This window comes from Haliotis rufescens, unplaced genomic scaffold, assembly GCF_023055435.1.
Source record: "Haliotis rufescens isolate VD_foot unplaced genomic scaffold, xgHalRufe1.0.p SCAF_147, whole genome shotgun sequence".
Taxonomy (NCBI): Eukaryota; Metazoa; Mollusca; class Gastropoda; order Lepetellida; family Haliotidae; genus Haliotis; species Haliotis rufescens.
In genome coordinates this window covers 108197-394323 of record NW_025963832.1, presented here as the reverse complement: position 1 = coordinate 394323, position 286127 = coordinate 108197, and the positions used below count along the sequence as shown (strand labels likewise).

General features: G+C 39.7%; 2 protein-coding genes across 2 annotated transcripts; both read right to left on the bottom strand.

The window, feature by feature from the left end:
- Window positions 1–42608: 42608 nt before the first annotated feature.
- LOC125379758 (fibrinogen beta chain-like) lies at window positions 42609–182830 on the bottom strand. Its single transcript, XM_048395803.1, has 4 exons — window positions 182788–182830; window positions 120186–120503; window positions 118508–118607; window positions 42609–43292 (listed from the first exon to the last, which is right to left on the bottom strand). The coding sequence occupies exons 2-4, from the start codon at window positions 120501–120503 to the stop codon at window positions 42643–42645; spliced, it is 1068 nt and encodes a 355-aa protein (XP_048251760.1). The 5' UTR covers window positions 182788–182830; the 3' UTR covers window positions 42609–42642.
- Window positions 182831–238920: 56090 nt separating this feature from the next.
- Window positions 238921–240246, bottom strand: LOC125379757 (ficolin-1-B-like). The gene is made up of 2 exons (XM_048395802.1): window positions 240210–240246; window positions 238921–239588 (listed from the first exon to the last, which is right to left on the bottom strand). The coding sequence occupies exons 1-2, from the start codon at window positions 240244–240246 to the stop codon at window positions 238921–238923; spliced, it is 705 nt and encodes a 234-aa protein (XP_048251759.1).
- Between the last annotated feature and the right edge of the window lie 45881 nt (window positions 240247–286127).

Below are 286127 nucleotides of genomic sequence, written 5' to 3'. Positions count from 1 at the left end.
TCTTTCAATTGTACGCATATTTTTACCACGACATGAAATATTAAAATCATCCACAAACAATGACCCATCGATTGAGTCATTTAATACTTTAGATAAACTATTTATTTTTATGCTAAACAAGGTAACAGATAAACTACTGCCTTGTGGAACCCCCTGATCCTGATTATAATGATCAGACAGGGTTGATCCAACACGAACTTGAAATTGTCTGTCTGTAAAAAACTGTGATACAAATTGAGGCAAGCGGCCTTTTAAACCAAAGTCATGTAAATCTTTTAAAATACCATGCTTCCAAGTGGTTTCATAAGCTTTTTTAAGATCGAAAAAGATTGATACAGCATGTTGTTTGTTTATAAAAGCATTTTTAATAAATGATTCTAAACGAACTAAATGAACAATGGTACTTCGTTTTTTACGGAAACCGCATTGGATATTACTAATGAGATTGTTGGTTTCTAAAAACCAAACTAAGCGATTATTCACCATGCGCTCCATGGTTTTACAAACACAGCTAGTTAATGAAATAGGTCCGTAATTGGATGGATCAGTATGATCCCTGCCAGGCTTTGGTATGGGTACAACGATGGCATTTCTCCATGAAGGAGGAAAATATCCTGTTGTCCAAATATCATCGAAAATATTCAATAGTGTTGTGAGACAAGATTCAGGCAAGTGTTTTAGAAGCTGATAATGGATATCATCAGCACCAGTTGCAGTATCATGAGCCTGTGCTAAAGCAGTGTGTAGCTCATGTAGTGAAAATACTTCGTTATAATCTTCGCCATTGTCAGAAATAAAATTGACTTTTTTCCTTTCCTGTTGTTGTTGATACTTCTGAAACTTTGGATTATAGTTTGACGAAGAAGAATGATTGGCTAAAGTTTCGCCCAGTTTGTTTGCAATATCTGATTTTTCTGTCAATAAATTATTGTCATCTTTGAGATGATGAATACTTGATTTGGAACCTTTGCCTTTGATTTTTTGGATCATGTTCCCCACCTTTGACATAGGCGTGCGAGAATTTATATTGGAAACATAATCCTTCCATATTGAGTTTAAAAGTTCGTCGAGCCTTGGCATAATTAATTTTTACATTATTCAAATTATGAACAGTAGGATGGCGTCGAAAGTATTTCTCAGCCTTCTTCCTACGCTTCCTAGCTTGTTTGCATTCATAAGTAAACCATGGTTTACGAATATGTGGGTTCACAGATGACTTAGGAATAGTGTCAACAGCTATACCTTTCAGTTGATCGGAAAACAACTGAATCGGGTCAGGAACATCCATAAAAAGTTCGTGTTGCAATCTGTCAGGACATATGTTCTGAAATAACGGCCAATTTGCCTTAGAAAAATTCCATCTTGTTATAGGTGGATCATCAGTGGGGTTTATAGCTGTAATTACTGTCGGAAAATGATCACTTCCACAAAGGTCATCATGGACTGACCATACAAATTCATTATATAAGTTAGAATCTGTGATTGACAGATCTAATGCAGTGTACGTACCTGTTGCAGGATGTAAATATGTGTTCGAGCCGTCGTTGACGATGCATAGATTATTGTTAGCAATAAAATCTTCAAGGATTTTCCCTTTATTGTTTGTATTGGAACTTCCCCATAGAGGGTTATGCCCATTAAGATCACCCATGATGATACAGGGCTTAGGTAGTTGGTCAAATAAATTCTGAAGGTCAGACTGCTGCAAATTTGAGGATGGAGAAATATATAGTTATTTGTAGAGTAAGACGGACAGCAACAGCCTGAAGGTTACAATGGAGATGAACAGGACTGTGGATGATGCCCTGCCTCACCAAAATGGAAGCACCGCCAGTGGCTTTATCACCTGGAGGTGAAAAAGAATGATAAGAATTGTACTGACGCAATTCAAATTTATCAGTATGCTTAAGATAGGTCTCTTGTAAACTAAAAGCTGATGGTTTATAGTCTTGTGCTAATAATTGGACTTCATTGAAATTATTCCTAAGTCCTCTGCAGTTCCACTGAATTATGTTAGGAGATTGAGTCATGGTGGTTCTATGGGGGATCTCTCACGGGCACGTGAGGAAGATGGACTCCTACTATTGCTCTGGGACGATGGGGTTACGTCCATGTCCAGAGCATCAAAGGAGTTGTGGAGCAAAATCTCTGAAGATGAGGATTTCATCGTACTTTGTTTTGTAACAACAGCAGATTCAATAGTAGCTGGTTCTACAGTCTCTGGCTCTTTAGTAACAATCTCTACATCAGCCTCAGCAGTCAAAGGTTCAGATGAGCTTATTGTTTGAGTAGAAGATGTATTTGAAGTTACTACAGAAGATATATTAACAGGTTGATCGGATGTAATCCAAGTCAAATCTGTCTGGATAGAAATTGTATTTTTTGGAGGATTTGGAGGATCAGCGGTAGATACAGCAGCAGAATACGTTCTGGTTAGTGGAGTTTGTGGAGACTGATTTTCAATAAGCTTCTTAGCCTCGTAAAATGAGATATTGTTCTCACGTTTGAGCTTCAAGATTTTTGATTGTTTTAGCCATTTGGAACATAACTTTGATGAAGCCATATGTGTTCCTTTGCAGTTTGCACATTTCACGTCAGCTGTGCAGTTGGTGTTTTCATGGCCTTCGCTACAGCGCTGACAGACCACAGAGTGATTGCAGGATTTAGAACCATGCCCGAACTTTTGGCAAGTGAAACATCGGAGTGGATTGGGGACATACACCTCCACTCCGATGTTGAGATAACCAGCTTTAATTGACTTAGGAAGGGCCGAAAGGGCAAAGGAAGGGCCGAAAGGGCAAAGGTAAGCAGATAAGTATTAGACGGGATGATGTCACCGTCTCTCGATTTCATAGCAAAACGCTTAACTGCTGTTACACCTTGAGTTGTCAGTTCATCAGTAATCTCTTGCTCTGACATATCGGACAGGCAAGGAGCTCTGTCTCGAAGAATGCCTCGGCAAGAATTTAAGGTTTTGTGTACGGACACAGCAACCTCAATATTTGCGAATGTGGTTAAAGACAAAAGATTCAGAGATTTCTGTCTCCGTAAACACTCAATGAGAAGAGATCCACTGCGAAGACGTGTAACATTTTTCACTTCTCCGCAAATTCCTAAGACAGCTTTGGAAATGGCGAATGGATTTAGTTTAATGGGTTGTTTGTCAGCTGCCTCAATCACAATAAACCGGGCCCAGGAATCCAAGCCACGAGATAATTGTTCACTTTGATCAATGTCATCAAGATCGACATGTCTACGTTTCGAACGGTTGAACCAGGGTATTGGTGAGACATGGTGAAATATAGTACTTCAGCACCCCTGCTCCCCACCCACCATGGAGTGCTACAAGGGCGATGTTTTGTTGCACCGGATCTCCAACATGCAAACACCAGGGATACAGGGATGTTATACTCCAGCAAATATGACTTGAATAGCTATATTTATCTACCAGATGTAGTGCCAGGCAGGTTCAGTCCATGACAAGAAACTGGAGACATACAGAATACAGAGGTCAACATCACCAGATTGGCCCATGAGCCACCGCCTTGTGGCGTAAGACTCTAGGCAATTTATTCATTCCAAAATAGAGAATTCACACAAGTAATGCACGGCCAAGACCAAAATATACATTAAAATACAACACAGGTGTGCATATACAATATTACGCACAGGGCCTGGCATGACCAGCCAATTGATAAGACCGGGCCCTTCTTACCACCCGTCTAGGCGAAGTAAGGGTCGAAGTAGTGTGTTGGGCAAAGGAACACAGTTCCAGGAACCAGTGCCCTCAACTACCAGACTCCCGTCCTCCGCCGACACAGGGACGCAACCCACGGCAAACAGGTTGCCCATTTTAGTCGCCTCATACGACCAGCAATGGGGTGCTGTGGACAAATTCTACCCCGGTTCCACACGGGGGAAGAGCTATTAGCGTTACCCAGCACTCACCACGAGGAGGTTGCTCTTCACGAGTGCCGTGGCTGGATGTAAATAGGTGCTGGAATCATCATTAAAGATACATAAGTTATTGTCAGAAAGAAAATCCTCAATGATTTTTCCTTTATTATTAACATTTGTACTTCCCCACGCCGGGTTGTGTCCGTTCAGATCACCCATGATAGTGCAGGACTTTGGAAGTTGATCGTATAGATTTTGAAGATCATACTGTCGAAGATAAGCAACAGTTTGAAGATTTGTATTAAGAACTACAGGGTTATGTATGATGCCCTGCCGCACCAAGATAGTTGAGCCTCCCGTTGCTTTATCTCCAGGAGGAGAAAAGGAATGATAATCATCTTACTGTCTTAAGGTAAACTGATCTGTAGTTTTCAGGTATGTTTCTTGAAGACATAATGCTGACGGTTGAAGATCCTGTATCAATAATTGTATCTCATTAAAATTATGCCTAAGTCCTCTGCAATTCCACTGTATTATATTGGACAACTGAGTCATGGTGGCTCAATTGGAGATCGCTCGCGTGAATGTGAGGAGGAACTACTCCTCCGCCTGTCTTGAGAGGACAGAGTAACCTCCATGTCCAGAGGCCCAAATGAGTTCTGTAAAGGAACTTCTGAAGGCGAAAAGGGACAATAGGTGGCTGTTTTTACTCAATTTCTTTTTCTCTTTTTTTTCAGATTTGCTGGTTGTTTCCCAGACGTTTGCAATTGTGTCTCAGACTGAATCTCAGTCAGAGATCCTGAACTTGATTGACTGATGGCAGGAATAGGTTTGGAAATAGTGGAATTTGGAATAGTAGCAACAGGTTGTTCTGACTTGACCCATGTCAAGTCAGTCTGACACGAAATAGGCACTCGTGAAGAGCAACCTCCTCGTGGTGAGTGCTGAGTTGCTGAGTAGCGCCAAAAGCTCTTCCCCCGTGTGGAACCGGGGCAGAATATTTCCACAGCACCCCATTGCTGGTCGTAAAAGGCGACCAAAGTGGGCAGCCCGTTTGCCGTGGGTTGCGTCACTGTGTCGGCGGAGGACGGGATTCTGGTGGTTGAGGGCATCGGAGCCAGGAACCGGTGTTCCTTTTGCCCAACACACCACTTCGACCCTTACTTCGCCTAGACGGGTGGTAGAATTGGCCCGATTCTATCAATCCGCTGGTCACGCCATGCCCTGTGCATGGAAAACCTATCTCAGAAATATCATTTTAAAAACTTGTTTATCGTGAAATATGATATCATTACTGATGCCAATATATATTATGCCTAAAGTCCTATGCCAGAAGGCGGTGGCTCATGGGCCAATCTGGTGAAACGGACCTTTGAAATCTGTGATTCTTCGGAATTTTGTCATGGGCCGAACCAGCCTGACATTACTTCTTTTAGTCTTCATAGCTTTTCATGTCTTTATTTCTGGAGTATAGCATTCCTGTAGCACTGGTGTTGCAGTCTGGCTTCCATTGCGACACCGTCCATGTTGACACTCGATGGCGGGAGGGGAGCAGGAATGTCGAATCTTTTTACTTTTACCATGTCTCACCCACAATCCGCTGGTTCTCGTTCCAAAACCAAACGAAGACATGTAGAAACAGATGCTGTTTTATCATCAGATGATGAGCATATACCGAACAAAACCCAGATTCTTGGCCACGATTTCTGGTTGTTGAAGGAATTGATGGTAAACTACTCAAGGTCAACCCTTTCGTTATTTCAAAAGCAATAGAGGGAATTTGTGGTAATGTCTAAAACGTCACTCATCTCCGTAGTGGCTCCTTGCTGGTGGAATGTGCAAGGCAAAAACAATCTCTGAATCTGCTCAACGCACATTATTTTGCGAACACAGAGCTTGTTGTCTCTGAGCACAAATCATTGAATTCGTGCAAAGGTATTGTCCGGGATCGCTTCAAATGTCTGTCAGACATGTCCGAGGAGGAAATTGTGACAGATTTAAAACTTCAAGGTGTTATCTCAGTTAAACGTTTTACCAGAAAAGAACATGACAACATCATCAAAACAAATACTTACCTTTTCACATTTGCTCTTTCAAAACTTCCAAAATCTATCAAAGCTGGCTACTTTAACCTTGGAGTGGATATTTTTGTACCAAGTCCACTCCTTTGCTTTAAATGTCAGCAATTTGGACATGGTGCCAGATTCTGCAGAAATTCTCCAGTTTGCTCCCGTTGTAGTGAAAAACATGAGATCTCTGACTGCACAAATGTTATTAAGTGTGCAAACTGCAACGGTGAGCACATGTCATCTTCCAAATTATGTCCGAATTTTGAAAGAGAAAGTAAAATCAACACAATCAAGTACACCAATAACATCTCTTTTTCTGACGCTAAAAAACTTGTTGCAGAACTGTCACCACCAAATCCTTCCACAAAATCTTACTCTGCCACGGTATCATCTTCTATCCGCAAAGTAGATAATGACTGCCAGACAGCAATATCCTGGGTCTCGGATAGACAAACTGTCTTATATTCCATTTGTGAAGAATCTGTTTCATCTGACACACAGACCGAGATTCAACTGAACCCTCTGACTGAGTCACAAAAAAACCCTCTTACTGAGACACAAAAAGACGCTCTGACTAAAACACAAACTGTGCCACACCAGGAAGTAAAAGAATTTACGGTTCATTTATCAAAAAATGAAAAAAAATTAAGAAAAAAAGAATTAAAGGCACTGAAACATGTTGCGGTACGAGTGCCTTTGACAACCTCCGTAGAGGTTCATAATCCGTATAAAGCCACTGGCGGTGCTTCCATTTTGGTGAGGCAGGGCATCATTCACAGCCCTGTTCCTGTAAACTGCAACTTTCAGGCTGTTGCTGTTCGTCTCACTTTGCAAATAACCTTTACACTTTGTTCCTCGTATATTTCACCATCTTCAAATTTGCAGCAGTCCGATCTTCAGGACTTATTTGACCAGCTCCCTAAGCCCTGTATCATCATGGGTGATCTTAATGGACATAACGCTCTATGGGGTAGTTCCGTTACTAACAATAAAGGGAAACTTCTTGAAGATTTCATTTCAAATAATAATTTATGCATATTTAACGATGGCTCGAACACGTATTTACATCCTGCAACCGGAACATACTCTGCTTTAGATCTGTCAATCACAGATTCAAATATATACAATGAATTTGAATGGTCAGTTCATGATGACCTTTGTGGCAGTGACCATTTTCCGACAGTAATTACAGCTATTAATCCCACCGATGATCCACCTAAAACAAGATGGAATTTTTCCAAGGCCAATTGGCCATTATTTCAGACCATCTGTACTGACAAATTGCAACAAGACCTTTATATGGATGTTCCTGACCCGATTCACGTGTTCTCCGATCAACTGAAAGATATAGCGGATGAAACTATTCCTAAGTCCTCTGTGAACCCACATATTCGGAAACCGTGGTTTAATGACGAATGCAAACAAGCTAGGAAGCGTAGGAAGAAGGCAGAGAAGTATTTTCGACGCCATCCTACCGTTCATAATTTAAATCATGTCAAAATCAATTATGCCAAGGCTCGGAGAATTTTTAAACATACTAAATGGCAGACTTCCAAAATAAATTCCCGCACGCCAATGTCAAAGGTATGGAACATGATCCAGAATATCAAAGGCAAAGGTTCCAAATCTGGTATTCATAATCTCAAAGATGACAATACTTTATTGACTGAAAAATCTGAAATTGCAAATAAGTTGGGTGAAACTTTAGCTCAACACTCTTCTTCGTCAAATTATAATCCAAAGTTTCAGAAGAAAGGAAAAGAGTCAATTTTACTTCTGACAATGGCGAAGATTATAATGAAATATTTTCACTACATGAGCTACACACTGCTTTAGCACCAGGTCATGATACTGCAACTGGTGCTGATGATATCCATTATCAGCTTCTAAAACACTTGCCTGAATCTTGTCTCACAACACTATTGAATATTTTCAATGATATTTGGACAACAGGACATTTTCCTCCTTCGTGGAGAAATGCCATCAGTGTACCCATACCAAAGCCTGGCAGGGATCATACAGATCCATCCAATTACCGACCTATTTCATTAACTAGCTGTGTTTGTAAAACCATGGAGCGCATGGTAAACAATCGGTTAGTTTGGTTTTTAGAAACCAACAATTTAATCAGTGATATCCAATGTGGTTTTCGTAAAAACCGAAGTACAATTGATCATTTGGTTCATTTAGAATCATTTATTAAAAATGCTTTTATAAACAAACAACATGCTGTATCTATCTTTTTCGATCTTGAAAAAGCTTACGATACCACTTGGAAGCATGGTATTTTAAAAGATTTACATGACTTTGGTTTAAGAGGCCGCTTGCCTCAATTTGTATCACAGTTTTTTACAGACAGACAATTTCAAGTTCGTGTTGGATCAACCCTGTCTGATCATTATAATCAGGATCAGGGGGTTCCACAAGGCAGTATTTTGTCTGTAACCTTGTTTAGCATAAAAATAAATAGTTTATCTAAAGTATTAAATGACTCAATTGATGGGTCATTATTTGTGGATGATTTTAATATTTCATGTCGTGGTAAAAATATGCATACCACTTAAAGACAGTTACAGTTGTGTCTTAATAAAATTCAAAAATGGTGTCTTGAGAATGGATTTAAGTTTTCACAGACGAAGACAAATTGTATACATTTCTGTCGGAAATATAAACCCCATAAAGACCCAGGGCTCTCTTTAGATGGTACTCGACTTATTAAAAGTCGTTTCAAATTCAGTGGGGAGGTGATCAGAAGACCCTCCTCCAACTGTATAGAGCTCTCATACGTTCACGAAACTCGATTACGGCTCCATCGTTTATGGGGGAGCATGCAGAAGTAATCTTAAAATACTTGATTCTATTCATCATCAAGGACTAAGACTCTGCCTGGGATCCTTCAGAACATCTCCAATATATAGTCTATATGTAGAGGCTGACGAGCCATCGCTTAACTCCGACGTATAAAATTATCTTTACGTATATATCACTAAATTATCTTCAAACCGATTTAATCCTGCATACGACTGCATTTTTAATCCCCATTATGAAGAACTTTATCAGAAGAAATCCTCTTTTATTCCCCCTCTTGGAGTACGGATAAAACCTGCCATTTCTGCTGCTTCCATAAACCTTGCTAATATTTCTCCTTATCGTCTTTTGTCTTCACCTCCTTGGCAACTGATAAAGCCAGAGGTAGACCTGACTTTAACAACATTAAAGAAATCACAAACCAATCCACTAATTTATCAACAATAATACAACCAACTGCGAAATAGATATGACACATACAAATCTGTATTTACTGATGGATCCAAGGATGTTGACGCAGTTTCTAGCGCTACTATCATTGGATCCAGGACCATCTCGTCCATGACAGTTCAATTTTCACCGCAGAATCACATGCCATCTTAACAGCTCTTAAATATATTCACGATCAATCTAAGCATAAGCAGTTCATAATATTTTCCGACTCTCAAAAGTATGTCATGTACACATCCACATTGAAATTATTGAATTATATAATGATCTTGCTACTGGCCAATGCAACATTGTTTTCTGTTGGTTACCCAGCCATGTTGGTATCACTGGTAACACAATGGCTGATGCAGCTGCAAAGGCAGCACTCAACAAATCTGTGACACCACTTCTAATCCCATATAGTGATTATAAGCCTGCTTTTAGATATTACATCAGAGATCTAATACAAATGAAGTGGGACACCAAAGTAGGTATCAATAAGTTACATGAAATTAAACCAACTATAGGTTACACCTACCTGGGCTGTCTGTCCAGATCGAAGACGATGTCGTATTGGCCATTCCCGATACACCCACGAGTATTTATTGAAAGGTGATGCATCCCTTGTGATGAGAGAATCACGGTCAAGCATGTCCTGCTTGACTGTATTGATTTTGCCATCACAAGGGATCAATATTTCATCGTTTCGTCAGTCAAGGATCTTTTTAACTTAAACTCTCATTAAATTCTTGGATTTTTAAAAGAATTTGAATTGATTAATAAATTTTGATGTATGAGGTTAAAATTTTTCAAAATTGGTAGTATATGATTATGAACTGAGATTGTTGGTGGTTGTACCCTTGATTGGGGTTGAAGTAGCGTAAAATGATTGTCCCCCTGAGAGGGTGCGTAAACCCACTTCATTCAAAGTATTTTATATATACCAGGTTTTTAATCGTAGAATATTTGTTTGTTTTACTTTTGGCTAAACTTGTATTGTATGAATTGTGAAGTTTTATGGTCATTTCCTAGTTTTAAACCTACATCTGTGATAATCTAGTACTTTTACTGTTCTTTGTCGACAGGTTTATATTCTAAATTGATGAATTGTATAATTTGATATAGTCACTATATGGCTGAAATATTGCCAGTGTGACTTTAAATGTTAACTCACTCACTATTAAATATTTTCGATCATATCTGGACAACGGGAAATTTCCCTTCAGCATAGCGAAATGCTGTTGTAATACCTACACTAAAACCTGGCTGTGATCACACTGATCCTTCGAATTATAGGTTGATATCGCTTACTAGCTGTGTGTGCAAGACCATCGAAAGAATTGTAAATAACAGATTTATATGGTATTTAGAAACTAATAACCTTTTCAATGTGGTTTTAGAAAAAAATAGAAGTATAGTTGACCATTTGTTTAGACTGGAAACATTTGTGAAAAATGCTTTGATTAATAAACAACATGCGGTATCAATATTTTTCGATTTAGAAAAAGTGTATGATTCCACCTGGAAACATGGAATTTTAAAGGATCTTTATGACATGGGTTTGAGAGGGCGTTTGCCAAATTTTGTATCTCAATTTTTAACAGATAGAAATTTCCAGGTTCGTGTGGGATCCACCATGTCTGATTTTTACGATCAAGATCAAGGTGTTCCACAAGGTAGCATATTATCGGTAACATTGTTTAGCATAAAAATTAATAATTTAGCTAAGATTTTAAATGACGTTGACGATGTTGTTGACGATTTTAATGCATCATGTCGAGGTAAAAATATGCACACGATCGAGAGACAATTGCAACTTTGAATAAAATCAATGTTTGGGCAGAGCAGAACGGCTTTAAGTTTTCTAAATCTAAAACTAATTGTATTCATTTCTGTCGATAATATAAACCGCATAAGGACCCAGATTTACATCTAGCTGGAACCCCAATTAAACTTGTAAAAGAAGCTAAATTTTTAGGAATAATTTTTGATCATCACCTTACTCTCTTACCGCATATTAAGTATTTGAAAGCTAAATGTCTGAAGGCACAAGATTTATTAAAGGTTGTTTCCAAGTGGGGAGGTGATCAAACGACCCTCCTTCACTTATATAGATCACTTGTCCGTTCTGAGATCGATTATGGCTCCATCATCTATGGTGGAGCCTGTAAAAGTAATCTTACATTACCCGATCGCATAAATCAGCAGGGTCTGAGGCTTTGCCTTGGTTCTTTCAGAACTTCTCCCATTTATCAGTCTATATGTTGAGTCCGATGAGCCATCACTTAAACAACGCCGTATTAAACTATCTCTACAGTATATCACAAAATTATATTCTAATAAGTCTAACCCTGCATACAATTGTGTATTTAATCCTCTTTAGGATCTGTACAATGTACAATCCTCTGTACAGTAAGAAGTCATCTCTTATTCAGCCTCTCGGGATAAGAATTAAACCTTTTATAAATGCTGCAAATATTGATCTAAAAAATTAAAGCTCCTTTTTCGCATGATTTCTTCTCCTCCTTGGCAGTTGGTAAAGCCACATGTGGATCTTACCTTTTCTAAACTTAAAAAATCTGACACTAATCAACTACAATATCAACAAGAATATAATCAGTTAAGAAGTGAATATGATACTTACAAATCTATTTTTACTGATGGATCCAAGGATGGTGATGCTGTTGCCAGCGCCACTATCATTGGATCCAGAACTTTATCAACTCGATTACCTGATAACTCGACCATTTTCACAGCTGAATCAAAGGCCATTTTAACTGTTTAGAATATATTAATAAACAGACTAAACATAAGGAATTCATAATTTTTTTAGACTCTCTCTCCTGTCTTCAGGCTATTAAAAATAATTCGTGTCAGCATCCAATTTTACTAGACATGATAGAATTACATAATATCCTTGCTACTGGCCAATACGACATTGTCTTTTGTTGGTTACCAAGCCATGTTGGAATTTTGGTAATACAATGGCTGATGCTGCTGCTAAAGCAGCACTCAACAAATCTATGACACCACTTCTAATACCATACAGTGATTATAAACCTGTCATTAGATCTTACATCAATGATCTAATGCAGAAGAAGTGGGACACCCAAGTGGGTATAAATAAATTACATGCAATAAAAGCAAATATCGGTTATACCTACTTGGGTTGTCAGTCCAGATTTGAATGAGGTCATTTTAAGACGATGTCGTATTGGCCATTCAAGGTACACTCAGGAATATATTTTAAAAGGTGAGGATCCTCCATTTTGCATCCCTTGTGATGAAAGAGTCACGGCCAAGCATGTCCTGCTTGACTGTATTGATTTTTCCATCACAAGGGAAAACTATTTCACAGTTTCATCGCTAAAGGATCTTTTTAATCTCATAAGTAGTCATTTAATTATTGGTTTTTTAAAAGAAATAGAATTATTACATAAATTTTGATGATATGTTCTGTAAATAATATATATTTTAGTATTGGTAGCGGAAAACTTGTTAACTGAGATTGTTCGTGGCTTTACCCTTGATGGGGGTTGAAGTAGTGTAAAATGATTGTCCCCCTGAGAGGGTATGTCAGACCACGTCATTCAAAGTCATGTTTTTTCACAACAATTTTAATCATAGTGTACATGTTCATTTATTCTGGCTACATTTGTCATTAATCGCCAACAGCGGAAGGGATGATGTAAATCCGGCTGGGGTCCATGCAGGTAGCAAAAGTACTGTAAGTCCCCATGGACCCTAGCATGGTAATCTATCTTCAGTTGCTGGCGATCCCTAGCCCATTTTTATATTATGTTCTCTGATACTTATGACTTTTATCTATTCTCAACTAGTTTTAAATAGATTCTGTGATATTCTAGTCATTGTACTGTCCTTCGTTGACATGTATGTATTATTAATGTACTTCTCGTCACGATATGGCTGAAATATTGCCGATGTGACGTTAAATATTAACTCACTCACTCACTCACTCACTCACTCACTCACTCACTTGGGTTGTCAGTCCAGATTTGAAGAGGTTGTATTAAGGCGATGTCGTATTGGTCAATCACGTCATACTCATGAACATTTGTTAGAAGGTGAGGATCCTCCATTTTGTATCCCTTGTGATGAAAGAATCACGGTCAAGCATGTCCTGCTTGACCCCATTGATTTTTCCATCACAAGGGATAAATATTTCAAAGTTTGTTGTTGTTTTTTTGTTTTGTTTTTGTTTTTATCAGGTAAGTTCTCATTTAATTATTGCTTTTTTAAAGGAAATTGACTTGATTCATGAATTTTGATTGTTATGTTTCGTAAATAAATAGGCACTCTTGAAGAGCAACCTCCAGGTGGTGAGTGCTGGGTAACGCTAATAGCTCTTCCCATGTGTGCACCCCATTGCTGGTCGTAAAAGGCGACCGAATTGGGCAACGTGTTTGCCGTGGGTTTGCGCCCCTGTGTCAGTGGAGGAAGGGATTCTGGTGGGTGAGCCACAGCAAAAAAAATGCAGTTTCCGGTATCCGGATACCTGCCGGATACCACCGGACACTTACCCAAAACGCGTCCGGGTATCCAGTGGCAGATACCTTGCCGGATACCAGATCCGTGGTATCCGGCATGGACACCTCACCGGAAAGTATGCCACCTGGAATCCGGGTATCCGGCACCAGATACCTCACCGGATACCTCAATCTGGGTGTCCAGGGATCCGGCACCGGATACCTCATTCTGAGTTTCCAAAAACATGTCACAATTTGGGGAGTGCATTTTGTTCAATTAAATGTGAAACACCTAAAAATATATTGGAAACTAACCATGAAAATTGAACATTGCTGAAGGTATCCGGCAGGAATCTGGCAGGTATCCAGATGCAATTTTTCGAGATGTGTTACTCCTAGTAAATAATGTTAGCTTGGGCATAGCAGATAGAGGCACTCGTGAAGAGCAACCTCCTCGTCGTGAGTGCTGGGTAACGCTAATCGCTCTTCCCCCGTGTGGAACAGGGGGCAGAATATTTCCACAGCCCCCCATTGCTGGTCGTATGAGGCGACTAAAATGGGCAACCTGTTTGCCGTGGGTTGCGTCCCTGTGTCGGTGGAGGAAGGGAGTCTGGTGGTTGAGGGCACTGGAGCCAGGAACCGGTGTTCCTTTGCCCAACACACCACTTTGACCCTAACTTCACCTAGACGAGTGGTAGAATGGGCCCGATTCTATCAATCGGCTGGTCACGCTAAGCCCTGTGCATACAATTGTGTATGCACTCTCGTGATTTTTATAAATGTATTAATTAGCTATAGACTTGGACGTGTATATCATGCTTGAATTTTCAAACTATTTATGTACCAATTTGCCTAGAGTCTTATGCCAGCAGGCGGTGTCTCATGGGCCAATCTGGTGATGTTGACCTCCAAATTCAGTATGTATCCAATTTCTTGTCATGGGCCGAACCAGCCTGGCATTTAATTTGGTATACAAATATTGCTCTTTGTGTCATATTTGCTGGAGTATAACATCTCTGTATCCCTGGTGTTTGCATCTTGGATATCCGGTGCACCATAACACCGTTCTTTGTAACACTCCATGGTGGGTGGGGAGCAGGGGGTGCTGAATTACTTTATTTCATCATGTCTCACCAATACCCTGGTTCAAACCGATCAAAACGTAGACATGTGGATCTAGATGAATCTGATCAAACTGAAAAACTATCTCGTGAATTGGATTCCTGGGCCCGATTTATTGTGATCGAGGCAGCTGATAAGCAACCATTAAAGCTTAATCCTTTCGCCATTTCAAAAGCAGTTCAATTTGCTATCTTTATCTACTTTTGCAAATATTGAGGTTGCTGTGTCCGTACACAAAACCTTAAATTCTTGCCGAGGCATTCTTCGTGACAGAGCTCGTTGCCTGTCCGACATGTCGGAGCAAGAAATTACAGATGAATTTACTAGTCAGGGAGTAAGTGCAGTGAAGCGTTTCACAATGAAATCCAGAGACGGTGACATCATCCCGTCAAATACTTATATGCTTACTTTTGCACTGTCGACCCTTCCTAAATCTGTTAAAGCTGGTTATCTCAACATCGGAGTGGAGGTGTATGTCCCCATTACTCTCCGATGTTTCAAGTGCCAAAAGTTTGGACATGGGTCTAAATCCTGTAATCACTCTGTCGTCTGCCAGCGCTGTGGTGACGGCCATGACAGCACTGGATGTACAGCTGACATTAAATGTTCCAACTGTAATGGCAAACATCTGGCTTCCTCGAAATTATGTCCAGTGTGGCAAAAACAATCAAAAATCATCAGGCTAAAACATGAACAAAATATATCATTTTTCGAGGCAAAGAAGGTTATTGACAGTCAGGCCCCGTCAACTCCACTTACCAGAACCTACTCTGCTGCTGCTATCTCTACCCCTCCAACTCCTCCAACAGTATCCATTTCTATTCAAACAGAAATGACATGGGTCACATCAGATTCTCCTATCAGCATTACTTCTGTGATCACTTCAAACACATCCTCGACTCAAACTGTGAGTCAATCTGAACTCTTGATTGCTAACTCTGATAATGTTGTGCCTACAACTGAAAAGCCAGAGGCCACAGTAGAGCCTGCAACTATTGAATCAGGTGTTGTTACCTTGACGAGAAAAGAAAGAAAAAAACTAAATAAAAAACAGACAAACAGGAACTCCTATTCTTCAGAGATAGTTATCCATAACTCCTTTGATGCTCTGGACATGGATGTCACCCCATCGTCACAGAGCAGTAGTAGGAGTCCTTCCTCCTCACGTGTACGTGAGCGTTCACCGATTGAGCCACCATGACTCAATCTCCTAACGTAATTCAGTGGAATTGCAGAGGACTTAGGAATAATTTTAATGAAGTCCAGTTATTAGCACAAGACTATAAACCATCAGCTTTTAGTTTACAAGAGACCTATCTTAAGCATACTGATAAATTTGAATTGCGTCAGTACACTTCCTATCATTCTTTTTCACCTCCAGGTGATAAAGCCACTGGCGGTGCTTCCATTTTGGTGAGGCAGGGCATCATCCACAGTCCTGTTCATCTCCATTGTAACCTTCAGGCTGTTGCTGTCCGTCTTACTCTACAAATAACTTTCACACTTTGTTCCCTATATATTTCTCCATCCTCAAATTTGCAGCAGTCTGACCTTCAGAATTTATTTGACCAACTACCTAAGCCCTGTATCATCATGGGTGATCTTAATGGGCATAACCCTCTATGGGGAAGTTCCAATACAAATAATAAAGGGAAAATCCTTGAAGATTTTATTGCTAACAATAATCTATGCATCTTCAATGACGGCTCGAACACATATTTACATCCTGCAACAGATACGTACACTGCATTAGATCTGTCAATCACAGATTCTAACTTATATAATGAATTCGAATGGTCAGTCCATGATGACCTTTGTGGAAGTGATCATTTTCCGACAGTACTTACAGCAATAAACCCCACTGATGATCCACCTATAACAAGATGGAATTTTTCTAAGGCAAATTGGCCGTTATTTCAGAACATATGTACTGACAAATTGCGACACGAACTTTTTATGGATGTTCCTGACCCGATTCAGTTGTTTTCCGATCAACTGAAAGGTATCGCTGATGAAACTATTCATAAGTCCTCTGTGAATCCACATATTCGTAAACCATGGTTTACTTATGAATGCAAGCAAGCTAGGAAGCGTAGGAAGAAGGCTGAGAAATATTTTCGACGCCATCCTACTGTCCATAATTTGAATAATGTAAAAATTAATTATGCCAAGGCTCGCCGAACTTTTAAACTCAATAAACGACAGACATGGAAGGATTATGTTTCCAATATAAATTCTCGCACGCCTATGTCAAAGGTGTGGAACATGATCCAAAAAATCAAAGGCAAAGGTTCCAAATCAAGTATTCATAATCCCAAAGATGACATTAATTTATTGACAGACAAGTCAGAAATTGCAAACAAACTGGGTGAAACTTTAGCCACACATTCTTCTTCGTCAAATTATAATCCAAATTTTCAGAAGTATCAACAACAGCAAGAAAGGAAAAAAATCAATTTTATTTCTGACAATGGCGAAGATTATAACGAAGTATTTTCACTACATGAGCTACACACTGCTTTAGCACAAGCTCATAATACTGCAACTGGTGCTGATGATATCCATTATCAGCTTCTAAAACACTTGCCTGAATCTTGTCTCACAACACTATTGAATATTTTCGATGATATTTGGACAACAGGACATTTTCCTCCTTCATGAAGAAATGCCATCGTTGTACCCATACCAAAGCCTGGCAGGGATCATACAGATCCATCCAATTACCGACCTATTTCATTAACTAGCTGTGTTTGTAAAACCATGGAGCGCATGGTGAATAATCGCTTGGTTTGGTTTTTAGAAACCAACCATTTAATCAGTGATATCCAGTGCGGTTTTCGTAAAAACCGAAGTACAATTGATCATTTGGTTCGTTTAGAATCATTTATTAAAAATGCTTTTATAAACAAACAACATGCTGTATCTATCTTATTCGATCTTGAAAAAGCTTATGATACCACTTGGAAGCATGGTATTTTAAAAGATTTACATGACTTTGGTTTTAGAGGCCGCTTGCCTCAATTTGTATCACAGTTTTTAACGGACAGACAATTTCAAGTTCGTGTTGGATCAACCCTGTCCGATCATTATAATCAGGATCAGGGGGTTCCACAAGGCAGTATTTTGTCTGTTACCTTGTTTAGCATAAAAATAAATAGTTTATCTAAAGTATTAAATGACTCAATTGATGGGTCTTTGTTTGTGGATGATTTTAATATTTCATGTCGTGGTAAAAATATGCGTACAATTGAAAGACAGTTACAGTTGTGTCTTAATAAAATTCAAAAATGGTGTCTTGAGAATGGATTTAAGTTCTCACAGACAAAGACAAATTGTATACATTTCTGTCGGAAATATAAAACCCATAAAGACCCACAGCTCTCTTTAGATGGTACTCCAATTAAGGTTGTAAAAGAGGCCATATTTCTGGGATTGATTTTCGACCACCATTTGACGTTTTTGCCACATATTAAATATTTAAAGACTAAATGCCTGAAGGCCCTCGATTTGTTGAAAGTCGTCTCGAATTCTAAGGGGATCAGACAACCCTCCTTCACTTATATAGATCATTAATCCGCTCTAAATTAGACTATGGCTCCATTGTGTATGCTGGAGCTTGCAAGAGTAATTAAAAAAAGCTAGATTCAATCCACCATCAGGGACTTAGACTGTGCCTTGGTGCTTTTAGAACTTCTCCTGTTGACAGTCTCTGTGTCGAGGCTGATGAACCCTCTTTGAAACTTCGCCGTATTAAATTATCTCTTCAATATATCACAAAATTACACTCTAATCCTTCTAATCCTGCTTATGCCTCCGTTTTTCAACCCCTATATGAAGAGCTGTTTCAGAAAAAACCAAAGCTGATTCCACCACTTGGAATTCGGATGAAATCACATATTATTGCTGCAAATATAGATCTAGATATTATCTCACCATATCGTCTCTTGTCTACTCCTCCCTGGCAGCTGGTGAGGCCAGAAGTAGACGTTTCTCTAACCCGTTTTATTAAATCTGACACAAATCAACTTATCTATCAACAGGAATATGTACAATTAAGAAATAAATATGACACCCACCGTTCAATCTTTACTGATGGATCCAAGGACGGTGGCAAGGTGGCATGTGCCACTGTCGTTGGATTAAACCATATCTCATCTAGAATACCAGACACTAGCTCTATTTTCACTGCTGAGGCCAATGCTATTCTTACAGCCTTAAAATACATTCAACGAAAGTCTGCATATAAACAATTTATCATCTTTTCTGATTCTTTGTCTTGTCTTCAGGCACTGAAAAAAGTCTCTTCTAATCATCCAATTATTTTAGATATTTTAGAACTTTATAATAATCTTTCCACTGGCCAATACGACATCGTCTTTTGTTGGTTGCCCAGTCATGTGGGCATAAAAGGCAACACAATGGCTGATGCTGCAGCAAAAGTAGCACTCAACAAATCTGTGACACCACTTCTTATCCCTTACAGTGATTATAAGCCTGTTATTAAATGTTACATCAGGGATCTCATGCAGAAGAAGTGGGACACCCAAGTAGGTAACAATAAATTACATGAAATTAAACCATCTATCGGTTACACCTACTTGGGCTGTCAGTCCAGATTTGAAGAGGTCATTATACGACGATGTCGTATTGGCCACTCACGATATACACACGAATATTTATTGAAAGGTGAGGATCCTCCATTTTGCATCCCTTGTGATGAAAGAATCACGGTCATGCATGTCCTGCTTGACTGCATTGATTTTTCCATCACAAGGGATAAATATTTCAAAATTACATCCATAAAGGATCTTTTTAATCAAATCAGTGCTCATTTAATAATCGGTTTTTTAAAAGAAATTGAATTAATAGATAAATTTTGATTATAATATGTGTAGTATAAGGTAAATAAATTTTAATTTGGCGGAATGAAATCATAACTGAGATTGTTGGTGGCTGTATCTTCACAGGGGGTTGAAGTATCGTAAAATAATTGTCCCCCTGGGAAGGTACGTAAGTCCAGTATCATTCAAGGTATCATTTCCTTTCTCTGTGATTTTAATCGTAGTATTTTTGTTGATTTTAACTCTTTGGCTAATCTGTCTGATAATCGCCAGTGCCCAGAGGGATGGTGTAAATCCTGCTGGGGTACCATGTAGGTAGCAGAAGTACGGTAAGTCCCCATGGTCCCTAGTACGGTGGCCTAACTTTGGTTGCTGGCGATCTACAGCCCCTTTTTATATTGTATTGTTTGAATTGTATCTGATTATTTTATTGCTCTAAAACTAGTTTTAAAGTTGTAATCTGTGATATATTGCTGGTTGTTGTACTGTCCTTCGATGACAGCTTTTAATATATAATATCAATGCCTAACTTGTTCAAGTCACGATATGGCTGAAATACTGCCGATGTGACTTTAACTATTAACTCACTCACTCACTCACTCATAGCAGATAGCTGTAGTAATATTCTGTGTTATTTTAGTTGTAAATATCCCCTTAAAGTTGAGATCTATGGGCATGTACTTTTAGTGAAAACATTTTTCAAGTTCATATATATTTCATTTTAGATGTTAAGCGTATTAAATGAAAAGCATTCAGTCCTGGTATAAGGTATCCTTACATTTCATCTTCATATTCCCAGTTTGCTCTAGCCTAGTGGTTGAAGCGTTCGATTCACCACATAGGTACATTGCTTGGTGTCACCCATCATGATATTGTTGGAATTTTGTAAAGTGGCATAACACAATACTCACTCTGACAAAAAAATGAGAGTCATTGGCTATGTGCTCACTTGGGCCTTTGTTCCTGGTGAGATTAAAAGATTATTTTGGAACTGTATCAATACTTGTTACATCTTGACAGACGAGTTTCGTTGAAGTTTGAAACAGAATATCATTAACCCAAATGGGTGCATAAGACTAATGGCATCCACAGAAAACACCTAATAAAGTACTGGTACATAAAAATATCAATGTAATTTTGCTACTGACATGGAACTAAAAACTCCGTTCAGTGAGCTGTATTAATTGTAGGAAAACATTCAGGGCATTAGTATATTGGATATATGTTAGCACCTTTGTTATGAATGATCAATATCATATTTCTTTAAAGAAGCAAAACAAAAAAATTGTTCAGATAAAAAATCATATTTATTGATTTTATGACATTTCATTGGTTCAGTAACCAGATGTGCAAGAACATTCAAAATCTGAAACAGATGCTTCAATGCCATTTTCTAAATAAACAAATTAGTCAAATCTCAGAAGAATTTCAAGGTAGAAGAATATCTAAAGTCAATTATGTGTGTGCAGTAAACCACAAAAGTCATTCAGATTTGTATAGTCAGCGTCAGTGTACACCACATAAACATAGTCTCACTGCTGTGGTATTAATTCCTTTAGACTTGATTAATGTCGTAATAAAACAACCTACAGAATCACACTGATGTGGCATTATTCATTCAGACTCACACTTTCTGAGGTGAACCTGTTAGTTGTTCTGGGGAGGATTATTCATCATCCGGAGAGTCCTTTGTATGACTTGTCTGATCTGGTGTCATTGTGAAATCCAGGTGCCTGAAACAATTTATAACATCTTTAAAAGCTTGTTATTAAAAATATAAGAAACACACATATATTGACAAAGGGTAAAAAGGTTTGTTTTCTCCATGAGTAAGGTAATGACAATTTATCAAGCAACTGTTAACCAAACCATGTTAACCAATGTAAAAAAGCCATAGCAAACAGTAATTTTTACAGAAAATACAAAATTGTAATTGATCTTCTGAAAACAATTCCTGTAGTGCCATAAGGCAGGCTCACCTGAATTTTTCTCAAATGTTTGCATTACATCAAAACATAAGTGAGTGAGTGAGTGAGTTTAATTAAAGTCACGTCGGCAATATTTCAGCCATAATGTGACTTGAAAGAGTTGGACAAGATTAATAAAAAACTGTCGACGAAGGACAGTAGAATAACTAGCAGTATATCACAGATTGACTTAAAACTAGTTGTAGAACATTAAAACTATTTGAACAGTTGGATACGACACAACATAAAAATGGGGCTATAGATCACCAGCAACAAGGTGAAGGTCACCATACTAGGGACCAAGGGGACTTACTGTACCTCTGCTACCTGCATGGTTCCCCAGCAGGATTTACACCTTTACCCAAGTTACCGGTGATTGTTGCAAGTTTTAGCCAGAGATTAAAATCAACAAATATTCTGCAGTTAAAATAGAGGTAGATATAAATATACATTGAAAGAGGTGGTCTTACATACCCTCTCAGGGGGACAATAATTTTACGCTACGTCAACCCCCGTCAAGGGCATAGCCACGAACAATCTCTGTTAATAATCATACACTACCGATTCATAAAATACATATCAAAATTTGTGAACTAGTTCAATATCTTTTAAAAAGTTAAGGATTAAATATGAATTAACATTGTTAAAAAGGTCCTTAACTGTTTTGACACTGAAATATTGATCCCTTGTGATGGAAAAATCGATACAGTCAAGCAGGACATGCCTGACTGTGATTCTTTCATCACAAGGGATGCAAAACGGAGGATCCTCACCTTTCAATAGATAATCATGAGTATATCTGCTGTGGCCAATACGACATCGTCGCATAACGACCTCATCAAATCTGGACTGACAACCCAAGTAGGTGTAACCAATATTGGGTTGAATGGCATGTAATTTATTGTCTACTTGGGTGTCCCACTTCTGTTGCATTAGATCACGGATGTAAGATCTTATTGCAGGTTTCAAATCACTATATGGTAGCAGAAGTGGTGTCACAGACTTGTTGAGCGCCGCCTTTGCAGCAGCATCGGCCATGGTATTTCCAGTTATGCCCACATGGCTCGGCAACCAACAAAATACGATGTCGCATTGGCCAGTTGAAAGATCATTGTATAGTTCTAAAATATGTAAAATAATCGGATGAGTAGAAGATACCTTAGTTAACGCCTGAAGACAAGAAAGAGAATCCGAAAAAATGATGAACTGTTTACATGAAGACTGTCGTTGAATATATACCAAGGCTGTAAGGATAGCATTGGCCTCAGCAGTGAAAATAGAGCTATTGTCTGGTATTCTAGACGATATAATCTTGGATCCAACGACAGTGGCACTTGCTACTTTGCCACCGTCCTTGGATCCATCAGTAAAAATTGAACGGTGAGTGTCATATTTGCTTCTCAGTTGTAAATATTCCTGTTGATATACTAGTTGATTTGTGTCAGATTTTAGAAAGCGTGTCAGTGAAATGTCTACTTCTGGCCTCACCAACTGCCAGGGAGGAGTAGACAAAAGCCGGGAAGGAGAGATAAGATCCAGATCTAGATTTGCATTAGTAATATGGGATTTGAGCCGGATTCCAAGTGGAGGGATCAGTTTCGGTTTCTTCTGAAATAGATTTTCATACAGGGGATAGAAAACGGAGTCATAAGCAGGATTAGAGGGGTTCGAACGTAATTTAGTAACATATTGAAGAGACAATTTAATACGGCGGTGTTTTAAGGAAGGTTCATCAGCCTCTACATAGAGGCTGTCAACCGGAGAAGTTCGAAAAGCACCAAGACAAAGTCTTAATCCTTGATGGTGGATTGAATCCAGTTTCTTTAAATTACTCTTACAAGCTCCAGCATACACAATGGAGCCATAGTCCAGCTTAGAGCGAATAAGAGATCTGTATAAGTGAAGAAGGGTTTTCTGATCCCCTCCCCACTTTGAGTTTGAGACGACTTTTAGCAAATCTAAGGCCTTCAGGCATTTTGTCTTTAGATATTTAATATGTGGCAAAAAAGTTAGATGATGGTCGAAAATTAATCCTAAAAATTTGGCTTCTTTTACAATCTTGATTGGAGTGCCATCTAAAAAGAGTTCAGGATCTTTATGAGGTTTATATTTCCGACAAAAATGGATACAATTGGTCTTGGTCTGTGAGAACTTAAAGCCATTCTCAAGACACCATTTATGAATTTTATTAAGACACAACTGTAATTGGCGTTCAATAGTACGCATATTTTTACCACGACATGAGATATTAAAATCATCTACAAACAAAGACCCATCAATTGAGTCATTTAATACTTTAGATAAACTATTTATTTTTATGCTAAACAATGTAACAGACAAAATACTGCCTTGTGGAACCCCCTGATCCTGATTATAATGATCAGACAGGGTTGATCCAACACGAACTTGAAATTGTCTGTCCGTTAAAAACTGCGATATAAAATGAGGCAAACGGCCTCTGAAACCAAAGTCGTGTAAATCTTTTAAAATACCATGTTTCCATGTTGTATCATAAGCTTTTTCAAGATCAAAAAAGATTGATACAGCATGCTGGCTATTTACAATGGAATTTTTAATGAATGATTCTAAACGAACCAGATGGTCAATAGTACTTCGATTTTTGCGGAAACCACATTGAATATTGTTAATAAGATTATTGGTTTCTAAAAACCATACTAAACGGTTATTGACCATGCGTTCCATGGTTTTACAAACGCAGCTAGTTAACGAAATAGGTCGATAGTTAGATGGATCAGTATGATCCCGACCAGGTTTCGGTATAGGAATAACGATGGCATTGTGCCAGGAAGGAGGAAAGTGTCCAGTTGTCCAAATATGATCAAAAATATTTAGCAATGTTTCTAGACATGGATTGGGTAAATGTTTAAGGAGCTGATAGTGGATATTATCAGCTCCTGTTGCGGTATCATGAGCTTGCGTTAGGGCAGTATTGAGCTCATGTAGTGAAAATACTTCATTGTAGTCTTCACCATTATCCGAATTAAAGTTAATAGTTTTCTTTTCTTGTTGATTTTTATATTTCTGAAATTTGGGATTATAATTGGCTGATGAAGAGTGTTTGGCTAAAGTTTCACCCAACTTATTTGCGATGTCCACTTTGTCAGTAAGTAGACCATGACCATCTTTAAGATGATGAACGCCAGAATTTGAACCCTTCCCTTTGATTCTTTGTACCATGTTCCACACCTTTGTCATTGGCGTACGGGAATTAATCTTTGATACAAAGTTTCTCCAAGACTGTCGCCGATTTTGTTTGAACGTACGTCGAGCCTTGGCACCATTTATCTTTACATTATTGAAATTGTGAACTGTAGGGTGACGGCGAAAGTATTTTTCAGCCTTCCTCCTATTCTTCCTAGCCTGTTTGCAATCATCTGTAAACCATGGTTTACGAATGTGTGGTTTAACAGAGGACTTAGGAATAGTTACATCAGCAATATTATTCAGCGTGTCCGTGAATAACTGAAGAGGATCAGGGACGTTAAGGAAAATGTCAGATGTCAATTTGTCAGTACAAAGTGTCTGAAATAATGGCCAGTTGGCCCTTTTAAAATTCCACCTTGACACAGGTGGCTCATTATTCGGGTTAATAGCAGAAAGTATCTTGGGGAAATGGTCGCTTCCACATAGATCATTGTGGACTGACCACTCAAATTCGTTATATACATTTGGATCTGTGAGTGACAAATCAAGAGCAGAATAAGTTCCAGTAGCGGGATGTAGATATGTGTCTGATCCATCATTATATATGCATAAATTATTATTTGAAATGAAGTCTTCCAGGATTTTCCCTTTGTTGTTGGTATCTGTGCTACCCCACAGAGGGTTATGCCCATTCAGGTCACCCATAATGACACAGGGTCGTGGGAGCTGATCAAACAAATCCTGAAGATCAGACTGCTGAAGAGGAGACGATGGTGAAATGTATAAAGAGCAAAGTGTGAAAGTTATATGTAAAGACAGACGGACAGCAACAGCTTGAAGGTTGCATTTAAGAGGGACGGGGCTATGGATGACATCCTGCCTCACCAAAATGGAAGCGCCACCTGCCGCCCTGTCACCTGGAGGTGAAAACGAATGATACGAATTGTACTGACGAAAATCAAATTTATCTGTATTTTTCAGGTAGGTTTCTTGTAAGCTAAAAGCTGATGGTTTAAAATCTTGTGATAATAACTGTAGATCATTGAAATTGTTCCTAAGTCCTCTGCAATTCCATTGTATTAAATTAGTGGCTCCACTCATGGAGGCTCAACCGGGAGACGTGAACGAGTAGAAGGAACATTCCCATGTACTGGGAGAGAAGGAGTGACCTCCATGTCCAATGGTTCATAAGAATTATGAACCGCTACAGGGCACGCGTCAGGAGAAGGCTCCTCCAAGTGCTGGAGTGCTCTGGCCTTTCTCCTCATTTGCTTTTTGGTCTGTTTTTTAGATAGATGGGCTTCGCCCTGAACTGATTCGATTTCCGTTATAATTTCTGGTTCAGTTGGTTGAATATGCGAAGTTGGCAAGTTTTCCGTTTGAGATGAAGACGTCATTGTTGATGGCTTATCCGGAGACAATTTAGGTGCGTCATCAATGATGATCTGGTCATTGTGGACCCAAGAGATTTCAGTTTGACAATGAGTGGATCTCATTGTGATTTTGTGACCTTGACTCGGAGAAGAGACTGCAGCTGAATATAATCTATTTGAAGTGGTCTGAGAGGGAACAAGTAGTTTTTTAGCATCAGAGTAGGAAATGTTATTTGTATGTTTGATTTTTAGTATTTTCGATTCGTGATCGAAAATCGGGCATGATTTGGAGGACGACAAGTGCTCACCGCTGCAGTTAGCACATTTGATCTCATTTGTGCACTCTGTGCCCTCATGAGGACCACTGCAACGGGAGCATCTTGTCTTGGCCGTGCAAGATTTGGCCCCGTGACCGAAGCGTTGACACTTGAAACACCGGAGTGGATTTGGAACATAAACCTCCACTCCGATGTTAAAGTATCCAGCTTTTATTGATGATGGAACAGTAGAAGTTGAAAATGTGAAAAGATATGTCTGAGTTTTTAATATATTTCCATCTTCTGTTTTGCGTGTGAATCGCTTGACAGCGGTGACACCCTGATGCTTAAGTTCTGCTGCAATCTCTTCTTCAGTCATTTCTGAAAGACATCGTGCTCGATCTCGCACGATACCACGGCTAGAATTCAATGTCCTGTGCACTGAGACAGCAACCTGCGTGTTAACAAACTGCTGGAGACCCAGCAAGTTGATAGATTGCTGTCTCCGTGCACATTCCACAAGTATGGAACCAGAACGAAGACGTGTAACATTCTTCACTTCACCACAAGTACTTTGGATGCCCTTTGATATGGCAAACGGATTAAGTTTTAAAGGAGTTTCATCGACCGATGCGATAACAATGAATCGTGGTCAAGAATCTGCAACAATAGGCGAAACCTCATCGTCAGACGAAACAGAATCGACATGACGACGTTTGTTTGCTTTGAAAGAACCAGGGGATTTGTTGTGAGACATGGTGTGAGTATGTAATTCGACATCTCTGCTCCCCACCCGCCATCGAGTGTCAACAAGGACGATGCTGCAGAGGAAACCAATCTACAACACCAGGGTTACAAAGGTGTTATACTCAAGCAATATAAACATAGGTAGCTATTTTTGACAAACAGAATTTAAAGTCAGGCTGGTTCGGCCCTTGACAGTAATCTGAAGTCACATAGAACCTAGAGGTTGATATATAGCCAGATTGGCCCATGAGCCACCGCCTTCTGGCGTAAGACTCTAGGCAATTTTTCAATCCAAAATTGATAGTTCACACAAGTTATGGACGGCCAAGACCAAAATATACATCAAAATACAACACAGGTGTGCATTTACAATATTACGCACAGGGCCTGGCATGACCAGCCGATTGATAAGACCGGGCCCATCTTACCACCCGTCTAGGCGAAGTAAGGGTCGAAGTAGTGTGTTGGGCAAAGGAACACAGTTCCAGGAACCAGTGCCCTCAACTACCAGACTCCCGTCCTCCGCCGACACAGGGACGCAACCCACGGCAAACAGGTTGCCCATTTTGGTCGCCTCTTACGACCAGCAATGGGGTGCTGTGGAAATATTCTACCCCGGTTCCACACGGGGGAAGAGCGATTAGCGTTACCCAGCACTCACCACGAGGAGGTTGCTCTTCACGAGTGCCTCAAAACATAAGGAAGGGTAAACAAGGCAATGCAAATTGCATAAAATAGGTCCTTATACATATAAACAGAACTACCGTATTTGACGTAATAAGCGCCTCGCTCTAATAAGCGCCCAAAGGTATATTTGCTAACATATTGGCTAGTGAACAATCCCAATTAGCACCCTTTCCAATTGATCAATGTATTCAAGACTTATTTATTTGCGTATAATACACACTCGTGTGTGATATGCACCCTTAATTATGGGGAATTTCATACTGGAAAAATATATTTGTCACCAAAGATAATAAATAGATCTTAATTGTGCACCCCCACTTTTAAAAAAAAGCTGTGTCTGGCCAATGAATAGTCATGAGTAAAATCATTATCATATTTTTATCATTTATCCTATCGTTAATTAAGATTAACAATAACGGGAAAAACTGCCAAATATATTGGTCAAGTATAATCATAATATAAGTAGTTCTATTTGGTTTTGGAACTTTTCAAGGTTAATTGTAAATATATGTGTATTCCTATTTAAATACTCATTTGATTGTTATAAAGTTACACAGTATTGCATCTATCATCTGTTTCTAAATACAGTGGAACCCATCTTTGACTTGTGTGACATAATTGAATCATACCCCAAGTTCATTATTCATTGTTATGCATCTGCACAGAGTGGTCAAAGTCCTTGTCACACACATAGTTTGCAAAAAGGCAGAATCCAATAAGTACAGCTGAGACATCAGGTTGTATCCAGACAAACTGTCTGATAGTCTCAAGTATGGTCTTGGTAGCATCAAGGGATGTAGCTAATCCTAAATAAACATTAAACAAGTGACATAATCTCTTCTAAAGAACACTTGATCAAAGCCTGCCCCACCTTTGATGTTTATCATCTCGTTACGCTCACAACAGCTCATTAGCAAGATGAACTCAATGTCAACTCATGGTGGATTAGGTATTAACAGGGCAATTAGTGTCAGGTGGGTATTATCACTTGCAATTATCTGTTAATTACTTAATTGAGTAGTGACGGCTTAGTAAGTTTCCAACCACACAGACTGCTATGCTACTTATCAAGTCAGTTTACTGGTAACATGTTTCTGTGGACCAAGGAAATGTATCATGCCAGATACTTAAAAAGTTCTACTCATAAGTAATAAAATAATGACAGTTCTGATATGCAATTCTCCCTACAAAGACATTTAACATTTGATATACATAAACTGTCTGTTGAAACTATGATGATGCTAATATACAAGTCGCACAAAACAACTCATTCATATACTGGTACCTAGCCAAACATACATAATTTTTATATGCGTATGCACATGCTTGTACATATATACCTCTACTGGCATATCACACATACAAACAATCATTAGATGGATGTAATCGTTCAAAAATATTTTACATACAAAAACAAGTGAACAGATTCTGTAATAGCATGGTTAATATTGGGAGATGTTTTAGCATTTCCATTTAGCTTTGTTTGATGTTTAACGCCACGCTATGTGGCAGGAATCAAACCTGCATGGGTCTTCAGCACGAAGAGTGAACGCTTAAACCACTAGGCTACCCCACCACCAAAAATTCCCCCATGATAAAGTTGTCATCATGGTTATTGTTCAACTAGTTCAAGTGAAAATGTTCATACCCTTAAAATGTATTATCTTCCACTTCACGATGATCTCTGATGCGAAACTTCCCTGTCATTAAAGCTGTTCTTGATTCTTCACATCTGGAAAAATATGTTGAGGCTATTAATCATCTCACAGAGTAAAGGGAATATATGAAATAAGACAGTGAGTAACATTAGCATACAAATTATCCAGTTAAAGTAAACATATTTCTACATTATATACATAAAAATACTAACATATGATAGACAGGCTACTTGTTATATCAAAATATAATTATACATTTACTTACATGTTGGCTATAAAAGTTAATGTGTCACATGTGACAGGCTTACATGTGGTAAATTACTCTAATACGTGATCATTGTAATATTAACATATTCCTTACCTTAATGTGTCACTTCAGCTGCCAGCATGACCTCAGCTGCAATCTCAATATTTGGCCAATTTTGACGAAATGACCGATCGTGTTCAGTGTATAAGCTGGGCCTCGTCTCTGATATAACTTGGCGCAAGTTGACGACGCGCATAGAGAGCCGGGAACCAGCTTATGTCGTATTAACCTGGTTCACGGCTCTCTATGCGCGTCGTCAACTTGCGCCAAACAATATTGTGATATTAGAGACGGGGGCCCAGCTAAGTGTTAACCCGGAACAAGCCACTTTACCCATATTCCCCTACGGTCCAGGGCGCCATTTTAGAACATGGATGTAAACAAACCTCGTGTATCGATATACACTGTTATGCTTGATTACGATAAGCTTACCTCGTGTATCGATACAATGTTCTCATTCACCTCCACCACGGAAATGCCGGCCGAAGTTCCTCTGAGCCATCCACAACGCGAAAGTCAACAGTATTTGGAAAGGCGATTGGCAGCAAATGCGGATGCCAGGTTCGTAGCAGGGCTTCGTGACCTTATGATTTCTGTGCAGAGATCTTATGGAACGGATTGATTTAGATATTTTCCTGCTCTACATACTTTACCGTAAACGCCAAGGGTCCTTTTCTTAGTATTATGGTCAACTGTTTGTTACGACGACAAGGATTTGCATAAGGGGCGTAATGGATTTGTGGTCAAAACAAGATGATCCAAATTAGATCCGCTTTTTATAGATAATGAAGAAAAGTACAAAGATCTAGGTACGATTATGAACTCTAAACTTTCGTGGGATGCTAATACATACTATAATTTACAATAATGGCCACCAAAGACTTTATTTTTTTAACATATTTTTATAATTACACTGTTATGTCCTTGTTTTGTATAAGCTTCATAACTTAATAATTTAATATTTCATGGAATGACTGACCTTGACGAGGATCTTTTTTGCAACAAGTGATTCCCTATGTAAAGTCTTTGTTGAATGACCCTGGCTTTGTTGTCAAATAATTGTTTGACAGTTGTTAAATATGGGGTTATGTTTTATCTCTGAATGTTTGGGATGAAATAGTTTAATAAGGACAGTTCTAAGTTGGAAACTCAACTGGGGCCTTTTCAATTGAATTCAATGTACAGCATGTACAGTTTGGATATTTCTGTAATGTGAATGCTACTTATGTTTGCAGAATGTCTGGATGAATGAATGAGTCAGTCATCTGCACAGCATCAATGGAAAAAGGGAAGCAATGAGGAACAAGAGAAGAGTATCAGTGAGTGGTAAATATTTGAAATTATTCTGTTTAGTTCATCATGTTCATGTAGCTATTCTGCAAATATTTCTTCAGTTTGCTTGTTCTTTATCACCTGTTGGCATGGATGGCCTAATTATCAAAGGCACCACAACTTGCTGTGCATAGTTGCATCTCTTAGGCTTCACAGAAACCGATGGTCGTGGGTTTGAATCGAGGGTAGCATCATACACTTGCTTGTGGGTTTCATCAAAATGGTAAACATGTAAGACCTGCATCACTTCGGCCTTTCTTCCCAAATCAAGCTTACATGCCATGATATAACTTGAATACTGTTCAAAGAGGCGTTAAACCCAATTCACTCATTAAACACCACATCCAGCAATAGTTCAGCTAAATGACAAGGATTATATATAATCAAATCTCAAATCTCAACTAGACAAACCAGTGATTAATGTTATGAGCTCGATCCAGACGCACCGATGATGACTGTTATGGACAACATCCCATGTTATTGGATACGATTACGAGCGATCAATGAGCCCACTTGCTACCTCATCTATTACTTTGGCTTGTATGGCAAGCATAGGTTGCTAGGAACATTTTTAAGAGATGTCAGTTAATGATTGTTTCAACTCATCAGCATGGAACAATATATATCTCAAATGTTTGGTATATAACAAAACTCAAAGATGATAAATTAAGTGAATTTGCTGCCTTTTATCTGTAAGTACATGTTGCAACAATTCTTTTCTATTGCTACAATCTTTATACATAATTTTGCAGAAACTGAAGATACCCGGATTCCAGGTGGCATACTTTCCGGTGAAGTGTCCATGCCGGATACCACAGATCTGGTATCCGGCAAGGTATCTGCCACCGGATATCCGGACGCGTTTTGGGTAAGTGTCCGGTGGTATCCGGCAGGTATCCGGATTCCGGAAACTGCATTTTTTTTGCTGTGGAGGGCACTGGAGCCAGGAACCGGTGTTCCTTTTGCCCAACACACCACTTTGACCCTGACTTCACCTAGACGGGTGGTAGAATTTGCCCGATTCTATCAATCGGCTGGTCACGCCATGCCCTGAGCATGGAAAATATTCACGTTGAATATATTTTGCTTTTGCAATATTTTGAGGCTGATTGTACACCATTTTCTATTTAAAATACAAATTTTGCCTAGAGTCCTATGCCAGAAGGCAGTGGCTCATTGGCCAATCTGGTTATACGGACCCCTGAATTCTGTGTTTCTTGAGACGCGTGTCATGGGCAGAACCAGCCTGGCACTTGTTCTTTTAGTTATCATAGCTATTCATGTCTTCACGTACTGGAGTAAAACTCACCTGTAGCCCTGGTGTCGCAGACTGGCTTCCACTGCAGTATCGTCCTTGTTGACACTCCATGGCGGGTGGGGAGCAGGGATGTCGAATATTATTATCACATAATGTCTCTCCACAATCAATCTGATTCTTCTAAAGCAAACAAACGTAGACATATAGAGTCTGATGAAGAAGTGTCTTCACAAAGTTCTGATTCTTGGCCAAGGTTTATCGTCATTGCTTCTGCAGACAGTCTTCCATTGAAGCTGAACCCTTTTGCTATCTCCAAGGGCATCCAAGGTGTCTGTGGAGAAGTTAAAAATGTCACTTGCCTCCGTAATGGTTCACTGTTGGTGGAATGTGCTACGAGGCAACAATCTGTCAATCTGCTAGGTCTCAAGCAGTTTGTTAATACTCAGGTTGTTGTCTCGGTGCATAGGACACTGAACTCAAGCACTTGGATTATTAGAGATCGAGCTCGATGTCTTTCATACATGAGTGAAGAAGAAATTGTAGTTGAACTTACCAGTCAAGGTGTCACGGCTGTAAAGCGTTTCACCAGAAAGCAAGAAAAACAATATTATCAACACAAATACGTACCTGTTTACGTTAGACTGTCCAACTGTTCCGAAATCCATTAAAGCTGGATATTTCAACATTGGAGTCGAGGTATACATACCGAACCCACTCCGACGTTTTAAGTGCCAAAACTTTGGTCATTAGGCAAAGTCCTGTCGTGGGAAAAAGACCGTTCGCTTCCGTTGCAGTGGAGCTCATGAGAGTTCCGAGTGCACATCTGATGAATCTCTCAAGTGCGCAAACTGCAGCGGGGAGCATGTAGCCTCTTCCAAGTCATGCCCTGTCTTTGAGCGTGAATCAAAGATACTGAAAATTAAACACACTAATAACATTCCATATTACGAAGCCAAAAAACTAGTTCCTATCTCTTCTCAAGCTACTTCAACAATTACTTATTCAGCTGCAGTTTCCTCTCCTCATCGACCCGTTGTTAAACCTGCCAGTGTCTCTATGTTTTGCCAAACGACACTCAGTTGGGTAAATGATGATCAGATCATTCTTGAGCCAATTGTCTCTGTACCTACAACATCATTATCAGTAAAACAAACAGATGTCCAACTGACACAACAACCAGACATAACATCAGACCCAGAATCTGTTACGGAAAATGAAGTACTTCAGGGCGTTTCCCGTAAAACCAGACATGAAAAGAGACAAATGAGGAAAAAGACCAGGGCCCACTAACACTTGGAGGTGCCTTCTTCCCTCTCAGCCCCTGTCCAGGTTCACAATCAGTTTGAACCTTTGGACATGGAGGTTAGCCCTACACTCCCTGTTCTTAGAAGTGGCCCTCCATCACGCTCGCATTCACCGGTTGAACCACCATGAATGGTCACAGCCATGTACTACAGTGGAATTGAAGAGGACTGCAGAATAATTATAATGATTTACAGTTATTGACTCAAGATTTGGAGCCATCAGCATTTTGTTTACAAGAAACATTCTTGAAAAATACGGATCAACTCAATATCAGAAAGTGTGATTCATATCATATCATTTCTTTTCTCCTCCAGGAACTAAGGCAACTGGGGGATCTTCCATCTTTGTGAGGCAAGGCGTTATTCATAGTCGGGTTCTTCTCAATACCCCTCTTCAAGCTGTTGCAGCTCGCATCACCATGCATATCGTTTTTACTTTCTGCTCCCTTTACATTCCTCTGTCTTCTTCACTTCAGCAAAGTGATCTTCAAGCTCTTTATGACCAACTTCCTAAGCCCTGTATCATAATGGGCGATTTGAACGGGCATAATCCACTCCGGGGTAGTGTCCATACAAGTAGTAAAGGAAAGATTCTAGAAGATTTTATTTCTAATAATGATTTATGCATTTTTAATGACAGTTCGAAAACCTATCTACATCCTGGTACAGGTACTAACTCATCACTTGATTTGTCCATTACAGACCCAGATCTGCTGAATGAATTTGAGTGGTCAGTGCAATAAAAGCAAATATAGGTTATACCTACTTGGATTGTCAGTCCAGATTTGAAGAGGTCGTATTGAGACGATGTCGTATTGGCCATTCTCGATATACTAATGAATATTTGTTTAAAGATGAGGATCCTCCATTCTGCATCCCTTGTGATGAAAGAATCACGGTCAAGCATGTCCTGCTTGACTGTATTGATTGTTTCATCACAAGGGATCAATATTTCAAAGCATCATCTATTAAGGATCGTTTTACTAGAATCAACTCTCGTTGAATTATAGGTTTTTTTAAACATATTGAATTGTTTGCAAAATTTTGATTTTAATATTGTATAAAAACTATGTTTTAAACTTGTTAGAATAAATTAACAACTGCGATTGTAAGTGGCTGTATCCTCGAAGGGGGTTAAAGTACAGTAAAATTATTGTCCCCCGGAGAGGATACATAAGTTCGCTTTCTTTCAAAGTAAATTTATAGCTATCACATTTTTTATCGTAGAATATTTGTTCGTTTTAATTGGTGGTTAATATTGACTACAATCGCCAGCGACTGAAGGGATGGTGTAAATCATGCTGGGGAGCCGTGCAGGTAGCAAAAGCATCGTACGTCCCCTCGGTCCCTAGTGGGGTGGCCTAACTTTGGTTGCTGGCGATCTGTAACCCGTTTTTATATTGTGTTGTTGAATTATACCTTATTCTTTTATATACTCTCAAACTAGTTTTAACTAAAATCTGTGATACTCTAGTTATTGTACTGTCCTTTGTGGACTGGTTTTATAGTTCAGTTTTGTGTTTCATGAATATATAACTTGATAGTCACGATATGGGTGAGATATTGCCGATGTGACTATAAACCATAACTCACTCACTCACTCATTGTAAATAAATAAATACATTTTATAATTGGTTGAATAAATCATAACTGAGATTGTCAGTGGCTGTATCCTCGAAGGGGGTTAAAGTAATGAAAAAAGTATTGTCCCCCTGAGAGGGTATGTAAGACCACGTCTTTCAAAGTATATATATTTCGGCCACGTCTTTAATAGTAGTATAAATGTTCGTTTAATTTTGGCTAAAATTGTCATAATCGCCAACAGCTGGAGGGATGATGTAAATCCGGCTGGGGTTCATGCAGGTAGCAAAAGTACTGTAAGTCCCCATGGACCCTAGCATGGTGATCTACCTTCGGTTGCTGGCGAGCTATAGCCTTTTTATCCCCCGCCACGAAGTGGAAGGGGGATATAGGAATGGGTGCCGTCTGTCCGTCCTTCCGTCCGGCCGTCCTTCCGTCCGTCCGTCCGTCACATTTCGTTTCCGGAGCAGATCTTGAAAACCGTACCATATTTCTTCACCAAAGTTGGCACATAGACAGATCTAGTGGTGAACTGGTGCCTTTTGATAGTTTTGGATTTTTAAAAACAATATTTTTTTAGTTTCCATGGCAACGACTTTGATTTAGACTGAAAATGGCGGTAGTCCTCGTTTCCGGAGCAGATCTTGAAAACCGTACCATATTTCTTCACTAAATTTGGCACATAGATAAATCTAGTGGTGAACTGGTGCCTTTTGATAGTTTTGGATTTTTAAAAACAATATTTTTTGAGTTTCCATGGCAACAACTTTGATTTAGACTGAAAATGGCAGAAGTCCTCGTTTCCAGAGCAGATCTTGAAAACCGTACCATATTTCTTCACTAAACTTGGCACATAGATTAATCTAGTGGTGAGCTGGTGCCTTTTGATAGTTTTGGATTTTTAAAAACAATATTTTTTGAGTTTCCATGGCAACAACTTTGATTTAGACTGAAAATGGCAGAAGTCCTCGTTTCCAGAGCAGATCTTGAAAACCGTACCATATTTCTTCACTAAACTTGGCACATAGATTAATCTAGTGGTGAGCTGGTGCCTTTTGATAGTTTTGGATTTTTAAAAACAATATTTTTTTAGTTTCCATGGCAACGACTTTGATTTAGACTGAAAATGGCGGTAGTCCTCGTTTCCGGAGCAGATCTTGAAAACCGTACCATATTTCTTCACTAAATTTGGCACATAGATAAATCTAGTGGTGAACTGGTGCCTTTTGATAGTTTTGGATTTTTAAAAACAATATTTTTTGAGTTTCCATGGCAACAACTTTGATTTAGACTGAAAATGGCAGAAGTCCTCGTTTCCAGAGCAGATCTTGAAAACCGTACCATATTTCTTCACTAAACTTGGCACATAGATTAATCTAGTGGTGAGCTGGTGCCTTTTGATAGTTTTGGATTTTTAAAAACAATATTTTTTGAGTTTCCATGGCAACAACTTTGATTTAGACTGCAAATGGCGGTAGTCCTCGTTTCCGGAGCAGATCTTGAAAACCGTACCATTTTTCTTCACCATATTTTGCACATTGATAGGTCTGGTGGTGAACTGGTGCCTTTGGATAGTTTTGGATTTTTTTTAAAAGTTACTTTTTCGAGTTTCCATGGCAACGACTTTGATTTAGACTGAAAATGGAGGTAGTCCTCGTTTCCGGAGCAGATCTTGAAAACCGTACCATATTTCTTCGTCATATTTGGCACATAGATAGGTCTAGTGGTGAACTAGTGCCTTTTGATAGTTTTGGATTTTTAAAAACAATATTTTTTTAGTTTCCATGGCAACGACTTTGATTTAGACTGAAAATGGAGGTAGTCCTCGTTTCTGGATGAGATCTTGAAAACCGTACCATTTTTCTTCACCATATTTTGCACATTGATAGGTCTAGTTGTGAACTGGTGCCTTTGGATAGTTTTGGATTTTTTTTAAAAGTTACTTTTTCGAGTTTCCATGGCAACGACTTTGATTTAGACTGAAAATGGAGGTAGTCCTTGTTTCCGGAGCAGATCTTGAAAAACGTAGTATATTTCTTTACAAAAAGGCCCAGTGAACATAGTTCACAGGAGCTAATGCATTGCACACACCCGACATGTCATATTGGCGGGGGATGTGAGTATTTCATGCTTGTTTATTATGTTTCATGACTATTTAGTGATATCTTTTTATTGTTGTATGCTTGTTTTAAACATTCAACTGTGATATTCTAGTAATTTTACTGTCCTTCGCCGACAGGTTCTTATTTGGTGTAAATATATAGATAAATACTGTGTAACTTCTCGTCACGATATGGCTGAAATATTTCATAAACATATAAAGCATAAACTCACTCACTCACTCACACTCACTTATGACACTTACAAATCTATATTTACAGATGGATCCAAGGGTGGTGACGCTATTGCCAGGATTGTCTCATCCCGGTTACCAGATATCTGTTCTATTTTTACAGCAGAAGCAAATGCAAATTTAACTGCACTAAACTATATTGACAACCAAACTAAACATAAAGAGTTCATTATTTTCTCAGACTCTCTTTCTTGCCTCCAGGCTATTAAAAACATATCTTCCACGCATCCACTTTTAATAGAAATTATTGATTTGTTTAATGATCTTGCTACTGGCCAATACGACATCGTTTTCTGTTGGTTACCCAGCCATGTTGGAATCACTGGGAACACAATGGCCATTGCTGCTGCAAAAGCAGCACTCAACAAATCTGCGACACAACTTCTGATCCCATACAGCGACATCAAACCTGTTATTAGATGTTACATCTGAGACCAAATGCAACAGCAATGGGACACCCAAGTAGGTATCAATAAAAGGGTATAAATAAATTACATGCAATAAAAGCAAATATCGGTTATACCTACTTGGGGTGTCAGTCAAGATTTGAAGAGATCATTTTACGACGATGTCGTATTGGCCATAGTAGATATAGTCACGAATATTTATTAAAAGGTGAAGATCCTCAACACAGTCAAGCATGTCCTGCTTGACTGTAAAGATTTTGACATCACAAGGGATAAATATTTCAAATCATCTTCTCTAAAGGATCTTTTTAACAATATTTATTTCTCATTTAATTTTTGGATTTTTAAAAGTAATAGAATTGTTTAGTAAATTTTGATTACATGTGTTGTATAAAATGAATGACCATTTAACATTTGTAGAATGACTTTATATCTGAGTTTGTTACTGGCAGTATCCTCAAAGGGGGCTGACATAGTGTCAGTTTATTGTCCCCCTGAGAGGATATAGTAAGTCCATTTCATTCAAAGAATAGTTCTGCCTACTAGTCCTTTAAACGTAGTATATTTGTCATTTTAATTTTGGCTAATTTTGCGTACAATCACCAGTTGCTGAAGGGATGATGTAAATCCTGCTGGGTTCCATGCAGGAAGCTGAAGCACTGTAAGTCCTCATGGTACCTAGTATGGTGATCAACCTTCAGTTGCTCGTGATCTACAACCCGTTTTTATACTGTGATGTTATATTCAGTACTATCAATTTTATGATTCCATACTAGTTTGAAAATATATTTCTGTGATAAGTCTAGTTATTTTACCGTCCTTCGTTGGCAGGTTTTTATATCAATTTCAATATATGGATTATGTTAAGCTATTGCTAGTAATGATATGGCTGAGATATTGCCAATGTGACTTAAAATGTAACTCACTCACTATTGTAAATAAACATCATGTAGTATCATTTTTCTTTGATCTTGAGAAAGCATACAATACTACCTGGAAGCATGGCATTTTAAAGGATTTACATGATTTTGGTTTGAGAGGTCACCTCATTTTATATCACAATTTTTAACAGACAGACAATTTCAGGTCACTATAATCAGGATCAGGGTGTCCCACAAGGCAGTATTTTGTCTGTTACCTTTGATAGTATTAAAATAAATAGTCTACCATGGGGAGACGGTTACAAATCTGTCTCAATAAAATTCACAAGTGGTCCCTTTAAAATGGGTTTAGATTTTCTAAATCAAAAACTAATTGTATACATTTCTGAACAAAATATAAGCAGCATAAAGACCGTGAATTATTTATGAATGGCACCCCTATAAAAGTGGTAAAGGAGGCAAAGTTCTTGGGAATTATTTTTGACAGCCATCTAACTTTCTTACCACATATAAAATCCCTTAAAGCTAAATGTCTGAAGGCACTCGATTTACTGAAGGTAGTTTCTAATTCTAAGTGGGAGGGGATCAGACAACCCTCTTACACTTGTATAGATCACTGATTCACATTTAGTTATTGTTAAAGAAATTAAATTGTCCCATAAATTTTGATTAATATGTTGTGTATATAATATAGTGTTTTTGTAATTGGCAGAATAAATGTGATAGCTGAGATTGATAGTGGCTGTATCCTCGAAGGGGGTTGAAGTAGTGTAAAATTATTGTCCCCTGGAGGGGGTATGTAAGACCACGTAATTCAAAGTAGATTTATTCTTACCACATCCTTTAACCGTAGAATATATGTTGTTCTAAAAAGGCTAAATGTGTTAATAATCGCCAACACCTGAAGGGATGTTGTAAATCCAGCTGGGGTCCATACAAGTAGCAAAAGTACTGTAAGTCCCCATGGTCCCCAGTATGGTGAGCTACCTTCAGTTGTTGGAGATCAATAGCCTGTGTTTATCATGTATTGTAATGTATCATAATGTTATGATTCCATGCTAGTTTAAAATATTTCTCTGTGATTAGTCTAGTTATTTAACTGCCCTTCGTTGGCAGGTAATTATAATCTTTGATAGTCACGATATGGCTGAAATATTGCCGATGTGACTTAAAACCCACTCACTCCTTTCAAAATTTGCTTACGGCTCCATCGTCTATGATGGAGCATGTAAAAGTAATTTAAAAAAACTTGATACTATCCATCACCAAGGACTGAGGCTTTGCCTTGGAGCCTTTCGCACTTCTCCTATTCCAAGTCTGTCTGTTGAAGCTGATGAGCCTTCTCTTAAACAACAATGTCTGAAACTATCTTTACAATACATCATTAAATTATATTCTAATGCGTCAAATCAAGCTTTTAATTGCGTATTTAATCCTCTTTACGAAGATATTCACAATAAGAAAACATCTCTTCTTCCACCACTAGGAATAATAATTAAATCTCTCGTTTCTGCTGCTAAGATTAACTGTCAGGATATAGCTCCCATACAACTGTTTTCATCGCCTCCTTGGCAAATGTAGACCTCACATTGACTAGACTTAATAAATATGACATTTCCTTATTGTTTTAGATAAACATGTAAACATCCATTTTTAATTAAAATTCTTGAGTCATTTAATGATCTTGCTACTGGCATATATGACATCGTAATTTGTTGGTTACCCAGCCATGTTGGTATCACTGGTAACTAAATGGCTGATGATACTGCAAAAGCAACACTCAACAAATCTGTGACACCACTTCTTATCCCATACACTGATTATAAACCTCAGATGTGTGATGTGTGGTAAGAATGAGAGATGACGCTATTGTTTAGTGAGACTATTAATTTTGATGCTGAAAAGTGTGACTGATAGTATGCTGCCTTGAGGGGAACGCCCTGATCTTGATCGAAATGATCAGACAGGGTAGAGCCCACTCGTACCTGAAATTGTCTGTTGTTTTGAGATTGAGATATGAACTATGGTAATCTGCCCGTCAATCCAAATTCATGCAAATCTTTTAAAATACCATGTTTTCACGTTGTATCATATGCCTTCTCCAGATCGAAAAAGATTGATACAGCATGTTGTTTGTTGACAATGGAATTTTTAATAAACGATTCTAAACGCACCTAATGGTCAATGGTACTTCTGATTTTTCGGAAACCACACTGGATGTCACTCGGGAGGTTATTGGTCTCCTCTGCCGACACAGGGTCGCAACCCACGGCAAACAGGCTGCCCAATTCGGTCGCCTTATATGACCAGCATTTGGGTGCTGAGGACACATTCTTGTTTATCTTCCCCGGGTCCCCACGGGGAGTCAAGAGAAAGACGCACGTCATTATGAACTTCCACAAACAACGTTGGTTTTGGGACGGGGGGTGTTTACCACTTACTAAAATGCTATATATTTAAATGTTGGCATTTATCCGCTACTTTTGAAAGCATAACTTTGTTATTGCATGCTCTGACAGAGAAGTTACATGTATGTAAAAAATACTCTCTGAAATCATTCTATAGAACAGTCTATTAAATTCTGAAATGGACGTATCAAACGTCGTTCCTGGGGCAATCATCTGTAAGGTGAAACATTCTATGCGTCCCATAAACGAGATGTACTAATCAAACCTATTTGGTGTCAAATATGTGCTCTATTTGTGCAGGCCACATTCTTGAGACTTGCCTTCGGACGACTATGGGGGTAAGAAGACGTGACGACACCCGCATATGTCTGGACTAAATGTTCGAAAAAAGAATGTTTTGAAAAATTGTCTAATATTGGCCCAGGGATATTAGCTTTATTAGCTTTCTAGGGATATTAAGGATTAAGACGACATTGAAAAGAACTACAGAAGTTAACATTATTTACAACGTGGACAAAATTCGCATCTAGATACCTTCACTTCTCTTGCTTAGGTTCAAATGGTATTTTTTACGTTAACACTTAACTGAAGAGAATGCACTACCATATATTTGATAGCTTTCGTGGACTTTTCACGCTCCTAATATTGATTGTACTTGCGCGACTCTGTGTGCATAGATTGACCCGTCGTGGACTGACCTGTGAAGATCTGGGGTAGAATAGGCTTTCAGCAATCCATAATTGCCTTTAAAGGTGACTATACTTGTCATAAGAAGCAACTAACGGTATTGGGTGGTCAGGCTCGCTGACTTGGTTGACACAGTCATCGTATCTCAATTGCGTTGATCGATTCTCAGGATGTCAATCACTGGATTGTCTTGTCCAGACACGATTATTTACAAACTGCCGTCTATAGCTGGGATATTGCTGACTGAGGCGTTAATAAACAAAGCAACCAACCAACCAACGTGATGGTGGAATAACGAGATATTGAACTCCAATCACGTGTCTAATGTCTAGGTATTAGATAAGGTACACGCTTATCCTGTTTGCAGTATGTAACCACTCATCAGGTGCTTCTACGTGCAGTATATTTTCGGTTCATATTTTGGGGAGTCCAAATACGAATAAACAAATCCTTTATTACATTAAACATCAGTTGTAACTGCTGCAGTGCATTGTAATAACACATTTTATAGCAATGAAAACAGAACCAAATCTAAAGGATACAGAAATCAAGGAGTTTATTAGCAACACACTGTGCCTATGTTAGGAGTGAACAATTGCCCTTGGAGTGGCCCCCTATCAAAGAATGAGATCATCATCCACATACCAGTAAACATGTGCAAGGCCAATCTTGGCGATGTCCATTTTCTCCATTTCAACCACCCCAGTTCTGTTAACCGGCCAATACAGCCCATCCGGATCAAATTTCATCATTGTACATCCAATAGGGTTATGCCACCACGAAACGCTTTCAGCACGGGCACAGCCATTGACGTCATTGTCAAACGTCCCAAAACGTGCCCCATTCATGCTCTTGGTGGCGTCACCAACAGCCCCGAAACCATCCAGGTATTTATCATTGCTAAAGGTTACACTATCCCAGTGGCATGCATAGCCGTCAGCTTCTGAGTCAACACGGAAGTTTTTATAACGTACAATCCCTGCGTCTTTAACAAAACGAATCACCTCAACAACCAAGTTATACATACCCTGTTTAGTTAACTCGTGTAGGATTTCAAGGCCGATAAAATAATACATGCCGGGTAATATGGGAAAGCCGTGTTTCATCTGTTCCCATGACAGTGTATAATTTGCATTGGTTGCAAGGTTATATTCTGAAACCTCAATATCAAAGAGAGACGAAGATGTACATGGCCATTGGAAAACAAAGTCTGACTCTAGCGGCTGAATCAAGTATTCATCATTTCCAAGAGGTGTCTCCAAGCAATCTGAATTGAAAAAGAAAAGTGAATGAGATAAAAAGTCAATTAATTTAGAGATGCCTTGCTACAGAAATGTCTTAAATATCCGAACAAATTTCAGGGCAAAAGATATTGTGACAAGGAAAAAGAGAATCCGTTAAATGTTTTTTACTGCAGATGGTGGAATTATATCCCATGGGAAGAGTGAGTGAGTGAGTTAGAATTTAACGTCGCATCGACATTATTTCAGCCATATAGCGACGAGACCAAGTTAATATATTTACAATTTTGTTTTTTATGCAAAGTTTAATTAAAAAACAAGTTGTGAAACACACTTAAGCATACTATATTCAATGTCATATTTAAAAACAATTTCTGAAACATATTTGAGCATACCATATTTAAAAGCAATTTATGAAACATATTTGAGCATAACAATATCATGTATACAGTTTTAAAACACGGGCTATAGGCCACCAGTAACCAAAGCTAGGCCACCTCACTGGGGATCATGGGGATTTACAGTACCTCTGCTTCCTGCATGATACCCAGGCAGGATTACGTCATCACAGCTATTGGTGGTTGTGCACAATACTAGCCCATATTTAAAAAATACTCAGCAATGAGTTGGCTTAAAAAAAAAACACTTGTTGATGATAGTTACACCAATTATAACGATACTTTAACCCCCTGGACAGAGCCTTCAATAATGTCAGTTGATAATGGCATCACACCAAATTTCAAAACAAACATTTACTTATTCACATACATATCTAAAAGTCATTATACAGACCAATCTCCCTCAAACTGCCGACAACAAGACGCCCTCCGACACGGGGAAAGATATCTTGCAGATCCACGCTTTGATTGCGATTGCAAAGTCCAAACAGTCAAGCAATATATGCTTGACGGTGAACCTTTCATCACAAGGGATACACTTAGGAGGTATATGTCCCAAGCTGATATTCGTGTGTAAAGCGACTTTGGTCAATACGACATCGTCGCAAAACAACCTCGTCATGTCTTGACTGACAACCCAAGTTGTTGGTTTCGATTCATGTAGTTTGGAACTCGTGAAGAGCAACCTCCTCGTGGTGAGTGCTGGGTAACGCTAATAGCTCTTCCCCCGTGTGGACTCGGGGTAGAATTTGTCCACAGCACCCCATTGCTGGTCGTAAAAGACGACCGAATTGGGCAACCTGTTTGCCGTGGGTTCCGCCCCTGTGTCGTTGGAGGAAGGGATTCTGGTGGTTGAGGGCACTGGAGCCAGGAACCGGTGTTCCTTTTGCCCAACACATCACTTTGACCCTAACTCCACCTAGACGGGTGGTAGAATTCTATCAATCGGCTGGTCAGGCAAAGCCCTGTGCATAAAATTGTTCATACACACGTGATTTTTATAAATGTATTATTTTGACTTGGTTGTGTATAACATGCTTGAATTCTCAAACTATTAATGTAACAATTTGCCTAGAGTCTTAAGCCAAAAGGCGGTGGCTCATGGGCCAATCTTTTTGATGTTGACCTCCAAATTCGGTATGTATCCAACTTCTTGTCATTGGCCGAGCCAGCCTGGCATTTAATTTGGTATACAAATATTGCTATTTGCGTCATATTTGCTGGAGTATAACATCCCTGTATCCCTGGTGTTTGCTTCATGGATATCCTGTGCACCAAAAAAACGTTCTTTGTAACACTCCATGGTGGGCGGGGAGCAGGGGTGCTGAATTACTTTATTTCATCATGTCTCACCAATACCCTGGTTCAAACCGAACAAAACGTCGACATGTGGATCTAGATGACACTGATCAAAATAAAAAATAATCTCGTTGAATGGACTCCTGAGCACGACTTATTGTGTTCGAGGCAGCCGATAAGCAACCCTTGAAGCTTAATCCTTTTGCTATTTCAAAAGCTGTTTCGGGAATTTGCAGAGAAGTTAAAAATGTGACACGGCTTTGTGGTGGCGCTCTACTTGTTGAGTGTTCATGGAGACAGCAATCTCTGAATCTGCTATTTTTAACTACATTTGCAAATATTGAGGTTGCTGTTTCCGTGCACAAAACCTTGAATTCTTGCCGAGGCATTGTTCGAGACAGAGCTCGTTGCCTGTCCGACATGACAGAGCAAGAAATTACAGATGAATTGACAAGTCAAGGGTAACTGCAGTTAAGCGTTTTACTATGAAATCTAGAGACGGTGACACCATCCCGTCAAACACCTGTATGCTAACATTTGCACTGTCGACCCTTCCTAAATCTATTAAAGCTGGTTATCTCAACATCGGAGTGGAGGTGTATGTCCCCCATTGGCTCGATTTTTCAAGTGCCAAAAGTTTGGACATGAATCAAAATCTTGTGTTCACTCTGTCGACTGTACAGCTGAAATAAAATGTGCAAACTGCAAAGCTCAACATCTGGCTTCATCAAGATTATGTCAAGAATGGCAAAAAAAATCAAAAATCCTGAAACTCAAACATGAGAACAATATCTCGTTTTACGAAGCTAAGAAGCTTATTGAAAATCAATCTCCTCAAACTCCACTAACCAGAACCTATTCTGCTGCTACAGCTATCTCTGCACCTTCAACTCCTCCAACAATAGGCACTCGTGAAGAGCAACCTCCCCGTGGTGAGTGCTGGGTAGCGTTAATAGATCTTCCCCCGTGTGGACTTGGGGTAGAATTTGTCCACAGCAACCCATTGCTGGTCGTAAAAGGCGACCGAATTGGGCAACCTGTTTGCCGTGGGTTCCGCCCCTGTGTCAGTGGAGGAAGGGATTCTGGTGGTTGAGGGCACTGGAGCCAGGAACCTGTGTTCCTTTTGCCCAACACACCACTTTGACCCTAACTTCACCTAGACGGGTGGTAGAATTGGCCCGATTCTATCAATCGGCTGGTCACGCCATGCCCTGTGCATGGAAAGCACGCATACTTACTAATATATATCTTACCAAAAGTGTTCTCGTACTGAACATTGATACAACTAGTTATATCATCAATTGTTGCCTCGAGTCCTATGCCAGAAGGCGGTGGCTCATTGGCCAGTCTGGCTTTATTAACCTCCTGGTTCTGTTTGTCTTCAGTTTGTAGTCAAGGGCCGAACCAGTCTGACTTTATATCTGTTTGACAGAAACAGCTACCTGCGTTGATATTGCTTGAGTATCACACCTCTGTAGCCCTGGTGTTGCATGATGGCTTCCTCTGTGCACCGTCCTTGTTGACACTGGATGGTGGGTGGGGAGCAGAGGTGCTGAATAAAATACTTCTACCATGGCTCATCACAATTCATCTGGTTCTATCAAAACAAACAAACGTCGTCATGTCGATTCTTATTCGTCTGATGAAGAAGTATCACATGAGATTGCAGATTCTTGGCCAAGATTTATTGTCATCGCATATTGTCATCGCATCTGTCGATGGCAGTCCACTTAAACTAAATCCTTTTGCCATCTCTAAGGGCATCCAAAGTGCCTGTGGAGAGGTAACAAATGTCACTCGTCTTCGTTGTGGTTCCATCCTTGTGGAATGTGCACGGAGACAACAATCTGTCAATCTGCTGGGTCCACAGCAGTTTGTTAACACCAAGGTTGTTGTTTCGGTGCACAGGACACTGAATTCCAGCAGAGGCACTGTCCGTGACTGCGCTCGATGTCTTTCTGATATGACAGAAGATGAGATTGTTTCCGAATTAAAGCACCACGGAGTCACTGCTGTTTACCCGTAAATCTGAAGATGGCATTATCATTAACACTCAAACATATCTTTTCACTTTCTGCCTTGGAAAAATTCCAACATCTATCAAAGCTGGTTACTTTAACATCAGAGTGGAGGTTTATGTTCCAAATCCACTCCGGTGTTACAAGTGTCAAAACTTTGGACACAGGGCCAAAACTTGCACTCGCAAGGCAAGGTGCTTCCGTTGCAGTGGGACTCATGAGAGTTCTGAGTGCACAAATCAGATCAAATGTGCCAACTGTGACGGTGAGCATGTGGCCTCATCCAAATCCTGACCAATATTTATCCGTGAATCTCAAATATTAAAGATAATGTTTCTTATTAAGAGGCAAAAAAATTGGTTCAAATTCCGTCACAAACCCCTTCCAATAAAACCTATTCTGCTGCAGTCTCTTCTCCAACTCCAGCCATCACTGCCAAGACCGTGTCTACTTGCTGCCAAACTGATATCTCTTGGGTCAACGATGACCAGTTTATTTTCCATGAAGCTACTGAGATATCTAAAACGCAATCCTCATCTGCTTCCCGGACAGAAACTCAGAAAATGCCATAAACACAGAATCTGCAATCTAAATCACCAGAACTTGATAGTATTAAGGTTACTTCAAAAGTGGCACTCGTGAAGAGCAACCTCCTTGTGGTGAGTGCTGGGTAACGCTAATAGCTCTTCCGCCGTATGGACTCGGGGTAGAATTTGTCCACAGCACCCCGTTGCTTGTTGTATGAGGCGACCAAATTGGCCACCGTTGGTTCCGCCCCTGTGTCGGTGGAGGAAGGGTGTCTGGTGGTTGAGGGCACTGGAACCAGGTGTTCTATTTGCCCAACACACCACTTTGACCCTAACTTCACCTAGACGGGTGGTAGAATTGGCCCGATTCTATCAATCGGCCGGTCACACCAAGCCCTGTGCATAAAATCGTGTATGCACTCACGTGATTTTTTATAAATGTATTATTGAGACTTGGCCATGTAAAACATGTTTAAATTATCAAATAATCTATGTCACAATTTGCCTAGAGTCTTATGCCAGAAGGCGGTGGCTCATGGGCCAATCTGGTGATGTTGACGTCCGAATAATATATGTCTCCAACTTCTGTCATGGGCGGAACCAGTCTGGCTTAGAGTTGGTAGATAAATGTAGCTATACGCGTCATATTTGTTGGAGTATAGAACCCCTGTATCCCTGGTGTTTGCATCTTGGATATCCGTTGCAATGTGACACCGTCCTTGTTGACGCTCCATGGTGGGTGGGGAGCGGGAGTTCTGAACTACTTTCTGTCATCATGTCTCTCCCACAACTTGGTTCCAATAGAAATGAAAAAAAGAGAAGACTAGAAATTGACAATTCAACGGACAGTGTATCTCAAAACATAGATTCGTGGTCTAGATTTCTTGTGATTGAGGCCAAAGATCAACTGCCCCTTAAACTCAACCCTTTTGCGATTTCAAAAGCTGTTTCTGGGATTTGTGGCGAGGTTAAGAATGTCACGCGTCTCCGTGGTGGTTACCTCCTGGTGGAATGTTTGCGGAGACAGCAATCTCTCAATCTTTTGTCAATCAGTACATTTGCTAATGTTGAGGTTGCTGTGTCCGCACACAGGACATTAAACTCTTGCAGATGTATTATTCGCGACAGAGCTCGTTGCCTGGCTGACATGTCAGAAGATGAAATCACTGCTGAGTTGGAGGATCAGGCTGTCACGGCTGTTAAACGCTTTACCGTCAGTAAAGAGAGTGGCATTCAAAATACAAATACATATATGTTGACCTTTGCACGCTCATCTATTCCCCAATCTATTAAAGCAGGTTATAACAACATCGGAGTGGAGGTGTATGTCCCAAATCCACTCTGATGTTTCACTTGTCAACACTTTGGTCATGGTTCAAAATCATGTCGTAACTCAGTGGTTTGTTATCGCTGTGGTGGTGATCATGATGGCACCAGTTGTACAAATGACACCAAATGTACTAACTGTGGCAATGACCATGTCGCCTCATCCAAGTCTTGCCCTGTGTGGCAGACAAAATCTAAAATAATCAAAATTAAATGTGAACAAAACATTTCCTACAATGATGCAAAACAACTTGTAAAAAAACAGTCAACAACTCCCTCAACTTTGAATTATTCTGCAGGTGTATGTCCCCAATCCACTCTGATGTTTCACTTGTCAACACTTTGGTCATGGTTCAAAATCATGTCGTAACTCAGTGGTTTGTTATCGCTGTGGTGGTGATCATGATGGCACCAGTTGTACAAATGACACCAAATGTACTAACTGTGGCAATGACCATGTCGCCTCATCCAAGTCTTGCCCTGTGTGGCAGACAAATTCTAAAATAATCAAAATTAAATGTGAACAAAACATTTCCTACAATGATGCAAAACAACTTGTAAAAAAACAGTCAACAACTCCCTCAACTTTGAATTATTCTGCAGGTGTATGTCCCCAATCCACTCTGATGTTTCACTTGTCAACACTTTGGTCATGGTTCAAAATCATGTCGTAACTCAGTGGTTTGTTATCGCTGTGGTGGTGATCATGATGGCACCAGTTGTACAAATGACACCAAATGTGCTAACTGTGGCAATGACCATGTCGCCTCATCCAAGTCTTGCCCTGTGTGGCAGACAAAATCTAAAATAATCAAAATTAAATGTGAACAAAACATTTCCTACAATGATGCAAAACAACTTGTAAAACTTGCAGCTGTTTCCCGTCCTGTCGCTACTTCCTCTATTCATTGTCAGACTGATTTGTCTTGGATTACGTCTGATCAACCTGTTCCAACCATATCAGTTACTCCACCAAAGTCAGTTGAACATCAGCCTAGTTACTCAATCACTTACTCTACAGCAGAAACTCAGACCAGTAATCAGAATGTGGGTCAATCTGACCCAGCTGTTACAGCACCAGCCGTTGACATTGTACACACATACAAAAAAGGAAAGAAAAAACTGAACAGACAAGCTGCCAGGGTACCCTCTCCACTAGAGGTACCAGTTCACAACTCCTTGAACTTCTGAACATGGAGGTAACTCCGTCTTTGGAGACCAGAAGGAGTTCCTCTCCCTCACGTCCGCGTGGGAGATCACCAATTGAGCAACCATGACTCACTCATCAAATTTAATTCAATGGAACTGTAGGGGACTTATTATATTATTATAATGATTTACAACTCTTAATCCAGGATTTTAAACCAACTGCAATATGTTTACAAGAAACATATTATAAAGACACTGACAAATTAGATATTAGAGGTTATACCTCCTACAATTTCTTTTCACCTCCAGGTGCTAAAGCCACTGGAGGTTCCACAATTTTAATGAATCACGGCGTCATCCATAGCCCCGTTCATATTACTACTCCCCTTCAAGCTGTTGCAGTCCGTGTAACTTTGCACATAGTTTTTACTTTGTGCTCGTTATATACTAGCCACATAAAGAAACTGTGCACAGAGAAAATATATTCTGGATTGAAATACAACACAGCAAGAACAAAATAATGCAGACGCTGTAGCAGCTGAATGATCGGACCATAAGAAAATGTCAACGGGACCTGAACAACATCTGTTACGATGACGTCAGAAGATCAAAATGGAGTAGAGGGTCAAACGACAAAGTCACAAAGTCAAAAACGGGTATGACCACCCTGTGCGTGAATCACAGCAGTGGATCGGCGACGCATGGAGTCCACCAAATGGGCATGGAAGGCCTGGGGAATGGCCTGCCATATCCTCCTCAAATCCTGTGCCAAGTCACGGATGTTATCTGGAGGATGTGGAAGACGACGCAGACGGCGCTCCATTCCATTCCACACATGCTCTATTGGGGAGAGATCTGGAGAAATTGCAGGCCATGGCAGTAACATGACATTGTTATGGTGAAGGAAATCCAATGCGACCCTAGCCGTGTGAGGACGAGCGTTGTCCTGTTGAAATGTCAATCCCGGGCCATGACGTTGCAGGAAAGGAATGACCACAGGCCTCAGAATCTGATCTCTGTAGCCAACACCAGTGAGATTGCCCTGAACAACCACCAAAGGGGTTCGGTGCCGTGCTGTTATCCCACCCCAAATCATCACAGAGCCACCTCCAAAACGATTCCTCTCCACAATACAGTTGCGTGCATAACGTTCTCCCAAACGCCGGTAGACACGTTGGCGCCCGTCACTGTGGGAAATGTTGAACCTCGATTCATCTGTAAAGACAACATTTCTCCACCATATTCGAAGTTGGCGAACATGATTTCGACACCATCTTAGACGGTTGACTCGATGACGGTGTGTCAGGATGGGACGTATGGCAGGGCGTCGTGGTCGAATCCCGTACTGACGTAAACGATTCCTGACAGTGTTGGGATGGATACGGCGCTGTCAAGGAATTGTCTGGGACGTCGTTACTGCCGCTTGGAACCTGTGTCTGAGATGTGTAAATCGAATCCATCTGTCCTGTCTTGGCTTCGTTACTCGGGGACGTCCTGAACGTGGGTGGTCGGCAACGTCATTTGTGTTCTGATAACGCCTCACCAATGCCGATACCGCGTTACGATGGCATTAGAAATGTGTCGCCACCTGTTGTTGCCTCATTCCCGCTCGGGCACTCGTGAAGAGCAACCTCCTCGTGGTGAGTGCTGGGTGGCGCTAATAGCTCTTCCCCCGTGTGGACTCGGGGTAGAATTTGTCCACAGCACCCCATTGCTGGTCGTACAAGGCGACGAAATTGGGCAACCTGTTTGCCGTGGGTTGCGCCCCTGTGTCGGTGGAGGAAGGGATTCTGGTGGTTGAGGGCACTGGTTCCAGGAACAGTGTTCCTTTGCCCAACACACCACTTTGACCCTAACTTCACCTAGACGGGTGGTAGAATGGGCCCGGTTCTATCAATCGGCTGGTCATGCCATGCCCTGTGTATGGTACACATTCATGTTAATTATGTTCTGTATTTTTGAATACTGTAAATGAATGTTTTCATTGAAAATTATATGTACAAATTTGCCTAGAGTCCCATGCCTGAAGGCGGTGGCTCATGGGCCAATCTGGTAATGTTGACCTCCAAACTCAGTATGTATCCAATTTCTTGTCATGGGCAGAACCAGCCTGGCATCTATTTTGGTATACAGATATTGCTGTTTGTGTCATATTTTCTGGAGTATAACAACCCTGTAGCCCTGGTGTATGCATCTTGGAGATCCGGTGCTTTGCAACACTGTCTATTATGATACTCCGTGGTGGGTGGGGAGCAGGGTTGCTGAATCACTTCAACATAATCATGGCTAACTCACACTCTGGTTCAAAAAGACGTCATTTGGACTCTAGTTCTTCTGATGAAGCTGATACTCTTCCTGATTCCTGGGCTCGATTCCTTGTGATCGAAGCCACAGATCATGAACCACTAAAACTAAATCCCTTTGCTGTATCCAAAGCAATTCATGGATGTTGTGGAGAAGTCAAAAATGTCACACGACTGCGTACTGGATCTCTTCTGGTTGAATGCTTGAGGAAACAGCAATCTCTAAATTTATTATCAATCACACACTTTGCTAATGTTGAGGTTGCTGTTTCTAAGCATAGAACATTGAACTCTTGTCGTGGCATTGTTCGCGACAGGACACGTTCACTTTCAGACATGTCTGAAGATGAGATTGTTTCGGAACTCAAACATCAAGGAGTACTATCTGTCAAACGTTTTACCCGTAAGGATGACAAGTCAAATATCATTCAAACAAACACCTATTTGTTCACCTTTGCCCGTCCATCGGTTCCACAATCAATAAAAGCAGGTTATGTCAACATCGGAGTGGATGTGTATGTCCCCAATCCACTCCGATGCTACAAGTGTCAAAAGTTTGGTCACGGTTCGAAAACATGTAGACGCCCCATGGTTTGTCATCGTTGTGGTGGCAACCATGAGAGTATGGATTGTACTAAGGATCTAAAGTGTTCAAACTGTGCAGGCCAACACATGGCCTCTTCTAAATCCTGCCCTGTATATCAAACAGAAACCCAAATACTAAAACTGAAATGTGAAAAAAACATCTCTTTTGCAGAGGCTAGGGAGCTTGTTGCCAGTCAATCAACATCTCCTTCAACTCTGAATTATTCTGCTGCAGTGACCAAATCTGCTAAAAAATTCTCATCTGTACTGTGTCAGACTGATTTGACATGGGTCAATTCAAATCGACCTGTTCCAAGTACTTCTGTCACTGCTATCACTGAACGTAACTCCACATCAATATCATATGGTGTTCAGGCTGAAACTCAGACTTCGTCTGAAGCATCTCCTGAAGCTGCTACTGAAACTTCTCCTGCAGCATTGCCGGAAACATCTCCTGAAGAACCATCTTCTCTGGAACGAAAATCATCTAAAAAACAAAGAAAAAAGTTAAATAGAAATCAATCACCCAGTACCCCCTCTTCTTCGGAAGTAACTACTCACAACTCCTTTAGTGCTTTAGACATGGAGGTGACTCCATCGTCAGACAGTAGCGAAAGGAGTTCTTCTTCCTCACGTTCACGTGATAGATCTCCCATTGAGCCACCGTGAATCAATCATCACATTTAATACAATGGAACTGTAGAGGACTTAAGACTAATTATAATGATTTACAACTTTTAATTCAGGATTTCAAACCATCGGCGATATGTCTTCAAGAAACATATTACAAAGACACTGATCAATTCGATATAAGAGGTTATACCTCCTACAATGTCTTTTCACCTCCAGGGGCAAAAGCCACTGGAGGTTCTTCAATATTCATGAAAAACGGCGTTATCCATAGCCCTGTTCAACTTGCTACTCCTCTTCAAGCTGTTGCCGTCCGTGTAACCTTACACATAGTTTTTACTTTGTGTTCGCTCTATATTCCACCATCTTCTTCCCTTCGACAGTCTGAACTTCAGGCTCTTTATGATCAACTCCCCAAGCCCTGTATTATTATGGGTGATTTAAATGGGCACAATCCACTCTGGGGTAGTGTTCAGACAAATAACAAGGGTAAACTTTTGGAAGATTTCATTTCAAACAACGACTTGTGTATACATAATGATGGTTCAAACACATATCTTCATCCCGGTACAGGTACCTACTCTGCTCTTGATTTATCACTCACTCACTCTGATTTATTAAACGAATTTGAATGGTCCGTCCACGACGACCTCTGTGGCAGTGATCATTTCCCTACCATTTTAAAACCTGTCTTACCTTCAGATGTTCCACCTTCAACAAGATGGAACTTCACTAAGGCCAACTGGCCTTTATTTGAAATGCTCGCATCCAAAAAATTGAAGACTGACCTATTTATTGACGTGACTGATCCTGTGCAATTATTTTCTGATGAATTAAACAAAATCGCTGATGAATGTATTCCTAAGTCCTCTACAAATCCACACATCCGTAAACCATGGTTCAACAATGACTGCAAACAAGCTAGGAAGGCACGGAAACAGGCTGAACACTATTTCCGTCGCCATCCAATGGTCCATAATTTGAATAAATATAAAATCTTAAATGCTAAAGCCAGGCGTACGTTTAAACAAAATAAACGGCAATCTTGGCAACATTATGTTTCCAAAATAAACTCACGAACGCCCATGTCCAAGGTATGGAACATGATACAGAAAATTAAAGGTAAGGGTTCTAAAAGTAGTGTCCACCATCTTAAGTCTGGGGATGACCTTATAACAAATAAATCGGATATTGCTAATAAACTCGGTGAAACGTTAGCAAAACATTCTTCTTCCTCAAATTATGTCCCTCAATTCCAAAAATTTCAAAAACAGCAGGAAAAGAAAACTATAACTTTTAAATCTGATAATGGGGAAGATTATAATGAAATATTTTCGATCCATGAACTTCATACTGCTCTTGGACAAGCTCATGATACTGCTACAGGAGCTGATAATGTACACTACCAACTCCTGAAGCACTTGCCAGAACCGTGTTTAGAAACCCTTTTGTTGATTTTTGATGATATATGGACAACAGGTAAGTTTCCTTCTTCCTGGCGTGATGCCATAGTAATACCCATACCGAAACCTGGACGGGATCACAGTGATCCCTCAAATTATAGACCCATTTCATTGACCAGTTGCGTTTGCAAAACCATGGAACGCATGGTCAACAATAGATTAACATGGTACTTGGAATCAAATAATTTAATTACAAATATTCAGTGTGGCTTTCGAAAGAATCGAAGTACCGTTGACCATTTAGTACGGTTAGAATCATTTGTGAAAAATGCAATCATTACTGACCAGCATGCAGTGTCTATCTTTTTCGATCTAGAAAAAGCGTATGACACAACGTGGAAACACGGGATTTTAAAGGATTTACATGATTTTGGATTGAGAGGCCGTTTGCCTGAATTTATATCCAAGTTTTTAACTGGCAGACAATTTCAGATCCGCGTGGGCTCTACCCTGTCTGATCATTATCATCAGGATCAGGGTGTCCCACAAGGCAGTATTTTGTCTGTCACTTTATTTAGTATAAAAATAAATAGTCTTTCAAAGGTTTTAAGTGATTCAGTAGATGGATCACTTTTCGTGGATGATTTAAATGTTTCTTGTCGAGGAAAAAATATGCATACAATAGAGAGGCAGTTACAAATCTGTCTCAATAAAATTCATAAATGGTCCCTCGAAAACGGGTTTAAATTTTCGAAATCAAAAACTAATTGTATACATTTCTGCAGAAAATATAAGCCGCATAAGGACCCTGAGCTCTATTTAGATGGCACCCATATCAAAATTGTTAAAGAGGCCAAGTTCTTGGGCCTTATTTTTGATAGTCATTTAACTTTCCTTCCGCATATTAATTACCTTAAAGCTAAATGCCTGAAGGCACTCGATTTGTTGAAAGTAGTTTCAAATTCTAAGTGGGGAGGTGATCAAACAACCCTCCTACACTTGTACAGGTCATTGATCCGTTCAAAACTCGATTATGGCTCCATCGTCTACGGTGGAGCCTGCAAAAGTAACTTAAAAAAACTCGATACTATCCATCATCAGGGCCTAAGGCTTTGCCTTGGAGCCTTTAGGACGTCACCAATTCACAGTCTGTATGTAGAAGCGGATGAACCTTCTCTTAAACAACGCCGTCTGAAATTAGCATTACAATATGTCACTAAATTATATTCAAATCAGTCAAATCCAGCTTTTAATTGCATCTTTAATCCTCTTTACCAAGATATTTATAATAAAAAAACGTCTCTTGTTCCACCACTTGGAATCAGAATCCAGTCTGCCATGTCTGCCGCTAATATTAAACTGCAATATATAGCTCCCTTTCAACTGTTTTCATCACCTCCTTGGCAAATGGTAAGGCCAGTAGTTGATCTCACATTAACCAAATTAAAAAAATCTGAAACAAATCAACTAATTTATCAACAACAATATAATGAATTAAGGAGCACTTATGATACTTACAATTCCATATTTACAGATGGATCCAAGGATGGTGACGCTGTTGCCAGCGCCACTGTCATTGGATCCAGAACCATATCAACTAGATTACCGAATGACAGTTCCATTTTTACAGCAGAATCGGATGCAATATTAACTGCTCTCAAATATATCAATAATAAATCTAAACATAAACGGTTCATTATCTTTTCTGATTCACTTTCCTGTCTTCAGGCAATTAAGAATATATCTTGTAAACATCCACTTTTACGTGAAATTATAGAACTACATAATGATCTTGCTACTGGCCAATACGACATCGTCTTTTGTTGGTTACCAAGCCATGTTGGTATCACTGGTAACACAATGGCTGATGCTGCTGCTAAAGCAGCACTCACCAAATCTGTGACACCACTTCTCATCCCCTATAGTGATTATAAACCTATCATTAGATCTTACATCCGTGATCGGATGCAAAAAAAGTGGGACACCCAAGTCGGTATCAATAAATTACATGCAATTAAACCAAATATCGGTTACACCTACTTGGGTTGTCAGTCCAGATTTGAGGAGGTCATAATACGACGATGTCGTATTGGCCATAGCAGGTATACAAATGAATTTTTATTAAAAGGTGAGGATCCTCCATTTTGTATCCCTTGTGATGAGAGAATCACCGTCAAGCATGTCCTGCTTGATTGTGTTGATTTTTCCATCACAAGGGATAAATATTTCAAAGTTTCATCCTTAAAGGATCTTTTTAGTATCAATGCTCGTTTAATTATTGCCTTTTTAAAAGAAATTGAATTGTTACATAAATTTTGATTGATATGTTTTGTATATAATATAGTTTTTATACTTGGTAAAATAAATTTGATGACTGAGATTGTTAGTGGCTGTATCCTTGAAGGGGGTTGAAGTAACGTAAAATTATTGTCCCCCTGAGAGGATATGTAAGACCACATCATTCAAAGTACATTTATTCTTGCCACAGTTTTAGACGTAGAATATTTGTTTATTTTAAGTGTTGGCTAAATTGCATATAATCACCAGCGGCTGAAGGGATGGTGTAAATCCTGCTGGGGAGTCGTGCAGGTAGCAAAAGTATTGTAAGTCCCCACGGTCCCCAGTAAGGTGTCCTAACTTTGGTTGCTGGTGATCTATAGCCCATTTTTATATTGTATTGTTGATTGAAAATGTATTCTTTTAAATGTTCTCAACTAGTTTTAAAATCCAAACTGTGATACTCTAGTTATTTTTACTGTCCTTCGATGACAGATATTTAATCCATTCAAATCTTTGTATTTTATATCAGTTCTCGTCACGATATGGCTGAAATACTGCCGATGTGACGTTAAATATTAACTCACTCACTCACTCATTCCCGCTCGGATCATTCCAATGGCTTCATGACGCTGTGCAGCTGTCAATCTTGGCATGATTTGCTTGTGATATGCTTGTGTCTGCGCGTGATAAGTTTTGAATTTTTGAATGACCACAGATCATGCTTTCCAAAGTGACAGCGAATTTTGAGTTGCACATGCTGTGTACAGCTGCACAGGATGCATGTGCAGTAACACATTGCACTTCCATAGGCCCCCATAAATGACGTCATATCGTATGGCACGTGCATGAGCGTTTGAATGTCTCCAATAATTGCTGTGTTCAAACCTATCTTTCATATATGGACGGTGTGCCTATATATCTATATTTTCTCCGTGCACAGTTTCTTTATGTGGCTAGTATATATTCCACCATCTACTTCTCTCCGACAGTCTGAACTTCAAGCTCTCTATGATCAACTCCCATAGGCCTGTGTTATTCTGGATGATCTAAATGGGCACAATCCACTTTGGGGTAGTGTTCAGACAAATAATAAGGGGAAGCTTTTGGAAGACTTCATTTTCAACAATAACTTATGTATTTTTAACGATGGTTCAAACACATATCTACATCCTGGTACAGGTACCTACTCTGCTCTGGATTTATCAGTTACAGATTCTGATTTATTAAACGAATTTGAATAGTCCGTCCATGAAGACGTCTGTGGCAGTGATCATTTCCCAACTATTTTAAAACCTGTCTTACCTTCAGATGTTCCTCCTTCCACAAGATGGAACTTCACTAAGGCCAACTGGCCTTTGTTTGAAATGCTTGCATCCAATAAAATAAAACCTGCTTTGTTTCTTGACGCATTTGTTCCTGTACAATTATTTTCGGATGAATTAAACAAAATAGCAGATGAATGTATTCCTAAGTCCTCTACAAATCCACACATCCGTAAACCATGGTTCAATAATGACTGCAAACAGGCGAGGAAGGCACGGAAAAAAGCTGAGCACTATTTCTGTCGCCATCCCATGGTCCATAATTTGAATAAATATAAAATCTTAAATGCTAAAGCCAGGCGTATGTTCAAACAAAATAAACGCCAATCTTGGCAACATTATGTTTCCCAAATAAACTCACGAACGCCCATGTCCAAGGTTTGGAACATGATACAGAGAATTAAAGGTAAGGGTTCAAAATCTGGCATCCACCATCTTCAGAATGGGGATGAACTGTTAACAAATAAACTGGATATTGCAAATAAACTAGGTGAAACGTTAGCAAAACATTCTTCTTCCTCAAACTATGTCCCTCAATTCCAAAAAAATTCAAAAACCGCAGGAAAAGAAAACTATAAATTTTAAATCAGATAATGGGGAAGATTATAATGAAATATTTTCGATCCATGAACTTCATACTGCTCTTGAACAAGCTCACGATACTGCTACAGGAGCTGATTATATACACTATCAACTCCTGCAGCATTTACCAGAACCGTGTTTAGAAACCCTCTTGTTAATTTTTGATGATATATGGACATCAGGTAAGTTTCCTTCTTCCTGGCGTGATGCCATAGTTGTACCAATACCGAAACCTGGACGGGATCACAGTGATCCCTCAAATTATAGACCCATTTCATTGACCAGTTGCGATTGCAAAACCATGGAACGCATGGTCAACAATAGTTTAACATGGTACTTGGAATCAAATTATTTAATTACAAATATTCAGTGTGGCTTTCGAAAGAATCGAAGTACTGTTGACAATTTAGTTCGATTGGAGTCATTTGTAAAAAATACAATAATTAATAACCAGCATGCAGTGTCTATATTTTTCGATTTAGAAAAAGCGTATGACACAACGTGGAAACACGGGATTTTAAAGGATTAACATGATTTTGGATTGCGAGGCCGTTTGACTCAATTTGTATCCAAGTTTTTAACTGACAGACAATTTCAAGCCCGCGTGGGTTCTACCCTGTCTGATCATTATCATCAGGATCAGGGTGTCCCGCAAGGCAGTATTTTGTCTGTCACCTTATTCAGTATAAAAATAAATAGTCTTTCAAAGGCATTAAGTGATTCAGTAGATGGATCGCTTTTCGTGGATGCTTTTAATGTTTCTTGTCGTGGAAAAAATATGCATACAATAGAGAGGCAGTTACAAATCTGTCTAAATAAAATTCATAAATGGTCCCTTGAAAACGGATTCAAATTTTCCAAATCAAAAACTAAATGTATCCATTTTTGCAGAAAATATAAGCCGCATAAGGACCCATCACTATTTTTAAATGGCACCCCTATCAAAGTTGTAACATCAGCCTTATTTTCGATAGCCATTTAACTTTCCTTCCGCATATTGATTTCCTCAAAGCAAAATGCCTGAAGGCACTCGATTTATTGAAAGTAGTTTCCAATTCAAAGTGGGGAGGGGATCATACAACCCTCTTACACTTGTACAGGTCACTGATCCGTTCAAAACTCGATTATGGCTCCATCGTCTATGGTGGAGCCTGCAAAAGTTATTGAAAAAAACTGGATACTATCCATCATCAGGGCTTGAGGCTTTGCCTTGGAGCCTTTAGAACTTCTCCTATTCACAGTCTGTATGTAGAAGCTGATGAACCTTCTCTTAAACAACGCCGTCTGAATCTATCTTTACAATACATCACTAAATTATATTCTAATCAGTCCAACCCAGCTTTTAATTGCGTATTTAATCCTCTTTACGGAGATATTTACAATAAGAAAACTTCTATTGTTCCACCACTTGGAATAAGGATTAAATCTGTTGTTTCTGCTGCTAAAATTAACTTTCAGGAAATAGCTCCCTTACAACTGTTTTCATCATTGGCAAATGGTAAGGCCTAATGTAGACCTCACATTAACTGGACTTAAGAAATCTGATACAAATCCACTAATTTATAAACAAGAATACAATCAATTACGAAACACTTCTGACACTTATAAATCTATATTTACAGATGGATCCAAGGATGGTGGCGCAGTTGCTAGTGCTACTGTCATTGGATCCAGAACAATATCTTCACGACTAACAGATAATAGTTCAATATTCACAGCAGAAGCAAACGCAATTCTAACAGCACTAATATATTAAACAGTCCAAATATAAACAATTCATTATTTTTTCTGATTCCCTTTCGTGCCTTCAGGCTATTAAAAATATGTCAGGTAAACATCCATTTTTTATTTGAAATTGAGTTATTTAATGATCTTGCTACTGGCCAATATGACATCGTCTTTTGTTGGTTACCCAGCCATGTTGGAATTGTTGGTAACACAATGGCCGATGCTGCTGCAAAAGCAGCACTTAACAAATCTGTGACACCACTTCTGATCCCATACACTGATTTTAAACCTGTGATTAGATCTTACATCCAAGATCTCATGAAAAAGAAGTGGGACACCCAAGTAGGTATCAATAAATTACATGAAATTAAACCAAATATTGGTTACACCTACTTGGGTTGTCAGTCCAGATTTGAAGAGGTCATTTTACGACGATGTCGTATTGGCCACAGCAGATGTACCCACGAATATTTATTGAAAGGTGAGGATCCTCCATTCTGCATCCCTTGTGATGAAAGAATCACGGTCAAGCATGTCCTGCTTCACTGCATTGATTTTTCCATCACAAGGGATAAGTATTTCAAAATAACTTCCATAAAGGATCTTTTTAATCAAATAAGTGCTCATTTAATCATCGGTTTTTTAAAAGAAATAGAATTAATAGATAAATTTTGATTATAATTTGTGTAGTATAAAGTAAATGAATTTTAATTTGGTGGAATGAAATCATAACTGAGATTGTTAGTGGCTGTATCTTCACAGGGGGTTGAAGTATCGTAAAACAATTGTCCCCCTGGGAAGGTACGTAAGTCCGGTATCATTCAACGTATCTTTTCATTTCTCTGTGATTTTAATCGTAGTATTTTTGTTGATTTTAACTCTTTGGCTAATCCGTCTGATAATCGCCAGTGGCCTGAGGGATGGTGTAAATCCTGCTGGGGTACCATGTAGGTAGCAGAAGTACCGTAAGTCCCCATGGTCCCTAGTATGGTGGCCTAACTTTGGTTGCTGGCAATCTACAGCCCGTTTTTATATTGTATCGTCTGTATTGTATCTGATTATTTTATTGTTCTAAAACTAGTTTTAAAACTATAGTCTGTAATATATTGCTGGTTGTTGTACTGTCCTTCGATGACAGCTTTAATATATAATATAAATGCATAACTTGTTCAAGTCACGATATGGCTGAAATACTGCCGATGTGACTTTAAATATTAATATTAATCAAAAGTTCAGGGCGAAGCCCTTATGACAAAAAGTGAGAAAAAGCAATTGAGACGACGGACAAAGGCACTTCAACACTTTGGAGTTGCCTTCTCCTGCTGTAACACCTGTAGAGGTTCATAATCCTTTTGAGCCTCTAGAGATGGAGGTCAGTCCATCACTCCCAGTCAGAGGTAATGGACCTTCCTCTCGCTCAAAAGATCTCCGGTTGAGCCACCATGAGCAGCTCAAGTTCAATCATTCAGTGGAACTGCAGAGGACTTTGCAATAATTTTAATGACTTACAATTATTAATACAAGATTTTAAACCATCAGCATTTTGTATTCAAGAAACTTGTTTAAAACAAACAGATCACATCAACATAAGACAGTATAATTCATATCATTCCTTTTCTGCTCCAGGACCTAAATCCACTGGAGGCTCTTCAATCTTAGTGAAGCAGGGTGTTATCCACAGCCCTGTTACTCTGAATACTCAATTTCAAGCTGTGGCTGTCCGTGTGACTATGCACATTGCTTTCACTTTGTGCTCTTTGTACCTTCCTCCATCATCAACTCTTCATCAAACTGATTTGCAGGCACTATATGACCAACTCCCAAAGCCCTGTAATATCATGGGGGATTTAAATGGACATAATGCTCTTTGGGGTAGTGTCCACACAAGCGGTAAGGGTAAGATCATTGAAGAGTTCATTTCAAACAATGATTTATGTATATACAATGATAGCTCAAACACTTATTTACATCCTGGTACAGGAACAAACTCCTCTCTAGATTTATCAATAACAGACTCCGATCTACTGAATGAATTCGATTGGTCAGTCCATGATGACCTTGTGGAAGTGACCATTTTCCGACCATATTAAAACCTGTTTCCCCATCTGACATTCCGCCTTTAACACGATGGAACTTCGCTAAGGCTAACTGGCCCTTATTTGAAATACTTGCCTCAAATAAGTTAACATGTGATATGTTTATTGACATTGCTGATTTCATACAGCTATTCTCTGATGAACTTAATAACATAGCTGATGAATGTATTCCAAAGTCCTCTGTAAATCCACACATCCGAAAACCATAGTTGAATTATACCTGCAAACGCGCAAGAAAGGCACGGAAAAAGGCTGAACATTATTTCCGTCGCCATCCTCTAGTTCATAATTTAAATAAATTCAAGATTCAAAATGCTAAAGCACGGCATACTTTTAAACAAAATAAACACCAATCTTGGCAAAACTATGTTTAAAAAATAAATTCGCGTACGCCTATTTCTAAGGTCTGGAATATGAACCATAAGATAAAAGGTAAGGGTTCTAAATTTAGCATCAACCACTTTAAACATTGGAATGAATTATTGACCGATACCTCAGACATTGCAAATAAACTTGGTGAAACTTTGGCACAACATTCTTCCTCGTCTAACTATGTCCCTAAATTCCAAAAATACCAAAAGCAGCATGAAAAGAAATCTATTAATTTTAAATCAGATAACGGGGAAGATTACAATGAAATATTTTCAATTCATGAGCTTCATACTGCCCTTGGGCAAGCTCATGATACTGCTACAGGAGCTGATAACATACACTATCACCTTGTAAAACACTTACCAGATACATGTTTGGAAATCCTTCTATCATTATTTGATGAAATCTGGACATCCGGAAACTTTCCTTCATCATGGCATGATGCTATAGTTGTTCCCATTCCAAAGCCTGGACGGGATCATACTGATCCCTCTAATTACAGACCCATTCCATTGACTAGTTGCGTTTGCAAAACCATGGAACGCATGGTTAACAATCGATTAGTATGGTACCTTGAATCTAATAATTTAATTTCCAATATTCAGTGTGGATTTGGGAAAAATCGAAGTACTGTTGACCATTTAGTCCGTTTAGAGTCATTTGTTAAAAATGCAATTATTAACAGCCAACATGCAGTGTCTATCTTTTTCGATTTAGAAAAAGCATACGACACTACACTGAAACATGGTATTTTAAAAGATTTACATGGTTTTGGTTTGCGAGGCCGTTTACCTCAGTTTATATCCAAGTTTTTAACTGACAGACACTTTCAAGTCCGCGTGGGTTCAACGCTGTCTGATCATTATAATCAGGATCAGGGGGTCCCACAAGGCAGCATGTTGTTTGTCACTTTGTTTAGTCTTAAAATAAATAGCCTCTCCAAAGTTTTAAATGATTCCATTGATGGATCATTATTCGTGGATGATTTTAACATCTCATGTCGTGGTAAGAATATGAATACTGTCGAAAGGCAGCTGCAATTATGTCTAAATAAAATCCATAAATGGTCGTTAGAAAATGGTTTTAAATTTTCAAAATCAAAAACTAATTGTATCCACTTTTGTAGGAAATATAAACCTCATAGAGACCCAGAGTTAGTCTTAGATGATAATCCCATTAAAGTTGTAAAGGAGGCCAAGTTTTTGGGCATCATTTTTTATCCCCATTTGACCTTCTTACCGCACATAAAGTATTTGAAAAGTAAATGCCTGAAGGCCCTTGACTGGTTGAAAGTTGTTTCAAATTCCAAGTGGGGAGGGGATAAGAAAACCCTACTCCAACTCTACAGACCCCTTATCCGCTCGAAACTGGATTATGGCTCCATCATCTATGGTGGAGCCTGTAAAAGTAATTTAAAAGTATTAGATACAATACATCATCAAACCCTGCGGCTTTGCCTTGGTGCATTCATAACTTCACCCATTTAATAGTCTTTACGTGGAGGCTGATGAGCCATCTCTAAAACAACGTCGTATAAAACTATCATTACAATACATCACAAAACTATTTCCCAATCAATCAAATCCAGCATATGACTGCGTTTTTCATCCTCTGTATGAGGATATGTATCAAGAGAAACAATCCCTCACTCCACCCTTTGGAATAAGAATAAAACCTGAAATATCTGCTGCAAAGATTGACCTCAATAACATCTCTCCCACTCAAATACTGTCTTCTCCCCCGTGGCAACTCGTAAAGCCACAAGTAGATCTTTCCTTAACTAAACTAAAGAAATCAGACACTAACCCACTAATGTATCAGCAAGAATATAATCAATTACGAAGCACTTACAACACTTCCAAGTCCATATTTACTGATGGATCCAAGGGCGGTGACGCAGTTGCTAGCGCCACTGTCATTGGATCCAGAACAATATCATCCAGATTACCGAATGTCAGTTCAATTTTTACAGCAGAATCTCAGGCAATCTTAACAGCTCTCAAATATAGTAATACTCAGTCTAAACATAAGCAGTTCATCATATTTTCTGATTCCCTTTCCTGTCTTCAGGCCATTAAAAATATTTCATCTGAACATCCACTTTTACGTGAAATTATAGAATTACATAACGATCTTGCGACTGGCCAGTATGACATCGTCTTTTGTTGGTTACCCAGCCACCTTGGAATTGTTGGTAACACGATGGCCGATGCTGCTGCCAAGGCAGCACTCAACAAATCTGTGACACCACTTCTGATCCCGTACACTGATTTTAAACCCGTGATTAGATCTTACATCCGAGATCTAATGCAAAAGAAGTGGGACACCCAAGTAGGTATCAATAAATTACATGAAATTAAACCAAATATCGGTTACACCTACTTGGGTTATCAGTCCAGATTTGAAGAGGTCATTATGCGGCGATGTCGTATTGGCCATTCCAGATATACACATGAGTATTTGTTACAAGGTGAAGATCCTCCGTTTTGTATCCCCTGTGATGAAAGAATCACAGTCAAGCATGTCCTGCTTGACTGTATTGATTTTTCCATCACAAGGGATACTTATTTCAATGTTTCATCTATAAAGGATCTTTTTAATATCAGTTCTCATTAAGTTATTGTTTTTTTAAAAGAAATTTAATTGTACTATAAGTTTTGATTAATATGTAGTGTATATAATATAATTTTTCTAATTGGCAGAATAAATGTAACAACTGAGATTATTAGTGGCTGTATCCTCGAAGGGGGTTGAAGTAATGTAAAATGATTGTCCCCTGGAGAGGGTATGTAAGACCACGTCATTCAAAGTAGATTTATTCTTACATCAGTTTTAAATCGTATTTTATTTGTTAGTTTTAATCAATGGCTAAACTTGCATACAATAGCCAGCGACTGAAGGGATGGTATAAATCCTGCTGGGGTCCATGTAGGTAGCAAAGGTACTATAAGTCCCCATGGTCCCTAGTACGGTGATCTACCTTCAATTGCTGGCGATATATAGCCCGTTTTTACAACGTATTGTTCTCGTTATTAATAGCTTTTTATGGTCACATACTAGTTTTAAAAACCAATTGATATCTGTGATAAGTCTAGTAATTTTACTGTCCTTTGCTGACAGGTTTTTATATAGTCTACATTAATGTTGTTTTTATGTATAAATTGCTTAGTCACGACGTGGCTGAAATATTGCCGATGTGACTTTAAATATTAACTCACTCACTCACTCACTCCTCCAACAATATCAATTTCTATCCAGACAGATTTGATATGGATTACGTCAGATCAAGAAGTTAGCATATCTTCTGTAGTAAACTCAAATACGTCTTCGACTCAAACAATAAGCTCATCTGAACCGTTGACTGATGAATCTGATGTAGAATCTGGTACTAAAGAGTCAGAGGCTGCAGAACCAGCTGCTATCGAATCTGCCGTTCCTACTCTAACAAGAAAAGGAAGGGAAAAAATAAACAGAAAACAGACTACCATAAAATGCTCGTCTTCAGAGTTTCTTCTCCACAACTCCTTTGATGCTCTGGACATGGATGTAACCCCATCGTCCCAGAGCAATAGTAGGAGTCCATCTTCCTCACGTGCACGTGAGAGATCCCCCATAGAACCACCATGACTCATTGTCCTAACATAATTCAGTGGAACTGCAGAGGACTTAGGAATAATTTCAATGAAGTCCAATTATTAGCACAAGACTATAAACCATCAGCTTTTAGTTTACAAGAGACCTATCTTAAGCCTAGTATAATTCTCATCATTCTGGTGGTGCTTCAATTTTGGTGAGGCAGGGCATCACCCACAGTCCTGTCCCTCTCCACTGCAATCTTCAGGCTGTTGCTGTCCGTCTTACTCTACAAATAACTTTCACACTTTGTTCCCTATATATTTCTCCATCCTCAAATTTGCAGCAGTCCGACCTTCAGGATTGGTATCTGTCTTTTATAGATTGGTTAGAGTGACGTCTACTTCTGGCTTCACCATCTGCCAGGGAGGAGGAAACGGTTAGATGATATAATATTTAGATCTGTTTTAGCTGCAGTCATGTGTGGTTGAATTCTGATTCCAAGTGGTGGAACCAGGGTTGATAGATTTTGAAACAGGTTTTCATATTGAGGATGGAAAACACAATTGTATGCTGGATTAGATTTATTTGAGTGGAATTTAGTAATATATTGCAGTGAAAGTTTAATGCGGCGGTGTTCGAGTGAAGGTTCATCTGCCTCCACAACAAACTGTCCCTTGGGAGAGGTCCTTAAACCTCTAAGACAGAGTCTTAGGCCTTGATGGTGTACAGTGTCCAAATTTTCTAAATTGCTTTTGCAGGCTCCACCACAGTCAATGGAACCATAGTCTAGTTTGGAACATATTAACGATCTGTACTAGTGAAGGAGGGTTGTCTGATCCCCTCCCCACTCGGAATTTAAAACGACTTATAACAAGTGGAGAGCCTTCAGGCACTTTTCCTTGAGATATTTGATGTGTGGTAAGAATGTGAGATCATGGTCAAATATGAGGCCCAGGTATTTGGCCTCTTCTGCTACCTTGATAGGAGTGCCATCTAAAAGTAAATCTGGATCCTTGTGGGGTTTGTATTTACGACAAAAGTGAATACGGTTTGTTTTGGATTTAGAAAATTTGAAGCCGTTTTCGTTCGCCCATTTTTTAATTTTGTTAAGACAGAGCGGTATCTGTCTTTCTATTGTATCTATTCTCATACCACGACATGTTGAAACCATCCACAAAATATGAACAATCAACGTTATTGCTTAATACTTTAGTGAGACTACTAATTTTGAGGCACTTGTGAAGAGCAACCTCCCGGTGGTGAGTGCTGGGTAATGCTGATAGCTTTTCCTCCGTGTGCAACCGGAGTAGAATGCTTGTCGTAAGAGCCGACAAAATTGGGAAACCTGTTTGCCGTGGGTTGCGCCCCTGCGTCCATGAAGCACATTCTGCTGGAATGTGTTGACTTTGCACTTGTCAGACAAAGATTTTATGATAATGTTCATACCTTATCTGAACTTTTTACCAAAGTTTCTAATCATTTGATTTTAGCTTATTTAATTTTTTGGGGATCTTGAGAAAGCATACGATACTACTTTGAAGCATGACATTTTAAAGGAGTTACATGATTTTGGTTTGAGAGGTCGTTTGCCTCATTTTATATCACAATTCTTAACTGACAGGCAATTTCAAGTCCGAGTGGGTACCACCCTGTCTGATCATTAAAATCAGGATCAGGGTGTCCCACAAGGCAGCACCAGCTTGTTACCTTGTTTAGTATCAAAATAAATAGTCTGTCCAAGGTTTTAAGAGATTCAGTGGATTGATCACTGTTCGTGGATGATTTTAATATATCTTGTCTTGGTAAAAATATGCATACCATAGAGAGGCAGTTACAAATCTGTCTAAATAAAATTCACAAGTGGTCACTCGAAAACGGGTTTAAATATTCTAAATCTAAAACTAACTGTATACACGTCTGCAGAAAATATAAGCCGCACAAAGACCCTGAATTATTTTTGAATGGCGTTCCTATCAAAGTTGTAAAAGAGGCAAAATTCTTTGGACTCATCTTTGATTTCAATTTACTTTTCTTACCACACATTAAATAACTTAAAACTAAATGTCTGAAGGCACTCGATTTTTTTAAAGTTGTGTCTAATTCAAAGTGGGAATAAGAATAAAATCAGTCGTTTCTGCTGCGAAGATTAACTTTCAAGATATAGCTCCCACAGAACTTTTTTCATCGCCTCCTTGGCAAATGGTAGGACCAACTGTAGACCTCGATGTAACTAGACTTAAGAAATCTGACACAAATCTGATCAAGAAATCCACTAATTTATAAATAGTGAGTGAGTATGGTTTTACGCCGCTTTTAGCAATTTTCCAGCAATATCAGGGCGGGGGACACCAGAAATGGGCTTCAAACATTGTATCCATGTCGGGAATCCGTGACGAGCGAACGCTTTAACCACTAGGCTACCCGACCGGCCCTAATAATTTATAAATAAGAATACAATCAACTATTAAACAATTATGACACATATAAAAATCTATATTTACAGATGGATCCAAGGATGGTGGCGCAGTTGCTAGTGCTGCTGGCATTGGATCCAGAACAGTATCTTTACAATTACCTGATAATAGTTCCATATTCACAGCAGAAGCACACGCAATTTTAGCAGCACTAAAATATATCAAGAACAAATCCAAATATAAAGAATTCATTATTTTTTCAGATTCACTTTCGAGCTTTCAGGCTATTGTGAATATGTCATGTAAACATCCATTTTTAATTGAAATTCTTGAGTCATTTAATGATCTTGCGACTGGCCAATATGACATCGTCTTTTGTTGGTTACCAAGCCATGTTGGTATCACTGGTAACAAAATGCCCGATGCTGCTGCAAAAGTAGCACTCAAAAAATCTATGACGCAACTTATTTTACCATACAGTGATCATAAACCTGTAATTAGATCTTACATCCGTGATCTGATGCAAAAGAAGTGGGACACCCAAGTAGGTATCAATAAATTACATGAAATAAACCAAATATTGGTTACACCTACTTGGGCTGTCAGTCCAGATTTGAAGAGGTCATTATGCGGCGATGTCGTATTAGCTACCCGAGATATACACATGAGTATATATTAAAGGGTGAGGATCCTCCGTTTTGTATCCCTTGTGATGAAAGGATCACGGTCAAATATGTCCTGCTTGACTGTATTGATTTTTCCATCACAAGGGATAAATATTTCAGTGTATAAACAGTGAAGGACCTTCTTAGTAAAGTTAACTCTCATTTAATACTATGTTTTTTTAAAAGAAATAGAACTTACACATAATTTTTGATGTAGTTGCTGTATTGTTTTAAAAATTGGTAGTGCTAATTAATAACTTTGATTGTTGGTGGCTGTACCCTCGAGGGGGGTTGAAGTAGCGTAAAATTATTGTCCCCCAAAGAGGGTATGTAAGTCCCATATCATTCGAAGTATTTTTCTGCATTCCAGGCTTTTAAATTTAACGTAGAATATTCGTCATTTTAATCTTTGGCTAAATTGGTACACTGTCGCCATTGACTGAAGGGATGATATAAATCCTGCCGGGGTCCATGCAGGAAGCAAAGACACTGTAAGTCCCCATGGTCCCTGGTATGGTGATCTCCCTTTAGTCACTGACGATCTCTAGCCCATTTTTATATTGTGTTGTTCAATAATACTTTTATATATTCTCAACTAGTTTTAAATATAGACTCTGTGATATTCTAGTGTCCATCGTTGACAGCTTTTATATTGTCTAAATATATGTATTATTAATGTACTTCTCGTCACGATATTGCTGAAATCAAACCTCTCATCAGATTTTACATCCGAGATCTGATGCAAAAGAAGTGGGACACCCAAGTACACTACTGCCTAAAAGTTCATTCCCCTAACACGCGTTGAGAACGCGTGTAACACGCGTGTGACACGGGTGCTCAATGGGTTGCACACGGGTTGAGCACTCGTTGAACACGCGTGTGCCACACGTGTAACACAGGACTGGGTTTAAGTTGAAGTTGGAAAATATATGAAATCAAAACAGTGAGATGTGAATCTTGAGTTACCCGCCCCTGGAGAGAGAAGACGTGCTTCGACAACCGCCCTTCACGAGGACGATAAATCGTTTCAAAATCAAGTTGAGAATTAGCCATCCATCACCAAAGGTATCACAATCAATTCAAACAAACAGTATTTGAAAAGTCTACATTAATTTGTGTAGCGAATGGGGCATTTATGAGACTTTTAATGTTGTTTTGAACTTTTCAATGATGGCCGAGTATATCAACGAGGCGGGTGATTTCGTCGATGCAGTTATGATACAACCAAATGTAACGGAATGTACTGGGGATAATTGTGAGCCATCTGATGCAAAGAGACTGAGAATTAACAGTGAAGAAACGTTAAACTCTTGTGAACAATTGTCGACACGTACGTGCGTGAGTAACAAGGCAAGTAACTCCAACATTCTAGCTGCAACTGACCACATGAGAATTCAGTTTTCGAAACAGTTGTCAGAAAATGAAGTTAGGGCGGCCCAAAAACTTGCTGCTGCGCTTAAGAAGGTAACCGAGGCTTTAAAACGTGACTTTGATGCACAGATAGCAATTCTAGTAGATAAAATCAAACGTATTGAAGGTGATCAAATTGCTGCACGTGCAGAAATAAAAGCCAAAAAAGACAATGCTGACGCCAAAATTAACTCACTGGAATAAAAATTCTCGGATGTGGTGAAACGGACAAACCCAGTGGCGGAACATGAATCTTCAGTAGTTATCAGAAATTTAGCGACAGATAAAAATGAAACAAAAACTTCAAGCGTTACTTGTCAGCTTGTAAATAAACTGATCCGTTAAGAACTGAAATTGACAACAGTGTGGGCAACGCGTGCAGAACGCAAGAAGCGGAGTGATTGCAAACCGGGTGTTGTGGTTGCCAGACTAGAATCACATGATCAACAAAAACTGTTATTGCAACACAAAAAGAAACTGAAGAACAGTAAAGACTACACGAAAGTGTACGTCGATGCAGCTATGTCCCAAGAACATACGAACAGTGATAAACGAGTGTGGACAAAACAAGAAATTTTCCAAGGTAACCGATTAGTTATAGCAAAAGAATAGGATACTGTGCGGCTAGTGTTGTGGAACTCTTGTGGGTGGTCTAAATATGTAAATGATAATAGTCGTTTTAGGGAGTCAGTTTTAAATGAGATGGACTGCGATATTTTTGGGTTATGTGAAACATTTCTGAAACACCATGATTGTCTTTGTGTTGATGGTTACAAATGGTATGGCAATAATCGCCGAGCTGTAAACGCAAGGGCCAAACGGGGTTCAGGAGGAGTAGGTGCGTTTTTTAGAAAAATTCAGTGTTACTATATTAGATGCAGAAACAGAGGATATGATATGGTTCAAGATTTAATCTAACTCGGCGAGAGACGTCAATCTTGTGTTGTGCGTTTGTTATCTGCCTCCAGCCGGCTCTACGCGAGTCACCAATGCAGAAGCCTTCTTCAATACCATGCAGAAGCCTTCTTCAATACCCTACTTGAGAAATATCACTTATATCAAAACTATGGAACACCATGTATATGTGGCGACTTCAACGGTCGTGTTGGATCCGAGAAAGACTACATAGAAGGAGTAGACAATATTGAAGAGCGTTATGTAATTGACACTACACTGAACGCTCAAGGCGCCTATTTCATAGACTTTCTCGTGGACGCGAATTTATGTTTGATTAATGGTCGTCTGGGTCAGCAGGATTTTACCTACATTAAAAACGGATGCTCAGTTGTGGACTACATGGTTACAGCACACGAAGACTTGGCCAGATTTAAAGACTTTAAAGTAATAAAGATGTCATCACTTATTACCAGGCCGAATGTGCCAGAGATTGTACCCGATCATTCTGTTCTGTTGTCAGAAGTAGCTTTACCTTTGCCAGCTAGGGATGATGTGATTGGTGAGCCATTGTCTGTTTACAGTGAACGCAAGAATATAAGCGTTATGATCAATGCAAAATTCATGGTGATTTTTTGTTAAATGAAGATTGCGTTTCACGCCTAAATGATACCATTTGTATGATTGAACCGCATCTGGGTGACCAGCGTGATGTTGACGCTGCATACGACGAGTTTTTTAATTGTTTGTATACTGAGCTCGATAAGATTGGGGAAGTGTCCCGATATAAGCCTTTTTGTAAAAAGGGTAACTCGGTTTACAAACCTTACTGGTGTGACGCCTTACAAGCTCAGTGGGATACAGTCTCTACTGCCGCATGTGATTGGTTAAAATGACGTAGAATGACGTAGAAAATCACTCAAAAGTGACTATTTATCTAAACGTAAAACTTCTGGCAAAATGCTCCGAGCTCGGAAGCGGTCTTACCAGAGACAACAACAACAAACATTTCGTAATAAATATAAGGATAAGGATACCAGGGAATTTTGGAAGGCTATTGGGAAATTCGGAATAGTTAATGATAGGAGTAATTCTATTCCCTGGGAAGTTGTGGAAAATGGGACGGTTGTCTCTGATAGGGGCAAAGTTTTGGATAAATGGAGGCACTCGTGAAGAGCAACCTCCTCGTGGTGAGTGCTGGGTAGCGCTAATAGCTCTTCCCCCGTGTGGAACCGGGGCAGAATATTTCCACAGCCTCCCATTGCTGGTCGTATGAGGCGACTAAAATGGGCAACCTGTTTGCCGTGGGTTGCGTCCCTGTGTCGGCGGAGGACGGGATTCTGGTGGTTGAGGGCACTGGTTCCAGGAATAGCGTTCCTTTGCCCAATACACCACTTCGACCCTTACTTCGCCTAGACGGGTGGTAGGATGGGCCCGGTCCTATCAATCGGCTGGTCATGCCATGCCCTGTGCATTTAATTTCATTTGCACAATTTCGGTGGTCATGAGCTATATTTCAATTTATTGTACTGATCAATTTGACTTCAGATGTTCTTTAACTAATAGAACCATCTCCTGTTACACTCATTTTCGTGTAGACATCTATTGTTTGAAATTATAAAATCAAGAAGTACTTGAACATTGCTATGTTTGCCTAGAGTCTTATGCCCAGAAGGCGGTGGCTCATGGGCCAATCCGGTGGAACATTTTTTGATGCTTCTGCTTGAGTATACCCTCTTGGTATCCTTGGTGTCACCTGTCGGAGGCCCACAGGTGTATGGCATCGTCCTTGTTGATACTCCATGGTGGGTGGGGAGCCAAGAGGGTGAAACATAATCACTACCACCATGGAACCCCCTATGAAAAAACGTTCCCATGATTCAGATGATTGGTTTGGTACTGAGGACGTTCGTCCGCAGGCTACTGTCACTTTTGAAAACTGGCCCAGATTTCTAGTCATTTCTGCTTTGGATGGTTCACCTCTTAAGCTTAACCCATTTGCCGTTGAGAAGGCTATAAAGGCATAGCTGGAGACGTCGATGATGCCAAAAGACTACGTAGTGGGTGTTTGCTGATAAAATGTAAGAGACACAAACAAGCAGTTAGCCTTCTGTCCATAAAGTCACTGGCAAATGTTCCCGTTGTGGTTGTAGGTCACTGAATAGCAGCAAGGGAATAGTACGAGACAGAGGTAGATTCCTGGCTGATATGAGTGAAGAAGATATCCTTGAAGAACTCAAAAGCCAACATGTTCTCTCTGTGAAACGGTTTACTTCAAAGAGAAATGGTGAGGTCACAAAGACCAATACGTACTTGTTTACTTTTGGTACTCCGACTCTTCAAACTTCAATTCGAGCAGGATATTGTAGTATCAAGGTTGATATGTACATACCAAATCCATTGAGATGCTACAAATGTCAACGCTATGGACATGGTTCCAGAGCATGCGACAAACAGGCTGCTTGTCATCGCTGTGGTGGCAATTGTGCAGATGGTTCTGAGTGTGATAAAGATCCCTCATGTGTGAATTGTGGCGGTAACCATGTTTCCTCGTCAAAAGAATGTCCGGTATGGAAACGCGAGTCAAAGGTTGTCAAAGTCAAACATGAGCGGAACCTCTCTTTTCAAGATGCTAAGAAAATTGTGTTAGATGAAGAACAGTGTGTTCGAAATTCTTACTCTGGAGCTGTTTCACGACCAAATACACGGCCTGTTCCCCAGCCTGTTTCACACACAACTGTCGGATGTCAGACAGATTACACATGGACCTCAACGGAATCACCTGAAATACTTTCACTTTCTGCTAACTCAGCATCTGTCTTAGAAACTGCCAGTTCTCAAACACCTACCCCAAAACCAGCTAAGAAATCAAATCCAAATGTTGACTACTCAAAAAACATAGGCAAATCAGATCGTCTCCCTAAGGGTCAAAGAGATCCTGTTACTATGTTTAATAGGTTTGGTGTGTTCGTGGACATGGATGTGTCTTCTCAACAAAACACACGATCCAGAAGCCATTCACCTAGGAAAAAGGGCCGTGAAAGGTCTCCTGTCAGTGCACCATAATGCATAATAACACTATTATACAATGGAACTGTCGAGGGCTTAGGGCGAATTTTGATGAGGTTAAACTTCTATCTAAGGAATTTAATCCTGTGGCTTTTACTCTTCAAGAAACATATTTAAGAGATTGCGATAATATTGACTTCCGTCAATATCATATGTTTCATTCATATGCAAAGGTTACCAATGGTAAAAGAACGGGTGGTGCCAGTGTACAGTTGTTGCAGGCAGTTGCAGTACGATTAACTCTGCATATTGCTATTACTTTATGTTCTCTGTATTTACCTCCATCAACTGCACTTCAGATAAAAGATTTAGATACTCTTATCACCCAACTTCCTAAGCCATTTTTGCTTATGGGCGATCTAAATGGTCACAACCCATTATGGGGTTCGGGTGATCAAAATCATAAAGGGAAAATACTTGAAGAGTTGCTCCAGAAGCATGATCTCTGTCTATTTAATGATGGTAGCAACACGTATTTACATCCAGCGACTGGTACTTACTCAGCTCTTGATTTAGCCTTTGCTGATCCGTCTCTTTTAGATGAGTTCTCATGGTCAGTACATGATGACCTTTGTGGGAGTGATCATTTCCCAACCTTACTCAAAACTATCGTTCCTTGTCAGGACCCACCCATTACTAAATGGAAACTCAACAAGGCAGATTGGCAAACCTTTAGTACCATGTGCAGTGATGAATTAACCTTTGACAATTTTATTGATGATCCTGATCAGATCAGATCATTTTCCGATAAATTAATCAACATTGCTACAGAAACCATCCCTAAGCCCTCGACAAATCCACATGTAAAAACACCATGGTATAATTACGATTGTAGAAAAGCTAGAAAAATAGGAAAAAGTCTGAAAGAGTGTTTAATAAACACCCAACGGCCAATAATTTAAACTACTTAAGAATGTCAAGAGCAAAGGCTCGTAGAATAATTAAACACAAGTATTTGTCACAGAGTGACGAAATATCCCCCGCCATATACACCATAGTACCAAATATGAAGACAATCCAGCGATTAGTTCTTGAGATATTGTGGCAACACCGTTTTCCAACTCCAAAAACAGATTTGCCTGCTGTGACCTTGAAAATGGGGTCAAGGTCACCAAATCTGACAGGTGTATGCGGTGTCTGTATATACACTATAGTTCCAAATATGAAGACAATCCAGCGATTAGTTCTTGAGATATCGCGGCAACACCGTTTTCTAACTCCAAAAGCAGATTTGCCTGCTGTGACCTTGAAAATGGGGTCAAGGTCACCAAAACCGACTGGTGTCTGCGGTGTCTGTATATACACCATAGTTCCAAATATGAAGACAATCGAGAGGTTTAGTTCTTGAGATATCGCGGCAACACCGTTTTCCAACTCTAAAAGCAGATTTGCCTACTGTGACCTTGAAAATGGGATCAAGGTCACCAAAACTGACTGGTGTCTGCGGAGTCTGTATATACACTATAGTTCCAAATATGAAGACAATCCAGTGTTTAGTTCTTGAGATATCGCGGCAACACCGTTTTCCAACTCCAAAAGCAGATTTGTCTGCTGTGACCTTGAAAATGGGATCAAGGTCACCAAAACCGACTGGTGTCTGCGGAGTCTGTATATACACCATAGTTCCAAATATGAAGACAATCCAGTGTTTAGTTCTTGAGATATCGCGGCAACACCGTTTTCCAACTCTAAAAGCAGATTTGTCTGCTGTGACCTTGAAAATGGGATCAAGGTCACCAAAACCGACTGGTGTCTGCGGAGTCTGTATATACACCATAGTTCCAAATATGAAGACAATCCAGTGTTTAGTTCTTGAGATATCGCGGCAACAAACAGGTGGGACGTACGGACGGACGGACGGACGGACGGACGGACGGACGTACGGACGGTCGTGAATACTATATCCCCCGCTTCGCGCTTTCGCGCGGCGGGGGATAAAAATAGACGTTCAAGCTGGAAAAAGTTTGTTTCAAAAATAAATTCTCGTACCCCCCTTAATAAAGTATGGAATATGATAAGTCAGATAAAAGGAAAGGGGTCACAGAACAATATTCAGCATCTACAATCTAATCATGATGTATTGACATCAAAACAGGATATTGCTAATAAATTGGCAGAAACGTTCAGCCAAAATTCCTCCTCTAGCAACTATAACCCAAAATTTCAAAAATTTCAAAATGAGCAGGAAAGGAAAACTCTGAATTTTCGGTCTGATAATGCAGAGGATTATAATGAATCCTTTTCGTTGACTGAGTTACAAGAGGCTTTGAACAAGGCTCATGATAAAGCTTCTGGACCAGATGACGTACATTATCAATTTTTGAAACATCTTCCTGAGCCTTCTCTTTTAACCCTTTTATCCATATTTAATCATATATGGGAAAATGGTAACTTCCCTCCTTCCTGGCATGAGGCTACTGTAATACCTGTGCCTAAACCTGGTAAAGATCACACAGATTCTTCTAATTACAGACCTATTGCTCTGACAAGTTGTCTCTGTAAAACCATGGAACGGATGATTAACTGGCGTCTCGTTTGGTTTCTTGAATCAAATAATCTGATCACAGACATTCAGTGTGGTTTTAGACACAACAGGAGCACCATCGATCATCTTGTCCGATTGGAATCATTTGTACGGAATGGCTTTGTAAACAAGCAACATGTTGTGTCAATCCTTTTTTGATCTTGAGAAGGCTTACGATACCACGTGGAAGTATAGTATATTAAAAGATCTCCACGACATGGGTATGCGTGGCCGTATGCCTGATTTCATCACTCGCTTTTTAGAAGATAGAAAATTTAAAGTTAGAGTAGGATCCACATTGTCCGAGATATATGATCAGGAAATTGGGGTCCCTCAGGGCAGTATTTTATCAGTGACACTTTTTAGCATTAAAATCAACAGTCTTGCTAAAGTTTTAAATGAAAATATTGATGGTTCGTTGTTTGTTGACGATTTTAATGTTTCATGCTGTGGTGCAAATATGAATAGCATTGAGAGACAGTTACAGCTTTGTCTCAATAAAATACAGAAATGGGCCTTAGAAAATGGTTTTAAGTTTTCCAAAACTAAAACCTGCTGTGCTCATTTTTGCAATAAACGGAAACTGCATAAAGATCCTGAATTGACTTTAAATAATACTCCAATAAAAGTGGTCAAAGAAACCAAGTTTTTGGGTATTACCTTTGATCAAAAGTTATCATTTATACCCCACATTAAAAATCTTAAAACTAGATGTTTGAAAGCGCTTGACATTTTAAAGGTAGTGTCAAATACTAGGTAGGGTGGTGATAGAGAAACACTATTACATCTCTATAGATTTTTGATAAGGACTAAACTTGATTACGGCTGCTTCATTTATGGTTCAGCTCGTAAATCATACATTCAAGTACTTGACACTATTCACCATCAGGGTCTTAGGATGTGTCTTGGAGCTTTTCGGACATCGCCAATTGACAGTCTATATGTGTAAGCCAATGAACCAAGTCTTCGCTTAAGACGAATAAAACTGGCATTACAATATATCACTAAACTCCGCTCCCATCCTTCTAATCCAGCATTTAACAATATCTTCCATGCTCCATATCAGCATTTATATATTAGAAATTCAAACACAATCCCACCACTTGGAATTCGCATGCAATCCCATATCAAGGATGCCCATTTAAATCTATCCGCCATTGCCGAATTCAAAATCTCAGAAATGCCTCCTTGGCAATCGATACAACCTGCTGTTAATTTAGAATTAGCGAACCTGAAGAAGTCTGCCACTTATCAATTATTTTATCAACAAGAATTTCATGAACTGAAGAACCGATATTCCTCTTATACCAGTATTTACACTGATGGTTCAAAAGATGATGAAAAGGTGTCTGCTGCAGCTGTTGCTAACAATTATACAGTGTCTATGCATATAACTGACGGAAGTTCGATATTTACGGCAGAAGCTCAGGCTATGTTATTAGCTTTGCAATATATTGAACAGTCTTCTAAAAGCAGTTTTCTCATATTATCTGATAGTTTGTCCTGTTTACAGGCCATCAAAAATCGAAAAGTGGATCATCCATTTTTAGCTGAAATTTTAAGGTGTCATCTCAATTTATCCGTAGCTGGAAAAGATATAATTTGTTGTTGGCTGCCCAGTCATGTTGGCATCAGTGGTAACTGTAAAGCAGGTTCTTCGGCAAAAGCCGCTCTTAATAAACCAATTTCCAACACCAACTTCCCATATTCTGATCTAAAACCTTCCATCAGACAATATGTGAATGACCATTGGCAAACAAGTTGGAATACCAAGACTATGAACAAACTTCATGCTATCAAACCACTTATTGGTGGTCACGCACATTCTGGTTTAACTCGTCATGATGAAGTTGTTTTGCAGCAGTGCCGCATTGGCCACAGTTATTATACACATTCATTTTTATTGAAGGGTGAAGTTCCACCTTTCTGTATACCTTTCCATAGCCCTCTTGCTATGAAGCACATTCTGCTGGAATGTATAGATTTTGCACTTGTCAGACAACGTTTTTATGATAATGTTCGTACCTTATCTGAACTTTTTACCACAGTTTCTACTCACTTGATTTTAGCGTATTTAAAGGAAATCAAGCTCTATGATAAAATATAGATTTTTACCTGAACAGTCAGTCTTTTACCTCTGAATGTGATACATGACTGAGATTTTAGTGATTTTCAACATCACTTTTATTCTCTTGGTTGATATCTGATTACACAAAAGACATTTCTCGCCGCGATTAGCTACAAAATTGCTGATGCGGCGTTAAGCAATATTCACTCACTCACTTGGATAAATGGAAATCTGATTATTGTAAATTATACAATGGCGACATCTATGATCAGTTCGATGATAACCACTTCCATCACGTAGTAGAGTGTGTATCTTCTAACTCCGTTACTTGTACCAGCACTGTGGACACAGGCTCTTTAGATGCATCTATAACACGCGAGGAGGTCCTCCATGCAATTAATCGTTCTAAATGTGGTAAGGCTGCTGGGTTAGATTTTATACCTGCCGAGGCATAAAAAAATAACTACTGTATTGATGTATTATTGCGCATATTCTCATATTGTTTTAACAACAATGTTTGCCCTAATATTTGGCGTCATAGTTTAATTTATCCTATCAAAAAAGCTGATACCGACCCACGTGACCCATTAGGGTACCGCGGAATTTCTTTAATATCAATACCATGTAAGTTATAAGCAGATATTTTAAATATTCGTTTTTCTAGATGGTTGGAATTAAATGATATTTTGGCAGAAGAGCAAAACGTCTTCCGCAGTAAAACAAGTACAACGGAATACATTTATACTTTATTCTCCATTATCAAAAACCGTAAATCTGTTAAACTACCAACTTACGTCTGTTATATCGACGCCATGAAAGCCTTTGATCGTGTGAACCGCGACTGTCTTTGGTATAAATTACATAGATTGGGAGTAAACGGAAAGTTCTTACGATCAGTTAAATCGCTATATGAAAATAATAGCTCTCGGGTTTTTATAAATGGTAAAATGACTGACAGCTTCGCTGTATTTAGCGGTGTAAAACAAGGTTGTGTTCTGTCGCCTATGCTCTTTTCTGTTTTTATCAATGATTTAGTTGAAGAAATTAATGATCTTAAATACGGAAAGAAGGTTGATAATTCTATAATCAGTATTTTATTGTATGCCGACGATATCGCTCTTTTAGCACCCGATGAAAAGTCATTACAATCAATGTTAACCTGTGTCGACAATTGGTGCAAGAAATCACAGACAGAGAATGAAAGGGCTAAAAATCCTGAAGATATCCTGTATAGATGGTATTATGTATTCACTACCAATTTCCTCTAATAATAAAATGTTCCATTTGACATCACTAAGCACCAATACTCATTTGGATCATTTGGGCAATTGTAAAAATCACCTCTAATGTGAAACCCCCAGCGATTGTTAAGATAACAAATCCTATCTGTAGTCAGACAACATGACAGTCTTTATTCATTTCCAATATCCTCCAGTAAATAGTGGGTAATGCCAGATTAACACCCTCTGAAAAGATACCTATGGTCCCCCACCAAACCTCCTCTTATTAACTTTTACCATAAACAAACAAAAAGTGGGGTGTGGGGAAATGTCCAGTATTGAATATAAAGATAACATAACTAAATACCCTTATGGACCTTCTATTAGAAGAAATGCATCTTGTTGTAGACCTTTTAATTTCAACGGTTATATGCTACTTAGGTTTAAATGTATCTAATTTTACAGTTAAAAAAGGTGTTGAAATGTTAATGTGTCAAATGTATTCAATATATCTTCACACGCAACGCTTGTTGTATTAACATTCATTTATTATCATCATCAAGTTTTAGGTTTTAAGTCAACTTCACAGTCCTGTATTTCGTCGATGGGGTAGGTGGTGTTGAATAATAAATAATATGCTTATTTAATAGATATAAACCACCATACTTAATTGTAGGGGGGGGGGGGGGGGGGGGGGGGGATTTATAGGTATATTTGTTGACTATAAATTATAAATGTTGTATATATGTAAAAACGGATATATCAAATATAATACTAGAACATATGGATCTTGTTACAGTGAGTCTTCGATTTTCTTACAGAGGGAAAAAGTTTTAAATATAGATAAAATTAAGGCCTAATATATTAGTAATGTATAGCTTTGTAAGATGTAAAGCATTTTTTTCAGTATGAGGAGCTTCCTATATAAAGGAAAACTGAAGTGAAGCCCAGCTTCAACATTCATATATTTTTATGTTCTCCAGCAAAAGTAATTAAGCATAAAGAAACCTGACAGACACTTTTGACGTTCAATCCGTAATCTGTAGGTTTGTTGATAGGGGAAGGACGTCGATCTTTCAGAAGCATTGTTTTCACACAACAGCCGATAATCCCTAAGCTTACTCTGCTCCATTCGCCTTATTCAAAAAAAATCCGCGAGTAGTTTCAGCTCTAGTGACCAACTGCCAGAGTAGGCTTCTTTCACGGGAATACCTCTGCCTTCTGGCTTCAAACGACCGAAGCATTTATTTTGTAATTAAAGCTTACATACATTTACACACATGCACGCACACACATACATCATTTACATACATTTAATCATACATACAGCCATACATACCATGCATACACACAGCCATGTAATCATACGTACAAACTGAATATGAAGCGTGTGTATTGATCTGTTGTCTTAATCACTGACCCATCGAGAGTGTCAGTCGGCATGTATCAAATCTTTATAACCGGTGAGATTGTGATAACTGTCACACCTGACTTATTTGTCTGAATGACACGTCTGAAAACAAGGGGTGAACCGTTACACAGTAACTCGTGGTAACGATTTTCTGTGCTATAGAATCAAAGTACGGTTGGGCTGCACGTGTATGGAGTGATGATGATGTGTCATTCCTTAATCAGTACGATGTATGGCATAAGTATATACACTTAAAATTAGGCACATGTTAACGATGATAATGACAGAGAGATAAATAAACGCAGGTCGGGTAAGTATTATTACCTTGGTTAATTATAAGTTGCCATTTTTTAAACAGTTTTTCATAAGATGAAAGAAATGATGGTGCAGAAAAAAGACTAGCAATTAACACAATAACCGTGATGCAATCGCGTTACTTAATACAATCCACAAAGGACAATATACATTATATAGGGAGCTTTTTAATATTTATTCGCTATATGCTATCAATAATTTACTTATGGATACTAAAGAATGAATTTATATCACACATTTTATTTTGTTTTATCATGAAATGTTTATTAACATGGCAAATAGGTTTTTAGATATCAATAACTGAATTTATTATCAAATGATGTACTTTATCATCTAAAAAATCAAATATAGTATTGTATCAATAGCCTTCGTCTCCGTGAACTTTATGCCCATTTTTTTAATAATTCGTGAAGGTAGGTACAGCATCGTAACATTTGCATATATAGTCATATTCGGATGATATCTCTACATATATGTAAGGGCAAGCTTATTCCTTTTGTTTAGTCAGCAGCTCAGTACTCTGGTACTCAGGCTTTAGGGTTACATGTGAATCTTGTTATCATTGTATTTTAATGCGATTTGAATATTATTATTTACCATCGTACTTTTACTTCATGTTTTAATTGAGAAGTTTATATTTATATGTCACCACAAATTACAATTATCGCTTGTAAGCTCAACACAATTGACAGTACTCTAAAAGATGTGACTAGTAAACCATTAATGTACGTGGACAAATATATATTGTAAACATGATCACTGAAAGTCGTACTACAGGCGTTTAATGTCAAATCACAAAAAAGATTTGAATAGCAACAACATTTAACAGGATCATGTATTCTCTTAACACCATCGCAAAACATCTTTTAGAAGCCACAACAGTACTCATATTTTCCAACAAAATCACATCTAAAAATGAGACATCAGCAAGTACATATAATAAAATGTGTACTAATAGTTTTCGTCAGGAAATCAAAAGGTTATCTCCTAAAGCTAAACATTGGTCCTCCTTTGGTCAAAAGTTTGTTCCCCCTCTAATGAGTGTGACACGCGTTGCACACGAGCGAGGAACGGGGTGCACACCCATGTTCAACGCGTTGCACAGGGGTATCACACGCGGAGACTGGAATCTTCAGTTAAGAATCAGGTGTCCATTGATAAGTGCTATGATGAATTTTTGGAAGTAGTGCACAGGGAAATGGAGAATAAACTGCCAATGAAGAAAGGAAGATATACTAAAGAAGGAATAAGGATGATGAACCCTTTAATGCAAACATATCCCTATATGAGGTGAGGCGGGCAGTAGTGAAAGCAAAGAGTGGAAAGGCACCAGGTGTTGATGGAATCCCAGTACAACTACTGAAGGGAGAGGATATCATCGACACTTTGCATAGGCTCTTCTCGGTGTGTTTTGAGACGTCTACGATACCGATCCAATGGTGTCAGGGAATTATACGTCCTATTCCGTAGTCATCATCCTCAGATCCCAGAGATCCACTTAATTATAGAGGGATAACCCTGGCTCCAGCCATTTACGAGTTCTACTGCAGTGTGCTAAATGAACGACTGACCTCATGGGCCGAAAGGAATGACGTCACTTATGGTGAGCAAAATGGTTTTCGTTGAGGCCGATCGACAACTGACCATATAGGGACGATAACATCCATTATTGAAACAAGAACATTGAAGAAAAAGTCCACATTTGTAGCTTTTGTAGATTTTAGGAAAGCGTATGACGGCATTAGAAGGGAACGACTGTGGCATAAGCTGTGCCAAGCTGGAATCGGTGGTAAAATGTTAAGTGCTATGAAATCCCTCTATCACAACGTACAATGTGTTGTTCGTGTCAACCACTCTAACACCGAATGGTTCATTGTGAGACAAGGGCTTAAACAGGGATGTATTTTATCGCCAATGTTATTTAACATATACATTAATGACTTGATATCAACCATGAAGGGACTGGGGATCGGAGTACAATGTGGTGAAGATGTTGTCAGTGTCCTGACATACACTGATGACATAGCTCTTCTTGCAGAGACAGAGGAGGATCTCAACACACTCCTGTCAGTGCTGGACACCTGGTGCGGCAACAAGAAGATGGTCGTTAATGAGGACAAGTCAAATATAATTCTTTTCAGAGGATCATCCGTGACCCAGACAGCGGCAACATTCAGATGTGGAGATAATGTACTAAATATTGTGGATAATTATCATTACTTGGGAGTGCTCCTCACAGAACATTTAGATTATAACCTGATAGCAAAGGCAGCGACTAAATCTGCAAGCAGGGCCCTTGGACTTCTAATTGCAAAAGCGAAATCGTTTGGAGATCTGCCTTTTAACGTGTATTCAAAGCTTTATGACTCTCTAGTGTGGCCAATTATGTCCTATGGAGCAGAAATATGGGGTTAGGTCCATTCGCCAGTCAATGCGCTTCACCACAGAGCGATTCGGTTTTACCTTGGTTTGGGAAAATACGCCCCTAACTTGGCCGTGAATGGAGATTCTGGATGGGTGCCACCGGAGGTACGACAATGGACATGTGTTGCTAGACACTGGGCGAGAATGACCAACACAAGTGCAAGGAGAATCAACAAGAGAATATTTCGATGGGCAAATGAGACATCATTGAAAAACTGGAATCATCGTGTGAGGAACTTTTTACAGAACTTCAACTTGGGTCATTTCATTCTATACGACGGCAGTCTGGAAAAGGGTCTCTTTATTAAATCTGTACATGATACAGTCTTTAACAGATACAAACAGTTATGGGAGGAAACAATCGGGAGTGAAGCAGCAAGTTACGGTCGTACAATAATTTAAGACTGATTATGGACAAGAAAGCTTTGTCAGTCGACCAATCCCACGCAAACACAGAAGTGCACTAGCAAAGTTTAGACTGGGCGTGGCCCCTCTGTGGATAGAAACGGGCAGATACGAGAACATACCCAGAGAGATGCGGCTGTGTTTTAACTGCAAAAATGTCACAGAAGATGAGAAGCATGTCCTTTTATTCTGACCCCTTTACGCCGATACACGTTTTAGCCTCATCAACAAGTGCAATAGTTTATGGATAGATTTAACTTCTTTGACAGAGCAAGATAAATATATTAGGATTCTATCAACTGATGACCTCACCTTTTACTGTGCCAGAACCTGCCATGACATTTTATATACCCGGAGGAATATTTTATATCATTGAGTTTTGGTTTGGTTTGGTTTGTTGTTTTACGCCGCACTCAGCAATATTCCAGCTATATGACGGCGGTCTGTAAATAATCGAGTCTGGACCAGACAACCCAGTGATTTACATCATGAACATTGATCCACGCAATTGGGATCGATGACATGCATCAACCAAGTCAGCGAGCCTGACCACCCGATCCCGTTAGTCGCCTTTTACGACAAGCATGGGTTGCTGAAGTCCTATTCTACCCCGGATCTTCACGGGTCTATATCATTGAGTCTTAAACATTGTATTGTATAATAATGTATCTATATTTTAATATTTAGCTTTTGCTTATTTTTACTATGTGCCTGTTTACAATGTACCGTCTCTCATAAATCGCTGTGCGATTGGTTGTATACAACTTTAATGTAACTCTATTTTTAATTTGTTTCAACAAAAATGTGTTATACTAGTGAGACGCTAAAAAAATCTTCTTCTTCTTCTTCACGCGTGGCGGACGGGTTCCACACGAGCGACCAACGAGGTGCACACGGGTTGCGTCACGCGTTGCCCATGCGTGTAAGGGGAATGAACTTCTAGGCAGTAGTGTAGGTATCAATAAATTACATGATATAAACCAAATATCGGGGTTGAAGTAGCGTTAAATTATTGTCCCCCAAAGAGGGTATGTAAGTCCCACATCATTCCAAACTAAAACCAAAAACATCATTCCAAGTATTTTTATTACATGCCAGTATTTTCGTCATTTTATTACAAGGCTTTACTGGTGTACTATCGCCAATGGTTGAAGGGATGATATAAATCCTGCCAGGGTCGATGCAGGAAGGAGAGGCACTGTACGTCCCCATGGTCCCTAGTATGGTGATCTCCCTTTAGTTACTGACGATCTCTAGCCCATTTTTATATTGTGTTGTCTTTCTTCTTTTAAATGTGCCTCAGCTACTTTTAAATCTAATCTGTGGTATTCTATCGTACTGTCCGTTGATGACAGGTTTTTATAAAGTTGAAATACATGTATTATTAATGTCTCACCATATGGCTGAAATATTGCCGATGTGACGTTAAATATTAACTCATATTAAATATTTGAAAGCTAAATGTCTGAAGGCCATAAATTTATTAAAGGTTGGGAAGGAGATCAAAAGACCCTCATTCACTTATATAGATCACTTGCCCCTTCTAGTGTCGATTATGGCTCCATCTATGTTGGATCTGGTAAAAGTAACCTTAAATTACTCAATCCAATACTTCACCAGGGTCTAAGATTTTGTCATGGATCTTTCAGAACATCTCCCATTGACAGTCTGAACGTTGTTGAGACGTCCCTTTAACAATGAGTGTTAAATTATATTTACAGAACATCACGGAACAGCACAACTGTGTGTTTAATCCTCTTTATGGGAATTTGAATGGTTGGTTGGTTGGTTTGTTATTTAACCAAATTCCGGGATAGAATAGGTCTTCATCAACCCATGCTTGCCGTAAATGGTGACTATGCTTGTCGTAAAAGGCGACTAACGGGATCGGGTGGTTAGGCTCGCTGACTTGGTTGACACTTGCCCGATTCATTTCGGAAACTTTACTCAATATATTTGATGAAATATGCACAACCGGACATTTTCCCCCTTCGGAAAACAATGCTATCACTATTCTTATTCCAAAACCTGATCAAACAGATCCATCCAATTACCGTCCAATATCATTAACCAGCTGTGTTTGTAAAATCATGGAGCGCATGGTCAACAATAGATTAGTCTGGTACCTGGAGACGAATAACCTACTCAGTGACATCCAGTGTGGTCTCCGGAAAAACAGAAGTACCATTGACTATTTGGTGTCTTTACAATTATTTATTTTAAAAAAATCCATCGCCAACAAAAACCATACTGTTTCAATCTTTTTATCCCCCGCTGGGCCAGAATTGCCGAAGGGGGATTATGCGGTGTCGCAGTCCGTCCGTCCGTCTGTCTGTCTGTCTATCTGTCCGTCCCACAGAGGGTGGTTGTGTCATTGTGTTCCCAGTGATTCCAACATGGCGGGGTAACCAACAAAAGACGATGTCATATTGGCCAGTTGCAAGTTTATTATATAATTCAATAATTTGGATTAAAAGAGGATGGTTACATGATATATTTTTGATTGCCTGAAGACATGAGAGAGAGTCTGAAAATAATACAAATTGCTTATGCTTAGATTGTTTACCAATATATTTTAGAGCTGTTAAAATGGCATGGGATTCGGCTGTAAAAATTGAACTATGATCTGGAAGTCGTGAAGACATAGTCCTGGATCCAATGACAGTGGCGCTGGCAACCACGTCACCACCATCCTTGGATGCATCTGTGAATATAGTTTTGTAAGTTTTATATTTGTTCCGCAACTGATTAAATTCGTGTTGGTAAATTAGTTGGTTTGTTTCGGATTTCTTAAGTTTAGTTAATGACAGGTCAACCTCTGGCTGTACCAACTGCCATGGTGGAGAAGACAAAAGCTGAGTTGGAGCAATATTTTAAAGATCGATATTAGCAGCAGAAATAACAGGTTTGATTCGTAGACTGAGTGGAGGAATAAGGGATGACTTTAAAAGGTATATGTCCTCATAGAGAGGATGAAAAACGCAATCATATGCAGGATTAGTTTGATTTGAATAAAGCTTTGTAAGATATTGTAATGAGAGTTTTATCCGACGTTGATTAAGTGATGGCCCATCAGCCTCCACATACAGACTTTCGATTGGGGGTGTTCTGAGGGATCCAAGGCAAAGCCTCAGTCCTTGATGATGAATACTATCTAATATTTTAGAGTTACTCTTACAGGTTCCACCATAGATGATGGAGCCATTGTCCAGTTTAGAGCGGATAAGTGCTCTGTACAGTTGTAGGATGGTTTTCTGATCTCTCTCTACCCCAAATCGTTTTTGATTTGAAAATTTAAAACCATTTTCCAATGACCATTTATGGATTTTATTTAGACATAACTGTAGTTGTCTTTCGACAGTACTTATATTTTACCACGACATGAAATGTTAAAATCATCCACGAATAGCGATCCATCAATGGAATCATTCAAAACCTTAGAAAGGCTATTTATTTTAATACTGAACAATGTGACAGACAAAATGCTGCCTTGTGGGACACCCTGATCCTGATTGTATTGATGAGACAGAGTTGAACCAACACGAACTTGAAATTGCCTGTCTGATAAAAATTGGGGAATTAATTGAGGCAAATGGTCTCATAACCCAAAATCAAGTAAATCTCTTAATATACCATGTTTCCATGTTGTGTCATATGCTTTTTCTAGTGCCTAATTGTGAGAGAGGGTACTAAGCTTGTAAAATCAACTCCTACAGTTTCCAGAGAATATCCATGACACTTTACACACAAGATGTTGACATGTTGATGATACGCATATCACAGTCCCGTTTCATTTCGACTTATTTTGACAGAATTACTGCCCCTGTATTACGGAGCTTCATTTGCCTAATTGTGAGAGAGGTACTAAGCTTGTGAAATCAACTCCTCCTCCAGCTTTTAGAGAATATCCCTGACACTCTACACACAAGATGTCTACATGTTAATGATACGCATATCGCAGTCCCGTTTCATTTCGAATAATTTTACTGCCCCTGTTCTACGGAGCTTCATGAAATCTACTCCTCCTCCAGTTTCCAGAGAATATCACAATATCTAACTATAACTATAGTTAGTTTCCTTGTATAAGGCTTTTATTGGTGAGCTACATCCTTATGGCATTAGCATTCAGACTGGATTACTCCAAACAAAATGTTCTGCACAATTTGTTTCAAATGCAGAGCTATCTACTGTTGTTATTTCATAAAAAACAAAGAAAACGTTAAAACAATTCATGCGGGGGATGTAGTGCACTCAGAGCACTCTTGTTTGATCTAGAAAAGGCATGTAATACAACGTGGAAACATGGTATTTTAAAAGATTTGCATGAATTTGGATTGATGGGCAGATTACCTGAGTTCACATCTCAATTTTTAAACAACAGACAATTTCAAGTACGAGTGGACCCTAACCTGTCTGATCATTTCGATCAAGATCAGTGTGTCAAGCGAGGCAGCTGCTATCAGTCACACTTTTCAGCATCAAAATTAATAGTCTCACTAAAGTATTAAACAATAGCTTTGATGGTTCACTTTTTGTGGCCGATTTCAACATTTCTTGTGGTAAGAATATGAATACAATAGTGGTAAGAATATGAATACAATAGTAAGACAGATACAGCTCTGCCTTAGCAAAATTCAAAAATGGGCAAACGAAAAATGTCTTCAAATTCTCAAAATCCAAAACAAACTGTTTTCATTTTATTCGTAAATACAAACCCACATAAGTATCCAGATTTAAATTCAGATGGTACTCCTATCAAGGTGGTCTATGTTAAGCTGCTTACCGGTTTGTGAGGATGATGATGACAGGACCAATCGCAGACACCAAAAAACAACAGAAGTTTCACAAAATCGCAGGTAATTCATCGATCTTTCAACCGTTTTAACATTACGTTATTAAAGTAGAGGGGGCATAACTCTAAGGGCAAGTTGGAGCAATGATAAAACTCAGAGTTAAGAAAACGGAAGACGGCATTGCTTGAACGGGCATCATAATTGCCTGAGGCGGCGTTCTCTAATTGTGAAGTGTAAAATGTTCACTAGTGAACCAAGATGAAAATACCATCCACCATCATCTTTTTAACCAATTGAAGAATGTTTGGTATGTTTATGAAATAATAAATCATTAACAAGTGTTTGAATTATCTGACATTTCCCAAAGTATTATGCGTTTTCCTTAATCAGATCAGTAAGTTTATTCAAAAATGCTTACTTGATTAATATTTACAAGTATTATGCTGTTACAAAATTTGTTCCATTCTCTTAATCTTCTTTAGGAGGATGAACTTTTTTTACACAAATATAAGATTCTAGCCAATTCCAAAAGAAAATCACATTTTTTTAGGCTTCCAAATGCGCTAGGGTGTGTAGATGACACATTTGTTAGAATCATAGGCCCAGAGGTGAATGAAGGTGACTACCTGTACCATAAAGGCTATCACTCGATGACTGTTGGGGTACGTATATAAAAAGGTTCACATAGATTATGTATGTATTTACACCAACAAAAAAGTTTTCACATGGTACCTAAACAATAGTGGGAATTTGATGTCATTATTTACAACGAAAGTTTATTTCAATATCAATGAGCGGTCCTCTGCTCCCTTTCAGATGATCTGAAATGCATTTTGCCAGGAAGTGTACATGACAGCAGGATATGCAGGGATAGCAGAATCAGTATTGCATTTGAAAATGTTAGGTATCACATTTGATAACCAGACTTTGTGGTTGCTATGAACATGGGTAAAAATGACCAAACAATAAAAAAAAAGTGACATGTTGTGATTATTTTTCAAAGCTGGTTATGTTTGAAATAAATTATGATCATATAACCACTCACCTTGTTTAAATATTACTTGAGCTGGTATGTTAAAATGTTTTCATAAAGAAATGTAAAAACTGTATTCACTACATATATACTCCTCACAAAAAGTTAAGCAACAAGTATTATTTTCCGTGCAACATTCTCATCAGTGTTGGATGCCATCCATTGAGAACAAAATCAGGCAGGAGAATTACCTAAGAATACTCGACTAAAAGCCTTTTCCTTGTAGATTTTCCTGATAACACTGATAATATCGCATGAACACAACCACCCTCAAAACACACATGCAAAATGCACGATATGCATGTTTTACACACTTCACCCATGCACCCTGATTGCTTAAAAACTGCCAGGAAGGGCAATTTTCGACATTAACACTTTAGACATGGCAAGGCGTCACTTAACGCCAACTGAGGTTGCTCAGATTGTTGGAATGGTACAGGGGGGTCTCACCCAAACTGCTGTTGCCAATCATTTTAATGCACACCGCAGTGTCATCTCAAGAGCGATAACTCAATACCATCAAACTGGACTGATGACAGAGAGACCACGCACAGGTCGTCCAAGGGTGACAACTCCTCGTGAGGACCGGTATTTAGCCAGCCTAGCCCGGAGAAACAGGTTTACTACGGCCAGATCTCTCCAGAATGACCTTCAGAGAGTTGCAGGAAACAGAGTCTCAACACAGACAGTAAGAAACAGACTTCACGCTCAGGAACTGAGGTCCAGACGACCAGTACGACGTATCCCACTGCCTGCACACCATCGACAACAGATACTTGCTTGGGCCAATCAACGCTGTAACTGGAGGGTGAATCGCTGGCGTAACGTTACCTTCACAGACGAGTCAAGATTCTGCCTCGACTTCAACGGTGGTAGGGCACGTGTGTGGAGAAACCGTAATGAACGATACGCCAACTGTACAATTGCTGAACACGACCAGTACGGAGGTGGAAGTTTGATGATCTGGGCTGGCATCAGGGTTGGACACAGAACTGATCTTGTGGTCATCAGACGTGGTACCATGACTGGAGTATGGTACAGGGACGAGATTGTCACACCTGTGATCATTCCCCTGGCACAACAAGCAGGTCCTAACTTCATCTTTATGGATGATAATGCTCGTCCACATCGAGCAAGAGTTGTCACTGATCTTCTTCAGACCAGCAACATCACGCATATGGACTGGCCTAAAAGGTCTCCGGATCTTAATCCTATTGAACATGCATGGGACATTCTTGGAAGGCGTGTTTATCGTCTTCATGTTCGTCCTCAGAATCTGGATCAACTTGAACAGGCCTTAAGGAGAGAATGGCAGAACATTCCACAACAGACACTTGATAGGCTTATCTGGTCAATGCCAAGACGTGTAGAAGCTTGCATTCAAGCCAATGGTGGACATACACGTTACTGAACATTGGATCATTGTTTCAAAATGACTTAAACTCAAATTTAAAGATTTTCATCTTTCAGTGCAGCACTTTTTTGCAGGACTGTTTTCATGATACTGTTTTTGATCATTTGTAAACCTGTTAGGCATAAACGCTTTTCAGTTCCCTTTGAGAACAATGTGTGTTTGTGCTCTTTCTTTGTATTGCTTTAGTCAGTTTTTAGGTATTGGAATATATGAACATGGACGGACACATACTAGATTTGTTGCTTAACGTTTTGTGAGGAGTATATATACATTATATATATATATACATATATATATACTGAGAGGCATTAAAGACGCACACCAGTCAAAAGCATGCGACAGTGATAATATCACACATGATATAACATCAAAAGATCATAAAAGGTGAAATGGAGATCAATCTTGACACAATGACCTTGTTTTTCTTTGATTGTAATGCAAACCAATGACTTGAGAGCATCTCAAATGGAAAAGGTATGAAATCAAAGTTTTGTTTGTTGCAAGAAATTCCGGGTCACGCGAGCTGTATGAGGTCAAGCATTATCATGTAGGAACACCAGTTGGTTAACGCCACGTCGACGACCTCTCAGCAACGGTAAGAGCACTGGCCAATGGCAGTCTGTCGTGCTGTTCTGAAGCGAAGTTAGTCTTTTGAGACTTTTAATTGTCTCAATCTCAGATTAGTTCGAAGTGGCTGTTTAGGGATATTTGCCTATTCGTTTCACAAACTATAAAATGGTGCGAAAATGGCGAAGTACTGTTTGAAGAAACAACAGATCAGTGTTTACTGTAGTAATTGATTTATGAAATGTTGTATTGCAAGTTCTAATTTGATATGTTTGCAAATTAATCAGTGATTTCTTGGCCCTGTAGTACTCAGTTTCTTCTAGTATCTTCATCATCAAAAATGAACATTTCCCTTGCCGTGTGGTTATTTCTTCCACACAAACTTGACTTCACTCTTTCTGTTTTTTCCCGGGTGTACATGTTGAGGCCTCTCTCTCTATATATATAGCGAGGAGACCAAATTAATATAATCACAAATGAGTTAGTTATGCAAAATTATATATAAAAAGCAAATTATGAAACATATTTGAGTATACTATATTTAGAAACAATTAATGATACATATTTGAGCATAACATTATTATATACTGAACAACAAGAGTTCCTATGACATTGAATAAGAGTTAATGTAAAGTTATTTTTTTTCCAAATCTGAAGCAATTTCGGTTTGCAACAGATAAAAGACTCCTGTAAGGGTTTAAATGGTTTAATTTGCCATACTGACTTCAGAAAATGCGTGATTTCATAAAAAAAATATGAACATGCCAAAATGCCAATTTACAAATCAATAGCGTGTGTGTCCACCTCTCGTTGCGATGCAAGCAACACATCTTCGTCTCATGGAATGGACCAGGCGTCGCACAAAGTCCTGTGGGATATCTGTCCATATCTGCTGGAGCATGTTTTGAAGTTCCTGGGTTGTCTATGGAACACATGGCTGACGTCAAAGGCGCCGATCAATGTCATCCCACATGTCCTCGATTGGTGAGAGATCAGGGTAGCGAACCGGCCAGGGGATGACATTCACGTTGTTTTGTTGAAGAGAATCCTGAACAAGTCAAGGTATATGAGGCCGGGCGTTGTCATGTTGAAAGGTAATGCCTGGGCCATGACGACGCAAAAATGGTAGAACAACAGGGCCGATGATCTCGTCGCGGTAGCGCTGTACATTTTGATTTCCCTCTACTACTATGAAGCGGGTCCTCTGTCTTGCTGTAATCCCACCCCATACCATAACGCTGCCGCCCCCGAACCGATCTTCTTCGAATGATTGACATAACGTTCCCCTCGAGGTCGGTACACTCGAATCCGTCCATCGCTGTGGCTGAGGTGAAAACGAGACTCGTCAGTGAATAGAACTTGTCCCCACTGCATGGCCGCCGAGCGTAGACGCTGTCTGCACCACTATAGACGTGCTTGACGGTGTATTCCCGTCAAAATGGGACGTCTGGCGGGTCTTCTGGCGACAATCCTTGCACATCTGAGGCGGCAACTAACGGTTTGTGAAGATATTCGTTGAAGGCCACGGATGCTTCTTGCAGTCACTGTTGCTGGCTGGAATCGATTTCGTAGGTGTGTTGTTCGAATCCAGGTGTCTTGTTGATTATTGCTTACGCGTGGCCTGCCACTCTGAGGATGGTCTCTGACTGCATTCGTCTGTTGCCAACGTTGCCATAAACACCAAATGGTTTTTCTGTGGACGTTAACTTGACGTTGACTCGAGCATACCAATGGCTCACAGACGCTCATTTTCGGACAGGCGTGGCATTTCGTAATGGTGAATAATTGCGTAATATTGTTGTTTTGCTGAGTGGCTGTTGTCAGCATGATGCTAAACAATGGATATGAAATCCCGTTAACGCACCTGTTTTTATACCCGTTCTTGGGTAGTGAAATGCATGGGGCTTGCATAAAAGTCAGTGTTTGCATGGAATGCATGCTTTTCTGTAGCAGATGCGTTTTTGTGACTTGATTCCAAACATGTACTACAATATTGAAAACCAAACTTGTTTGAAAAATACACTAAAATATTGGTGTCACAGAAACTTTTGTTGTTGAGTATATGATATAAACTTGCCAAGAGTCCCGTGCCAGAAGGCGGTGGCTCATGGGCACATCTGGTACTATGAACCTCTGAGTTCTGTCTGTCTCCAATTTACCGTCATGGGCCGAACCAGACTGGCAAAATATTTGGTAGACAAATTCAGCTATCCATGTTGTTTTTACTGGAATATACCACCTCAGTTTCCCTGATGTTTGCATGTTGGAGATCCGGTGCACTAAACATCGCTCTTTAAGGCACTCCATGGTGGGTGGGGAGCAAGGGTGTTGAGGGGTGTTATTTTCTTTCATCATGTCTCACCAATACCCTGGTTCAAGACCCGTGAAGATTCCGGGATAGGATAGGTTTTTGAGCAACCCATGCTTGTTGTGAAAGGTGACTATGCTTGTCGTAAAAGGCGACTAATGGGATCGGGTGGTTAGGCTCGCTGACTTGGTTGATGCATGTCATCGATCCCAAGTTCGTGGATCGATGCTCATGATGTCAATCACTGGATTGTCTGGTCCAGACTCGATTATTTACTGACTGCCTTCATATAGCTGGAATATTGCTGATTGCGGCGTTAAACAACAAACCAACCAACCAACAAACCCTGGTTCAAACCGTTCAAAACCACGACATGTCGATCTGGATGAAACTGGTCAAACCGAAAATTCATCTCCTGTTTTAGATTCATGGGCCCGATTTGTTGTCATAGAAGCAGCTGATAAACAACCAATTACACTCAATCCCTTTGCCGTTTCCAAAGCTGTATCTGGAATTTGTGGAGAAGTTAAGAATGTGACGTGTCTTCGCAATGGTTCTCTTCTGGTTGAGTGTTCGCGGAAACAGCAATCTCTCAATCTTAACTACATTTGAAAATATTGAGGTAGCTGTGTCCGTACACAAAACCTTGAATTCTTGCCGAGGCATTGTTCGAGACAGAGCTTGTTGCCTGTCCGACATGTCGAAGCAAGACATTACAGATGAATTGACTAGTCAAGGGGTAACTGCAGTAAAGCATTTCACCATGAAATCCAGAGACGGTGCCATCATCCCGTCAAATACTTACATGCTTACATTTGCGCTGTCGGCCCTTCCTAAGTCTGTTAAAGCTGGTTATCTAAACATTGGAGTGGAGGTGTATGTCCCCAATCCACTCCGATGTTTCAAGTGCCAAACGTTTGGTCAAATATTGTACCCACTCTGTGATTTGTCAGAGTTGCGGCGGTGAACACCATAACACCGATTGTTATACAGAAATCAAATGTTCAAATTGTAAAAGACAACATCTGGCTTCATCAAGGTTTTGTCCTGTGTGGCAAATCCAATCACAAATTGTGAAGGTCAAACATGAAAATAACATTTCATTTCATGAGGCAAAGACACAAATCTCCTCCAATGTCACTAAATATAACATATTCTGCAGCTGTTGCTCGTCCTGCTACACAAATCTCATCAATATCTATTCAGACATAGTTGTCCTGGGTAAAGTCAGATCAACCTGTCAGCATAACTTCTAAAACATCCTCCACCCAAACTGTGAATCTCTCTGAACCAGACAATACAGTGTCTGCTGCTGAAGTGCTTGTCACTAACACATCTGATGCTGTAGAACCAGACATTCAACCTCTGACCAGTGAGCGTTCACTGATTAAGTCATCATAACTCAAATGTCCACCATAATTCAGTGGAATTGTAGAGGATTTAGGAATAAATTTAATGATTTACATCTTTTATTTCAAGATTTAATTCAACAGTCTATCAAACTTGCTTTGAGGCCTATGGCCTATGGCCTAGGTGGTGGCTCTTGGGCCAATCTGGTGATGCCGACCTCCGAATTATGTACTTCTCCAATTGATTGTCATGGGCCGAACCAGCCTGACCTTTAATTTGGTAGAATGCTACAGCTCTTCGTGTCAAATTTGCTGGAGTATACCACCCCTTTATCCCCGATCTTTGCAGCCTGGAAATCCGCTACAGCTAAGACTGTCCGTGTAGACACTCCATGGTGGGTGGGGAAAAGGGCTGCTGAATCATTTTCCTTTCGACATGGCTTCCCAACACCCTGGTTCAAAACGTAGATACATTGAATCTGACAATTCACCTGACGAAAATACCATCAACTGATCTGACTATTGGCCACGTTTTTTGATTATCGAAGCTTGTGACAGAGAACCCATAAAACTAAATCCGTTTGCAATCTCCAAAGGTATCGCTGGTACCTGCGGAGATGTTACAAATGTCACCAAGCTTCGTTCAGGTTCTCTCCTTGTGGAATATGCACTAAGACAGCAATCCATCAATCTTCTCGGTTTGAAAGAGTTTGTAAATATCAAGGTTGCTGTCTCTGAACACAGGACTTTGAACTCATGCAATGGAATTGTCCGTGACGGCAACTTGTCCAACAGTCTGTCACAGCTGTTAAAAGATTTACGATAAAAAAGGATGGTGTGGTTGTAGAGACCAACACCAATCTCTTCACTTTCGCCCGTTCGAAGATTACACAATCGATCAAAGCCGGTTACTGTAACATCGGAGTGGAGGTGTATATCCCGAATCCACTCTGGTGCTACACATGCCAAGCGTTTGGACATTGATCCACGAGGCCATTGACTGTATGAAGGATGTGAAGTGTTCAAACTGTGGTGGGAACCATATGCCATCTTCAAAATCCTGCCCTGTCTGGCAACATGAATTACAGATCATTAAAGTCAAGAGCGAACAAAACCTCTCCTACACAGAGACGTGGATTCAGAAGTTAGACTTCCAGAACAAGTTTGCTGATTATTATCCCCCGCCGCGCGAAAGCGCGAAGCGGGGGATATAGTATTCACGACCGTCCGTACGTCCGTCCGTCCGTCCGTACGTCCGTCTGTCCGTCCGTCCGTCCGTACGTCCCACCTGTTTGTTGCCGCGATATCTCAAGAACTAAACACTGGATTGTCTGCATATTTGGAACTATGGTGTATATACAGACTCCGCAGACACCAGTCGGTTTTGGTGACCTTGATCCCATTTTCAAGGTCACAGCAGACAAATCTGCTTTTAGAGTTGGAAAACGGTGTTGCCGCGATATCTCAAGAACTAAACACTGGATTGTCTTCATATTTGGAACTATGGTGTATATACAGACTCCGCAGACACCAGTCGGTTTTGGTGACCTTGATCCCATTTTCAAGGTCACAGCAGACAAATCTGCTTTTAGAGTTGGAAAACGGTGTTGCCGCGATATCTCAAGAACTAAACACTGGATTGCCTTCATATTTGGAACTATGGTGTATATACAGACTCCGCAGACACCAGTCGGTTTTGGTGACCTTGATCCCATTTTCAAGGTCACAGCAGACAAATCTGCTTTTAGAGTTGGAAAACGGTGTTGCCGCGATATCTCAAGAACTAAACACTGGATTGTCTTCATATTTGGAACTATGGTGTATAAACAGACACCGCAGACACCAGTCGGTTTTGGTGACCTTGATCCCATTTTCAAGGTCACAGCAGGCAAATCTGCTTTTGGAGTTAGAAAACGGTGTTGTATATATTATAATAGACCAGGTGATAAGTTAGCAAAAGCAGGGAGACTCTCTGGTGGTATCATAGTTATGGTTAGAAAACAGCTGAAAAAATATATTAAGCGGATTTGGGTGAAAGAAAGTGGTATTTACATTCTATTAGATAAATAACTGTTTGGTACTGTAACAGATGTGCTATACTGTTGTGCATATATACACCCAGAAGGCTCAACCTATTATGATAAATGTGCTACTTCTAGAAATGGTGTACTGATGTTTCAAGACGAGCTCCTGGATATTTTAAATCAGATCGATGACGTTTCATGTATTTTGGGGGGAGATTTTAACTCTAGAACAGGGACAGAACCCGACTTTGTGGAAAACGACGTGATGACTCGTCTTGGCATTTCTTGATAGACCATTTTGATTTGCAGAGATACTCTGCTGACACTATTTTGAATAAGTTTGGTAAATGTTTGTTGAACCTATGCTCTGTCTTAAATATTCATATTATGAATGGTCGTTGTGGCAGTGATGCTGGTATTGGGGACTATACATTCATAAGTAGTACAGGGGCAAGCGTAAATGACTATATTATCTCCACCGTACATATGTTTGAACTCTGTAAAACATTCGACATAGACACACAGTACGAGTCGCAACATTTTCCATTAACAATAGCTTTACGTACGTGTACACTTCACTCAGTCATCGAGGGTCATGATGATATTAATTATGCAAGTACATTTAGATTTATGTGGAGAATTGATAAAGAAGAAATATTTCTTTGTAACTTAGCTTCGGACAAGTTTGTATCACTGGTTGAAAAAGCAGTAGATACCGTATTCACAAATATTGATGAAAGTATCGAGTTTATTAGAGAAGCACTCTCCTATGCTGGGAACGAAATGAAGAAAGTGGTTCCCATGGACAAGAAAACACAAAAATGGTATGATTGGGAATGTCAGTTACTAAAAAAACTACATGCCTCAACAAATTCAGAAGAGATAAAGATTTACAGTCGTTAAGGGAATATTCAAGAATTAGAAATCTTTACAAAACCATGTGCAGGGAAAAGAAGATTATATTTCTTGAAAAGAAAAACAATATTTGGAAGATAACATTAAGTCGTCGAAAGAATTTTAGACAACCCTCCATAAGCCTAATCCACATTATGAGTTCAAAAATAATATTGAAATTGACAAATGGTATGATTATTTCAAAAATATTTTTGGGGGATTTTTGTTGATACAGGATGATACCTACTTTGAATTATCAGATCAGGTAACATGTGATAATGACATAACTGCTACAATTCTTGACTCGCCAATCACAAGAGAGGAAATTCAAAAAGCTATCTACGATTTGAAAAACAGCAAGAGTTCGGGCATAGATGGTTTAATTCCAGAATTTTTTAAACATTCTGTTAATATTCTACTCCTATACCTTGAATTACTGTTTAATATGATTTTAGAAACGTCTTTTTTCCCAAAAGAGTGGACTATCGGTGTGATTGTTCCACTACATAAATCAGAATCACATACCAATACCAAAAATTATCGAGGAATTACCCTTCTTAGTGTTTTTAGCAAAATATTTATTTCTATTATTAATAAAAGGCTCACTTTTTGGTCAGATTCATTAGATAAAATTTCGGAAGAACAAGCAGGTTTTAGACAAGGGTATTCAACCATGGATAATATTTTCGTACTTAATGCGATTATTCACAAATACATGCAGAGAAAAATTGGAAATTTTATGCACTTTTTGTTGATTTAAAAAAACCGTTTGATTCTGTAAACAGAAATATAATGTGGTCATTGTTTCTTTCAAATGGGGTGAGTAATAAAATGGGTAAACTATTATGCAATATTTATCAAAATGTAAAGTCATGTGTTAAAAATCGGGGAATATACTCTGATATCTTCACATGTAACATTGGTGTACGCCAAGGCTGTATTCTTAGCCCCTTCCTGTTCTGTATTTTCATCAATGAACTGGCTGCACAAATTAAGGAAATTTGTACGGATGGTATACAGCTGCATCCAGATATTGTTAAGATATTTCTGTTGCTTTTTGCTGATGATTTAGTCCTGTTCTCTAGTACGATAAAAGGTTTACAGAATTTGATAGATCAACTGGAGCTGTACTGTTCTAATTGTAAACTCCAAGTGAACACTGAGAAAACGAAAGTGTTAGTTTTCAAAAAGGGAAATAAACTATCAAGTAGGGAAAAATGGTTCTTCAACTCACAACCGTTACAAATTGTCACTTCTTATAAATATCTGGGGGTAACCTTCACAGGCAGATTATCTTGGAATGACCACACCAGTAATGCAGCAATGCAGGCAGAAAAGATACTAATGGGAATCTTACATAGTTTAAAAACCTTCACTGATCTTTCATATCAACCTTTTTTAAAATATTTGATACAAAAATTACTCCAATTCTTTTGTACGGAGCAGAGGTCTGGGGGCATACTGAATGCGGAACTATTGAACTGGTCCATCTATATGCTTGTAAACGATTCCTTGGCGTAAAAAACTCTACATCGAGTGTTATGGTATATGGTGAATGTGGACGTGTACCACTTTACATATTTCAACATATTAGAATTCTCAAGTATTGGTTCAAAATTCTTAAAATGCCTATTGATAGATTACCTAGAAAATGTTACAATATGATGTTATTGTATGAAAAACACGGAATCCGCAATTGGGTATATGATGTAAAGTCGTTATTAAATGATTGCGGCTATGGGTATGTTTTGCATAATCAATGTGTACCAAACAATCCAGATTCATTTTTAGTATCTTTACGCCAAAGACTTAAGGATATATACTTGCAAAAATGGGCATCGCATGTTTTAAGTTCAGAAAAATGCAATTATTACAAGCTTTTCAAGACAACAATTTCCCCAGAATACTATTTGTTTGACATCAACTTTAGAAGGTTTAGAATAAGTTTAGCACAATTTAGATGCAGCTCTCATAGACTTAGGATCGAAGTAGGCAGGCATAGAAACATAGACAGAGAATTGAGAATATGTGAGCAATGTGATTTAATGTGATTGAAGATGAGTTTCATTTTCTGTTAGTTTGTCCAAAATACGACCACCTTAGAAGAAAATATATTTACTGCCTGGTTATGTACATCCCACTCTACAAAAATTTACAACGATCATGTCAACAACTGATAAAGATACTCTAAAAAATCTATCAATGTTCATTTATCATGCTATGTTAATTAGAATATGATCTGTTAAACGGATTTGTAACCACTCCCGAAAACAGAATTGTAATATGGGCCTGAGGCCTTTCAGTATGGAATAAAACTTATCATGTCCTATCCTACTATAAAGCTAAGAAGAGGGTTGTAGGTTCTACTGCAACAACTTCTTCTATCTCTTACTCTGCCGCTGCACTCGTGAAGAGCAACCTCCTTGTGGTGAGTCCTGGGTAACGCTAATAGCTCTTCCCCCGTGTGGACCCTGGGCAGAATTTGTCTACAGCACCCCATTGCTTGTCATAAGAGGCGACAAAATTGGGCAACCTGTTTGCCGTGGGTTGCGCCCCTGTGTCGGTGGAGGATGGGATTCTGCTGATTGAGGGCACTGGAGCCAGGATCCGGTGTTCCTTTTGCCCAACACACCACTTTGACCCTAACTTCACCTAGACGGGTGGTAGAATTGGCCCGATTCTATCAATTGGCTGTTCAGGTCATGCCCTGTGCATGGAAATTTGAATTTCACCAGACCATCAATATTCCAAATAGCTTTTAGTTAGGGAACATTATCATCTAAATTATGATATAATGAATTTTGCCTTGAGTCCTATGCCTGAAGGCAGTGGCTCATGGGCCAATCTGGTGATATTGACCTCTGTTTTCTGTATTCTTTAGAAATGTGTCATGGGCCGAACCAGCCTGGCTTGTATTCTTTTAGATATCACAGCTTTTCAAGTTTCTATTTTCTGGAGTATAGCACCCTTGTAGCCCTGTTGTTGCAGACTGGCTTCCACTGCAACATCGTCCTTGTTGACACTCGATGGTGGGTGGGGAGCAGGGATGCTGAATCATATAATTTACAGATGGTGGGTGGGGAGCAGGGATGCTGAATCATATAATTTACACCATGTCTCACCAAACTCAATCTGGTTCATAAAAGAATTACAAACGCCGACATGTAGACTCTGGTTCTTCTGATGAAGAGGCAGTACCTCAAAATGATGATTCTTTGACGAGGATTTTGGTTATTACATCTGCTGATGGTAACCCATTGAAATTGAATCCGTTTGCTATTTCCAAAGGCATTGAAAGTATTTGTGGAGCAGTGAAAAATGTTACTCACCTCCGAAGCGGTTCACTACTTGTCGAATGTGCACGGAGGCAGCAATGTGTTAGTCTGCTGGGTTTACATCAGTTTGTTAACACCAAGGTTGTTGCCTCGGTGCACAGGACACTGAATTCGTGTCGAGGCATCATCAGAGATTATGCTCGTTGTCTTGCTGACATGAGTGAAGAAGAGATTGTGGTGGAACTAAAATTCCAAGGTGTTACTGCTGTAAAGCGTTTCACCAGAAAACAAGATGACTCAATAGTTAAAACTAACACATATCTTGTAAATTTTGATCTTCCAATTTTGCCACATTCAATCAAAGCTGGATACTTGAACATCGGAGTGGAGGTTTATTTGCCTAACCCATTCTGATGCTTTAAGTGTCAAAAATTTGGTCACGGTGCACAATCATGCACTCGCAAAAATGTATGCGTCCATTGTGCAGGAGCTCATGAGAGCTCTAAGTGCACAAATGAAACACTCAAATGTAGCAACTGTGATGGCGAGTATATTTCTTCTCCCAAATTATGCTCAATATTTCGAAATGAATTCAAAATTTTAAAAATAAAATATACACAAAACATCTCTTATCTAGAAGCAAAAGAATTAGTTCAGCCCGTCTCAAACAACTGTTGCCAAAACGTATTCCGCTACAGTCTCTTTTCCAGTTACGAAAGTTCTCACTCACTCAACTCACTGTGAAACAGATATAACATGGATACAGGATCAACGTATCATTTCAGATGAGTCCAACAAAGGCAGCAAGTCTAAAACTCATCATTCACAGTCCTGTTTCTCTTAATAACCCACTTCAGGCTATTGCAGTACGTGTCACTATGCATATTATTTTTACTTTGTGCTCTCTTTATGTACCTCCATCTTCAAATCTCCGTCAACCTGATCTTCAAGCCCTGTATGACCAGATCCTAAATCCCTGTATTGTTATTGGTGTCTTAAATGGGCACAATCCACTTTGGGGAAGTGTCAATACAAACAATAAAGGGAAGACAGATTTCATTTCTAACAATGATTTATGTATTTTCAATGACAATTCTATACCCTATTTACATCCTGTAACAGGAACGTACTCATCTCTTGATCTCTCTCTTACAAACTCTGGGCACTCGTGAAGAGCAACCTCCTCGTGGTGAGTGCATGGTCACGCTAATCGCTCTTCCCCCGTGTGGAACCGGGGTGGAATGTTTCCACAACACCCCATTGCTGGTCGTAAAGGCGACCGAATTAGGCAACCTGTTAGCCGTGGGTTGCGCCCCTGTGTCGGTGGAGGACGGGATTCTGGTGGGTGAGGGCACTGGAGCCAGGAACAGTGTTCCTTTGCCCAACACACCACTTCGACCCTTACTTCACCTAGACGGGTGGTAGAATTGGCCCGATTCTATCAACCGGCTGGTCACGCCATGCCCTGTGCAGGAAAAATGTCACCTCAGACATGTCATCTACAACCGTTTTTTATGAAATATGATCATGTACTTATGCATATATGTAAATATTGCCTAGAGTCCTATGCCAGAAGGCGGTGGCTCATGGGCCAATCTGGTAATGTCGACCTCCGAATTCTATATGTCTCCAATGTTCTTTTATTTGCCGAACCAGCTGGACATTTCTTTTGGTAGACAAATGTAGCTATTCGCGTTGTATTTGCTGGAGTATACCCCCCTGTAGCCCTGGTGTTGCAGCCTGGCTTCTACTGCAATATCGTCCCTGTTAACACTCGATTGCGGGTAGGGAGCAGGGGTGCTGAACATTATTAATTTACCATGGCTACCAACACACTCACTGGTTCAAAGACCAATAAACGTAGACATCTTTCTCTGTCTTCTGATGAAGTATCTCCAACAATTCCAGATTCTTGGCCACGATTCTTGGTCATCGAAAGTGCGGACGGATGTCCACTGAAAATAAATCCCTTTGCTATCTCTAAGGGCATCACAGGTGTCTGTTGAGAGGTGAAGAACGTCACACGGCTTCGTTCTGGTTCACTACTTGAGGAATGTGCTAAGAGGCAGCAATCCGTTAACCTGTTAGGATTAAAGCAGTTTGTTAACACTCCAGTTGCTGTCACTGAGCATAGGACACTGAACCCTTGCAGAGGTATCGTCCGAGACCATGCTCGTTCTCTGGCATATATGACAGAGGAGGAAATTGTGAATGAATTGAAACTACAGGGAGTTACTGCTGTGAAACGTTTCACAAGAAAAAAAGACACAGACATTATCAAAACCCATACATATCTTTTTACATTTGGACTGACACCATTACCTAAATCTATTAAAGCTGGTTATTTTAATATCGGAGTGGAGGTATATGTAACCAATCCACTCCGATGTTTCAAATGCCAAGACTTTGGACACGGTGCCAAATCCTGCACTCGTAAAACAGTATGTTCCCGTTGCAGTGGGCCTCACGAGAGCACCGAGTGCACAAGAGAAATCAAATGCTCCAACTGCAATGGTGAACATATGGCATCATCCAAATCCTGCCCCAAGTTTGAACTAGAATCAAAGATTCTTAAAATCAAAATTACCAATAACCTCTTACCATGAAGCCAAAAATTTATACCCACACAGTCTTCAGTTTCTTCCAATCGAACATATTCTGCTGCTGTTTCTAACTATGCATCAGCTCCTGTTACAAAAGTTTCCACCTCTTGCCAGACAAGCCATCACTTGGGTGAAAAATGAGCAGATGATAGTTGATGAACTCCCTCAAACCTCTCACAATGAGCACAATTTAACCACATCATCTTCACAGACAGTAGATCCAGACTTTGTGACGTCTAATCTAACAGTAAAACCAGACCCAAAACCAGAAACAGTCAATGGTGATGCCCATCTCTCTAAAAGTGAGAAAAAACAGCTGCGAAGAACAAAGGCTCTCCAGCATTTAGAGGTACCTCCTACCTCAGGGTTGGACACAGAAATGATCTTGTGGTCATCAGACGTGGTACCATGACTGGAGTAGGGTACAGGGACGAGATTGTCACACCTGTGATCATTCCCCTGGCACAACAAGCAGGTCCTAACTTTATATTTATGGATGATAATGCTCGTCCATATCGAGCAAGAGTTATCTTCTTCAGACCAACAACATCACGCATATGGACTGGCCTACAAGGTCTCCAGATCTTAATCCCATTGAACATGCATGGGACATTCTTGGAAGGCGTGTTTATGGTCTTCATGTTCGTACTCAGAATCTGGATCAACTTGAACAGGCCTTAAGGAGAGAATGGCAGAACATTCCACAACAGACACTTGATGGCTTATCTGGTCAATGCTAAGACGTGTAGAAGCTTGCATTCAAGCCAATGGTGGACATACACGTTACTGAACATTGGATCATTGTTTCAAAATGACTTAAACTCAAATTTAAAGATTTTCATCTTTCAGTGCAGCACATCTTGCAGGACTGTTTTCATGATACTGTTTTTGATCATTTGTAAACCTGTTAGGCATAAACGCTTTTCAGTTCCCTTTGAGGACAGTGTGTGTTTGTGCTCTTTCTTTGTATTGCTTTAGACAGTTTTTAGGTATTGGAATATATGAACACTGACTGACACATAATAGATTTGTTGCTTAACCTTTTGTGAGGAGTATAGCTGATACCTGTATTCCTGTAAGTCCTCTGCAAATCCTCAAATTCGTAAACCATGGTTTACTAATGACTGCAAACAAGCTGGGAAGGCAAGGAAAAAAGCTGAACACTATTTCCGTCGCCATCTTAAATGCTAAGGCCAGATGAACATTTAAACAAAATAAACGACAATCTTGGCAGAACTATGTTACAAAAATATATTCACGGACTCTGATTTCTAAAGTATGGAACATGATTCAAATGATCAAAGGTAAGGGTTCAAAATCCAGCATCCACCACCATAAAAATGGGGATGAATTGCTTACTGATAGTTCAGATATTGCTAATAAACTGGGTGAAACTTTGGCAACACATTCTTCCTCGACTATGTACCTAAATTCCAAAAATACCAACAGCAGCAGGAAAAGACAAACATTAATTTTAAATCAGATAATGGGGAAGACTACAAACTACAATCTACAAACTAGATTATGGCTCCATCATTTATGGTGGAGCTTGTAAAAGCAATCTAAAAATTCTAGATCCTATTCATCATCAAGGGCCGAGGCTTTGCCTTGGAACCTTCCGAACTTCACCGATACAAAGTCTGTATGTGGAGGCTGATGAGCCGTCCCTTCACCAACGTCGCATTTAATTATCTTTGCAATATATAACTAAATTACGTTCGTCGAAATCGATTCCAGCTTATGACTGTGTTTTTAATGAAAATCTCTACCACACAAAATCATCTCTTATTCCACCTCTTGGAATAAGAATACAATCTCACCTTTTTGCTGCGAAATTAAATCTTGAAAACGTTGCCCCCACTCTGCGTCACCATCATTGGATCCAGGATTATCTCATTCCGATTACCAGAAAACTGTTCAATTTTTACAGCAGAAGCAAATGCTATTTAAATAGCACTTAAATACATCAACAGACAATCTAAACATAACCAGTTCATAATTTTTTCAGATTCTCTTTCTTGCTTCCAGGCGAATAAAAACATGTCAGTCACACATCCACTTATAATAGAAATTGTTGAAAGATCTTGCTACTGGCCAATGCGACATCGTTTTCTGTTGGTTACTCAGCCATGTTGGATACACTGGGAACACAATGGCCGATGCTGCTGCAAAAGCAGCACTCAGCACATCTGTGACACCACTTTGTATCCAATTCACTGATATCAAACCTCTCAACAGATCTTACATTCATGATCTGATGCAAAAGAAGTGGGACACCCTAGTAGGTATCAATAAATTACATGAAATTAAACCAAATATTGGTTACACCTACTTGTGCTGTCAGTCCAGATTTGAAGAGGTCATTATGCGACGATGTCACACTGGCAAAGTATTTGTTAAAAGGTGAGGATTCTCCGTTTTGTATCCCTTGTGATGAAGGAATCATGGTCAAGCATGTCCTGCTTGAGTGTATTGATTTTTCTACACAAGGGATACATATTTCAATGTTAAAACAATTAAGGACCTTTTTAATGATGTTAATTCTCGTTTAATATTATGTTTTTTAAAAGAAATTCAACTTGTTCAGACTCGATTATTTGGAGACCGCCGTCATATAGTTGGAATATTGCTGAGTGCAGCGTTAAACAACAAACCAACCAACCAACCAACCCTGGTATGGTGATCTCCCTTTAGCTACTGACTATCTCTAACCCATTTTACATTGTGTTGTTAACTTATTTTTGTTGCTTTTAGATGTTCCTAAACTAGTTTTACATCTTATCTGTGATATTCTGTCCTTCGATGAGTCAAATAAAAAACTTCACATTTTAAAAAGTAATCCCATATATGATATACAACGGACAAATGTATCAGAGAAGGTAATTTTGAATCATTTATGTCCAAAAAAGGATTTTAATTGACGGTGGTAACCATAATTTGTTCCAAGCACCTACGGTATTAGGTAATAACATCTTAACAGTTTAAATCATAAGTCCCAAGCACGAGAATCTGATGACAACCAAGCTCAGTAGCGTGTATGGCCACCATGTGCGTTGACAACTGCCACACAACGCCTCCGCATGGACCTTGTGATGCTTGTGAACACATGATTGGGAAGACGACGCCATTGTTGCTCCAAAATGGTGCCAAGATCTTGCAAATTCTGTTATTGGTTCTGGAGAGTGCGCAGACTTCTGCCAAGATTGAGGGATTGAGGTCGGGAGACGTTGACTCCCGCATTCTGAAGGAAATTCCTTGTCAAAATTGCTGTGTGGGGTCTGGCATTGTCGTGTTGGAAGATCAAACCGGGTCCATGTGCTGCCTTACAGAAAGCACCCAAAACCATGACACTTCCACCTCGAATCTCTCAACTTCCTGTACACAACACTGGGCGTAACGGAGCCTCCACACCCTCGCCCTACCATCAGCAAATCGAAGATTAAATCAGGATTCATCACTGAAGACGACTTGATTCCTTCGTAAGTGTCGCTGTGCCCGCAATTGACGTTGACGTCTGTGTAATTGAGTCAGAATCGGCCCGCAGTATGGCCGTCGTGCTTGAAGGTGAGCAGTTCTCAGACAGTTTCGAACAGTCTGTGCACTCAGTCTACCCCTAAACAGCTCATTTCCGGTTAATGTAGCCGTCAAAAATCGGTTACGGAGGTGACGATCATCTGCATGTGACGTCACATGTGGGTCGACCTGGCCGAGGGCGATCAGCGATGGTACCCTTTTGCTGTAGACGCGTCTGTAAATCATAAACAGTCCGTCAACTACAACCCATCATCCTTGCAACTTCAGCTACGGACGTTCCCGTCTGCAACATGCTGATGGCACGTTCACGTTCCACATTTGAAAGGTGTGGTATGACAAATGGCGCGAAAAGACTTTTGTTTTCTTGTGTTTTCTTTTTTTGTTAATGACTGCAAAGAAGTATTTCCAGTTGCACGTGAAAAAACACTCTATAGTGCTGTGCACATGATTTTGATCGATTCACCTGCACAAAAACGGGTGTTATCTGAAGACAATACGTGGCCATTACTGTTTAAAAACACAATAAGGGCCCACAATGATAACTGGTAAAAATGTTAAAATTTTAGGATTGTGAAGTTTTTAATTTGGTTCAGTATATGTATATTTAATGTACAACTTTTGTTAAGGTATGGCTGAAATATTGCCGATATGACGTTAAATATAAACTCACTCACTTACTCTGCTGCTGTCTCTCATCCTCCTGTCACCACACTGCCTCTATCGACTGCCAGACTGACCTGACATGGGTTAAGTCTGTGCAGCCAATTCCAACTGCTTCACTCCGAAAACCAGCTGTGACAACCCCAAAACCAAAAACCGTCAACAATGTTGAGTCGCAGACTCCAAAACCAGTAACAGAACCAGAAATTGTCAAACTCACAAACAGGGAAAAGAAATTATTGAAAAAGAAGCAGCAACATGAGCAGCTGCAAACACCAAAGGCCACCTCTCCTTTAGAGGTCTCAGTAGAGGTCTACAACTCCTTTGGTCTACAACTCCTTTGGTCCTCTGGACATGGAGGTAACTCAATCTCCATATGAACGCGATAGGAGTACCACAAAAGCTTCCTCACGTTCGCGTGACATTTCTCCAGTGGAAGCACCACCATGAATCCACAAAATTTAATACAATTGAATTGCAGAGGTCTTAAGAATAATTTTAATGAAATACAGCTTTTAATCCAAGATTTTAAACCGTCAGCTTTTTTTCTCCAAGAAACATGTCTAAAACACACAGATCTATTTGATATCCGTCAGTACAGATCCTACCACTCGTTTTCCCCTCCTAGTGATAAAGCTACAGGAGGTTTTTCTATTCTGGTGAAGCAGTGCATAATCCATAGCCCTGTTCCACTCAACATGACTCTACAAACTGTTGCTGTCCGTGTTACTTTGAACATAGTGTTTACACTGTGTTCACTGTATCTTCCACCTTCCTAATTATTCGTCAATCAGATCTTCAGACCTTGTACGATCAGCTCCCGAAGCCCTGTATCATCATGGGCGATTTAAACGGTCATAATCCCCAATGGGGGAGTACTCACACCAATAATAAGGGAAAAGTCCTTGAAGATTTGATCTCAAACAATGATTTATGCACATAATGCAGTAATACCACATATCTTCATCCCGCCACTGGCTGATACTCTGCCCTTGACCTTTCACTGACAGATTCAAATAATTTAAATGAATTCGAATGGTCGGTCCATAATGAATTTGGTGGAAGCGACCATTTTCCAACAATACTTACAACTATAAATCCGTCTGACGAACCACCTTCAACAAGGTGGAACTTGAGAAGGGCCGATTGGTCTTTTGTTCCAAACACTATGTACTGAAAACCTAAAACCCTACAGTTTCAGGAATGTTCCTGATCCTATACAACTTTTTCTTCAGATATACTGAATGATATTGGAGACGAAAGACTTCCTAAGTCCTCTGCAAACCTTCATATACGTAAACCATGGTTCGATAATAATTGTAAACAAGCTAGGAAAAATCCGATGACATCCAACTGTCCCCAGTTTGAATAACGTTAAAATCATGGGCGCTAAAGCGAGACGTACCTTTAAACAGAATAGACGTGAATCCTGGAGGAACTATGTTTCAAAATTTAATTCCCGCACACCTATGTCCAGATGTGGAACATGATTCAAAAGGTTAAGGGCAAATGATCCAAATCTGGAGTTCACCATCTCAAATATGGTAATACACTTTTAACTAATAAATCCGAAATTGCCAACAAACTTGGTGACACATTTCCTCATCGTCAAACTATAATCCTCGATTTCAGAGGTTTCAAAAACAGCAGGAAACGAAAAAAGTCAATTTTAACCCTGATAATGGTAAGGACTATAACAAAACATTTTCACTCCATGAAATATATACTGCCCTAGGGCAATCGCATGACGCTGCAGCAGGAGCCGACAACATCCACTATCATCTACTGAAACACTTGCCCGATTCATGTTTGGAAACGTTACTAAGTATTTTTGATGAAATATGGACAACTGGAAATTTCCCTTCTTCGTGGCACAATGCTATTATTAATCCTTTTCCAAAGCCTGGACGGGATCATACAGATCCATCCAACTACCGTCCAATATCATTAACTAGCTGTGTTTGTAAAACCATGGAGCGCATGGTCAACGATCGATTAGCCGGGTACCTGGAGACCAATAGCCTCCTAAGTGACATCCAGTGTGGTTTCCGAAAAAACAGAAGTACCATTGACCAGTTGGTGCGTTTAGAATCGTTTATTAAAAATTCCATTGTCAACAAACAACATACTGTATCAATCTTTTTCGATTCAGAGAAAGCATATGAAACAACGTGGAAACATGGTATTTTAAAAGATTTGCATGAATTTGGATTGAGGGGCAGATTACCTCATTTCATATCTCAATTTTTAAACAACAGACAATTTCGAGTACGAGTGGGCTCTACCCTGTCAGATCATTTCGATCAAGATCAGTGTGTCAAGCAAGGCAGCTGCTATCAGTCACACATTTCAGCATCAAAATTAATAGTCTCTCTAAAGTATTAAACAATAATGTTGATGGTTCACTTTTTGTGGATGATTTCTACATTTCTTGTCGTGGTTAGAATATGAATACAATAGAAAGACAGCTACAGCTCTGTCTTAACAAAATTCAAAAGTGGGCGAATGAAAACGGCTTTAAATTTTCTAAATCCAAAACCAAATTCCTGGGCCTCATTTTTGACCGTCATCTGACATTCGTACCACACATCAAATATCTTAAGGCAAAGTGCCTGAAGGCTCTCGACTTGTTAAAAGTCGTTTCGAATTACCAGTGGGGAGGGGATCAGACCATCCTCTTTTACTTGTACAGATCGTTAATACGCTCCAAACTAGAGTATGGCAATTTAGAAAAATTGGACACAAAACACCATCAAGGCCTAAGACTCTGTCTGAGAGCTTCCCTTGGACGTTTGTATGTTGAGGCAGATGAACCTTCACTCGAACTGCGCCGCATTAAACTTCAACTGCAATATATCACTAAATTGTAGACCTCATTTAAGTCTCCTCAAGAATCCCAGATTCTACTTCTATCTTTACTGCTGAGGCCAAAGCTATCTACTGGCCAATGCGACATCGTCTTTTGCATGTTACCAAGTCATGTAGGCGTTCTAGGTAACTCAAAAGCAGATGCTGCAGCTAGAAGCAGTTCTTGACAAAAAATTATCTCCACTTCTTATCCCATACATTTATTTCAAACAAACCATCAAGAGTTGTACTCGTGGTATCATGCAAAAGAGTTGGGACCCCCGGGTCTGAAGCAATAAACTTCACGAATTAAAGCAAAAAGTAGGTCAAACCTACTTTGGTTGTCGGTCAAGACATGACGATGTCCTATTGGCCACAGTCGGTTTACACGCGAATATCTGCTTAAGACAGAAGAGGACGAACCTCCTAAGTGTATCCCTTGTGAGGAAAAGTTCACTGTCAAGCATATATTGCTTGACTGTGTGGACTTTGCAATCGCAAAGGGATTCCAATTATCAAAGCGTAAATCTGAAAGATCTCTTTCCCTGTGTCATCGGGCATCTTATTATAAGCTATTTAAAAGAAATGGTCTGTATGATAAATATTAAATATGTAAATGAATAAATGCATGCTTGTTTTTAAATTTGGTGTGATTCTATTATCTGCTGACTTTAATGACTTTAATGATATTGTTATGTTCAAATATGTTTCATAACGTTTTTTAATAAAACTTTCCATAAATAAGTAAATTTTTAATATATTAACTTGGTCTCGTCGCTATAAGCCTGAAATAATGCCGATGCGACGTTAAATTTTAACTCACTCCCTCATTTGGAGATGGATTTACCTCCATGTCCAGAGGACAAAAGGAGTTATGGACCTCTACTGGGACCTCAAAAGGAGGGGTGGTGGCCTTTTGTGTTTGCAGCTCTCTTGGTTGCTGCTTCTCTTTCAATTATCTTTTTTCCCTGTTTGAAAGTTTAATTGGTTCTGTTTCAGACTTAGTAACTGGTTTTGGAGTTTGAGACTCACCATTTTTGACAGTTTTGGTTTGAGTCACAGCTATTTTTTATAAGGAAGCTAAAGGCAGTGGCTGAACAGACTTGACCCTTGTCAGATCAGTCTGGCAGTCGATAGAGGCAGTGGTGACAAGATGACGAGAGACAACAGTAAGTAAGTGAGTGAGTGAGGGAGTTGGGTTTAACATCACTTTAAACGGTATTCCAGTTATATCATGGAGTGTCTACTTGATGTGGGAGGAAAGCCTGAATTGATGCAGGTCTCAGACATTAAGCACTTCGGTGAATCCCACTAGCACGGGTATGGCCAACCTAGAAACAATTGGGGCGAACCGGGATTCAAACCCACAATCATAGGTTTCTGGCGTGCCAAAGGGACGCAACTCTGCACAGCGAATCGCGGTGCCTTAGACGACTGGGCCACCCGTGCCCCCACAGCAGAGTATAACATGTTAGAAGTTGCAATTGTACCTACAACCCTCTGTTTTACTTCAATGCTGGAGAGATTGTGTTTGATTTTGAGTGTAATTATGGGACTCTCATTTCCAAACAGTGCAGGATTTCGCAGAAGCCATATTGTTCCCACCGCAGTTTGCACACTTAACATCCTTCCTGCAGTCAGTGGCCTCATGCTTGTCGCCGCAGCAGTAACAAACAGCAGAGGCATGGCAGGACTTGGATCCATGTCCAAACGCTTGGCAGGTGTAGCACCGGAGTAGATTGGGGATGTTCACCTCAAAGAGATAGGTGTTGGTCTGTACAACCACACCATTCCTTTTTGCCGTAAATCGTTAAACAGTTGTGACAGACTGTTGGGCAAGTTCTTTGACGATTTCATCCTCGTTCGTGCCGGACAGGCAGTGAGCCCTGTCGCAGAAAATCACCTTGCATGAGGTTAGTGTCCTTTGTTCATAGATAGCAACTTTGATATTGAAAAACTCTTTCAATTGGAGTAGAATGATGGATTGCTGTCTCGTGCACATTCCACAAGGAGAGAAGCGGATCGAAGCATGGTGACATTTGTAACCTCTCTGCAGATACCAGTGATAGAGATTATAAACGGATTTAGTATAATGCGTTCTTTGTTACAAGCTTCGATAATTAAAAAACGTGGCCAATAGTCAGAAAGGGTGGTGGTATTTTCGTCAGGTGAATTGTCAGACTCAATATATCTACGTTTTGAACCAGGGTGTTGCAGAAGAAAAGGCTATTGTCTTAACCTTGCAATATATCTATAATTCTCATATTAGACATTTTCTCATTTTTTGGACAGTTTATCCTGCTTGCAGGCGATAGACGATCGAAAAAATATCATCCCATGTTGGTCGATATATTGGGTCGACAACTTAGTTTATCAGTGGCTGATAATACTTATTTTTTCGATTCCAAGCCATCTCGGTATAAAAGGTAACTGTGCTGCAAAAGGTAAAAGAGCTGCTCTTGAGAAATACTAAGATGGGATTGGGTGGTCAGGCTCGCTTGGTTGATGCATGTCATCGATCCCAATTGCGTGGATCGATGCTCATGATGTCAATCACTGGATTGTCTGGTCCAGACTCGATTATGTACAGACCGCCGTCAAATCGCTGGAATATTGCTGAGTGCAATAAACAACAAAGAAACAAACGAACAGTACTAAGATTCCTCAATTTGTAAATCAGTGTTAGCAATTAAATTGGGATCAAAGAAACAAATAACAAGCTGCATAATATTCGGCCAATGATCAATCATGATAATGTCAGTTTTTCCTATCGTAGAGATGATGTCAGTGCCGAATGGGGCATTCACATTTTATGCATTGTTTCCCTTCAATGTCAGTTTTACTCGTTTTCTGTGATATTTGATCGATCCTTTTATATCTGTTTTCCTTACATATTTTTTTATATGCACCTGACGGATTTTTTGTTGACTGATTCTCGCCGTGAATAGCTGTCACATTGCTGATGCGGCGTGAAGCAATATTTATTCATTCATTCTTACGACCAGCAATGGGGTGCTGATGACACATTCTATTCTACCCCAGGTCCCGGACGGTGGAATTCCCATTCCCGATGTAACTATACTCCTCACAAAAAGTTAAGCAACAAATCTATTATGTGTCAGTCCATGTTCATATATTCCAATACCTAAAAACTGACTAAAGCAATACAAAGAAAGAGCACAAACACACATTGTCCTCAAAGGGAACTGAAAAGCAGTAACAGTATCATGAAAACAGTCGTGGAAAATGTGCTGCACTGAAAGATGAAAATCTTTAAATTTGAGTTTAAGTCATTTTGAAACAATGATCCAATGTTCAGTAACGTGTATGTCCACCATTGGCTTGAATGCAAGCTTCTACGCGTCTTGGCATTGACCAGATAAGCCTATCAAGTGTCTGTTGTGGAATGTTCTGCCATTCTCTCCTTAAGGCCTGTTCAAGTTGATCCAGATTCTGAGGACGAACATGAAGACCATAAACACGCCTTCCAAGAATGTCCCATGCATGTTCAATAGGATTAAGATCCGGAGACCTTGTAGGCCAGTCCATATGCGTGATGTTGCTGGTCTGAAGAAGATCAGTGACAACTCTTGCTCGATGTGGACGAGCATTATCATCCATAAAGATGAAGTTAGGACCTGCTTGTTGTGCCAGCGGAATGATCACAGGTGTGACAATCTCGTCCCTGTACCATACTCCAGTCATGGTACCATGTCTGATGACCACAAGATCATTTCTGTGTCCAACCCTGATGCCAGCTGAGATCAACAAACTTCCACCTCCGTACTGGTCGTGTTCAGCAATTGTACAGTTGGCGTATCGTTCATTACGGTTTCTCCACACACGTGCCCTACCATCGTTGAAGTCAAGGCAGAATCTTGACTCGTCTGTGAAGGTAACGTTACGCCAGCGATTCACCCTCCAGTTACGGCGTTGATTTGCCCAAGCAAGTCTCTGTTGTCGACTGTGTGCAGGCAGTGGGATACGTCGTACTGGTCATCGGGACCTCATATCCTGAGCGTGAAGTATGTTTCTTACTGTCTGTGTTGAGACTCTCTGAAGGTCATTCTGGAGAGATCTGGCCCTAATAAACCTGTTTCTCCGGGCTAGGGTGGCTAAATACCTGTCCTCACGAGGAGTTGTCACCCTTGGACGACCTGTGCATGGTCTCTCTGTCATCAGTCCAGTTTGATGGTATCGAGTTATCGCTCTTGGGATGACACGTGGTGAACATTAAAATGATTGGCAACAGCAGTTTGGGTGAGACTCCCCTGTACCATTCCAACAATCAGAGCAACCTCAGTTGGCGTTAAGTGACGCCTTGCCATGTCTAAAGTGTTAATGTCGAAAATTGCCCTTGCTGGCAGTTTTTAAGCAATCAGGGTGCATGGGTGAAGTGTGTAAAACATGCATATCGTGCATTTTGCATGTGTGTTTTGAGGGTGGTTGTGTTCAGGCGATGTTATCAGTGTTATCAGAAAAATCTACATGGAAAAGGCTTTAAGTCGAGTAGTCGTAGGTACTTCTCCTGCCTGAATTTGTTCTCATTGGATGGCATTCAACACTGATGAGAGTGAGTGAGTGAATATGGTTTTACGCCCCTTTTAGCAATATTCCAGCAATATCAAGGCGGGGTCACCAGAAATGGGCTTCACACATTGTACCCATGTCGGGAAACACTGATGAGAATGTTGCACGGAATATGATACTAGTTGCTTAACGTTTTGTGAGGAACATAGATCAACCAGTGTTTTAAGCCAACCCATTTATAAGCATTTTTTAATATTGGTTAGTATTGTGTTCAACCACCAGCAGCTAAAGCGACAGAGACCCTGTTAGTATATCGTGCAGGAAGCAGAGGCGACGTAAACCCTGCTGGTATATCGTGCAGAGGCACCAGACCCGTGAAGCACTGGGGTAGAATAGGTCCTTAGCAACCCATGCTTGCCATAGACTATGATTGTCGTAGGAGGCGACTAACGGGATCGGGTGGTCAGACTTGCTGACTTGGTTGATGCACGTCATCGTATCCAAAATTGCGTGAACGGATGCTCATGGATTGTCTGGTCCAGACTCGATTATTTACAGACCGCCGTAATATAGTTTGAAGAATGCTGAGTGCAGCGTTAAACAACAAACTAACAAAACAAAACAGAGGCTCCGCCCCCGTGATCCCAAGTGAGATGGCCCGTTATTGGTTGCAAGTGGCTAATAGCCCGAGTTTTAAACAGTGGTAAACTTTCTTATGCTACAATTTGTCTACCAAATTTGTTTTCATATGTAACTTTGTATTTATGACGCCACTGTACATATATTAACTTGTTCTAGTCTCCATATATTACCAAAATATCACTGAGAAGGTTTTACACAGCTAAATATGTCCGATTATAATAAAAAGACACATATGCACGTAGACCAAACTTATATGAGCTTCATATGGTTTTAGATGATACCAACTCTGGTCGTACAATCAGCTCACTATACTCTCAGTCAAAACTACGTAGTGGATTATTTGTTAAGTACCAACCTCGATAGCGCCTTTGACAGTAGCTCCCAATAAAACCTTGAACACAATGACAAGTTCTGTTCTCAGGGATGAATGTTCCGCCATTGTCACATGGAAACTCCTGTGAATGATAAAGTTATCCGGTTGAGTTAGCATCGGTATGAATCTTCGTCGTTGCTGAATGCGGCGTGAAACAAATACACAAACGGTATGAATCGAACACCCAAAAAAGGGCTTCATACTATACACAAAGAAAAAAGTTAGTCACGCCCTAATATATTTTATTATTGTTTGGTTCAATTATTTATAACAGTTATGAAAGATATAATTATGGGAAGAATTATGTTTTCTTGAGATAATGTAATCAGTCATGAGTGACGAAAGCTCACGTGCCATGCACGGTATGCCCGTGCAGCATGCTACCCTGAGTATCTCTAAAATCAGTATATCCAGACGTTAAAATTGCTTTCTTAAGCTCGGTTTTAAACAGTTATTCCATGACATTGTGTGACCATGGCACGAAGGCGATTATCAAACCCACAAGATGGCAAATAATTGGCATGCGTAACGCAGGAATGTCTTGTAATGCCATTGGTCGGAATTTTGGGTATCATCACACTGTCGTAAGCCATTTAGTCGAGAAACATGCTCAGACCAGTGATGTACAGGACAGTCCGGGATACAGAAGACCTCCTGTGACAACACATCGCGAAGACAGGGACCTTCTTCGTCTCAAACGCCAAGAATCCTCTTTAACAAGTACTCCTCTGAAACAGCTTGGAGACGGATCCATTGGTGAGACGAAAATCACCGGAACACGGCCTACACTCCCCGATCATTGAACCGACTGTTGCATACAGCGGGGGCTCGGTAATGGTTTGGGGGTGTATCTCTCATGATTGCAGGTTGGATTTGGTCACCGTAAGGGGAAACTGAACAGGGGCTTCAGGGCGTTTTGAAGCCAGTCGTCGTTCATCATTTTGACAACCACCCTCTTGCTACTCGACCTAAATACATGGATGACAATGCCAGGCCTCATCGTTCACATGTAGTGCATTACATGAGGGCCAATGCAATGACGACTCTACACTGGCCAGCAATGAGCCCAGGCGTAAACCCCCTTGAACATGTTTGGGATATTCTTGGGCGGCACATACAGACACGAGATCCTTCTGTACAAGATTTACGCCAATCGGAAGCAGCATTGGATCAGGAGTGGTTGTTGTTGACTCACCAACAGATCCAACGTCTGACTGGAGCCATGAGACGTTGGGTCGAATGCGTCAGTTATACCCGCTTCTGATCTGTTTGACGTGTCATGTCAAGTAGATACTTTAAGGAACATTTTCACATGAAACATCAAACGTAACTCGTTTACTTAATCCTTCTTTATTTGCTGTCAAAATGTTAGTTCTATCTTATGACGTTGGTATCGCCCAACTCCTGTGGTCAGTCGTCCCATGCTATGATTTTTGCCATTTGTCATGGTTCAGAAATAGGGGTGTGCTTAACTTTTGTCATTGTGTATATGTTACCATAAAGGGGATGAAAGCGGATTAACCAAAGGCTGCCCACATTCAAAGATTTACTCTGAAGTAACCTTATTAACAGATGATAAGGTTGGCTGAGTTGCTGCTATAGTGACGATCTATCGCCCGAATCTTAGTTTGACCCGTTTCATTAACGAGCAAGAACTCACAACTGCAGTAAGGGTACATTCTCCATCCGAACCAAGGCCAGAACAGCCCCCACCAGTGTAAATCCCACTCAGCTGACATGTGTAGCCATCGCTTGTCTTGCAGTAGGAAGCTGATAAACAGTTCTGCTCATTCAGACAGGTCACAGAGCACTCGATCCTGCTTCGGGCCGGCGTTGTGGTCATCAGGTTCGAGTTAGCCTTCGCTGATGGACAGTTCACGAACGGCACACGTCTCCTTTCAGCGAGGACAACCGAAATTGTGATGGCTAGTAAGAGGATGCTAGTCTCGGGAATCATTGTCAGGATGGAAATGCGCATCTGTAAAATTAACAATTTCATGTAGGCTGATTATATATGTTCTGTACTGTGTCAAAAACATTCAGTGAAACTGTTTGCCTGAGATCGTATAGGTATTTAGCATCCACATGTGGATGCAATATCAGCTTTGGTGTTACGTAAAATACCTACATAATCTGTAATCCTGCAAAAAGGAACATAATATCAGCTGGAGTGTACCACCCCTTTATCCTCGGTCCTTGCAGCTTGGATATCCGCTGCTGTTTTAGACTGTCCGTGTTGACACCCTAGGGTTGAAGGAGAAAAGGGGGTCTGAATCGTTTCCCTTTCAACATGTCATCCCAACATCCTGGTTCAAAAGGAAGATATGTAGAGTCTGACAATTCATCTGGCGAAAATACCCCTCAACCAATCCGATCGTTTTATTACTATTGAAGCTTGAGACAAAGAACCCATCAAACTTTATCCATTTGCAATCTCCAAAGGTATCGCTGGTATATGCGGAGAGGTTACAATTGTCGCCAAGCTTCGATTCTCTTCGCATGCAAAGAGGCAGCGATCCATCAATCTCCTCAAATTGAAAGAGTTTGTCAATATCAAGGTTGCTTTCTCTGAACACATAACTCGTGCTGGTTGTCAGAGCTTTCAAACGATTTACTGTCAAAAAAGGATGGTGTGGATGGAAAGTCCAACACATACCGCTTCCCTTTCAAACGTTCGAAGATTCCACAATCCATCAAAGCTGATTCTTGTAGCACTGGAGTGAGTGAGTGAGTTAAAATTTAATGTCGCATCGACACTATTTCAGCCATATAGCGACGAGACCAAGTTAATATGATCACAATTGAGTTATTTATGCAAAAATATATTTAAAAACAATTTATGAAACATATTTGAGCATACTATATATAGAAAGAATTTATGAAACATATTTGAGCATAGCAATATTATATATACAGTTTTAAAACATGGGCTATAGGCCATCAGTAACCAAAGCTAGGCAACCTCACTGGGGATCATGGGGACTTACTGTACCTTGGCTTCCTGCATGATACCCCAGCAGGATTTATGTCATCACTTTAGTTACTGGTAGTTGTGCACAATACTAAAAAAATATAAAAATATTCAGCAATGAGTTGGCTTAAAAACACTGGTTGATGATAGATACATCGATTATCATAGGACTACATGTCACACAGGGGGGCAACAACTTTACGATACTTTAACCCCCTGAACACAGCCTTCAGTAATGTCAGTTGATCAAAGCATCACACCAAATTTACAAACAAGCATTTAATTATTCACATACATATTTAAAATTTATTATACAGACCAATTTCTTTCAAGTTAATTATGATGAGATGCCCGCTAACACGGGAAAAGAGATCTTTCAGATGTACGCTTTGATAATGTGATCCCTTGCGATTGCAAATTCCACACAGTCAAGCAATATATGCTTGACGGTGAACCTTTCATCACAAGGGATACACTAAGGAGGTTCGTCCTCATCTGTCTTAAGCAGATATTCGTATGTAAACCGACTGTGGCCATTATGACATCGACATCGTCGTAAAACGACCTCGTCATGTTTTGACTGCCAACCCATGCAGGCATGACCAATTGTTGGTTTCAATTCGTTAAGTGTATTGCTTCCTACCTGGGTGTCCAACCTCTCTTGCATGAGATCCCGAGTATAACTCTTGATGGTTGGCTTGAAATCACTGAACGGGATAGGCAGTGGAGAAAACGGTTTGTCAAGAGCTGCTGTAGCTGCAGCATCGGCTTTTGAGTTACCTATCATGCCTACATGCTCGTCACGATATGGCTGAAATACTGCCGATGTGACGTTAAATCTTAACTCACTCACTCACTATGCCTACATGAGCTGATTGAGGGTCTACCTCTGGCTTCACCATTTACCAGGGAGGAGAAAACAGAAGACGGTAAGGTGATATAATATACTGAGGGAAACAAATAAGGGAACACCATTTCATTGCAGTGTCACTTTATTTATTCCCATTTTTTTACCCACAGTGACATCCATAGCTTGGGAACAAAACCTGGAAAACAATAAAGGAGCACATGTATTTTCATGTGTTCCCTTCTTTGTTTCTCTCAATTCAATTTCTTTATTCAGGTTAAAGGTCACAGGCCCATGTACAAATAAATATTGACATATGGAACAGAGATATTGGTGCAACATTAAACAAGTATTAAAAATGAGATGAACATAATACAAAAGCCTCTTTTATATATACAGCATTGAAGTAAATCAGTTAGTTTGCCTGAGCTTATATGCTTAAATACACTCTCTCAAAAATGAAACGCAACCAGTCTGAAAATGTGATAAAACCCCATGAAGAAAAATATTGATTGTAAATACAATTTTTCGGATATGCACTTATACCATGTACATTGTTTATTAAGCGCCCAAACACAAGCACAAGGACATTTTATTGTTACTTTTATCATAGTGAGCAAAATTTTCACGTGGCCCATGCCAAAAGCCTCATGCACGTGCAATTCATGGAAAGAGCAGTAGAAGTATGGGTTTATAAAAGCACGTGTTGATTAGCGATTCACTATCATTTTCACCGAAAGACGAGGTCGAATATGCCACGGTTGAGTGCTGCAGATCGAAATATCGCCTTTAGTCATATTGAGGCCGGACAAAGCTTTGGAAACGTTGCCCGCCACCTCAATGTTCATAAAACAACGATTTCCCGACTTGGAGCCGATACACCCAGTTTCATGCAACTGAAGATCGCCCCAGAAGTGGTAGGCCAAGGGTTACACCACACCACCTCAGGATCGATTCATCCGGATCACCAACCTACGTAATCGGCTACCCCCACCTACCGTCACTACAACACAGGTGCCAGGTTTGAGAAGAGTGTCCGCACAAACAATTAGGAACCGCCGGTCTACGTGCAAGAAGACCACTTATTGGACCTGTTTTACGCCACGAACATCGGCGCCAACGACTCAAGTGGTCCACCAACGTTCGGATATCGACCCTCAGAAACTGGAGGCGCGTCTGGTTTGGTGACGAATTACGTTTTCTCTTACAACGCCGTGACGGAAGACAGCGTGTCCATAGAAGAGGAAACGAACGTTTTGCCCCGAACTGTGTTCGGCAGGTCGAATGATTTGAAGGAGGGAGCGTCATGGTGTGAGCCATGTCTTACAACCAAAGATCAGACTTGGTGATCATTCGTGGCAATTTGACAGCCCAGCGCTAAATCAATGATGCCTTACAGCCTCTTCTTCTGCCGATTATCGACCAACAGAGGGAGCTCTATCAACACAACAATGCCCGGCATCACACAGCTCATGCAACAGTGATTTTCCTCAGAATTTTAACATCAACGTGTTACCATGGCCCTCCCGATCACCAGACATCAACCCAATCGAACATCTTTGCGATAATCTGGACCGACGAGTACGTGCACGTACACCGCCGCCGCAGACGTTGGATGCACTAGCCGTTGCACTGCAGGAGGAGTGGAGAGCAATCCCTCAGGAAAGAATCCGCCGTCTAATCCGTTCTGTTCCTAGGAGGTGTAATGCTGTGATCGCAGCTCGTGGCGCTCATACGAGGTACTGAGAAAGACGCCCCCTTGCGTCAAGTCAATCTTAGTGAGAGAACTGTCGAAGTCTGGACTTAAACTTGCATAACTGTACTGCCACCATGCCAAATTTCATATTGTTGTCTTCAATATTAAATGTGTAATAATGACTTGAATATTGAGATAAACATCTTGAAAATATAGGGCTTGCGTGTTTTTTTTGAAAGAGTGTATATGAGATTGACAATATATATTTGGAATGTGTTTCTGTCTGATATCATCATATAATGGACATGATAGCATAAAATATAATTCAATTTCAATGATGTTCTTACAAAAAGGACAAAATCTAAAATTAAAATCAATATTACTTTTTCTTCAAATATTCACCATGATATTTAATTCTCGAATTGTTAATAGTGATAACATTCTTCTTAGGTCTTTACAAGTGATTTTCAAAATATACGGTTCAATAATAAATGCTGTTTTGAGTAACGAATAAAATTCTAGATGTTTGTAATCATTAACTTGTGAATGCCATGATTGTATATAATAATCTTTAACTCTTTGTGAAAACTCACATATAAATTAATCAGTGTGACCAACATATTGATTTTCCCATACAAAACCAAAACCATATAAATACAAAATATTCTTAATGTTTGTAGCCCATGTAACTCTTCCTACTTGATCTAATCTATAAATCATATTATAACATTGTCTAGGATATCTTTCATTTGACATAGTGGTTAGTTTACACCAATATTTCAAACAATGTACATAAGTCTCACAATACAATTTATAGCGTCCACATTCACCCACAATAGCAATATTTGTACAAGATTTCCCGACACCAAGTAAATATTTACAAAATTAAGTTAAGTAATTGCTTAATGGGAATAAGAGCTTTATTAGCTTTCTGGACTAAAGTTTGCACACATTTTGACAGGGGTGCGTTACAGAGACTTGATCCTACAGCCTTACGTTCTCCCTCACGTCAACGTTCATGGCGGACAGTTCCAGCAGGACAACGCTCGACCGAATATTGCACGTGTTTGTCAGGACTTCTTACAGCACACCAACATCCAGACATTACCTTGACCAGCCCTGTCACCAGATTTGTCCCCGATTGAGCATCTGTGGGACGAGTTGGATCGACCCGTTCGCAGAAGGAATCCACCGTCCCAAACACTTCCGGCGCTTCTTGATGCACTTCAGCATGAATGGCAGCACATCCAACAGCGTGTTATTGACAACTTGATTGCATCTATGGGTCGTCGGTGTCAAGCGGTGATTGATGCACGTGGTGGGCACAACCGATACTGACATTTCCTGTACCCCTGTGACATTACCTGTATCGTGTACGTGTGTCTGTCCAGGTGACACGATTAATGTTTTGAACATTGTGTACATTGATCTTCAAACAGTGTTTCAGTTATGGTTTCTGTGTCCTATTTTGAAACAATCGCATTATATAACATTTTGAAAGTCAGTGTCAAGTTTCTTTTTTGAAGAGTATACAATAAAATCTACCGTTTGATTTAGACAAGTTTTTTTTGTGGATTAGGCACTGTAGAGAAAAACACATTATCAACTGTAGAATATAATTTGCCAAAACCCGCCTGACACTCTGGTAATTTGTCATAAAAACATACAAGATCGTTGAGTCTTTTGTTAAGAATAAAAGTAAATATTTTCCCACCTATGTCAATCAAAGAAATGCCTCTATAATTATTAACATCACTTGCACCTCCTTTCTTATGTAAAGGAAATATAATACTGTTTGACCACTGTGGAGGATATGTCCCTTTCGTAAATATGAAATTGAACAAAATCTAAAGGTAAGGTAACAAAATACTCCCACCGCATTTGTAGACCTCAGGGGGAATGCCGTCAGGGACAGGTGCTTTATTATTTTTTAAAGGTGAAATAGCAAAGACGATCTTCTCTTCAGTTATGGGCTGGTTTATCATGTCATTTATACCCTCATCAATCTCCAAATTATCTATATCATCAATATAACTACTGAAAAAGACATTAATTCTGTATCTATAACATTGTCTTGAATATTGAGCACCTGAGTAAAGTATTCAATCCATGCTTTACTGCTTATATCGCATTGGCGTTTATTACTGGGATTTCTAATAATGGACTTTACATAAGACCAAAAGGCTTTGGGAGCTTTTAGTACCTCTTCCGTGGACAGTTTGTATGTGGAGGCTAATGAACCTTTACTCGAACAGCGCCGCATTAAACTTTCACTGCAATATATCACTAAATTGCACTCAGATAAATTTAATCCAGCATACAATTGCGTTTTTTACCCTCAATATGAAAACTTGTTTCAATATCTATCAAACCTGGACCACCACTTGGAATCAGAATTCAACCACACATCACCGCAGCTAAAATAAATGTAAATATAATATCACCTTACCATCCTCTGTCTTCTCCTCCATGGCAGTAGTAGACCTCACTTAAGTCTCCTCAAGAATCCCAGATTCTACTTCTATCTTTACTGCTGAGGCCAAAGCTATCCTAACAGTTTTGACATTTATCAAACATGAAAACCAATCTCAATATACTCAACAACAAAAGTTCCTGGGATACCAATATTTTAGTGTATTTTTAAAAAGTAAAGTTTGGTTTTCAATATTGTAGTACATGTATGGAATCAAGTCACAAAAACGCAACTGCTCCAGTAAAGCATGCATTCCATGCAAAAGTTGACTTTTATGCAAGCCCCATGCATTTCACTACCCAAGAATGAGTATAAAAACATGTGCGTTAACGGGATTCCGTATGCATAACAGAATTACCCAATTATTCAACATTACGAAACGCCAGACGTCCCATTTTGACAGGAAAACACCGTCAAGCACGTCTACAGTGGTGCATACAGCGTCTACGCTGGACGTCCATGCAGTGGGGACAAGTTCTATTCACTGACGATTCTCGTTTTCACCTCAGCCACAGCGATGGACGGATTCGAGTGTACCGACGTTGAGGTGAACATTACGTCAATCATTGTGTCATGGAAGAAGATCGTTTCGGGGACGGCAGCGTTATGGTATGGGATGATTACAACAAGACAGAGGAACCGTTTGATAGTGGTTGAGGGAAATCCCAATGGACAGCGCTACCGCGACAAGATCATCGGCCCTGTTGTTCTACCATTTTTGCGTCGTCATGGCCCAGGCATTACCTTGCAACATGACAACGCCCGGCGTCATATTGCTCGACTTGTTCAGGATTCTCTTCAACAAAACAACGTGAATGTCATCCCCTGGCCGGCTCGCTCCCCTGATCTCTCACCAATCGAGGACATGTGGGATGCGATGGATCGACGTCAACCATGTGTTCCACAGACACTCCAGGAACTTCGAAACATGCTCCAGCAGATATGGACAGATATCCCACAGGACTTTGTGCGACGCCTGGTCCATTCCATGAGACGAAAATATGTTGCTTGCATCGCAACGAGAGGTGGACACACACTGTATTGATTTGTAAATTGACATTTTGGCATGTTCATGTTTTTTTTATGAAGTTAGTATGGCAAATTAATCCATTTGAACACTTACAGTAGTCTTTTATCTGTTGCAAACCGAAATTGTTTTAGATTTGGTAAAAAACATAACTTTGCATTAAATCTTATTCAATGTCATAGGAACTTTTTTGTTCAGTATATTTCATCATCTTCTCTGTCGTTGTCTTGCCTTCAGGCGCTTCAAAGTTTCTCACCACATCACCCTATTATTCTAGACATTTAACATGTAGAACTCTATAAGGATCTTTCTACTGGCCAATGTGACATCGTCTTTTGCTGGTTACCAAGTCATGTAGTGTATCCCTTAGGTTCACCGTCAAGCACATATTGCAATCGCAAGGGATTCACATTATCAAAGCGTAAATCTGAAAGATCTCATTTTCCGTGTCAGTGGGCATCTTATTATCAGCTATTTGAAAGAAATTTTAAACATGTATGTAAATAACAAATGCTTGTTTTTGAATTTGGTGTGATGCTATGATCAACTGAAATTATTGAAGGCTGTGACACGTGATACTATCATAGTCGATCTAACTATCATCAACCAGTGTTTTTAAGCAAACTCATTGTTGAATATTTTTTTAATATTGGCCAGTATCGAGCACAACCACCAGTAACTAAAGTGATGACGTAAATCCTGCTGGGGTATCATGCAGTAAGCTGAGGTACTTTAGGTCCCCATGATCCCCACAGAGGTGGCCTAGCTTTGGTTACTGGTGGCCTATAGCCCGTGTTTTAAACTGTATTAATGATAATGTTATGCTCAAATATGTTTTATGAATTTTCCTTTTAAATACAACTATGCATATATAACTAAATTGTGAATAGATAAACTTCGTCTTGTCGCTATATGGCTGAAATAGTGCTGATGCAACATTAACTTTTAACTCACTGACTAAACACATAGATACTGATATTGTCTTCTGTCATCGTAAAATTCATATCCGTAATAGAACCTGATACAAAAAAATAAACAAGCCTCAAAAGAATGCATGATGAATAACAAATGGAAGTAACGAAGCCAACCTGAAATCAATCGTCTGTAACGAATCAACGACACTCACCCAAACGGTATATAAATGGGACGACACAAGCTCAATAATTCAATGTTAAATAGTAGTACGAGAATGCCGCGGCTGACAGAAGAACAACGCTGTACAGCTGTTAGTTTGGCACAAATGGGAGCAACACACGCCGAAATAGGATCGACCTTTGGTTGTACTCGAGCTACTGTAACAAGACTCATGCAGCGGTTTAGATTAACGGGTCTAACAACGGACAGACCCCGCACTGGACGTCCACGTCTCACCATGTCAAACGAAAACCCAAACTTAAGTAACAGATCACAAATGTCAGTGTTACCACCTGCTAATGCCTCACGTAATGCTGATAGTCGTCGCCCGTTATGGAGAGAACATCGTGCTTATGATCGGACGAACAGACACTTGCTATCAACAAACCTTACTCGACATCCTGGCCGCAGGAGATGTTGGCGATGTTTGAACTTGCAGAGGGAACTTCCTGATGATAGGTTGTTACGTTACCAAGATGATGAAAGATTTACAACAATGCGTGGAGGCGAGTGGTCAAATTGGTGCTGTATCCCGGACTGCGCATCATTTGGACATGACAGTATTGAGATGTTACATGCTGGTAGTATATGTGGTCAACTGATGACAAGACCTGTGGTGATTGACAATGATGTGTATAATCAATGCCACAGTCATCAAGTCTTGTGTCCGTTTCTTCACCAAAATATCATGAGTAACCTATGTCAAAATCATGCTACTAGACTAGTCACAATACTTCCCGCACACACGTTTTATGAGTAAAGTATCGTGACGATGTCTATTATTTATCTACCACTCAATGAATTTTGTGATCTAATGTACTATCCCTGAAAGTTTAGGGTGAAGGTCTTGTGGCTCTGTTATGCCTAGACGAATTAATAAAATTATCGTGGTCTGACAAATACGTATTACGTTTCTCTGTTGTAACGTCGCACTCGGGTACATTCCAGCTTTGTGACTGCAGCCAGTAAATAATCAAATCCCAGACAAGGCCGTCGGAGTGCGATGACACATTTGTCACCGACTCTGACCACCCTATCCATTATGTCGACTCACGTGTTGCTGGGCAAACCCGGAATTCTCCGGCGCTCGGCATTTTGGAGATAGATCAAAGACTGGTCGGCTCGGAGTCAGTATACTGTATTTGAGTGGGTGTACCCTTGTTAAACTGCGGCATAGTTTCTCAGTGGTCTTGCACTAAAATAAACAGCATTTGTTCGGAGTACCACAAGTGGCCACACATGGGCGTGCACGTGCACGTCGCTACGTAGGTGAATTTGCACCTGTTTCATCTCAACTCACCTCACCTGATCTTTCCCAACTTCACCAATTCGCTCTCACAACATCGCATGGTCATCATCCACGTAATTTTTTCTACGTTTTAGATGTGATTACAAGTACGACATGCAAGGTAAATTGGAAATCTTATTTTGACAATGTTGAGGCCGAATTAATACCAAATTCCGCTCAATTTAGTTATGTTTGAAATAACACTTTAGCAATGAAACCTGGATTAGTTGTACCATAAGTATCAGATAGAATGTAATGTCCACATACAGTGATGAAAACATAACCTACATATGTCATTTCACAAAAGCACACATTTTATAACGTTTGCGACTGGAATAAATATTACAGCAATATCACGGCGGGGGGACACCAGAAATGGACTTCCCACATTGTTCCCACATCGGGAATATAATTTTTTTGATTGGACCCAACGAAATTGTAAACAGGCGTGTGTCATGCATTGTAAAGATCAGTTCTTGAGAGAGTTTGGTGCTTGCGCAAGAGCGGCAGAGAACTCAAATTCAACGTGCATCACAGTATAAATAAGGCAACAAAGAGTTCTGATCTATTTTTAAAAAAAATCAACAAGAGATTATTTCGTCAAAGTGTTTTGTCAATTCCAGTTCTGGCAGCATACACTCCACAAAGAGGGTTTTACAGTTTCTAAAACGTATTTTGTCACAAAACTTCAGACCCGTGAAGATTCCGGGGTAGAATAGGTCCTCAGCAACCCATGCTTGCCGTAAAAGGCGACTATACTTGTCGTAAAAGGCGACTGACGGGATCGGGTGGTCAGGCTCGCTGACTTGGTTGATGCATGTCATCGATCCCAATTACGAAGATCGATGAAATGATATCAATCACTGGATTGTCTGGTCCAGACTCGATTATTTACAGACCGCCGTCATGTAGCTGGAAAATTGCTGAGTGCGGCGTTAAACAACAAACCAACCAACCAACCACAAAACTTCATGAAACATAATCATCTCAACCGAAATTCTTTGTAATGTGCAAATTGCAAAGTAACACGTTTTCGTCCTGTGACACCAATGTACCCGAACATGATAATAATATTTTAATTTTGGTTATTTAGTTATCATGCTTAGAATTAATTATTTGATCTGCGTTCCTTATCTCCTGATATAGATGTCAATGGAAGAGATGAGCCAGTCTTGATTATCCGCCGAAACATATCACATTTGGCGTAAAGGGTAAAACTGCTGTAAAATGTAGATGAGTGAGTGAGTGAGTGAGTGTTCTCTGTTTAACGCCGCACTAAGCAATATTCCAGCCATTTGATGGTCTGTAAATAATCAAGTCTGGACCAGAAAATACAGTGATTGACATAATAAGCACCGTCCCACGTAATTAAGATACTTTGACATGCATCAAACAACTAGGCGAGCCTGACAACCAGATCGGGTAAGTCGCCATTTACGACAAGCATAATTGATTTTTTTTATATTGCAAGCATACGTTGCTGAAGACCTATTCTACCCCGGATCTTTACGGGTGCCCGCAACCGTGTGAGTGCATATTTTGTTTTCCTACCATGAACTATACTTCCCTATACCTCCGAAATGCTAAGCACACTCTACGCTTAGTCCTGCAGTCTGGCACGCCCATTATCAACGCTGACCTACACGGAAACTGGGTCAACGTTTCCAGCCTGTCCCCGTGACAGAACTTGCCTCCTTTCGATCATTGTCTGCGATAAATATATCTTTTTTCAGTGTACTTATTTACAGGTAGTTTCGTTTAAGATTATTCTCATAATTATTCTCATAATTATTCTCATAATTATTTATGTATTTCCTATGTACACATACCACTATACATATATGAGACAAATATTCTTCTTTTAGACGTTTGGTCACTTCTTTCCAACGTTTAGTCATCCCGATCCAATGTGTATTCCTCTGATTATTGTCAGGGACAAACATAAACGTTTTTAGTATAATAATTAACAGTTCCATGATGTTTGTAAAGTGAGTGAGTTAAAATCTAACGCAGCATCGGTATTATTTCAGCCATTTATCGACGAGATCATGTTGATGGTTTGTTCAAGAAATCAAAGTTACATTTAAACAATTCATGAAACATATTCGGACACAACAATATCATGTATACAGTTTTAAAAGCCATATGCCACCAGTAATCAAAGCTAGGCAACCTCGCATACGATTATGGGGACTCACAGTACCTAGGCTTCCTGCAGGATTAACATCATCACTTTAGCTACTCGTGGTTGTGCACAATGCTAGTCAATCGTAAAACATACACAGCAATGGTTGCTGATTGTTACATAGATTATGATAGGATTACGGGTTTGTAAAGACTCTGGGTCATTGCCGAATATATATGTCATCGGCATAAACCAGAATTAACATTTTTTAGGAATAATAGATAATCAAGTCGTTTACTAACAGTGAAAACAATGATGGGGCGAAGTCGACCATAATAATGTTTTTTTATTTAAATGTGTTTGTAATATCATCAAAGTAATAAAGCAAACAACTAACTCCCGAAATAAATTTTCTTAAATCAAATAAGATAGAGGCGAAAGCTGCGGGAGCGTGGACGTCTTTTTTTCGAAATACGTTATGCCTACAACATAGAAATGAAGGACGGACTTTCGCGTCATGTTTTATTTGATAAACATGTGTAAGTGCCTAGCGGGTCTCTGCACTGGGAACATTGGCATCTTTTCCCGTGTGGTATATGTCTCGCGATTACGAAAAAGTACCATTTCGACTCTTTACCATCATTCAGCAACACTGTTCGAGTCTTCCCTTCCTTTCGCACATGCAATTCTCTTTTGCGAACTTGGTACGTTCCGTAGCTTCATGTTCATACAGGTCCAACTCAAACGAATTTAACAATTACCTAAATAATACTTGCTTACGTTGATGGACCCATTATTACCAAATAAAAGAACTCCACTGAACAACACGTTCACGTCAATGTAAAGAATAAAATGTTTAAACGTTCAGCAATATAACCGTTCATAAACGGATTAACTACAAGTCTCGATGTTGAGAAATATTTAATTGTTAATTCAATCTTATTTGTTGCTGATAGCAATTCGTAAAAATATCCATGCTAAAAATCACAGACAAAGAAGCCTTGGTCCAAACAGATGACATCGCAATTTTTGCTAATCTATAAAAAAATAGTATCACCATAATTCGCAAATTATCCCCTTATTACAAAAAAAACAGATTGGAAAATTACGCCTTTTGGTCGTCCGAACACAAAAGCGCACGTGCAAATATTGGCCAAAAAACACTGAAATTTACGAGGGGGTCGTAAATATGACTTGTGTACAATGTATCAATAACTGTGAATATCGCTGACACTAGATGCTCAAAAATACCGTTACCATCTTAATGACAATACCATTACTACATTATGCACATACTGTGCATATTTGGTTATTGTACAAGTCAATGCTCAATAATTTCGTTACATCCTAATGTCGATATCAATACTAAACTATGCAAAAAAGTAATTATTTCGTTATTGCACATCCAAGATGAGCGACATTCAATTAGATGCTCTAGTTGAACCATTTCCGTTATTACAAACACAGTTTTCGTATTTCTGAGAAGAAAACGATTTTTATGTAAATTTGTTTGTAATATCATCAAAGTAATAGAGCAAACCACTAACCCCCGAACAAAGAATTCTTTAATTAAATAAAATAGAGGCGACAGCTGCGGGAGCGTGGAAGTATATTTTTTTTCGAAATACGCTATACGTACAACTTAGAAATGAGGTACGGACTTTCACGTTTTGTTTCATTTGTTAACAATTCGGTATGACGCTGTTTGAAAATATATGTCTCTTAATTGGATATTTGTCAATTTGTGATGGTCAAAGCAGTTTACAATTGTAACTTCGTAAGTTATTATCAAAACTGTAATGCCTGGTCTGAAAAGTTTTTGTCAGTACACACGTACAGCTAGAGTAAAGACCATAAGTGCAAATTCATAAACATATACCCTGCATTAATTTCAAACGTGGAGGAAACTTATTTTGAATACATTTACATGTCTTGAAGAGCTTGTGGGTGATCTGAGTTACACTTTGAACAGCATTTCAGGTCCATCATGGTGTGTTCGATATTTGAGGAAATGCCAACGTGACCAAGAACGTATTATCTGTTGTTTACACCTACTGTCAGACATGGTGATGGGGAAAGTATGGACGTATTTAATAGTTTCTCTGAATGTCCAAAAGTAAGATTTACATATCATTTCGCCAAGATTGTACGGAATATCTCTATTTATATTTGACCTTCTTTAAAGAAAACTGTTTTCTCTAGTTGTGTAGGCATCTTTCTAGGGAAAATAATGCGTTTGGAGAAGGGTTAATTTTAGCACATGGGATCTAATAATTGATCATTGATTGGATTGCAAGTGTTAACGTGGTTCGTTTGATCAGCTCCATACATGTCGAATTATCAGCGGGTTAAATGTCCCTGTGTAATGACGCATGGGCGTTGATCCTGGTTGATGACAGATCAGGCGCACAGGTAAATGAATCGGTATTATTTTCTAAATTCCACGATTTTGCTCAAATGCATTGAAAAGCCATTGAAAGACCTCTTACCACGGTAACTGTGAAGCATAGACTGACTATAACTGGATATGTCGTACATATTTTAATTTCATTCAGTGGTTATATGAAATAAATATAACTCAGAATAACGAGGGCCGATTGATAAGTTCTAGTGAGTGAGTGAGTTGGGTCCAACGCCGCTTTTAACATTATTCCAGTCATATTGCGGCGTGTCAGCTTAATGTGGGAGGAAAGCCCGAAGTGATGCAGGTTTTAGACGTTTACCACTTCGGTGAAACCCATGAGCACGGGTATGGTGCTGACAAACCTAGAAACATAATCGGGGCGAACCGGGATTCGAATCCACAATCATGTTTCCGTCGTGCCCAAGGGACGCAACTCTGCACAGCGAATCGCGGCGCCTTAGACGACTGGGCCACCCGTGCCCCCATAAGTTCTAAGCCTAACAAAGAAAACAAAGTCAGTTTGATACCAAAGCTTTATATTTTTCGACAAAGTGCCCTTTAAGGTCAACACACTTCTGCCAGCGATGTTGCAATGCCATTATGCCACTGTTGTAGAAGTCAACTTCTTGGTCACTCAAAAAGTTGTTGACCGCTGTAATGATGTCATCATCTGACTGGAAATGAGTTCCAGCTAAATGCCTTTTCAACTGTGGGAACAGATGGTAGTCCGACGGAGCCAAATCAGGTGAATAAGGTGGATGTTGGAGAAGTTCAAAGCCACACTCATGGATTTTGGCCATTGCTATCAGTGATGTGTGTGCTAGAGCATTGTCTTGATGATAAAGCACACCTTTCGCACGTCGCATAACTTTGATTTTCTCTCTTAACTGTCTCAGAAGTTCCACATAGTAAGCCCTTGTAACAGTACGGCCTTTAGGAAGCCAGTCCACAATGATCACACCTTCAGAATCCCAAAACACGGATGCCATGACTTTCCCAGCTGAAGGCACAGACTTTGCTTTCTTTGGAGTAGGAGATGTGACATGTTGCCACTGTTTAGACTGTTGTTTTGATTCAGGTTATAAGTGGTGGACCCATGTACCGTCCATTGTAATAAAGCGTTTGAGAAAGTTACCTGGATCACCTTCAAAAAGCTTGAGGTTCTCCCTTGCGAGATTCTCTCTTTGACGTTTCTGATCAGCTGTCAACAGTTTGGGGACCAAACGAGCAGAAACCTTGTGCATTCCTAGAATATCTGTCAGATTGAAATGCACTCGCTCCTGAGAGATGTCCACTAAGTTGGCTATCTGTCGCTGTGTCACTCGTCGGTCGTCCATGACTATGTCAAGGATTCGCTGTACCATTTCAGGTGTTGAAGACACAACAGGTGGACCAGGACGGAGTTCACCATCAGTGCTCGATCGCCCACGATTAAACTCTGCCACCCATCTTTTCACTGTTGCATATGACGGGGCATCTTCCCCTAGTGTGGATAACATATCCTCATATATGGCATTGTTTGTTAAGCCTTTCTTGTAAATGTATTTGATAACAGCTCGCTTTTCCTGTTTCTCCATTTTAAGTCATCTCATAACCCCCCTTGCAGTCATTAGCTTTTACTAAACTAAATAATGTGTCCAATACAACAGTCCTCCTGTGTATGTCACTGTACGTGATCAGTCTGTCACCACCACAAAGGAATTCATCCGTACCACACTTCTTCAGAGGTACTCGTAGGCTCACAACTTATCAATCACCCCTCGTACATTGAATTGTATCACAGGACGACTGTGCACATGTACACATACTTAAATGTGTCGAATTGACAAAGTGCCAGTAAAACCTCAGAACAACTTTCAGGAGTATGAGAATAAAACATATTGCTGTTGGGACACGCTTCCTCTGTTTCGTTTGTTTTGGACAGATCTGTTTAAGCGAGATTTGAGTGCGATGTTCTAAAACCACCAACAATATGGTCAACGTCTCGCGTTCTTCGATTTTGTACCTTTTGCATTTTAAATATTTTCCCAAGGTCAATAATGTGACAAAGTCTTAGGGAAGGTGGTGATAAGCCCCGGAAGCTATGAACTTGTTATATGCCAGATAATTACATATAAGAAGAAGTAAATGAATGTGTTAGACTGTTTACATTAATCTATATGTATCTAATAGTTTCGTCCTATGAATGGCTTCAAAGAGTCTTTGTTCGTACCACAGTGTTTACAACAAAGGTCGGTGTTATAAACCTGTAGCCACCACTTAAAGTTCCAACAGTTTGCGATACGTCAACAAAAGCTCTTACCCGTGCTCCTACTGTTTGGATCACTGAACAGACAAGCAAATGCTTTTATATCAAAGGAATTACTTTATTGGGAAAATCTTATTTCTTTACTTGCATCAAGACAACAAGCTTCTAAAGGTGTGATTATAAGGCTTAACAATAATATTTGTTACTCTGAAAGTTCTTTCGCACTCAAAGCCTCCGTCTGAAGTGTTTGTAAGTACCATATACAGAGAGATATCAAGCGTAGGTTCATAGTACTTCGTACTTAACACTTGAGACACAAAGTCTTATCTCTCCTTTATTTCCAGCAATACTACCCTGTCGGAAATATATACAAAATATATTACAGAAAAGTCAAATTGACAACGAGCTTTACTAACATTTGAAATGTATGCTTATTAGTTGATTTTGGATGTTGTGGGACTTTTGGGAACTGAATCTTTCCCAAACGTTCCCCTTCAATCCACGTGTGTATAGAACATATGAATCCAAAGATAAAGGGAAAAGCGTAAAATCTTTCAAAACGAAAGACTCTTTTTTCTACAATTTATCATGAATCGCAAGTATATCGATTTTGTACATGTTTAAACCTAATTGTGAAAGTTAAAATTCGATCCTGTTATCAAATTTGTAAAGAATTCCAATATCCATCGACACGTGAACACTCTAGTTCGTAGTTCCCAGGCAACCCATCATTCATGCATATATTTCTGTTTGAACTCCGAAAAGATTTTTGCTCAGTGCAAGAAGTCACTGGACTAACGTTTTGACACTAAGGATTTCTGCTGTCATTTATTGGATTGTAAACGTGTCAAGTGAGAATCAATTATTGTTACCATTACATATCTGTTGTTCAATATAACCTGATTATCAGATATATTTATCCAAATACAATGACTTTATATCATGAATATAAAAGAAAAAGTGTTGATTTATGTTGGAGGACTATTTGGGGTCACTATAATTAATCAGGCAACCTCTTATACTACTTTTGACCACCGCTTCACTGTGACTGATCGATGAGTATCGATGTAATGACCCTGATGTTGTGAACATTTTCATATTGATTTAATGTTGCAATTATGTAATATGCTTTTATTCAACCAAGTCAGCGAACCTGACCACCCGATCCCATTAGTCGCCTCCCACGACAAGTATATTGGCCTTTACGGCAAGCATGGGTTGCTTAAGAACTGACAGCTGGAGTATTGGTGAGTGCGGCGTTAAGCAACAAACAAACAAACATTCTATATGGCATTATGTGTTCTGTACCTTTCTCACTTCCCAGTTGTTAAGACACTGAAACCCATGAGCCGAGTCTAATCTGTGGAGTGGTAAAAAGGAACAGTATCACTCAGAAAACCCTTTCAAGCGAGTATTATTTCATTTCGTACCAAACGGATATACAGATGCAATATCCAATATTATTTCATCGTGTAAGTAAGCATATCGTTGGAATGCCTAGTCTTTCACATAATGTGGCATACGTGGAACGTTCAAATGAAACATTGCTGAAGAAGGTTAAAGATGCGATTTTGGACATGAACTGCAAGATTCTAAATTATTAGTGGAGAAGATGTTTGTGAAACAGTGTCTGAAAAAAACCCTTCAAACTGTATTGTCATGTATGGGTTATTCTTACGAAAATGTAAACCTGCTGTCTGTCTGTCTGTCTGTCTGTCTGTCTGTCTGTCTGTCTTCCATCCCTTTTGGATTCCGGGACATAATTGGACCTCTGAAGATATGGATATTTACAACATTTTTCGCATATAGCTGGTTCGCAATACTAGCAAATTCCTATAATATCAAGAGAGATTTCCCCTCGTTTGGCTGTAATGTATCCAGCATGTACGTTGCTTCTATTGTCATTTCTCGTAATACCCAACTTGATCCCACTGCAACGTTAGGAGTCATTAACTATGAACATTTTCTGTATTTGGCTAGTTATTGGAAGAACCTATTTTACTATAATATCGCCAGTCCCCTGATGATGAGATTGATACCAAACCTTCAACACGATATACTATTGCCTATCAAGGAAATGAATAGCCGTGAGCAGTTTTGAATAAGTTAACTAAAATATAACTTTAAATATACACATATTTACTTAGCCAATATCACGATAAAACTGAATTTGGAAAAAAATATAAAGAACGTATGTAAATGCATCCTACATAAGCGTGCATATAAACATAATACATGAAAATACTTTAATACTAATATCAAAACGATAGACTGATGCAGGTGCAAAGGCACAGGGGGAGTGACAGAGCACTTTTCTTGTGAGATAGTATGAACACTAAAGGTGTGATGTTATATGCATATAACCTTTCTTAATAGCTGAGCGTGCTTCTGATCGATTAACGTTCTGTATCTGACTGTATGAATATGGTCATAATCCTGATATCATTACTCAGTCATAACAAATATTCACATGGAAAGGTGAATGGATATCTGCAAACGTGGACGATCCACGAGGAACGACCAAAATTAATCTCATAATATGTGTAATATGTCAGTTAAACGCAAGCACATATGCAATAATTTCCTTACAAATCGTGTTTATGTTACACAGTGGACCAACACGATCAGTGTGTATCCACGCATGAGGCTTAAATAGAACGATTCTGTTATTGACGTGCTTTTGTATTCCTAAAACAAAAGCCCACAGAAGTAAACATCATTTGAAAATATGGAATGAATAGAAAGAAGAATATGTAGCAGGTATGGAAGGTCAGGCTTGTCGGCACTGAAGTATGTCCATATCAAGGAAAAACCTCGGGCAGAGTACAACTGTAGATTTAAGAAAATCTGGAATTCAGAGTTGAACGCTCGCAATAAAGTCAAAGCCACAAATACTTATGCTGTACCCGTCCTTTCGTATTCCTGTGTGCTGTTGATTTTCCGAAAAAAGACTTTTGCACATTTATATTTGTCTGATGATCCTCTTGTGAAGCATGTAAAGTCTCACGATGAAACAAGAACGATGGACCAGCAGCAGGTTGCAGTTTGTTAATTATAATTTTAATCATTCATAATAGCAAAATCAAAGGTGATGTTTTACACAATCAAGCGGTGGTAATGGCGCGGAAATGACTCAATTGTGGCGCATCAGTGGAGAGAGAGTGTTGCCGAAGTACCACGTTAGTGGCACACAACAGTGTAGAGAGAGAGAGCAATAAAGTTCTTGCTCTACAAACTGATATCTTTCACAAAGTATTGATATGCACCAATGTTTGGATTTTGGATCGTGTCACTGGTATCATACAAAACGTAATATCCCTTTCTGTCTCGCAAGACGTATTTGTACCATTGTTTCTGGGAATGATGTTGACACTACCCGCCTTGCTGAACTTAAGCAACATTATCCCGCAAAGCTAATTGAGTGAGTGAGTATGGATTTACGCCGCTTTTAGCAATATTCAAGCAATATCACGGCGGGGGACACCAGAAATTGGCTTCACACATTGTACCCATGTCGGAAATCGAACCCGGGCCTTCGGCGTGACGAGCGAATGCTTAAACTACTAGGCTACCCGACCGCCCCCAAAGCTAATTGAAGATAGCATACAGAAGGCTCTTAGTATTGAACATCTAAAACCGAGGGAAAAGTCTGAAGAAAGCAACATGGGGAATAATTTAACTCAAGTATCTACCTTCAACCCTAATCATGAAAAGAAACCTTGTCCATGTCGACGATACGAGCCTATTTACAATCAAGGTATTAACATGGAGAAGTTATTGAGCAAATTCAAAATTATCAACAGCTAGAGACAACCCAAAAATCTTAGAAAGATTTGGACAAGGTCTAAATTTTATTCTGTTGTCATCACTCCACAGGTATCTAATTCGGTGACAAACGTTGCCCTACTTACAGCACTAGATTTGAAAGCGGTTCAGTCCAAATTACAAAGGACACAAAATTTACTGTAAAACAAATTATGACTTGTGATACTAGAATATATGGGAAAGTCAGAACTTAGATTAAAAAGAAGAATGAATGTTCGCCGTTAATTCGGCTGGTCATGTCATGTCCTGTACATACAATATTTCATGCACACGTTTGGTTTTTAAAAATAAGTCTATTCAAACTGTCTTATATATACGTATGAATCTATCAAACTTGCTTAGAGCCCTTTTCCCAGAAGACGGTGGCTCATTGGCAAATCTCTTGATGCTGACCCCAAATTCTGTACGTCTCTAATGAATTTTCATGGGCTGAACCAGCCTGACCCTTAATTTGGTAGATAGTTATAGCTTTTCGCGCTGATTTGCTGGAGAAAACACCCCTTTATCCCCGGTCTTTGCAGCTTGGAAATCCGATGTAGTGCAAGACCGTCCTTGTAGACAGTCCATGCCTCTGCTGTTGATAAAACTAGAGGAGGTTCTTCTACCCTGGAGAAGCAGAACATAATCCATAGTCCTGTTCCACTCAACACTTTCTCTACAATCTGTTGTTGTCAGTGTTACTTTGAACATAATGTTTACTCTGTGTTCACTGAATCTTCCACCTTCCTAAACTTTCCATTAACTAGATCCTCAGACTTTGTACGATCAGCTCCCGAAGCCCTGTATCATCATGGGATATTTAAACGGTCACAATCCCCTTTGGGGGAGTACTGATACAAATCACAAGGGAACAGTCCTTGAAAATTTTATCTCAAAATTAATGATTTATACCTCTTCAATGATGGAAATAACACATAACTGCATCCTGCCACTGGCACATACTCTGCCCTAGATTTGTCACCAGCAGGTTCAAATATTTTAAATGAATTCGTATGGTCGGTTCCTTCGTCTTCTGCAAACCCTCATATATGAAACCATGGTTCGATGATATTTGTAAACAAGCTAGGAAAAGATAGGAAGAAAGCAGAAAAATATTTCCGACGGCATCCAACTGCCAACAACTTGATATAACGTTAAAATCAGGGGCGCTAAAGCGAGACGTACCACTAAACAGAATAAATGTCAATCCTTGAGGAATCGATCCCAATTGCGTAGATCGAAGCTCATAATATCAATCACTGGATTGTCTCGTCCAGACTCGATAATGTTACAGTCCGCTGTCACCGCTGGCAAACGATTCCTCATTATCAAATAATAATCCGCAATTCCAGCAAAAACAGCAGGAAAAGGTAATAAGTGCATTTTAACTAGCATATACACTGCCCTAGGGCAAGCTCATTCAGGTACTTAAAAGCGTATTTTCATATCACCCCATTATTCAAGAACTCAATAATGATCTTTCTACTGGCCAATGTGACATCGTCTTTTGCTGGTTACCAAGTCATATAGGCATAATAGGTTACTCATAAGCCGACGCTGCAGCTAAAGCAGCTCTTGACAAACCGTTATCTGCACTACCTGTCCCGTACAGTGATTTCAAACCAACCATCAAGAGTTATACTCGGGATCTAATGCAAAGAGGTGGAACACCCAGTCAGGAAGCAATAAACTTCACGAATTTAAAACCAACAATTTGTCAGTCAAGACATGATGAGGTAGTTTTACGACGATGTCGTATTGGCTACATTCGGTTTGCCCACGAATATCTGCTTAAGACAGATGACAACGAAGCTCCTAAGTGTATCCCTTGTGATGAAAGGTTCACTGTCAAGCATCAAAATATACTGAACAACAAACGTTCCTGTGACATTGAATAAGATTTAATGCAAAGTTATATTTTTTACCAAATCTGAAACAATTTCGGTTTGCAACAGATAAAAGACTCCTGTAAGTGTTGCCATACAGACTTCAGAAAATGCGTGGTTTCATAAAATGGACATGCCAAAATGTCAATTTACATATCAATAACGTGTGTTTTCCACCGCTGGTTGCGATGCAAGCAACACATCTTCCTCTCATGGAATGGATAAGGCGTCGCACAAAGTCCTGTGGGATATCTGTCCATATCTGCTGGAGCATGTTTCGAAGTTCCTGGAGTGTCTGTGGAACACGTGGTTGACGTCGAAGGCGCTGATCCATCTCATCCCACATGTGCTCGATTGGTGAGAGATCAGGGGAGCGAGCCGGCCAGGGGATGACATTCACGTTGTTGTGTTGAAGAGAATCCTGAACAAGTCGAGCAATATGAGGCCGGGCGTTGTCATGTTGAAAGGTAATGCCTGGGCCATGGCGACAAAACGGTAGAACAACAGGGCCGATGATCTTGTCGCGGTAGAGTGTCCATTGAGATTTCCCTCTACCACTATCAAACGGGTCCCCTGTCTTGCTATAATCCCACCCCATACCATAACGCTGCAGCCCCGGAACAGATCTTCTTCCATGACACAATGAATGACGTACCGTTCACCTCGACGTCGCTACACTCGAATCCGTCCATCGCTGTGGCTGAGGTGGAACCCGAGACTGTGACAGTGAATGGAAATTGTCCTCACTGCATGGCCGCCCAGCGTAGACACTGTTTGCACCACTGTAGACGTGCTTGACGATGGTTTCCTGTCAAAATGGGATGTCTGGCGGGTCTTCTGGCGACATACCCTGCACATATGAGGCGGCGACGTATGATTTGTGAAGATATTCGTCGAAGGCCAGGGATTCTTCTTGCAGTCACTGATGCTGGCTGGAATCGTTTTCGGAAGTGTGTTGTTCAAATCCAATCGAATCTTGTCGATTATTGGTTACGCATGGCCTGCAACTCCGAGGATGGTCTCTGACTGCATTCAGATGTTGCCAACGTTGCCATAAACACCAAATGGTGTTTCTGTGGACGTTAAATTGTCTTTCAACATCACGTTGACTCGATCCTGCTTCAAGCATACCAATGGCTCGAAGACGCTAATTTTCGGACAGGCGTGGCATTTCGTAATGTTGAATAATTGCGTAATTTTGTTGTTTTTCTGAGTGATTGTTGTCAGCACGATGCTAGACAATGCATATGGAATCCCGCTGACGCACATGTTTTTATACTCATTCTTGGGTAGTGAAATGCATGGGGCTTGCATAAAAGTAAACTTTTGCATGGAATGCATGCTTTTCTGTAGCAGTTGCGTCTTTGTGACTTGATTCTATACATGTACTACAATATTGAAAACCAAACTGTACTTGTTTGAAAAATACACTAAAATATTGTTGTCACATGAACTTTTGTTGTTGAGTATATATTGCTTCTAATTGTTTTTAGTATTTTTTAATATTGTCAAATATTGCCCTATGCACCTTTGGCCCGTGTTTTAAAACTGCATAGATGATATTTGTATGCTCAAATATGTTTCATAAATTGTTTTTAAATATTACTTTGCATAAATGACTCAATTGTTAATATATTAACTTGCTCTCGCCGCTATATGGCTGAAATAATGTCGATGCTACGTTACATTTTAACTCACCCACTCACTCACTCTCTAACATAGCAATAGCCGAAGCATAATAACCACCATGGATCCATCTACCACTAAAATGACAAATTAGGAATAAGGTGAACTTAATTATCTCTTGATAACATTTATGCATTAGGGGCTCTATAATTAGCAAACATAAAGATGTTTAGCCAATCGTAATGATATTTACCTATCAAAATGGCTCGTTTGTTGGATTGCGATTGACAACCGAACAGATAGTGGAATTCGACATCAAACGCATTTGTATCACATAGTCTGTCTCCATTGGCAAGTTAGAGTTACATGTAAGGAATGTTAAGAAATATTTGAGACATATTGAAACAATTAAGGCGATTTCTTGCGCCAGAATATTGTCGTATTAGTGTCAGAGCACAATTTATCAAGAATGTAGTCAAGTACTGCCAGTTGTTCAAAATTAAGTTGGTATTGTTGAAGAACATTACAAGACTATACACTTGTCTTCTTCACAATATTGATTACTTATTGATTCCCTTTTATGCAGATCATTTAGGTCTTCCGTCGTAAAATAAAATACAATTGTTTGAAAACAAAAGCGTGATTTGAAAGTATCAGGATGTGCACATTTTACTAGTTGTGCAAAAGTCAAAACTCACCCTTATCCTGTTAAGTTGACCCGACGCCGTGTGACGTGTTGAGTTAACTGAGTGTGAACCTAAAGCACGAGCTTATCAACTACACATCAAAGGATCATGGCGTCTAATTAACATTGACGTCTGCCTATCAGAGTTCTGTATTTGCTACTACGCGTCCACTGGTTGTCGAGTCCGTAACTAACACTGGTTGTCGAGTCCATAACTAACATATTTGCTTAAGGAGTTCTTCTGGCGTATATAATTAGCGAATGGGGGACATTGATTTTTGTATGGAAACAGAGATAAGATCGAAATATTGTTCCTGGGTGGTCTTTCGAAATATAAAAACTGTGGGACTCTTCAGGGATCACTCGATTGCTTGCATACTGTATCATATTTCTGACATAATTACATGTTTTAATGAGGATTTTAACTATATCGTTGCAATCAAGACTTTGTGAAAGAAATGAGACATGAGAAACCATGTAACATGAGGAGTGCTACAGTATGACTGTTCGGGAAAGCAGTTTTCACGTGCAAATCATGCCAGGGGTTTAGGGCCAAGTAAGTCGTTTTCACAAATCATTAAATTTACCAGCAATTTGACAAACTTTATCCTGAAATTCCATTTTATTTAGAGAAAAAATGATATTGACAGATTTGAAACTAGTGAACCAAAGGCAAAGGGCATCAGGCATAATACATCATGGTGCAATTTCGGGAACACTGTAAAGCTCGTCGAAGGTCATAGAGACCAAAAATCAAAACAGCAGTCCTTAGCCCTGCATAGGGGTCTATCACTCGAAGCTGTACATTCACTGAACGTACACAGTAACACAAATCTTTTTGCGTCCTATATCGTCAGACTGTCCGTTTACGAGGTTCCCGAATATGAACAAGCAGATCCAGCTATGGTGTGCCACAAGTATCAACATCTGTCCTTCGCCAGACGAGAGACACACGCACACATGACAACGACGCGTGAAGATCCGGGTTACAATAGGTCTTCAGCAACCCATGCTTGCCGTAATAGGCGAATAGCGGGATCGGGTGGTCAGGCTCGCTGACTTGGTTGATGCATGTCATCGTATCCTAATTTCCCCTATTATCTATGCTCATGACAATCACTTGTCAGGTCGAGCCTCTATCATTTACAGACCGCCGTCATACTGCTGGGGTATTGCCGCGTATGGCTTTAAACATCAAAGAACAAACACTTACATAATTTTGTATAAATTTCAGTGAGTGTGTGAGTAAATTCGGTTTAACGCCGCTTTTAACAGTATTCCAGTTATATCACGGGGTGTCAGCCCGAAGTGATGCAGGTCTTAGATGTTTACCACTTCGATAAGTTCTAGTGAGTGAGTTGGGTCCAACGCCGCTTTTAACATTATTCCAGTCATATCGCGGCGTGTCAGCTTAATGTCGGAGGAAAGCCCGAAGTGATGCAGGTTTTAGACGTTTACCACTTCGGTGAAAACCAAGAGCACGGGTATGGTGCTGACAAACCTAGAAACATAATCTGGTCGAACCGGGATTCGAACCCACAATCATAGGTTTCCGTCGTGCCCAAGGGACGCAACTTTGCACAGGGTATCGCTGCGCCTTCGAAAGGAGAAAAGCATGTTTATCTTGCCTCAGAAAGATTTGGAATAAACTCCATTTGTTGTCTCGAGAAGTGTCTTAATAGTGTTACAGAGCTAATAACAGCCTGAAACTAACTGATGTAATTGTCTGTCTGCAATTTGGATAAAGCTTCACCTTTTGACAAAGTACAGATACGGAAGATCTATAAACAACATCGCTTTTGTCTCTATCAAAGCCAGACTTGGGATAAATGAGTAAACCTATTAATGGTGGATATGTTTGTCCTCCAACTAGATTTCTTAACACACCGAACTTGACGTTGAAAAATGCACGTAAGTTCAGGATAAGTTGCCAAGTAATGACGTGTGACGAACAAGTTTGAGATGTTAATAGTTTACACAGATACAGCGGGTTTCGGTAGACGTAATAACCTGGAAAAAGTGTTCTTAATCGTTACCGTGTTTTTTGCTTTTCTTAAAACATTTCCATCTTTGTAAAGTCACGTTGGTATCAATTTGGAACATTGATATGTGATGATATCCAACAAAGCTCCCAGTGATTCCAATAAACGTTCCTTACAATATGTTGAAACTACGATTTTTTTATTATATTTGTGAGTAGGTTTGTGTTTACGCCACTTCTATCAATACTCGAGCATGCCCCGATGGTAAAATGGCATCTGCAGGCCAAGGGTCATAATGGTCGGACTGTGTTCACAGTGGATCTTCATATCCCCATGGTGTTTTTAGGAATAGTACATTTTTATATCATCTAATACTAAGTAGTAATTGACTAAAATTAAGATATGATTGTTACAATGTAACGACTCTGTTTTTTATGTGTCATAGTAATGTCGACAAAAACATGTTGGTGGATACCCTGGATTAACAAAATAGTGTAACATGCATTGCAAATAATGTTTATGATATTTAATTTGAATAGTCTGTCCTTTATCCATGCTTTAAACCACAGGTCTTACTCGACTATGCATAGTTCATCGTGATACAGCTTGAACAATACAGATTGTAGTGGAAAACGACGGTCACTCACTCAAGTACACCTGGAATGGTATTGGTAATTCTAAGAAGAAAGTAAGTTAATCATTATCAATTTCATTCTCCCTTTCTCTTGATTTATCCCTCCAATACGTTGTCACTGGTTATTTCCTGCACTGATCAACGTCCCGATAAGCAATAATTCGAGACGGATGGCTTCTCAGTCAACATAAGTTGTCTTTTCGCCAAAGAACAGCCGGAACCGCCGAGGTATCAATATAACACTTATACAAGCAGAACGAAGAAATCATTATGAATAATTTTTACATTTGGTCGCTTGTAACAAACAAAACTAGATTTACAACAATGTCGTTGCCATTGTCGTTAACAATGCGAAGCTTTGTATACAATATTATAATAACAAAAATGGATATTACGTTTATTAATTTGACTACACACAAATGTCATCGGTTGCACAAAAGAAAGAAGACTTCTGTACAGATGTATGAAACATTCACTCGACACAAATATTTATATCAATGTTAATGTAACACTTTTATATATAAGAAATGAACACTTTTTTCGATTACCCCTATCAACATTAGATATTATTATCAATACTATGCAGGTGCAAATGTACACTGGATTGGTTTCTGAGACCGACATGGAAGGATAAGTTGGTAGATATCCTGAATTTAAAAAATAATAATATATGCTGACATGAAAAGATCCATGAAAAACAACTTGATGCACCGATTGTGTAACAAGGCTATATAGCGGATTATGTCATGTTGGACGGAGAATCTGAGCTGTAAATCTTCAATTAAAAATACTTAACTACATGTATAACAACAGTACTTGCAAAACAAAAATAAGAAGAATTAGCCATCCTTTCCCCATACCCATTTTCAAATGCTTTAGGATTTCTTGACGTAAACTGAATGTAAGCAACGCCCTTTCGCAAAACACATAACATCAAATAATCACCACCATTTTAAAAAAGGAAACATAAAAAATGCACAAAGATGTGAGAAAAATATGCGAGTACTTGAAAGAAAATGTAAAAGTAAAACCTGGCTGAAGTGACATATACTCGACACTTGGGTCTAACTAAGCGCTCATTATGTATGACAAAAATAAGATTATACAAATACTCATGTCCACATGACTTTTAACGGAAAGTATCCTCACTGAAGCAAAATAGTTATTCATTTATGCATGATGGTATTAAAACAGAACAGAAACAATACTATAGAGAAAAAATAACGGGATATTTAATTTTCATTGTTGTACATGGGTGTGTGACTTATTGCCTGAAAATAATAATTCAGAAGAAGCTTGCGATATGCGAAACATTAACTGCAATGGCGGTTGTTGTTTTGAAAATAATAAAATTGACAATTCTAGTGAAACATTGACATCTAGTGAACCACGACTTATCGACAAAAGCAAAACAAACTTGACGTCATAATAGGACAAGAAATGTCCTAAGTGATAAGTTCAACGGTATTTCTTCTATATTATTCTAACTATTGAAATTAACAAGGGGACAGTTATCTGTAATGCGATGATGATACTTCCGGGAGCATAAAGTTACATAATCTGAAACATTATATCGAGTTAATGGAGGTGACGTTAAACGAACTGTTGTATTTGTATAAGAGCATTATGCAGATAATATAGAATGTATGTGTCTAACATTCCACTTTTATTTCTTAATTCTTACGCGCACAGTCCGGTGCCGGTGCACAATAGTACTGTGGAACAATATATGTTACACCAGCTTGTCTTTGCAACCAACAGAACGTAATGCATTCGTTTTCTCAACCAGTATGTTAAACGAACACGTGATTTCTTTTATCAGCCAATGCTTAAGTTTCTGAACACAGTTGGTGCTTCCGCTCGATTGTCCTTCCTAATCTGTCTGTACATGTCTGTAAATCAATCTTACCAAATATTCGATTGGAGAGGCGGATGGGTATCTTCGAAATTGGACGATAATCGAAAAAAATGTTCGACTCAGCAAAACCTTTCTATTAATGACATGTTATGTGGCACTTTCCATGACGACTAATCACAAAGAAATATTCATTACTTAGATGTGGATATGACGCTATGAATCTCAAACACAAATGTGCAATAATTTCGTTACATCTTCTTACACAGTGTCATTATTTACTCATAGTGAAATATCATTGTTCTGTTAGTTTAAGTACATGTCCGGTATATCGGAGATAAATATGTATATAAATTGTTTTTGTAGGTACACAAATACATTGTTATGTATTCCAATGTTCGATATCATTAGAATGATTAATTTCAATATTCAGAAGAAATCATAATTCGTGACCAAATGTATAATTAAGAAAGCACGGGTGTTCATATTGTTACAAACATAAATAAAACACATAAGTTTTTTTTTTCAACAATGTGAATTTCAGATGACGTAGAGAAAAATACCGATGCATTTGTAAATCCATGCTGGAATGTCTCATGCAAATGGCGTTCTGCCAATACTTGTAATAAGAAATACATTTTAGAAAATGTTAAAGCCATTTCATTGCTGCAAGAATATTTGTCAAATTTTACAGAATTTCCAGAAATTGTACACGAGACAATAAACGTTATTCTTTTGCTGTCTTTATACATTCGTCCGTTCATGGTCTACATGAAACAATGTAAACCATACAACCAAGACATATCGTACGTATCATCTTGATACAACAAAGAGTTAATATATCCCCGGCAAAAGAACACATTCATTCGTGCCATCACACATTGCTGGTAGTTCCAAAAGATCCAGTTAGCACAAGTACAAATATGAAACACCGGACATGTAAGTCCACACCAATACGTTAGATGACATATCTTGTCATGACCGCCTCTGTGGTCAAGTGGATGGAGCCTCTGACTAAAACAAGCACTGTTCGGCTCGGAGTCAGTATAGTGTGTCAAAGTGGGATATCCATCTTTGACTGTGGCATGGTATCTCACTGGATAGCACTATTAAGTCGACATAAGTCTGGACTAGTACAAGTAGCCATATACACATGTGCGCCCGTCTCTATGTAGGTGCAATATTGTTAACGCAAGGTTAAACCCTATTTCACTACACCCTACCCCAACAAGATTTGAGATAACATTCAAAGTTTAGTGATGATTATATAAATGTTACATTTACACGAACTGTTGCGAATATATCAACAAAATCGCTATGATAAACAGTGGAATATTTTTAAACGAAAGGCTAATCCCTGTCTCACAACACAGCACCACACAATTAATTGATTTAATACACACACACGCGCACGCACACTCACACACACGCGCACGCACGCACGCACGCACGCACACACACATATGATATATATATCACAATCATGGGCTGATTATTATTGTCAGTCTCTTGTGGGGTTTTACAAAAGAAGTCTCATTAAGATCCGGATTTGATTTGGTCTTCAGCATACTTGTACGAGGCGAGTAACGTGATCGGGAGGCCAGGCTTGATGATTTGGTTGACGCATGTCATCGTATCATAATAGTGTAAATTGTTGCTTATAGTGCCAATCACTGGAATGCTTGGTCCAAAATCGATTAATTACAGATCGACGTCATATAGCGGGAATATTGCTGAATGCGGCGTTAAACAATCAAAGAAACGATGTAAACATCTGAGATATGTATGTCTCCGGGATTTCCGCTTACAATAATCGGAATAGCAGTGATATTACTGGAATAATGTTCAAAGTGGCGTTAAATTCACGCACGCATTGCCGACGTGCGCAAATACTTTTATGTACATCATTTCAAATTTCATCCATTTACTTTCACTGTTGAACTGTGTTGATATCGAGACGTGACAAACTTTACTTACAAACAGTATGTATGAACATCCCAATGCGAGTTTAAGGTCAATTATGTTATTTTTCTTTTGTTACATTCTATTGTAACGAATTCGTCTAATCAGTTACATGGCTACAACAAAACATAGACACAAGAACATGCTTGCTATGACACAGAGGCTTTGACGTAATTGAAATACCACCATGTGTGCGAACGGATGGCCTTATCAAGAATTCACTTTCACTTTATTGAAGAACAAATTAGATTGATTATTTTTGAAGTTAGGGTAAACAATTTGAAAGCCGAGTCTTGGGACTTGTTTCACGATAACACTTTGAAGTTTAAATCCGATTCATTTAAACTGACCTCAGTAATAAAACTTGACAGCAATCACGTATTGATCAGTCATCAGTGTATCTGTTCCCACAACATGAAAACTGTTTTATGATCATGTAAAGGGTTGACGCTGCTTATGTCTATCGATAATGATACTTGTAAACTGATCACATCACGTATTGATCAGTCATCATCGTAACTCTTTTATAAACACGAAAACTGTTTTATGAAGATGTAAAGAGTTGATGCTGCTTATGTCCATCGATTATGACACTTGTTTGCTATTAGTCACTAAGCAATGCACTCCTAAGAGTTTACCTAACGACATACCGATCTTAAGTATCAACACTAAAAGCGTAGATTTATTACATGTACATACACACCATGTCTTATCTTCACTCAAATGTGAACCGATGTTTACATTGTGTCTAAAGGGTTAATGAAAAAAGGGCTTTCACTGATATCACCGTGAGAGTACGGGACGATGAACGATCAATATCAAGGAATGGGATTGTGTCAATAATAAACTGTCTAAAGCCAATACACATCTTAGCAATCGAGTATTTTAAACAGTTGGTCATGCCAATATCAGAAAGTTAGTCTGTAATCGATATTCTGTAAGTTGATTAGAGAACCACAAGAGAAAATGTTCCGCATTGTAAACTTTTAACCAAATACATTTTATTGATATTGGCCCTCTTGACATTAATTTTTCAATAGTGTCAACAACAATAGGAACGAAAAAAATATCTAAAAACTATAATCACAAAGGAATCTTCACTTCAACTAGGGCGGTGTTTCGGTGCGAGCTATACTATCGTATACATCGTGGTTGCCACAACAGCTGTCTAACGTTGTCGTTCTGAGTCACAGGTCAAGTATGTTGCTGATCAAAATCAATAGTGGCCCGCCTCTACCATATTGTGCCCGGATCAAGAAAACCTCAAGAAAGTAGGAAAAATATTCATTGTTCAATTTCAAATGTGAAGATACAGTTTAGAAACAGTATGACTCCTTCATATGAGACTTCGCTTCATTCGTTTCATTGTATTTCGCGGTTATATAAATCGTTTGTTTCCGTTTTATTTCACAACAATGATATATTTCTATATATTACTGATAAATGACAGGTATCTGAACTGCTGTTAAAACACTGTAATGGATATTTTACTTAAATTATTTTGCTTTTCCCGAAATTGATGGTAATTAGGTGACATGATAAACACCAAAGAAAGAAAGAAGAAAGTTTGCCGCCGAACAATAAAACTCTTTCATCTAGCGCGGTGTTAAATGAAGGCAAAAGGAGCCGAAAGTCGACCACAATCAGATTAGACATGTCTACCATGAAACGTACGACGCTCTTAAAAACCTTCGTTGAAAGAGCATACTCAAATGTACCTCTAAGGTTAAGTTACGTTTTCCTAGTGTACGTGTATGAACCATCCTTTTGATCACTGTTTCTTCTTACTCTTTTAAGTCAACGAGAACGAGTAAATGTACAATTGTTAAATAGTTCGTGGAACTTTTGGGTGTAAAGCTGGTTTTATGAACATTATTATATATATAAGCAGCAACACACTTTCCATAATCACAAGAAATCTCTTGCATAAACTGCTTCCACTCGATTAAATGACCATTACAACGTATATTAAAGTTATCAAAGAATCATAAAGTTTAATGTGCATGACAATTTGTTCAGAATCACTGTAACACGATGTTTTCAAGTACTAGCATAAACATGTATACTGCCGTTGTCACAACAAATTACCACTAAGTCGATCACAGGTCAAGTATTTTGGCGACACAAAGGCAATAATGACCCTTCTCGGCTCTCACGTGCCAGGATGAAATTAGAAATACCTTTATATATTTATCGATAACAATGTCCGGTTTAAGATTTGATGATTGTTAGTATAGTTTTTGGAAGCATAACTGCTAGCCTAAATCGCACTCTGCTTGATTGATTTCGTCGTAGATCACTGCTATATATAATATTTCCGGGTTTTTTTTCTTTTGTATATGGGTGTGAGTAGTTTTCCGAATCACCTCATATTTTTATGCAGAGTATGGTTCCGTTTTATTTCACAAGAATAATAAACACCTATATATAAGTGAAGAAAGACGGGCGATGAGTATCTAACGCCTTGAACTTTGTAAACACCAGAATCGATATGTGATGATAGATCTGTGATATAAAGTATGAATTGTATGAAGCTCTCGTCTTGATGTCAAAGAATGACATCGAATGCGTGTCGCTATGCAATGAAGCTCTTTCATCTATCGGGGACTTAACGTGTGACTAAAGACCAGGATCGGAAAGTCACTCGGCATGAGAAACGAATGTTAGGCTGTGGACACCCACTCGTGTTCATGGCGGCAAACACTTTAACCGAGGTTATTCATTATGGCCAATATTGTTAAAGGGTCTGATGCACTGACTGTAGAAGCATATATGTTAGCTCTGTAATAAGTATATTTGATCGTAGAAAAATAAATAAAAATGCGCGATGCCATTAGCAAGTGAACAAGGTAGATTATTCACACCAAAAACATTAATTCCCTGAATGAATCTGTAAACTTGCTGTGTTGAAGATCACGTCCGTGTTCTAACATTGTCTAAGCTCAGATTTATGTTTTGACGATAGGACAATCTGCATCAGTATTGAATGACCTGCGTATGTCGTCGTATCTCATTTATACATTGTACAATAATACAGCCATAACAGCAAATTTTATTTATCTTTATACATTTATGCAACAAAGTAATATATGCAGATAAACACAGAGAGATACATATATTGTCCCGTTTGTACAAATATATGTGCAAAGATTTGTGTCAACAAGTTAACATATGCAGGTAAACACGGAAGAGAAAATGAAATTACGCGGTGTTTTGCTACCTGGATACTGTTGGTTGAAATCAGGTGTAACCTGTGGCCTTGTTGTTCATATTTGATTGGTGGAAGCATGGCAAGCAATATGCTTGTCAGTAGTTACCACTTATATATTGAATTATGTCCGTTTCTCTGGATAATAGTTTCGGTCATCAGTGGTTTATATCTATGCAAATATTGAATGATATTTGGTAACCAATACGTCGTCATTTGATGGTAATAAATGTTAAGATCATGTCACCGAACGATTTAGTCATACGTTTCATTATTCAACCTGATTGATATACTTCAAAATGTGTGAAAGCCTATATGACACTACACCCTCTTCTATCACTTCCTGGGCGGTAGATGTATATGTTGCTGCTACTTCAAAAGTTGTAGACATAAATTAATATCCGAACATCAACAGGAGTGATCATGACTATTATAATGTTATCTGTGGGTTTGGACACACTTATCTGTGCTATATGCTGCTTGACAACTCAGTGAATCATGTTTCAGCATCCATTTCTACCTTCGGAAAAAGCCCGATTCAACTTAAGTTTTCCTGTTATCCTAACTAATGTTCACACAAATCACTGTTATTTTATGTTGTTGTCCGTCAAATAGAACGTGTTTTATAGCTGTAGTGCCTGGGGCAAAACTGTCTTTCAAACCAACTAGTGGTTGGTAATATAACATAATAGAAAATTATCAACATTCATTAAGTCAATCTCTTGATCCGAAATGTCAACGACAGAGACTGATATCCTTGTCGTCGGAAAAGAAAGGTCTAGGCTCGTTGGAGGGTTTCACAGAGTAGGGGTGGCGTGGGTCGTGGATGGGAACGTGTGTGCGTGGCATGTCCTTGCTCATGTTCCCAATTGTTCCTTGTCATCAATGTGGAAGAGTTGAGCAAACTTATCCTTGTGAAGATTTGTTGATCAAATATATTCATTTGGAACCCCACCCCGCTTACTCCTTTTATATTAACATATGAAATAAATTTTAAATATGTATGTAAATAATTAAATGGTTGTTTATGAATATGGTGTGATGCTATTATCAACAACCATTATCAACTCATTGTTGAATATTGTTTTTAATATTGCTAGTATTATGCACAACCACCAGTTGCTAAAGTGATGACGTAAATCCTGCTGGGGTATCATGCAGGAAGCAGAGGTACTGTAAGTCCCCATGATCCTATAGCCCGTGTTTTAAAACTGTATACATTATATCGTTATGCTCAAATATGTTTCATAAATTGTTTTTAAATAAAACTTTGCCTAATTAACTAAATTGTAAATAGATTAACTTGATCTCGTCGCTATATGGCTGGAATAATGCCGATGCGTCGTTAAATTTTAACTCACTCACTCACTTTTATATTAACCACATAACTGTGAGACACCCTTTCTGTCAAACTGTACGTAGATACTTTCTGTTCCCGCATGCAGCAAAAAGTTGGACGTTTCAGCGATAACAGGTCTAGAATTGACTCATGCAACAAAATTATATTTAAAAATCCATTTGATTATTGAGGGGGTCAGAGTTGACAAAAAGCATTTGTCATGTATAAGTAAGCATACAGATGCAACTTTTAAAATGTCACTTGTCCGAAAAGACTGTTATGATACAAATATATCCTTCAAGCACTATGGAAATTAAAATTTTGCAGATCAGTTAGCTTAAATTACACTCGTCTGAGCCTGCCACCAGCCACCGTCCATCCGTAATCCTGTATAAGCTGTGAATGATAAATGTATTTGATATAAAATTATGTGACGCATTGCACTGTTCTTCCAAAGCATTGTAGAAAATTTACGAACGCTTCTTCACCTCCGCTGTCAGATTTTAAAACGTTGGTGAGGTGAGGTGAGGTGAGGTGAAATTGGGTTTAACGTCTCGTCCAAGATTATTGCACTTATATAGCGACGTGCATGCACGTGTGTGTGTGTGGCTGCTTGTACTAGTCCGGACTGATGCCGATTTATAGTGCTAGCTCACTGAGATACCATGCCGCAGTTTAACATGTATACCCCACTCAGACACAGTATACTGACTCCGAGCCGACCAGTCCTTGTTTTAGCACCTTAATGCCGAGCGCCAGACAGGGTAACAACAAGTACCATCTTTTAACGTCTTTTGGTATGATGCGGCCGGGGATCGAACCCCGGACCTTCCGCTCTCCGGGTTGACGATCTACCACTAGACCACGGAGGCGGTCTTAAACGTTTGTAATTTGGGTAGGTGGTGACAGAGATAGTTTCTCATTGTCATACTTCACATGGACGGCAATGACCTCGCTGGAGGTGGAGGGTGGTATTCCATAATTCCTTTTGAGACAGGCGTGTCATGTCACGGGTTGTTGGGTTAGTAGTCAAAACAGGATTCCTACTCTATTTGCTGCCTTACTTCGACATATTCGACAACATGCTGTCCCAACATTGAGTCTTCGTGCGTTTTGCAGGTGATGTGATTTTATCTTACAAATATAAGAAAGTAAACTTTTTGGAGTTAGCCGGGCTTGAACTCGCAATCTCAGAGCAGTTACACATTTAACGATTAACAAAACCATTAGACCACACAGGGCACACAAGAACGCACACGATCTAATTAGGGGAAGAATTCGGCTTCGTTAATCAATAGTAAATCAATAAATAATGATTAATGTTGAAATCATGTCACCAAGCGACACTGTTTGTTATACATCAACATGATTAGTATTGTCCTAGAAGGGCGAATACGTATCTGACACCACACTCTAAATAATGATCTACCACTTCCTTAGGACGGATTCGGTTAACGTAACGTAACGTAACTAACCTTAAATGTCGAAGAGGCTCATGTAAAATTATTTTTCAAGTACAAAATATTTCTTTCGTGGGATATACCTAGATTGTATTATACTTTTGGGTGGCGAACAAATTCTATAGTCGCACCCTCAAAACTCGCTGTATTATTTACATTTTACTGAGTCGCCATTTGATCTACTGCAGGACTCGCGAACAAATACGTTTGGAATTGATCGGGGGAAAAGACTTGCACTTTTGTGTGACAGCATTGTGTCATCATAAAGGCTCAGTTTGTTAGTTTGCTTGTTTTTAATACCACACTCAGCAATGTCCCCGCTATATGACGGCGGTCTGTAAACAAGACAATCCAGTGATTGACACGATGAGCATCGAACCACCAAGGCTCAGGACGTCACGAATACACAAAACATTGTGTCGAAGCATCATGACATCACTCATCGCCGCATCCACTAACGACCTTGAACTTTATTTTGTAATTGGGAGCAGCCCCCCTCCCCCGGAACCCTTTCCCTTTCGAACCAAGTGAACTGTCGCTAAAAATTATCTCATTTCAACCGATGCAATCATGTTTCTTTGGTGCGCCGTTAGTGGTTTTGTCTAACGGTAATTCTACAATGAGTGAGTGAGTGAGTGAGTGAGTTTGGTTTTACGCCGCTTTTAGCAATATTTCAGCAATATCACGGCGGATGACACCAGAGATGGGCTTCACACATTGTACCCATGTGGAAAATCTAACCCGGGTCTTCGGCGTCTAAAATGAACATTGAAGAAAGCTTGATTCTAAAAAGAGGCCAGATCTCTAAATCACGCCGGGTCGACGCCCCTCGTAAAATTAATAGAAGCGTCTAATGGAGGAAATACGGTAGTTTGTTATCGGATATCTTTGGCGACGATATGATGTTCTACCCTGACTACTTCGATGACGAGATTACAAGACTTAACGAAGGCATATTCTTTGCATACCAATGATTATGTTTATGAAACTGTTAGGTAGATAAGGAAGAGAATGTATGGATGTCAACTTCATTATTATGAGGAGCACACAGTTTCGGAGTATGTACTACTCTTCCATCAGGTGAATAAATGCTATGAAGCAGAGTATTTTCTATGTACCTGAAAGAACATATGTAATAAGATGACAAAGGTGGAAACTTAACAAAGGAAGACAACAGTTAGTTCGCGCTGATAGGTGATTAGCAATGAACAAATGAAAGCCAACCCTTTACAGTTAATTAGCGCTGAAAGTTGATAGCGATGGACAACTGGAAGCCAGGATTTAAATTATCACTGATTGGTAAAGGGCAATGGGAAATGGGCAATGGACAATGGGCAAGCGGAAGGCAGGTGGTAATTAGCACTGATAGTAATACAAAGGGAAATGGCAATAGACAAATGGAGAAATGAACAAATGGAAGCTAGCTGGATAATAAGCATAGACAATAATTAAAGTAATAAGTCCCAAACACTGGGCAGATATTTTCCCTGATCACGGTTCATGGATGGCGTCTGCTGATGTCAATGATAAAACAAGTTTTGATTGTTTGTTTTGGTTATTTGTTGTTGAACGGATAACACAAAAAGAATAAATTATTATTAATTACCAAACCGCTCCTCTTAAGAAACGTTTTACCAAAAAAATGACTGAGCACAGCCAATTATCTTCATTTTTCTTTCAACCGACTATGATAATTTGTTAGCAAATTTCTGTAAACCATTAATTTTAAATGAAACATGTGTCCCAATCAGTTTTCAATGGTAAAAATCAATTACAATAATGAATGGGGCTTTCTTATTGTTTGTGGCAACGTGTTAATAAAGACTCGATGTAACTATCTAAGATGTACTTAAAAGATAAGCTGGTTATGCAACACTTGTTTACTCGTACTTTGTATTATTGTGGAGTTAAGAGGGAATTCGGGATGTGTATGTCTACTTAATTAATAAAAGCGGATCGATTAAATTTAGCTTTTTGCGGTCCATTTGTTCAAAACTTCTTTTGCAGAATTTCATAAAGTTTCAGAGCTATGCATACTTGCAACTCCAATTATTGGGAATACCTGTGACCAAACAGGTGCGACAAGTTTAAAGATTGAATAATTGTGTAAATTGGTATAGTGAATGTTGCTATTATATCTATATAAAGGCGTGCAATTGTAAATTGGAGTTAAGGGTCGATGTGGTGGTGTTGGGAGTTGAGGTAAGAATATGAAATGCGGTGATGTTGAACACTGGGCCACATCCTTGGTGACTTTAATTGCGAATAATGATGAATAAAGAGAATAACACGTAACTGAAGACTTGGGTTACACGGGTACAAAGTGTGAAGCCCGTTTCTCGTGTCCCTAACCATAATATTGCTGGAATGTTGCTAAAAGCGGCGTAAAAGCATACACCCTCACCTACCTCACCAAACCAACTCAATCAACTCACCTAACTCACCTAACTCACCCAACTCTCCTCACTCACTCACTTGTTGCCAATAAAACTGCTGTCATATCCTACGTAAAATTTGTTTTATATTCTTATTCTTTTATTCTGACGCAGTATTACTATATACCACAAGGTTAATTCTAAATTGTTCAATGCCAAAATGCGAGTAGAAAACCTGCATCGACAATAAACGTTAGAGGTGTGTCTGATAACCAATAGATATCGCATAAGCGTGTAGCACAACAGCTGCTTCCGCTCGCTTATCATTTTTAGTTCATCTCTAAATACGCATATGTCCCTATATTGCGATTTGAAGTTAATATATGCTTCATATAACATTGGAGACGGATACATTGATTTCAGTCAGGAAAACTACTGAGTCAATAACTTGTCATGTTATGTTTAAATGAAGCTGATAACTGCTAACAAATATGTCCATAAAATTCGTGTCAGTCATTATGTCGATATTATTACTACAATATACACGCAAATGTAATTAGTGTGTCCGAGAAAAGTGAAAACTAAACTGGGCAAGAATCTATATTGAATACTAATTCCAAAAGAACTTTTACATGTTAAATGTATTTGAATGTATCCGACAATAATGAAATATTAATACTTCAATCAAAGTTTCTGCCTATCGACACTTTGTTTGTAAACCTTCTTTGAGTCCTGTATGGCTAGGTTTCCGATACATTTTTTTATGTGTATAATGGATCGAGCCTCTACATTATCCATATTTGAAAAATACTTCTTGTTGACGCCTATCATTCTTTGATCAATTTGTAGTGGAACTGTTTCATACAATAAGACAAGAGGTGTATTTAATGTCTTTCGATTATGATGCTTGTTCGTCGTTTCAGATGCTATGCAACAAATGTAATTGATTAGCAAATTATAATCTATCAATTCTAAATATTTACTGGTTGAAAATGTTTATGTTATGTTTAAATGAAGCTGATAACTGCTAACAAATATGTCCATAAAATTCGTGTCAGTCCTTATGTCGATATTATTACCACAATATACACGCAAACGTAATTAGTGTGTCCGAGAAAAGTGAAAAATAAACTGCAAGAATCTATATTGAATAATATCCAAAAGAACTTTTACATGTTAAATGCATTTGAATGTATCCGACAATAATGAAATATTAATACTTCAATCAAAGTTTCTGCCTAGCGACACTTTGTAAACCTTCTTTGTGTCCTGTATGGCTAGATTTCCGACACATTTGTTGATGTGTAAAATGGATCGAGCCTCTACATTATACATATTTGAAAAATACTCCTTGTTGACGCCTATCATTCTTTGATCACTCTGTAGTGGAACTGTTTCACACAATAGGACAAGAGGTGTATTTAATGTCCTTCGATTTTGATGCTTGTTCGTCGTTTCAGATGCTATGCAGCAAATGTAATTGTTTAGCAAATTATAATCGATCAATTCTAAATGCTTACTGGCTAAAAATATAACGATCTTATGTATCAACAATTAAATTAATTATCATAAATAGCGTATGCTTTGTCTTTACTAAAACTGTTCAAAAGGTACCATTGTTCACAGGAATTGTGCTAAAAAACACATTTTCTTTATCACAGCCACTGCGCGGAAAGATGCACGCTCATCAAGATGTGACATATGGGCAATAATCAACTATATGTACAAACTGCATCTAACGTGACACTTACTAGCAATAAAGACTTCGTTATAGTTGAACTTATTACATTATTACTTATTACAAAGGTGTTTTGTTATCGACTAAGTGTATATGGAGGTAATCATGTTCGGCTTTTTTTATCTGTAAGCTAACTACAATTGATAGATATGGTTTCTCCACTCACCACTTAAGAATTTTCTCTAGCTAACGGGTATAATAAAATACATGTACTGTGTAAATAAGCAATGCTGATTAAAGAATACTAAACTAAAATATATCATTATTTGCTCAGTTGAACAAAGGCGATGTTTCAAGGAACTAACATTTACATGAAAACCGCCTTTGGAACAACAGACCTGATACCACCCTGTCGATTTCAGTATAGATCAAGTGTGTTGGCTACACAAAACTAATAATGGCCCGTCTCCCCTGTTCATGTGCCAGGATGAAATTAGAAATAAATCAATAAATCAATAAATCAATAAATCTATGTGATAACTGAAGAAAATATAGTTATATATAAATACATCCTTGCCTAAATCTCGGTGCTTGATTAATTTCGTCATATTTCACAACTAAATATAAGGTATGTTTCCGTTATCAAAGTATTACATGGCATGCTTCCCGCTATGCAACACGACACTTTCATCTGTCGCGGACTTATCGGTTACTGAGGATCAGGATCGAAATGTCACACGGCATCGAATTGACTTCCAATATAAGTAGTTCATTAGTGACGGATCTGGGCATCGGGTTATTATGTTATGATTGATTCAGCTGCAGGGTCAATATGACAGAAAACTGCATTGTAATGTTGTTGAAAATGTACACTGCAAAATACAAAGTTAATGCGTGCAAACAAACATTATTTCCGTCTTTTCTTAAATATGAATATTTCTCACTAACTTTCTATAGATCTCTATTTGACTAATACTCTCTCTGTCACTTGTTCTCTTTCTCTCACTATCATTCTCACACACACAAACACTTCTTCCCTCTCTCACTCACTGTCCCCTCACTTGTTCTCTTACTCTCACTAACTCACTCACTAACTCATTCACTACTTCACCCACTAACTAAATCCCTCACTCTTTCTTTTACTCTAACACTTGCGCACATCCACCCTCTCTCACTCACTCTCTCCGTCACTTGTTCTCTTACTCTCACTAACACTCGCACACACCCCTCCTTCCCTCCCTTACCCACTCCCCCCTCACTAGTTCCCTAAGTCTCACTAACTCACTCACTAACTCACTCCCTCACTCACCTGTTCTCTTACCCTCACAACAACTTACCGACACACACACCTCCCCCCTCACATGTTCTCTCACTCTAACACTTGCACGCATACACCCCTCTCACTCACCCGACTGCCCTCTTACTCTCACTAACAATTCCACAGACATCCCTCACCCTCACTCCCTCACCCCCTCACCCTCACTCACTCACTCACTCACTCTACCAATCACTTGCTCTCTTACTCTCACAAACACTCGCACCACACCCCCCCACCCCCCCAACCCCACCCACCCCCACACACACAGCACTCCCTCCCTCACTCACTCACTTGTTTTTCGTACTCTCACTAACACATACACACACCCATCCCATCCCATCCGATCCCATCCCATCCCATCCCATCCCATCCCATCCCATCCCATCCCTTACTCTTACTCTTACTCTTACTCTCACTAACTCAGTCACTAACTCACTCCTTCACTAACCTGTTCTCTTACTCTCACAAGAACTTACTGACTCACTCCCTCACTCCCTCCCTCCCTCCCTCACATGTTCTCTTACTCTCACTAACACCAGCCCATACACACACCCATCCCTCACTCGCACACTTGTTCTTTTACTCTCACAAACACTCGCACACACCCCTCCCTCCCTCCCTCCCTCACTCACTCACTTGTTCTCTTACTCTCACTAACACATACACACACCCATCCCATCCCATCCCTCCCTCCCTCGCTCGACCCGTGAAGATCCGGGGTAGAATAGGTCTTCAGAACCCATTCTTGCCATAAAAGGCGACTACGCTTGTCGTAAGAGGCGACTAACGGGATCCGGTAGTCAGGCTCGCTTTCTTGGTTGATGCATGTCATCGCATCCCAATTGTGTATCCGATGTTCATGATATCAATCAATGGATTGTCTGGTCTAGACTCGATTATGTACAGACCACCGTCATATAGCTGGGATATTGCTGAGTGCGGCGTTAAACAACAAACAAACCAACCAACCTCCCTCGCTCACTTGTTCTCTTACCCTCACTAACTCACTCACTACTTCACCCACTAACTAAATCCCTCACTCTTCCTTTAACTCTAACACTTGCGCACATCCACCCTCCCTCACTCACTCTCTCCGTCACTTGTTCTCTTACTCTCACTAACACTCGCACACACCCCTCCTTCCCTCCCTCACCACTCTCCCCCTCACTAGTTCCCTTACTCTCACTAACAATTCCACAGACATCCCTCCCTCACTCTCTCACTCTACCAATCACTTGCTCTCTTACTCTCACTTACACTCGCACACACCCCTCCTTCCCTCCCTTACCCACTCTCCCACTCACTAGTTCCCTTACTCTCACTAACTCACTCACTAACTCACTCCCTCACTCACCCGTTGTCTTACTCTCACAAGAACTTACCGACACACACACCTCCCCCTCACATGTTCTCTCACTCTAACACTTGCACGCATACACCCCTCTCACTCACCCGACTGCCCTCTTACTCTCACTGACAATTCCACAGACATCCCTCCCTCCCTCACTCTCTACCAATAACTTGCTATCTTACTCTCACAAACACTCGCACCCCCCCCCCCCCCCCCCCGCACACAGCACTCCCTCCCTCACTCACTCACTTGTTTTTCGTACTCTTACTAACACATACACACACCCATTCCATCCCATCCCTTACTCTTACTCTCACTAACTCACTCACTAACTCACTCCTTCACTAACCTGTTCTCTTACTCTCACAAGAACTTACCGACTCCCTCCCTCACTCCCTCCCTCCATCCCTCACATGTTCTCTTACTCTCACTAACACCAGCCCATACACACACCCATCCCTCCCTCCCACACTTGTCCTTTTACTCTCACAAACACTCGCACACACCCCTCCCTCCCTCCCTCCCTCCCTCACTCACTTGTTCTCTTACTCTCACAAACACATACACACACCAATCCCATCCCATCCCTCCCTCCCTCGCTCGCTCGACCCGTGAAGATCCGGGGTAGAATAGGTCTTTAGAACCCATTCTTGCCATAAAAGGCGACTACGCTTGTCGTAAGAGGCGACTAACGGGATCCGGTAGTCAGGCTCGCTTTCTTGGTTGATGCATGTCATCGCATCCCAATTGTGTATCCGATGTTCATGATATCAATCAATGGATTGTCTGGTCTAGACTCAATTATGTACAGACCACCGTCATATAGCTGGGATATTGCTGAGTGCGGCGTTAAACAACAAACAAAACAACCAACCTCCCTCGCTCACTTGTTCTCTTTCTCTCACTAACACTAGCACACATCCCTCTCTCACTCACTCACTGGTTCCCTTATTCGCACACACCTCTCGCACACATCTCTCCTTCCCTCACTCACTCACCTGTTCTCTTACTCTCACTAACACTTGCACACCACACCCCCTCCTTCTCTTACTCACTCACTTGTTCTCCTTCCCTTACTTACACTTGCTCACCACAAACACCCCTCTCTCACTCAATCACTCATTTGTTCTCTTACTCTCACTAACACTCGCACACATCCCTCGCACACACCCCTCCCTCCGTCCCTCCGTCCCTCCCTCCGTCCCTCCCTCCGTCCCTCCGTCCCTCCCTCACTTACTCACTCCCGCAGATGATCACTCACTAACACTAGCTCATACGCACACCCATCCCTCCCTCCCACACTTGTTCTTTTACTCTCACATCCCTCTCCCACTCACTCACTGGTTCCCTTATTCTCACAAACACTTGCACACCACACCCCTCCCTCACAAAAAATGTTCTCTTCCTCTCACTAACACTTGCACATCTCACATTATTCTCACTAACACTCGCACACACCTCTCGCACACATCCCTCCTTCCCTCACTCACTCACTTGTTCTCTTACTCTCACTTACACGTGCACACCACACCACTCCCTCACACCCTCTCTCACAAAAATGTTCTCTTACTCTCACTAACACTTGCACATCATATACACCTCTCGCACACATCCCTCCCTCCCTTAGTCACTCAATTGTTCTCTTTCCCTCACTAACACATGGACATCCAACCCGTCCTTCCCTCCCTCCCTCCCTCACTCACTTACTTGTTCTCTTACTCTCACTTACACTTGCACAACACACCCCTCCCTCACAAAATTGTTCTCTTACTCTCACTAACACTTGCACATCTCACATTATTCTCACTAACACTTGCACATCTCACATTATTCTCACTAACACTCGCACACACCTCTCGCACACATCCCTCCTTCCCTCACTCACTCAATTGTTCTCTTTCCCTTACTAACACTTGCACGCACGCACCTCTCTTACTCACTCACGTGTCCTCTTACTCTCACACACAATCGCACACACCCTCGTGATCACACACTCCTCCCTCCCTCCCTCACTCACTCACTTTTTCTCTTACTCTCACACACCCCTCGCACACACTCCTCCCTCCCTCCCTCCCTCCCTCATCTTCTTCCTCTCACTGACCCTCGCACACACTCCTCCCTCCCTCCCTCACTAAATCAATCACTTTTCCTCTTACTCTCACACACCCCTCTCACACACCCCTCGCACACACTCCTCCCTCCCTCACTCACTCACTCATCTTCTTCCTCTCACTGACCCTCGCACACACTCCTCCCCCCCTCCCTCACTCAATCAATCACTTTTCCTCTTACTCTCACACACCCCTCGCACACACTCCTCCCTCCCCCCCCCCCCCCCTCACTGAATCAATCACTTTTCCTCTTACTCTCACACATCCCTCTCACACACCCCTCGCACACACTCCTCCCTCCCTCACTCACTCACTCATCTTCTTCCTCTCAATGACCCTCGCACACACTCCTCCCCCCCCCCTCCCTCACTCAATCAATCACTTTTCCTCTTACTCTCACACACCCCTCGCACACACCCCTCGCACACACTCCTCCCTCCCTCACTCACTCACTCATCTTCCTCTCACTGACCCTCGCACACACTCCTCCCCCCCTCCCTCACTCAATCAATCACTTTTCCTCTTACTCTCACACACCCCTCGCACACACTCCTCCCTCCCCCCCCTCACTGAATCAATCACTTTTCCTCTTACTCTCACACATCCCTCTCACACACCCCTCGCACACACTCCTCCCTCACTCACTCACTCACTCATCTTCTTCCTCTCAATGACCCTCGCACACACTCCTCCCCCCCCCCTCCCTCACTAAATCAATCACTTTTCCTCTTACTCTCACACACCCCTCTCACACACCCCTCGCACACACTCCTCCCTCCCTCACTCACTCACTCATCTTCTTCCTCTCACTGACCCTCGCACACACTCCTCCCCCCTCCTTCACTCAATCAATCACTTTTCCTCTTACTCTCACACACCCCTCGCACACACTCCTCCCTCCATCCCTCACTCAATCAATCACTTTTCCTCTTACTCTCACACATCCCTCTCACACACCCCTCGCACACACTCCTCCCTCCCTCACTCACTCACTCATCTTCTTCCTCTCACTGACCCTCGCACACACACCTCCCTCCCTTACTCAATCACTAACTTGTTCTCTTACTCTTACTAACACCCCTGACTCACTCACTTACCATTGCACTGAAAAAATGCAACTCAGTCATCAAATATATAGCACATAGTACTTTCATATGATATGTTTTGAGGGGCAATCTAATCCAACCTACCTTGATTCACAGCTCGTCAATTTGGGGTTCAGCTGTTTCCCTGATAACCGACAATGCAGATTCTTCTTAGCAGATGGTAATAAATTCAAGCCCAAACTTCAGAAAAGGTCTTCACTAACCAAAGCGTCAGAAGTAAGTAATTTGCGGAACGTGAATTACGAATTTATCAGCCCACTTGCGCTCACAAAAGCGTACACAACACTGTTCAAAGGTCTAACGCACCTGACTGTGGAATCATATATTAGCTCTGTAATAATTAGAACGTAGAAACCATGAGTAAATTGCTCTGTTGTTCTTTACCATCAGGAAGAAGGTTGCTCGCGCTGTGTCTCGCATGCCCCGTACGACCGGATAATCTAATTATTTTAATATATACTACGTGGCACAGTAATACAATAACTCTCTTCTGTGAGGTATGTGTTTATGCGAGAAATCAGTTGCCTGTCATGAAACAGTTAATCAGAGTCTATGTTTGCTCTATGTGACACAATCATTAACCTCATCGCGGTGTGCCATAACACTGATTGCTGAGCTTGTCGCCTGAATGCAGCTAATACAGACTCATAGTTTCATAGTGGGTAATAAAAAAATATCTAGTTTTGCAATTGAAGCTGAAAAATATCTAATATCGATACAAAATCCTAGCCCTCGGTATGTATACCGCCGTTGTCATAACAGATACGTTACCACCCTGTCGATCTCAGTCGCAGTTCAAGTAGTTTGGCGACAAGTCAATAATGGCCCTTCTCTGCTCTCGTGCGCCAGGATGAAATTAGCAATACCTTTGTGTTTATCGATGTTATTGTCTCGTTTAAGATGTGATGATTGAAGTAAGTATACAGACAGACAGACAGACAGACAATAGTTTATTAACGTCTCACTCCTGTACATACATAAAACAGCTTTATACAACCTGACATAGATAAAACGTACAGAACCATTCAATAGAATTATGAGAGACGAATTATCACAGAATTAAAACATAAATGATATAAAGATGATATAGTAAAAAGTTATCCATATAAAAGATGTTTTCTACGATTAAGAATTAAAAAGCAGACTTTGGCAAGTATAAAACACACACTGGAGTCACTGAAAATAAAACAAAGTTTGTCGATAACAGGTATATCTAAAAAATTATAAGATTTAGCAATACATTCATTAAAAAGAGTTGCCCTGATATCATCATATAATGCGCAGTGAAACAAAACATGGACCTCGCAGATCAAGTAGTTTGGCGACAAGTCAATAATGGCCCTTCTCTGCTCTCGCGCGCCAGGATGAAATTAGCAATACCTTTGTGTTTATCGATGTTATTGTCTCGTGTAAGATGTGATGATTGAAGTAAGTATACATTGAGAAACATAGCCATTAGCCTAAATCTCAGTCTGCTTGATTCATTTCGTCGTATTTCACATCTAGATGTAGGGTATGTTTCCGGGGTTTTTTCTCACTTATATATAAATGTGGTCCGTGTTTTCCGCCTCACAACACAATTTCATATAAAGTATGTTTCCGTTTTATTTCACAAGTATAATACATATCTACATGTAAGTGAAAAAAACCGAACAATGAGTATCTGGTGTGAAAACCTATCGCCTTGAATTGTTGTGTAAACACCTTGATAGACATGTGAAAACGACCCGTGATAGATCTGTAACATCAAAGTATGTATAACACGAAGCTCACATATTGATATCAAAGGTAACATTGGGTGCGTGTCACTGTGCAGTGAAACTCTTTCATCTATCGAGGAAGTTTGGGGTTACTGGGGACTAGGAAAGGAGAGTCATCCAGCATGACATGTGACTTCAAATATGAATTATATTTAGTTGGAGCTGTATCTGGGCATCGTGTGGGACTGATACAGTTTGAGTGAGTGAGTGAGTGAGTGAGTGGTCGGGTGAGTGAGTGAGTGAGTGAGTGAGTGAGTGACTGAGTTCAAATATGAACTAAATGTAGTTGAGGCTGTATCTGGGCATCGTGTAGTGTAATAACTGTTATATTTGGGATAACGCTTCCTGAGTAAAGTACAGATCCTCGTACAAAAAAGTAAGAGGATACAAAGTGAGTGAGTGAGTGAGTCAGTCAGTCGGGGCTTTGAGTGAGTGAGTGAGTGAGTGAGTGAGTGAGTCGGGGCTTTGGCTTTTAACAGTATTCCAGTTATATCACGGCGTGTCAGCTTAATGTAGGATGAAAGCCCGAAGTGATGCAGGTCTCAGACGTTTACCACTTCGGTGAAACACCCGAGCACGGGTATGGCGCTGACAAACCTAGAAACATAATCGGGGCGAACCGGGATTCGAACCCACAATCATAGGTTTCTGGCTTGCCCAAGGGACGCAAATCGCGGCGCCTTAGACGACTTGAACACCCGTGCCCCCGATACATCTTGAATTATTCACACTGTTTAAACTCTGTTAACCACTGCATACTAGTATTCTTTTTATATAATTTTATAGATCTGTGTGTATTATACGCACATATCCTATACTGTTATTTGTCTCTCATGTACTTAGACCGGAAAGTGAAATTTTATTTTGCCCAGTGTTATTCAGATATTGATTTAGAAATGTTTCACAGGAGAAGTCTTTGTATGACGATATAGCTATCTGCATCAATATTGATTGACCTGATCATGTTTCTTTCTCTGATATACTCTGTCACGTTGAACAATATAACAAATATAAAAGCAGAGTTTGTTTATCTGAATACCTGCAGGCAAACAGAGACATACATATATTGTTCTTTTTGTGCAACATGAGTAAGCTAGTATGGTTTTACGCCGCTTTTAGCAATATGCCAGCAATATCACGGCGGGGGACACCAGAAATGGGCTTCACACATTGTACCCATGTCGGGAATCGAACCCGAGTCTTTGGCGTGACGAGCGAACGCTTTAACCTCTAGGCTACCCGACCGCCCCTTGTGCCACATGAATTACGTGGTGGTGTTGGTTGCAATCAGGGGTCACCTGAGTTCTTGAAATATTTGATAGGTGGAAGCATGGTTAGGAATATGCCTGGTTGTAATTACCACTTATATACAGAATGATGTCCATTTCTCTGATTGATAGTTTCGTTCTTACGTTATTGCGACAACTGATAATGCTTTTGTTTGTTTGTTGTTTAACGTCGCACTCAGCAATATTCCAGCTATATGACGGCGGTCTGTAAATAACCGATTCTGGACCAGACAATCCAGTGATTAATATCATGAGCATCGATCCACAAAATTGGGATCGATGACATGCATCAACCAAGTCAGCGAATCTGACAACCCGATCCCGTTAGTCGCCTCTCACGACAAGCATAGTCGCGTTTAACGGCAAGCATGGGTTGCTGAAGACCTATTTTACCCCGAATCTTCATGGGCTAAACTGATAATACAAATAATTTGGAACACTTTGTGTGTGTTAATCAATTAATAGTCAATTGTTTAGAAACACGTTTTCAACATCAACATGTTTTGTACTCTTCAAAAGGTATGAAGTATGGGGCGTTCTGCTGGGGGGTTCATGACACTTCACATTCTTCTGTCACTCATGGACTGTACACGTATATTTTACAGCTGCTTCAAAGGTAGTACCGCCATCGCCCGAATACCAACATGACTGATCATGTCTGGTGTATGGCATATATGAGTTGGGTACAGTTAGATGACGCTATATTCCGTTCATCAACTCCTGTTGCTGTGTCATTACTTTTTACGTTCAGAAAAAGCCCGTTTTAATAAAGGTTTTCCCGAAATCCTAACACATATTCACACAAACTCTGTTTTTTATGTTGTTTGTCAAATTGAACGTGTTTAATAGTTGTCACGACCTGGGTATTTGCCGTTAAAAATTGAAACACTGTCTGCGCCAAACTAACAGGGTGAAATAACGAACAGCATTACACATACATGTATACATAGGTCGATCCGAAAATCGGTTTCGGAGTAAATGATCTGTATAAATGTAGATGAGGAAGAGGGTATACCTAATATCGATAGATCCCCCCTCCCCCCTACGCCCAACCCCCACCCCCTACCCCCTACCCCCGCCCAAGTATGTATGCCGCCGTTGTCACAACAGATACGTGACCACCCAGTCGATCTCAATCACAGGTCAAGAAGTTTGACCACACAAAATCAATAATGACCCTTCTTGGCTCTCCCGTGCCAGGATGAAATTAGAAATACCATAATGACTATCAATTTTATTGTCTCGTTTAATATGTGATTATTGAAGTACGTATACATTCAAAAACATAACCCTTAGCCTAAATCTCAGTCTTGATTGATTCATATTCGTCGTACTTGATTTGGGTATGTTTCCGTTTTTTCTTATTTATAGATGTGTTCCGTGTGATTCCAGCTCACATCACAATTTTATATAGAGTATGTGCCGTTTCAGTTCACAAGTATAATAAATATCTACATGTAAGTGAAATAACGATGAGTACCTGGTGTGAAAATCTATCGCCCTGAATTGCGTTAACACCTTGATAGATATGTGACAACGACCCATAATAGATCTGTAACATCAAAGTTTGTATTATATGAAGGTCACGTCTGGATATCAAAGGGTTACATTGGACGCGTGTCGCTATACAAAGAAAACTCTTTCATCTATCGAGGAATTATCGGGTGACTGAGGACCAGGATCGGAAAGTCACCCGGCGTGTAATTTCACTTCAAATGTGAACTATATTTAGTTGAGGCTGTATCTGGGCATAGTGTAGTATTACAACTCTTATATTTGGGATAACACTTCCTGAGTAAAGTACAGATTCTCGTACAAAAAAGTAAGAGGATACAAAGTGAGTGAGTGAGTGAGTGAGTGAGTGAGTGAGTGAGTGAGTGAGTGAGTGAGTGAGTGTTTGTGTGGGGGTGGGGGGGGGAGACATAATGTTTCATTCTCCCACGTCATCACTGCCTCATCACCAAAAAAAATCAACAAATACAATTAAAAAGCTAGTTATAAAATCTAAACATGGGTATATATTGATTCTTAATTCGGTTTCTCAGCAAATAGTCTAGCTGCATATAGGATGTTGGCCAATGCATGGAAGCGTTGAGCTAACTTCTCCTTTTGAAAATGATAAAAAGTAATTCGGTAGCAAAAATTAGATCCAATCATAGCGGTTACAGCACAGCGGATATCAACCATGCGATACACACCCAGTTATAGCCTCTTTGACGTCAACAAATGGCAACAACTCGTAAACCTAACCTCTAAAAAGAATAAGAAAGTGAAAAATGTTTCTTGAGTTAACTGGGCTTGAACTAGCACACTAGGGGTTTCAACGATTTAACATTTAACGATTAACTTAGCCATTAGACCATGCAGGTCACGCCAGAACGCACAAGTGAATGCACATAATTTGCGTTCGTTAATCAATAATTAGTCAGTAAATAATGATTAATGTTGAAATCTTGTCACCAAGCCATGTTGATATCCTGTTTATTATACATCAACATGAGTATTCTCCAACAAGTGTGAAGGCGTATCTGACACCACACACGAAATAATGATCCATCTCTTCCTCAAATGTAGATGTATATTTTACTACTGCTTCAAAATGTATACGGATAGACAACATGACCATAGTATAATATCAACATGACCACTGTATGTTATCTATTGATCTGCTACAATTAGTTGACAAGTATCTGTGCCATGTTCTACACATAAAGATCGGCCGTTACAGGTGACCTCCCACCCTTCTGAAAAAAAGTATGTTCCTTCGGCAATAAAAAAGGATCTGCAATACACTTTCTCCCCGAATGTTATTTCTGGGCGATCTTAGAGATGGCGTGATGCGACGTTAAATGAAAAATATGTCCCAATTAGTTTAATCAACACTGATCAATGGTAGAAAGCAAGAACAATAATAAGCAATAACAATCTTTTTTTCGAGGTGTTTGTGGCAACATGTCTTTGTTAAGAAAGACTCGGTGAAAGGCTCTAAACATACTTGCATTATTGAAAAATAAACTTGTTGTGCAACACTCGTGACAGTTTCAAGCAAATGTCTGCACTGTATTGTATTATTGTGGAGTTAAGAGTGAGTGAGTGAGTTTGGTTTTACGCCGCTTTTAGCAATATTCCAGCAATATCACGGCGGGGGACACCAGAAATGGGCTTCACACATTGTACCCATGTCAGGATTCGAACCCGGGTCTTCGGCGTGTTGAGCGAACGCTTTAACCACTAGGCTACCCGACCACCCCCGTGGATTTAAGAGGGTTTTCAGGACGTGTATGTGGATATTGCGGATATTCAGCGTTTTGAGGTCCATTAGTGCAAAACATCATAGTTGTAGAGTGGGTGAGTGAGTGAGTATGGTTTTACGCCGCTTTTAGCAATATTCCAGCAATATCACAGCGGGGGACACCAGAAATGGGCTTCACACATTGTACCCATGTCGGGAATCGAACCCGAGTCTTCGGCGTGACGAGCGAACGCTTTAACCACTAGGCTACCACCCACCATACGTCTTGAGCTGTCATACTGCAACTCCAAGTAATAGGAATACCTTTGACTAAACAGGTGTGACAAATTCAAAGATTGAATAAGTGTTTAAATTGGTATAATTAACGTTGCTGTTCAATATCAAAGTGGAGTAGAAATGCTGCATCGACAATAAACATTGAAAGTGTGTGTATGATAACCAGCTGATACAACAGCTGCCTCCACTCGCTTATCATTCCAGATTCATCTCTAAATACGATATATTCCTATATTGTGATCTAAACATAATATATGTTCATATAACAAGGGAGCCGGATGCATTGATTCCAACAGAGTCGATAACTAATTGTATGACAAGAGTCTCATGTAATGCTGAAGTGACGCTGATAATCGCTAACAAACACGCCCTTACAATCCGTGTCAGTCCTAATGCCGACATAATGCTACAATATACACACAAGTGTAATTAGTGTGCCCGAGAAATGTGTAAACTAAACTGCAGCCAAACTCTCTCCATATAATTGATCAATTATTCCAGAAAAATATTTACATGTTAAATACATTTAAATTTATCCGGCACATAAACAGCGCCTATTAATGAAATATTAATACTTCAATCAAAGCTTCTATCTATCCACGCTTTGTTTGGAAACCCTTTGAAAAATACTTTACATTGACGCCAATCCTGCTTTGATCAATCTTCAATGTAATTGTTTCATATAATATAACACGAGTGTGTGCCCTTCGTGTATGATACTTGTTTGTTATTGCATTTTCTATGCGCAAATGTTGTAATTGTTTGGAAAAGTATGGTCTATCAAATCCTTATGTTCACGAGCTGAAAATATATCGATCTGATGTCATTAATAATATTCTAACTTTATCATATGTGGGGTATGCTTTGTCTTCACTCAACATTTACAAGTTTACAAGAATTGTGCTAAAAGTGTTCACACAATACCTTTATCACCGCCACGGCGGGGAAGGATGCACACTCACTTCGACAAATAGATGTGAGATATGGGCAATGGTCACCTATATCCACATGCGCAATAGGCATCTAATGTGGCAATTGATAGCAGTACAATCCTTGCTATTGTTGAACTTGTCAATATCACAAAGGAGCTACTTAATCGACTAAATGTTGAGGTTGATAATAATGTTCGACTTCAGTTAACTGCAAGATTTCATAGATACTGTTCTTCTGGCCATACACTGTTCACCACCTAAGAATACTTATCTCTAGATATTGAGTGTAATGAAATACTGTGTAAATAAACCAATGCAATACCGGTAATAGTGATCAGGGAATCACGAACTATGATAAGCAGTTTCACCAAGGCGATGTTTCAGTACAAGTACTAGCATATCCATATACAGTAAACTACGGTTATAACGAACACGCTTATAACGAACTGACGGATATAACGAACTTACTTTTTTGGTCCCGAATATTTGCTGTAGTTATGCTGTATATATGCTTATAACGAACTACGGTTATAACGAACTAAAATTAGTAGTCCCTTTGAGTTCGTTATAACCGTACTTTACTGTACATCTATACCGCCGTTGTCACAACAGATCTGTTACCACCGAGTCGATATCAGTGGTCAACATTAGGTTCATCATGGCCCTTCTCTGCTTCCCCGTGTCAGGGTGAAAATAGAAACATTATTATGTATTTATATTAATAGTATTTTCCCTTTTAAGATTTGAAAATTGAAGCCTAAATCTCGGTCAGTGCTTGCTTTATTTCGTTGTATTTCACAATTTTATAGAGCGTATGTTTCTGTTGTCAAACGATTACATGGAAAGGTTGCCGCTGTGCAATGGATTTTTTTAATCCATCGCGGACTTATCAGTTAACTGAGGGCCACGATCGAAAAGTCACACGACATCGACTTTGACTTCCAGTAGGAATTATATACAGTTCTTACGTGATGGAGCTGTATCTGGGCATCGTGTTGTGTGTTTTGATTGATTCAGTTGTAGTGTCAAAGTTTAAAAAACAAACTGCATTGCAATGTTAGTTAATACAAAGTTAACGAGTGCAATCATAGTCACATTTTCTCAATTTTTTCTTTAATATGAGTATCTGTCTCACTCACTCACTCTCGTTATCCCTCTCATTCACTTACACTCACGCTTACTCTCTCACTTTATGTCTTACTCTCACTTATTCTCGCACTCACTCCCACCTTCCCTCACACTCACTCTCTTTTCACCTTTCACCCCTCTCTCTCTCTTTCACTTTCACCAGCTAGCTCACTCCTCCCTGACACTCTAACAGTTTGTCTTTCTCTCATTAACTCACTCTCACTTTCTCTCACTCACCATTCTTTCTCTCACTCGCTCTCTCAACCTCTCTCTCTGCCAGGGTATATGATGGGAGCGAGAGAGAGTGAGAGATGGCATGGGGTGGGGGTGGGGGGAGTGGGTGGGTGGTGGGGGTGGGGGTTTGAGGGTGGTGCTGGGGAAGAGCTAGTGCTGATGCTAGTGCTAGTGCGAAAACGAATGCTAGACTATGTTACCCATTAGTGTTAACAGTGGTGTGCACTTGTACCAAGAATACGCATTACCGCCCAAACTGTAAGCCGGTCTGATTTTAATTTGCCATTGGACTGGTTAAAATAAGCCAAATCATCAAATATTGCCCTTGGTGTTTTAATTATGACATGTTATGGCAATCTAGTCAAACCTATCTAAACTTCGGCAATTAGGGATCAGCTGTAATAATGATAGCCGAACATGCAGATTCATCTTAGCTAATGGTAGTAAAGCATTACCTTTAGAAACGGGCTTTACTATCTAATGTGTCATAAGTACACAATATTTTGCGAAACGTGAAATAACAACGTTTTTGAATATACGGACTATACCGGCCACTGGCACTCACAGAAGCGTACACAAAACTGTTGAAAGGCCTGACGCACTTACTGTAGAATCATATGTTAGCTCTGTAATAAATATATCTCAACGCGGAACCATGAGTAAATTGCGCTGTTGTAATTTACCATTAAAAATTGTACAAAGTTGATTGCTCGCCCCGACAACATCCACTCCCAGATACCCAGATAAAGCTGTCGAAGATAAAGTTCATTTTCTAACTTATTGAAGTTTATATTCAGATTTGCGTTATGATTTACGGAAATTTCCATCTCAGTTCAATTGTACTTTCATGCAGATGTACCCTGTCGGCCTTAATACGGAATGAGAGGCTTGTTGAACGCATAGCGGTTGTGCTACCTTAAATGGTTTAATTACTACCACCGATTACTACACTGTGGTATTATTATTATTATTATTTACAAGAAAATGATTATTGTATTATACGCATACAGGTATATGCTGATTTGTGTGTCTCGCATGCCCCGTACGACCGGATATTTAAAATATATATATATATACAACATGGCACAATTATAAAATAATTTTCATCTTCGTCGTATGTACATATGCGTGAAATAAATTGCCTTCTCATAACATTTAATCAGTGCCATCACTGTGACTGTGAGGGTTTGCTCTATGTGACACAAGCATTAACCTCAACGTACTGTGCCATAGCACTGATTACTAAGATTATCGCTGGAATACAGCTGATACAGGCCCATAGTTTTAAGTAAAAAATATCTGGTTTTGACCCCCCCCCCCTCCCTCTTCGTATGTTGACCGCCGTTGTCACAACAGATACGTTACCACCCTGTCGATCTCACTCACAGGTCAAGTATTTTGGCCACATAAAGTCAATAATGGCTATTCTATGTTCTCGCGTGCCAGGATGAAATTAGAAATACCATTATGTTTATCGATATTATTGTCTCGTTTAAGATGTGATGATTGAAGTAAGTATACATTCAAAAATATAACCCTTAGCCTAAATCTCAGTCTGCCTGATTAATTTCGTCGTATTTCACAACTAGATATAGGGTATGTTTCCGTTTTTTTCGCATTTATTTTTAGATGTGTTCAATCCGTTTCCGTCTCACTTCCCAGTTTTATACAGAGCATGTTTCCGATATATTTCACAAGCATTATAAGTATCTATATATAAGTGAAAAAAAGATGAACGATGAGTATCTGGTGTAAAAACCTATCGCCTTGAATTGTTGTGTTAAAACGACCCATGATAGATCTGTGACATCAAAGAATGTATTGTTTGAAGCTCAAGTCTTGATATTAAAGGGGTGCATTGAATGCATGGCGCTATACAAAGAAACCTCTTTCATCTATCGGGGGATTATCGGAAAGTCACCAGGCGTGTAATTTAACTAAGAAAAACGCCTGTGAATGAGTGAATGAGTGAGTGAGTGAGTGAGTGTGAGTGGCGGTGAGAGACTGAGAGGGAAACGAAAGTGAAAGTAGAACACACTTGTGTTCACAGCGGCGTAACTTGTACCGAGGCTATTCATCACCACCAGTGCTGTTTAAGGGTCTGACGCACTGACTGAAGAACCATATGTTAGCTCTGTAATAAGTAGATCTCATCGTGGAACAACGAGTATAATTTCGCTGTCTATTAGAAATTGAACAAGGTAGAGTACTATACCTGAGTCATACATTCCCGGGTCAACATCAGTGCGGAACGAGAAACTTGTAAAACACACAGCGATATTGGTTACCAAAGTGATTCAACGAAGAACAATGCATCTTGCTTTAAACACAGTGTGAAAACTCTTTTACCAACTAGTATATTCTTAGTAAGGATTAGATATATGGATGTACAATTTTTTTATTACAATTAGGAGCGACGTTTCGGTGTAGGTTCTTACACCGTCTTCAAGCAAGTGACTTATTTGTTTTATTATTTTCAGTAGATCTGTGTGTATTGATCACATATATGCTGTTGTAAGTCTCGCATGAACCAGGCTCCGGAAAGTGAAAGTTAAAATTAAACCGTTTCATTAAGATATTTGATAAGGTATTGTATGCATGTTTCACAGGAGAAATCTTCTTATGAGGATAGAGCAATCTGCGTCAGTATTGATTGACCTGGACAAATATACTCTGTCATATATTACAACAACAGAGACGTAATAGCAAATTTGATTATCTTACAAAATTTATTCAACAAAGAAATAAATGCATTTAAAGTGAGTGAGTGAGTGAGTCAACGCCGCTTTTACCCGTATTCCAGTTATATCGTGGCGTGTCAGCTTAATGTGGGAGGAAGGCCCGAAGTGATGCAGGTCTCGGACGTTTACCACTTCGGTGAAACCCACGAGCACGGGTATGGTGCTGACAAACCTAGAAACATAATCGGGGCGAACCGGGATTCGAACCTAAAATCATAGGTTTCTAGGGTGACCAAGGGACGCAACTCTGCACAGCGAATCGCGACGCCTTAGACGACTGGGCCACCCGTAACCCCATATGCATTTAGACAAAGAGAGATACATAGATTGTTCTGTTTGTACAAAATAAGTACGCGGTGTTGCTGCCACCTAGATAGATTCACGTGTAGCCTGAGGACATGCAGTTCATGTTCCATTGGTGGAAGTATTGGCAGGAATATGCTAGTCACTAATTACCACTTATATATTGAATGATGCCCAATTCTCTGAATAACAGGGGGCGGTCGGGTAGCCTAGAGGTTAAAGCGTTCGCTCGTCACGCCGAAGACCCAGGTTCGATTCCCGACATAGGTACAATGTGTGAAGCCCATTGCTGGTGTTCCCCGCCGTGATATTGCTGGAATATTGCTAAAAGCGGCGTAAAACCACACTCACTAACTCACTCTGAATAACAGTTTCAGCCTTAACTGGTTTCGACAACAGTGAATGCAACGAAATAGGGGAACACTTCGTGTTATTTTTAAGTAGTTCTCTACACTATTAGTATGCTTCAAAAATGCAAAAGTGGGCAAAAGCATATATGACACCACACATTCTTTCGTATCTGACCGGCGCAAAATATGATCTCCTTCTAGGCTATATTTGTATATTTTACTGCTGCTTCATAATGTTTTCGCATAGAAAACATATTTAATCATAACATAACATGACCACTGTGTGTTATATTTGGGTTTGGTACAGCTAGATGATCCAATTATCTGTGCAATAACATGTTTATCAACTCAGTGAATCATGTTGCTGTGTCTTACTTTTTATCTTCAGAAAAAGGACGGTTTAATATTTCCCTGTTATTTAACGCATATTCACATAAATCACTTTTTTCTATTGATATTGTCTGTCACATAGAACGTGTTTTATAGCTGTCGGCGCTTGTGGATTTTGCGTTGATATTGACACACTGTGTGTACCAAACTAAGTAGCGCTTGAAGTCATAAAGAGCATATAATATTTAAACATTTAAAAGGTCAAGCCGTCGTTCCGAAATATTTACTGCAGAGACAATTCACATCAAAACACACCAAAAGTCCAGGCTCGAAGGAGAGTGGATGGGGATGGGGATGGGGGAGGGGATGGGGATGGGGGAGGATAAGGGGATGGGGGAGGATAAGGGGGTGGGGGATTGAGGAGGATGGGCTGGGGATGTGGTGTGGAGTTGTCGGTGGTAGTGGGCATATCCTTCTTATGTCTACCATTGCAACATGTCATTAATGAAAGACAAGTCAAAAGACTGATTCTAAATTTAGTTTGGCAGTAAATGTTCTGTATATATGTATTTATGTAAATTATCCTTGTGAACATTTGTTGTTTTAAGTTAATGTAGCTGGGGTAGGAGGTTAGGGACCCTGTCCTGCTTTCTCCTTAAATGTTAACCATGTATCTGAGAGACACCCTCTCTGTCAAACCACAGGAGGATATATCCAGTCCCCGCAAACAGCGAAACGTGGGGCGTTTCTGGGATGTCAGGTCCAGAGTTGAACTATGTACATCAAAAAATTCATAGGAGTCAATGATATGATATAAAATATGATATGATGACCAGTGCATTAAAACATTCATATGCATATCAAAGGGGTCAAATATGACAAATCGTATGGGCCATATATACGTAACTACACAAATGCAACTTTTAGAAAGTTACCTGGACATACACAGGCTGGTGTCACTGGTTTTAGACACAGAGTACAGAAAATCTCCTTCAAGTACTATGGAAATGATATATGCTGGTATAATAGCTCAATTACCCTGGGCAAAGTAAATAAATAAATAGGCACCAACCACTGGGTCATCCGTGCACCCGTAATTAAGTATAAGCTATGATTTGAATGTATTTGATATAGTAATTGTTGTAATAATAGTGCCATAATTTCCTTGAAACACACTGCACTGTTCTTCCAAAACATTCTAATGGGAAGCGGGGATTTAATGTGATGTATGTCAATAAAAAAAATTCATATTTCGCAGAGGCGTGTCAAACAAACCCAAGCCCTCCATGGTATGAGACCAATATTATGTGAGGGATATATTTATTTAGGATCTGTTAGACACTTGCAAAGTAGTCACGACATTGTTCTCATTATTTTTGAGACCCACAACAGTTTGACCCCTTCGTCAGATTCATGCTTTTGCCGTCACTGAAAGATACGAGATTCACAAACAGTACATAATTTTACGAACGCTTCTTCTCTTTCGCTGTCAGGCGATAGAGATTGTCAAAGTTTAACGCTAATTGTGTGTGAATGACTTCGGTTGAACGCCGCTTTTAACAGTATTCCAGTTTATCACGTCTCAGCAGGTCTAAGACGTTTACCACTTCGGCGAAACCCACAAGCACGGGTATGGTGCTGACAAACCTAGAAACATAATCGGGGCGAACCGGAATTCGAACCCACAATCATAGGTTTCTAGCGTGCACAATGGACGCAACTCTGCACAGCGAATCGCGGCGCCTTAAACGACTGGGCCACCCGTGCCCCACAAACGTTAATTGTAACATGTTTCATGTTATAAGAAGATCTTATATACGTATGTCAAGAATGTTCTCTACATAAAATAGTTATCTTATATCTACCATGTATACATGTCTCATGTACATGTATATTACCCACAGCTATTCACATATAACACAGACCGCCTCCGTGGTCTAGTAGTAGAGCGTCCGCCCGGAGAGCGGAAGGTCCGGGGTTCGATCCCCGGCCGCGTCATACCAAAAGACGTTTAAAGATGGTACTTGTTGTTACCCTGTCTGGCGCTCGGCATTAAGGGGATAAAACAAGGACTGGTCGGCTCGGAGTCAGTATACTGTGTCTGAGTGGGGTATTCTTGTTAAACTGCGGCATGGTATCTCAGTGGGCTAGCACTATAAATCGGCATCAGTCCGTTCTAGTACAAGCAGCCACACACACACACACGTGCATGCACGTCGCTATATAATTGCAATACTCTTGGACGCGACGTTAAACCCAATTTCACTTCACCTCACATATAACACGTATGAATTTTTTACTTTTGAAATGTGTCAGTGCAGATATTTGGTGTTGGACGAGCAGGGTGATTGTGCAAATTGTGGACGTGTATACTAGCGTCAAGGTTTCAAAGAGGACGATGTGTGCGTGTGTGTGTGAGTGTGTGAGTGTGTGAGTGTGTGTTTGCGTGTGTGCGTGTGTGCGTGTGTGCGTGTGTGCGAGTCAATGTCTCATTCTCCCACGTCATCACTGGCACTGATCTTCACAACCATGTAACATACACAACTAAAAAGAATGCTATAAAATCTAAACATTTGTGTACAAATTTATGTCGATTCTACATATGGTTGCTCAGCGAATAGTCGGATGTATGGAGATATTGGATAATGGTTCGAGGCGTTGAGCTAACTTCTCCTTTTGAAAACTTGTTGATTTTCGGCAAAAATGAATATTGGGTGTCCGGGCCCGTTGATCTATTTATAGCGGTTACAGCACAACATATATCAACCATGCCACACACTCTCAGTTATAGCCTCTTTGACGTCAACCAAAGGCAACATCTTGTGATACAAAACTTGTAGAATAGACAGTTTTATCAATCAGCCACACCATGCCCGGAGCGTGGAGGGAATTAATTTTGACATTATGTTACAAAGTAACTCTGGACGATAAGGGTGATGGATTCCCAATTTTGCACACTTATACATGTGCAATGCTTAAATATTCAAGACAAACAGAAACATGCTCATGAGTATGCCAATTGTACTATTGAATAATATGCATATGTTAGTTGTCAAAAAATGACTCTACTTACATCTCTGTGCTGCCCAACTTCGACATATTCGACAACATGCTTTTCCAACATGGAGCCTCCTTGTGTTTTATCATGTGATCAGTACCAGAAAGAGGCTTTATCTTTAAAATAAAAAAGAATGTGAAAAAGTTTTTGAGGTTAACTGGGCTTGAACTCGCACACCCATGGGTTCAAGAGTAGTTATACTTTTACCGATTAACTTAACCATTAGACCACAAAGGAAACACGGGAACGCACACGGGAATGCAAAAAATTAGGGAGACACTTTCGTTAATCAATTATTAGTCAGTTAATAATTGTAGAAATCATGTCACCAAGCCATTTGTTAAACTGTTTGTCATACATTCGAACAAGGAGGAAGGCGTATCTGACACCACACGCTAAAGAATGACCCATCACTTCCTCGACTGTAAATCTATATTTTACTGCTGCTTCAAAATGTATACAGATAGAAAACATGACTACAGTATGTTATATGTAGGTCGACAATTAGATGACACAAGTACATGTGCCATGTTCTACAGATAAAAGGCGGCCGTTACAGCAGACCTCGAGCTCCCACTAATCTGGAAAAAGAGTATGTCCCTTCGGTAATAAAAAAGAATCTGAAATGCTCTTTCTCCCAGAATGACATTTCTATGCCAATCTTACGTTCTGTGCCTACGTATTTAATTTTATAAAAAAATGTTATACAAAAATGCTCCCAAGAAATATGTTTGACACTCGCACGAAAACACTGGGGCTTTCACTATTTAATGACACTTAACCCATACATAAACTATTATTCAAGCAGTATTTAAATTGCACAAACACGCCGAGGGAAATCTGTGTTCTTACTAACCCATTGTAAATACTACTTGGAACCACCACTATTTTCATTTAAGGGCTTAGGGTGGATAAGGGTAACCTACCCTAACACTAACATAGCTAACCCTTATGACCGAAGATGCTCGCGTATAAATATTTATTTTCCCTTATCTTGAGATACAACTAGGTTTCATGATATTTCTGTGTGTCGAACAAATTCTATAATCGCACCCTCAAAACTGTATTATTTACATGTTATTCAGACGCATATGATCTATTGAAGGACTCGCGAACAAATACGTTTGGAATAGATTGGATATACGGACTCGTACTTTTGTATGGCAGTATTGACAGCAATGCGTCATCATGGAGGCACAGGCAAATCACATTCAAAACATTATGTGGAAGCTTCATGGCAACATTCATCGCCCGTCTTCTTACGCCCTTGGTTGATTGTTTGTTAGTTAACGCCGCACTCAGCAATATTCCAGCTATATGACGGCGGTTTGTAAATAATCGAGTCTGGACCAGACAATCCAGAGATTGATATCATGAGCATTGATTAGCGCAATTGGTTGGCTTGTTGTTTAACGCCACACTCAGCAATATTCCAGCTACATGACGGCGGTCTGTAAATGATCGAGTCTGGGCCAGACAATCCAGTGTTTAATATCATGAGCATCGATCCACGTAATTTGGATCGATGACATGCATTAACCAAGTCAGCGAGCCTGACCACCCGATCCCGTTAGTCGCCTTTTACGACAAGCATAGTCACCTTTTACGGCAAGCATGGGTTGCTGAAGACCAACTCTACCCCGAATCTTCACGGGTCTTACTACCTTGAACTTTATGTTGCCCCCTCCCCCTACTCCCTCATGTTTCTTTGGTGCCCCGTTCTTGGTGTTGACTTGCGTCGATTACAATCTATTTCATTACATACATTACTACCTGCTAATCGCACAGCCAACATGACATGACTGATTCGCGGGCTCCCCTTTCCTATACTGAACGGGGGCGGTCGGGTAGCCTAGTGGTTAAAGCGTTCGTTCGTCACGCCGAAAACCCGGGTTCGATTCCCGACATGGGTACAATGTGTGAAGCCCATTTCTGGTGTCCCCCGCCGTGATATTGCTGGAATATTGCTAAAAGCGGCGTAAAATCCAACTCGCTCACTCACTCCTATACTGAACGAAGTTTGATGTCATGAAGCTAGATTTTTCCGCTGCATGTGACACTTCAACAGGAGTTACGATATCGCTCACACTTGTCACAAAGTGTTTTTACGAGCGCTTCTTCTTTACGAATATCGTTTGTTTGTCAACAGACAGACAGCAATATTCAAGCTTCATGACGTAGGTCTGTATATAATCGAGTCTGGACCAGAAAATCCAGTGGTTAATGTTCATCGAAACACAATATCATCTCTTTCTCACCAGAGAACGAACATTAGCTGTTCCAGTATGGTGAAATGAACACCCTCATGCTGCGCATGCGCGTTTAGTAACTATCCATTAATTTCATCCATTGTATTGCATCTTGTGATTGTAAACCTTGTCCTGTGTGTTTCAATAAAATTCGTTAATTTATTCGCTGATCTTGTGTGGTTATTTGCTGCTTTCACAGTTGAGTTCTGTTGAGTTCTGTTCGAACCGAGTTCTGGGTTCGAACCTTCGCGTTTCTACATGACTATCAAGTTCGTTTCTTGTAATATATAAATCATATATTTTTTGCTTGTGTTTGATATATCTGCCCAGGAAACCACGGACCATGACAAATTACCACGCTAAACACGGCGGAAATGTGCAGGGTCTCCTCGCTGCTGACCCAAAAATGTATCAGCCCTACCATCTATCATCGAAACCAGGAAATCACTGAAGGAGAACGATTATAGAGACAGGTTTGTGCTATGGAAGAAACTATCTGATCGTGGTGTAACATGAAAGATGTATAACGCTATCGTCTCATTTTGCGACATTGTTAAATGCAGTGTAAGATTAAATGGACATTTCACCCAGAAGTTTTCTGTAAAATGTGGTTTAAAACAGGGGTGCCTTCTTTCTGGGACTACTTATCTCTAAATTCAAGTTCTATGGCGGCATGAGGTATAACACCTGCACCAAGTTGTACACCCGTGAACACATTACACCCGTGCTGTAAGAGCTGCACTGGCTACCCGTGAGACTCAGGATCGTGTTCATGCTGATCATGTTTGTCTACAAATCGATCCATGGGCTATCCCCAGTATACCTCCAGGAACTCACTGCCCTTTACCAACCTGGCCGAACACTGAGATCTGCAAACCAACTACAGCTTGCTGTTCCACCAACCAGCAGAACAACATCTGGCGACAGAACCTTCCGAAAAGCAGGTGCAACTCTATGGAATGCACTGCCCATTGATGTCAGGGGATCTGAAGATGTCAACACCTTTAGATCAAAACTCAACACCATCCTCTTCAAAAGAGCATACGACTGAGCGCTCTTGAGCAGGCAGTATGTCTGGATAGGTAGCGCTATATAAATGCGTAATTTGAATTTGAATTTGAATTTGTATGACACTCTCGTGTGGTCAGCTATCGAATATGGATCAGCGATATGGGGGACCAGCAACGTATCACTAGTAAGCACATTACAAAATCGAGCCATGAATTTTTTTATGGGTGTGAAAAAACGCTCCAAATGCAGCTGAACACGGGGATATGGGGTAGACACCCCCGCAAGTGAGATTGTGGGGAAACGTGATACGTTTCTATACAAGATGTAACAATTGGAACACACAGAGGCTGACATATAAACTGTTCGAGTGTTCCATACGACAGGCTATGTATCATAAGAAAAACTAGATCAAACGAGTACACTCAAAATTGAAATAGCTTAACGTGTGAGAACTGTTTGAGATAAATAACGGCCTCATAGCCAAGTTTGTTGTTTCAGCTGTTAATAACGCTAAAATCAACAATTTTGAATCGTACTTGAGTGTGCCCTCTCCCTGTTCAGATGTGGAACAGCACCCCTCCATAGAAACGGAGAGTATAGTACGATAGTACGATAGTACTGGAACAAACCGGTTAAAGAATGAACCTGTCTAAACTGGCCGGGTTCTGTGGAGGATGAGAAGAAGGCACCCCTGTTTTAAACCTCTTTTTACAGTAAACCACTGTGTGAAATGTCCATTTAATCTTACACTGACGTTTTACAATCTCGTATAATGAGTCCGTGGTTTCCTGGGCATGCTTAATCCACAGACGATAGTAGACGGCAGTGATCTTCTCATGGACATTGTGGAGAAAAGCTATGAACACACAATGACATTTAGAAAGTGGTCAAATTTAACAAATGTTATATTTGGGATACCACTTTCTCAGTAAAGAGGGGCGGTCGGTAAGCCTTGTGGTTAAAGCGTTGGCTCGTCACGCCGAAGACCCGGGTTCGATTCCCGACATGGGTACAATGTGTGAAGCCCATTTCTGGTGTCCCTCGCCGTGATATTGCTGGAATATTGCTAAAAGCGGCGTAAAACCATACTCACTCACTCACAATTCTTAGTAAAGTACATGTTCTCGTACATATTTTGATTGAATTCCGTCCAGGGTTTGAACCCACACTGCCAGAGTGATGGACCTAATCGCCACCACACAAAGTCTGCGATCTTACACATTCAGCCACCGAGACTTCTACAAAAATGAAAGCCCGATAACTGGTAGTCTAGCTCACGTACTTTGCTAAGAAAGTGTTATCCCAAATATAACATTTGTTACATTTGGCCTCTTTCTAAATGGCATTCTGTGTTTATAGCTTTCAGACATAAGATCCGTGCCAATTAACACTTTTCTGGAGGGGGCGGTCGGGTAGCCTAGTGGTTAAAGCGTTCGCTCGTCACGCTGAAGACCAGGGTTCGATTCCCGACATGGGTACAATGTGTGAAGCCCATTTCTGGTGTCCCCCGCCGTGATATTGCTCGAATTTTACTAAAAGCGGCGTAAAACCATACTCACTCACTCACTCACCAATTAACACTTTTCTGGAAGTTTCCCTGGCTGAATGGGTTAGATCCGGGTCCCATATTTCATCAAATATATTACGTAGAGTTTCCAAACATGAATCGGCAAGTGGTTCAGGAGCTGATAATGAATGTTCTGCATTTGTATTGAAGATGCCACTACGATGAGGATGCGTAACTGGATCTTCAATACAAATACAGAACATACATTAAATCATTATTTTCGTCTGTCGTGGGATGTAAGTTTGGTGTATCGTCACTGTACCTGAGGTTTGTGGGGATTATCGGGCAGTCCCGCCAATTATCTTTTGGGGTGGTGTGAAAGGTATTAACACTCGTTAATCAAGTGCTTACCACCTGGGCAGACACACACCAAATATGCAAACAACGCCCTATATATTAGAATAGATGAAATGTAAATTTAGGATTTGTACTACCAGTGAACCACAAATCCGCCCAACATTATAAAATCCTCAGCGCATTGTGCTTCTATTCCCATGAACACAGCTATCCTATTTAATGGGAATATACAAGTGGTCGGCATGCACAGTGTAAAGTGACATATGACAGACATGTAATAATTGGCGCTGAGGTAACGAGGGTCGTACGGACATAATTTTAAGGTTTTCACAGGCATGTAGACCCGAGAAGTAACGACAGCATTGTAGACACCCTGGCCTGAGATTTCGACAGGTACAAGCCACTCAGATCTGATGTGCTCACTGTCATGTAAAATCAGGGCTTACAATATCATACTATTGTTTCTTTGTCGTTTATCGCCGCACTCACCACTATTCCAGCTATATGACAGCGGACTGTAAATAATCGACTCTGCATTAGACTATCCCTGAGTATCGATCCACGCAACTGGGATACGATGACATGCATCAACCAAGTCAGGGAGTCTGACCACCCGATCCGTTTGTCGCCTCTTAAGGCAAGTATTCGTTGCTGAAAACCAATTCTAACCTGGGGTTATCACACAGTTAGTATCACCACAAATTATGTTAGTTATTCATGAAGTAGGTTCATGGAAAAAGATGTTATTCAACAATAAGTTCACTGTGTGGAATGTCGTTTAATTATTGCATTGTTAAAGCTAATAACAAATATTGGCAGCAACAATGACAATAAACAGATAGCCCGATACTCTGGCATCTTATAAATGATAGCAAGCACAACCTGTTTCAATGCACAGATAAGCTTTCTGGAATGTATGGCTTCAGTGCATCTGCGCATGTAGTTACTATCAACGGTGATCATGGTAACTGATATCACGGTTCAAGATTCTGACATATTGAACGTGATGTAAAATCACATTTCTCAGGGGGGGGGGGGAGCGGTCGGGTAGCCTAGTTCTTAAAGCGTTCGCTCGTCACGTCGATGACCCGGGTTCGATTTCCGACATGGGTACAATGTGTGAAGCCCATTTCTGGTGTCCCCCGCCGTGATATTGCTGGAATATTGCTAAAAGCCGCGTAAAACCATACTCACTCACTCACAAACAGGACCGTCAGCTGATATAAGGAATATAACACCCAGTTGATCTTCCAGTTATCTTACTTTCCGTTTTTATCAAATAAGAGGACTGTATACGGCATATGTCAGTCTGTTGACGACGTTTTTATAATTGATAAGAACAGAACAGAACAGAACAGAACAGAACAGAACAGAACAGAACAGAACAGTTGTTTAATCATGAAAAAGACTTGGGCTTCAGCCCCTCGTCTAACAGGTACAACAAAAATATATACAGTAAACTACGGTTATAACGAACTCAAAGGGACCATTAATTTTAGTTCGTTATAACCGTAGTTCGTTATAGGCATATATACAGCATAACTACAGCAAGTAAGTTCGTTATATCCGTCAGTTCGTTATAAGCGTGTTCGTTATAACCGTAGTTTACTGTATTGACAATGGAGGTAGGACACGATTTCATATTTATTGTAAGCAGGATTTAATATATTTAGAAATGTATAACAGTTGTGTTTTACAACTTGTTTGTAGCAGGCTAACTAGTTTTAATTCAGATTGGCTTTCCCAATAGTATTTTGTATATATTTTACTCTGATATCTTTATATTTGGGACATATTAATAGAAAATGATACTCATCTTCAAGTACGTTAACACTTCTAGCTTGACAATAATCACAATATCTAAGAGCTCTGATAACGTTGTGATATCGTCCAACTTCTATTTTTAAGTTGGGACTCGATATTCTAATCATTGTTCCTTATTTCTTAGACCCTGTGGTAAAATATTGAGATATAGTACATAACCAAAAGTTACTTTTAGATTTCTGTACATCAACTTTCTACTATTATTGAGATAAGAAAAAGGCAGTTGAACGACAGTTGTGACGCGGAGGATTGTATAGTAGCTGGTAGCAGACAGATTGGCAACTGTTGTCGACGAGAGTTACCTGCATCACTCGGTTATTTGAACGGCTGTGGCCTTGTATGGGTGAGTGAGTGAGTGAGTTGGGTTTAACGCCGCTTTTAACATTATTCCAGTTATATCACTGCGTGTCAGCTTAATGTGGGAGGAAAGTCCGAAGTGATGTAGGTCTAAGACGTTTACCACTTCGGTGAAACCCACGAGCACGGGTATGGTGCTGACAAACCTAGAAACGTAATTGAGGCAAACCGGGATTCGAACCCACAATCATAGGTTTCTGGCGTGCCCAAGGGACGCAACTCTGCACAGCGAATCGCGGCGCCTTAGCCGCCTGGGCCACCCGTGCCCCCGGCCTGGTATGATCTTACTATACTTTGATGATTTCTGTGCCAGTGAGGGACGTAAGTAACTCATTCCACACTGACACAGCATCAAAGTTATTTGTGTACCGAGTACACAACTGTTACTCACAGGGTGGGGTAGTGGGGTGGTAGTTCACGCGAATACGGACGACACTGTTTGTGTCTGCTTGGTGTCTACAAGTGGACCCTGGGTATCACTCTCCGCTACCTGGCGACTGGCAGCTCCTACAAGATCATCCTACAGAGCGCGCCCCAGTGGTTCCCTCTTATAGGTCACCTGCCCTCTCTATATTTGGACCGAACCAATTCAGAAGCTCCAGGAACAATTCAGGGTCAACCGCATGAAGTTTTGGAACCTTGTCCTGTCCTCCTGTACCAGCACCTGCAGCAGAAGAAGCCATGCTGCGGTCGACGTAGAAACCAAGACCTCCCCAAACCTTGCGCTGGACTTGACCGCGGAGAAGGTCCTCTTCTTCCCTTCGCTTACGCCTGCAGAAAACAAGATGGTGGCCGCAATCGCCCCCACATGGTCAGTACTTGAAATCAGCAGTCATATCGTGGCGATAAACCTGTATTGTTTATCCCGTGGATACAATAAAACGCAACCAAATTCGGACCCATTCCGGTTCCGTTTTAGTCGTGTTGACAACGAGATAAACTCGTAGATGATGTGATCATGTCGTAGTACTCAATAAGTAGGAAACAACATCGGTGTGATTTCGTAGTAACATCGAACTGACATGGATCATGTTATATCAGCAATAAGTTCGTGATGTGCTCGTACTACATCGTGCTAGTGACGTGTGTCCCTACACTTCACATACTTGAGGGGCACGGGTGGCCCAGTCGTGTAAGGCGCCGCGATTCGCTGTGCAGAGTTGCGTCCCTTAGGCACGCCAGAAACCTATGATTGTTGGTTCGAATCCCGGTTCGCCCCGAATAGTTTCTAGGTTTGTCAGCACCATACCTGTGCTCGTGGGTTTCACCGAAGTGGTAAACGTCTAAGACCTGCATCACTTCGGGCTTTCCTCCCACATTAAGCTGACACGCCGCGATATAACTGGAATACTGTTAAAAGCGGCGTTAAACCCAACTCACTCACTCACATACTCGATTTAATACCCAGCACGTATATTTCAAACATCTTGATATATGTCGCGGTAGACTGAGGCTTCACAATAACTGGGACCCTCAACATTCTAGGTTCACATATAGGTTATCAATACGTTTTAGGCTTTTTTTCCCATTGGTTCAACTATGCAGTATTTCAGGTAATCAGAGGAGGCCTAATGTTCCAGTGAACCCATCGGGTTCGATAAAATTTAATATTTGTTTCAATCAAGAGAGAATTAGTTTTGAACAGAACGGTACACAACATCGTGCGGAACTGCAGAAGTAATGACGTTGCATTTAGACTGCGGATCGCTGTGAGCACGTCGAATGGAGTCCGCAATGTGGGCGACTGTCTACAGTTTTTCGTTTATGATTCCTTTGGCTGCTGCAATAGCCGAGACGAAGATAAACGATAAAGTAAAGGACAGAGACAACCCTTTCGGTGGCAATGTCACTGTTTTACAACAAAAGCAAGCGGTTTCTTATCTCAAGCTGAGACTAGGGGACAGGCAGCCTCTAATATGTAAGACACCTGGACTGAACAGTTGAACGTCGTCCTGTAACTTGTACCACCTCTTCTGTGCCAAGGAAGTGAGTGACTGTGTTAAAATTTAACGTCGCATCGGCATTATTTCAGCCATATAGCGACGAGACCAAGCTTGTATATACACAATTTAGTTATTTATGCAATGTCATATTTAAAAACAATTGATGAAAATTGATGGACAGAGCCTTTAATAATGTCAGTTGCTAACAGCATCACACCAAATTTAAAAACAAGCATTTAATTATTCCCATACATATTTTAAAATTTATTATACAGACCAATTTCTTTCAAGTAATTTATGATGAGATGCCCGCTGACACGGGAAAAGAGATCTTTTAGATTTACACTTTGATAATGTGAGTGCCAAGGAAGATGACAATCAAGAGACAGCGGCTCATGATTCTGATGTTAGATCCTCTATGAATGAAGGTAAGTAAATCTGCATTTTATTACAAACCACTCAAAGTGATATTTAACAGCATTGGAATTTCTAATCATATAAAAAAAGGTTAGGAAAAATTCAATTTGGAATTTCAGTTCCATTGATGAAACAGAAATAGGTAACATAGGTGCATGTTCGAGGGTGGTGCTAACAGTTACATGCAGCTCGTCAGGGTACAACAATTGAGAACTAAACAGTATGCACATGCACCTTCCGTGTCCGTCAGTGATAAATCTATTTAACGTCACTTACAGGAGATATAACCACTTCATCTTTGCCATGGTCAGGAAAAACGTATCAGTTCATGCTATGCGAATTGTAATAGTCAAGTATCATTAGGCTGTGTTATATGGTCTGTGTCATGGTCAGGAAAAACGTATCAGTTCATGCTATGCGAATTGTAACAGTCAAGTATCATTGGGCTGTGTTATATGGTCTGTGTCATGGTCAGGAAAAACGTATCAGTTCATGCTATGCGAATTGTAACAGTCAAGTATCATTGGTCTGTGTTATATGGTCTGTGTCATGGTCAGGAAAAACGTATCAGTTCATGCTATGCGAATTGTAACAGTCAAGTATCATTGGGCTGTGTTATATGGTCTGTGTCATGGTCAGGAAAAACGTATCAGTTCATGCTATGCGAATTGTAACAGTCAAGTATCATTGGGCTGTGTTATATGGTCTGTGTCATGGTCAGGAAAAACGTATCAGTTCATGCTATGCGAATTGTAACAGTCAAGTATCATTGGGCTGTGTTATATGGTCTGTGTCATGGGACAGCTGTTTTGTGGCAAACTGTAAGATACTACATTGGTAATCGCTGGTGATGTTTGACTGAAACTTGAAATAAAGTACCAGGATTTCCATCAACTGACATTTTCAACTCCTCTCCGGAGCTAATGATTTAGATTTAATGTCCAGTTGTGATGCTACATGGTATCCTGCTTCCTCTCCCCTGATGTTCCAGACACCACTATTTTTATTTTGGTTTTCGAATATTTGAGTCGAAGATGCAAATCATAACAGTTGAACTCATCGTTTCGCGAACGCCTGGTATTATCACTATTCGGTATTGATTCATAAACACATGTTCGTGATACAGTCGGAATCTTAAAATCTGAATAATTTAATTTGAAGGTCAAAACTGAAAGAATTCTGGATAGCTTTTAGCATGGATTACTTGTGGCAATGGAAAGGGTTTCGTTGCATTTTTTTTTAAATGGTGAAGCCTCCGCCAACAGTGGTTAAGGAAACAATGATTCTTGAAACATTCCAAAAGTTTGGATTATGCGTTCTGGTTCTGGTTCTGTTATGATTATAGTTAGAGTCCGTAGTGTACACGCAAAAATGGCCATGGTTCGCATGAAAACGGTAATGATTTCCAATTGGTTTCTCGGTATATTAACTTAAGGCATGTATCATACAAGCTTTAACTATATAGCTATATATATTTCAACCAAATTTTATTCGACAAAGTTCGAATGTGTCAGAGGTCATGTGATACATACTAGATGGTATTAGAGCGGTTCCTCAATGACATGGGGCACGGGTGGCCCAGTCGTCCAAGGAGCCGCGATTCGCTGTGCAGAGTTGCGTCCCTTGGCCACGCCAGAAACCTAAGATTGTGGGTTCGTATCCCGGTTCGCGGCGATTATGTTTCTAGGTTTGTCAGCACCACACCAGTGTAGACGATAGGAATTACAGTGTAGTAATTCAGGAATGTATATCAGTGATTAAACAATACGCGTACAATACGTACATATGAGAATAACAATGTTTGAACCATCTGTCTGGAGAATGTGTATCTGCAGCAATTGGCAACGTGATCACAACGAAGTCTGCTGGTCCGGCTAACCCGAGTTTCTAAAGCGGCTGGGAGGAAGGTGTCGGTGTCATGTAAAGAAGATGAGGAGCTAACAGACTGCTCATCAAAAATAGTAAGTAATGCTCCATAGTATATGTTGTAATGAGTATAAGCCATTGTTTTTCATCCGCATCATTCGATGTACGCTAGATTTTAGGTGTTTGTCGTTTATAATGTAAGCCCGGTATCGCCGTGGGGTGCTCTTCCATATGATACACATGTGTATCATAAAGTTCCTTTTTATTGCTCGATGCTCATGATGTCAATCACGGGGTTGTCTGGTCCAGACTCGATTTTTAACAGGCCGTCGTTATATAGCTGGAATATTGCTGAGTGCGGCGTTAAACAACAAACCAAATCAAAACCTTTTTTTATTGCGTCAGATTTCATTCAACAAAGTGAACGCCAATGACGCTACATTGTCATTGCCGTAGTTTTTTTTGCCAGTGTTTTTGTTGATGTCATGTTATCCAATTAGTTTTATTAACAACGAGGTATCGTTAATTGCAGCTAGATAAAGTTCGTGTGTGTATCCTACTGATAGAACGAAACGAGTATCAGTATGCATCCATTTCCTTTGCTTCGCATACCTAATAGAAAATGCTGACACTTGTGTTTTTTTTATATCAGTACGATGCACACGCTCGTGCTGCAATGTATATCAATGAACATCAAGGCTATTGGTACAATAATATTACACATGCTCTTATGTGAGAGCACCGCCTCCGTGGACTAGTGGTAGAGCGTCTGCCCTGAGGGCGGAAGGTCCTAGGTTCGATCCCCGGCCGCGTCATACCAAAATAAGTTAAAAGATGGTACTTGTAGTTAACCTGTCTGGTGTTCGGCATTAAGGACCAAAACCAAGGCTCGGAGTCAGTATACTGTGTCTGAGTGGGGTATTCATGTTAAACTGCGGCATGGTATCTTAGTGAGCTAGTACTATAAATCGGCATCAGTCCGGACTAATACAAGCAGACACACACACACACACACACACACACACACACACGTGCATGCACATCGCTATATAAGTGCAATAATCTTGGACGCGACGTTAAACCCCATTTCACCTCACCTCACCTCACCTTATGTGAGAGCACTGCACGACCGATGTTTGGAACATATCTGGAAGAAGATGTTGAAGTTCGCTGTCGATATTTTATGATTACAGTCTCACGGCAGGAACAATGGTGTCAAGGTAGTCATGAAGTGGAACGTTCCTACATGTCAAATTGACTCAGTGGGATCAACGAGTAAGTCTATGAGATGTTCGAAAAGTTTACTGCTCTCGTGTTTTTAAGCCAATTAAATGATAATCCTATGTAAACAATCATGATGCATTGGTTATATTGATCCGTGAAGATCCAGATTCGAATAGGTCTGCAGCAACCGATGTTTGCAGTCGGACACGACTATGCTTGTCGTAAGTCGTAAAAGGCGATTAATGGGATCGGGTGGTCAGGCTCGCTGACTTGGTTGATGCATGTCATCGAATCCCAATTGCCGAGATCGATGCTCATAATATGATGTCAATAACTAGATTCTCTGATCCAGACACAGTAATTTTACGGACTGCCGTCATATAGCTGGAATATTGCGGAACAAACAAACTTGGGTTAAACTAATACTGACTGTGACTTTATTCTTGTCAGGAGACGTTGCCATGCGTTTGCGTCCTACTGTTAGGTGCTGCAAACAGGCCAGGATGCAGTGTGAGCACATCTCAGATGGACCTACAAGCAAACGAAAGGGTGACACCGCCAAATCCAAATGCGACAAACCCTTCCATGTCTTAGGTAAGTGGTATGGTGCGCATTATTCAAACTCACGTCCACGCATTCGAATTTTCTATTTGTGACTGTTTTCGTGACAACAATATTGGCCATGGAAATGCTCACTAGTGTCTGCCTCTCTGTCCTGACTCTGGGTGTAGTGCGTTCATGGAAGACGGTTGGCCGGACGGAATAAGAATCATATCAAACTCCTGCCGTGCATCCATAGGGTTTCATTCCAATACAGGTGTGTATGAAGATTGTATATAATGACCACAGGTACTCAAACACACGTTCACAGTTTGACTGGAGGCATAATGAATGAATTAATGTCTTTATTTCCTCCAGATAAATCCGAATATTCTCAAAACATCAGGATTATGACATCGTAAATAAATAATTAAATAACACAATAATCAAACATATATATATACTGAGTCAAATTAAAAACTTCACATTTTTAAAAGTAATCCCATATATGATATACAGCGGTCAAATGTATCAGAGGAGGTAATTTTTAATCATTAATGTCCAAAGAAGGATTTTAATAACGGTGGTAGCCATAATTTGTTCCAAGCACCTACGGTATTCGGTAATAACATCAACAGTTTAAATCATAACCTTGTGATGCTTGTGAACACATGATTGGGAAGACGACGCCATTGTTGCTGCAAAATGGTGCCAAGATCTTGCAAATTCTGTGGTTGGTTCTGGAGAGTGCGCAGACTTCTGCCAATAGCATTCCAGACGTGTTCGATGGGATTGAGCTCGGGAGACCTTGACGGCCAGTCCATGACGTTGACTCGCGCATTCTGAAGGAAATTCCTTGTCATAATTGCTGTGTGGGGTCTGGCATTGTCGTGTTGGAAGATCAAACCGGGTCCATGTGCTGCCATAAAAGGCAGAAGTTCTGGTGCCAGTACCTGGTCGCGGTAAGCAGCAGCGTTGAGGTTGCCACGGATGACAAGAAGCCTGGAACGTGCATTGCCACAGAAAGCACCCCACACCATGACACTTCCGCCTCGAAATCTGTCAACTTCCTGTACACAACACTGGGCGTAACGTTCATGACGGCGCCTCCACATCCTCGCCCTACCATCAGCAAATCGAAGATTAAATCGGGATTCATCACTGAAGACGACTTCATTCCAATTCCTCTGAGACCATCGTAAGTGTCGCTGTGCCCACAATTGACGTTGACGTCTGTGTAATTGAGTCAGAATCGGCCCGCAGTATGGCCGTCGTGCTTGAAGGTGAGCAGTTCTCAGACGGTTTCGAACAGTTTGCGCACTCAGTCTACCCCTAAACAGTTCATTTCTGGTTGATGTAGCCGTCAAAAATCGGTTTCGGAGGTGACGTAAGACAATCTGACGATCCTCTGCATGTGACGTGACACGTGGTCGACCTGGTCGAGGGCGATCAGCGGTGGTACCCGTTCTCTGTAGACGCGTCTGTAAATCATAAACAGTCCGTCGACTACAACCCATCGTCCTTGCGACTTCAGCTACGGACGTTCCCGTCTGCAACATGCCGATGGCACGTTCAAGTTGCACATTTGAAAGGCGTGGCATGACAAATGGCCGTAAAGATGTTTGTTTTCTTGTGTTTTTCTTTTTTTGTTAATGACTGCTAACAAGTAAAAACACGTGAAAAACACGTGAAAACACGTGCGGTATTATGGCCACGTGACCAGTTGCACGTGAAAAAACACTTTTGCGGTGCACATGATTTTGATGGATTCACCTGCACAAAAACGGGTGTTATCTGAAGACAATATGTGGCCATTACTGTTAAAAAACACAACAAGATAACAATATATATATATATATATATATATATATAGAGAGAGAGAGAGAGAGAGAGAGAGAGAGAGAGATAGATATATATAGATAAATAGATAGATATATAGATATAAATAAACACACACACACACACACACACATATATATATATATATATTTCCCGCATATTTACAAGCTATAAACAGTGAGAAATATTGGTAAGGTTATCACACGTTGTTTAGGATATGTTTAATTTGAAAAAGAAACTTGACAAAGATGTAAAACCACTTTTTGCCAAATATCTAAAATAATTACGGTAAATGAGAACCAAATAAGTCAAACAGAAGGTTGATGTGTCTATAATTCACGAAAACACATGCAAAGCACATAAACGTTAGCGTTTGGGGATCAATTTTACAGCTTCATCCAAACGCAACCGCCTGTAAAAAACGTGCAGCACAGGATCCTGCATTTAGGCATGCAGGACCCCCTGCTGAATGGGTATAAAAATCCACATCAACGGCTGTTCATACAGTCCTTATAACGGCAGTAGAGGCGGTGACAGAATGCCAAGACTGAATGCAGCTCAACGGAACAAAGCCATTGGGAGATTACAAGCTGGAGAAACTCAGCAAGAAGTGGCCAGGCACTTTGGCGTATCCAGACAGACAATCTCCGCACTGTGGACCCGATACAATAACACCAACAGAGTTGACGACGGACCAAGGTCAGGAAGATCAAGGGTGACAACCCAAGCACAAGATCGATACATCCGGCTGCGACACCTCGGAGACCGCACTATCACAGCCACGTCTACAACCACACAGATTCCTGGGGTACGCAGAATATCAGATCAAACGGTACGCAACAGACTGAGGGAGGCTGGACTTTTTGCACGAAGACCTGTTCGACGTCATGTATTGACCCCACGTCATCTGGTGGACCGTCTGCTTTGGTGCCAACAGAGGGTTAGATGGGCACGTGCAAGGTGGAGAAATGTACTGTTTCCTACTCACACGTGCTGATGGGCGCGCACGTGTCTACAGACGTCGGGGTGAACATTACGCCCCCAACTGTGTGCAGCAGGTTGTCCCATTTGGCGGCGGGAGTGTCATGGTATGGGCGGGAATTCATCACGGTGGTGACGCCTCTCGTGCATGTGGCAGGTGCATTGACAGGTGTGCGTTACAGAGACTTGATCCTACAGCCTTACGTTCTTCCTCACGTCAACGTTCACGGCGGACAGTTCCAGCAGGACAACGCTCGACCGCATATTGCACGTGTTTGTCAGGACTTCTTACAGCACAACAACATCCAGACATCACCTTGGCCAGCCCGGTCACCAGATTTGTCCCCGATTTAGCATCTGTGGGACGAGTTGGATCGACGCGTTTGCAGAAGGAATCCACCGCCCCAAACACTTCCGGCGCTTCTTGATGCACTTCAGCATGAATCGCAGCACATCCATCAGCGTGTTATTGACAACTTGATTGCATCTATGGGTCGTCGGTGTCAAGCGGTGATTGATGCACGTGGTGGGCACAACCGATACTGACATTTTCTGTACCCCTGTGACATTAACTGTATCGTGTACGTGTGTCTGTCTAGGTGACACGATTAATGTTTTGAATATTGTGTACATTGATCTTCAAACAGTGTTTCAATTATGGTTTCTGTGTCCTATTTTGAAACAATCGCATTATATTACATTTTGAAAGTCAGTGTCAATTTTCTTTTTTTTGAAGAGTATACTTTGAGAATTCAATAATATCGAAATGCCACGTTATTTCTTCAGTGTCGTTAATATCTGCACCAAGAAAGAATACTAACATATCATGGTCTTCCATCATCTCTATTTTAACCTACATTTTAACATCACGATTATCAATTAGAGTGGAAAAGAATACATATCTCTCTGAAAGAAGACATTTTGATATTCTGCTTCTGGTTCCAACCCTTATTACATACTGTATTTCTTCTCTCAATTCTGGATATAACATTACAATGCTGTATAACACATGAGTAGTAAGTGTTGTGTGAATTTTAGAATATCAAGACAGGTCAGATCTACATGATAGTTTAAATTTCCATACTTCTTCCTCGTGGGTAGTTATTTAATTTAACACAATCTTTCTCCACTTAGTCTTCGCGGGGAATTCCCCTGTGCGAATGTAGTGAAATACATTATGAAGTAGCTTATATTTCTTAGCTGTTGAAAGCAACACTCCACATAAACTGTGTAAATTATTGTTATGAAAGTAATAGAGTGAAGTTGATTCGCATGAACATGAACCACGCAGTTGGCATCGATGACATGCATCAATAATTTAAGTCAGCGAGTCTGACCACCCGATTCCGTTAGTCGCCTCTTACGACAAGTATAGCCGCCTTTTACGGCACGCAAGGGTTACCGAAGACCTATTCTACCCCGTATCTTCACGGGTTCCACGCAATTGGGTTACGATGACATACATCAACCAAGTCAGCGAGCCTGACCACCCGATCCCGTAAGTCGCCTCTTACGACTACGATAGTCACCTTTTACGGCAAGCATTGGTTGTAGTCGAGGCAAAATAAGGTTTCACTTGGAACAAATTGCAAAAGAAATTCTTTCACCACAATGCATTTCTACAAGGTCAAAAAAATAAATACTAAAAGTCCTAAGCAATCCCAGTTTGGTAAATAAGTCTTATTTGTATAATCCAATATGGCCACTAATTATCAATATCTCTTCCATATTTCAGATGAGTTGCAACGTTTTGATGAAAAAAGCGTGTATTGTATTGCGAAATGTATCATGTTTCTAAAAGGTATTCACAACTACTGAATGTTTCCGGCTATTGACAAATCTGCGAAAAATCAAGATGGCCGCCAATTTAAAGATGGCCGACAAGTTTCCTAAAGTGTGTTTACACTGTTGAATCTTTTAACTCTTAACAGTATACTAGGGCTTATATGCATATATCTTGGCACACTAAATCACTGAAGTATAGTTTACACTTTTAGAAAGAAACTCCATCACCAGAGCCCCCTGGTGGCCAAAAATTCCAAGATGGCCACCAAGAGTTTGATGGCTAGACATAGAATATCAATACACTGTTGGTATCTGATGATATATTTGAGTGATTTGGACTTCTACACTTGGGTAAACAGACCCAAAGATGCATGTAGGATAATCAATCGTTTGCATAAATCGAGTATATATATGAAACTAGGACTTGGTTGATTTCATACGTAAAGTAAAGTAAATATTGTATTGTATTGGCATGACTTTGCTTATTTGTGACCGAGATTGCACATGTCTAAGTGTCGTATTGTCGACTTTTCAAAAGAAGTACATTCTTATCTAAACATTAGAATTTGCCATTTTTGCACTATCCCTACATGGTATAAGGAACCATCAAAATGTCATTGCCATGGGAAACCAAGCAAATGCAAATATCACAGACAAGAGACATTCATAATGTGAAAGGGAAATAAGTATCAATGTGAATTGTCGAATTTCCAAACATCAACTTAATGCCAAATGAAATATCGAATCTTCAATACATCCTCGTCATAACAGTGTTCAGAAATTAAATAAATTCACATCCGTTTGTCGAGGTTGGATTTCAGCGTTATAGAAATGTTGGAAATCGAATCTATCGTACCAGTTGTCTAACGACCATCCTAGAAATAAGACACTCAATTATCGTTCATGCAACACAGAGTATTCATACGATGCGCATCAGCAGAAGAGAAGAGGAAACACCCACTCAAAGATAAACGCCAGTGTAATTGTAGGCTAAGTGAGTGAGTGAGTGAGTATGGTTTTACGCCGCTTTTAGCAATATTCCAGCAATATCACGGCGGGGGACACCAGAAATGGGCTTCACACATTGTACCCATGTCGGGAATCGAACCCGGGTCTTCGGCGTGACTAGCGAACGCTTAAACCACTAGGCTACCCGACCGTAAGTGACAGTCACAGACTTGGTATGTGCCAGACAAAGTAGTCCATCAACTAGCTCATAGTTCAGGGCACAAAATGGAGACCCCATTATATAAACACGAACGCAAATGTGTGACACTAATCGCGTGTGTTCTTGCAGGAATATATTCATTCGCTACCTGCTGCAAAGCTCCGGGTCTCTCCTGCGCTGTATATCATGACTCGCCACAGATTCGAAACAGACTGATGAAGAAAACGTGTCCTCGAGGCTCCATACTCACTGGCTGTTCAGGATACCAAGGCAAGGCTCAATTGCGGGGGAACCCAAACATTTTATATTCCGGGGGTTGAAGCGCCTCAGACGTCTTGCAAAAATTGTGTGTTCCTGAAAATGCTGAAAAAACAATGTGTCGTCAAATGTTACCCTAAAATATATTTCTACACGCTGAATCTTCATACAAAATAGTGTCATGACACGTAAGCTCCCCTGACGTCAAAATCTCAACAAGAAAAGACACTTAACAACAGATATCTAAATATTTCGTTGCATAGATAATGAACACTAATTGATAAATATGAAACACGTAGCTACATTTCATGAATGCTTCTTAACTTGAAACAGAAACAAGATTCCTTTTGAAAAGCTACTTCCTTTTTGTTAATAAAACCACTTAAAGTTTCTTATAGTGAGAAACATTCATGCTTAATTTCAGCAAATTTGAGGCACAAGTTTCTAGCCCAAAAAGAGATAAATAATGTTTATTGCATTATCGTCAGTGGTTATCGACATATAATTAATATATTAAGGTTAAGACGGGGTATACGTTTTGACTGGCGGGAAGAAATGTAAAATGGCCGTCAGTATTCAAAACGTGTATGTATGGCATCTTGAATACTGAGAGGTTTTCCTGGCATATATATATAAAAAAAAAAAAAAAAAAATGGTCCCAGATTCCCATTTCGGTTTCAGATGTCCATGGAACACCAACATGTTACGTGGAAGGAAAGGATAAGACCACTCTTGTGTACTACATCTGTTGCCGATCACTGAAGGTCTACTGAATATCTTGCTTCTGTGTGGATACATCTCAGTCTTAGTTAGTTAGTTTCAAACGAACGAGTTTTTCTCAAGGTGCCAGTTTGAATAATAAGTACCAACTCATTAGTGACATATAGGATATACACAACCCTAACGTTAAAGAGACACATTCCGAAAAAGGTTACATTATGTTGATATTCCGCTGATTTCTGCCCAACAATACGTGAACGAATGTGCACAATTTTGTTATTCCACGGGATAGGAAGAGCACGGTTGGAAATATATTTGGAAAGAGTGAGTATTGTTTTACGCCGCCTTTAGCAATATTCCAGCAATATCACGGCGGGGGATACCAGAAATGGGCTTCACACATTGTACCTCTATGAAAAGAAGCAAATACACTGTTGGGCATATTATTAATCAAATTTGGACCGGTCTTTTAGGAGTTGTTGCGACTTATATCAGTGGAAGTGGATAGTGTCAATGGCCTACTATAGAACTTGCTTTGCCTGCATGAACCTTTAAATATGTCCAAAGCAGGATTTATACACATTGTGACTGGTTCAATGTATTTCCTTCCCTCCTGGTCACTGAAAGAAATAGTATCCCTTTCTAAGTAACCATGATAGACAATTATTATCAGCATTAACTTTCAACTACATTTTATGATCTTGTACATTTTGTCACTCAAGTTGGGGACATTAGTGAATGCAGACTTCTTCTTGTACTGTGGACATAAACCTGGATTGATGGGATATAGTTTTCTTTATATTATGATAAAAATAGACTCAAAATATAAATCGATAAGAGCAAAGTTTAGGAAGTATGAAAAGGCATTTTGTAAAGGCGATCAAGTAGAAATAGTTTCAACATATAAGTACTTAGGTGTTCACATTTCCAGTTTACGGTCGTGGAATGTCACCCCAAACACTGGAGCACAACAGGCATGGAAGGTGTAAGTATTTTGAAATCGTCGATGATTAATTACAATAATGTATCTATAAATATCTTGTATGAAGTATCACCCATCGCGTAACATTGAAAAATGACAATACCTTTTGTAACTGGATATTCGTAATATTTTATAATTTTGTTTCACAATTTTCAGCAAGGGTGAATTCATGTTCATACACAGTAATGTTTCAGCAATCTTGAAAAGTTTTCAAAATGTATTCTTTATAGAAGTGTAAAATTTCTTTATATATTTGAATATTATGAATCTGGTGTTGTGTAAGCACCTAAACCAGACGACCGCAAAACTCGATTAATACTCAAAATAGATACGAAAACTTTTGCCGATCCTGCTATTTGAAGGACAGACAGCTACATACTTTTTAGTGTGTTTCATGCATGAGGCAGTAGTGTAAACATGATCTAACAGGGCTTACTGGGGAGTGTGGCAGGTGTTCGAGTACATACCTGATAATAATAAATAATAATGATGATCGGATCTGTCAGGGATATATTCCAATTACCTTAATTGCGGCAACAGAAAGCATCGTGACGCCATACGCTTAGCCATGCGTCACAACTAGTAACTGTTGTGACTTGATAATTACATTATGAACCTTCTGTCGATTAACGCCATAACAATGGGACAATATTTGAAAAAAGGGGGTAGAAAATACAACCAATTCTGAAGGGCTAACATAAGCATATATCACAATAGTTTGTGTAAATTTCATTGGAAGGCCATAGTTGTATGATTGAATTTGGAAGAAGGTTCTAGACTTAATGGAGAGGGCCATGTTTTTGTCCGATGTGTGTAATGCCTATATTGGTGTTCAAATTCCTTATTTTTGCTTAATTGTCTGATTTTGTTCCACTGCCACAATGAAATAATGTTTACTCTGAATAAACCGTCACCCTTGACCTGTCTTTCAATTGAAGGGTGAAACGACTGTTATAATATTGATGAGGGGATTTGAAATGGGGTTTAACGTCGCGTCCAAGACTATTGCACTTATATAGCGACGTGCATGCACGTGTGTGTGTGCAGCTGCTTGTACTTGTCGGACTGATGCCGATTTATAGTGCTAGCAGACTGAGATACCATGCCGCAGTGTAACATGAATACCCCACTCAGACACTGACCAGTCCTTCGTTTTGCCCCTCAATGCTGAAAGCCAGACGCCAACAACAAGTACCATTTTTTAACGTCTTTTGGTATCGAACCCCGGACATTCCGCTCTCCGTGCGGACGCTCTACCACTAGATCACGGAGGCGGTCTTAATATTGATGAAGATCAGATGGGGGACTAGAGGCATCTTGCAATATGATATAGCTACAGGAGGTTCTTCTATCCTGGTGAAGCAGAGCATACCCCATAGCCCTGTTCCACTTAACACTTTTCTACAAGCTGTTGCTGTCAGTGTTACTTTGAACAAAGTGTCTACACTGCGTTCACTATATCTTCCACCTTCCTCAGCTATCCGTCAATCAGATCTTCAGACTTTATACGGATATCTCCCGAAGCACTGTATCACAATGGGTGATTTAAATGGTCAAAATATTCAATGGGCGAGTACTGATACAAACCATAAGGGAAAGGTCCTTGAGTGAGTGAGTGAGTGAGTTTGGTTTTACGCCGCTTTTAGCAATGTTCCAGCAATATCACGGCGGGGGACACCAGAAATGGGCTTCACACATTATACCCATGTCGTGAATCGAACCCGGGTTTTCGGCGTGACGAGCGAACGCTTTCACCACCAGGCTACCCGACCGCCCCGAAAGGTCCTTGAAGATTTTATCTCAAACAATGATTAAGGCATCTTCAATGATGGTACACATATCTTCATCCTTATATATAAACCATGGTACGATAATAATTGTAAACGAGCTAAAATATATAGGAATTAAGCTTAAAAGGGTTTATTCCGACATCCCACTGTCCACAACTTGAATAACGTTAAAATCACGGGCGCCGAAGCGATACGAACCTTTAAACAGAATAAACGGCAATCATGGAGGAACTATGTATCAACAATCAATTCCCGCACATCCATGTCCAAGGTGTGGAACATGACTCAAAAGGATAAGGATCAATATTCCAAAGATGGTATAGACTTTTACCAACTGAATCCGAAATTGCAAATAAGCTTGATGAAACTTTGTCAAATCATTGCTCCTCATCAAATTATAATACTCAATTTCAGAGGTTTTAAAAAGAGCGAGTGAGTGAGTGAGTTGGATTTAACGCCGCTTTTAACAGTATTCCAGTTATATCACGGCGTGTCAGCTTAATGTGGAAGGAAAGCCCGAAGTGATGCAGGTCTCAGACGTTTACCACTTCGGTGAAACCCACGAGGACGGGTATGGTGCTGACAACCCGAGAAACATAATCTGGCCGAACCGGGATTCGAACCCACAATCAAAGGTTTCTGGCGTGTCCAAGGGACGCAACTCTGCACAGCGAATCGCGGCGCCTTAGACGACTGGGCCACCCGTGCCCCCGGTTTTAAAAAGAAGTGGAAAAGACAAAAAGTAAATTTTAACTCTGATAATAATGAGGACTATAATGAAACATTTTCACTCAACTCAACAATGAGCTGGTGAATGGAATGTAATAGTATAGAATGTCATTTCTATCGTACCTGTCTCCTGCGGCTTACGTCAGTGAAATGATTTCGGCGGGAGTGTGACTTACTGACTGGAAGGGCAGTGGAAATGGCTTTCGGTGCAGTGTCGACACTTTTCTGGACGCGGATTGGTTGGCATACACTGCATTCAAATATCGACTGTCACACATGTTAACAAACATAAAGAGCTGTGAACGTCTGTAAAACACTCAAATCGCATGGAAATCATGTCCATTTTTCCGATTGTTTGGGTGATAGGCTGAGTTCGATCTCGCTCCAAAGTCAATACTTCGTGTATTGATGACTTCACCTTGACCTTTTAAGGGCGTAACAAAACACCTCGTTCTTGATTGGTTATAATGTTCCTTTTTTGCACTAGCTTTTTAACAAGGTTCAAAAACAGTTTATTGTAGCATTTTTTAAAGATATTAATTTGCATGACAAAATTTAGAATTGTCGGTAGTAGTCAGTTTATATCTGGTGTGTGACATATGTTTCCTCTGTTTTGTTTATGTTTACCGTATATGGGAAGTTTGTATGATTGCTGTGCCATATGTGACTCATTGGCTAGTGCATATTTTTTCAGAAGCAAATTGAATAAGAAACAGTTATCAAAGTAAATGTGTATGAACAAGTGCCTTCGCTGGAAGTTAAATAGATGTACGTTTTACCTACCAAATTGCATTGCGTGTCGTGGACCGTCTGCTCGGAGAGCTCGATATTTGGCCGCGTCAGACCAAAAAACTTGAAAAGATGATAATTGTTCTTACTCTGATAACGCTTGCCATTAAAGGGATAAAACAAAGACTAATCGGCTGGGTGTTAGCATCCTGTGTAGGTGTGAGTATGCATGTCAAAATGTGGCATTTCTTTTGGGGCTAGCACTATACAACCGGCATTATTTCGGACACACGTGCATGCACGTTGCTATATAAGTGCAAACATATTGACAACGACGTTGAACCCCATTTCACTTCACTTCATTTTAAGTACCATCACTCAAAACCTTGGATTACCTGACAAATACTATGCGCAACAAACACATGTCAACTGTTTTTAAATACCCAACGTTTATTTCTACCTCGTATGATTGTATAGGGTTGACGGTGTCTGGTGTATACAACAATCCATGGTTCCAATTTCACATTTCACCTGTCTGGAAACTCATTATTGGGAATGGTAATCAAGAAATGCACCACCTCTTTCTTAGAAACCTTCGCTGCTGTACTATTCCGACCATATAATAAACATGGCAATTGCGATTACGAATAACCAGTAATTAATTATGATACCCGGTGTTCGCCCACCGATGGGCGTATCCTGCCAAACAGGTGGTAACTGTCACAAATACATGCAAACGAAAATCATGTGCTGACATCAGTGAATGAGTTTTATGACACATTGTCACTGTTTCAGACACATCGTGACTGGAGTAGTAATAGATTTCTTTCATTTTATATACAGAAACACATTTAACTATCAAGCAGCGACACAGTATAAAGTTGGGGCAATATATCGTCAACAATCAAGCCAAGGAACCTGCACCATCCCTGTAGCTGCTGGCCATTGTTTCCAAACTAAGCCGAAAATAAAACTATACATAAATTCTATGGTTAACAGTGTGATATATATAAATGCTTTGATTGACACAGCCAAGGATACCCTATCAGTGAAACAGTATGTTTTGCACTACATCGATTCAATCCCCACAAGGGCTACAGCCGCACAGGTACTAACAAATGCATTTCATAACAACATACCATAAAATTTATTCAATAACTATTTTTGTATGTACAAATTTTAAAACGATTCCAATTGATCATTGTTCCTGTATGATTTCAACATTTCCTGTAAGAATATGAGTTACAAGTATTTGAAAATAACAAGTATTTGAAAATAAGAATACTGTCGAAGACAGGTACAGTTTTTCATCATCAAAATCCATTGATGGTCTTTAGAAAATGGCTTTTGATTTTCAAAATGTAATGCTTATTGTATACAGTTTTGTTGAAATTACAAGCTTCAAGACCCTGAACAAGTCTCAAATGGCAATCCTATTGTTATTACCATATTCGAAATATTTAAAGAATAAATGCATTACTTGCTTAAAGTCCTTTCTAAATTGGACCAGAAAGCCCTACACCAACTGTGCAGAGCATGTATTTGCTCTAAAAAGGACTAAGGCTCCATCGCCTATGATGGGGACTGTATAATACGAAGAATATAATAAAAGAAGCACGAGAAATACGTACATTGGTTGCTATTTGAGTATAACCAGTTTTATTATAATAATAACTAAAGGTATTTAGATCAAATGTGTTTTAACTTTGAATTAGTTTGGTTTATATACAATATGTGATATTTGCCAAACTGTTTTATTGTCGACTTGTATTTACTATTGATGCCCATCGCGATATGCCCGAAATATTGCCCGTGCGATGTTAAGTTTGAACTCACTCTATAATACTATAATACTTACTGGTCTATATTTACCGACGGATCCGAAAACCGTAGCACAGTTGCTGGTACTGCTGTCATTGAATCAAAAACCATATAATCAAATTATAAAACTAAAGGTCATAAGCAGTTATAATAGCTCTGAAAATAATTAACGTAAACATAAATACGAATATGAATAGAAATATTTGTATCTTGCTCCCAGCTAATACGATATTGTATTTTACTGGCCAGCCTGGTATGATGGCGACCTATATCCTGATTTTGTATCCATGTGACATAGTTTGTTTTAATGTTCTGGCTAGTTTTTAAGCGAATCTGTCATATAATAAGGGCGATCATACTGTCCTCTGCCGACTGGTTTCTAAATGCAATTTTGATGAAGCCTGAAATATTGCCAACGTGGCTTTTTCAAAGCTGCATTGCATAAGCCTTGCTTCAACTGTTCTTCTATTGACCAGATATCCAGATGAAGCATGTTAATATGTTTACGTTGCATTTTTGTCTAATAGCATGATGTCTTTAACGTTCCCCACCGAGTAAATTTGTGCAATATTATTAGTTATCGTAGTACTGCACATTTGATAACAGATTCTTTCAAACTTTGGAACAGGATGGCGCCCAAATTAGTCGACTTATGATTGCAAAATTACTTTGAATTGTAGCAAATAACGGCAAAGTCCCTTTTGAAATGCGATATGTCTGCAACATCTATGTAAGAGGTTGTTAACAATTTTGCTGAATGCCTGAGAATAGATCCAATATTTGCAAGCGTTAACCATGTAACATTATTGTAATGTCTTGGCGCCAACATTAGGCGATAGTGTGACATTTAAAATATCTTGTAATTGTAGCAGATAAAGGAAATGTTGTCTGCACCTACTAGTCTTCATGTTAATTTACTACTTGTCCTTATGTTCAGGAAATGCCTGCCCTTCTCTCGAAGCACCTGCTGTCATCACTGACTTTCAGTGATCCATTCATATAATGTTTTGCCATTTAAGCCCAATGAAATCTAATCCGGCAAATAATCTAGACTGGACAGTGTCTGGCGGTGGCCTTCAAATTTTACAGTAGATGGAACAGATGTCCGTTAAATACATTTGCAGAGATAATGTTTGACATTGTCTTAAAGAATAAGGTCATCTTCCACATACCAGAACACACTTCTTAAGCCAATTTGGCCTAAGTCAATTTTCTCCATTTCAACTTCGCCGGTTCTGTTGGTAGGCCAGTTTAATCCATCTGGGTCAAATGTCACCAATGTACATCCAAGTGGGTTATACCACCACGCAAATTTGTGAGTACTGGCACATTCATTTACGTCGTTGTCAAAAGTTCCAAAACGTGCTCCGTTCACGCTCTTGTTGGAATCACCCAAAGCGCCTAATCCATCTAGATACACATCGCTGTTGTAAGAGACTCCGTTGTTCCTTGTGAAGGAATCCCAGTGACATTCGTACCCTTCTGCTTCTGAATCCACCCGGAAATTTGTGTAGATTACATAGCCAATGTCTTTTCCCTTAACAATCATCCTTATAAAAAGATCGTATACACCCTGTTTAGTTAACTGATGTAGAGTTTCAGGGCCAGTAAAGTAAAAGCCTTGGTGAGGTGTAATCCCTTGTTTCATCTGTTCCCACGTCAGTGTATAATTAAAACTAAACAAGTAGGCATACTCTGACAGCATAGTGTAAGGCGAGGACAAAGGGCCACACTTCCACTGAAAGGTGTAGTCAGACCCAAATGGCTGAATGGTGTACAGAACGTTTCCAAGTGGTGTCTCCTGGCAATCTGGATAAACAAAAAACAGAATACGTAATATGAAATGCATATGGACCATCATATATCTAGTACTGGTTGCTTGCGATTTTAAATTGTGTCATTGTTTGATACATCAACGTTGTTAGTATTCTCCAACTAGTTTTACAAGCGACAAAACCTCTATGTTCCATAAGGAATGTCAACAGCAGAGGCCCTTGTTGAATTACGACCATATCATATTCCGACCGTCACTCCGAAGATCGATTCCCCACATGGGTACAGTATGAGATGCTCATTCCTGTTGTACCCTGCGTGATATTGCTAGAATATTATTAACACTAAAATTCCGACTATTCTGTGATTTCTTACTTATTGTTTACTTGCCTTTGGTATATATGATGTACAAAAAAAGTAAATCTTCAAGTCACAACATGACTGAAATACTGTTGAGGTGAGACACAGCGTTTAAATAGCGAACGTTCTGCATGGTACTAAATTGGAACCACAGGCATACCTTTAGCTAACTAAACTTGGACCCTTCAGTGAGTGAGCGGTTGAGTTAGGTTAAGGCCGCTTTGAACAATATGTCTGATGTTTGTCAACTTAGTGTGGGCATAAGGTCTAAGACGTGTACGTCTTTTGGGAACACATCCACATGGTGTGGTGTTGCCATACCTGGAAACACAAAGCTGCGGTTACACACAGGTTACAGTAGACAATCCATACAAAATTAACACCAGCCATAAATTCGTCCTTTCTGCATGATTTAGGATTGATGTGTGTAGCCAGGTTTTTCCACGTAGTACCAAGCACCATTACCAGACTGTTGAACCGTTATGGGACACACGGGACAACACGTGGCCTTCCCAGATCCGGTGGATCGTATCACCACTAGAGCTTAGGGACGAATAATTATAACTACTTCACTTAATTGAAAGAACCATTACTGCCACCTCTACAACTACGTCAATACTAGGATTTTGTGGGATAGCAGCCCTGACAGTCAGGAACCATTTACGCCCGGAAGATATTTGCACTAGACGACCAGTTCGTGGTCTCATTTTGACGGGCTGGCATCGTCGGGAACTGCGATAGAGACAAATTGCCAAACGTGACGAGTCATGTTTTATGCTTCGCCATGATGATCGTAAACGTCGTGTTTACAGGTGCCGCAGGGAACGTAACGCATGAAACTACATACAAGAAGTGGACAGATTTGGTGGTGGTAGTGTGATTATGTGGGCAGCCATGTCCTATAATCGTAGAACAGACTTGGTGCAAGTTCTTCGGAAAATAAAGGCACATGATGCTATACAAAGGAGATTCTTTGGCAAAATATCTTTCCCATTGTCCAACAAGCGAAGGTCATTTTCCGTCCAGACAACGCCCAGCCTTTTTAAGGAATCACAACATCCAGGTCTTTTCATGGCCCTCAGGGTCTACAGATTTAAACCTTATCGTCATTTTCCGTCCAGACAAGGCCCAGCCTTTTTCAGGAATCACAACATCCATGTCTTGCCATGGCCCTCAAGGTCTCCAGATTTAAACCTTATCGAAATTGTAAGGGATGCACCGGAACAAGTCAGCAACAACCACAGAACGTCTGATAGTTGGAATTACATGCAGAGAGGATGGACATTGTCTAAATACAAATCGGGATCGGACTGCTAACATGGGACGACGATGCCAGTAAGTCTTGGACTCTAATGGTGGCTATACCAGATATTGACAGCAGAAGACCTTTACCTTGAAAATCTACTGTTCCATGAAACTTTGATCAATGACAATGATGGGTGACGATTTGGAACAATTATTCATACGATATATAAAATCTACATATAAGATCACTTTTGCATGATATTCTTGCTGAGTATATTGTGGAAAGACGTTACTAATTTGAGAAACCTACAGGCACAGAGGTGTTGACAAATGTAGAAGGTGAGGTGAAATTGGGTTTAACGTCGCGTCCAAGATTATTGCACTTATATAGCGACGTGCATGCACGTGTATGTGTGTGTGTGGCTGCTTGTACTAGTCCGGACTGATGCCGATTTATAGTGCTAGCTCACTGAGATACCATGCCGCAGTTTAACATGAATACCCCACTCAGACACAGTATACTGACTCCGAGCCGACCAGTCCTTGTTTTAGCCCCTTAATGCCGAGCGCCAGACAGGGTAACAACAAGTACAATCTTTTAACGTCTTTTTGTATGACGCGGCCCGGGATCGAACCCTGGACCTTCCGCTCTCCGGGCGGACGCTCTACCACAAGACCACGGAGGCGGTCGACAAATGTAGAAACATAATGAGAGTGAATAAGGGATTCGAAGCCAAGATCATAGGTTTCAGACATGGGATGGAACAAAGGAAAGCATTGCACCTTGCACAACGTCGAAGGCCCGGCCATCTCTGGAACATTTCTGATATTCGAAAAATATTGAACTTATGGAAATAAGATTATTAGTTGATCGGCCCCCCAGGGACCAAATGTGGCAGTCTGTTTGCCATGGCACTGGAACTAGAAACAGTGATCCTTGGTCCAACAACCCAATAGCATCTTGGTAGTATGGGCCCAGTTCTAACAATCGGCAGTGACTCATGGGCCAACTAGTGACCGTGACCTCCAAATTGTGTATGTTATGGATTTATAAAGCTAATATTGCTATTTGTGTCTATGCTTGAGCTAACCACCCCTGGATCATTCCGCCATAACAGTTATCCGGTTCAACTAGGATTGAAAAATACAACCGCCGTATTCTTGAAAGGTAAGTGTTTGGTAGAACAAAGATTCCTAGTTTCCAATAACCATCAGCGCAGGGCCCTTGCACCCTCTACACGCAGCCCAGACAATGAATAGGATTTCTCCCAGAATAGTCGAAGCCACTCAGTTCTCGGAACATGTGAAGGCTCCAATGCAGACTAATACATCATGTACATTATCCAGATCGTCAGAAGGGCTGTATTCCTGTCGTAAAACCCGGGTACACTCCAAATCTCAGTCAACAGATTGGGAGCTACCAAATTAAGGCACCGAGAACAATTTGGAGTCGCACAACTTGGCACTAGGGATGCAAGCGTGAAAATGCGAAAGCGAGTTCTGCATATTTGCCATGTTTTTCCCGAATCTTGTCAATCACATTAGTGTCAAAAGGGACAGAAAATGCAATGATATTAATGGTTTCATTGAATTTGTCAAAAAGGACAAGATCAGGTTTGTTGCCTGTAACGTCTGAGGCTGTATACGGGCCTATTCAAAAGAATTTTGTATTTATCATTTTTCCATAACGCCCTTTACATATTCTGGCTTGCACCACGGATAGACATCTGTGTCAAAACCACAAGCGTTGCGAAGACGGTAATAAAATAATCGTGCCACGCCAACATATCGCTTAAGATACTGTGTTTGTGCCAAAGCTGGGCATCCACTGACAATGTGTTGGACATTCTGATTAAATTTATTACACAATCTACATTTCATATTTACATGTTGATGCAAAATCACAGGTTGACGGTTTTGAGTGTGAAGTGACTGGTCCTGAGCAGCAAATAGAAAGCCTTCTGTTTCACTTTTCAGGCCAGCTGACCTCATCCAAGCGAAGGACTCTTCAGGGCTGTTTTACTTCTAAACACACTGCACATAAACTCGATGCAGTGGTCGTTCAGAAAGCCCCTCCTTGAAAAGCCGATTTGATATGGCACTTCGCTTGGTTGACACTCATTTCTGTACCGTCCAGCAGTACAGAACCATCAACATAATCAACACTGACATTGATATTATGTCCCACATGCTTGGCTCGTTTACAAAAACTGTGGAATGTCTTGTTTTCATCATGAGGTTTGACATGCTTCACAAGAGGATCATCAGAGAAATAAATGTGTGCAAAAGTGCACAAAAAGTTCTATTATAAAGAGCCTCCACATTAGTCAAACCACGCTCTCTCATCATAATTCAAATTGGTAAATATAAGCGATTGAGGGAAGAGCGAGTTGAATATGTAAAGTGTGTTGTCGCTTCATTTTCCATGATATTCAGAATTGAACGTCAGTTTGGATGGGTTCATTGAAGTGTGAACGATTTAAAAGAGCTTGTTAAACTGTGTGAACCTCCGAGCTTGAACCCATCCAAACTGACGTTGTTATAATTTCATACATTGTAGTTTACCGGTCTCGGGGAATAATATCGTAACAATGTTTGCTTAAATTTGAAGTCATCTGGTTTCGCCGAAAAACACAACATAATCTAGAAATCTGTCAACATAATTTCATTCTCTGAACAAATTAACAAACAATATTTGGGATAAATCAAAACTTAAAAACAGGTTACAGGAAAGTGAACAAAAATATAAACATGACCTCGACACACCGAGGCGAGGTCAACCTTTAAGCACGGATTTATATATGACGTCACATAAGTTTGTAAAGAGGTACATTTCGAGTCGAACGGGAGCATGAGGATGAAATTTATACTTACTGCTTTTGAAAATGAAGTTTATGGAGCAGTTATGGAAAACATCCCCACGCGTGAACCCTCTCATGGCCATAGCAAATTGGGAATATCACCGATTTATGAATGTGTTGCTTGTTTCGGATAATCGCAAACCATTCGGACGATATGGAATGGACTGATGGGGATTGAACGGAGTGACACTTGGGTGTTTTTTGTTAATTTTCAACGTCAGGGTGTGTTACATTTTAGTTTGGGATCCGGATTTGTCGTGTGTGCTATGATATTTTGCTTAGCTGGTGTTTCTTGAGTGTTTCACCTGAGATGGACCTACTGTACAGCTTCATTTCTGTGCCCCGACATTCCTCCTGTGCCGCCGCTTCACGGCCTAGAATGCACGGAGAAGGCCGCCCAACTCAGAAATCGGAAAAGAAATTCCGTCTACGGATATATTCTCGTCTCCGATGATCAATCGGTAAAACAAGTAGTCAAGTGTTGTTGTTGTTCTACAACAACTAATACTAAATTAATTATATTAGATAGATGCAGGGATTAAAAAGAAAATCGGAAAACGAGTTGATCGTAAACACCGATCGAGAATACGGGGAAACCCCGTAAAGTAGTTCCGGCCAAAGTTCACACGATCAATTTCACAATTTCACATTGTGTGAAGTTTTTTTGTCCGTTCACAGGAGTGTGAACTCCAAATATCAGATCACCTGACTACCCATTCAGACACTCAGCATGAACTTGTTGATTGTCTGCTCCAGACTCGGGTGTTTTCACAACACACCTCCGTCATAAAGCTGAATATTGCGACACTGAACACAGACAAACAAACAAAACCAAAGAAAATCACGTATAATGGATTCTGGATGTATTGGTTTTGGATCCAGTGACAGTGGAATGGCGCTACCGTCATTGGATCCGTTAGAAACAATGGATCTGTGAGAATCATATTTTGTTGGCCTTTTGAAACACATAGATTAGTTTTTTTTATTGATGTTACAGTACGTACCCCGATAGCGCCTATGACAGTAGTCCCCAATGAAGCCATCAACGCAGTGACAGGTCCTGTTCTCGTGGAAGAACGTTCCCCCGTTTTCGCACGGATACACCTGTGAAGAACGAGTGTTACTTTCCAAATATTCATTAACAAGCATAAAAATGCTGCCATCATGATCAGCATTGATATTCGAATAACCACAGAGGACTGGAGGATTTCCATAAAAAGTGGTATTAAAAGCTTGGAGGACAAACTGAATAAGAGTATTGAAGTGAATGGAGATTATATTGAAAAGTAAAAGTTCAAAAGATGTTCTGCGACTTGGTCTTATATTGAAGTTGCAAAACGCCCTCGTACAATACCCTGATACTACAAATAGGGGTTCTAAAAAGTGCCATCGAAAACCGCACTATACCCCCCCCCCCCACACACACACACACGCACACACGCACACACACAGCCCTCTCTGAAACTAATAAATATTCTCCACATAAAATTCTTGCAGCAGGTATGCTTGGTTGACAAATGTTCATACTTCTATGTGTGGTGGCCAACACTTTACAAGCGCTTGATGTCAAGATGCCACAAACAGCTTCCATGGTAAAACGAAAAAGTCAGTTATAATCAGTCGCATTTATTGTATAGAACTGTCATAATATACCAGTGATACATGTTACTCCCTTAAAGAGTTGACAGAGAACTGATACTAAATCTTCCCTGAATGCTAACACTCCTTGGCTGTAAAAACTACTAAACAAGAACAAATCTTAACAGCGGCTTAAATTGCAATACGTTGTACAGGCTGATATTTACACCGATTGATCTGGGAACAGATCAGGTGGTAGTTGCGATTTGGATTGACAACCTTAGCAGGATTCTACTAAAAAGGTTTACTGTTTTCACTTTCTGGTATTATTGATACACGATCATACATACATATCCAATGATGTATTCATAAAAGAGATTAACTGTATGTATAACCCGACAAACTGAAGATAGTTATGACATTATCTTCTGTTGGTTGCAAGAATATGTTGTTATTATTGGAAGCAGCACAATGCACGTGAATAGCTGCAATTTCGTTGTTGCCTGCTATAGCATTATTCACTCACACACTATATTCATGTTTTCTGATGAACTTCAAATGATAATTGTTTAGGTGTTGGGAGGTATGAGATACCCTTACTGCTTTGTCGTATGTGTTGGTGTGTTCATTAGTCAGTGCTAGGTCTAAGCCAATCAAAAGAAACAAAAAAAGCCCCTTACAATAGATGTCTGGGTACAGTCGCCATTAGCCGGAAGCCCGGAACATCCGCCAGCCAAATACATCTGACTCAGCTGACAACTGTACCCATCGCCAGACTTGCAGTAAGAGGCGGAGAGACATTCCGGGTCATTCAGACAGATAACAGAACACTCGATTCTGCTTCGGGCTGGTTTGACCGTCACAAGAGCACTGCTTGATTTTGTTGATGGGCAGTTCATGAAAGGCACACGTCTTCTTTTCGCGACAACGACCAAAGGAAACACAGCTAGTATCAGCAAGGATGAGGGTAGAAACATCATTGTTTCTCAAGCAATCCCTGCAATGGTAATTTAGTTAAAAAAAAAAACTTCGAACTTTTTGTTGATTAATTCAAATCATAATTTGCATTTGACTTATTTCGACCATATTGAAGGTGTTGGTTTAGTTTGAAAATCACAGCAATATTGCGACTGTTAAAGTGAGTGAGTTAATATTTATGGTCACACCGGCAATATTTTAGCCATATCGTGACAAATACAACTGTTAAAACAGTTTGCATGGCATCTGGATGGTTTATTGACAAAGATGGTGTTTTATCACAAAAAAATATGAATGAATTATTTTAAATGCTGTTTGACTATCGTTATTCCTTCACGGAGCTAACGAATACATACATCAAATTAATCTGCAGTAATACATTTTTTTATTCCTTTTTCCAATTGACGCTTACAGTTTAATCATCAGATACACATTACAAGAATATGAGAAGGATCTGCTGTCGAACTGGTTCCCAACCCCGAAATCCTACCCCTCCATCTGACATTAATTCCGTGTCATTGTAAGCCAACTAAACATTAACGGAGGGGTATCAGCTTCAACGATAACTTCAACTCTTGATGAATATTGGTTTGATTACAATTACAATCTTAGTTTTATACAACTACATGAACATGGTCCCGATATAGATTTAACAACATTACTGAACACCTGTATATGTGGTTTCCTAAGGACAAAGACCGCCTCCGTGGTCTGGTGGTAGAGAAGGTCCGGGGTTCGATCCCCGGCCGCATCATACCAAAAGACGTTAAAAGATGGTACTTACTGTTACCCTGTCTGGCGCTCTGCATTAAGGGGCTAAAACCAAGACTTGTCGGCTCGGAGTCAGTATACTGTGTGGGGTATTCATGTTAAACTGCGGCATGGTTTCTCAGTGAGCTGGCACTATAAATCGGCATCAGTCCGGACGAGTGCAAACATGCACACAAACACACACACGTGCATGTATAAGTGTAATAATCTTGGACGCGAACCCCTTTTCACCTCACCTCACCTCGTGAGGACAAATTCTGATGTATAGGTTGATTACACTTCCATTTTCATGCATGAGACTATATGGGATATTAAAGCTCCAATTCGTACTCACCGTTAACGTATTCTATTGCTACGTATGGGCTCTTATGATGACAAGTATAGGAATAATACATAGTCCACCTATTCCTCGTGAATACCTTCCTTTGACTTACCGTCCACTATAACGACAGCAGATACTTAAGAAGAATGTCTCAATCGTCTTTGACTTTACTTTTCCTCACATTCTAAAACACCCTATGCCAGGCTTAAAATCATTGATTCCATTTTCATACTGAACGGTATGAGGTTGTCAAGGCAGTGACGAAGTCATCGCCCTCCTATCGGCAGGTGTCTTAACGAAACAAAGAAGTGCAGGAGGAACAGGAAATAGAAAAAAAAAATCGAAATACCATCTGGTGTGTTCTTCATCTTTGATCGTTTCCTGATTAAGTAGTTGTAGCGGGGAAACAAATATTCGTTTTGATCTTATATGGCATGGTAATTAATGTTATATTTTCTAGGACAGTGTCAGCGACAGTTTGGAAAGAATACTACTTTTGGTTTCATACATGAGTATCATAAAGACATAAGAGGGCTTGTGCCATAAAATAATGATCACATTAATAGTGAGTGAGTGAGTTGAGTTTAACGCCGCTTTCAGCGGTATTCCAGTTATATCACGGCGTGTCAGCTTAATGTAGGAGGATAGCCCGAAGTGATGCAGATCTCAGACGTTTACTACTTCGCCCTAAACTTACGCCCACGAGCACGGGTGTGATGCTGACAAACCTAGAAACAAAATCATTTGAACCCATAATCATAGATTTCTTTCATGCCCAAGGGACGCAACTCTGCAGAGCGATTCGCGGCGCCTTAGACGACTGGCCCCCCGTGTCCACGGATCACATAAAGAATTGTTCGTTTTCGAAATTCTAAATGATTTGACGGTTCATAAATTGCATTTGTCCAAGCATTAGTGAAACAAATTAATTACACTTGTGAAATGTTTATAACAATAATAATAAAAAATCCTTTTTCCCTTTGGTCTATAGGCCGGCGAAGATTCGGGATAGAATAGGTCTTCAGCAACCCATGCTTGCCGTTAAAGGCGACAATGCTTGTCGTAAAAGGCGACTAACGGGTTCGGGTGATCAGGTTCTCTGACTTGGTTGATGCATGTCATCGATCCCGATTGCGTGTTCATGAAATTAATCACCTGATTGTCTGGTACAGACTCGATTATTTACAGATCGCCGTCATATAACTGGAATATTGCTGAGTGCGGCGTTAAATAACCAACCAACCATCCAACTTTACTCTATGAAGTAGGATTAAACCAAACGTAACTATGAACAAGGTGTTAATGGTGGTCATTTACTTGTAATTGCCTGCACTAAACTGAAATATTGAATTATGAGGAAACCATGTGTAGGGTAAAGAAAGTTTGACGTGATATAAGTTCTAAGTTAATAAGCTTTAAGAGAAAATAATTTTCTTCATATTCTATTGGCCTCGAACAAAACTGAAAGTACCGAGGATAAATAGTACCCCTGTGCAATGTTATTCTGACCATCCCGTAAAAGCCTTGAACAAAGTTAAGGCTGTACAAATGTCTGCTGAATACGAAGATTACGCTGACATTCCGCAACCCTCCACTTTTCTGTCAAATTCCATCAATATTATTATTGTGCCGCTTGTCTTTGCAATGCAAACATCGTTTAAAAAAAAACCATGCGAGGATTGTTTTTTCATTTTGCTAGGAAACACAGTAGAAATGCCTGAAGGCTCATTGGAACACACGAAACAGAACATTAATTTGTTCCTTTGGATTATTTTTATCAGTCTCAAACTCAGAAAAAGCAGTAGTATTGCTTTAATACCATAGGCCAAGTAAGGAACTATTAAGAACGGGAACTGAAACTAATGATGGTTCCCTTGTGAGCGGATAGGGAAGTCTGATTAGCGGTATAAAAGTACAAGGATATGATACATCTATGTCACATTCATTCATTTCTTTCTGTTGACTTTGGGCAGTGATTTTCGAAACAAAACGATTGCAAAGTAATAATTAATCAAGCACAAGGACTTCTAGCACACCTTTCATTCTCATGTCAACCCCGGGAACGGTTGGTTATGACTCACAAAGTCATATTTAACATTTAATATTGCTGAGTTAGACGTTAAACAAGAAAGAAACAAAGCAGGTAGAAGTGGGTTAGGTGGGTTAGTTTTGAAAGAACGTCATCTTATATTACACATTGATAATTGCATATCGAGAAATCGTTTCTCAGATATGATGGTACTTTTAAAACCTCAATATCATGCAAAACATATTCGACTTCAGCAGTAAATGTGGCTGTCATCGTTGTCGTTTTAAACTTTTGCCAGGTGACTTTCCACTGCTGTGACTCTTGCATTGTGACTGTGTGACTGTGTCGTGACTGTATATTTTAAATTCCAAATGTGACTACCATGTAGATGAAATGCATCAGTTTAAGTCCTGAATATGGTGGCATTGAAATGGTTACGTGCCATCTCATGGGGCTGGAATTAAGATATAGAGCCACAGTAAGTATTAACCAGCAAACCTCTCTCACTTGTGTTGTCGATAATTTATTATTTCTGAATTTTTACATTTATATGCACGAATTTCAATCACCGAGTTTGGATAACATTAGATATTTCTCAACTCATCGAAAAAGATTCGTGCAATATTTTCCTGGTGGCAGTCGTGATAAAACTAATACAGATGTGTGTTGCTTGCTGGTTATGTGTTTCCACGCGTGAATACTGAAATGATTATTATTGTTGACACAACATTTAAAAATTAGCTTAAACTGTTTTCAGCTTTCAGGTAATGTGGTTCTTACGAGGTTCTATACAATTTGAAATGTTTAGGAAAATAGTAACATTTTTAATGGTAAATAATTACAATGTTTGTGTAGACAATATGTAATAATATACAGAGATATGAATGGACGTACGTGTTTTTGTGTGTGTAGCCCAAGGCAAAGACAAATATTTCATGGCAGAATGTTATTGTTTATACATATGTGCGATGAGAACTGTCTTAATATTTGTACTAACATAGTCTGTACTCCGTCAGTTTTTGTGAAGATAATCAAGAATTTAAATTGTTCATGTCGTCGACATATTTTGATATCAAACAAAGTGTTTTACCATTTATATGAGGTATGGCATGCGTCAACACCACATTGTGTATATACCTGGGCTAGGTGAGACCAGAATTCATACCTTGACGTGTAATTTGTTTACACTGGACAATGTTGCAACAAAATCAATGCATTTTAGATACGCTTGAGGCGGTATGTTTTCTCGTCATCTGTATACCAAGGATGAAAATTAGATATGTGCCAAATGTTTCATTTTGAGCTTTGGTGAAATACTAATTAATGAAGGAAATAAACAGTTAATATTTTAAATATTTAATGATATTGTTATGCTCAAATAGGTTTCATGAATTGTTTTTAAATATAGTATGCCAAAATATGTTTCATAAAAGTTGTTTTTTTTACTGTAGATCGCCAGTTATTGCATAAATAACTAAATTGTGAATATATTAACTTGGTCTCGTCGCTATGTGGCTGAAATCAATTTTAAAACACTCACACTCACTAATATTTTAAACATTTTGCGAACTCAGAATGCCCTGATCACAACGCATTGGACGCAGAACAGGTACGCAAAAACATCTGCTCAAGGCATGATTACACAAAATATGTTTGAGGTCCTTTGGATGTTATTGGAAAAATGTCATCTTTCGCCTTCGTCCTGGTGTCGAGTTCTTGAATATGACAAGGTTCAACACTAAACATTCAATATTTGAATCAAATGACAATAATATCATTCACATGAAAAAAACTTTGACCTTTTTATCAAATACTGAGTGATACTTTCCGACACTTTTGGGTTGAAAACCTGGCGACTCAATGTTGTGAGTTCAAATGCCATATAGCAGCGAACACGAGTCACAATCTGCTTAAACAAATTAAATGTTCGTGGTTGAGCAAACATTTGTTTGTAGTGGGAATGAACTTCTTTCAACCAGACATTCCTACTGAATCCACATGTCACGGGGGATTCATGGCGGATAATTTTGAGCAAAAGTTGTGCGAGGGCGCTGTAGCTCACCTGGATGTGTTGTCATCAGAATAATATTTTAACAAACACATCAACTTGATAAACGTAGCTGTAAATATTGATATGCATATGTGAGATAGCTACGTGATAAATCGCAAAGAACACTGGAGAACGCAGCGTGGGTTATTTCACGATAAACCATGGTTCTATTGTGACGTCACTTCTGTCGATTCAAACATGCGCTCGCAACTTGATGACGTCGTAAATTGGACGGCGTTATATTTTAGAGGGAAGTGTCTCGTGAGTTGTAGCTCACATATGAAGCTGGGCAACGCAGATGAACGCAAAGGCCAATCGATCAAATTCAAAAGTGGAAGAGATATGACAATCCGTATTCGGAGAAAACAGGTCCAGTTAATCGAGGTGAAAATGTGAGAATATCAGGTAAATATCAAGTGTAACCCCTCTGTGTATAAAATGGACTTGTCCGACATTAGCTATGTCGGGTTGTATTCAGGGAGCTATCATTATTTTAATACGGGAAAATGTTTTAAAGCTTGTACATTTAAATAGTCTCCCTAAAGAGGCTGTACAAAATGTTGATATTTCATATTATCAATAAACGACTCGTTCAAGCACTGCAGCCAGAATAATCAACTCGGGGCTGCTCCCTCGTGACGTATTTATCCAAGCAGTGTTTTATTTAAGAATTGAACTTTGGTTAGTGTGAGTTCATTGGTGTATGAACCCTCATAGAGTGAGAGCCATATTGTATGAACGTCGGAGCTTGCGACAATGGAAACCGAACGAAATAATTGAATAGAAACCGTGTCAGGTTCTCCACTTTGATTGATTCTGACGAGGCAATAAGGTTCTACAGTAAACGTATAAACCTAGTAAACATAAAACATATGTCTTAGCATGACATTGTGTAGAATGTTTTTAGTAAACAGAAATCGTGTGTTTCGTTCGGTGTGCCGGCGGTAAGAAATTACTTCTGTCTCAAATGTAAACTCATATTCTATGTACATCTGAATCTGCGATAATGTTCACATGGCGGGGGTTGAAGTAGTGAAAAAAGTATTGTCCCCCATCAAAGAGTATCGTAAGACCATATCCTTCAAAGAAGCGTTTATCTACCACTGGTTATAATCGAAATGTATGTATTTATTTTCCTCATTGGCTCATATTGCATAAACTCGCGAGCAGCTAGCCGGGTGTATAATTCCTGCTAAGGGGACAGTGTAGTAGAGGTACCGTAAGTCCCCACGGTCCCTATCTTGGTGATCTGCCTTTGGCTGATGGCGATCTTTAGTCCAGTCTTTTATTGTACTGTCAAATAATAGTAATACTTTATAAATGCTCAAATAATAATTTCAAATAACATCTTTGATAAAATAGTTATTGTCGATAATTGTTTGTACGTTATTACTTTATTAATGTTCAAGGCATGACAATAAATTTGAACTCACTCACATTTTGATTAAAAATATTTATTAGACATTTGTTATTGGTATGAACTGCGTACCAAAGTAAATAAACAGAATCCATAAAGTTATGCAATGACATGTTATGTGTTGTGGCAACCACTCCTTGTTGTCATATTGTCAGCTGTCGCCTTTTTAGTAAATGTTTTAATCGATTGAATTTTTTCAAAGCGAAAACTTCTAGCGAGTAAACACAACCATATATATTTTCTTTCAAGCAGGTATCCTGTACTCACAACGCACTTGTCGGGAACAGGTAAGATAATAGTTCTGTTTCAGGGAATAAATTTTGCTAAATAATTATGACGTTTAAACTTATTGGAAGGGAAGTCATTTGCCGTTATCTTGGTGTTTTTGAGTTTCTGACATTAGTGACGTTTAAGAAACACAATATAAAACCCTGACTGTAAATCGCCAGTAATTAAAGTTAGGCAACGAAACTATAGCTGGACTCTACTTTAACTTGCTGAAGCTCCGCTTGCCCCGTTGATTGATTGAAAGTCTGCATGTTTAGGCGACTGTAAGCCTGTTTACAAATATATAAAAACAAGTATCTGGCAGGTTATACAAATACTTTGAATAACATGGAAATTAAGTCTGTCATGTCTATAATAATTTTCTATATCATCTTAGTAAAAACATGTAAATCAATCAAATTTCTTTAAAAAGTATTTTTATGTCTTTTTGTGAATTAGTGCTAACAATTGGTTTTGTAAAAAGGAGCTTGCGAATATGATGCTTTGAAATATTCACCTCTTTTTATAGAATTATCCACATTTATATGGGGGCAATCAACTTCTTGTACGCAATCCAGAAGTTCCATGTAGACATTATGGTGTCATTGAGGTAACTGTTTTGTATATTCATTACAGAGAGACGACGTGTCAACCGACGGCAACACAGAATGAAGGTCCTTATGGCGTACCTGTTTATACTAGCTGTTTCTCCATGTTTGGTTCTCGCGAAAAGGAGACGTGTACCTTTCATGAACTGCCAATCCTCAAAATCTAACAGCGGTCTTATAATGACCAAACCAGCACGAAGCAGGATAGAGTGTTCTGTCATCTGCCTAAATGACCACGACTGTCTCTCAGCCTCCTACTGCAAGACCAATGATGGCTACACGTGTCAGCTGAGTGGGTTTTATGCTGAAGGAAGCTGTTCTGGGTTTGCTATGAATGATGACTGTACTCAAACATCTGTTGTGAGTTATTATCCTTTGTTTTTCAGATTGAGATGGGGTGTAAAATACACCGGGCAAACGGGGGTGGGCGAGGGAGTTGAAACTTAAAGTCACCTCAGTTTTTCGGCCACATCGTTACCAGAATGAGTTAGAACTTGTGACAGATATGTATATAAAACTAGTGTGGGAGAGAAGATACTTACATAGATCGCCAATAACCAAGGCACTACCATCATGCTAGGAATCACGGGGACCTTTGCTACCTGCATGAACCCAAGCCAGAATTACATTATCGATCTTCTGGCTATTTTATGAGCGGCTGTTTACAAATTACGCCGCAAATTAAGATAACACGTTTTCTACGACCAAGACAGTGGTAAGAATATCACACATTTAATGGTGTAGTCGTGGGGGACTATTATGTTGCCATGTCCTTTTGATGGGTCATCCTCTAACAATCTTATTTTCCAGTTCTATTCCCTAAAATTAAAAGATCACATGTTAATAATGAATGTCTTTCCAATTAAAATGTGAATTAATATGACAGCATATAACAGATGAATGAGTTCAAATATATTTTGTAAATGCTACTTTAAAATGTGTATCTCATGTGAGATAGGTCCGTACTAGTATAAACAGTCACGCACACACGTCGTCAGATATGTGCAATAATCTCGAAAGCGACCTTGACCCCTACCTTACCTCATCATTGTGTATCCTTTGTGATGACGGAGTCATCCGTCGCTCTGTGTGACTCGTTATTCATATAATAATCGATGTCGTACTGTCATCAACTAGTGTTTTAACCAACTCATTGCTGAGCATTCTTTTGGTTGTAGATTTAGATGCCATGTATTTGATTCAATGTTTCACTCTTACGCAGGTGGATCCATGTGAGAATGGGGGGACTTTCTTTCCTCAGAACAGGTCCTGTCTCTGTGTTAAAGGTTTCCTTGGTGATTACTGTCAAAGGTACCCACGAGGTATGTACCCAAAAGTTACATTGTTGACATATCAAAGACCCCGTCACATCACCCCTTTGCTATTCGTAACAGTCAAAGAAACCTCTTTACTACCGTCGAGTACTCTGCCCAAGCATTGTCAATCATTGGCAATGTCGTCGTCGAGCAAGAGTTTTGGTAATTCTTTTCAAGACAATTGATAGCTACTCCTACATGGCGTCTCGTCGAGCAGATGACACGTTACTAGCATTCACAAGGTACCCTTTACATGAGTGAGTGAGTGTAGTGTTCATTCTAACTATTCTGGGTCATGCCAAATTGCTTCTATTTGTTAGCCAGTTAACTAATTTTTTTGTAACTTTAAGTAAGGTCAACAAATAAACAAATAAAACGATAGGGAGATCTTTTGAATACATTTATCAAACACTTGAAGTCAATTGAAAATGGATTTGGAAAAAATATAAATGAATAAATAATCATTATAAGTAAGACCCAATCTTCAAGTTCGGTAACGACGCAACTGAACATTTCAACACTGTAGCGTTACTCAGTCTGTCTAATACCGAACATCTGAGTTTTCCATCTCTGAGTATTGAAACAACACAACGGGAAGATTTCACAAGCCACTGGAAACGAAATCCTCGCTCACAGCCAACTGCATGCACTGGGGCTTTAAATTTAAGGGCTTGCTATGCCAGGGTAATCAAATTTGAAAGAAAATTAAAAACATTCTGGTACCTGTGAATCAAAGTCCACAGATGCTGCATCGTGACCCTTAGGCAGTCAACATTTACAACGAATGGATTGATTCTTGCCTACTCATCTCTGGTAGCCACTGGGTAAATGGATGTTTCTTATGGATATTTATCCCATTGTGTGTCTGAAACTCTCCATGGTGCCAGGGGAGGTATTTCCATTTACTGTTGCCCCATTGCTGCAGATCCTGCCCGGATAAGAATGAAACTGGCCTCAACACACGAAACACATTTATAATGTTTGAAACCTGCCCTGGAGGCTCTCCAGTACGTTCTGGATGAAGGTCTCCCCAATGGAAGGAGACTTAGATATCTCTAAAATGATCATGTTTCCTTTGAATAAAACCATTCCATGATCATTGTCAAGGACACTCTTTTCTGGCCGTTTCATGTTGATCTCATCTCTTAAGGGGGCGGTCGGGTAGCCTAGTGGTTAAAGCGTTCGCTCGTCACGCCGAAGACCCGGGTTCGATTCCCGACATTGGTACAATGTGTGAAGCCCATTTCTTGTGTCCCCCGCCGTGATATTGCTGGAATATTGCTAAAAGCGGCGTAAAACTATACTCATTCACTCACTCACTCTAATCTCTTAAATTGTCACATTTGTTTCTGTCTCGAAAGAAACTGGATCAATTACGCTCACACACAATACAAGCTTAAAGTGCACAGAGATATCTGTACTTTCAGGAGACCTATTAACAGTGATGACAATAATTTGTAATCTAAATGTTTAACTGTGATAGCTTACCGAGGTACCTTTCTGTAATTTTTCCAGGTAGACATTCGCTGCTTCGTTTGACGATTTGCTAGCTGTTGATTTTGATCTTGTCTTTTGATGGTAATGGATAATTGTGCCATTCCCTGTTAACTCATTGTGTTTTGTGTTGGGTAGTTCACATCATACACTGTATAAGATTTGCTGCTTTGTCGAATGATAGTCATGGGTAAACCACGTAAGACAACACATGGACGTGATATCAGCCTGTAGGTCATATAATCACCGGTGATTTCTCAATTGTTTATAATAACAACCTTTGTCAGTTATTCAAATATGGACCAAAATACGTGTGCGACCACATAACTATTTGGATCACAACTTTAAAATCATGGATGCTGTCGAAGAATATGCCAAAAAAGGGCCAAAAAAAGAAGAGGAACAAGTTGATATTGTGGATCTGTTTCTTTATGCATACAAATCAAAATTTCTGCTTGGATTAGCAGTCTAAACAAGGTAATTTGACCCAGAAGTTTGACTTAAGCTTCAACTACATCGATGATCTGATATCGTTCAATGGGAATCAAATAGCCAGTTGCCTTCCATTGATTTACAACCTGAACTAGAAATAAAGAGACAAGTGGGACAGCCTCATCTATTTCATATTTAGATCTTTGCATTAAGATTCAGAGTAACAAAACACTCTTCACAAGACTGTTTGACAAGAGAGATGACTGCGACTTTCCAATAGTCAACATCCCTACATGTCCCTACAGTATTCCAGCAGCTCCAGCCTTTGGTGTTTCCATTTCACTACTGTGGAGATACAATCGAGCATGCTCTTTCCATTAAAATTTCAAAGAGAGTCATACGACTCTTGGTTAGCTGTTGTTTGATCCAGGTTACAACATCCAAGGCCTCAGTGAAGCTTTCAATTTCTTTTCATGGTAGACAGGTGGAGGATACTATAACCTTTTGACACATCAATGACAAAAATGGTGTCCTTGGCACTTCACCATCTTCATTATCACAAGAAGCATTTTGCTTCTTGGCTGAAATGGAAGTAGTTTTGGACTGACATCGTCGTTAGACAGCCAATGTATCCGCTGTAGCAACAAAAGTTTGATTTTGGTTCGCTAAAAAATAGACTAATCGCAATCGTCTTTCCAATGCACCTCGGTTTTTCTCATTACGTTGATTTGTGGGCATCGCTGTCATTGCTCACAGTTTGAAGGTGATGGGGCGTTCGTAGGTCATGGACTTTAGCAGTTGCGAAGTGAAAACAAACCTGGATTACAGTTTAGATTTATGTTCAATTTCACGCGTGCGCCAATGCGACCCGCCTATTACAATGCGGTCTGGAATGAACACTGCGACTGAATGACTGAATGTGGTACTTTTCAATGAGTGAGTGACTGAGGTAAGATCACCAGCAACTAAAGCTTGGCCACACAAGGGAACCTTTGTAGGAACATTATTTTTTGTATTCTGACATATGGTTTTAAAAAACCCATTTACATCTGTTGATCCCTAATTCAAGAGAGATCGGCTAGAGCAAATCTGATAACGGGGAGCTGAGTATGATTAGAGTAGAGGGTGATTGCGATGACACTACTGTTTAGCAGTTTCGCTTCATGAAGACACATACTGTCAGTATGTTTCATGTTTATTATGTTTGAAGATATTGCATCTTCCCGAGGCAAGAGTGTAAACAAACTATGAACGTTTAACGTCGCGTCCACGATTATTGCACTGACATAGTGACGTGCATACACGTGTGTGTGTGTGTGTTTGTGTGATGTGAGTGTGTGTTTTTGTTGTTGTGTGTGTGTGGTTGCTTGTACTAGTCCGGACTGATGCCGATTTATAGTGCTATCTCACTGAGATACCATGTCACAGTTTAACATGAAAAGTCCCTCTTAATGCCGAGCACCAGGCAGGGTAACAACAAGTACCATCTTTTAACATCTTTTGGTAACTTGTCTTGCTGTCGACCTCCAGCAGAAACTTTTTTGAAAAATGCACATCAAATATTGCTAGTTAATGTATTGTTCTTTGATACAGTATATATAGTAGCTCTGAAACCTGCATCACTTTGGTGTTTCCTCCCACAGAAGACTGACACGCTGTGACATAACTAGAGTACTGTTCAAAACGGCGTTTAAACCAATTCACTCACTACCTCACTCACTCAGTGGCATTTTAGTTAAAACTGTCGTTCCTCACAAATGTTGCAAACCAGTTGAGTTGCCAAATGACACTTGGCGTATAGTATCAATGAAAACCTGGACTATGCTTTACGTTATGTTAACAATATGGTATTTAGATTGATATGATAGGACATAGATATGTATTGCACTTTTATAGATTTGTTTCAATGGCTAGTAATGGCAAGAAATGTGTTGAGACCGCCTTGTTTAATTGATGACTTAACGATAATGTGTGTATTTTCAATACAGACTGCATGGAGACGTCACTCGAAAACCAGATATACACCATCCAGCCTTTGGGATCTCTCAACCGTTTTCAGTGGGCTTGTAATGATCCTGGTACTAACTACACTCTACTGACGTTATTAATCTCAAGCATAACCGTGAACGAAACACACGCATGGCGTGATATGAAACATGGTATTCTGCCAAGTATTACTCCAACGCAATATTTTTTCATAGGGTTAGAAAACGTACACCAGTTAACTAATCAGGGACGGTATGATATGTTTGTAGATTTGTATCCGATAGGGGAAACCTTACGGAAAGGTGTGGTACAGAAACTTCAGAGTCACCTCAGAATCAGAAAGCTATGCGTGGTACTGGGACTCCTTTGACGCAGAAACCGATGACTATCTGGATGGATTCGGAGGTGCGGGAGATACCACCAAAAACTTAAATGGACAACGATTTGGAACTCACGACAACGATATCAATGAATGTGCCCTTGCAAAGAACGCTGCATGGTGGTATAATCCTCAAGGTTGCACAGTGTTGATTTTCGAACCAATTGGAGTTTCCTGGCCAACTTTCAGATCCGGGTTGTTCAACATCGAGTACATTAATGTAGTGATTATAGGGATAACGCCAATTTATTGGTATGTAAACGAGGACCTTGTTCTTGAATAAGGAGAAGGGGGAGGGTCACGGGTCCCTTGGGCACGCCAGAAACATATGTTGTGGGTTCGAATCCCGGTTCGCCCCCATTATGCTTGCTCGTGGGTTTCACCGAAGTGGTAAACGTCTGAGTCTTACCTCTCCCATTAAGGCTCGCTGACCTAGTTGATGCATTTCATCGATCCCATTTGCGTGGATCGATGCTCATGATATTAATCACTGGATTGTCTGGTCCAGGCTCGATTATTTACATGCCGCCGTCATATAGCTGGAATATTGCTGAGTGTGTCGTTAAACAACAAACCAACCAATCCTCCCACGTTAAGCTGACACGCCGCCATATAACTGGTGTACTGTTAAAAGCGGAGTTAAACCCAACTCACTCACTAACTCACTCTTGAATAACGTTTCAACGTTCTTTAAGGAACACAAAATGATACCCTCTGTTGTTTTTATTACGCAGTGATTTCTCCTAATAACTTACTGGACCATCTTCATTACTGAAAATATATTAAAAGTATCACAAAATGTGTGCAGCAGATATTTTGGTTGTCCACCGACATTTTACTAAAATTGAACATACAATCATTTGATTGGGCCAATACTTTAGAACACTCACTGACTGAGGTAAACCTCTCGTGTCCCAAATCCGAGTTTGCATGATGTATTTCTGCTTTGAATTGCACTTGAGATAAACGTATGGAAAGGGTTTTTTGTTCGTGTTTGTCTTTTATGAACTCCATGAATTTTCTTTTTATTGACCGTCACCTATTTTCGAACTCATTTGAGATCATGACCAGTAACATCAGTGTGTAAAACTTCATTTTTTAAACTTTTATAGTTTTTGAGAAAATTTGTCCCATTTGAGAAGCGGACGGACGGACGAATCCCGTTCATTATCCCCAGGGGATAATAGTGATCGCTTGAGAGGGCATACACGCTACATTTATTCAAAGCAATTATAAACCCAACATTTTTTTAACTCCGAGATGTTAACTTGCATAACCAGAGACAGAAGCAGTGGTTAAAATAAAAAGACATTTTACATGAATAAGTCACAAAAATGCGGCACTGTTTCCTAGGTGACTTTGATAAAAAAAATTAAAAGTCCACTTTTTAAAGTATGTTCGGATGTAACTTTCAAACCGGATACTTTTCGCTATGTGGTGAGGCATGTCAGTTACTGGATTGACTACTCGATTATTTACAGACCTCCGTCATCATATAGCTGGAATATTGCTTAGTGCGGTATTAAGCAGCAAACAAAGACACTAAAAAGCATATAAAATGGAACTCTGAATTGTCTTTTTCATATTCGATTTTTTACAGGCCACTGTCATTCATATGTGGCAAGATTCTGATTAGAATAGCTCTTCAGCAACCCATGCTCGTCGTAAGAGGCGACTAACGTTATCATATATTCAGCCTCGCTGACTTTGTTGATACATATAATTGTATCCTAATTGCGTAGAACGATGCTCATAATTTGAATCCCTGGATTGTCTGGTACAGACTATATTGTTTACAGACGGCCGTCTTATAGTTTGAATATTGCTGAGTGTGGCGTTAAACACCAACCAAATAAACAAATATAAACAAACGTTAAGGATGGAAATATTGTGAAAATGTTTATATATCTGTTGTGAGTGAGTCAGAATTGAACGTCACGATCTAGCCATATTGTAACCAAAACAAGTGACACATTTATCTGTTCATCATGTGCAGAAGCCGGAAAATTTGACAGGGAGAGAAAACTCTATTTTCACTCTGATAATTCCGAAGTTAACAATGAACCATACTCCTTGAAAAAATACAGGATGCATTCATCAAGGCTAATGAAACCCTTCATCTTAGCAAGATGATATCCACTATCAGCATTGCAACATCTACCATAATATTCTCTTTAACACCTGTTATATATATTTAAAGGCTATTCAGTCTGGTTTTATACATCAGAGGAGCACGACTGATCGTTTGGTTGGCTTGGAATCATTTGTACAATGTAGGTGATGGTTTTATTTATAAACTTTATATTTTTTTATGGAAGTATGTCATTATAATAGATCTGTCTGAGTTAACACATGAGCTAATAAGAAGGATAAGTTACAAAACTACATTCAAATCTATCCAGCGTTAAACACTGATACTGATACCGATCTGATACTGCTACAACGTCAAAGCACAAAGGTCAGTGTCTTGGTTACATGTCCATGTCCCCGGTAGGCAGTTTCTCAGATAAGCGAGACACCTTTTTGAGGGGCTATAGGTCCCTTCCTTAACTTGGCTCGACGGCCGGAGCAGTGAGTGTCATTTTACCTCTTTTTTGTTCTTGTAATAAACAACATTTTGGCCAGATCATCCAACTGGTAACTCGTGATAACCACATGTAATATGTCTTGCTATTTATCATTGTATAGAGATACCTCCATGAAACATAAAACCAGACTTGTGAATAGTGTGGTCAAAGTATGATTTCACAATTGTGCACCTTATTAGTCCTTACCCAAGTTACACGTGCTGCGTTGTAACTTCAAAAATGATGCTTACAGAAATGTTTGAGAAGCGGCCAAAATGATATATCTAATATTACTGAATTTTACTGAATTCTAAATTTTAAAATGGGATCGCATTTCGTTTGGCTGATTCTTCGGGAAACCATAGCACTCCAAAATGTCAGCTTGATAGATACAAGAGTTAACGACAGACGGACGGACAATGCGCTACAAGGATTCTTGACTTTCAGTCAGGTGAGCTTATAATAAACTGCAAAAAGTAACATTCCCGCTGTAGTGAATGAATGGGTTTAATGTTAATGTAGGCGGCATTTCGGAACTTGAAAAAGTGCGATACTCATGTAAACAAATGGCTCTTCTGAAAAAAGAGAACTCTTCTTGAATGGTTTTTTGTCTCCGATCGTTTCAAGGTTTATTAGTTAAATCGATGAAGCATGGCATACTAGCATATCAATTGCTAGCTACATGTTGTCAATGTACCTTCGGTACTCAGATCATTTTTATGCAAATGTTTTTATCTCATGTGTCATGGTTCATGTAGAGTGCCATCACAATGTCAGAGACAGCATAGAATGAATGCTACATTTGGTTCATACATGAGGACCACAAGGAAATAAGACCTTGACAAACAACAGTTTTCTGTGTATATATCATAGGATGATCAAATTATAAGTTGTAGCATGATCACGAGGGCACATGGGGTTTTATGCGTCCCGCGTTATGTGATCCTGCTACAAAGTATTTATCTCACCGACATGTTTCAATATTGCATTGCAACAAAATTCAAATAAATTCCAAATTGATAGAAAACAGCTTTTCGTCTGAGCAGAGGTTGGCTTGCGCTATGTCATGTGACATCCATTGGCTTTTGGCGTTGGCTTTTTGCTTTGAAGTGGGGTATAAAGGATGTATTCTGCCTCTCAGAAATGCAGGTGCAGCCTGTAGTGCTCGTGGAGGGGTATACAAGAATATCTTTATCCTCCAACGTGGGTTACACAGTATTTTATCAAGATCATATGGACAAATCAGAATTGTTCTCTGTCAAACAAACGGTTTACGGTTAATAAAGTGTATAGCACCACTAATTATGTAATGCTAATGTAACCTCAGAAATGTATTCCCAGGTTTAGAGCAAATAAACACAGTTTAATTACACACTGAAACTCAAGTCAGATCGCATTTTATTTTCGTTGTAAAACCTGCTTCACATTAACCCTTTGTCTATGATTAAGGTTTCAACGAAACTTAACAACAACGTGCACGCGTCAAAATGAATATTAAATTAAGAGGAAAGCCTTCCAGTATAAGATGATAAAAGTTGGACGTGAATTGCTTAAAAAAGATAAACCTTTGCATTCGTATCATACTGACCTGCAACAAATGCTAAGTACCGGTGATGTTGAAAATACTGCTATAGTAGTCAGCCGTGTGGAAGAAACAGAAAAAAAACATGGCTGTGACAATATTAGTTAACCACGAAGTTATGTTTCGTGACAAATTATTAGTGAGTGAGTGAGTTAAATTTTAAGTCACATCGGCAATATTTCAGCCATATGGTGACTATCAATAGTTAAACATTATACATATATTGAAACTGATTTAAAAACCTGTCAACGAAGGACAGTAAAATCACTATAAAACTAGTAAGGAATTATAAAAGAGCATATAGCACAATACATGACGATACAATATAAACATGGGCTACAGATCGCCAGCAGCTGAAGGTAGATCACCATGCTAGGGTCCATGGGGACTTACAGTACTTTTGCTACCCGCATGGACCCCAGCCGGATTTACATCATCACTTCAGCTGTTGGCGATTATTGATAAAGTTAGCGTACATTAAAATAACACATATACTACGATTAAAAGTGTGGTACAAATAAATATACTTTGAAAGACGTGGTCTTACATACCCTCTCAGGGGGACAATAATTTTACACTACTTCAACCCCCTTCGAGGATACAGCCACCAACAATCTCAGTTATTAATTTTATTCAACCAAGTTTAAAAAACACAAATTCAATTTCCTTTAAAAAACCGATGATTAAATGAGAACTAAGATTAAAAAGATCCTTGAAGAATGAAACTTTGAAATATGTATCCCTTGTGATGGCAAAATCAATGCAGTCAAGCAGGACATGCTTGACCGTGATTCTCTCATCACAAGGGATACAAAATGGAGGATCCTCACCCTTTAACAAATACTCATTAGTATATCTATTTTGGCCAATACGACTTCGTCGTAAAATGACCTCCTCAAATCTGGACTGACAACCCAAGTAGGTGTAACCGATTTGTGGTTTAATTTCAAGTAATTTATTTATACCTACCTGGGTGTCCCACTTCTTTTGCCACAGATTTCGGATGTAACATCCGATCACTGGTTTATAATCACTGTATGGAATTTGAAGTGGTGTCACAGATTTGTTGAGTACTGCTTTTACAGCAGCATCGGCCATCGTGTTACCAGTTATGCCAACATGACTGGGTAACCAACAACAGATGATGTCATATTGGCCAGTAGCAAGATCATTAAATAATTCAAGAATTTGGATTAAAAGTGGATGTTTAAAGGACAAATTTTTGATTGCCTGAGGGAATGAAAGTGAATCTGAAAAAATAATGAACTGTTTATGTTTAGATTGGTTTTTGAGATATTTCAGTGCGGTCAAAATGGCGTTGGCTTCTGCTGTAAAGATGGAACTGTTATCTAGTAATCTCGAAGATATTGTTCTGGATCCAATGACAGTGACACTAGCAACTGCACCACCATCCTTGGATCCATCAGTAAATATAGATTTATAAGTGTCATAATTGTTTCGTAATTGAAGGTATTCTTGTTGGTAAATTAGTTGATTAGTATCTGATTTCTTTAATTTGGTTAATGTGAGGTCTACCTCTGGCCTTACCATTTGCCAAAGAGGTGTTGAAAACAGTTGAGAGGGAGCTATATCTTGCAGTTTAATATTGGAAGCAACCATGGCAGACTGGATTCTGATTCCGAGTGGTGGAACAAGAGACGTTCTTTTAGTATAAATATCTTGGTAAAGAGGATTAAAGATGCAAGTAAAAGCTGGATTTGACTGATTAGAATATCATTTAGTGACATATTGTGACGATAATTTCAGACGGCGTTGTTTAAGAGAAGGTTCATCCGCTTCTACATACAGACTGTGAATTGGAGACGTCCTAAAGGCTCCAAGGCAAAGTCTTAGGCCCTGATGATGGATAGTATCCAGTTTTTTAAAGTTACTTTTGCAGGATTAATATAAACTGCTTTAAATGTTGAAGATGCTTGATTCTTACGACAAGCTAAAGTTGCAGCTCTAAACTAATTGAGAATGTTTTCTGTTTTCATGTTATCTTATAAGGAAACGATATACTACCATATTTTATAGGTTTAGCAAAACATTTTTTAATGCTAAATATTAACGAAGTCCCTTGTTCAGATAATATATAATAAACACCGTTCTGAATGAACGTATGTTAGATTTCTCCGAGTTGCCCACAGCAAAAACATAATTCATAGACAACCTTAAGAAACGCGATAAAGACGACCTGAATGTTTGCACTGTCATTGTCTATGCTCAATGAGTTATATTTGCCTTATTTTTATATCAAACAGTGTATCTAACAATTTCAAAGATGTGTCAGGCGTCAGAACCACATTGTGTATGTATACTGAACCGCAAAAGAAACGCGAGATTGTAAAATATAAATTTTATATGGTAAAATGCGGAAAATATATGTCAAGACTGTAGGTGTGAATATTCCGTGACGTCCTGATGCGTTTGTGAGACAAACATTCCATGGAATGGTACAGCGAGGCCTGATATTAGTCGCCACAACGCAGCCAACGGGTGACAGTTACCATGCTTTGCCGTGGACACCAACATGCACGTGTAACTAATGGAGGCTATGGGTATAAAAATCAACTTGAACTGCCTCTCTGGCACTCGTAATTTTGATGCGGCAGGTATGCCTCGATTATCCCCACAACAGAGAGAACAAGCGATCGGTCGATTACAAGCTGGACAACAGTCCAAGGTTGTGGCCAACACTTTCAATGTTCACGTCAGCACCATCCACCGTCTGCAGCAGCGCTACAACATTACAAACAGTACTGCAGACGTGGACGCCCCCGAGTGAACACGCCCAGGCAGGATCGGTTCATCCACCACCAACACCTACGGGATCGCTTCAGACTAGCCAGTGTGACAGCTCGAAACACCATTCGCACTAGAGGGCGACCGATCAGTGACGATACGGTACGACGTCGGCTGACTACCAACAACCTGTATTGCCGTCGGCCCGCTCGAGTGCCCATCCTCACCGCCTGCCACCGCCAGGCACGGCTGCAATGGGCTACACAAAATCGACATTGGCGGCATCAACAATGGAGGACAACTGTCTTCTCTGACGAGAGCCGGTATTGTGGATCCACGTCTGATGGGAGAGTGAGGGTGTGGCAAAGGAGGGGAGAACGCTATACGGACCATTGTGTCGTGGAAAGAGACCCGTGGGGTGGGGTGGTCAGAGCATCATGGTTTGGTAGCCCCAAACCTACATTTTTCAATTCAAACTTGTGCAGAAAGGTTGTTATGCACAGGACTTGGTATGACCAGCCGATTGACATGATCGGGCCCATCCTTCCACCCGTTCAGGTGAAGTCAGGGTCGAAGTGGTATGTTGGGCAAAAGGTACACTGTTCCTGGCTCGATCGTCCTGACTCCCTTCCTTCAGCGATACAGGGGCACAACCCACGGCAAACAGGTTTCCCAATTCTATCGCCGGTTACAACGAGCAGTGGGGTGCTTGGGAAACATTCTACCCCAGCTCCCAACAGGGATTTAGAGATTCTAAATGTATCCATTATCATTTTACAACATAAATTTTGATGAGTCACTGTATGCCTGTAAAAGTTACTTTAAGCTCACTAACCTTTATGTCCTGTCACAGTTGAGTCAGCCTGCTCATCAACATAGAATTATGTTCGTAATATATGCCAGCTGTCGCCTCTTTTCACGTTTTGAATAGTGTTTTAAAGAAATGGTATTTACGTTGCAATTGAGACATACACATAACACACTGGTAATTTAATGGCAAATATTTATATCTCTTGCAATTTGTTTTTGTAGGAAATGCAGCTCTGATGACAAGTCGTTCAGCACAATATCATTTTACATGTTCTAATATGTAATAAACAAAGGTGTTCACATGCACCTCATTTTCAGTGTATTATACGTTTTTGTTGGCAAATAATCAGCGAACCTGATCATAAAACTAAGAAGCCAAAGCACAATGCATACAATTGAGGTGTGGATGAATTTAAACGTTTTGAGCTATATACTAGTTCCGTTCGGAGTACTATTGATCAACATAGACTCATTCTAAATGTCAAAGAACAAGGTCATCTTCCACATACCAGTAAACTGGTTTCATGCCAATAATAGTAGCATATACAGGCTCCAAAACAACAGTCCCAGTGCGGTTAGTCGGCCAATGAATTCCATTTGATTCAAATTTAAGACTTGTGCAACCAAGCGGGTTGTACCACCAAGCCGCATTGTTAGCATTTGCACAGCCATTGATGTCCTTGTCGTAAGTACCAACACCTGCTCCGTTCAAGTTCTTGTTTGGGTCGCCTGCACCCCCCAAACCATCCATGTAGTCATAACTGGCTGGGAGAATGGTTGTGTCTGGTTGGAAGAGATCCCAATGACATGCGTAACCTTCAGCTTCGGAGTCAACTCGGAAATGTTTGTAGTATACCTGACCAAACGGCTTACCGGTAACTATGAAAACCATCATTAGGTCATACCTTCCTTGTATGGTCAGTTTGTGCATATTCTCAGCGCCAAGGATGTAAAATCCTTGGAACATTAGTACACCTAGCTTGATTTGTTGCCATGTGATGGCATAATCTAGGGAGAATGTTGTGTCAATAGTCGATACTTCGGTGTAATTCGCAGTTGGACTTGTGCAGGTCCATTCAAATTCAGAGTGTGATCCAAGTGGCTGGATGAGATATAATTCACCAATCACCTGTGGCGTCTCGATGCAATCTGGAATATAAGAAATAGGGTGTAAGAATTTAAACAGGAATACATCTATATATCTCTTGAACGGTTTAGTTGGGACGTCAAACTGCCGTTGATTTCACAAGGTTACCTGTTACCACTGATTTTACTCTCTCTTTGACTGTGTGGTGGACACTGTTGTCATAGAGTGAATGAGAAATTAACGTCGCACAGGCATTATTTCAGCCATATAGCGACGAGACCAAGTTAATATATTTACAATTTACGCCATGTCAGCCTAATGTGGGAGGAAAGCCCTAAGTGATGCAGGTTTCAGACGTTTACCACGTCGGTGAAACACACGAGCACGGGTATGGTCCAAAAACATTATCGGGGTGAACTGGGATTCCAACCCACAGCCATAGCTTTCTGGCGTGCCCAATGGACGCAACTCTGCACAGCAAATCGCGGCGCCTTAGACGACTGGGCCACCTGTGCCCCCTTGCCTTTGAAAAATTCCATCTCGTTGAAGGTGGAATATCAGATGGAATTTTTGCTTGAATAATGATAGGGAAATGGTCACTTCAACAAATGTCATTGTGGACTGACCATTCAAATTCGTTGAGTAGGTTAGAATCAGTTAGAGATAAATCTAAAGAAGAATACATTCTAGTTGCAGGATGGAGATGAGAGTTGGAGTCATCATTAAAAATGCACAGATCATTATTGGAGATGAAATCCAATTACTTAACACTTAGTGTAAGTGTTTATACCACCTCATAGTGGGTTGTCGCCATTTAGATCTCCAATGATTACACAGGGTTTAGGTAGTTCATCATAGAGAGCTTGAAGATCTTACAGCCTGAGAGCTGATGAAGGCGGTATGTACAGTGGACACAGAGTAAACGCAACATGCAAAACTGCAATGGCTTCGAGATAAGTTTTAAGTGTAACAGGGCTATGGATAACATTATGCCTCACAAGGATTGAAGTCACTGAAGTGGCCCTATCACCTGGAGAAGAAAAATAATGATATGCATTGAACTGACGTAAGTTAAAATGATCTGTCTGTTTCAGATAAGTCTCCTGCAGACAAAGGGCATCTGGTTTCAAATCTTGCACTTAAAGCAGCAATTAATTAAAATACTATCACTACTAACTATTTCTTCGGTGGATTGCCCGGGTGATCTACCCCTCACCTTCCTAGAGGACGACAAGCTGTGTGTCCGATGATAGCTGTTTTCAGACACATCCATGTCCTCTAGGGATCCAAACTTGTTATAGTGTTTGACCTGATTTTAAGACCCTTTGAGTGCCCTGCCACTTTGATACTATTCTAAACTAGATTTGATCTTTTGTTTTTAAGATTTGTTTGATATGTGCTCCAGATTCGGCTATGGGAGCTGTCTGAAATTGTGGTTGCTTCTGATCACAAGATGATTCTGATTGAATTCGAGAGGTGCTCGGAAGTGATTCTACACTTTGAGTGAACTGGTCAGGTGGCAAGATCTGAGGCGACTCTGTTTTCACCCATGATAAATCTGTTTAGCAGATTATTGATGATTTGGTAACTGGCGAACTTGTAAAGTTAGTGTTTTTTTCTGAAGGTGTCCTGGTGATGGAAGCACAAGTTTCCTTAGGTTCTGATGTCTGAACAAGTTTCTCGTGAATTAACATGTGAGATAAACTACCACTGAAAGTACAAACACATACTACTGATTTACTTTTAAATGATTCAAACTAATGCCAACTTTGTTGAAAGAGTTGAAATATGATTAAAAGGTGACAAACTTTCAAAATCTCTCTCCGGCAACCAGTCTCAACCACACACGGAAATGAGAGCTAAAAGGGCCAAAATCTAGCAAAGTGACTTTGGCCCTTTTGAAACTTGACTTTGGCCCTTTTATAGAATTTTAAGTAGCTCTATTTCAAAAACGCATTAATGAAAACATACAATATTTTTTTCTACGGGTAGACAAACTCTTCAAATAGGTACATGTTTGTTTGAAAAGTTTCTTTGTTTCAATGGGCTGTGAATCTTTTAACATAAATGACACCTTGATCTTTCATTTCAGAGATGATTTCTATCTCAGACATGTCAGCAAGCAAACGATCCTGGTCTCTCACAATTCCTTTGCTCGTGTTAAGGGTTCTGTGTGGAGAGATCGGGATCCGGACAAGCAATTTAGCGGAGTACAGGTTGGTTGACTGCTGGTTTTTTTTCAGACATTCTATAAGTAATGAACCTGAACGTAATCGTTTGAGGTTTTTTACATCACCTGCTATACCCTGTATACCCTTTGACACTGCAAATGACTCCAGGCACATGTCATATTTGAGTGCATAAATTTCAGATTTAACAAAATAACAGTTGGCCAAGACAAGACAGAGCCTTGGGCCTTGATGGTGTATAGTGTCCATTTTTTTCTAAATTGCTTTTGCAGGCTCGACCACAGACCATGGAACCATTGTCCAGTTTAGAGCGTATTAACGATCTGTACAAGTCAAGGAGGCTTCTCTGATCCCCCCTTCAGGCACTTTGCCTTTAGTTATTTGATGTGTGGTAGGAATGTCAGATGAAGGTCAAATATGAGGCCCAGGAATTTGGCCACCTCTACTACCTTGATAGGAGTACTAACTAAAAATAAATCTGGATTTTTGTGAGGTTTATATTTATGACAAAAGTGAATACAGTTTGTTTTGGATTTAGAAAATCTGAAGCCATTTTCGTTGGCCCATTTTTTAATTTTGTTAGGACAGAGCTGTAGCTGTCTTTCTATTGTATTCATATTCTTACCATGACAAAAAATGTTGAAATCGTCCACAAAACGTGAACCATTAACGCTATTGTTTAATACATCAGTGAGATTATTAATTTTGATGCTGAATAGTGTGACTGATAGTATGCTGCGACCTCGCAATCCAAAATCATGAAGATCTCTTAAAATGCCATGCTGCCAAGTTGTATCATAAGCTTTTTCTAAATCGAAAAAGATTGATACAGCATGTTGTTTGTTTACAGTGAGTTAGTTAAAATTGAACGTCGCATCGCATTTATTCAGCCACATAGTAACGAGACCAAGTTAATTGATTCACAATTTAGTTATTTAAGCAAAGTTATATTTGAAAACAATTTATGAAACATATTTGAACATGATATATTTAAGAAAAATTACGAAACATATTTGACCATAACAATATCATTAATACAGCTTAAAACACGGACTATAGGCCACCAGTAACCAAAGCTAGGCCACCTCACTGGGATCATGGGGACTTTCAGTACCTCTGTTTCCTGCATGATACCCTAGCAGGATTGACGTCATCACTTTAGCTACTGGCGGTTGTGCTAAATACTAGCCAATATTAAAAATATTCACCAATGAGTTGGCTTAAAAACACTGGTTGATGATAGTTACATTTGTTATGATAGGATTACGTGTCACACAGGGGACAATAATTTTACGATACTTTAACCCCCCTGGACAAAGCCTTCACTAATGTCAGTTGATAATAGCATCACACCAAATTCAAAAACAAGCATTCAATTATCCACATACATATTTGAAATTTATTATACAGACCAATTTCTTTCAAATAGTTGGTAAGAAGATGCCCGCTGACACGGGAAAAGAGATCTTTCAGATTTTAGCTTTGATAGTGTGAATCCCTTGCGATTGTAAAGTACACACAGTCAAGCAATATATGCTTGATGGTGAACCTTTCATTACAAGGGATACACTTTGGAGGTTTGTCCTCATCTGTCTTAAGCAGATATTCGTACAGACATACAAACTGTCCACAGGAGAGGTCCTAAAAGCTCCACAACAGAGATTTAGGCCCTGTTAGTGTATTATGTCTAAAGTTGCTTTTGCAGGCTCCACCATAGTGGTTTTTGAATTAAAGCAGTTGGAAGTGGCTGAACAGACATAAACCATGCCAGATCAGTCTGGCAGTCGATAGAGACAGTAGTGACAGGAGGACGAGAGACAGCTGCAGAGAAGGAGATGGTGGAAGTGCTTGTAGTGAGCCCTTGTGGTCCGAGATATTTTGTTTGGTCTTGATTCTTATGATTTAGAACTTGCGTTTCCAAACAGGGCAGGATTTTGAAGAAGCCATAGGGTTTTCCACAGCAGTTCGAACACTTCACATCCTTCCTGCAGTCGGTGGCCTTGTGCAGTGGTAACAAACAGTGGAGACATGTCAGGACTGGATCCATGTCCAAACGCTTGGCAGGTGTAGTGCCGGAGTGCATTGGGGATATACACCTCCACTCCGATGTCGCAGTAACCAGCTTTGATAGATTGAGGGATAGACCTTCGTGCAAAAGTGAAGCGTTAGGTATTGGTCGGTTGGACCCCAGCATCCTTCTTGAAGGTAAATCGTTTGACAGCTGTGACCGACTGTTGTTCAAGTTCCCTGGATATAAGGTATTCGGACATGCCAGACAGGCAGCGGGCTCTGTCACGGACAATGCCCTTACATGAGTTCAGTGTCTCGTGCACTGGAGACAACATCCTTGATATTGACAAACTCATTTAATTTCAGAAGATTTGCAGATTGTTTTCTCCGTGCACATTCTACAAGGAGAGAGCCAGAACGAAGCTTTGTGACATTTGTAACCTCTCCGCAGACACCAGTGATATCTTTTGAGATTGCAAATGGATGATGATTGATTGGTTCTTTGTCTAAAACTTATATACACAAGAAACGTGGCCAATAGTTGGATCGAGTGGGCGTGGTATTTTCGTCAGTCTCTTTACTCGTTGATGTAGTTATTATTTTTTGCAGTTTTAATTTCCATACAAACATGAACTAACTGCAATTCTTACTCTATTTTGACACTTATCAGTTTTGACAGTTATATAAATAATTTCTACCAATTCTAGCTTTTGTTAATTTAATCTACTTGAAATAAAGTAATAAATAAGTTTGCTAATAAATTGATATACATGATTATCAAACCATGGTATTTCTTTTCAGCCATGTGATACAGGTGTGTTGATAATTGAGTCTGGACCATACAATCCAGGTATTGACGTCATGAGTATCAATCTACGCAATTGGGATTCGATAACATGCTTCAACCAAGCCAGCGAGCCTGACAAACCTGATCCCGTTAGTCACCTCTTACAACAAGCATTGGTTGCTGAAGACCAATTGTAAACCAAGTATATGTATATATTGTTCAATTGAACATGTGCTGTCTTGCCATTTAAGGTGAGGTGAAATGAGCTTTAACGGCGCGTTGCAGATCATTGCTCATATTTAATTATGCACAAGCACTTGTAATTATCGTTGACTGTACGAGTCCAGAGTAATGCCGTTTTGTTTTTATGACAGTTTAATACGGATACATCCATTAGATTGTTTTTACTTACTCCGGATCCGGGTCGACCAGTTATGTTGTATCCTCCATGGCCTCATGCGTAGTGCCATTTAGTGAGTGAGTGAGATGGGTTTACCGTCTTTTGGTATGATGGGTTAAAATGATAGAAGCACTGCCCGTTTGCTCTCCGGGCAAACACTGTATCTTTTATGAGCTTTGGCTAATGTAATCAGTGATTGTAGGCTAGCAATGATACAAACCTTCGATTATCAGTATATGGCTGCAATATTTCCAATATTACATGTGTACCTCACTCACTCATCCAAATCTTTGTGAACAGCACTAATTAAATCTGTGACAAAATATCAATTGTGCTTAACTATGGAAGTATCCCTTTTAATTAACACGCTCATTACACAAAGCGTTGGGTGTGGGGACCTAACTCTTCCCCGATATACATAATGATGCAACATTAGCTGAAGGTTCACAAAATGATTTAAAATACAGACCTCGGTAACGCCGTTGACAGTAATCGCCAACAAACCCTTTAACACAATGACAGGTCCTCGTCTCTAAAAAGAAGGTTCCCCCGTTCTCACATGGATACATCTGTAAGCAAATGAACATAGCCTTTTACCATAATCGTGAGCGAGTCAGGTAAACAAAAGAGAGATGTTTGCATAATAGGAAAAAGGCAGAAGCAGGCCCATTTGTTTAGTGGCCTAATGCTGTGCATCTACCAACCTTAATACTATTGTTACGTGTGTTCAGTAAACATACACCTAACGCATGACAACGTTACATCCGTGTGTCGTGCTAATAGCTACTTTGAATACATATTTACGAGCACTTGTTTAATAAGACAACCAGGTTGTGGAAAAAATATTTACTTATTTTGAAAGAGACATGTTTGTTATGTAACCTCCTTCTCAGCAATACTCCTGCTGCACGACGGCGATCTTTAAATAATCATCCATGTTGATTTTTTAGCCTCTTCGTCTTTTGTCGTTTCTATGCGTTCTCAAATCATCGTCTGCATACGCGGCAAGAACATGAACCAAATCAGACAACTGTTTTTTTAGTTACAGATGGTGCTGCACATTTATGACCCAAGAACGGATAAATAAAAATAGAACACAGTTCACAGGGTCACGACCCTGTAAAATAGTCTGGCAGAAGAGTCTGTTCTTTCTAGGGCGCTACCTCAGTTATCATCAATTTTGTCAGATTGACGCATCAGATGCATCAATCTGTTTGAAAGCTTTATTGAGGCCTTGGAACAAGTGTCGTATGGTTCTCTTTGAAAACTTCGTAGACAGAGGGAGTTCGATTTTACATCAAAAGTTGTGAAATGCTCAAACAATAATCTTGAGCTGCTGGATTATTGTTCAACAAGAACGCTGACTATTGGAATTCATCCCTTGTGTTGTATTGAGGGGAATGTTTGCTCTATCGTTATTTTGCCACTTTTGGACCATTTAAATTGTATTAATTCTAATAATAGTTCATGAGTTATAAGATGATGATGGAGTAAGGTATATACGCTGCAACGTAGTGTTCCTCATAATAAAAAAGCTGACTTTCCTACATTCTCTTCCTTATGTGATAATCTAGTTAGTGTACTATACCTGAGCGACCATTTACTATATGTTATAACGTTATAACTTGTTCTAGTTTCAATATGGCTAAATACCGCCAACATGATCTTTCAGTGAATCACACTAAAAAGCACAGGTTTCTGATAGTCACTCCTCACGACTTAAAATTTTGCGTCAAGGATATATTCTACTAGGGTCCCCATGGAGATAAAAAAAAGACCAACGCACCATTGCTGTCTGGATACAGTCACCATCAACCAGAAGTCCAGCACAGGTACCAGCGGCATAAAAACTGCTCAGCTGACACGTGTAGCCATCAGGTATCTTGCAGTAAGATGCTGGTAGACAGTCTGGGTCATTCAGGCAGATTACAGAACACTCGATCTTGCTTCGGGCTGAATGGACTGTCACACGACCACTGTTTGACTTTGTTGATGGGCAGACCATGAAAGGGACACGTCTCCTTTTAGCGTCAACAGCCAAGGGGAAGACAGCTAGTATCAACATCGACGCTGTTACGAACTTCATTGTTTCTTTTAGCCAGCTGAAACCTGGTGCCTACAACAGTATAATTAAAAATCATGATGAACAATTCGAGATAACAAAAAAGTGAATCAGTACCTGTACATCAAAGGAATAATGAGTAGAAATCGTCTTTAAATTTAAGATCGTTTTGGTTCACCTGGTTCAAATGTTGAGATGTATGTCCTATCCCCATTCTGATTATTGTAAGTCCTTTTGATGTCATTTGCTTTTCCACACCTCTTCTGAAACTACAGGACCTATGAGTGAGTTAGTTAAAATTTAACATCGCATCGGCATTATTTCAGCCAGAAAGCAAAACCAAGTTTATATATTCATCATGTAGCTGTTTATGCAAAGATATTTAAAAACAATTTATGAAACATATTTGAGCAGATAAATATTTAAAAACATTCGTGAAACATATTTTAGCATAACAATATTAGGTATACAGTTTTAAAACGTGGGCTACAGGCCACCAGTAACCAAAGCTAGGCCACCTCGCTGGGGATCATGGGGTCTTACAGTACCTCTGCTTCCTACATGATTACCCAAGCAGGATACAGGACCTATGAAGTTGAAACGTGTATGAACGATCCCGGCTTTGCCCTCTCTAAATGTTGCTCACATAATTCAGCGCCAGGTTTTGAGCCACGGAGGACATGCTAACAATAATTACCTTGTTCTTATCGCGATACGGCTGCGATATTACCGATACGAGGTAAAACGTAACTCAGTCACACACCTGATACCAAAAGATTCAACTGAAATCAACTGATATCATAAGACCAAGTCAAGTTATTCCTACCGTCATCTTTAATCATAGAATATATATGTGAATTCTAATTGTGACCACAATCGCAAGCAACTGAAGCGATGGTTTAAACCCTGCTGGGGAACCATGCAGGCAGCAGGGTCCCCATGGCCCCTAGTATAGTGGACTGACTCTAGTTGCTGGCGATCTATAGTCCGTTTTTGTAAATGCATTGTTGAATCACAGGTTATTCTTATAAATGTTCTCAATTGGTTTTAACTGTGATAATTTAGTGAGTATACAGTCTGCCCATGACAGGTTTTTTATTAGTCCTAATTTATGCATTATTAATGTTCTCGTCACGATATTGCTGAAATATTGCAGATGCGATGTAAAATATTAACTCTCTCACACATTCACTCACCCACTCACTGAAAGCAACTTTCCTTTATATGTGAAGTAATATTAAAACAAAACGAGCCTTCGGTTGTTACCTTTCACAACATTTGAGTAGTATTGAGCAAGTTATTTGTACAGAGATTTCATAGAGAGTCATACGAATCCTGCTCAAACTTTATTTGACCAGGGTTACAACATTCTATGGCCAAAAAACGCCTTCAAAACGCATCAGTAATCTATTTCGTCTTATACAATATGTTACAAAGTTTTAGCAGATATTCCGACAAGAAGGCTGTATCCTGGATACATTTCATCATTTTTTAGCTCCTTCCTTGGTGACGGTTTCTCAGTTTTTCAGCAGCCATTTTAGTTGTCTCGCTAAATTACGCACAATCACAAGGGTGTTGGGGAGCTTGTCCCAACAAAAGTCTGTGTAATAAACGTAAGTAAGTAAGTAAGTAAGTAAGTGAGTTAATGTTAAATTTATCTTTTGTCTTATTCTGAAATTTGTCGTGGGTATAGAATTCACTACACTACTACCTAGTATATGCATGCAGCTATGCAAACTTTAACAGGTTTTGCTTTTAGCTAAATGCCATTTTGAAACATACGTTTACAATACGTAGGTATTTTAAATATCCAATTAAAAAATAAACTCACCGTGTTATTGAGTCAGTTCGTCTGGGCTCCAATGATGGCAGTTTTTAAAAATGGTAAATATTCCCCTTATTCCTCGTGAATTCTTTTCATTTGCTTCACTGTCAACTCCAACTGTCAACGTAATACTGCAAGCCCCTGTCAGACTTGAACTTTTTTTTGATTTTAGTTTTATGCTGAACCAATGTGAACTGACAAATAAGTTATAACGTCATCTCATTGGCGAGCATCAAAGATAAACACACAGGTGAATGAGGAGACACTAAATAAGTGTGAAAATATACGAACACAATCAAAAATCATCCTCGTATCCGCTATCGTCTATGATCGTTTTAACATTAATTAGTTGAATCGATGAATCAAATGATACTCGGAAATAACACTCGGAACTGTATATATATTAAACATATGTTTTATATCTCATCTTGTATTATTTATGATATTTTGTTTTATCAAAGTGTAAACGACAGTATAGATATTATCTGGATAAGGATGTAGTGTCATTGATTATTGCATTGAATCTGTTGATTATTTCAGCTATAACAAAATAAAAACAACAGGAACACCAGAAGACAGAGTTTAGAATAAGCATAGTCGTTTATTTCAAAGATAATGTAAAGGTTGCCATACTAACATCAAATATATTGTGTGAATGGTATAGTTAGTTATATATCTTTTATCTCATATGTTATAGTTTGTGTGATATCATTTTAATCAAAATCCCAGTGACAGTATAGAATACATGCTAATACTAAATTCATATATTAGGACCATCGACGCATAATACATGGATAATCTCCAGTCTTTCTGTGCCACGAAATATACAACATATATTTTTTTATAAAATAGATAACGGTTCACAAATTATATTGTTCCAAGACAAAAGGCAGATAGTGTAAAATGAGAATTTACGTTGAGCAACTTGGAACTGAGTATGAATCAATGGAACAGATGATGTCACTTGCTATCCGTATTTGTTCAATATTGTATTTCTGTATTATTTAATGTACATCCGTGAATTCAAATAAGTGTATGTTCTTGGTAAATTATAAAATAAATCACCATTGAAATAGATCTGTGAAATATTTTACTGATGCGACAAAACCTAAACATTAATGCCAGTGTTGCGAAATGATATCGACACACTATTCTTTACAAAACGATAGGAACCAATGAACAGTAATGTATTTTCGAAAGTGAAAACTATAATAGTTATGGCTGAGTGAGTGAGTTTAACTTTAATGCAACATCGCAATGAACCAGTTTCTCATTCTCAATACAAAGGATCATCTTTAAAAAAATGTTTCAACAAGGATATGTACAAATGATTGAATTAGAACCATCGCTCATGGATATATATCACACCTGAAGAGCCGTTGAACGGCCAACGATCTTCTGTGGATAAAGGAGTTTTAACAAGCACGAATATCTGGACTCTGTTTTTTTGTATTTTAAATACTTACACACCTGATGGAATCACTTGTTTATATATATACTGAACCGCAAAAGAATCGTCACCATGGGTAGACATATGAACCTCATTTGTCCAAATACTGTAAACATACTTTGAGACATATTAAATAGATGAAACTTGGCAAAGCAAATCATCAAGGTTGAAATGAAAGTGTCAAATGTTCTTAAAGTGAAACCCAACACTAGTCTCTAAGAACATGGCATCACAAGTCAGTATCTCGTGTGTCCGCAATGTGCATAGAAGACTGCCGTGCAACGTCGATACATGGAATGAATGAGGTGGTTGATGAAGGGTCATAGGCACTTGAGCCCACTCTCCGAGGAACGCCTGACGCAGTTCAGCTGCAGCTGTCGGCCTTGGTCGGACGTCATTTCAGCCGTCTTTGAATCTCGTCCCAAAGGTGTTCAATTGGATTTAAATCGGGACCGAGGGCAGGCCACTGCAAGATGCTGATGTCATTCTGCTGGAGGAAGTCTCTTGTTGCTCTCGCAGTGTGGGCACGGGCGTTATCATGCTGAAATATCATGCTGAAACCCGTGGTTGCGGCAACGTGCCAATTGAGGTATTCCAGTTGTATGAGGGTGTTGGCTCAAGACTTGATCAATGTACCGAGCTGCTGTGACACCATTGCCTCTCCCTCGACCGATGTTCTGGAAGACCACAGGGCCGACCCTCTGTGCAAGACCAATTCCAACCCACACCATGATGCACGGACCTCCCCAGGAGTCTCTCTCAACAACACAAACATCCGAATAATGTTCCCCACGGCATCGCCAGAGTCTCTCTCTGCCATCTGCTGTTGAGACACAGTAAACGGATCTCGTCTGAGAAGAGGACTCCTTTCCACTGCTGGTGGCGCCATTGCTGGTGCTGTGTTGCCCACTGAAGACGGTCCTGGCGACAGTGGTCGTGTCTGTTCGTCAATCGACGACGCATGGTGTCCCACTAATGTGTCGCTGGTGTGTCCCCATGGTCTGTCGAGCAGTTTCCGCAGCAGCAAAACAAAGCGATCTTGAAAATGCTGTACCACATTCGGACGATCCTGACGTCGGGTGGTGACCCTTGGTCTTCCACTACATGGTCGATCATCTGTAGTGTTTGTGGTCTGGTACCGTTACTGGAGCCTGTATGTGGTCCTTACGTGGACTCTCTTGGCAATCTAGCTAGGCATGTGGTAGCAATTCAATAACGAATGAATGTTATCCGATCTGGGTGGATTTTTATAGGGCAAGAAATGGGGGAACGTATGTGCATTTCAGTTTGCACGGAACGCACGTGCATCTGTTACCATGGCCGTTACCGTGGTGCGTTTGTCGATCGGCTTTATTGTCATCTGCTTTGTTTTTTATCATCAAATTTCATTTTTGCGACAAAGTAATGTTACATTTTAGACACTTTGACAAAAATTACCGATTTAAATGACAACTTTTCATGCAATGTTATTCGGGGTGACGTTTCTTTTGCTGTTCAGTATATATATGGACATGGGTTTTGATATGTACATCAGTATGATTATTAAGTCATTATATTGAATTAATTTCAACTGCTTTAAATCAAGTCGTGTTTTTCTTACGAGGAATGAGTAAGTGAGTAAGTTATAATTTAACGTCCCATCAGTATTATTTCAGCCAAGTTAATATGTTGCCAATTGAGTCCCTTATGCAAAGTTATATTTAAAAACAATGTATGAAACATATTTGAGCATAACAATATATTGCATACAGTTTTAAAACACGGGCTACAGGCCTCCAGTGACCAAAGCTTGGCAACCTCTCTGGGTATCATGGGAGCTATACACTTCAATATCCCGAGGGGCAGCAAATATTGTTTCTAATGTAAAATATTTACCACGCACCTTGTGGAGATAATAACAACAAACAGAAATGTTTCTCACAAGAAATACAAATAGTTTGTGACAAAGTCTTACGGCTGATGACAAAATTCGCTTTGGACTGTCTTAATATTTGGAATAACATACAAGCAATCTTAATGACATATTTTAGCAAACAATCAAGGAATATACGTGGTAATATATCAATTAAAGTGACATTGTTAATGTCGTTGACTTATTTTGATTTCAAACAACGTATTTAATCACTTGTAAGAGGTTTGGCATACGTCAGCACCGCATTGGAAGTGGGTTATTTACATAAAGTTATTTGTGAAAACAATTAATTATACAAATCGATCAACAGAAACCTCAAAAGTCATACAGTGTTGTATAATTTGTTTACACTGATGTTGTTGCAGGCAAATCAATGACGCTTAGACACGCTGAAGGTTGCATGTTTTCTCGCCATCTAGATAAGACGAATAAAAACAATATTTACCAATCACTGTAATTTCGTTGTGAGATATTTTGAAAAACTTCTTTACGAGGTTAACAGAAACAGAATAATTGTTTTTTTCAACCAGCATCAAGCGTTGACCGTCTGAGACAGACGGACAAGGCTTGATGAGAATCAATTATTCTGTTTCTGTTAACCTCGTTAAGCTTTCTTCGATTCAATGTTTTCAAAGTCAAATCCAAATTGTGTCTATTTTAGGAACAAGAGAAAATTGTTGTAAAAACATAGTCAAACTCTATAGTGTGTTCCAATCACTTAACCCTGCTCACAACGCATTTGGCTGCAGAACAGGTAAGCCAATGATTTGAATTTGTTAAAGTGAGTGAGTATGGATTAACCCCGCTTTTAGCAATAATCCAGCAATTTCACGGCGGGGGACACCAGAAATGGACTACACACATTGTACCCATGTCGGGAATCGAACCCGGGTCTTCGGCATGACGAGCGAACGCTTTAACCACTAGTCTACCTGACAGCCCCTCAATTTGTTAAAGGTATCATAGCAAAAATAATGACAGACAGACATACAAACTATATAAGTAACTAATCAAAGAGTTGTAATATCAGTGAGCATACAATGCCCCATCGGTGGGACCCGTCACTTACATTTGTTTGATGTTATTCACATAATAAGTCAATGTTATATAAGGATATGACTATACGTAACAATACAAATAAAAAAAAACAGGCACTAGCAACCAACGTTACAAGTGATCTTAACAGGTTTGTGCTTGTACGTTGGATATTTTATGAATCTGTTTAAAAGAAATAATCTTTCGGCATATCTAACATACATTGATTAGCTTGTGACATTATTCAGTGTGAACAAGTAACTTGCCATTGTTTGACTTTGTGTTTCTGCTGACACACACACACACATACACATATATATATATATATATATATTCACACTGAATAATGTCACAAGCTAATCAATGTATTTTAGATATGCCGAAAGATTATTTTTCGTCGTCCTCTAGATTAAACAATATTTGCCAAATACCCTCATTTAATTACGAGGTATGTTGAAATATTATTTTATAGAAGAAAAAAAAAAATTTTTGTTGTTGCAACCAGCATCCGCTGTTGACCGTCTCATAACATAAAACATGTTAATCGATTTACGTTTTTCTAAGTAAATTCAAAACTTCAAGTGCTTTCGTGAAAAGCAAGGCAAAGAAGCTGTCGAACTAAATACAAATTTACATTTTCTCCTTCATGGATGAAACCCTGTTCACAACGCATTTGTTGCTGAACAGGTAAGAAAATATTTTTGTTTAAGAAAACAAGGTTTGAAAACCATTTCAGCTTACTTGATAGAAAGTCACCTGTCGCTTCCGTGTCGTGTTCCATAAGCTTAGAGCACGAAAAAGTTAGTATTTGAATTATATGACAATAATATTCTCAAAGAGAAAACTGAGACTTTAATATTAAATTTTGTATTGCGCTCAGAAACATCTGTGTAGTTCCGAAAGCACAAATATCATTGCATAAACGAATCATCATGTGCGTAATATTATTAGATATTCGTGCTCTGTTGGATATATATTTATACAGATTCGGAATAAGATTCTCAACTGATCATTCCGTGGATTCATGTCGGATAATACATGCAGTTTGTTGTTATATAAGAATGGACTTTCATATTTTTTTGACGTTTATGGAGACATTAAAAACCGGTTTACACACTGCTCATTATACCATTGAACACAAAAACTGAAGGCAGCAATACACAATCAGTGACATCGTTCAACGAACCCAAGCCCGACCTACCCTACCATTAGCCAATCAGTAAAAAAGTCCACCAGTGGGCGTGGCTTAATTTCTAAATGCTACGCATATGAGATCATTTTCAATTTTTCTAGTGTTATATGCTTCGATTTCACTTGAATAATGATAATAGTTTTTAAGTAAAAACACGAAATATCCCTTGTATTATTCAGACTAGTATATCATACTCTTCTGTATATAACTCATGAAACAGTGATCTCGAGGAGTTGGGTCTACCAGTGGCACACGACACAAACCCTGGCAAAGACAAGATATTAGGTCACCTGAAAAGTCCTTGAAAAACATGGTACAAGTCAAAATAGGGACTTTTTCATGCATCAATGTTTTGTCCATGATGTGTCAAATTTTAAAATGTCCTCCACATTTCTAACTTTGCGGATTCCTTACAAAGGCGTAAAAAGATGAATCTCTAAAAGTACGCCCTCTGGACAAGATTCAAGGCACGTGAAATTTCTCACGAACAATATTTCTTCCAGAATACCGTGTGTTCCCAGCCCATGTATGTGAGGCAAAGGCATGAAGTGACTGCAGTCATATGCGAATTTTGTTAATGTCATGATCTTGCTTGTTCATTGCAAATGTGCATCTAGTTAACAATTAACTATGGAACACGGATCCAAATGTATCATTTTGTTACATTTCAGACCAGACTTTTCAGAACGCCCTGAAACGCAAAACGGTAGTGACAATGAAGCTTCTGCAAATCTTTCAGATACTATCTATTTACGCTTGGGTCATCTCTGCTAAAAGAAGACGTGTTCTGTTCACTATCTGTCCATCAACAAAACCGAAAAATGATTTAATGACAATAGTTTCCGCTCGAAGCAAGATTGAGTGCTCTGTGATGTGCCTGAATAATCCACAATGTCTCTCAGCCTCCTACTGCAAGACTATCGATGGCTACACGTGTCAGCTGAGTGGGGTTTACGTATATGGAAGTTGTACTGAGTTCTGAGTTGTACTGAGTTAATGTCAAATTATGAGTGGTTTAGTTAGCGAGTTAAGATTTACAGTCACATCGACATTGTTTAGCCATGTCGGGACTAGAAAATGTTAAACATTAAGATAATATTGTAGAACCTGTGGAGGATGAACAGTACAATAACTAGATTATCACAGATTATATTTAAAGGAGCAGTATACCATTCTCATTGTTTACCTATATAAAATCGGGCTACTGATCGTCATTAACCAAAGGTAGATCACCATACTACGGACAATCGGGCTCACAGCTCTGCTGCTAGTATCTGAAAACACGAAAATTGAGGCGAGGTCGTCAGGGGAAATGTGGTTTAACGTCCAAGATTATTGCACTAATATAGCAACGTACATGCATGTATGTGTGTGGCTGCTTGTCTTAGTCCGGACTTCTGCGGATTTTATAGTGCTCTCCCACTGAGATGCCATGACCACTCATGACACGCAGTTTAACATTAATACCCCACTTAGACACAGTATACTGACTGCGAGCAGATACGTCCTTGTTTGAGCCCCCTAATGCCGAGCACCAGGCAGGGTAACAACAAGTACCATCTGTTATCTCTTTTGCTATGACGTGGCCTGGGATAGAACGCCGTACCTCCCACTGCCCGACGGGACGCCCTACCAAAACACCACGGAGGCTTCACACCATCACTGAATTCTGTCGAGTCCGTACCATATACATCGGACAATTTGTCGTTTTAGGAAATTCCGAAATCCATCACGTCTGATGTGTTGCTACCAGCCATGGTAGTTGTCAAAAAGGAAGCTGTCATAAAATCAGAGGCATTTTTCTGTCCAAATTGATTATGCCTGAGTTTCTTGATTGTCCACATTCGAGTATTTCAAGAAGTCATGTTAGAATAAAATATATAATAAAGAAGCTGTGATTTGTTGTTTGGCAGTCTGATATTCAGAATCTATATCGTCAGCTTCCTGAGCCCGTCATCATCATGGTAGCTTTTTGTGGTCATTGCCTTGTGTTGGGATGTGCAAACAAAAGCATTAAGTGTAACGCCATTGAAGAGTTATTTTAGATAATAATGTACCTATATTTATGATGATTCAAGCAGCTATTTATATCCTGTGTTTGGAACATATTCTGTCCTTTGTCACATACATTCAAATCATATAGTATATTTGTAAGGTAAGTCCATGTTGATCTTTGATACATTCACTACTGCCCACAGGGCTATGGAAGTGAACTTTCATCTCACTTCAAATGTATCTGTGTCATGTTATTCTGTGTTTGTGTATTCAATGCCTAATGTTAACACTATTCTTCATAGGTGTATCCTTGTGAGAATGGAGGGACATTCTTGCCAGGGAACAGGACTTGCCAGTGTACTCATGGTTTTGTAGGGGATTACTGTCACAGGCGCTACCGCGGTAGGTTTTATTTATACTTAGTCAATGATGCATTTCAAAACTTCCAACGGTCGACATGAAACAATACTTCCTAAACGTAAGGAGGAAGACAACTGTTCACCCCAGATATACGTTTCTATATATCTATACAACTCCACTATAGACCATGCACGTTGGTCTACCAATTACAAGAAAATCACACCGTGTCTACCTTGAAACTCCCTTTTGATTAAGTAGTGTTAATCTGAATTTGTTACCAAACGCTCAAAATGAGCTTTCAAATGATTTATCCAATATCAAATGAAACGATGGGAGGAAAAGAATGCAGCAATTAGACGATATGCTTGAGAGAGGATGGGTGAAAAGAAACTGGGAAAATAGTTTTCTGCTTCACCCGAAATGAAAAATAAAACCACAGCATTCTTTGCGGAATTACATATGCGGAACAGTGTTCAGGCAGCAGGAAACCCAATGTAAGCCCTAAATAAAACGAAACAATGAAATAGGTCAACAATCATTAATACTCTTATCTGGGGCACTATAATGAAGTGAAGAGTGGGATGGAATATACATATTACTGACATGTATTTTACTTCAGCCAAAGTTTTGAGAAAACTTACATACGGAAATGGTATTAGTGCAGAAATTGTACATGCCATGATAGACTTTGAAATTGAAAGATTACTTACAGTGTACACAGTGGAGGATCTACATAAAAATACATTTGAATTTGTATTCAGTTTTACTTGTTCAAGATGACAATAAAAAAGCTAATTTAAGATGGTCACAAACATTAAATAGAAAGGTGTCTCATAAATTCATGAAAGATAGAAAGTCATCTGGACAATAAGTCGACTGCTTAAAATGTCAAAGGCAGACTCAATATTTTATACGATAATATACAAGTTAATACAACATAAAGAGATTAATTACATGCAAATATAATAACTCAACAGCCACGTAACAAAATTCGCTCTGAACATTGATATTAAAAATGTCCCTGAATCGATACGGCTTGCTTAAAACTAACATACACATTTCATAAAGATAACACACCATAATATATACTGAAATACTGCTAAAGGCAGCGGAAAACCCGACTCACTCATTAGTTCCTAATATGAAAGTTAATTTCAAGAAGTCCATAGAGTTACATAGAAAGGTGTTTGCATTACATGAAAAACTAGGAACCCATCTGAGTATCTAATCAACAGTTCAAAATATCAAAGACAGCCACGAAACAAAAGTTGCTGTAAGCATTGATAGTCAAATATTTGCGAGATAAATACAGATAACAAAAAGCTAATACTAAAAAATTACGATTTTAACCAATATTGTCTCATCGTCTTGATCATGAGAACCATATAGCGTTCAGTTCCCTGAGTGTGACAATTTCAGAGCAGATAAAGTGTGAAAATAAACAAGGGCTGAATATATACATGTTAATTCCAACAATGTGAATCATACATAACATTGGTAATATATGTTACAGGCATATTGTTCCTGGATGAATCAAGTGTTCATTAATAAGACCACATTGAACGTTTCACTCTTTTCTTTTAATTATGTCTGTATCTGCCCCAAACAGACTACACATATTCTAAACTGAAGGACCACATGGATGACTTTTCATGAGAACTTTAAACGTGGTACAGTGTAAATCTTTACTCTTTCTTTCTTGCATTCCAGATTGCATCGAGGCACCACAGAAAGAAGGTGAATTATACCTCATCCAGCCACTTGTGTCGGACTCTGCATTTGAATGGAAATGCACAAATGCAGGTGCGAATTACACTGTAATATCAAAAATCGACTCGATCAACACTTTTGATTATGCACTAACGTGGCAGCAGAGCAAGCAAGGTGTACTAGCGTTCCCGGGGTTTTATATCATCGGCCTTGAAAATCTGCATCACATGACCAAACAAGGCATGTATGACATGTTTTTAATCTTATTTGTAGTCGGTAAACCGTATGGCTACTTACGCTACAGAAACATCCGTGTGGACTCCGAAGCTGAGGGCTACGCGTTTCATTGGGATTATTTCCAAGCAGACACGAGCATCTCTGCAGGCAGTATTGACTATCTGGATGGCTTTGGGGGTGCAGGCGACACCAACAAGAATTTGAACGGAGCCCGTTTTGGTACTTACGACAATGACGTCAATGGTTGTGCAAGTGCAAACAATGCTGCTTGGTGGTACAATTAATCCCTTTGGTTGCGCAGTACTTGGATTTGGGTCAGATGCACTTTACTGGCCGACTAACCGCGATGGGACTGTTGCAATGGAGCCAATGTATTTTGCTATTTTGGGTATGAAACCAGTTTACTGGTATGTGGAAGACGACCTTGTTCTGTGACAGTACTCATAACTCATTATTGATCATTTGCACCTGGTTATCAGTCCGGAAGAAGCTAGTGTATATCTTACCAACTTTAATCTCATTCATATTGAAAGGACACGCGTTACGCTTTGGCTTTTTGGGTTTATATTACACGATTAAAGATAAAAGGGAACTGTTTCCCTTGAATAATCCTACAATTGAGAAGATGAACATGCCGTAGACAAACTGTGTCATATTCTGAGTTCCGTGTAGGCGAACATGTATATTTTTTTTCAAAATAGAAAATGCTTGATTTTATTGTTCTGTGTGCTTTGTGAAGCCATATATATAGATATTTTGCCACTTGAGATAATATTTGTTATATGTGTGTATTTCATCTACATCTGAATTCATGGTAATCAATTGAACCTTTGAAAGACATTTTCTTCAATGTATAGCTGAACGTCATTCGAAAACATTTTGATGAGAAGTCGAAATCAGTTCACGTCGCCATCTCTCGTCGACCAGCATACGATACAATGACATCAACAACACTTTGTATAGCTGAAGACCTACTCTATCCAAAGATGGATATCTATTTAGAGGCTTGTAAAGTGAAAAGAGCAGTCACTTCATCAGCGCCGGCAGTCGAGTTACTGGGTAAAGAGATTTGAGTAGTGTCAGTGAGAACAGCGGACATGAACTTTAGGGACATAATTATACGCATTTCCTTAACACCGACTGGTTACCAATTATATAAGATGATGTTGATATTACAAAGGGAGCACTCGTGAAGATCCCGGGTAGAATAGGTCTTTTGCAATCCATACTTGCCATAAAAGACGCCTACGCTTGTTGTAAGAGGCGACTGAAGGAATCGGGTGGTCAGGCTCGCTGACTTGTTGAGGCATGTCATCGTATTCTAATTGCGTGGATCGATGCTCCTGATTTCCACACTCGATTATGTTTAGACCGCCGTCATATAGCTGGAGAGAGTGAGTGCGTGAGTTAATATGTAGCGTCTAATCTGGTATTATTTAAGCCATATCGTGACGAGAACTTATGCTTTTATAAAACTAATATTGAGATTGAATACAAACCTGTCGCAGACGAACAGTATAAGAACCAGAGATTCACAGTTTCGATTTTAAAAATAGTTGAGAACTTTTTAAAGAAGAAATTATTTTTCAACAACACACTATATAAATGGGCTATAGATCGCCAGCAACCAAATTGAGGCCACCTTACTAGGGGCAAAAAGCTGGAATATTACTGAGTGCGGCGTTAAACAATAAGCAAACAAACAAAAAACAAAGGGCACACGTTGACTAATTTCCTCATCAAACGCCTATACTTGTTATAGTTTGCTAAAAAATCCTCGATGTGGAAGCGTGTTTAGTTCGTGTGGATGGTAAGATCACGAGGATTGATCAGGATGGCATTTCAATGACTCGTAGCTCCATTTATATATACTCTTCAAAAAGGAACGCAATACGGATATTTTTGGCCATAAAAGAAAAATAAGCGAGTCAATAGTAGCAAAATGAAGTGGTTTAATGTGTTAAAGTTTCAATGACAAATTTCCCGGATCAAAATGATCACACAAGAACATGCAAATCATTAGTTGGGAAACACGTACGATTCGCCCAGTACATTTAACAAAAGCGCCATGGAGCTACATTGTATGTGTAGCAGCACTATGAACGGTATTAAAGTGCAAGGTTTTTGATTTCCTGGCATCTGCGTCAATTGAACAGTGACAGTTCAACAACATGCAAAGATTAACAGAAGTGCATGGGCCGCTTGCAGGCAGAGGAAACCAAATCAGCTGTAGCAAATGGTTTTCAATGTAGCACCCAGCACCATCACAAGGCTAGGGAGTTGGTTTTAACAGCATGGGTCAACACATGCTCGGCCAAGGTCGGGACGACCAAAGGAAACCACCTCCGCACAAGATAGCTACAGTCACCTCAACCGCATCCCAAATCCCTGGACTGCGCAGAATCTCCGACCAGAACGTACGAAACTGTTAAAGAGCAGCAGGTTCGACGCATCAGATTGAGTCGACACATCGTCCACAACGACTGTATTGGTGTCGACAACACTAGGTATGGCCTCAACTGCGACGGAGCGATGTCTGGTTTAGCGACGAGTGAGTGGGTGAGTGAGTTAAAATTTAACGTCACATCGGCAGTATCTCAGCCATATAATAACGAGAACACATTGAAAGCTAAAACATCAGCATGATATCACAGATTGATAAAATCTAACAAATTTAAACACTAAAATTTCTAGCCAACATATATACATCAACTTTACATTTTATACTATTAAAATACGAACTATATACCACCAGTGACTAAAGCCAGACCACCTTTCTGGGGACCATGGGGACTTACAATACTTTAGCTACCTGCATATGTCATAACTCTAGTCACTGGTAGTTGTAGACAATACTAGCCATACATTAAGACACAATCAAAACATGAAATGTATTAAAATTCTAGTTCTCTGCAATGTACTTAAATATTATGCGGATTTATGTGTCACTATCATGGAACAATAATTTGATTTTACTTCAACCCCATTAAATGCCACAACCAGAATAATATAAGTTATCGATTACATCTAACTAAGTTAAAACACATTTATTCAAAATCAACTTATCAGGCCTATTTCTTTTTTAAAAAAAACTATAATTAAATGAGAATTGGCTGTGATAAAAAGATCTCTCATCACAAGGGATGCAAAATGGAGGATCCTTGCCTTTCAATAAATACGAGTATAATGACTGTGGCCAATGCGACATCGTTGCAGAATAACTCCATCATGCCTTGACTGGCAACCCAAGTAAGTATAACCTATAGTTTGTTTGCATCTAACTTGGTATTCCACCTTGTCTGCATTAACTACCTGATATAATTGCTGATATAGGGTTTATAATCAGAATACTGTATCAGAAGGTGGGAGACAGATTTATCTTGTGCTGCTTTAGCTGCAGCATCAGCTTTTGTGTTTCCGGTTATGCCGACATGACTCGGTAACCAACAAAAAACGATGTCGTATTGGCCAGTAGGAAGATCATTATACAATTCTAAAATGTCAAGAAGATACGGATGAGTGGAAGATACATGTTTTAGTGCCTGAAGGCATGACAGGGAATCTGAAAAGATGACAAATTGTTGATTGATGTTGAACAGTCAGAATAGGCAGTCAGAATAGCCATTGCTTCAGCAATTGAGCTACAGTCTGGTTTTCGGAAAGATATAGTTTTTGATCCAACGACAGTGGCACGTGCTACTTTGTCACCGTCCTTGGATCCATCGGTAAATATTGAGCGATGTGAGTTATAGTTTGCTCTCATTTGTTGATATTCCTGTTGAAAAACCAATTGATTTGTGTCAGATTTTTTATATTGAGTAAGAGTAAGATCTACTTCCAGTCGGACTATTTGCCAGGGAGAAGGCAAAAGCCTATAGTGAGTGAGTGAGTTCAAATTTAACGTCGCATCGGCATTATATCAGCCATATAGCGACGAGACTAAGTTGATATATTTACAATTTAGTCATCGATGCAAAGTTGTATTTAAAACATGTTGTAAAACATATTTGAGCATACTATGTTGAGCAATAATTTATGAAACATATTTGAGCATAACAATATCATATAGAGAGTTTTAAAACGCGGGCTTCAGGCCACCGGTAACCAAAGCTAGGCCACCTCGCAGGGGATCATGGGGACTTACAGCACCTCTGCTTCCTGCATGATACCCGAGCAGCCACTGGTGGTTGCGCACAATGCTAGCCAATATTAAAAAATACTCATCACTGAGTTGGCTTAAAAACACTGGTTGATGATAGTTACATTGATTTTGATAGGATAACGTGTCACAGACGGGAACAATATTTTTACGGTACTTTAACATCCCGGACAGAGCCTTCAATAATGTCAGTTAATACTAGCATCACACCGAATCTAAAAACAAGCATTTAATTATTTGCATACATATTTAAAATTTTCTGGCGACGTAGCGGCGATCAGTATGCCAGAGCAACAATTCTTGGGGCGGATGTCATGTTGTGGGCCTGTATTACACATGGCAGGCAAACTGATTTGCTTACTTAGCATGTACATGTAACTGACGATTGATATGTCGAGGAATTGTTGCGACCTGTCTTTGATTTATTATTCGCAGGTAGGTTGAACTGCAAGATGACAATGCAAGAAACATTGTAACCAGGTCGTTATCTCTGAAGGCTTACAGATACCAGACTTGCCTGACATGTCACCTGTGCGATGTTACCGCGCGGAGAGTGCACGCCAGAGACCCGGCACCTGCCATCGTGGCACTGCTTTGGGTAGGCCTTCATGCAGAATGGCGATCAATATCATATGCAACCATACACCGTATTGTCATGAAGGTGGTGACATGCATCGCCTAAAATGGTGTTGTTTTTTTAAATAATAAATTTTGATAATATGTTTTGCATAAAATAAATGACCTTTTGAAATTGGTAGAATGAATTTAAATCCGAAGAGGGTGAAATAGTGGAAATGTATTGTCCCTCTAAATCGTCCATGCACAAAGGTACTGGAAGTCTCCATGGTCCCAAGTATCGCAATTTACCTTCAGCTGCTGGCCATCTTCAGCCCTTTTTGATTGAATTGTTACATACAGTGATATATTTTTATGGTTACATGCATATTGTTATGTGTTGTCAAAGAAAAAGGTCATCCTCGATAAACCAGTACACAGGCTTTGTATACATTACTGTAACTTGCAGCAACTCCATTTCAACTGTACCTGATCTGTTAGTGGGCCAGTAAAGACCATTCAAGTCAAATATAAGTGCTGTGCATCCAAGTGGATTGTACCACCAACTGGCGTTATAAGCCTTGGCACAGCCACTGATATCGTTGTCATAAGTACCAAATCGTGATCCATTCAAGTTCTTTGTGACTTCACCATTTCCCCCGAAACCATCTAATATTTGATCACTGCCAACGAATTTACTACTTCTTTCAAAGGAATCCCAGTGCAAAGCATAACCTTTTGATTCAGAGTCCACACGAAAGTTAGTGTAGATCACCAATCCCATAGCTTTGCCTACTGATGCGGCAGCAACATATATATCATATCTGCCTTGTTTGGTTAATTGATGTAGGTTTTCAAGGCCGAGAAAGAAATATCCAGTAAAAATAGGTATGCCCTCTTTTGCCTGATGTAGCGTCAGTTTATAGTTGTGGACATGTGTAAAGATGAACGCTGCCACATCTGTGTAGTTCTTAAATCCACATCTCCATTCAAATAAATAGGAAGATCCCAGTGGTTGAATGGTGTAATTGGTCTTAGACAGTGGTGTCTCGGAGCAATCTGAATTTAAAAAGAAGAAGACATAATCATGTGATCATTGATAAGAAACATCACTCATATTTGTCATTCAGGGTGCATCTACCTCAATCGCATGCAAATGTGCCAAACATAGCAGTTAGAAAATATGTACACTGTAGCTCAGCTCGATATGTAGTCAACTGTTTAAAAAAACAAAGACTGCCAAAAACATTGCTGTCATCATTGATATTCCCAATAAAATGTTGAGCAACACGATTTATTTTGACACACATGTCAAGGTAATGAATTCTGTAGTATCAAAGAAAAAAGGTATGCGCATTAACCAAATGGGAGACAAATTCATAATAAATGTGGAAAACAATATCTGGTCATTTGGGATGGACATACACATTCACTAAAGTATATATGGCCACCGCTGACAAGAATACACGTCTTGATATTGACCAAATGAGACGAACAAGGTGCTGCTGAGGAATGCTTTCCCACTTCGCACGCAAATCTTTGGCCATACATGGCGACCATCAAAACGTCTCCAAAGGAAGTCCCAAGCATGTTCAATCGGATTGAGGTCAATGGATCTCGCTGGCTATACCATGTGTGTGATATTGTCATATCAGCTGACATGCTGACAGGCATTATCATACATCATGACAAGCTTGTTGTGCCAGAGGAACGATGGTAGGTGTGATAACCCCATGTTTGTAACGTACGCCAGTCATGGTCCCTCCTCTCATGACCACCAAATCATGTTTCGGCAAAACTGGGTACCACCCCACAGCATCAAGCTTCTACCTCTCAAACAATATGGTGTGCGATTGTACAGTTAGCATATCGTTCAGTGCTGTTCCTCAAGACATCATTGAATTCGTCTGTGAGAACAACATTTCTCAAAGATTTGACTGAGGCATCCATCTTTTTGAGAGAAGTTAGACGTTAGAACACTTAGGATAAGATACTAAGATAAGGATTATATATGTATAAACAACTTCTTTATAACAATTAGAAGCGTATCAATGAAACCATCTCAAACAAGCTTTTACACAGTTTGTTTGTTGTTTAATGCCACACTGTATGACGGCGGTCTGTAAATAATCGTATCTGCACCAGGCAATCCAGCGATTGACATCACGAACATCGATCCACGCAATTTGAATGCGAGGACATGCTTGAACAAAGTCCTGACCACCCTTTCACGTTGGTCACCACTTACGAAAAGAATAGTGGCCTTTTACAGCATCTCCATGGGGACACAGGGAGGATAATCAAGAAGGTGTCCTCAGCACCCCATTGATGGTCGTAAAAGGCTACCGAATTGGGCAGCCTGTTTGCCGTAGGCTGCGACCCTGTGTCGGCAGACAAATGGCAAAAATCATGGCATGGGATGACTGACTACAGGAGCTGGGCGCCACAATGTCATCGGATAGAACAAACATTTGACAACAAATAAAGAAGATATTGGTGAGTTGTGATTGAAATTTACTGAAAAAAACATCATGGCACGTTTTTGATCTTAGACAATACCCCCCGTCTCATGCCCCCAGTAGGACGTTGGATCTGTTGATGGGTTAACAAGAACTCCTAATGCAATGCTGCTTCGAATTGGCATAAATCTTGTAGTGGAGGATCACGTGCCTGTATGTGCCGCCCCAGAATATCCCAACCATGTTCAAGGGGGTTCAAATCTGGGCTCATTGCTGGTCAGGGTAGAGTCGTTATTGCATTGGCCCTCATGTAATCCACGACTGCATGCGTACGATGAGGCCTGGCGTTGTCATCCATGTACTGAGGTCGAGTAACTAGAGGGTGGTTGTCAAATTGGGGACCGACGACTGGCCTCAATACGTCCCGGATGTACTGAGCCCATGTTAAGTTGTCCCTTATGGTGACCAAATCCAACCTGCAATAATGAGAGATAAACCCTAAACCATTACCGAGCCCCCGCCGTTTGCAACAGTCCGTTTAATGTTCATGGGGGTGTAGTCCGTGTTCCGGTGCCTCCAAACTCTCGTTCTTTCATCAGTGACGTGGAGCAGGAAGCGACTCTCGTCTGACCAATGGAGTCGTCACCAAGTTCACAGATTCCAGTTCAGTCTCGCAATACACCATGCTAAACGAGCAGCTTTGTGGTGATCTCTCAACAAGGGACGCTTTATGACTCGTCTAGAGCTCAATCCTGCTGTTTTCAGCCAGTTGCTGACGGTTCTGATGCTGAAACGACGATTGGGCAACCACAGCTGTTTCACACGAGTACGTGTTAAAAAGGGTTCTCGGCGTATTAGATGAAGAAGGTCCCTGTCTTCGCGATGCGCCGTCACAGGAGGTCTTCCGTATCTGGGACGGTCCTGTACATCACCGGTCTGGGCATGTTCCTCGACTAAACGGCTTACGACATTGTGATGATATCCCAAATTTCGACCAATGGCATTACAAGACATGCCAATTATTTGCCATCTTGTGGCGCTTGATAATCGCCTTCATGCCATGGCCACTCAAACATGGATTAAAACAGAGCTTAAGAAGTAATTTTAATGTTTGGATATACTGTTTGCTTTTAGAGATACTCGAGGTAGTATGCTGCACGGGCATACCATGCATAGCACGTGAACTTTCGTCACGCATGACTGATTACATCATCTCGAGAAAACATAATTCTTCCCGTAATATTATCTTTCATGGCTGTTACAAATATTTGGACCAAACAATAGTGAAATATATTAGGGTGTGATTAACTTTTTTCTTTGTTTTTATTTGCACAAACTTTTGGTATCTAAAAATAAATTTAATCTAAATGTCTATTGAATCTGTTTGTATGAATTTATTAACCTGCTTAAAGCCCTATGCCAAGAAGGCGGTGGCTCATGGGACAATCTGGTGTTGCTGACCTCCGAATTATGTACATCTCCATTTGACTGTCATGGGCCGAACCAGCCTCACCTTCTAATTTGGCAGATAGTTATAGCTTTTCGTGTTATATTTGCTGGAGTATACCACCCCTTTATCACCGGTCTTTGCAGCTTGGAGATCCACTGCAGCATGAGACTATACTTGTTGACACTCCATGGTAGGTGAGGAAAAGGGATGCAAAATTAAACCTTCGATTATCGTTATATGACCGCAGTATTGCCAATATTACAATTGTACCTCACTCACACATACAAGTCTTCGTGAACAGCACTAACTAAATCGGTGACAAATTGTCAAGTGTGCTTTACTGTGCAAGTCTCTCTCAACACGCCTATTACATCAAGAATTTGGGACGGAGACCTTACTCCCAATATACCTGTTGATGCAACTTTAGCTGAAGGTGAACAAAAACGATTTAATACAGACCTCGGTAACGCCGTTGACAGTAATCGCCAACAAACCCTTCAACACAATGACAGGTCCTGGTCTCTGAGAAGAAGGTGCCCCCGTTCTCACATGGATACAGCTGTTAAGCAAAAGAACAAAGCGTTTTACCATAATTATAAGCAATAAGTTAAACAAAAGAGAGATGTGTGCATAAAATAAATATCGTGCTAATAACTACTTTGAAGAGTTTACATATTTACAAGCATTTTGTGTTTATAAAGACAAATGTTTGCTAAAAGCTTGAACAGGCCACACTCCACCTATTTCCGAAATCTTAAAAATGTACGCTAGCTTCCTGAAAAACAAACACTTCCGTTTTAATGACATCATACAAGATTTCAGAAAAAAATATGGTACTACTTTGAAAGAGATATGTTTGTTATGAAAACTCCTTCTATGCAATACTCTTGCTGCTCGACAGCGGTCTTTAAATAATCAACCATGTTGACTGGTTGCGGATTACAGTTCATCCCAAGCAGCCACGATGGTCATGAGAGGCAACCAAATGGATAGGGTGATACGATTTTGTGACTTGGTTCATTGCGTGTCATCGTACCTTTATGGCGTTTAAGCACAGTACCGATAACAGGATTGTCTGGACAATATGTTCAACAAACCGTCCACTGCCTTGACACTGAGGTAACGGTGGGCTAGGACCCCCCCCCCCCCCCCCCCCCAAAAAAAAAGCGTTCATCGATATTTTACTCTCTTAATTCGTTTAGTATCTTTAAGCAGTATCAGAAAATTATAGTTAAGGCAATATATTTATAATAAACATAAAGATTGGCATGTGATCTATGTCTGAAGTCATCGCACTAAAATATCGAAGGGCTGTGGATGATCCTCTTCTTATTTTTGGCCTCTTAGTCTTGTGTCGTTTCTATGCGTTCTTACACCACAGTCTCCATACGCGGCAAGAACAGGAACCAATTAAATCAGCCCACTGATTTTTTTAGTTACAGATGATGGTTCACATTTATGACCCCAAAACGGATTTATATAAATAGAACACAGTTCCCAGGGTCACGAACCTGTGAAATAGTCCGGCTGAAGAGAGAGTCTGTTCTTTCTTAGGCGGTAGCTCAATTATCCTATGACATCAATTTGTCAGATTGTCCTACCAGATGCATCAATCTGTTTGAAAGCTTTATTGAGGCCTTGAATGTTGTAACCCTGATCACACAACTTTGGAGGAAACGTTCCCCATAATAAAAAATGTTGACATCCATACATTCTCTTTCTTATGTGATAATCTAGTTAATGTACTATACCTTATAGACCATTAAATATATGTAATTACTTTATAACTTGTTCTAGTTTCAATATGGCTAAAATACCGCCAATATGATCTTAAATTGAATCACACTTACAGACACAAGCTTCCGATTGCCCTATTTAGTCACTCCTCACGAGTTGCATTTTTGCGTCAAGGATATATTCAACTGGGTTCCCAATGGAGACAAAAAAAACGACCCACTTACCATTGCTATCTGTGTACAGTCACCATCAACCAGAAGTTCAGCACAACTACCATCGGTATAAAAACTGCTCAGCTGACAAGTGTAGCCATCAGGATTCTTGCAGTAAGATGCTGACAGACAGTCGGGGTCATTCAGGCAGATTACAGAACACTCTATCTTGTTTTGGGCTGGCTTGACTGTCACAAGACCACTGTTTGAATTTGTTGATGGGCAGATCATGAAAGGAACACGTCTCCTTTTAGCGTCAACAACCAAGGGGATGACAGCTAATATCAACATGGACGCTGTTACGAACTTCATTATTTCTTTCAGGCAGCAGAAACCTGGTCCCTACAATTGTATAATTAAAATTCATAATGACTTTTTTTCTATTGATGAACAATATAACATACAAAAAAAGTGAAATAGTGTCTGTACATCAAGGGAACGGTGAGTCCAAATGGCGTCCAATAAAGTGGCGTTACTTTAGTTCATGGCAATATTATGCCGGCATTTATGTTGCATCGTTGATTTAAAGTAAGATCGTTTTAGTTCACCTGATTCTTAAGTCGAGATTTATGTCCTGTCCCCATACTGATTATTGTCAGTGCGTTTGATGTCAGTTTCTTTTCGACACCTTCTCTGAAATTTAAGGACCTATGGAGTTGATACTGCTCACATAATTCAGAGGCAACCTTTGGACCACGGTTGACAAGCTTACAATAATTAATTTGTTCTCATCGCGATACGGCTGCGATATTACCGATGCCAGGTTAAACATAACTCAGTCACACATCTTAAAATATGATATAAAAGAGATCTGACTGAAATCAGCTGGTATCATAAGACCAAGTCATTCACAGTTTCCTAATTCTACCGTTATGTTTCATCGTGGAATATTTGAGAGTTTTCATTGGTGGTTTCAATTTACTACAAACAGGAAGCAGAAGCCATGGTGTAATCCTGCTGGTAGCAGAAGTATCGTAAGTCCCGACTGACCCTAGAAGGGTGGCTTAATTTTAGTTGCTATCGATCAATTAACCGTTTTTTTCAAAAAGTGTTGTTGAATCATAGGTTAATCTTTTAAATGCTCTCAACTTGTTTTAATTTTGAATTGTGATAATCTAACGACTATACTGTCCCTTGATGACAGGTTTTTATTACTCTTTATTTATGTATTATTAATGCCCACGATATAATGTCGATGTGACGTGAAATATTAACTCACTCGCTCACTCTCTCACTCACTCTCTGAAGTCAATTTGCCATTTTATGTGAAGCAGTATTAAAGCAGCTCGAGCCTTTGTCTACATTTCACAACATTTCATGTAGTATTAAGCACGTTTTTGTACAAACATTTCAAACAGAGTCATACGACTGTTGCTCAAACTTTATTTGACCAGGATCACAGTATTCAATGTCACATTGAAGCTTTCAAAAACGTATATTTCCATTTTTGACCCATGAGTAATCTATTTTGTCTTGTACCAAATGTTCCAACGTTTAAGCAGAGATTCCGGCAAGAGAGTGCTGCTGTCTTTAATTCACACAAAAATTGTTTGTTTACATTATGTATTCGTCGTTTATCAACAGTGATATCACGGCAGACGTTCTCATATTTATGAACGGAAAGCCCCAAATAGTAGCATAGTGTCATTTAGACATATATGTTTACAATAGGTAGGTATTTCAAATAACAAATTAAAAATGAACCAACCGTTAACGTGTGTCAGTTCGTCTGGGCTCGAATGATGACAGTTCATGAAAATGGTAAATGTTGCCCCTATTCCTCGTGAATACTTTTCATTTGCTTCACTTTCAACTCTAACCGACGACGTCTTTGACTGTCTGCAAGTCACTGTCTGCTTGAAATTATTGATTTTTTTATGCTGAACCAATACGAATTGTCAAATCAAGACATCTCCTAAGAAAAACACGCAGGTGAATGAGGAGGCACTCAACATGTGAAAATATACGAACACAATAAAAAAATCATCCTCGTATGCGCTTTCGTCTTTGATCGTTTTAACATTGATTCATTTAATCGATGAAGCAAAATATACTGGAACATATCACTTGTGAACTGTATACATATTTCAATGTATTGAGCATATTTTTTTTAATCCGCGTTTTCTCTTATTGTAATGGGACAGACATGACACTTGCTTCTTCCCATATTTGTTTAATATTGTATTTCTTTACCCGGGGTAAAATGGGTCTTCAGTAACCCATGTTTGCCGTAAAAGACGACTATACTCGTCGTAAGAGGCGACTAACGGGATCGGGTGGTCAGGTCCGCTGACTCGGTTGATGCATGTCATCGATTCTAATTGCACGGATCGATACCCATGATGTCAATCATTGACTCTATTATTTACAGACTGCCGTCATATAGCTGAAATATTGCTGATTGTGGCGTTAACCACAAACAAACAAACTGTAGTGTTTAATATACATCCATCAATTCAAATTAGTGTCTGTTCTCGGTAAATAATAAAACACACTAATGAATATTTGTGCAATATTTTGCTGATATTTAACATGACAAAATCGAGACATTTGTGTCCGTGTTACTAAATATTATCCACTCACTATTCAGTGCCAAACGATAGGAACTAATGAAAAGTAATTTTGCTGGTGGTTATGTATTTTCGAACGTGAAAACTAAACACGTTCTGACTGAGTAAGAGAGCTAACATGACTTGAACAAGTTTCTCATTCTCACTACAAAATGTTCCAACACGGATATGTCTTTCAAAGAACAAATGATTAAATGAGAACCCTTGTTCATGTATATATGGGGACATTGTGCTTTGAAATAGAAATAAGTATGATTATTGACACAAAGTTATATTAAATTAATTTCAACTGATTTAAATTAAGTTATGTGATTCTGACGAGGAAGCTATACACTTCGTCATCCCAAAGGCGTAGCAAATGTTGTTTCTAATATTAAATATTTACCAGGTACCTTGTGAAATAATAAGAATGCAAACAGAAATGTGTCTCGCGAGAAAGACATATATTAAATGTTAAATTCTTACGGCTGATGATAAAATGCGCTCTGGGCTGTCTTAATATATGTACTAACATACCCACAATCTTAATGACATATTTTCGCAAACATTAAAGAAATATACGTGTAAGTTTATTAATTAAAGTGACATTGTTCATGTCGTCGACATATTTTTATGTTAAACAACGTAATTAATCCCTTGAAAGAGGTATCCAAAACGTCAGCGCCGCATTGTGATTGGAAGTTGACTATTTACTGAATGTGTTTTGGGGAAATAATTAATTATGTATCAATCAACAAAAACCTAAACGTAATACAATGTTGTATAATTTGTTTACACTGATATTATTGCAGACAAATCAATGCGGTTTAGATACGCCGAGAGTTGCATGTGTACTCTAGATAAGACAAATAAAAACAATATTTTCCAAGTTCTGTAATTTCGTTGTGAGGTATTTTGAAATACAAATATAAAAACGGCTTCAGATCACCAGTAACAAAAGTAAGGCCACGGAGAAAGGATAAGGTAGCATAAGTCAACATAGGAAATTGCATCATCATTTTTAAATCTTTAAAAGGCATTGGCTCTCGTAACCCTGCTAAAACAAACTTTAAGCAAGAGTCAATACACGTCCCCATAAGCAGGTGCCATTATATGCACATCAGGTGCACGCACGCACGCACATCGTGGGCGCAATGTTAAACCCTGTTACTGCACCTCACCTCACATTTAAAAAAGAGTTATTCGGAATTATGGATTATTCTGTATATAATTCATTGATTTCTCAAGAGCAAAATATCAACCCTCTTGAAAAACTAAACTTAGGGCACCCTTTTGTTCAGATGACGTAATGGTATCAACGATGCGGTGTGACGTAATATTGCTTCAATTGACCAATCGGGATTGAGAATGCCTAAAATGCACGTGGGCAAATATCGGAATATCGGAGCCAAATCGTGCTTGAAAACGCTGTTTAAAAACTGGGGTATGAACTGAGGTAATCTGCCCCTCAATCCAAATTCATGCAAATCCTTTATAATACCATGATTCCACGTTGTATCATACCCCTTTTTCAGGTTGAAAAAGATTGATATCGTGTTGTTTGTTTACAGTAGAATTATCAATAAAAGATTCTAAACGCACACAATGGTCGATGGCACCGTTTTTTCGGAAACGACACTGGATGCAACCCAGGAGGCTACTGGTCTCCAAGTACCAGACTGATGATTGTTGACCATGCGCTCCATGGCTCTATACACACGGCTTGTTAATGCTTATGGACGGTAATTTGATGGATCTGTATGATCCCGTCCAGGCTTTGGAATAGGAATAATAATAGCATTGTGCCATGACGAAGGAAAAGTTCCCATTGTCCATCTTTAATCAAATCCATTAAGTAATGTTACAAAACATGAATCGGGCAAGTGTTTCAGGAGCTAATAGTGGACGTTGTAGGCTCCTGCTGCAGTGTCATGAGATTGCTCTGGGGCAATATGTAATTCATGGAGGGAAAATGATAGGTTATAGTACTCACCAAGTTAAAACTGACTTTTTTTCATTTTCCTGCTTTTTTTGAAACCTCTGATATTGAGGAGTATAGTTTGATGATGAGGAATGGTTTGATAAAGGGTCACCAAGTTTATTGGCAATTTCAGATTTAGTAGTTAAAAGTGTTTTACCATCTTTTGAGGTGTTTTACCATCTTTTGAGATGATGAACTCCAGACTTGGATCCTTTGCCCTTTATCTTTTGAATCATGTTCCACACCTTGGACATACGTGTGCGGGAATTGATTTTTGAACTAGGGTTGACGTTGATTCTGTTTATTCTGACACAGCAGCTTTATGCTACTCATGTAACTGGGATTACTTCCAACAAGAGCATTTACCCTGGCAGAGATTTAAGATGGCTGTGGTGAGTGACTGAATATGGTTTAACGCCGCTTTTAGCAATATTCAAGCAAAATCACGGCGGGGGACACCAGAAATGGGCTTCACACATTGTACCCATGTCGGGAATCGAACCCGGGTCTTCGGCGTGACCATCGAACGCCCTAACCACTAGGCTACCCGACCGCCCCAAGATGGCTTTGGGGTACAGCTGAACCCCAACTTGAATGGAGCATGTCTCTGTAGTACGAACAATGCTTGTGCAAGTGCCAACAATGCTGCTTGCTGGTACAATCCACGTATCCTCGTGGATTGGACATCACTTCATTGGCCGACTGGCACTTGGAATGAAAAAATGCAAATAAAAATTTGACAATATCTCGAAATTCCTTACTTTGACAGTACATATTTTTTTATTTTACTGAGTAATCTATGGATTGATATATATATTGAAAGAGGCAATCGTAAAATCTCTTTTTTAAGACGCAAAGTGAATTATATTCAACATCTCAAGACCAGATGGGAAATACAGACGAGTTTAGATAGTTGTTCAGAATTGTGTGTTTTACAGGAAAAGGTTGTTTTTGTGATATCAACGACAATATAGATTAATTTTGGTATGTCGTCTTAATTCAAATACGCCTACTCTGTCGCAAAAGCGAATGCTGCACATTTAAATGCATTTTTTGACTAAAGGAATGACAGCAGGTAAACACATATGAAATACATATATTGCACAATAACAAGGCAGCTAGTAGGTATTTTTCTGCGTTAAAAATTGTTGTTGGATGAAACATTTGGCCGAGAAGTTCATATTTGATCGGCGTAAAAATGATTTAGCACATCATTTTTGCTTGTGCTTAATTACCGTCATGTCCATTCGTCCGAATAACACTGTCGATTAAATTCTTACTTTTTCCTTTTCGCAATTCGCAGAACTGTTTTAAGGCAAATACGAAATATATTGTCACATATTCTGAATCACACAACTGCATATAAGTGGTACTACCTCTGCTGATACTGGTCATATTCATTTATGAAGCATAACCTGCACAAGTTATTTTCTTTCTTTCTTTAATATTATTTTCATGACTAAATTAGTGAGTGAATATGGTTTGAAGCCGCTTTGAGCAATAATCCATTGATATCAAGTTGGAGTGTGTGTCACCATTTCACAAATGTTGATTATCGAACCCGGGCCTTTAACTTGGCGAGTGAAGCCTTGAACCACCACTAGCACCAGACTACCCTACCGCTCCATATTCTAAAGAATCACGTCTACAACCTGCTAAATGGTATTCAGAAAGCATCACATGCTCTCACGTGTATGGACGTGGCTATATATCGTTAATGTTGTTTGAAATGGCAATATAGGAGTTACCTAAGCAGGATACGTAGGACTTCAGATACCGTAATACTTTCAAGCTGGACCTTCAATTATCAATAAACAAAAGTCGACCTGGTGCCCTTTTTCCCGAACTGAAATCCTATTCGCATTAATCCGTTTTCCACAGTCTGTTTTCGAAGACTCGAGGATAGAGCAGAAGGTCGGTTTCCCAATTCTCTGGCAGCCTAATACCAAAAGACGTGAAAATATGCCTGTCTGGCATTATTTCCTTGAATGCCGATGAATTTTGAAAAGTGCCCACCTTTGTGCGAGAATTGCGGTCGCCTGCCATCTATAACATTATGCAGTGATGTTGAACAGCATAGATGCTGATTCAGGTGTGTATATTAATTAAGAAATATTGATAGTAGCGGGTAACCTCGCCTAGGTGAACACTACCAAGCTGATGTCCTGATGTCACGTGATTACGTTGTCAATCGAGCGGAGACATACAGAACTAGTCCAGAGGAATTCCACAATGTCTAAAAATAACATTAAAAATCATAAGGGAAAACTGAGATCAATTAAGGCGATATATGATGCAGGCTTTGAAGCCAGACAGACCATGTAATGTCGGGTCAGCTAAATGAAGCGTCCATTCGAAGCTATAACAGAGAATGCTCGACTTAACAAAAATCCAACCGCGCCGCCTCAGGCGATAATCCCCGTCATTAGCAGCCGGATTATGACTCAAAGACACACCCAAAGTTCACAGAGCGTTAATATCTCTCGATTTTCATCAATATCCGGGTCTGGATTTCTTTCCAATGCTAACTTTTACTGGGATCAACTTTTATTTCAAGCGAATGACAATGACGCAGCCGCCATTTACTGCCGTTTGTGAAACCCAAGGGATGTCATACCAAATGAAATGTTTGGGACGGATGACGTCACGAGGTCACGACTCTCCGCGTTGATATATATACACTTCAAAAACAGCTAAGCACCCCCTAATATTACATATGATAATACACTACCATGATGCTTAATGTTGATGGCAATACAAATTATGATATTAATGTTGTTTTGTCCGAATAATGTAACCGTTCATGCGTGGAGGTGACGTCCCAATGTTCCGTGTTTTGCACGTGCATCATGCCCCCCTAACACTCAGCAGAAGACGGTATGTTCACGCAGCAAATACTGGTACTGAAAACAGTGTTAACTGATTTGTGTAGTCGTCAAGCCTGAAAATGGCAAGAAGGAGATTATATAAAGCACTGAGAAAGAGAATCATTTGTATGCATGCCACAGGGATGTCTCTCAAGGCGATTGGACGTCAACTGGGTTACCATTATTCAGTAATCAGCCAACTAGTGCGAAAACACGTCCAAACCAATTTAATAAAGGACCTGCCTACAGTACGCCCTCCTGTGACGTCAGGACGTGGAAACATGATATTACTGCTAATAGTGCGAAGAAATCCATTTGCGATGAGCACCTACCTGAGGGACCCGTGAAGATTCCGGGGTAGAATAGGTCTTCAGCAACCCATGCTTGCCGTAAAAGGCGACTATGCTTGTCGTAATAGGCGACAAACGGGATCGGGTGGTCAGGCTCGCTGACTTGGTTGATACATGTCATCGATCCCAATTGCGTGGATCGATGCTCATGATATCAATCACTGGATTGTCTGGTCCAGACTCAATTATTTACAGACCGCCGGAAGACAGCCTAGCTTCTGTTGTGATTAACAACTTTCTTGACGCTTACCTCTCCAAAATAATGTCGTCTAATATATGCTGTCATTAAGTTGCGAGCGCATCGAATCTCCAGAAATGATGTCGTGATAGAACAATGTTTTATAGTGAAATAAACTAGGCTTCATTGTTCTCTGCGATGTAGCGCGTAGCTGTATTATATTTACAAATAATTGATTGGTTAGAGTAAGGGTCTTAGTTTATTGATAGTGAACATATCACCATATTTTTCACGATATGTTCTTATAAATATATGCTTATGATATAGAATCATACCCTAGACTCTCTCTCACTCTCTCTCTCTCTCTCTCTCTCTCTCTCTCTCTCTCTCTCTCTCTCTCCTTGTCCCTTTGTATTTATTCATCTCACTCAAAAATAAAGCGTTGATAAAAGACAAACATTTTTTGGGCTGTATGTGAAACCAAAATATATATTTGTGTAATGTAACATCTGTGCATCAAAATGGTATGACTTAACTAATTGCCAATGAAATAACGTTAAGGTAACAGTTGTAGATACTTTACAGTATGGTGAACTCTTATGATGGCGAATACATGGGCATTATGCATTTGCTTTCAGGATATGTGCCCGTGCATTTGCAGGTATGTACCTATAGATAAATTGTATTGCAATTTCGTGTAAATATGTCCGGAAATGGTGTAGCCTGGTGTCTTTTTTCAAGGTCCCCGGATGTGATTAAGAAATAATGTTTGCCATGATTGAATATTAACGTGTAAAAAACGTTTGGTTTCTTAACAAATAACGCACTAATGGTGCCACATACATACTGCAACAAACATCATTATCCAATATGGACTTTTTCGCCTCATAAAATTACGCTATATAATGCCGTTAACTGTTATTACCACACAAATTGCACCAGGCATTGCTATACGCTGGGAAATTTCGCACGTGTGTGTTCATCATGGAATGAAGATATGAACATACAACAACCAACTTCACGCTTCACATAATGCACTCTACACAAACATCACTTTACATATACTCCACCTTTTACATACCACACCCTCCACAGAAAGCCTAAAACACAAACTGCACCATGCAACACTGAAACCGACAGATACTGCACCCCATACACACTGTACCCTATACATACTGCACCCAACACACACATACCCCACACACACTGCACCATGCAACACTGAAACCGACAGATACTGCACCCCATACACACTGTACCCTATACATACTGCACCCAACACACACATACCCCACACACACTGCACCATGCAACACTGAAACCGACAGATACTGCACCCCATAGACACTGTACCCTATGCATACTGCACCCAACACACACATACCCCACACACACTGCACCATGCAACACTGAAACCGACAGATACTGCACCCCATAGACACTGTACCCTATGCATACTGCACCCAACACACACATACCCCACACACACTGCACCATGCAACACTGAAACCGACAGATACTGCACCCCATAGACACTGTACCCTATACATACTGCACCCAACACACACATACCCCCCACACACTGCACCATGCAACACTGAAACCGACAGATACTGCACCCCATAGACACTGTACCCTATACATACTGCACCCAACACACACATACCCCACACACACTGCACCATGCAACACTGAAACCGACAGATACTGCACCCCATAGACACTGTACCCTATACATACTGCACCCAACACACACATACCCCACACACACTGCACCATGCAACACTGAAACCGACAGATACTGCACCCCATAGACACTGTACCCTATGCATACTGCACCCAACACACACATACCCCACACACACTGCACCATGCAACACTGAAACCGACAGATACTGCACCCCATAGACACTGTACCCTATGCATACTGCACCCAACACACACATACCCCCCACACACTGCACCATGCAACACTGAAACCGACAGATACTGCACCACATACACACTGTACCCCACACATACTGCATCATACTCATCCTACACACCCTTGGCGAGCTAAATATTAGTGTTTCTTCCTAATACAGGATATTTACTATCCCCAAACACACAAGCGTGATAACCTCTTTATCATATAATGTCATTCTTCAATTCTGTGCTCGAAGGTCTCTTCTCATCTCTCACAAACGTAATTATATGTTTTCTTCGAATGTGCGCATGCATATATATTACGTCAGAAGATAAGTGAGATGTCAATCGGACAGTGATAGTAGCCAGTTGAAACCTGTTTCCCATACATGAACAGTGGCGTAACCATATATGTGCAAAACGAAAACTATTTACACAAATTGTTTTGCTTGCCTTTCGCGGCAATCCATTGGTCTGCCTTTAAAGAGTAACTGCCCAAAATGGAGTAAAAGGGAAGCTACTCAGAATCTAGTCTATGGGATGTCACGGCCCCAGTCAGATTTTGTTGAGAGTCGTCGTGTCCTGTCAAAACGTTACGAAGTGCAGTCAGAAGTACTCACATCAGTCAGAAGTACTCCAACATATCTCAGCCAAATACAACTGTTTTAATTTGTGGAAATGATTCCAAGCTGCAGAGGTCTACAAGCGTAGCTATGGAAACTGATCCCTCTTGGCTCGTGCCCTCGCAAAATTGTTTCGCAATTTATATCTTCAAAACTTGTAAAGTGTCTTAGCTACGTCACTGTAGACACTGATTGTCGGTATCTTAAACTATTGTTTTCATAACGATAGCAATTATCCCAGTAGTTTCTCCAAATTCACAGTGGTTAGTTATGACTCGATAAACGAATGACAAGGGCGACGTCATGTTTGTTTATGATCACGGAAAGTAGTCCCTACTTGACCTTAGATAATTTCATCTCTATCCCAATATGACCCCAACGGATATCCTTTTTTTATCCGTTGGCTTTATCCTGCCGAGAAACATACCCATTAAATGATACAGCACCCTTCACATACACCACTCATTATATACTACAACCATCACATACTGTAACCATGACTCACTGAACCAAACTCATATTGCACCTTCAGCATCCTATACATACTGCACCCTACAATACTGCATCCTATAGATACTGCGCCCTACAATACTGTACCCTACAATACTGCATCCTATACATACTGCACCCTACACATACTGCACCCTACAATACTGCATCCTATACATACTGCACCCTACACATACTGCACCCTACAATACTGCATCCTATACATACTGCACCCTAACCCTACAATACTGCATCCTATACATACTGCACCCTACACATACTGCACCCTACAATACTGCATCCTATACATACTGCACCCTACACATACTGCACCCTACAATACTGCATCCTATACATGCTGCACCCTAACCCTACAATACTGCATCCTATACATACTGCACCCTACACATACTGCACCCTACAATACTGCATCCTATACATACTGCACCCTACACATACTGCACCCTACAATACTGCATCCTGTACATACTGCACCCTGCACATACTGCACCCTACAATACTGCATCCTATACATACTGCACCCTACAATAATGCATCCTATACATACTGCACCCTAACCCTACAATACTGCATCCTATACATACTGCACCCTACAATACTGCATCCTATACATACTGCACCCTGCACATACTGCACCCTACAATACTGCATCCTATACATACTGCACCCTACAATACTGCATCCTATACATACTGCACCCTGCACATACTGCACCCTACAATACTGCATCCTATACATACTGCACCCTACAATACTGTACCCTACAATACTGAACCCTATACACACTGCACCCTACACATACTGCACCCTACAATAATGCATCCTATACATACTGCACCCTAACCCTACAATACTGCATCCTACACATACTGCACCCTACAATAATGCATCCTATACATACTGCACCCTAACCCTACAATAATGCATCCTATACATACTGCACCCTAACCCTACAATACTGCATCCTATACATACTGCACCCTACAATACTGCATCCTATACATACTGCACCCTGCACATACTGCACCCTACAATACTGCATCCTATACATACTGCACCCTACAATACTGCATCCTATACATACTGCACCCTGCACATACTGCACCCTACAATACTGCATCCTATACATACTGCACCCTACAATACTGTACCCTACAATACTGAACCCTATACACACTGCACCCTACACATACTGCACCCTACAATAATGCATCCTATACATACTGCACCCTAACCCTACAATACTGCATCCTACACATACTGCACCCTACAATAATGCATCCTATACATACTGCACCCTAACCCTACAATAATGCATCCTATACATACTGCACCCTAACCCTACAATAATGCATCCTATACATACTGCACCCTAACCCTACAATAATGCATCCTATACATACTGCACCCTACACATACTGAACCCTATACATACTGCACCATAAATAAAAAAAACCTCCCAAGCCAAACAGTGATGGAGCTAAAAAAAGATAAGGTGCTCATGGCTTGGAGTGATCAGTCAACGGGGCATACCTTCAAGAAAGCCAGACAATAGCTTGTGTTCACAACTGAAGCCAATGGTATACATTCGTACAAGCAACAATGTACTTTAAAAAAACCCATTGTTTTATCTTTTTTGGTTCAGTGTGATGCCAAGTTATCCTTTCATGTTCATCTTGCTACTGGCCAGTACGACACTGTGTTTTCGTTGGTTATCAATCAATGTTGTTATTGTTGGCAGCACAACAGCAGATGCTGCAGCAAGAGCAGACGTGAACAACAATGGAAAAAACAACATTTTCGCAACTTTTGATTCCTTTGCAGGAACATTAAATCATGCATTGAAACATATGTTTGAAATCTGAATTCGAAACATCAAAAGCATATGATAACATGGGTTGTCAGTAAATGACATATTATAAGGTATTTTATAACATTGGGGAATTGGTCACACTCGTTTTGTTCGAATATTTGTAATAATGATGCTTATGATGACAGAATCACGGGCAAGCTTATATTTGCTCCACATGATGAAAAAAACATCATGCATACATGTTTTCGTTAAACAAAACATATTAAAAAACAAGATCATCTTCCACATACATATGCACAAGTTCTATACGTATTTTGAAAAGGTGTATGTACTCATTAGCCATTGTCCCGCTTCGGTTGGTTGGCCAATACACTCCATTTGGAGCGAAGTCTAAGATCGTGCATCCAAGTGGGTTGTACCACCATCCAATATTCTTCACCTTGGCACAGTCATTGATGTCCCTGTCATATGTTCCGAAACGAGCTCCGTTCAAGTTCTTGCTTGGATCACCTCCGCCCCCGAAACCATCAAGATAAACCCCGCTATTGTAGGGGCTTTTTTCATTTGTTTCAGCGTGATCCCAGTGCAATGCATACCCCTCTGCTTCTGAGTCCACACGGAAGTTTCTGTACCATAGCTGACCTCTATCTTTCCCCAAAATAGTCATTGTCACAGTCATGTCGTACGTACCCTGTTTTGTCAACTGATGAAAATTTTCGAGGCCAAGAAAGTAAAACGAAGCGGTCATAAGGGGTAGACCATATTTCATCACCTCCCACGTCCTGGAATAATTAAGATTATACACAAATACGATATCTGTTACAGCGTAGCCATAATCACAGATCCATTCAAAGATGTAGTCCGCCTCAAGTGGTTGAATTTGGTACAATGCATACCCTCCTGGTGTCTCGTTGCAATCTGGAATGTGATAAAACAGTATTCGTGTATGTTATAAAAAATAGAAAAATGTAAATAAAACAACCTGGAACGTCTAGAAGTCCCCAGAAATCATAGCAACAGCTTTGGTCTGTGATATGTTCGTTGGTTAAGGTCAAATATATTGTCATGCAGTTGGGATACTATGACATGCAAACAGCGAAGTCACCGAGCCTAACCACCCAGTACTTTTAGGTACCACCTCGAGAAGCATAGGGTACAGTGTACCTATTTCCCTACCCGGAATCCCAACGCGTGTTTGGCGAATACATTAATACCAATACTCTTATCAAAATAATGTGCCTTATCTATAGCTAACACAATAGCATCCCTAGCATCCCAGCCATATCCATGTTTGTTGTGGGCTGAACCCTTGTGTCAATGGAAGATTTAGTCTGGTTCATGGGATATCTTTGTGGTCATGACATCTGAATTCTGAGTTTCTTTGGTAAATTATCTAAGGCCGAAACAGTGAGTGAGAAGCAGATTAACGTCGCATCGGCATTATTGCAGTCATATAGCGACGAGACCAAGTTTATATATTTACAAGTGAGTCATTTATGCAAAGTTATATTTAACAACAAATTTCATCGAATACATTTGGGCATAACAATAGCAACCATACAGTTTAAAACGGTGCTAAAGGCCACAAAAAACCAAAGCTGGGCCACCTGGCTGGGGATCTAGGGGACTTACAGTACCTCAACTTCCTGCACGTTACCCCATCAGGATTTACATCATCACTGAAGGTACTGGTGTTTGGGCACAATTCTAGCCAATATGTTAAACAAAACCAGCAATGATTGGGCTTAAAACAATGGTTGATGACAGTTACATCGATGATAGTCACAAACAACAAGCAATTAACTGTTCACATACATATTTAATTTTTTGTATTCTAACCAATTTCTTTCAAACAGCTGATGATAAGATGCCCGCTGACACGGGGAAACAGATCTTTCAGAGTTACGGGTGATCATATGAATCCCTTGCGATTGCAATTTGTGCTTGACAGTGAACCTTTCATCACAAGGGATACATTTAGGAGGTTCGTCCTCATCTGTCTTAAGCAGATATTCGTGGGTAAACCGACTGTGGCTAATACGACCTCGTCATGTCTTAACTGACAACCCAAGTAGGTATGACCGATTGTTGGTTTTAATTCGTAGAGTTAATTGCTTCCTACCTGGGTGTCCCACTGCTTTTGCATGCGATTCCGAGTATAACTTTTAAAAGTTGGTTTGAAATTGCTGAACGGGATACGTAGTGGAGATAACAGTTTGTCAAGAGCTGCTTTAGCTGCAGCATTGACCTTTGAGTTACCTGTGATGCCTACATGACTTAGTAACCAGCAAAAGACGATGTCACATTGGCCAGTGGAAAAAAAAAGATCATTATAGAGTTCTTAAATGTAAAAGATAATAGGGTGTATTTGTGAGACACTTTTAAGTGCCTGAAGGCAAGATAACGAATCAGAGAAGATGATGAAATTTTAACATTGGTTTTGCTGTTAGGATAGCTTTGGCCTCAGCAGTAAAAAATGAACCAAAATCTGGGATTCTTGAGGAGAAAGTTCTGGATCCAATGATGGTGGCACTTGCAACTTTGCCACCACCCTTAGACCCCTCTGTAAAAATTGACCTGTGAGAATTATATTAGCAGCGTAATTGGTTATATGATTGTTGATATACCAGAGGATTGGTATCCGACGTTTTAGATGGGTAAGAGTGAGGTCTACTTTTGGCTTCACCATATGCCAGGGAGGAGAAGACAGAAGACGGTAAGGTGATATAATATTTAGATCTATTTTAGCTGCAGTGATGTGTGGTTGAATTCTGATTCCAAGTGTTGGAACCAGGTTTGATAGATTTTGAAACAGGTTTTCATACTGAGGGTGGAAAACACAATTGTATTTGAGTGCAATTTAGTGATGTATTGCACTGAAAGTTTAATGCGGCGCAGTTCGAGTGAAGGTTCATCTGCCTCCACATACAAACGGTCCACAGGAGAGGTCCTAAAAGCTCCCAGACAGAGTCTTAGGCCCTGATGGTGTATTGTGTCAAATGTTTCTAAATTGCAGGCTCCACCATAGACAATGGAACAATAGTCTAGTTTGGAGCGTAATAACAATCTGTACAAGTGAAGGAGGGTGGTCTGATCCCCTCCCCACTCGGAATTTGAAACGACTTTAAACAAGTCGAGAGCTTTCAGTCGAGACAAGATAGACACAATTTTATGGATAACAACTTCTTTAATACTGTAAAAAGCGACGTTTCGGTATAGATCCTTATACCGTTGTCAAGCAAGACTGAATGACTGAATGACTGAAGACTACCTATGTTATCCTACTCATGTATGCCCTTGTTGTTACTGTTAATCCTCTACTGTTAATCCTCCACTTGCTATATATATTCTGCACTATGTCCCTCATTCAGTCTTGCTTGACAACGGTATAAGGATCTATACCACTTTAATACTACTGTTATCAGCACGCCTGTTCACTCCCTGTTTAGGGAAACATATGCCTAATCCATGACAACTTTGAAACAATGTATCGTCCTTATAGCTACTTCAAATACTTGGTTATGAGCACTTTTCGTTTTTAAAGACAATTGTTTGCGAAAACTGAAATAGTCCCAACTCCACCTAAATCCGAAAGTCTAAAAATGTAGGAAAGCTTCAGTTTTAATGACATACCAGGTTTGGGACAAATTATACCAAACACTTTGAAAGAGATATGTTTGTATGTAACATCCTTCTAAGAAATTTTCTTAAATAACCGACCCTGTCGATCGATTGCAGACAGAGTTGGTCCCAAGCAACTATGATGGTTATAAGAAGCGACCAAATGGATAAGTTGATAAGATTTTGTGACTTGTTTTATTGCGTGTCATCGTACCCTTATGGCGTTGCAGGTTGCGCACAGAATCGATAACTGGATTGTCTGAACAATATGTTTAAAATACCGCCCACTGTCTTGACACTGTGAGCACGGTGGACAGGGGACCCCCCACAATGCGTTTACATATATTTTACTTTCTCAATAATTTTAGTATCTTTAACATTCTCGTTACATCAGTTAATTTGTTAACATTGCACATCAAAAGTTGTGAAGACATCAAAGGCTGTTGCTGGATCATTGCTCTACATAAA

What these genes read in the sequence shown, in the direction of transcription:
- LOC125379758 (XM_048395803.1), bottom strand. Translation starts at nt 120,503, where the DNA reads ATGCGCATTTCCATCCTGACAATGATTCCCGAGACTAGCATCCTCTTA. An exon ending in AATGTACCCTTACTGCAGTT is followed by an intron (nt 118,608 to 120,185) that starts GTGAGTTCTTGC and finishes TATCATTCACAG; the next exon opens with GAGTTTCCATGTGACAATGG. An exon ending in CTGTCAAAGGCGCTATCGAG is followed by an intron (nt 43,293 to 118,507) that starts GTTGGTACTTAA and finishes TTTTCAATTCAG; the next exon opens with ATTGCTTGGAGACACCTCTT.
- LOC125379757 (XM_048395802.1), bottom strand. Translation starts at nt 240,246, where the DNA reads ATGACTCCAACTCTCATCTCCATCCTGCAACTAGAAT. An exon ending in CTCCATCCTGCAACTAGAAT is followed by an intron (nt 239,589 to 240,209) that starts GTATTCTTCTTT and finishes CTTATATTCCAG; the next exon opens with ATTGCATCGAGACGCCACAG.